Raw genomic sequence first — 288,358 nt, 5'->3', positions numbered from 1 at the left:
ATACGTGGACCTAAAAGATTTGAAGCCCTGAAGCTCTGGCAGGCTGTGAGACTGCAGACTAGCCCACCCAACCAACTGCAGCTACCAGCAATGCCAGCACAGACCCTTTTGGTCCCAGTGTGTTGCTCCACCACCTTTACTGCCATCACCCACGTCACACCAGCTGCCCTTTTAGTTGTGAGATGTGGACCTAAGGTTCAAGGCCCTGAAGCTTCATGGCATCATGGGTGGTGAGAAGAACTTGATATGGTCTTTTCCAATGGGGTTCAAGGACAGTCTTCTTCTAACATTGTTTCCAGAAGACCCAATCTCCAGGTTCTAGACCATGAAGTGTTTGTCCTCAGCTGGTGGATCATGAAAAGCTTCCTCTACCTCATAAAAATATACTTTGGCATAATGCTTTAAGCTGTGCAACATTTAGTCATATCAGAGTTTAGAAGAACAGGAGATGCGTGAGGTTTTATTATTAGTTGTATAGGTCTCCCAGTGACTATTTAATAAGGGGTCAACTTATGATTTCCAGTGGGAGTGGATCTGTTTGCCATTAAAGCCAACAGTAATACCTTGAGTCAACACAACCCAATTGCCAATTTCAGTTTTAGGATGTTATTTGTTCTTTCAACCTTTCCAGAAGAGTGAGGGTGATAAGGACAATGGTAATGCCATTGTGTTCATAATACCTTATTTATATGCTTTATAACTTACCCTGTAAAATGAGTTTCCCTATTGTTGGAAATTTCTCCAGGGATGCCCCATAAAGGAAACACATTCTGTGATAATTTCTTGGCTACTGTTACAGCATCAGCTTTCCCACATGGGAAAGCCTCTATCCTACCAGGAAACACACAGACTATTACAAGAACATAGCCCATTGAGGATGGCACGTGAATAAAGTCCATCTGTAAATGTACAAAGGGTCCATCAGGTGGTAGAAATACACCACCTGAAGTTTTGGTTGTTTTCCAGGATCATGAGTTTGATAAACCAAACAATGGTTGTAAACCATTTTAGCAATTTTAGAACTGTCACCCCACTAATATTTTTTCATAATTTGGATCATTTTTTCTGTCCCATGGTGAGTTGTGGAATACACAGCTTTTACCAATGGAAGCTTCAAAGACTCAGGAAGGTCCAACTGGCCATCTGGGTCCTCTGTGAGTCCGTGCTTAGCACTGAATTTACATCCTTTTAGATGTCAATTTTGTTTTTCCAAAACAAGTGCATTGTACTCTTTTTTAAATAGGTCATCACAAGAGAGTTGACTTGGATCAATCTTAGGGAGTTCATTCAGATTTCATATCCTAACAGTTTCAGCACTAGCTGACTTAGCATGACAGTCTGCTATAGAACTCTTTTGATATTCAGGTTCAGTTTTACAGGTATGAGTCTTAATCTTAATCATGGCAATCTCTGATGGTAACGGGATAGCAAAAAGAGTTCATTTACTTGGAGTCCATTTTCAATGGGGGTCCCATGAAAAGTGAGAAACTCTCATTTCCATAGCATGCCAAAATTGTGTATAATTCCAAAAGCATTTCTAATATCTGCATAAATATTTACCGACTTGTTCTTAGCTATATGACAAGCTCAGGTGAGAGCAAAAAGCTCCATGGGCTAAGGTGACAAATTAAGGAAGAGCTCCCTTCTCTGTTAATTGATTTTGGGTAGTAACAGCATACCCTGCCTACTATTCTCCTTCTGAGATTTTGGCATTTGACCCATCAAGAAAAAGTACTAACTCAGCATTATCCAATGGAATATCTTACAAATCAACACGAGAGGCCACTATTTTTGATGCTACACTTACACAATTGTGGTATTCACCATCGTCAGGCAGAGGTAATAGAACAGGAGGGTTAAGTAGGTTGCCGCATTTTAGATGGAGATTAGAAGGAGATAGGAGAATAATTTTAACAAGATGTTAGTCTATTTGCTGAAAAATGCTGATTTTGGTTGGAATTTAATAGACTTTCCACAGCATGTGGGACTTGCAAATTAAGTTTATTTCCTAAAAATTAACTTCAATGAAGCTTCTACCAACTTGGCTGATACTGCTTTTAAACAGCTAGAATATGCCTTAGCTGCTGGGTCTAATTGCAGGCTATAATATGCAATGGGCCTATGTTCCACCCTATGTTCTTGAATAAAACTCCTAATGCCTGATTGTCACCTTCATGAACAAACCAAGGTAAAAGGTTTAGTGTAATTTAGAAGTCCTAAAGCTGGGGGCTGATGTAAGGTCAATTTTATTTGGTTAAAAGCCTGCTCACAACTGGCTTCTCAAGGTAATGGCTCTGTTACTATGTTTCTAGTGAGTTCATACAATGATGAGGCCATTTAGGAAAAATTCAGATTCAGGACCTGCAACACCCTGCAGTCCAAGAACACCTGTTAATTGTCTTTTGGTTGCAGGCTGAGAAAAAGTGAATAGTTTTTATTTTTTCAGGTGAGAAGGAAATTCCATTAGCAGTCAAGTTGTGTTTCAGATAATAGACTTATTCTTTTAAAAACTGAAATTTTTCCATCAAAGCCTTGTGACCTTAATGAGTGAGTTGTTGTACAAGGTAAAATGAGTCAATTTCAGAGCACTCTTTAATGAGAGAGTACAGCAACATATCATCTACCTACTAAATAAGAGTAGAATTTTGAGGAAACTGTAGGGTAATTAAGTCCTGATGCAATACCTAGGAAAAATATGAAGGGGCTTCGCTATATGCTTGTGCCAGCACAGTCCAGGTGTACTGCTGATTTTGCCAAGTAAAAGCAAACAAGTATTGACTTCCTTTATGAACTAAAATGCTAAAGGAGGCTGAGCAGAGGTCTCTGACCTTCCTATACCTGCATATTTATGTCTTTCTCTGGGTTTGGAAAGGTTTCTGTCATTATTTCTTTGAATATACTTTCTACTTCTTGCTCTTTCTCAACTCTCTCTTGAATGCCACAATAACTCTTAAATTTACTCGGGTTTTTTTTTTTTTTTTTTGAGCTTATTCTCTATTATACTCATTCTACTTGTACTCATTCTAATTCTTTTTTATTCTTTTTTCTCCTCTGCCTGTGTATTTTCAAATTGCCTGTCTTTGAGTTCACAGATTCTTCTTTTGCTTGATCCATCTGCTTTGGGGAGCCTCTAATGTATTTTTCAATTCAGCAAATGTATTTCTCAGGTCCAGGATTTCTGTTTGATTTCTTAAATTATTATTTCAATCTCTTTGTTAACTTCTTTGATAAATTTCTGAATTGATTTTCAGTGTTATCTTGGAGTTTGCTGAGTTTCTGTAGAACTGCTATTTTGAATTCTTGATCTGAGAGCTCACACATCACTGTCTTGTTAGGATCTTTGTCCATTTGGAGAGGTCATTGTTTCCCATTCTCTTTTGTTTCTTGTGGATGTACGTGGAACTACAGCTTCACATTGAAGGATTAGTTATTTATTCAAATCTTCACCGTCCAGCTTGTTTTGGATTTTCTAGGGTATGTTTGTTTAGAGGTTCTTTACAATTGCCTGTTGAGTCTCCTTAACCCTAGATTGCTGCCTCCTTTTTGGCACTAGATGTTGCCTTAAGCCTAGATTTGCCTCTGCTCTTACTAATGTTTGAAGAACTTCCTATCCCAGATGAAAAAAGGGGTCCTAAAGAGGATATCCCGGCTGTGTGGGAAGGCTAGCTGGGGGATTTTGCCCAGAACACCTGTGGAACATGCCTCTATGGCATGATGCTGCTGAACAGCTACTCTGATTGGCATCTCCTTTGGCTGAGAGGAAGAGCAGAGTTTGCAGGCTGGAGTTGCTAGTCCTCCCTTCCCTCTTTGGTCTCTAGCTGCCCTCAGGGGTTTTCTCTCTACGGGCACTCCTGACAATTCCCACAGGTTGAGGCAAGAATGATTTTCCCGCAAGGGAATACAGGATGGTGGGAAAGTTGATTGTATGCCTTGATCTCATTTTTTCCAGAGTAGAAACCAAGTCCAAGGAGAATTCTCCATGTGCAGTGCCTAAGAGACTGGGGAGGGGCCTTGTGGATAGAGAAGCCTGATTCTCTGACCCTCTGCTGGTAGTTCTTCTCTTCCCTGTGGTACCAGGGACCACATCAGCCTCAGATTTGAGTTTTGGGATATTGCTGGTGATAATCTTGGCACTGGATATTTGCTTTTGGTTTTCTGTTATTGAGAGTGAAGCCAGATTGCTTCTACTCCACCATTTTTCATGACATCCTCCTGGGCAGAGGTGGATTACCATGAACCACTTTGAATAAGCAGGTATTTAGATAATAAAGTATTATGATTTAGGATTACAGGAAACTTTGGTATTACAATTTATTAATTGCCTGTAAATCTTCAACACATCTCCAACCTCATCCATTTGAGTTTTTAACTGGTAGAATTGGAGTTACAAGGACTCATACACAAAATTATATGTCTTTGTTTAATTAAATCTTCTATTAATGCAATTGGTGAAAGCCCTTAAGTTGCTTCAAGTTTTAGTGAATGTTGGGGTAATTTAGGCAAAGATTTATAATGACCTATTTGGACTTCTAGAGGTTCCACACTTTTAATCCTTCCTATATCGGTTGAGGAAAAGGCCCATTATCATTCCGGTATTTTAGAAAGGTCAGGGGTATTACAGGCCTGAGTTTCAATCTCATCAATTTCTGCCTGTGAAGAGCACAACAGTTCTGATTCAGGAGAGTCAGGAAACTCTAAGATTATTTCTTCCTCTGAGTAGAATTATATATGCTCTTTTAGCTTTGAAAGTAAGTCTTGCCCCAGCAAGTTTACAAGAGAAGTATCACATAGTAAAAAGGTATATTTTTCTGAAAATGGTTCCAAATTCAATTGGATGGGTTCAGATATGGGAACCTCTTGAACTTGATTTGAAACCCCCCACCACAGAAGTGACCCTTTTACTTTGAGGGATTATTTGCTAATGAAAGTGGGGTTTATGGAAGATAAAATGGCTGTGGTATCCACCTGGATTGTACAAGATTCTCCGTTTATTTTAACTTGTTTCTCCATGTTTAGTGAAGGGTATTACCGGGAGCAGAAGAATCCCTCAAGTCTTGTCAATGTTGATGATCATTAAAAACTCTTGGCCTCCCTCTACTGGTGAAATAATGAAGAGGCTTATTCGTGGACTGATACAAAGGCTGACAACGTCTTTTCCAGTGTCCTGTTTGTTTGCAAGACAGCAAAAATCTTGGTGTAAAGAATTTCTTGTTCTAAGACCTCTTGGTTGTGATCTGAAATAAAAATGAGAAGATCTCTTTGTTCTTAGCTCCTATAACTGTTGTAATTGGAGAGACATAAGCTTGTTAGCCTTTTGGGCTTTTTCTTGCTCTAGAGTCCCCTCAAAATGTTCAGCTGAGGCTACCAGTTCATATCTGCAACTTCCCATCTCAGTTTATGTTTTTTAATTAAACTGCTAAGTTCGGGATGGAGTCCATTTATAGAGCAGCTAATGCCATTTCTGTCCCTGCAGGAGATACCCTTTGCTACAGCTTGAGCCCAGAATGTGTCGCAACGTTTCTAAGTGAGTTCTGTAATCAGAAACTGGTTTATCCTTTTTCTGTCTGCAAGATTGTATGAGGGAGCAATCAACTTTTTGTGCAAAAATCTTCGGAGTTAAATATAAAAGGTTTTCAGCAATTTTTCTAGCTGCTTCTGTCCCTTCTTGTGAGGAGGTTTTGGGGGGGTCTTTACTACCCTCCTCAGGTTTGCCCCATTCCGCTGCTGCCGCCCAGTGTTTGGCTTCACCAGGCCCCATATCACGTGAATATATCGGTACATGTCAGGGAGTTGTGGATTGTAAGCTCCCTTTGAGGATTCTACATTCCTCACTAAATTTGGGGGGATTTCCCCTTGGGTTAAGGATGTCCCCAAAATGTAAAAATAGCTCTAAGCTCAGTTTTAGACCATAAAGTAAAGGTGGTTACAACAGAAAGTCCTGGCTGACCAGAAGGTTTTACTTCATAAGGTATCTGCCTAACTCCTCTGTTTTCATCCTCAGGGTGAAAAGGAAATTTAGCAAAAAGGTTAGTGGACTCCACTTAGGTAGAGATGGGTAAAGAGAAGAAAAGTTGAGGTTGGTTCAGTAAGAGTACAGTCCTCTTTTGTCAGGTCTTTGATCTGTTGCTTAAGTTTTCCTTTGCTTTTCGTAAAGAATCTTTTCTGGAGGGAATTTTTTATTTGTTTAGACTTTATGATGCTTCTGCATGCCTAGTAAAGAATACATCCCATTGGTTTTGTGGGGTTTTTGGTCCCTTTTTTCTAACATGCCTCGCAAATAATTTTATCCAAATTAAAACTTCCCTACTGAGGTCATTTTAATTCTAAATCGTCTCCAGTAAGGTTAACCCATTTTTCTAAAAATGCTCACATCCTGGGCGCATGAGTTTTAAATATAAAAATTATCTGCGGTTCCAGAAGGCAGAGTCTTAGACATCTTGGATGGAGATGAGCCCATTATCAAAAAGGTACCGACCTGAGGCCCAAGGCCTCTACTGAATCCAGTTTGATTATTGAATCCAATTCAATGCTAGACCCAGTTCAGTCTAAATATCACCCAAATAAATTCAGAGAGCTCGGGACACAAAGCTGTGCAGCTCAGAATTCAAGAGAACATTCACTCGTGACCTTCAATTACAAACGAGAGAGCAATGAGCACAGCCCGCTCCGTGGGCGCCTCTCCTGGTTGCTGGTGTCACTGGGGTCACTGCAATGTCTTCAGAACCTCACTTCTGACATCAAATCTGTTAAAAGAAAAACTTCAAACAAATTAAATTTAACAGAATTTTACTGAGCAAGAAAAAAAGACAAAAGCAATTCACAAATCGGGCAGTCCCCAGAATCAGAACAGATTCAGACAGACTCCAGAGCTGCCACACGGTGGGATAAGATGTATGAGCAGAACAGTAAAGTGGCCTGCAGAAAACAGAAGTGCGGTACAGAAACAGCTGGATTGATGGTAGCTCGGCGCCTGCCTTACTTGAACCCAGCTTGAACAGCTGGCTGCCTGTGAGTGGCTGAATGAAGTGTGGCTGCTGTGGTTGGCTGAGACTCAGCTACGGTTACAGGAACATTCTCCTAAGGTAGGTTTCCACTTTGCTTCCTGCCAGGTGAGGTTGTGGCTCATACATAAGAGTATGAGAGTAGGCGAGTATGGAGGCCTTCTCAGGCCGATTTTAGTTTGATTTAACACTAGTTAATCTGTCTTTTTGTTACAAGAGTCCCAGTTGAGAATTTAGAAGGAGAGAAGAAAAACTAATTTTTCCTCTCCTGTAGTGGAAAAAGTCTTTTAAATTTAATAGCATTACATCTTGCCAACTTCTACATCATTTCATTCTTGCCAAATTCTGATGTCTAGTGTTAGAATTAGCTTCTCTGGAATATTTTTAAGAGCTTGGAAATGGAGATGTATAATTTGTAATATTTCTTAACTCCTTCAACTTCTAGAGAAGTCTCTTCAATCTGTGATAGAAATAAAGAATTGGTTTAACGGAATGTCTTTCAAACTGGCATTCTGCAGGATATTAATAGTCGTCTCATGAAAAACTGGGAAATGTTAATAGACTAAAGTTTTAAAAACACTAGTTTTTGTTATATCTATAAGACTTCTCAGAGTCTTTAATATGTTCTTGTAAGTTGTGACTCTCCAGAGAAAGGACTTATGTCTCCATACTTATTTTACAAGGAAACATTTTTTAGCCACACCTATTAATTCCCAGAACGTTGTTTCAGGAAATACCATTCTGGGAAACACTTAGCTAATGAATTACTCCAGCTTAAAGATAGTTCCACATGGAAATTTTTCCCTTCATCCAACAAAGAGCATACTTAGCCAAAAAACAGAGTATCAATTTAAAAAAAAAAAAAGAATTATATGAACTATATGGCAAATGCCACTCACTCTGGGTAACTTTTTCAAGATGCCAAAATGGAAACTTTAATCATTAATTTCAAAGACATACAACTACTTTATACAGGTTCCTTCACTTGTTGAACACTTACCATCAGAATATCTACTTTAACCACTTACAAAGATGTTTATCCAAAATTTACTACCCAAATTTAAAAATGGTTTCAATGAATCTGCATCTGCACGCCAGAGAAAACCTTTAAGTGGCTCAAAAAAGCCTTAGCAAAAAGTGAAGAGCCTTAGTACCAGCTCTTCAGCACAGATTTGAGGCTTGTGCACTTTTTGACCAAAAGTGTTATGCGTTATCACTGTCACCTCCATGACAGCACGAAGAGAAAAAAGTCTACTGAAAAAGTAAAAAGATATAAAAGTCTATGAAGAAAGCAGGTAAGTCTAAGAGGTGTGAAAAAAAAACATATACTATAAGAAAAGGGAGAAGCAATGAGGTACATGAATAAACTTATAAAAGACATATGGTTTGGCCATGCACTTGTCTCCATCTGTCAAATCTATGATTTGCTGTAAGCATAAAAATTTTTAAAAGATAATTGTGACTGTGACTGGTTCCAGAAAGTTTCATTACGTTTTATATGTAAGAATGATTTATTCATTTGGGGGAAATTGTTTTATGTTTTTGGGGTTGGCTGGAAATGATTTATAATTTTTCCTATTGCAAATAATGGAATATTTCATTTCAAATAATTTGAATTTTTTTTTTGCACTTTGTTCAAAAATAACTTGTCAATTTAAAGCAAATTTCTAAAGAACTGGCTACCTAGCTATTTTCACACAAATGGGTTATTTCTTGTTCAAGTGTTATTTGGAAGGAAAGATAAGGACTTACTCCATGTGCTCTGGCTTTCTGCTACTCGCACAGTAAGAAAGACCTGAGAAGAGTTGAAGGAAAGTCAGGCTAGGGAGAAAGAAGGGAGGTGGCCAGCAGGAATTATTGAACTGTTATTTGACCTGGAGGTCAATCAGACTCTTAAGGGGAAGAGTGTCTCAGAATCTCCCAATACTTCCCAATACCTCCCAAAGCATACAAAATACTGATGGTTTTCAATCATTTGAATTCCAAGTATCCTTAAATTTACAGTCGGTTTGGCCCCAAGCAGTATAGCAATGGCATTTATGACACCTGGCTTCTAGTTCCAATACCATCCCTGTGGGTGGGGCCTTAAGCCCTGAAGGCATAGACCTTTAACAGTTTGTTTGTTTGTTTGTTTGGTTGGTTGGTTGGTTGGTTAGTTTGGGCTTGGTTTTTCGGTAAGTCTCCCTATGTTGCCAGGGCTGGTCTCAAACTCCCTGCCTCATGCAAGGTGTGAGCCACTGCCCTGGCCCAACAGTTTTGTTTACTATGAATCCCAAACACTTAGAATATATGCTAATTACAGAAAGAATGCTCAATCTCCCTTCTCTGTTATTTGGTAATTTCCTTTTCTGTTAAATGAGACTACAGGCTTAGACGCAGAGACGCCAATCATACAGATGTACTTAATGATAGAACCTTATCTTTTTTTCTTTCCTCCCATTTCCAGCGGCAGAAATGCTTCCCTAACTGCATCAAAGGGCACACCTGGTTACTGTCCATGTCATCAACAGGCTCATTGTTTTCACAAACTCAAGCTTTTCCACAGCTGAAAATAAAGTGAGTGGAAACTACTGACTGCCTACTGAATACTCATTCTTTCCTTCTCCCTTGGTAACAGAATTCCATTTTATTGGGACTGCAATGTATTTAGCTAAAACAAATAAAAAATATTTTCCAGCCCCACATATGGATGCTATAGTTATGTGACACAGCTCTGGCCAAAAAAAAAATGGAACCGGGAAAATTCCCTACAAGGAGAGCAGAACTAGCTGACAGTGCCGCATCCTCTGGAAGCATGGGCACAGCACTGAGATGCTGGAGGCGGAACAGCCACTTTGCAGCCACAAGAAGACCAGTAAGAAACGACAAGGGAAGAGGTGCCCATTGGAACCTCCAGGAGGCAGACCCTGAGTCAGAGTTAGGAGTGGGAGAGCTTTATTGGGAACGTAGAAATGAAAGGCAAGGTGGGGGTAGGGGTGGGAGATAGGATTGAGCCACAAAAGCCTTCAGACTATGATGCTGATTTGGCACTTACAAAAAGAAAGGGGGAAGAAGAAAATATTAAAAAGGAGGAGCCTTGACAATAATGCAAATCTGACAAAATTTCAGCAAACCCAATGTGAACCTTCAACGTTGCCCATTAGAGGAGGCCTGCATTGGGCAGAAATGGCCATGCCCAAGGGTCCCCTAACACACTCCATCATTGCTTGGGAGCCTCCTGAAGAAGAGCGTGGCCTTGGATCAAAAGCTGAGGCAGATCCTGAAGGCATGGAATTTGGAGGCTCTCAAGATGGCAAATTCTTCCTTGGAGGGAGATCCGAGCAGCACATTTCCACAGCCATGGCCACCACCATCGTGAAGGTCTCAGCCCAGACATCCTTGACCTGGAATTACTGCCAGCAATCCCCCATCTCCAGCTTCTCATTGTGAGAGAAAAAATAAACCCCTAAGTTATTTAGTTCTCTGAGTTGGGGTTTCAGTTCTCCTCTGTGCTTCTGTGAATTATTGACGAGGATTCTCACCTCTGGGTGAGTCCCTCTCACCACTGGGTGAGTCCCTAGTTAATAGTAAATTAGGTGTCTAGGGAGATGCATTCAGAGTTCCAGGCTATGAGAGTTCTATCAAGTGATATAACAGCACGGGAATAATGCTGTCACCAGGCAAATATGGGCACCAGGTTCCCAGAACTTGGTAGTGATAGCAACTTGAATAATAGCTTGCAAAAACAGAAATAACAGGCTGGATGAGGCTGTGCTTGGAGAGACTGATGCATGGGTATTGGTGGAAGGTTGTTTGGGGTTTTCTTAGCTGCTCACATTAAAGACATTATAGTTTTCTTACTTCTGGGATCTTAACTGTATTGTCAGTGATTGAAATGCTAGATGTCTGACTTCCAGATAGCCTTAGGAAGCACATTTTAATCACTCTGGACTTCAAATCTCTTTTTACAAAATGAAGAGATTGGATTATGTACTGCTGGAAGTATTTTTAACAAAGGGAATTTAATGCACAGAATGAGTTACACAGGCGATAGAAAAGCTGAGAGCCAAATGGGATGCTGCAGTGACCCAGACATTAGCAACAAATGGAAGCCAATACCACCTCTAGGCTGGAGCACAAAGAGAGAAGATGGTGTTGCTGGAGCCCAGGAGACTCGATCATGGACAGAGGCTGGGCCCATGGTGGACCTGTGCAATGGGAGTTGGAGCCATGGGATAAATTCAGCTGCTGCCAGAGAGTCAGCCCAAGGCAGAAAGGAAGGGGGAGAAATACCCTGGCTTCTCCCTTTCCCCTTCCCCCAACCTCTCTCAATCTCTAACCAGTGCCTCCTACTGGCTATGCTCAGTGAGAAGCCAGCCAACACAGGAGTTTGGTAAACCACAGCCTTGATGGGTCAGCCCCTCTAGGAAAGAACACAGCAGGGGAAAACAAGAAAAGGATCTGATGCCAAGAAGGTCCTGGATCACGGTCGTTTAGATCAGAGGCAACCACAGTTTTTTGAGTAGCAGGTCACATGAAAATAAAAACACAAGCAAGAGAAGCGCTTGAACTGATGGTGGTCACAGGTAGAGGAGCTAGACGATCGGCATATAAATATGGAATTTTACTCAGATGTAAGGCAAATACATACTGAGGCATTATTCATACTCACAATCTTTTTATCCATCAAATGGGTCTTGTATAATTTTAGCTGAATTAAATAGTTCAAAATTATATAATTAATCAAACTCATTTTGATGACACCTGTAACACAAGTCCTGGCAGCAGCCACCTATACGACAAGAGACAGTTTGTATGTATGCTCTTGTTAGGTCATTTTTTTAATTTAACCAAAAGTTTCAGGCTGCCAGGCCCCAAAGCTTAGGTGGCTGTGTTGGTCTGAGAGCCTCTTCCCGTGTGCTGGCCGGGACTCCAGGACTCCTAGTTGCAACAGTCTCAGCTCTCCAGGGTAAGCAATGGTGTCCACACGTACCCTGAGGAAAGGCCCCCAGAAGGTTCAAGGGAGGTGGTGTATCAGTCACACGGGGCACATCAACATTTGTCAACCTGCACCAGGCCACAGGGCATTGATTCTTGGTTAGGAGGTTCTTTAAGGCCAGTTCTTACAATCATGCAACTGTGGAGAAGAACTTCCTGAAGCAATAAGCACTTATCCATCCCTAGTCCCTTTGGGTTCTGAACTTCTAAAATGAGATCTGTGGATGTCAAGTAGAGCTAGGCCAAAACTGAAATTCCTCCCCGGCTCTGCCCATTACTCTGTTTTTTCCTCCAGAAGCCCAACTGGCACCGCACCATCAGCTGACTGTGCCAAAAAGCAGAGAGTTGAGCACAGCGCTTCTGTTTCATGTGTGTACTTTTTATGTTCCAAAAAAAGTATATGCATTAAAAATTATCCACATAAACATGAACTTGTGTTTCTCTCTATATGTTCAAGGAAAGGGTATAATTTTATGAATAAAAAGCCCCTGTTCCCATCCTTCAGATTCTGCCCCCAAAAGCTCCTCCTCTCCATCCAGAGTTCCAGTCTTGGGTGACACAGCAGCTGCGGCCCCAGGAGGCCAATGAGCACCCACTGGGGGCCATAGACGAACAAAATGTTCTTCATGCCGCCTTATACTGCCCTGAGCCCCATTGCACCCAACACAGGAATTCAGAAAGGAGTAAATGCTGTTTGGCCAATTGTCAGGTTAAAAAGAGAAATCCATGAAACTAGCTGAAAAAATTCATTGGAGATGGAATTTTTTTTTTTTTCAAAGACGGCGTTTATTTAAGGCAGCATAACAGTCTATCTTGTTTACATTTAACATTTTACTGGTTGGAAGGTTAGGGTTTTGGAGCAAGAATCATTGCTATTTATCTAGAAGCAACTGATTATGTTTTAGTGAACTTTACCCTCTCACAGGTATTTAAGGAGCCTGTTATAATGTCAAGCTCTGATCTCCTTCCTGAAGCGAGGCAGGAGACATAAGAATTAACTCTAAAAAATGGCACTGTGTCACGGAGGAACAGCCTCCCCATCTGCCCTCAGGGGAGTCAGGAAGACAGAAAATGCAGACAGTGAGTCTGGAAAGGACAAAGAGGCATCTGAGGACTCAGATTTCATGAAAAGTTCACTCTGCAGAAAAATAGGAAGCAGACTCTGCCGAACGGACTTCAGGTAGTTACTTCCCATGACAGGCTGGGGTTCTGCCGCTGATTTCTCCGTCCTCATTCCCCTTCTCCTACCAACCTCATTCTCTTCCCTGCAGGATGTAGATAATTAACAAGCGCCTGTAGATGGAGGCTCTTGTAATCATCCCTTAATGTCTTTTCCAATTGTCAAAGTTAACAAGAACCTGGGGTTTTCTAAACCAATTCAACATACGGACACCCCACACACAAAAAGAAACACACTTAAGACTACTGGCGATGGCCTTTTCAGGGTTAAATGTGTTGTCTTCAATCTTGTGACCCTATTTAAACAGCCAATTCTACAGAAAATTGTCCCTTTGGAGGAAGTGCTGTGATTTCTAGTTTAGGGGGTGAGAGACACCTTAAAGGCAATTGATCTCAAAGAGAGCAAGAAATCTTGGCACCCAAGAGTAAAGGCAGCATGCCGTCTTTCACAGAGACAGCTGGCGTGGACACAGGAGAGAAAGCCTAGTGTGGAAAGAAAACACGGGGAGAAAAAGAGGTCAGCATGAAAAAGCACCTAAGCACCCAGCTTTATACCAAAATGGGAAAGTGAAATAACATGATTTCAGAGACGAAAGGAAAAACTTTAGGTTGTCAGACCCAACTTTGCCAACCTAGACTTAAATTTTTTTCCTACAATAGATGTTCTCAGCAATGGGGTCTCATTGCATTCACCTGGGGAGATGTAAAAAAGCAATCTGACGTCTAGTCCCACATCAGATCAGTTAAAGATATCTGAGAGAAAGGGGAAAGCACTGGGAAGTTGTAGAAACTCCACAGAGGACTCCAGACTGACAGGAGGGCTGAGATCCACTCGACTCCAACGTGCCCACCTTCCTTGATCAAGCAGCCACGTTAAGGACTCCTCCGGTGACAAGGAATTCACTACCCTCCATGAAATCCATTCCATTTTGAGATCATTCTGATTCTTTTAAAGATTTTCTTTATGTTGAGCCTAAACCTGCCTTTCAATACCTTCCACCGAATTTTTTCTAGCTCTCCCCAAGAAGTCTGCACAATACATGCATCAAATTTGGGAATGATACAAAACTGGAGGAATTTTTTGATAGCACAAGTGACAAGCTAAGGGCAAACTTGAGGCCACATTTAATAAAATCCAGCAGGTATCCACATCCTCTCTTTTACTTGGAGCTGAGCAACAACTGCACCAAGAGAAGATGGGAGAGAAAGCACTTTAGGAGCATGAGTTACATGATGGATTTCCAGCCTAGGGATGGAGGCTGGGTGGGTGGTGACTCCCCATGAGTCATCAGGGTGACGTGGCTGCCAAAACTACTCACGCTCTCCTAGGCTGCAGTCACAGATGTGCCATCTCCAGAAAGAGGGCCACACCAGAGACACACCTGGAATAGGTACTCAGTAAGGTGACCACACTTTGAAAGAAAGAAAAAAACAGAGGAGAATGAACCCAATAGTGAAAGATTTTTAAGTGTTTCAGATGAAGAACTGTTAGGGGAAAAGCAGAGAAAAAAGAAGACATAAATGGGGAAGAAGAAACTAGCATTTGAATATATACTCTGCGCGGATCAAGACAGCCTCTGAGGTTACCTAATTATCTAACGGGATGATGTGTGCATGGCCTCAAGGCACAAAACTAGGGTGGGGGGCAGACTTGAAGCTTAAAGGAGACAGAAATATCTTCATCTTTTTTCTTTTTCGGCTCCATTGGAAGAGGCTAAGACAATTATACTCCTCAGCTGGAGGGACTCAGTTCATTAGTCCGCATAGGACCCCCCTCTTATTTATTCATTAATTCCTTTGTTTTTCCACATGAATATCTTTCAAATCCTCATGCTCCACTAGCATTTCCCTCCCTCTTCATCAGCAACTGTGTATTCTACTATTTGCATATGTTCTTATAATATTTTGTAGCTATTCTGTAAATTTTATTTTCCTATACTTTGCCATTTTCCACTAGAGTTTGTACCTTTTTCTTGCTGAATTAGTTCCCTGTGTGTCCCAGATATTAGTCCCTTGTTGGCATTAGAAACTTTATTTACAGTGTACTAACATTCTAATCTTTGTAATAATATTGCCCAAGTGTAATCAAGATCAACTTTTTTTTTTCTTATGGATTTTACATTTGAATTTTTACTTAATAAATTGTTCCCCACATTAAGGTCACAAAGATATTCTCCTACATTTTCTTCTAATTAACTATACAGTTTTAACTTTCACATTTAGATCTTTAATTCTTCTGGAATCCACCTTTATATGTGGTGTTATGACAAGATCAATCTTATTTTTCTCCATTTAATGAGCCTGTTTTTCCAGTAGCATCTACTACACAATCCTTTCTTTCCCTGTTGACTTATGATGCCATCTTCCTGTTAATATTAGATTAATGTCCAATCAATATATGAGTCCATTGTTGAGCTCTCAATTCTGTTTCATTGATCTATTTGGCTGTCCTTGCACCAGTATCACACAGTTCTTATTACATACTATGGCTTTGTAGTATGTCTTAATATCTGCCAGGGCAAGTTACTCTGTTTACTTTTCTTTTTCAAGGTTGGCTTACTATGAAAATATTCTAGAGATCTGTGCAGTGTGGTGCTTATAGTTAACAATACTGTACTACACACTTAAAAATTTGATAAGAGGGTAGATCTCATGTGTTTACCATAATAAAAAAAAGATTGGCTTAGCATTTGTGGATTTTCATTATTATGTATAAATTTTAGAGAGAAGGCTATCAGATTCATCAAAAAATCCAACTTGAATTTTTATTGCAATTGAATTAAAATTGATAATTTTGGAAGAATCACATCTGATATGGTTTGGATGTTTGGCCTCTCCAAATCTCATATTGAAATTTGGTCCCCAGTGTAGGTAGTAGGGCCCGGTGGGAGGTGTTTAGGTCCTCCGGCATTAAGAAGTGAGTTCTCGATTTATTAGATCACAAGAGAGCTGGTTGTTTAAAAGAGCCTGGCACCACCTCCTGCCTCTCTTTGCTCCTTCTCTCGCCATGTGACACACCTGCTTCCCTTTGCCCTCTGCCTTGATTGGAAGATCCCTGAACCCCTCACCAGAAGCAGATGTTGGCACCTTGCTTCTTGTAGAGCCTGCAGAACCATGAGCCAAATAAATCACTTTTCTTTATAAATTACCTCAGGCATTGCTTTATAACAGTGCAAAATGAATGAGACAACATATTTATTATATTAAATCATTTCATCCAAGAATATGGAATGTCTCTCCATTTACTCAGATTATCTACTATGCCTTTTATTTACATTTTAAACTTTTCTCCATAGAGAGCACATGTATTCTTGGGTAATTTAATTTCTAGATTCAGTCTGTCTTGCAGGATTTCCCATATATGGACTGATAGAGAAATGGCATCAGAATAACAAAGAAGCTTCTGGTTCACATAGGATTTTTCCCAGAATATTAACGTCGTGTCTTACCCAGCAACAGCAGGGTATGCAAAATAGCTAACCCAGCCGCCCATTCACCCCTCAGGTCGAGACCCTTTTCTGTCTCGGTCCATCCTCCATCTGCTGCAAGTCCCTGTTGTGTGGCATCCAGCACCTTCCTAGCACTTGGTGGCTAATCTATGCACCTAAGTTCTGAAGTCCCTGTTTCTTCCCAGTCAACTGATGTTCACCTTCCCACGTCAGCAGCTCAAGCTGATGATGTTCTCAGGAAACACCCCCAGGGAGGCAGACTTCAAGTCAGTCCAAGGAAGGAATTTCTGACCCAGTTGTCTTAGGAGGGAGCCAGTCCCAAGTAGTTGTGACCCAGAGAAGAGAGCCGTCACTCAGCCTGGTCAGAGAGAAGTGAAGCCTGCCATTCCCGGGAAACCGAAATGGTGATTTCTGCAGTCACTTCCAACTCTAACATTCGGTGATTCCCAGCTTCACCTGCAGAGGTGCCCTCCTCTTCTCTGTCCCTCTGTTTCCTCTAATCAGGAGGTCCTGGGGCTACATTCAGTCCCCACCCCCTACCCTCAGCCTGATACCTCTAACATACAGATGCACATGGAGCACATGGAGCTCTCCTCTGTTGGGCAACAGAGAGTGAAAGGGGAGAAGGGAGGGACCTGGCACCTTGTGGCACAGCTTTGGGCACAGTAACATCATCTGGCTCCAAGGTCCAGCTGGCATTGAGGGAGCCATACATCTTGGCAGAGGGGTGCACCCACATACACATGGGAAATTGTATCTTATTTATTACTCTAGATCTATAAAATGATCTAGAGTTTGATCAGGCAGTTTTTATTCTCTTCTGTTTTCTGGCATATCTGAGTGAGAAATCAACCGTTCCTTGAAAGTTTGATAGAATTTACTGTAAAACAGTTTGATCTTGGGGTTCAAGGAAGGGGAAATTATTAAGTATCATTCCAATTTATTTAACATTTATGGTTTTATTAGTTTTCTGTTTTTGTGTTAGAAAATCATTCATGTAAGTGAAGGGATATTTAGTTGTGAAATATCCAGAACTAGCCTCTATAACCAGAGTTCCAAAGTTGCATAGTTCTAGTATAGTTTGTCCGGGCTAGCTGCAGTGTGGTGCCATCTAGTGGTCATTGTCCACTCCGATTTAATCATAGATTAAATAGCCACGCTGGCCAAAACTTGCAGGTCACTTGCTGGAAGTTCTCATTTAGCTGGCGTCCATTCCATTGCTCAGTGCTGCAGATTTGGGCTAAAGAAATTCCTTCTCTCTTTGCAGCTTCTCCAGAGATCATCTGCTGTCACCCCCCACCCCAGCCATACACTCCCTCAAAGCCCTCCCAGAGAAGATAAGAACTTGAGCCATCTGCCATCTGAGAACAGGGATAGGATACATCATTGATCCCAATATATCAAGGTCATGTTATTGTGGAATGTTTTGGTATCTTTCATTATTTTTTTGCACTCCTGTTGTATCAGTATTTATTTAGCCATTCTCTTTCTATATCATATTTAATTTTATCTTTTATCTTCATCACTTCTTAGAAGTTTGTCTGCCTTATTTATCTAGTCCAAAAACAGCTTTTGGTTTTGTTAATCTTTTAAATTTTTTATTTAGATATTAATGTTTTAAGATGTAATTCATATTCCATAAAACTCACCATTTTCAAGTGCTTATTTCAGTGGGTTTTAGTATATTCAGAAGATTGTGCAACTCTTACCACTAATTTCGTAACATTTTCATCATCCCAAAAAAAGACCCCATATACACTGGTCATTACTTCCCATTCCCTTTTTTCTCCTAGTCCCTGGCAACCACTGATCTGCTTTCTCTATATATAAATTTTCCTATTCTAGAAGTTCACATAAATGGAATCATGCAATATGTGGCCTTTTGTGTCTGGCTTCTTTCACCTAGCATAATGTTTTCAAGATTTATCCATATTGTAGTGTATGTCAGTGCTTCTTCCCCTTAAAATATTCATTGCATGGATACACCATGTTTTGTTCATCAGTTGGTGGATATTTGGGTTTTTTTCCCCTTTGGGGCTATAGTAAATAGTGTTGCTATGAATATGCATGTACAAGATTTTGTGTGGACATATGTTCCTAGTTTTCTTGAGTATAGACCTAGGAATCAAATGGCTGAGTCACATGGAAAATCTATACTTAACTTTCTGAGGAACTACCAAACTTTTCCACAATGGCTGCATCATTTTACATTCCCACCAGCAAAGTATATAAGGGTTACAATTTTTATACCTCCTAGTGGGTGTGAAGTGGTATCTCATTGTGGTTTTGATTTGCATTTCCCTAATGACTGGTGATATTGAGCATATTTGCACATGCTTATTGACATTTGCATATCTTCTTTGGAGAAATGTCTATTCCAATTTTTGTCTATTTTTTAATTGTTTCGTTTGACTTTTTATTGTTGCATTGTAAGAGTTATTTATATATTCTTAATACTAGACTTTTATAAGATACAGGATTTGCAAATATTGTCCCTTATTTTCTGTTTTGTTTGTTTGTTTTACTTTCTTGACAGTGTCTTTTGAAGTACAAATTTTTTAAAATTTTAATGAAGTTTAATTTATTTTTTTTTTTTACTTGATTGTTTGTGCTTTAGGTGTAACATCTAAGAAACCACTGCCTAATCCCAGGTTACAATGATTTATGCCTATGTTTACTTTTAAGTAATTTATGGTGTTAGCTCCTACATTTAGGTCTTTGTTTCATTTTGTTTTAATTTTTTTATATGGTGTGAAGTAGGGGTCCAACTTCATTCTTTTGCATGTGGATAACCATTTGTCCCAGAATCATTTGTTGAAAAGATTATTCTTTCTTTATTAATTGTACTTGGTATCCTTGTCAAAAATAGATTGGGTATATGGGTTTATTTCTGGACTCTCAATTCTATTCCATTGATCTATTTATCTGTCCTTATGCCAGTATTTTGAATTCTGTAACTTTGTAGTAAATTATGAAATCAGGAAGTGTGAGTACTCCCATTTATTCTTTTTCCAGATTTTTTTGGTTATTCTGGTTCACTTGCATTTTCATATGTATTTAGGATCACTTGTCCATTTCTGCAAAAATGGCAGCTGGGATTTTGACAGAGATTGCATTGAATCTATAGATCAATTTGAGGAATATTTCTATCTTTTTTTTTTTTTTTTTTTTTTTTATTTTTTTGAGACAGAGTCTCACTCTGTTGCCCAGGCTAGAGTGAGTGCCGTGGCGTCAGCCTAGCTCACAGCAACCTCAAACTCCTGAGCTCAAGCGATCCTCCTGTCTCAGCCTCCCGAGTAGCTGGGACTACAGGCATGCACCACCATGCCCGGCTAATTTTTTCTATATATATATTTTTAGCTGTCCATATAATTTCTTTCTATTTTTAGTAGAGATGGGGTCTCACTCTTGCTCAGGCTGGTCTCGAACTCCTGAGCTCAAACGATCCGCCCACCTCGGCCTCCCAGAGTGCTAGGATTACAGGTGTGAGCCACCGCGCCCGGCCGGAATATTTCTATCTTAATAATATTAACCCTTCCAATCCATGAACACAGATCTCTTCATTTACTTAGGTCTTCTTTAATTTTTTTAATGAAGTTTTATAGTTTTCACTGTACAAAGCTTGAAGTTGTTTAAATTTATGCCTAAGTATTTTATTATTTTTGATGATACTCTAAATGGATTTTTGGTTTATTATGAAATTATTATTTTGGATATATATAGTGGTACATATTTTGGGGGTACATGTGATATTTTGATACTTGTATAAAACATGTAATGATCAATGGAATCGTTTTCTTAGTTTCATTTTTGGTTTTCTCATTGCTACTGAATTGACACAATTGATTTTTGTATACTGATCTTGTATCCTGCAACTTTGCTGAATTCGCTTACTAGCACCAATAGTTTTTGGGGTTATTTCATGGATTTTTTCATTATTTTTTACATAGACAATCATGTCATCTGAAAACAGAGATAGTTATACATTTTACTTTCCACTCTGGATGACTTTTATTTCTTTTTCATGCCTGGCTAGAAGTTCCATTGTGACAGTAGACATTTGTCCTGTTACCAATCTTACAGGGAAAGCTTTCAGTCTTTCACTGTTAGGTCTGATCTTAGCTGTGAGTTTTTCACGGATGTCATTTATCAGGTTGAGGAAGATCCCCTTATTCCTGGTTGTTGAGTGTTTTTATCAGGAAAGAGTATTGGATTTTGTCAAATGCTTTTTCTGCATCAAATGTAGTTTTTGTCCCTTATTTCTATTAATATTGTGTCTTACGTTGACTAATTTTCCTATATTGAAGCAACCTGGCATAAGTTCTACTGGGTCACTATATAAACATTTTTATATGTTCCTGGATTTGTTTGCTAGTATTTAGTTGAGGATTTTTGCATCTATATTAATAAGAGTCTCTAGTTTTCTTTTCTTCTGATGTTTTTTGTCTGGTTTTGGTATCAGGGTTGAACAGATTGAGTTGAACTGAGGAGTATTTCCTCTTCTTCTATTTTTTTTTTTTTTTTTTTTTTTTTTTGGAAGAGTTTGCAAAGGGTTGGTGTTAATTCTTTTTTTTAAATATTTAGTAGAATTTTCTGGTGAAGCCATTTGGTCCTGGGATCTTTTCTGTGGGAAGCTTTCGATACTAGTTCAATTGCTTTTCTTGTTATGGGTCTATTCAGATTTTCCATTTCTTCTTGACTTAGTTTCAGTGGCTTATGTCTTTCTAGGAATTTGACTATTTTATCTAGATTATCTAATTTGGTGATACATAGTTGTTCATAATACTCCCTTATATTCCTTTTTATTTCTGTAAGGTCAGTAGTAATGTCCTTTCTTTCAGTCCTAATAAATGGAATTCTCTTTTTTCCTAGTCACTCTAAAGATTTGTTCATTTTGCTGATCTTTTCGAAGAACAAACTTTTGGTTTTATTGATTTTTCTCTATTGTTTTTCTATTCTCTATTTTCATTTTGATATTTTTTCATTTTCTTTCTTCTGCTTATCTTTGGTTTAGTTTGCCAATTTTTTTCCTACTCTCTTAAGGTGGAAAGTTAGGCTATTGGCTTGAGATCTTTCTTCCTTTTTAATATGGTATTTACAGCTGTAGATTTCTCTCTAAGCACTGCCTCAGCCTCCCAAGTAGCTGGGACTACAGGCACACACCACTGCACCCAGCTAATTTTTCTATTTTTTGTAGAGATGGGGTCTCACTCTTGCTCAGGTTGGTCTCGAATTCCTGACTTCAAGTGATCCTCCCACCTTGGCCTCCCGTAGTGCTAGGATTACAGGTGTGAGCCATTGTACTCAGCCTAGAGTTCTTTTATACAGTAACAGATGGTTTATCTTAGAGAATATTCCATGTTCACCTGAGTACATGGTGAAGTGATACACAGCTGTTTGTTAGGTCTAGTTGATAGAGTTGTTTTATAGTGCTATTCAGTCTTCTATTTCCTTATTAATATTCTGCCTAGCTGTTATACACATTATTGGAAGTGGGGTATTGAAGTCTGCAACTATTTTTGTTGAATTATCTATTTGTTTCTTCAATTCTGTCATTGTTTTGCTTTATATTTTTGCTTGCTTCACTACACAATACTGTTGTGAATTCCACATACACAATACTGTTGTGAATTGCACATATTTTTATAATTGTCATATCTCATTAATGAATTGATCCTTTTATTCTTACAAAATGTCCTTTGTTTCTAGCAGCAATTTTTGTCTTAAAGTGTGATATTAAAATGCCCACTCCAGCCCTCTTTTGGTTATTGTTGGCATGGCATATCTTTTCCTATTCTTTGACTTTCAGCCTATTTGTGTCTTTGCATCTAGAGTGAGTCTCTTGCAGAAAGCATATAGCTTGGGCATTTTTTAATCCATTCTGCCAATGTCTGCCTCTTAATTGGAGTTTTAGTCCATTAGCATTTAATGTAACTACTATAATAAGACAGGATTTACATATGTCATTTTGCTATTTGTTTTTTATATTTCTTATGTCTCTTTTGCTCCTCAAGTTCTCCATTACTGCCCACTTTGTGGTAAATAGATATTTTCTAGTGTACCATTTTAATTATCTTGTTATTTCTTTCACTCTAAATTTTTTATTTATTTTCTTAGGGGTTGCTCTGGGGATTACAATTAACATCTTAACTTACAATAATCTAGTTTCATTATAACCAACTTAATTTCAGTAGTATACAAAAACTTTGCTCTTCTATAGCTCCATTCCTTCTCCCTCCTTTGTGCTGTTATTGTCATACAAATTACATCATTACACATTGTATGCACATCAACGCAGAGTTCTAATTACTACTTTATGCAGTGGTCTTTTAAATCAAATAGGAGAAATAAAAGTTACAAACAAGAACTACATTTATACTGTCGTTTATATTTTCCGATTGTAATTGTTCTTTATTTCTTCATATGGATTTGAGTTATTGTCTAGTGTCCTTTCATTTTAGTCTAAAGGATTCCCTTTAATATATCTCGTAGGGCAGGTTTACTAACAAATTCTCAGTTTTTGTTTCTCTGGGAATGTTTTCAGTTTCTCCTTCATTTTCAAAGGATGGTTTTACTAGATATAGATTTCTTGTCTGAAAGTTCTCTTTTTCTATACTTTGAATATGTCATCCCACTGTCTCTGTCCTCTATGGCTTTTAATAAGTCAGCTGTTAATCTTATTGCAGACCCACTGTATGTAATGGGTCACTTCTCTCTTGTTTTCAAGAGTCTCTGTCTTTGGTTTTTAACAGTTTGCTTATGTTGTGTCTAGGTATAGATCTCTCTTAATTTATCCTACTTGGAATTCATTGAGCTTCTTGGATGTATAGATTAATGTTTTTCATTAAATTTTGAAAGTCTTTGGTTATTATTTCTTCAAATCCTCTTTCTGACACTTTCTCTTTTATGGAATTCCCATCATGCATATGTTAGTACTCTTGATGCTGTCCCACACATTTCTGGGTTCTGTTCATTTTTCTTCTCTTTTTTTCTGTTTCTCAAACTACATAATCTCAAATGACCTGTTTCAAATTTGCTAATTCTTCCACCTACTCAAATCTGATGTTGAGCCCTTCTAGTTAATTTTTTATTTTAGTTACTGTACTTTTCAATGCCATAATTTCTCTTTGATTATATTTTTAAATTTATCTTTGTATTAATATTCTTCATTTGTTGAAACATCATTCTCATACTTTCCTATATATCCTTATACATGGTTTTCTTTCATTCTTGGGACATATTTAAAATAGCTGATTAAAAATTGTATTGGTCTTGGTCCTTCGGAGAAACAGAACCAATATTAGACATATAGGTATATAAATATACCTATATTTATATTATATATATTATATTATATATTAATAGCCATATTTAAATACATATACATAGAGAGAGAGAGAAATACTATAAGAAATTGGTTCATGCAATTAAGAAGGCTGAGAAGTCCAAGATCTGCAGTCAACAATGAAGAGACCAAGGAGAGCCAAAGGTATAGTTCCAGTCCAAGTAAAAAAGTGGCAGACCAATGTCCCAGCTCAAAAACAGTCAGGCAAAGACAAAATTTGTTCTTACTCAGCATTTTATTCTATTCAGGCATTCAACAGATTGGATGAGGCCCACTCACACTGGGGAGGACATTCTACTTTACTCAGTCTACTAATTCAAATGTTAATCTCATCCAAAACACGTCCACAGACACACCTAGAAATAATGTTTAGCCAAATACCAAAGCACCCTATGGCCTATTCAAGTTGATACACAAAATTAACTATCACAAAAGCCTTTCTCTGGTAAGTTAGATATCAGGGTTTCTGCAGGGATAGTTTCTATTGCTGCATTTTCTCCGTGTATTGGCCATACTTTCTTATTTCTTTGTATGTCTCATAATTTTTTATTAAAAACTGGACATTTTAAATAATATGATGTGGCAACTCTAGAAACAAGATTCTCCTTCCTCTCCAGAGTTTGTTGTTGTTGCTGTTTGTTACAGTTGTTATTGCTTGTTTAGTGACTTTTCTGAACTTGATCTTTAAAGTCTATATTCTTTCTCATTTGTGACCACTGATGTCTCTTCTTGGTTAGTTTGGTAGTCAGCCAATGATTAGACAGAGATTTCCCTAAACACTGTGAACCAATGAGTTTCCCAGTCTTTACTTAGGGGTTCTGTGTGCATAGTGGGGCACACCTTCAACACCCAGTCAGGCAGTTGACAATTCTGCCTTCGCTTTCACCTCCTCACAGCCTCAAGGTCAGGCAGAAGTGAGATATGTAAGCATGCACACAACCTTTAACATGCCCATGGCCTTCTAGATTCCCAGGAATATACAAGAGCATTTTAAAGCCAATATGGACATATCATACTCCAGCTTTTCTTTTTAACTATCTGGCTAGTCTATTGTTTGCTTCAACTGTTATCACTGCTTCAGGCAGCCACAAGTTTAAACCATTGCTTGTAATTGTTTTCCGAAAACATTCCAAGGAAAAAGCTTTTAGAACTGGATTAGTGCTAAGTCAGATCAAATAGACAACCTTGCAAGGGGGGTGCTCCAGAGATCCACCAGGCAGATCAAATATTGTCATTTTTCTGGAAGTGAGGCTTTGAAGGATTTTTAATTCCCTTTTGCCCCTTCCAGTGGCTGCCTGGTTTTTGGTTTTTATTGTGATTGTGGGCTGTTGGTTTTCAGCCTACCAAGGAGCTAGAGAGAGAAGGATGAAAATAGAGCAAATTAAAATGCCTCAAAGCTCACCATTCTTACCAAGATTCATCCATTTTTCTTGAGTTAGTGTTTCTTTGATTGCCACAAACCAATGGGTAGGGCCCATAGCTCTGAAAAAAGTTGACTTTGATGATGTTTTCTAGTGTTCTCCTTGTTTTATAGAGAATTTTCAGAGGCACTTACCATTTTCACTGATGTCATCTCCTAGGAGCTCTTAATGTGTCTTTATTGTTTTCTATTTGTATGCTTTCTATTTAATTGACTTCTCTCTTATCTTTATTACTTCCTTTCTTTTTATTTTTGGAAGTTTTCTTTCTTGTTCTTTTATTAACCTCTTAAATTGAATGCTTAACTTTCCAAGCTTTTTTGCTTCCTCTCAAATATCTCTAAAGCTAAAAAATTCCTTCTGAATATTACTATACCTGCATTACTATACCATACCCCCCACCCTTAATATGTACAGTTTTCACTATTTCTCGGTCCTAAGTTTTTTTAGTTTTGCTTCTGTTTTTATTTTTGTAGAGACAGGGTCTTGCTGTGTTGCTCAGGCTGGTCTCAAACTCCTGGCCTTAATCCTGCCTCCTTGGCCTCCCAAAGTGCTAGGATTACAGGCATGAGCCATAGTTCCTAACCTCAGTCCTAAGTATTTCTTAATTTATTTTATGATTTCCTTTTTCACTGAAGAGTTATTTAATAATACATTATTAAGTTTCCATACATTATAGTATTATTTTGGCTATTCTTTTGCTATTAATTTTGGATTTTATTATGGTCAGAGTACATGGTCTTTGTATTATCACTCCTCTGAACTTTATTAAGTCTTTGTTTATGGCCTAACAGTGTGTGTTTGTAAATGTGCATGAGCTTTCAAAAAGAATGAGTATTCTCTGTCCATTGAGTATGAATTTCAATTTCATTATACATATAAATCTTTTAGCATATTAATTGTATTTTATACCATTAATATCCTTGTTTATTTTTTGTCTTATTGATCTATTAATACTTGTTGCTGAGAGATGTGTTAAACTCTACAGCTACAAGTCTTGATTTATTATTTTGGACTGTCAATTTTTGCTTTTATGGCTATATTATGGGGTAAATATGTTTGTGGTAGTTACAGCTTCTTGTTCCATTGTTGTGTTATACCAGAATATAACAACCCTCTTTGCCCTTATTTTTTTATATTATCAGATATGAATGTTGTGACTTTTTATTTTAGGAGGAGGTGGGAGTGGGCAGGGGCTGGTTCTTTATCTTTGATTATACATTCTTTTCCATCCTTTTATTTTCAAACTTTGTATTTTTTTAAGCAACAAAATTTTGTGTTTTTTAAATCAAACCTAGGTCTTTTGTCTTATAGGTGATTAGTTTAAACCATTTACATTTATTCTAATTACTTTTATATTAAGACTTATTTCTTCCATCTAATCTAATAATTACTATTTACCATACCTTCTTTTATTTCTCTGTTTTCCTGCTATCATTTTCCTGCTATCATAATTTTTTTCTACTGATATAAAGTTAAACATCTATTTTTCTTCTTATGGTGAATGTACTTAACCTAAGAATCATCATTCTTACATTATTTAAATCTATTAAGATCTTAAATTTATCAATACCTGTGCCTTTCCTTTCACAAAGCAGGTACTTATCTCCCTTTTTTTTCCAATGCCCACCATTTATTATGTTGATATTGTCTAGAGTTTTAGTCTAGGCTCTTATGAATATACTTTTTCTCTTTCTTTCATATCTTTTATAAGAGCATATGAATTTTACCAAGTATTTTATTACTTCCTTCCCTATCTCTTGCAGCATCTCCTGAATGTGTTTTTCTTCTCAGATGAGCACCTCCTCCAAAAGATATTTTCAATATATGTGTTCATCATGGCAACATATCTGAGGCCTTGTATGCCTGAAAATGTTTTTATCACACTTTCATATTTGAACACAATTTTGCTGAAGGCACAGTGACTTTAAGGAGAGGGGAGGTGATGAGGTCCAGAGAAGAGAGCCCGGGCCCCACGGAATCACTGTTGAGAAACTCCTCCAGACAAGATTCTACTTGAACTCTTAAGGAGGAACAGCACATGGAGAGGAAGCAGTCTCCTGAGATTGCATTCATTAGCCCAGGGAGTATGGATGGGCAGAGGTCAGAGCAGCAAATGACTAAGGACACAGGTCAGCTTTCGTATATTTTTGTCAACTATTCACCTCCTCAGGGCTCTGTCATTGCCTGAATTTTACCATCCTAACACCAAAGACATGCCTTTGCTACAGGTCTTTATTTCTGCAATCAATCCCTAATTTTAATCCATGATCTTGAATATCCTTCTTTAATTCATCTATAAAATGGAGATATCCTTAAAGCATTGTCTTAAGGATTATATGATATAACGTATAGAAACACTTGGCTTATTGTTGAAATATTAGACCCTCTTCCCCTCATCTTAATATTTGTTCCACACCTTGACTTCCAATGTCTTAATATCTCATATTCTCACTGCTTAAATACGATGAAGGTTGTCTTCCCATACTGTAAATCTATAAAGACTTTAGCTAGTCTGCTATGGGAAAAGGTACCTTTATCTAGGTAGATAACCATATAGATAGATAGAGGTATAGATATAATGATAGTTTTTATATATAGTTATATCTATTTATACAGTTATCTATATTAGATAACTACTAGATATATTTCTGTACTAGATAACTGTATATAGAGAGATAGAGATAACTATCTACTGTATATAACTACACATATATGTGACTTTATGCCCTCAAAACCAGCTCTAAGTTTAGTCAAGAGCTAGCCTTGTTTTCTGACTGAATTTCTAATTATGGTTTGTTGCTCATCATTTATTTCCCATAGCTGTTGCTGACTGAACTTTTACCCTGAAGCTTCATTTATTAAAAAGAACATTAACATAAAAGAATCTTCACTAGAGCTCCAAGGAAGATATATTACTTCATTTTTTCCTACATCTAATAGCAGAAAGTACATTTTTTATTTTAAAAATTCAAAAGACTATTGTTTATTAAAAATGGCATATGGAAATCTGATTCATGATTTATTTCCAAAACATATGATGAGAAGAATAAGTCATAGAGTGGACATATGAGGAACTGCAAATCCTTTTTTAGTCAGTGTTTGACATTATATCCAGCGTTCTAAAAAACAGTTTGAGATCGGGCGCGGTGGCTCATGCCTGTAATCCCAGCACTCTGGGAGGCCGAGGCAGGAGTGTTGCTTGAGGTCAGGAGTTCCAGACCAGTCTGAGCAAAAGCAAGACCCCGTTTCTACTAAAAATAGAAAAAAATTAACTAGGCAACTAAAAATACAAAAAATTAAAAAATTAAATTAAAAAAATTTGAATGTTCACCATTTCAGGACAGTCATGATAGATAATCAATTCAGCCAAAAAGGATACTCAAAAAGGAAAAATGCGCTGAGCATATAATATAAATAGGAAGGAAGGGGTAGTTTTAGAAAATTAAAAGTCCCATATCCCAAAGGTAAGGCGTTTCCAAAGTGAAATTTTTAGTTTTATATATGGTTTCTCCTTTATACAGTACTTTCCTCTTAGGTTTAGAAGTATTTTATACTGGGAGGAAAAGTATCTCCCAGACTTTTACAAAAAGAAATTCTGTGGTTGCATGTGTGGCTCACTTTAGCCACAAACTCAACCTCCAAGTCACTCATTCACTTCCTGAGGGCTTAGAAGCCAAACTCTAATCTTCACCACCCCACCAAGAGCTCTTCTGGAAATCCCACGGCTGTTTCTGTTGCCGGGATCCACCGAAGGCATGTAAACGTGGGCACACAGCAGGACCACCTGCACACCTGAAGCAGATGGCTAATTCAGTAGCTCTAAGCTTGGCCCAAGAATCTGCGTTTCTAACTAGTGCCTGGATGATGCTGGTTCAGTGACCACAATTTGAAAGCCACTGCATAAAGTCCAACCTGGGTGGAGACTAACTTTTCTTAACACACATCAACTTTAAAAAATACAAAGGCCTTCTCAACAGCTAAACCTTTAAGAACCCACGTGCAGCCAGTACCGGATGTAGAGGATTCTCTGGCCCTCTGGACTCTGCTCCCTGACTAGATTTTCAGAAATTTCCAGACCCCTCCTGCCTCACTACTAGACTATTGCTGCCGCTGACTCAGATAAAAGCCCAATGAAGAAAAAGTGAAGCATGTTTTCTGAAGGCAAATGAAAACTGCTCACCAGGTTATGATTCCTCTGTAGCACAAGTCCTTTTAGGAGCTCAGCATTCATTCAGGGAGTCCCTGTACTTTTTTAAACATCTCCAAAATCACAGGGAGGGGAAGTATCCAATATTAGCTTTCACCATTGCAAACACTTTAATAGCTTGTGGACAATTCAGAAAGGCTAAAACATGTCCCCACTGAGCTAATGCCTGCAGTGGAGACTGCAGAAAGCCAGGACAGGGGGTAATGTGGCTGGAACCCATGTCCCCTTTACAGCCATCTGAATTTATTCCTTCTCATTGCAATCCAAGCCCTTTACGAGTGCACTTAAAATATATCTTAGGCTCTTGTTAGAGTCCTTGGCTCAAAGGAGGTTTGCGCACTGTTATTTTGGTCGTTGAGCAAAATTATGCACCGATGACCTTATGTCCAATACGGTATGTGAGATAGCTCAAGGAGCAGTCATGGGTAATCTTTATTAAAAACAAAAAATTCTTTCTGAATTATCTTCTCACAACAAATACAACTATTGAAGACAATATTAAAGCATATTAACAACTACAATTAATTTATGGCAAAGAGCAAGCATTTAGAAGCACAAGCAAAAATACCCTGTGTGACAAATCACAGCTCACCTGCTCACTGATGCAGCCCCCGTCTCCCTACAGCAGATCCAGAGAGAGAAACTCAGTCCTTACAGCATCCAGATGGGGTGACCATCCTCGCACCTAAGCGCCGGGAGAACACGTGTCAATTCCTCACTTAGCTTGCCTTCTCTGCCGCTCTGAGGCCTCCTCCGCCACTACCACCACCCCCGTCCCATTAGGAGGAAGGCAAACTTCACCCTGGAAAGCAGTAAAGATTATTTCCACAGGCCAAATATAACAGGGATCCTCCTTGCTGTAGAAACACACCTCAGGCTTCCCCTCAGGTCTTCCATGCCTTGGACACCGGGAACCACAGAAGCCAGAAAGGCCTTCGTTAGTCCACACAGACGGGTCAGGAGCACCGTAAATAAATTATTTGGAATTTAAGACCAAAAAGGAAAATGAATTACCTTCTAGATTTCACTGTATTACATTTTTTGAATGAGTAAGTAGAAATGTTCCTATCACCTTCTCTTCGTTTTAAAAAAATGAAGGGAAAGGCTTCAAAATCTTTATTGACAAAAGGAAAGCTGAGACTTGTGCCTAACTTACCGCCTAAAGCAAAATTTGAAAAAAAAAAAAAAAAACACCTTCTGTATTTCCAAGTAAGGATAGATTAATTGTTAGTGACTTTAGTGACAAGCATTTATAAATGACCCTACTCAGTAACTCATCTTCCTGATAATTCTTCATGTGTGTGCATACATTCTTACAATTTCCAAAGCAGAAGTAGGTTTTCTTTGTTCCAAAGAAATCCTTCTCTTAAATCTCTCATTTTTTCAGACACAATTATTTCATGCAATTCTGTTATAAAAGTCCCTCTCATGGCCGGGCGCAGTGGCTCACACCTGTAATGCTAGCACTCTGGGAGGCTGAGGCGGGCAGATTGTTTGAGCTCAGGAGTTTGAGACCAGCCTGAGCAAGAGCGAGACCTTGTCTCTATTTAAAAAAATAAGTAAATAAAATTCACTCTCATAAAAATGAATCAATACTTTTGCTGATAACAAAAAAGAAGAGAGAGAGAGAGAGAGAGAGAGAGTCAGGAGCAGCCTCTCCTCCTTTCCAGGAGAAAAGCCCACACTGCCCCCACCACCGTCTTTCCCTCTCATCAGGGAAAGCTCTGATATCACCATTTCACAGTGATTAACCTTCAGGGCAAAGGAATTCCAGTGCTGTAGCTCAAACAGGTGTTTACTTTCATACATGTCATCACTGATTGCGGATGGAAACGTCTTCTCCCCTTACAGGCATTTTAGCCATCAGCAAGTGGAGGGACAGTTTGCAGGGAACACTTCATAATGAAGGAGAGGAGATGGTGGGTGGGAGGCACGGGGCATCCCATACGCAGCCTTCGGGCCTGGAAACTTCCCTCCCCAGCTTGCCTGTAGTCTCGCCTGAGTGCGCGGCGTGCCCCTTCCCACCCTGCACACCCCAGAGTCCGCTCCCCAGATTCCAGGACCTGGGCCCATTTGGACACGTTGGGGGTGTTCCTGGTTGTCACAAGAACTGGGCAGTAACCCTGGCATTTCCCAGGCTTCCCTGTCCAACTGTCCAAGCTGGAAGGAGGGTGGTGGGTCACTCTGTCAAAGGCCTGTGTTGGGTTACACTAATGTCCGGTGATTGCCCTAAATGAGGGGTTTCTGGTAAACAGAATTGGAAAACACAGCTTAGATCTGAGGCTACCGCAGGGACTTTTGCCTAAATCTGCTGTGTCCTGGAAGTCGGGGCGTTGGGGAAGAGCACACAGCATTAAAATATGGTACCAAGAGCCGTGGACGGAATAGATTCCTAAGAAGGGGCTGTAGGTGAACCAGCCACTACGGACACTTTAATACAGGGGCCATGGCTGGAACCTGTATGTGTGTGGATCGTACCTAGTAGCTTTGCACTATAGCATGTATGTGTATGAGAGGACTAACTTTTTATTGTGAAAATGTTCAAATATGCACAAAAGTAGAGAGAATAGTATAATCAACTACCACATCGCTTCAACTCTACATAATTCAGTGTGCATTTCTATAACAGAAGAATGCTTTCTTACATAACCAGACCACCATTATTATACTTAATAAAATTCTAATACCTTGTCTGTATTCAATCCTGAATTGGAAAGAAATGCTTTTATTTGTATGGATGAAAGGAAAACTGAAGCTATTGAAAAATTGTTTATAGTGATGCTGATTATAGAAACTGGAAAACTATCAAAGGGAAACAAAACTCAGAAATATTTGCTTTGTGTAGCTATGTAAAAATAACACCAATTACAACAATTTATTCAACTACTCGACATTTATCTCCAGTGACCACAGATCGCAATGACAATTACACACATTATTAAAAGTGCACTAGGTTAGAGTTGGAATCAAATAAAGTGTGCACGAGCAGTCCAGGAATCTCCTTACAACATTAAAAGAAAATCGTTTACTTCCAAAGAAATTACATTGACCTAGATAATCCACGTTCAGACTCAGGGAAGTGTAGTTGATATCAAGAGTACAGAAATATTTGAACTTCATCAAACTCCTGACAACCTTCTCTCATTACCTTTGCAAAGATATTTTATGCTCTTAGCTAGGTGAGAAAAACACTGATATGAAACTTTCGCACAATTACAGGAAATACAGTTGTTCTGGGATCTCTGTGGAGGAACTCTTTTCATATGAAAATGTTGGAGCCTAAAAAATCAGTTTTGCACGCCATAGCTGTTTAATAACTACTGCTTCTCTTCCTCCTACCCCCTAAGCCCACCTTAATTTGCAGGATTGTACATAGATGGGGGTTCAGAAAACTGAGATTCGATTCTGCGTGACCTTGAGCAAATTACTTTTTGTGACTCAATTTGTCATTTGGGAAACACTGACGATTCTATCAGAAGGCTTTCTGCAATGTTATTGCGCTAACTTCACAACAAATTCGCACTGACTCCTTTCTAAATCTAGAAATAAAAAGAATGTACTTGGTTCAAAGGCAAAAGGATTAAACAGCAGGCGGAGGGGAGCTCCATGCACTTCACTCGTCTCCGCGGTGGTAGTGGTGTCCAGACCTTTGCTCTCCCTCTTCCAGCCTGTGGCCCCTTGATTCTTAGGACAAGGACTCCTGCCTGCCTCATAAACCTGCCCCACTGGTCAACCAGCCTGGCTTAGAATCCCCCCGCGAAAACTAACCACTGAAACGTGACAATTCATTAGTGAGATTGTAAGCATAAGTGGGCAACTTTTGTTAAGTTCATCAGCCTCAGGCTTTGGCAAAATAGGGTGAAAGGAGGGAAGGAAAGGAGGGAAGAAGGAAGTCAGGAAAAGCTGTGCTTGGAAATGGACACTGAAACCAAAGCGCTGGTGAGCTCGTTAAAGATTCACAGTCTGACAGCCCAACTTTCCCCAACCATGGCAGCTATAAAGGGAATATAATTATACTTAACAGAAGTCACCTGCATTTCAAAGTAGACTAAATTTAAAACTTCTGGGAGACTTAATTAAATTTAATGAAAACCATAGCTGCTAACAAAGATGTATTGTAGCTCCCACTTTGTTATTCCTGAGGAAATTAAGTAGCAACCATGAAGACTCACCTTCGCTTCACAGTTAAACCTCGGGGTATTAGCACCCAAAATCTATCAATAAGGGAATGTTCTCTTCTTTTCATTAGCTAATAACATTGTCAAACTACTCATCTATTCCTTCAGGAAGAAAGAAAAATAAAAGTAGAAGGAAAAAGAAGAGGAGAAAAGAAGGAAGTCCAGGCATGTAATCCTGAGTGTGAAATAGGGTGTTTTCCTAACTGACTTCCCATCTCTGGACCCTCCACGCCACCTCCACCACCGTCAGTAGTATTTCTTTTGTTTTTGAAAGAATTGTGTGTTATCTGCCATTGCTGTGTAAGTGCCCGCTTAGATCAGGACGGATGTCTATGTATCACAGCATCAAAATATGTGGCTCAGTCTGCTCCCGTGGTGATCCTGGCCTAGACTGTGCGTAGATACAAGATCCTTCTGACGGGTTTGAGCAACAGGCCGGTGGAGATGCGGTGGAAGCCAACACCAGGCAGAAGCGCTTCTCTGTGACTAGGACAGGGAGAAGGAGGAAGTGAAGGGGCCCAATATGCCTTCGCAGAGGGCAGCCAGCCAGTGCAAGACAGGGCTCTCAAACATTAATGAGTCAGAATCCCCTGAAGGGCTTGTTAAAACACAGAGTGCTGGACTCTATCCCCAGAGTTTCTGACTCAGTAGGTCTGGAGTGGGGCCCAAAAGCTCGCCTTTCTAACAAGTTCCCAGCGGCTGTGGATACTACTGGTTCAGGGACCGTATTTTGAGAACCACTGGTCTAAGACATAGAATCACAGGAGTTTAAAAAATAGGCAATATGTAGGACATGGTTTGGTATTAGGTGAATCCAATCCAAAAAACAGAACATAATGTTAAAAAAAAAAACTAAGCCACCAACGACAGGAGGTAGGCTGGTAATGGTTGTCTCCCAGAAATCTGCCCCAGAAGGCAGGCCCTTCGCCATCAGGTGAGGAGTAAAGTCTCATCATGGGAAAGGTGGACAGAGGGAGGCAGGGTCCTCCAGTCACCAAGGACCTGCTGGAATGAGATCAGGACAATGACCCTCAAGGAAACCAGGCAATACATTGTGGAAGGGCCCCGGGGCCAAGGAATTCCCCGGGGACAGAGAGCTCAGGGCGGGAAACCTGGGAGCATCTCCTACTCTTGAGAAGGATCTGACCCCTCTGCAGGTGGCCTGGAACACGTGTCCCCTCTCCTGACATCAGAGCTTTGACAACCAGATCTTACTCCCATCCCCACACTGACCAACTCATGCCCACAGTGCTCTGTGTCTCCACAATTCTTGTATAATTAAGCTAAGTCTCTGAATCTACACTCATCTGTCTACCTTTAGAGCATTGTCTGCACCAATTTTGTGAACCCTAAAGCACAGCACTCTCAGGTGTTGTTATTAAGACACATTCGTATTTATTTTCATTTGACTCTTAAAGCAACCCCATGAGATGGGCCAAGAGAACACCAAGAGAACGAACCCTCAGGCATCGCCCACCTACCCCTGAGACCCAAGTCTAACGCTGTTTCTGGTAGACCACATTCCCACCACTTCAAAAAGAATTTGAACCAATTCTAAAGAACAGGAGAAATTTATTCTCTCCTGCCTCATTAAGCAAAAACCAAAACCTACAGATGGGAAACATATTTCATCACTGCACTGAATTTTCTAACACTCACCACACCCCACTTTCCTAAGAAAAGACTTTCCTCCGCTGCCTTAGGAAAAACATAGCTCTCCATCACCAGAGAGGACCAAAGGCTGCACTTACCAGGTACTTCAAAAAGGAGATTCAAGCAATTACTGGGCCGGCCCTGATGCATTTGAGTCTGTTGGGTCTAAATTCTCTTTATTTCTCTGGTAAGCGACTCATTAAAATCAGACTCAAATTTGCCGGTCACCCTTTTCTGTAATTTTTATGTGCAAAATGTTTCTGTGGGCACTGTAATTTCAAAAGACAATGAAAATTCAGTATTTTAGTTGCAACTTTCACATAAACAACTACTTTTTTCATACTCACCAGTTCATTCATTTTCAACAAGATGAAGCACACAGTAAGATGTTTCTTACCAGAATCCGTGGGTTTAAAATCCCAAGATTAGAATAATCCTAGTACCTCACAATCGCAAGTGTGTGTGTTTCTTGCCCAATAGTATTAATATCTTTACTATCTGAAGGTGTTTTCTTTAATCTTCTTTGAAGCACTCCTCCTTTTCTTTCAATTACTCACACTGTAAACTTAATGTCCTTAGGCATCAACTCTGTGATGTTTATCATAAAACCCTGCAAATTTTTGATGGAGTCATTATAAATTCTGTTTGTTAAACTCAAGTGAAAGTACAGGGACACTGATATTTTAAATGGAAAGCCTATGCAGCCGCATGCCACGTAGACTTTGGAGTTGGAGACACTGGCTTTGACTCCTGGCACCACTACACCCTAACTCTGTGACTTTGGAAAAAGTTTCTTCTTTGGAAAAAATGATGAAAATGGCATGTGATTCACACGAATAAAATGCACTAATGTATGTGGGGCACATGATTCACAGGACTAAAATGCAATAATGTATGTCGACATATAATAGACAAAGCCGCAGTTTACAGTGATTAAGCACCGAGATTGCCTGTATTCAGATCCCAGATCTGCCACATAATAGCAAGATGATCTTCAGCAAGTTATTTAACCTCCCCAAACTTGTATCCTCATCTTTATAATGGGGTTTATATTATCAAGTTCATATGTTTGTCCCAATGATTAACTGGGATAATACCTGTAAAACTCTTCACACAAGGCACTGCCGGCGGTGGGCAGCTCAGGGACAGTATTTCCCTTCCCTGGCCGCCATCTTCCCAAGCCACCTCCAAGTCTTCCTACTCACTCTTCCCTACTTTGCCATTCTACTTTTCCTAGAGGTAGAATTCTTCCCAGGGAGAGAAATGCCTTTGTTAAGGCGTATACTCTGCAACCCTCGTCAGTGATGGAAAGAAACACTCCAATGGCCTGTTAAGAAACAGAGCTAAATGGTCATGTATGATAAAGTGGGAGGAATTGGGGGCTTCTGGAGACGTGGGAGGCGAGGAGGGCAGATGTGAAAGGGGTCTCCTGTTTGGGACTTTTCAGCAGTGGGAGTGGCCAAGGCACTTTTAAAAAACCAGAGTATGTGGTCTATTCCACAAGTAGCCTGCTGGGCTCAGCTCTGTGTTAATCCTAACAGTTCAGTAATGGTCCAGTACGTATAATTACCTTGCATGTGTGTGATTTTGAGGATAATATCAATGGAAAAGAATGCTGTTCTACATTTAGAGTCAACGCAATGTTGAAAGAGGGGAATAGCTGAATGAGGTGAGATGAGAGACTGATAATGAAATAAAAATTCACATCAAAAATTGATAGGAAAGCTGTTAAACAGCCTCCCACTCCCAGGAATGCTTGGACATGTTGGTGGAACATTGGATGTCTCAGGTAAGCAGGATGGAGACTCAAGCTCTTTTGATTTATATGTTAAATGAGATGTGACCAATAAGGTTGGAAACTTGGGTTCCCACCCTCTTCACTCCACCAATGCTGCTAGCATCTTCATCATACCATTTTCTGTTTCATTGCTTGCTTCTCATTGGGTACACATATATTGTATAATTCTCACTTGATAAAGTGAAATACTTGATTTCAATGAAAGGTTGGAACTTTAATGCTCATGGACTCCTAAAATCTTGAAACTAGAAGACCTTCTGGCAATGCCCTAGTCCAAGCCCTTAAATTAACAGTCAAGAAAAAACCCTAGAGAGCGACTTGTCCAGTTCTCATACAAAGTTTCCACCAGCAAATGGACTTGAGTTTTCAGCCAAGGGAGGCCATTCCCTGCCTGACCATGGGGCTAGCTGTTGCAAATGAGAAAGGGAATAAATATGGGCCCATGTAGTGAGGTGGCTCACAGAACTAGGGAGCTATTACTAGTTGCCTGCATATGTTCCTGAGTTGAGACTTTCATTCATCCATTTCAGCAATGCACAATCTCTTTATTTCAGCTATTCCAATGAATTATGTCAATACATCATTTCAGGACTGACGGAAGATGGCGGAATGGTGGTGACCTCCTGGATTCTTGCTCCCGGAGTGGAAGGCATGGGTCTCGGACTGCCACAACGCTAGAGGTTCACTCCCCCACAAGAACAGCGGTGTGAACCCACGGAGAATCAGCGTGGGACAGAGAGAGAGCGAGAAAGGACTGAGGTGATCGGGAAATACATCGCGAAAAACTAGAGAGTGCGGAGGGTCATCAGAGAAGGGAGCGCGGGACGGTTGTACGCACCCCACCAGAGAGTGGGGTGGGTTCAGCCCCACAGGAAAGCATCTTGTTCCCCCTCTGACCTCCACACCCACTCAATTGGGGATCTGCCCAAAGTTGGCGCAGAATTGCCGCGGGAGACGTGAGCTCAGCAGAGGAGACATTGGCGGGAGGCATTTTGGACCCTAGAGCGCTGTGCGCGGCTGAGGCGCCTAGCAACTGTCTCCTATACGCGGGCTGCGGGGCTGCCTCCCTCCCGGCTCGAGCAGACGCCGATCTGTCTCGTTTAGGCGGGCGGCTGGATTCTCCCGGTCCCGGCTCCTCTGGCCTCTGCCGGTCGCTGAGCGTTCAACCCCAGTGACAGTGCTGCAGACGGGCAGTCGCCATTGTTGGGTTTTGCAGTCTAAACCCGGCGAAGCGATTGGGCACCAGGCGGCTCCCTTCCCTAGTCCACGGACCGACTAGGAGCTAAGCCTTTGTGTGAACACTGAGTGGTTCCCCAGTCACGAGAGAGTCGAGCGTGGACCTTGCGGACATTGGGGCGGGGAGGACCATCGCCCACGGGAACTGCAGCAGCTGGGGCGCTGGGCGAACGAGGGCGCCGCTCCCCTCCCCCTATCCACTGTCTTTCTCGCAGAGAGAGACGGAAACCACCTTGGGAGAGGAAGAGGAGCAGCCCCCCCAGCGGAGGTAGCAAAACCCTGAACAACACGCGAAGGGCTCCCCCTAGCGACAGAGGAGGCAGCTTACCTGGCGCGCACGGCCTGCCCCTTTCCAGACTAAAGCTGAAAGAAGGAATCTTAAGGATTCATCCAGATGGGAAGGGCTCAGCGAAAGAACTCTGGAAGTATAAAGAATCAAGCTGAAACTTCACCCTCAAAGAGGATTACTAGTTCACCACCAATTAACACAAACCAGATTCCAAATAGCAACATGTCACAGGAAGAATTTCAAACATGGATCATAAACACGCTGAACAGCATGCAAGTAAAAATGGATAATCAACATAAAGAAACCACAAAAAAGATCCAGGACTTGGAAGAAAAATTCACCAAAGAAATTGAAATACTGAAGAAAAATCAGACTGAACTCCTGGAAATGAAGAATTTATTCAAGGAGCTACAAAACACAGTGGAAAGTCTCAAGAGCAGAGTAGATCAAACAGAAGAAAGAATCTCAGAGATCGAAGATAACACTTTCCAATTAAATAAGTCAGTTACGGAGTTACAACAAAAAAACATGAGAAATAACCACAGTCTACAAGAAATGTGGGATTATATGAAGAAGCCTAACGTCAGAGTTATCGGCATTCCTGAGGGTGAAGAAGACAATAAGCAAGGGTTGAATAAACTATTTGAAGATATAATTGAGGAAAATTTCCCAGGCCTAGCCAAATCTCTAGATATACAGGTTCAAGAAGCTCAAAGAACCCCTGGGAGATTCATACCAAATAGGAAGACACCACGTCATGTAGTCATTAGACTGACCAAAATATCCACTAAAGAGGCCCTTCTTCGAGCTGTAAGGAGAAAGAATCAAGTAACATACAAAGGAAAGTCCATCCGAATCACGCCAGATTTCTCAACTGAAACCTTACAAGCAAGAAGAGATTGGGGCCCCATTCTCACTCTTCTGAAACAGAATAATGCCCAGCCTAGAATCCTGTATCCAGCTAAGCTCAGTTTTATATATGAAGGTGAAATTAAGACATTCTCAGATAAACAAAAACTCACGGAATTCACCAAGACAAGACCAGCTCTCCAAGAAGTACTCAAAACAGAGTTACACATGGTCCAGCACAAGAAGGACCCTTGAATGTAACACTAATCAAGAGATAAATATAAAAACCCAGTTATCATAATGGCTCAAGAGAGAAAACAGATCAATGAAATTCAACCCAACTTGAGGAAAAGCAATCTGTCTCACTTATCAGTTCTCTCATTAAATGTGAATGGATTGAATTCCCCACTCAAGAGACATAGACTGGCCCAATGGATAAAAAAATATAAGCCAAGTGTCTGCTGTCTTCAGGAAACTCATCTAACCTGCAAGGATGCATTTAGGCTGAAGATAAAAGGATGGAAATCAATATTCCAAGCAAATGGAACCCAAAAGAAAGCTGGTGTGGCGGTTCTAATCTCCGATAACGTAGTTTTTAAATCAACAAAAGTAAAGAAAGACAAAGATGGTTACTATATACTGGTGAAGGGTACAATTCAACAAGAAGACATAACTATACTTAATATATATGCACCCAACCTAGGTGCACCCAGATTCATAAAGCAAACCCTACTTGATCTCAACCAAATGATAGATAACAACACGTTAGTAGCCGGAGATTTTAACACGCCACTGACAGTTCAGGACAGATCCTCCAAGCAAAAAATAAACAAAGAAATAGTGGACTTAAATACAACGCTCGATCAAATGGGCCTGACTGACATCTACAGGACATTCTACCCAAAAACCACTGAATATACTTTCTTCTCATCAGCTCATGGGACATTCTCCAAGATTGACCATATCTTAGGACATAAAGCATGCCTTAAAAAATTTAAAAATATAGAAATTATACCATGCATCTTCTCAGATCACAGTGGAATAAAAGTAACAATGAACCCTGACAGAAATCCTCACTTCTACTCAAAGTCATGGAAGCTAAATAACCTTCTCCTGAACAATCATTTTATAAATGAAGAAATCAAGTCGGAAATCAAAAGATTTTTTGAATTAAATGACAAAGGAGATACAACCTATCAAAATCTGTGGGACACAGCTAAAGCAGTCCTGAGAGGAAAATTTATTTCCATAAATGCTTATACCAAAAAGACAGAAAACTTACAATTAGACAATCTAATGGATAGACTCAAAGTGCTGGAGAAGGAAGAACAGACCGATCCCAAACCCAGCAGAAGGAGAGAAATTATTAAGATTAAATCAGAACTAAATGAAAAGGACAACAATCAAACCATAAGGGAGATTAATAAAACCAAAAGTTGGTTCTTTGAAAAAATAAACAAAATTGACACACCTCTGGCTAGACTAACCAAGAACAGAAAAGAAAAATCTCTTATAACCTCCATCAGTAACACGAAAGGAGTAATCACGACTGATGCCACAGAGATACATGATACCATATATGAATTCTACAAAAATCTTTATGCACACAAATTAGAAAACCTGGAGGAAATGGACAAATTCCTAGAAACACACAGCCTTCCCAGGCTCAACCAGGAAGAAGTAGAATTCCTAAATAGACCGATATCTAGATCTGAAATCGAAACAGCAATAAAAAACCTTCCCAAAAAGAAAAGCCCTGGACCAGATGGGTTCACACCTGAATTCTACCATACCTACAAAGAAGAACTGGTGCCCATCCTACATAAACTATTCTCCAATATAGAGAAGGATGGGATTCTCCCCAACACTTTTTACCAAGCCAACATAATCCTGATACCAAAACCAGGAAAGGATGCAACTAAAACAGAGAACTATAGACCAATTTCTCTTATGAATATAGATGCAAAAATTCTCAATAAAATTCTAGCAAATCGAATCCAAGTGCTTATCAAAAAAATAATCCATCACGACCAAGTGGGCTTCATCCCAGAGATGCAGGGATGGTTTAACATACGGAAATCTATAAATGTAATTCATCACATAAATAGAAGCAAAAATAAAGATCATATGATACTCTCAATAGATGCAGAAAAAGCATTCGACAAAATTCAACACCCTTTTATGATAAGAACACTCAAAAAAATAGGCATAGACGGGGCCTATCTAAAAATGATACAAGCCATATATGACAAACCCACAGCCAACATCATACTGAATGGGGAAAAACTGAAAGCATTCCCACTTCGAACTGGAACCAGACAAGGCTGCCCACTGTCCCCATTACTTTTCAACATAGTATTGGAAGTCCTTGCAAGAGCTATCAGGCAAGAGAGCAGAATCAGGGGAGTCCAAATAGGGACAGAAGAGATCAAACTCTCACTCTTTGCTGATGATATGATGTTATATCTAGAAAACCCCAAGATTTCAACCAAGAGACTCCTGGAATTGATTAATGAATTCAGCAAAGTCTCAGGATACAAAATCAATACACACAAATCAGAGGCATTCATATACGCCAATAACAGTCAAACGGAGAACCAAATTAAGGACTCAATACCCTTCAAAATAGCAACAAAGAAAATAAAATATCTAGGAATATATCTAACTAAGGAAGTAAAGGACCTCTATAGGGAGAACTATGAAACTCTGAGGAAGGAAATCGCAGAACATGTAAATAGGTGGAAAACCATACCATGCTCATGGATCGGTAGAATCAACATTGTTAAAATGTCTATACTGCCCAAAGTTATCTACAGATTCAATGCAATCCCTATTAAATTACCAACATCTTTTTTCACAGACATAGAAAAAATAATTTTACGCTTTGTATGGAACCAGAGAAGACCCCGTTTAGCAAAAGCAATATTAAACAACAAAAACAAATTGGGAGGTATTAATTTGCCAGACTTCAAACTTTACTACAAGGCTGTGGTTCTAAAAACAGCCTGGTACTGGCACAAGTGCCGAGACACAGACCAGTGGAACAGAATAGAAAATCCAAATATAAAACCATCCTCATATAGCCATCTAATCTTTGACAAAGCAGAAAAAAACATACTCTGGGGAAAAGATTCCTTATTTAATAAATGGTGCTGGGAAAGCTGGATATCCACATGTAGAAGACTAAAACAGGACACACAGCTCTCACCCCTCACAAAAATCAAATCACGGTGGTTAACAGACTTAAACCTTAGGTCAGAAACTATTAGAATTCTAGAAGAAAACGTAGGTAAGACTCTTACAGACATTGGCCTAGGCAAAGAATTTATGAGGAAGACCCCTAAGGCAATCACAGCAGCAACAAAAATAAATAAATGGGACCTGATCAAATTAAAAAGCTTCTGCACAGCCAAAGAAACAGTCACAAGAGTAAATAGACAACCTACAGAATGGGAAAAAATTTTCTCATACTACACATCAGATAAAGGACTGATAACAAGAATCTATTTAGAACTCAGGAAAATCAGTAAGAAAAAATCGAACAACCCTATCAAAAAGTGGGCAAAGGACATGAATAGAAATTTTTCAAAAGAAGATATAAAAATGGCTAACAAACATATGAAAAAGTGTTCAACATCTCTAATCATCAGGGAAATGCAAATCAAAACCACAATGAGATATCACTTAACTCCAGTGAGAATGGCCTTTATCAAAAAGTCTCAAAACTATACATGTTGGCGTGGGTGTGGAGAGACAGGTACTCTCATACACTGCTGGTGGGACTGTAAACTAGTGCAGCCCCTGTGGAAAGCAATGTGGAGATACCTTAAACAGATTCAAGTAGACCTACCATTCGATCCAGCAATCCCATTATTGGGCATCTACCCAGAAGAACAAAAGTCATTCTATAAAAAAGACACCTGCACCAGAATGTTTATAGCAGCACAATTCACAATCGCAAAGATGTGGAAACAACCCAAATGCCCATCGATTCATGAATGGATTAGCAAAATGTGGTATATGTATACCATGGAATATTACTCAGCTATTAGAAATGATGGCGATATGGCATCTCTTTGGCTCTCCTGGAGTGAGCTGGAACCCATTCTATTAAGTGAAATATCCCAAGAATGGAAAAACAAGCACCACATGTACTCACCAGCAAACTGGTTTCCCTGAGTGCACATTTGGGATTCACACCAATTGGGTATTGGACAGAGGTCGGGGCTGGGTGGAAGGGATGGGTGTATACCTACTTGATGAGTGCGTTGCGCACTGCCTGGGGAATGGACACGTTTGAAGTTCTCTCTGGAGGGGATGGGGTGGGGGGAGGGGAGGAGTGCACACCTATATGATGAGAGTGATGTGCACTGTCTAGGAAATGGACATAACTAAAGCTCAGACTCGGGGGGATGGGGAGGCATGGGCAATGTATATAGCCCGATCTTTTGTACCCCCTTAATGAGCTGAAAAACAAACAAAAAAAAAAATAAAAATAAAAAAAAAAAAAAAAATACATCATTTCAGATACCTTTAAGCCAAATTAATGCTCTCCTTAGAATGAAATATCATGATGAAACCTCTTCTTTGACATGTAAAAGTGAAAATAACATGAAAACAGGTCCCATTTGATTATAATGAAAACTTCTAAAGTTTTCATTTGTTTTCCTGAGTCTTGAGCTGATTTGCGGGTGAGTTGAATTGAAGTGAATTTAGAAAATTCAATGTCTTTACAAAGAATATGAGACTTTGAATAATTTATTTTTGTTGCAGTCTAATCATTGAATAAGTGAATAGACTAATTCTCATTGAATTTATAAAATGATAAGCGACTAAACCTTTTAATTAACTTGATTTTGAGATTTGGAACTTGTGATTTTTTTTAAATGCCTGAACAATAAAGTCAAGTAGTTCTACAGCAAGTCAATATGTTTACAATAGTAACTATTTCACTTGTAAGATATACAAAAAAATAAAGATGTGCTGTGGTAAAGAAATTGTTTGGGGCCTCTCAGTATTATTCTTTTATAATAGTTATGGTGATAAGCCTAATTAAATTCAAGAGATAATTTTTCTTTGCCAACTGCAAGGTTTTATCAGTAAAAATACAAAGCATAAGTTTGCACATGTAGTGTGAGGGAGGAGGGGTGGAGGTCTAGAAGAGATGACCCCCTGAGGAACTGTAAAAAGGCACTTAGGGAACGGAACCTTAATATATAAAGAAAAGAGTACAAAGTATAAGCTGCAAGCACATTTTTGACTCTGCAAGAAAAGTTAGAAATTAAATATGCCAAAAATAAAAGGACTTCTCTGGTCCAAGTAGCTGTATAATACTCAGCCCTGTCTTATTTCACCTTTAGAGAACTTTCTATAATTCCAAAGTTATGGAGGGAAAGTTCGGCTAGCATTGTAGAAACAGCACTCTTCAGAGCCCCATTCACCTTAACTAAGGAGAAAACTTTAAGGCAAATCATATTATACTTAAAAATGAGGACGGAAGGATGTGTTTAGCGGTCCCGTTTGGAACACCTGGTAGAATAAACACAAACTAGGAGTCGGGTGACCTTGTTTCTTGGTCTGACTCTGACACCTCTCCCACTGTGACCTGGAACAACTCATTTAACTTCTCAGAGTTTCATTGCCACTTGCCAAATGGGATTTTTTTTTTAATTACCAACTCTAAGAATAGAAATGGATAATTTACATGTGGAGAAATGCGTATTTCTTAACTCATGGGAAAGTATTTATTCTCTAAGTCATATAAAAAAGCAATTAAATGTGAGAAACCACTGAACATCTGCTAAAGATTAAGAATTTCTTTAAATGATAATAGTCCCTAAGAAGTAACAATAAAATTGGATTTACTCATTCAATGCAGTCAGCTGCTGAAAGTCAGATATTCTCTCTTCCTCATTCATATCGAAATCTCCAGTGCCGAGTACACATTAGTTCAATAAATACCATCCATCGGTGGTGGTGAAAACTGCTATTTGAGAATCCATGTGGCCATAAGGAGCACAGGCCATATTACTATAGCTCCTAAATTAGGCTTAAAAGTAAAGCATGAGGGGAAACATTTGTTCCAAGATGTCCTAAGCTGCCACCACAGGCCAATCAAACCGTGTATTCTTCACCAGGCACAGGAAAGAGAAGAGGGATCTATCTTATAGTGTGCAGTGGGCCAGAAAGTAGTGGCACCAGTCACACCTCTCTCCAATATCCCAATCTGAGCTCCCAGCTGAAATCCTCTCTCTGTCCAGGTGTCCTTACTTGGACATGAGCAAGGGGGTGACTCGCTTTGGGCTGAGGGTTGGTCACCACTGAGCCCCAACTTCAGTTGATTATTCAAAGGGGCAAAAGATTCAAATCGTTTAAAGACACAGAACCCCGCCGGTCGCGGTGGCTCACGCCTGTAATCCTAGCACTCTGGGAGGCCGAGGCGGGAGGATCGCTCAAGGTCAGGAGTTCAAGACCAGCCTGAGCAAGAGCGAGACCCCGTCTCTAGTAAAAATAGAAAGAAATTATCTGGCCAACTAAAATATATATGGAAAAAATTAGCCAGGCATGGTGGCACATGCCTGTAGTCCCAGCTACTCGGGAGGCTGAGGCGGTAGGATTGCTTGAGCTCAGGAGTCTGAGGTTGCTGTGAGCTAGGCTGATGCCACAGCACTCACTCTAGCCCGGGCAACAAAGCAACACTCTGTCTCAAAAAAAAAAAAAAAAAGACACAGAACCATCCATCTTCTTACGATATGTTCTGTGAGCAGGCAGGCACATTCTGACAGCGTCCATTCCTAATCAGAAGCAGGGACTTCTCCCCCTGGTCCATCAGCTGCACACAGAAGCAAGGTACACACTTGTCTAAGTTACTCCCATAGCCACCTCATTTGAATCAGAGGTCTAAGTCTTGTTGCCTCAATTGCTTTTCCTTGTTTGATGATACAACATTTAATAACACTAGGAATTAAAGCATGGCTGCAGTCAGTAAGCATTGACTTGTATAAGGCTGTCACTTTTGTTTCTTCTTAGGACAGAATTTGTCATTCATAAACACGCAAACACTTGGTCTCCTTTCCTCACCAAAGCGGGATAAGCACAGATGGGACCCTGTGGCTGTAAAGGAATGCTGAAAGGTAGCTCAGACCCTTAAACCCACAATTCTACTCCTGAAAGTTTTAATCTAGCAAAACCATTTGGAAGAAGTGAAATGTCTACAGCAATTTAATAGAGTACAGTGGTTCACGGATGTTAATAGGGATGAAAAGGGAAGATCCAAGATGACATCTGAGCTGCTGGTTGGAGAACTGCGTGGATGTTGGGGCCACTCACTGATATAGGGAATGCTTAAGCTTTTATCATTTGATCTGCTAATGTAATCAGTCATATTAGTTGAATTTCTAGTGCTGTATTGAATCATAAGTAGTACTCCTAATGTGCTTTTATAAACTATTTGTTTATTTTTATTTCAGATGTTTCAATAGACATAAAGGCCATTAGTCCATACTTTCCTTTGATTCTACCATGTTTGTGAAGTTTGGGTATAAATATTATTATACATCAACTTCATGAACAAACATGGCAGCTCTCATTCACTGCACTCCAGAACGATATAAATGAGATTGGTATTATCAGTTCATTAAGGGTTTGGGTAAATTATCATGTAAATCCTGGGTCCTGGTGATTTGGGAAGAATAATTATTTCTCAAAATTTTCTCAAATTCTCCTGTGTCAAAGCATCTGTTTAGAATTTCTTTCCATTTGGGTCAATGATGTAAAAAAATCATTAATTTTATACAGCTTTTCAAATTCCTCAGTATAGAGTTGAGCAAACTACTGTCCTTTTTTATTGATTAGGTAAGATTGTGACTTAGCTATTTATTACATTTTCTAAAGAATCTGCCTGTTGATTTCTTTGTTCATTTAGTTATTGATTTGTGCTAGTTTTTTATATTTGTGAATGATTTTTCTTTTTCATGTTTGCTTTTATCACTACTAATTCCTTTCTTCTGCATTCCTTGGGTTTATCTGTTGTTATTTTCCTAACTTCTTGAGTTGAATACTTAATTCTTTTATTTATATTATTTCTTACAGTTACTGTAAGAATTTTAAACTATGAAATTTTTCTTTGATTACTGCTTTAATTGTATCCTGCAATGTAATATAATTTCCATATATCCCCATATGCAGACATAATTCTATAAAATAAATGTGATAATATACAAGCTTTGTTAATATACTTTTTCTTTCTCTTTTTGTTTGGTCTCACTCTCTTCCTCCCATTCTACTACAATCACCTCCACCACCACCCCACCTGCCACAGTAATCTGCTAACAACATAGTGTATTTCGATACATTTTCCCTATAGTGAAAAATCTATATACAGGAACACATGTATATCATTTTATTCAAAATTGAATTAAAGCATGAATACGTAATTGAATCTTCCTTTTTGTCATTCAACAATATCTAGTGATAAATGTTTAGTAGTTAATTCTGTTCAATGTCTCCATAGTACTTCATGGTACCATAATTTATTTTATCTTCCATTACTGAATATCATTTTATTGCTAGTTTCATTTGTCACTAAAAACAATGCTACAATTATATATATAATTATATGTATATACATACTATATATATATATACACACACACAAATACATATACACAGAATGTATATATACATACTTGTGATATTCTCTTGAAACTATGAGTGTTTAGCTGAAAGATGATTGCTTTTCAAATGTTTGAGGTCTGGAATACAATATTTTTAATAGGTGATTTTTAACTTTATTAAATTTTGATTAGATACTGTAATTTGAAACTCACTGAGACTTTTTTATGGCCTTCCTAGTCTATGTATGCTCAAGAAAGAATATATATCCTGTGAATGGATGAGATTTATATATCTGGCTCTTTATTTAAGGACTAATAATTTTATTTGATTAAAGATTATGAGACAGAATCTTAAAGGAACAGAAAGTATGTGAAAACACAAGTTAAATAATGACCAAAATGACTTAAAATAGCTATTCTTTAATAGTAAAAATTGATGTGTACATATTTAAATAAGAATGGCAAAAGGCCAGGCATCATGGGACACACCTACAGTCCTAGCACTCTGGGAGGCCGAGGCAGGAGGATCTCTTGAGCTCAGGAGTTCAAGACCAGCCTGAGCAAAAGCAAGACCCCGTCTCTACTAAATACAGAAAAAATTAGCCGGGCGTGGTGGTGCGCTCCTGTAGTCCCAGCTACACAGGAGGCTGAGGCAGGAGGATCACTGGAGCCCAGGATTTCGAGGTTGCTGAGAGCTAGGCTGACACCATGGCAGTCTAGCCTGGGTGACAGAGTGAGACTCTGTCTCAAAGCAAAAATAAAGCTCCATTAATAAGCAAAATATGAATAAGCAAATTTTTCAAGTATTTCTTCCTGTTCCTTGGCCCTGGTTCTGTCCCTTGCTATTCACTATTGATAAACATTTTCCTGAAAGGCATTCGTACTTTCATAATTGTTTAAAGCAAATAAAGATGACAGTTTAAAATTGTTTTCTAAACCAGTGGCTCTCAACACCTGTGCTCAGCTTTTGTTCAGCTAGCAAACTAAGAATGGCTTTCACAATTTTACAGAGGTTTTTCTTAAAAAAAAAAAAAAATAATAATAATAATAATATGCTACAGAGACACTATGTGGCCCACAAAGCCTAATATAGTTACTGTCTGGCCCTTTACAGAAAATGTTTGCCAATCTCTGATTTAACCCATCATCATTCTTTACTGACACTCTTCTAAATTCCAGAGATTAAAATGTGTAGAGCTCTTCACCCTCATTTCCAATGACACCAGAGATACTTTTTAGCCCGTCTTCTGGTTTAATTTTGAGTTCTTCCATGCTGCCTTCAAAAACCTCCCCCAGCCAATGCTCCCTGCACACATGGCTCTTTCTACTTGTCTATTTTTCAATTCTTGTCAGCTATGGGCTCAGAAGTAATATAACCAAGCTTCTTAAAAGACGGATTCTGGAAGAGGCTATAAACAGATCTCATATGAGTTAAATTCTGAATTTTAGTGCCTCAACATTTTACTATCTCAGGTATCTTTTTATTTTTTTAAGCTATGCTAAGCCTGATGTCTACATATCACCTAACTGGGCAATTTCAGCCAATATACTACATATAAATATAATATTAATCTAGATTCATTTTTAGCTGAGACTTGTAATTTTTCTATTTTGCCTATTTATGGGCTTTAAAATAGGCTATTTTCTCTCCTCTCTCCTCATAAATAGCTCAGTCCACATGGACCTAAAATGTTCTCTTCAGAAAATCACTTCCCATAACTGTCAGCTTTTGAGGTCTCTCAAATTCAGAATTTCTCAGTGGAACTGGATTATCCTTTGCAGTTTTGCTGTTTTATTTGTTGACCTAAGGGAAAAAGTTAAAATGTTGGGGTAGTATTTTTCAAATCTATTTCTCTCCAATGTAAAAATCAGCTCTCTCAGAATGCTTTAAAATTATCCAAAGTTCTGTGAGAAGCGAGAGATTGTTCCACCAGTGTTGATTGAGAACATTTTCACACAGGCGACAAACTTAGAAGGCTTACGAATATAGAGTTTACCAGGTGATAGGGTGAAAAAGCAGTTTAGGAGAGCTGAAGAGCCTTGGGGTGGACATTTGTGATTTGGCTTCCCAATACCCCAAATTTCCCCTGATGTGACACTGGTTCGCTCTTAGGCTATGTGGTTTGGGTGGGGCTGATGCTATCATTGTAGAAAAGAGCTAACAAAGCAGGCCTTGGAACCGCTGCTACCCATAGAAAGGTGCGCTTCTGAGGCTGGCCTTTGCTGGGATCGGGGAATTTAGATTTTGGAACGTTTCCCACCATTCCCTCAGCGAGTGGCTCCATGTGCCCTAATTGCTTGTACAAACAATGTGGCTTATGCTGACCACGTACTTTCCTTCTAGGAGTCCAGAATTTGTTACATGCGCAGGGAGAGGAAGCCTATGTTAACATGCTTCCAATAAAAACTTGGGACATCCTGGTGCCACTTGGTGTTTGGAAGAGAAGAAAAAAAAAAAAAAAACCTTGGAGCCACTAATGAACTTCATTCGTAGTCAAAGGAAATCACAAGAGACTAATAGAAGTCAGAGAGATTAACATGCTCATTAAGAAGTTAATATATTTCTTACTAGAAGTTAAAAAAGAAGTAAAGAGTTAAGGAGGATGGTGCATTCAACAATAGAAAATACTACACAAGGGTTAAGGAGCATGAGGGCTAGTAAGCAGCTGCCAAATCTGCATACAAGTGGCTCTCTGGCCTCTAAGAGTGACAGGGCTAGATAAATAATTAAAACATAACTCCCTTAAGTTTTAAGCATCTAGGATACGTAATCAACACTTTCATTAATGGATGGTGGTATTTAATATGCTTTTATATTTGGACACTAAGCTTTTCCAAGCTTAATAGGAACAACAGCTATTTAGTACAATAAAAGATCAATGTTAAAAGATTACTATTGCTTCTTTTAAAAAGTCAATTGGCAAAACAATGGATCCCTCTACTATCCAGAATTCATGAGACAAAGACATAATTACTAATATCTAACTTTCTTCTATGCCTTCTACTTATTCTGCTCACTCACTAAATCAACAACAACATATTAAAAGTCTACTATGTTCCATTATTGTTGTAAGTATTACAATTTCAAATTTCTAAGATCTTCTCCCTGGTACCTAAACTCTACTTCCCTCAATCTACATTCTTCTTTCCTGAAATGAAACACTATACTGAGCTCCCCAAAGCCCAGTTCAAGACTGAAGAACACACTCCCTCAGCTGCGGGGAAGATTATCAGCTGACATAAATATACTCCGGGAATCATTCTGCTGCTTTGCCCAAGGTCCATAACCGATGACTACTTGCCTCGGGACAAATCTGAGCTTCAGATCTCCCCCAAAGATGGGTTGAGGCCTTGTGGTAAGTGCATTGCAGCCTAACCTCTCCCTCTCCCTCTCCCTCTCCCCAGCCCTGCTTCCCCTGACAAGTGTAGATCTGAAGAGCGCTCCCAAATCAGCTTCCTGCTTGTAAGTCTCCATCTCAAAGTCAGCGTCCCCGGGAAGCCAGCCTGTAACAGCCACCCACACACATTCTCCTCAGCTGTGCTACAGGATTGAAACTGATTGCCCGACCCACTTATTGCTGGTCACCTCTGCCGCCAATTCATCAAAAGAGCATTTTCTAGCACACTTCATCTGAGCTAAATGTGGGGGAAGATTGTGATATAGCAGTACTGGCTAGTGACCATCTTTATGATTGAAGACTACTGATTATGCAAGAAAGCTATATACTTGGTGGATTTATAAACATTGTATGAAAGTAAAGAATTTCCAGCAAAGGAAAAGGGAGAAGAAAGAAACTGTGGGAGCACAAAGACTTTTCTCTTGTCTTAAAGCAAAATACTATTGTAACAAAATGTGAAAAATGAGTACATATATGGAAATTCATGTTAAAACATCAGGGTGTCAATAAATTGGAGAACAGAAAATAATAAAGAAATGAAGTGTAGAAAGTATCAAAGTGGCTTTTATTCATTTAATTTTTCTTTCAACTTATAAATGCTATCACAAATTCTAAAGAAACTAGACTTGGGTTAAAAGTTTTTATTATGAAGATACAGATCTAAGAACAGAGGATAATTATGTGCTAGCTTATATACAGTCCCTCATAAAAACGATACATGAAAAATTAGTAGAAAATGAAAGTCTGAAAAGTTATCTGCAATCTGGAAATGTTAAGCAATTCCTCGGCATTTTAGTTTTGATCACTTTTGCAGAATAATCGATCTTATTATTTCTGAATAATCTTATCTGAATGAAGAGAGTATTTAATTATTCTATTTTTATTAATAGTGTAGTGTGCCCTTCAGAGCTTGGCGTAGTCTTTAAAGATCTTCTGAAGCTTCTTGCTCAGCATGATGTTCCCTCTGGCCTTCAGCCTACCATTAAAGAATGCCTGGAAAGAGAGGAAAGAGTGCCAACAGTTAGCATGTTACGTTTTCTTTCTTTTTAAAAAAGACCATTGTTCAGGCTGAATACAATTGAATTAATAATTCTGGCCAAAAAAGGCAACTTTTATCTAGCAATGATAACATAATGACAAAGATAGCACCTATATTTTTAGATATCTATGAAAAGAAAAAAAGATGCTTTCTATATATCTTGGAAAAGCATAGAATAATTTACCTGAACAGACAGATCTCGGAGTTCTGTTTCAACCTACGCTTCTGGCTTTACTCTATGTTCTTACATGTGAATTTGACACCATGTGAATAAAATGCTTTAGTGTATTCCCAACAAAAAATATTCAATTCAGAACTTTTAAAAGCAGATTAAAAATATTTACTGCATCTTCATGAAATAGAAAGCCACAGAATGACAAAATAAGATAATATAATTCTGTGGTGACTAGGTCATGGCTGTGGTACCAGAATGCCTGGGCTGACATCCAGGCTTTGCCACTTATTAGCAAGGTGAACTTGGACAAATTACTTAACCTCTCTGAGCCCCAGTCTCCTCATCTATAAGAAGGCATGACAACAGTGTCTAAATAACACAACTTTGTTCTGTGAGTTAAATGAAATAATGTGTACCACGTAGTGTTTGACATGTGGTAAGAACATATTAAGCTCATCATTATAAAACAAAAGGCTGGCATGTTAAAAGACTGAGAGTTTCTGCACTACCTCTGTATCAGACTTGATACAGAAACTTGAGCAAGTTGCTTAAGTTCTCCCTCAGTGAGAATTACCTACGAGTAAAATAAAAATAAATCATAGTTTTTATAGCTTATATAAAATATAAAGTAAAAGAAAGCCCCTAGATTTTTAGCTAGATGGGGAAAAAAAATAGTAATTTCCATATACACTTAGCATTATAAAGCAGCTCCACAAATGTAATCACACTTAAGATTCACAGCCATCAACTTGCATTTGACACATCAGAAGTCCTTACCCCAGTTGGCAGATGAGAAAACTGAAGTTCAGAGCACTTCAATAACCTGCCCAAGGCCACAGAGCCAGCAAGAGGTAGGGGCCAGGACTTAAAATTCAGGTGATCTTTGTTCAGCAATGCCTCCTACTTGTTAACTAGCAGAAACTTAATCTCAGAAGCAAATCCTCATCAATTGGAGGACAAGCAAAACCTTTTTATCCCAGAAATAATAAGGGAGAACTCATTCAATCAGGATCAAATGCCAGGTATTCAACTAGGAGACTGGAATTTCAAAACTAAGACTGCTTTTCCTGTGCAGTTACTGAAACGATGGTCTGCAGCTCCTACAGGGAAAGAGTCAGGACTTAGACCAGCCTGCTGGGTACCAAAGTCTGAGAGGGAATTACAACTTAAAATAAGAACACCTAATTATCTGAAGTAAATCTCAACATTTGATGGGTATTGTTCAGCAGAATTTTACATATAAATCTTTCTTCCTATATATTTTCTTAGGCTATATCCCTAGAAGAAGAATTGCTGAATCATAACATTTATTAAATTAAGTTCTTCACCACATTTCTGTATCCCCGCGGTTTCCAGACCATGCACTGCCATGCACTGGGGCATCCCAGCAAACTCACGGTGGCACTGTGGAAGGTTTAACATTTGCAGTGGAAATGCCGTCATATCAGTTGAACACAACACAAAAAAACTACTCGTTTGGACCTAACTACTTAAAAGGAACCATGAGGTATTTGGATTGGCCTGGGAGTGCCATGCAAAAAGACCTGAGATTATAAATTGCTATAAAGGGAAAAAGTCTGGGAACTCTGAGCACTATACTTTCCAGAAAAACTATACCAACTTTATATTCCCTCCAACTACACGTGAATTCTCTTAACTCAACCTTTAAAATACTATTTTCTTAATTTTTGAAAATTTGAGGCAAAAATTACAGCTTTAATTTGCGTTTTTGGATACTGGGAAAAATTAAGTCTTTCTTACATATGTTTGTCATTTCTATTTCTTTCATTAATTACTGGTTCATATCTTTTATCCACTTGTTCTACTGAGGTCATAGTGCTTTCTAGAACTTTTTATATATTAGTGATACCAACATACTGTGTTTCATCATCTTCTTTATTTTCTTCCCCAGGTTTATGGGAATATTTTATGGAGTCTGACATGCAGAAGTTTCTGACTTCTACACAGAATGAACTACTGCCATTGAGCTTGCGTTCCTGACTTCCACAGTTGCTTTAATCAACTCAAGTATTAACTGAGTTATCTACAGTATGCTAGGCAATATTCTAGGCTAAGGAATAGACATCTCTCCCTGTTCTCATGGAGCTAACATTAAAGTACAGGAGTCAAAAAATAAAATGTAAACAAATAATTAAGGCCTGTTATAAATGCTATGAAGGGCCAGGCACAGTGGCTGATGTCTCTAATCGTAGCACTTTGGGAGGCTTAGGCAGGAGGATTGCTTGAGGCCAGTTAGCCTGGACAACATAGTAAGACCCTTCCTCTATAAAAAATAAAAAGTTAGTCAGGTGTGGTGGTGTGTGCCTGTAGCTCCTAGCTATTTGGGAGGCTGAAGTAGGAGGATCACCTGAGCTGAGGAGTTTGAGGCTACAAGTGAGCTGTGGTCACGCCACTGCACTCCAGCCTGCGCAACAGTGTGAGACTCTGTCTCAAAAACAAAACAAAACAAAAAATGCTATGAAGGAGAAAACAGGATGCTTTTAGAATATAACAGGAAGGAACAGTTAAAGTAGTCAGGTATGAGCAAGGGAGGAGGAACAGAGAAGTTAGTAAACTGGCTCGAACAAACAGCCCTTAACGAACAGACCTGAGGAGAAAAGAGCCACTAACTTCCCAGCATCGCACAGGTACAAAGTGACCTTTCCCCCAATATATCACAACTGTAATAAGTTAACATTGTGGTTTGACCCCCTTTGTGGGAAAAACAGGGGAATCATGAGTTCCCCTAACTGCCCAGCCTTCTTTGACTTCAACAAATAAAAACAGCAACCACTCAGGGTTCGGGCAGTTGTGCTTCTCGAGCCTGCCCCCTCCTTGGGAGAGTACTTTCGCTTCTGCACAAGCCTTTCCTAAGCCTGTCCGCTTTCACTCAAACTTGTCACTGTCGCTTGGTTGTATGCGTGCCCTGAAATTCCTTTCTGTGACATTAGCTAGACACTTTACACTGGTGACAGAACTACTTTGGAGGAAATGAAGCCAGCCATGCAAAAAGCTGGGGTGGGCGGATTCCAGAAAAGAAAAACATAGACACTGAAGGAGTGAAAGCTGAAGGGAAGGAACTGAGAAAAAGGACAAAGTAATGAGAATTAGCATTATAGGTGATGAGGCGAACGCTGTGGGATGACGCTGGAAAGATGAGCAAGGGAAGTATCACATCTGACATGGTAACAAGTAGACTGGATTTTGTCCAAGTGCAAAAGGAGATCTTGGACGTTTTTCTCAGGTGGGATGAACTACCATCTGATTTACATTTTTAAAGTGTCCCGTGTGGAGAAGAGATGAGATGGGAGAGGCAGGGCTGGAAGAAGACAGACAGGCCAGTCAAGAAGCTGTTGTAGTAAGCCAGGTGAGATATGCTGGAGGCTTATATCATGGTGGCATCTCCAGAGATGAAGAGAATAAGATGAATTCAAGACATATTCTGGAGAAAGATAAGGCAGGAGTAAGGATGAAAAGGATATAGAGGGATAGAAGGAACCTAAGAAAATTCTTACATGTCTGGGCTTATTAATTTGGGTAGATAGATGGTGTCACTTATCGAGAAGGAAGAGACTGGGGAGAAAATTAAATCTCAAGTTCTATATCGGACATAGTAAGTTTGAGATGTCAGTAAGATTCCCACTAGAGAGGTCAAGTAGAGAGCTGGTTGTATCACTATGGAGCTCAGACAAGACCAAGTGAGACACTGAAATCTGAGAGATGTCAGAGAGCTCAGTGGCTCCCTATCACACACAGTAAGATCTATTGCCAAGATCTTCAAGGTCCTGTGCGATCTAGCCCCTGCCTGTCCCATCTCACCTCTTCCCACTCTCCCCATTGTTCATTTTACCAGCCTCACTGGTCTCAGTTATACTCGGATAAGCCAAGTTACTCCTGCCTGAAGCCTTTGTCCTAGTTATTTCCTTAGCTTCATGGTTCATTCCTTTACTGTGTTCAAGTCTCTCTAAGGCCTTTTCGGGTATTTTAAACCTATCTATGATAGTTCCACTGCCCTGTCACACTAACCCAAGTGCTAGCAAACTACAACCTGAGGGCCAGATCTAGTCTGCTGCCTGTTTTTGTAAATAAAGTTTTATAGGAACAGTCAAACCTAATTGTTTACATATTAGCTATGGCTACTTTAATGCTACAATGGCAAAGTTGAATAGCTGTAAGAGACCACCTTGCCCACAAAGCCTAGAATATTTACTATGTGACCCTTTAAGCAATAAGGTTGACTTATTTTTCTTCATACCTGAAATTATATTTCTTTTCTGTTAGTACTCTAGAACAACGCTCCACATAGTAGAGGCATTGTCCTGTTTAGCCAATACCTAGAACCTGAGTCACAGTAAGTACTGAAGACATTCCCGGGAAGGAATAAACAGAGGGCTCACTGGGCGCCAAGCACTGCACCAAGCTCTCCACGTATGTTATCATATTGAATTCTCATAATAATCCTTTGGGATCATTACAATTATTATATTCATTTTACAAATGAGAAAATTGAGGCTTTGAGATTAAGAGACAAAGATTCAAATAGATTTATCTGATGCCAAAGGCCATATTTTTAACCACTATACTACTTTACAATTCTTTATAAATTAGTCTTTCTATCTAGAAAAATAGTATATTTCTTCATTTATTTAAATTACTTCATTCCTTGTAAAGTTGTATAGCTTTCTTGAAATAAGCACTATGCATTTCTTGTTAGGGTAGTAATTGATACTTTGGATTGTAACTATAAACAAAGTTATTCCATTATATTGTCTTGTTGGTTTTGCTTCTATTAATATGTAAAAGTTATTTTTAAACATCTATGCATTCAATCACTTGTTTGAATTCCTTCATTCTAAACCACAGTTATCTTGGGATTTCTAGCTACATAGTCATGAATTGAAAATAATAAATTTTTCTTCTCCATTCAAATTGCAACATCAATTAATTTTGTGTGTTTGTGGATTGGTTGAAAGTTTCAAAATAATATTAACTAATAGTGGGCTGGGCACGGTGGCTCATGCCTGTAATCGTAGCACTCTGGGAGGCCGAGGAGGGAAGATTGCTAGAGGTCAGGAGTTCAAAACCAGCTTGAGCAAGAGCGAGACCCCGTGTCTCTACTAAAAATAGAGAGAAATTAGCTGGACAACTAAAAATATATAAGAAAAATTAGCTGGGCATGGTGGCACATGCCTGTAGTCCCAGCTACTTGGGAGGCTGAGGCAAGAGGATTACTTGAGCCCAGGAGTTTGAGGTTGCTGTGAGCTAGGCTGATGCCACGGCACTCTAGCTTGGGCAACAGAGTGAGACTCAGTCTCAAAAAAAATATATTAACTAATAATGGTCAGAGAAGGCACTCTTAATCATAGCTTTCCACTGAAATACCTCCAAATGTTTCATCTTAAGTAAGATTCTGGCTGCTATGTTAAAATATCCATTTCAATTTTCAATGAGTTAGTTCTTAATCTTATAAATTGGGAATGAATGTCTAATTTTATACAATATATACTAATATCATATGGTTTTTTTACCTTTCAACAAATGACAGAATACATTAAAAAGCCTAGATGTGGGCTTTATATTATTTTACTGTACACTAAAGAATTTCACCCAAAAATTCAGTTTTAAAAAGTGTCAGCTGAAACTCCATTAAAAAAATACATGATCTGTGAACCGGAATATTGGTATCAACTATGTCTTTTTCAGAGTTGTAAGGAATCTGTCTTATACATCCGAATTTAGGAATCAGCTCAAAAACTGCAATTGTCAAATAGGAAGCAACGACGGTGAATAAATGAACATTTTGAGATTGTTACCTTCTGTGGGTCAAGCTTTCCCAGGACTACCTCCATGAAATCTTCATCTGAAAGTATGATGGTTGTATCAGCAGAGCCTTTTGCAGGACCTTCGTACACTTTTCCAGAATCATTTTTCAGGTCAATGGCTGGGAAAAATAGGAAGAAACCAATGCATATCATTTTTTCCTCATAATATAAGGGTGTCGTAATTATTCTATCTATAAATTATACCTTATCCATCATTTAGAAAAATACAAAATACAGAAATACAAGAATACAGAAATTTGTGGTAAAGGAGGGGAACTTCCAATTCCGTAGAGGCTCAGGTCATGGTCTACGACATGTCTCCTATGGGAGAATTATCTATCACCATCACCTTGAGTTTATACCACCTGTAAATTCATGGCTAATGTTACTGTAAAAATGAAGAAATAGATTGTATTCATTTTCTTTTAGTGGCAGAATGTATTTTAAATATCAAATAATAATCATTAAGGCTTTGAAAGAGTTCATAACAATTTGTTATACTTTCCAGAATTTAATGGGGGAGGAGTGAGGTAGCAGATGAGAATATGGCATTTGAAAACTTAGGAATCTGTGAGGGTCTTGGGCCATGTAACTTACAAATCACAAAGGGCTACTAGAGGGGAAAGAAGGAGCTATTTTTGTTTATGCCCCTTTCCCTTAAGATTAGACAATGAGGATTGTATGGGGGAAGGGCATGCCTCTAATCCTGGCTTGGCTGAGGCAAAGTCATAACATGTAACCAAAATGTTTATGCCCCCATAATATCCTGAAATAAAAAGAAAAAAAAAAGATTAGAAGGTCTTTGCTGGTATAGACATGTCATACCTTCGCATCCCCTACACTTGCTTGAAGAGAAAATACTTAGGAATTATTTGTTAAATGGATGATTAGAAAATCACACAAAAGAAGGATCTCTACCAAAAAAATAAAATGTAATAATAATAATATCAACAACAAAGGAAAAACTTAGATTTAAAAAAAAAAAAAAATCACACCAAGAAGAACATAATAGTTTTGTGTTATTCCTGCCAAAAAAACGCATAAACTAAATCTAATCATAAAAAAAATCAAATAAATATAAACTGAGAAACATTCTACAAAATAGCTGGCCTGTATAGTCTTTAAATATGTCAAGGTCACAAAAAACAGACAGATTGAAGAACTCATGCAGATTAAAGCACACTAAAGAGATCTAACAATTAAATGCAATGTATGATTTCAGACTGGACCCTGCTCAGTTCTTTTTCTTTCTTCATTTCTATTACTGTTACTGTTACCATTATTATTTTGTTGTTATAAAGGACATTATTGGGATAATTAGTGAAATATTAATAAGGTCTATAGATATATAATAGTACTACATCAATATTAATTTCCTGATGTTGATAATTGTTCTAGGAATAATTAAGAGAACGTCTTTGTTCTTAGAAAATTCTAGTAAAGTAGCCTTTTTGGGATAAAGGGACATCATGTCCACAAGTTACTCAAATGCTTCAGAAAAAAAAAAAAATAACATGATGAAAAGAAAATGGGATAAAAATTTTAACAATTTGGGAAATTGAATGAAGGACAGACATAAGTTCTCTGCACTATTTTTGAAACTTTTCTGTTAGTCTGAAATTATTTCAAACAAAAAATACAAAAATATGTTATTAAGGTAAATAACACACCTGAAAAATGGAAAGCCACAACTGTTTTAAGCGATTTTTAAAAGGTGCTTTTGTGTGTACTTTTGAAGAGTAAATGCACACAAGCAAGCAATCAGGAGCTACTGCTGGTAAGATGGAAAGAAAGCAGTTATTGTTACTAAGGAATAGAGAATGACCCTAAAGCAGACACCTCTCCAACAAACAGGCCTCCATCCCTGCCTGGAGAGCATATTTCTTTTCAAAGGTCATCTTTCAAGACTTCTATGAATGCATAAGATAGTCATTTGGATCCCAATCCAAAATTTGGAACCAAGACCCTTAAGATTTAGCTTATATGCAAGTTGAGAAACCTAAAGAGTAATCTGGTTTGACCACTAGAAGATGAGCACCAACCCAAGAGCTCAAAGGTTCCAATGATCACAATGAATGGATTCTGATCTGAAAAAATGCCATTTCCCAAATCTCCATACATGCTTCCATATGGCAGCAAATTTCTAAGATTCAAAACAGATGACCTCTAACATTCAAAGAACATCCCCATCCAGTCACTGTCATACAGCGCACAGTGGATGCCTGGAATTAGTGCAGATATGTAGACTTAGCATTACACAATTAATTACGGTATGTATTTTTTTAAAACCCAAGGAAACCAAATTTAAATTTAGTAGGAAAACAACCAAAATTGTTCAGTGTCAACCAGCTTAAACCTATCATCCTAAGGAAAACAAAACAGATTTTTGCTCAGCAACATTGTATTTAGCACATGGAAATAAAACTTTGTAAAAAGTTTAGTAGCATGGCTATTTTATAGTTATTAGATACATTTGAACAACAAATAGATTCCTCTTTTGGAAGCATGAGATTGTGTTTTTGCCTAGATTTATAATAAATTGCATATTCAAAACCTGTGGGCAAAATTCTAAAATGTTCATTTTGTTTATAGACAAATGGAAATACTAGAGCCATTATTCCATAAAGTGAACAGGAACAGCAGGCAGATAATCCTCTAGGACCAGTAAAGATCTTCCTTCCATTTTCTTCCTGCACGCCATGAAGCAAGGTGGCAAAGCTAATGTTCTCAGTTTCACCTGCTAATTCCTCAAATATGGTTTCCAGCTGTGAATTTGCCTCGAAGTTCCAGCCCACAGTTTCTACAGTCTAGTCCAAAGATCTTGGCCAACTACAGTTTTGGCACCACAGTTCATCATTTTCTCTATTAAACCTCCCTCCTCTCCCCTGTTTTGCACTTCCAGTAATAAAGTCAACATCCTCAACCACACAGGCTCAAAGGCTCAGCATTAGTTCTGGGTTTTGACTCTTTCTCATTTCTCCTGTTTTTCAGACATAGTCAGTAGCCAAGTCTGTCAATTCTATGTTCTGTGCAGGCCCTCTCCCCTCTGTTATTATGATTACCTTAATTTAGGTCTTCCTTTTACTCTGCAATGCAACAACCTTTGTTTCCTCAATCCTAGTATTTCAACTTTCCTGACTTACTGCTTCTAATATTCACGGCCATGGATAAACATGCCATCCTGTACTTTCATATTGCACTGTCCAACCTAGCAGAGAACTTGGTACATCATTAAATACTCAAATATTTTGTCGGATGAACCAATCCTCTCATTCTCTGAAAGCCAAGAGCACCTTTTCCATGTCTCTTATCACTTGTGTTCTGTAACAATTGTTTATATGCATGTACAGATACACAATTCCTCATGTGAAGTGCTTCAGGATGGGTGTGTTTTGGAGCATAGAATCAGATTTCAGGAAGGAAATATGATACATAAAATACATATGATATATTAGAAAAAATCACCAATGGTGCAACACTCTATAAACAAATATATTACTTCTATACTCGACTAATTCACAATAGGTGTGTTAAAGACAGTTAATAGCATCAGGTAAGTTCAGGTCAGGTTTTGCCACCAGTGAGTTATGAGAAAAAAACTTTTCATTTTTAGAGCTTTTTGGTTTCCCAGAGTTTCAGATAAGAGTAACTATGTTTTGGCCGGGCGTGGTGGCTCACGCCTGTAATCCTAGCACTCTGGGAGGCCGAGGTGGGCAGATCGTTTGAGCTCAGGAGTTCGAGACCAGCCTGAGCAAGAGCGAGACCCCATCTCTACTAAAAAAATAGAAAGAAATTATATGGACAGCTAAAAATATATATAGAAAAAATTAGCCGGGCATGGTGGTGCATGCCTGCAGTCCCAGCTACTCGGGAGGCTGAGACAGGAGGATTGCTTGAGCTCAGGAGTTTGAGGTTGCTGTGAGCTAGGCTGACGCCACAGCACTCACTCTAGCCTGGGCAACAGAGTGAGACTCTGTCTCAAAAAAAAAAAAAAAAAAAAAAAGAGTAACTATGTTTTAATTTTCAGGAGCAGACTATTTTGTAGGCCACATAAAGCCTTTGATTCTTTACCTTCTTTACGCCTTTATGTCATCTTTAATTTTCTCTGAATTTTTACTATTGCTTAGAACAATAGAATAGGATCCAAAGGGTTTACTACAACTACTTTTGGCTGGTTTTTAGGAATTAATAGTAAAAAATACCATAAAATATGTTGGTTAATTATAAAATGTTTCAATGGTATCACTGTTCCTGCATATTTCACTCATACTAAATACAAATGTCACTATCCAAAAAATAAGCCTATTATTTTAATAAAAGGTAAGGCATCAATTTTAGTACTTTTTCAAAAAGGCATCCATACTATTTCATCTAAAACTATCCTTTCTACATGGCTTTTAGCACTTATTCAACATGTACAGAATCAGGCTAATTAATATGTGTTATAAACAATAGTAGAAGCTGGAAATAGACAAGCTAAGGTTAAGCCATAATTTCTCAAGTTTAAACCCAAGGCCAAGTGAGAGAAAACATACAATTAGTATATAAATGACCGCAATACAGTAAGATGACTATGACAAGCAACAGACTCTGCTCAAAAGAAATTCAGAGACATTTCTCCACCTCCTGTCCATTTTTACTTTTTTCAACCTAATCAAAAAACCCCAGAAAAATAAAAAGTCAAAGGACAACCTTTATTCAAAAGCATAAAACACCTGAAGGAGATTGGAAAAAAGTATTCAAATATGTCCAGACATTCAGTTCTATTTTAGAATAATAAAAACACAGACAGCAGAATTTCATTATTAATATCTGTTATAATAGCAAGAACAAGTGTTAGATATTAATAATGAAATAAGAAAGATAAGCTTGGCCGGGCGCAGTGGCTCACGCCTGTAATCCTAGCACTCTGGGAGGCCGAGGCGGGTGGATCGCTCGAGGTCAGGAGTTCGAGACCAGCCTGAGCAAGAGCGAGACCCCGTCTCTACTAAAAATAGAAAGAAATAATATGGACAACTAAAATATATAGATACAAAAAATTAGCCAGGCATGGTGGCACATGCCTGTAGTCCCAGCCACTCGGAAGGCTGAGGCAGTAGGATTGCTTGAGCCTGGGAGTTTGAGGTTGCTGTAAGCTAGGCTGATGCCATGGCACTCACTCTAGACCGGGCAACAGAGTGAGACTCTGTCTCAAAAAAAAAAAAAAAAAGAGAAAGATAGGCTTAATCGTGACCTCTAGCTATATACTTAAGGAAGCACTATCTATGGATCATAATGCTTTTATTAATCAATTTTAAAATTATACTTCATTATCAAAACATTGTCCCCAGAGGCAGAAATAAGAGGGTACAAGTGAGCATTCCAAGAAGATAATGGCTTCCTTCCTAAAAGCGCTTCAGTGAGGCCCTCTCTCTGACTTCCTATGTAGACCAGGAGGCTACACCTCTCAGGTCCACCCTCTTGGCACACAAAGAGAAGGAAGGGCTCTCTAGCCTCTCTCAGATCAAATCAGCCCAGCAACGCCACACTGTCCCTCACCCGAGCAGCCCTCCTGCTCCTAGATCTCCATGCATGATAGGACTCAGAGGAGACCAATCTCAAAAGACACAGTTATGACTCCTCCTCCTCTTCCACAGCCAAAACCAACACTGACCTGGCACTGACATCATAAACCTCCTAATTCTCTCTAAACCCAGACAAATTCAGTTTGAAAAGACAGACACACACACACACATACACACACACCCCCACACGCACTCTCTCTGCCCAGAGATGTGTTGTTTTTATCATTGCTGTGTGCATGGCAGACTGGGAGAGGGAATAGGGAAGATGGGCATGGCCCAGGATCTTTAGATTGGAACACTCCTTCCAGGCTAATGAGACCAAACTCCTCATTTCCCAGACTTGCTCAAGATCAGTCACCTGAGCAATACCAGTGACACCTGAGCCCAGCCATGGTGAACTGAGGTGCTCAGCCCTGTTCTGTGTAACCAGGTTCTAGTCTGCCATGATGTGAACAAGGCTGGAACAACTTAACAACACTTTAAAATACAAAATACTGGATAATTAAGAGTTTAGCAAAACATTTTAAAAACTGCTCGTGAAAAAAAAATTAGGTATTCGCTAAGCCAAAGTATTTAATCATTTATTTTATGTCATTAAGCACAATGATGCAAAACAGAAATGCCAACATGGAATCATCTTCTAAGATACCGTAAGTCAAAAGTCTTAGTTTCTATGGCTGCCAGCAACTATGATTTAGCTCAGTGACACAAAGATGGAGAAAACAAGAACCAGAAATAGAAACAGTTACACAGCTGAGAATCAAATCAAATAACAGAGCCAGGCAGACAACAAAAGGGAATGGTGAATCCTTTCAGAGAAAGCCTTAAGATCCAATTTGATTGTCAGTTTTGACAAATAAGGACCTAAAAAAAAAAAGGTAAGAAAACAAACAAAAGCCACAAGGTATCAATAATAAGTAGCAATTAACAGGATTCCAATATACCCATTTTTCCAGTGGAAACAGAAGAGGGAGGGGGAAATTCTTTTTCCAGGTTAAAGGTAATTTTTAAATGTAAGCACATTTTCAAATATTGTCTGCAAGCAAAGTACCACCAAAATAAGGGGAAAATCTTAGTTTGTTATAGACACTATATTGAATCCCATTTGCCTAGCGCGAATCACTTGTATACTTTATAAATCCCTACACAGTTTTATTCTACCAACTTTAAAACACACAGTTCTAGTGCCTTTTTTCATTCTCACAGATCTCACTTCTCTCCTTCACCAGTATCCTCAAAAAGTTTGTGCTTTTATAACTCAATTTCTAATATACATACTTTCACCCATACGGAAAAAGTTGAATTCTATCATGGACAGATGCAAGGAAAAAAAAAAGGAAGGAAGGGAGGGAGGGAGGAGATGACACCTACATATACATTATTAATCTATGAAGTTTATTTCTTTAAAAATTAAGCACTTTAAAATTTCAGAGAGTAAACACATATTACAATTTTCCTTCCTTTATTCTCCTTCTGAATTAACTTCCTGTAAGCCAAAATGTCTTCAAGAAGAACAAACACCAAGAGACTAACTGTGGGTAGTGAGATTATACAACAATATTTTCTTCTGTATACTTTATAGACCAAATTTTATATAATAAACATACACTACCTAAAAGGAACAACAAATGTTATATTAAAAAGAAAGTTGTTTATATTGAACTAAAACCACCTGAAAAAAAGTCAAAATATTTTCTAGGAATATCTAATAGAAGATTGTTTCAAAAAGATTCAGTTGATTTAGATACATTTTAATTTTTTAGTCTAAGAGAGCATATGTACTGATTCTATTGTTTGTAATATGTAACAGAACAATCTGGTTTCCAAGACACTTTAATAGGTACACTTAAAGTAATAAAAATAATAGAAATCCGTAAAATACTAGTTTCTGCTACACAAGTAAAAATTCAAACCTATACATTTTTTTCTTAAAAAAATTTTGTACAGACACATTATCTACAAGGTATGCAGTATATACTGAGTGAAAACGATGGTTCATTCCACCTGTTGTAAGGCTTTCAGAAGCAGCCTACAGGCCCTGCTTTCAGGCATCACCATAGTATACTACATATGATACAAGTCCCCTATCCCCAGAGAAGAATCAGTCTGAAGCTGGGCCTAAAAGTTTAGATGGTCCTACAGTATAAGCCAGGAGTTCCACAGCATTCAAGAGGCTCTTGGGCAACCTAAACTACAAAGGATCGCATTATGTCTCACAGTTATAAAGGAAGACAAGAATCATTTGAGCTAAAAACTATCCTGGATGCTTCTTGTCCTATATTTAAAAGGCAAATGGAGGGGACCACAGCCGCTTGACTAAAAGTGAAAGGCTTTCATCCCTTGGGACTTTCAGGTAGAAAAGCATGAAAAATCAGAAAGTTTCAGCAAATCTTCACTGGCACACCGTATTTCTCCAATAACTCTATAGGTTAGACTTCTCTAAAACAAAGGTAAGGTTAGAATACTCTATAAATAAAGAATACTCTATAAATGAAAGTTTGTGCCATGATGAAGGATGTGAGTTATACAGCCGATGCAAAAGATCTGGTAAGATTTTTTTTCCTTTATTCTTGTTATCCTCTAATTTCTCTTTCTTCATAAAATGATACCAGGGTCCTTTAGGACCTCCATCTTAGTGAAAGGAAATATGACTGCTTTTTTTCTGCAGTAAGTTGGTTTATATTGTGTGCCTAGCCAGCTTGCTAACATGGCACTCTAATAAATAACTTCCCTAGACTAGATAAATAAGCACCTTTGACTGCAATTTATATATGTCAAGAAAATAATTATGATTTTATACTGATAATTAAAATAATCCAAATTATTATTTGGGTATGAAGAAAATAATTTTATAACTGTCAAATATAATGACTTAAAATATTTCTTTTGACCTAATGAACTTGTTTTATTTTTTTGAAGAAGTTGAAAATTAGCTAAAGGAGCACACAGCTGACTGTTTAAAAGTGCTGATTTCAGATATTACAATAAAAATCTTAAAACAAATATTTTCATTTTTAACTGATTCCCTAGATCTTTTTTTTTTTTTTTTTGAGACAGAGTCTCACTCTGCTGCCTGGGCTAGAGTGCCATGGTTCAGCCTAGCTCACAGCAACCTCAAACTCCTGGGCTCAAGCAATCCAACTGCCTCAGGCTCCCAAGTAGCTGGGACTACAGGCATGTGCCACCATGCCTGGCTAATTTTTCTATATATTTTTAGCTGTCCATTTAATTTCTTTCTATTTTTAGTAGAGACGGGGTCTCGCTCTTGCTCAGGCTGGTCTCGAACTCCTGAGCTCAAATAATCCGCCCTCCTTGGCCTCCCAGAATGCTAGGATTACAGGCGTGAGCCACCGCTCCCGGCCTAGATCTCTTTAAACAAAACAAAACAAAACAAAACATATCTTTGGGTGTCCCGAAACCTGTTCATTCCCATAGAAAAAACTTACCTAAGAAGGTAAGATTTACCTACCTTAAAAGAGAGAGTATTTAATATAACAAAGATACTTTATTACTAAGAATTGCCTTAGAATATTATAAAATCAGGGATATGACTTACTCCACTTAGTTGCAATATTTCCACCTTTAGTGATATGCCACTCAAATACAGCATTTACTTCCTTTACTATCTGATGCCCAATATCCTTAAAGCGGCGAGATAGTTCCGCAAATACAAGGGTACTCTGAAGCTCCCCACTCTAGAAAAAGAGAAAAATTTTAAAAGTTCTATGAAAATAACTCAAGGGGAAAAATGATTACAAAATATATGTGTAATAAAACTGATTTAAAAAAATATATGCACATAAATAGGGTAGTTAAGCTAGTTTTTTTCATGCTAGGCTTCTTTCATACTTTCCATAAATTTATATGTCATTATTCCAGAACATCATCCTCTTAATAAGAGGGTTTTACTTTTACCAGAATTCAGAAATAATATTTTAAAAGTAAACTAAATTGTAAATAATATGTATAAGTAAAGTAGACAACCTATGCCATAGTTAAGTTCAGGAAGATATCAGAAAAATCAATCAACTTTTGTGGTCTCATTTTTTTATTTATAAAATGGGACTAAAATTATACGAAGTCTAAATTTCTTTCTAGCTCTAATACTTCTTAAGTTTTTGATCTTACATTAATTACACTTAAGGGATTTTAATTTTCAATCACGTGATAATATAGTTTACTGCAGACAATTAAAGATCATGGTTATAAAAACTTCAACATTACAAAGTTAATATCTCAGAGACAGAATATAAACATTTTTATCAAAAATCTCAGCATGTTAATAAAGAACACAAATGTTTTAATAAATAATACATGCTATTGTATTTATATTTGTTTATGAAGCTTGACAGAAATCTTTTAATCAAGACAGAAATCTTTTAATCAAGAAAAAAAGGAAAAGGTACAGGATATTTAACTTTTTTTTTTTTTTTTTTTGAGACAGGGTCTCACTGTGTTGCCCAGGCTAGAGTGCAGTCATCATAGTTCACTGCAACCTCACTCCTGGGCTCAAGCGATCCTTCTGCCTCAGCTTCTTGGGTAGGTGTCATACCACCATGCCTGGCTAATTTTTCTATTTTTTTGTAGAGACAGGGTCTTGCTATATTGCCTAGGCTGGTCTCAAACTCTTGGCCATAAGCAAGCCTCCTGTGTTAGCCTCCCAAAGTGCTAAGACTACAGGTGTGAACCACTGAGCCCAGCCACGATATTTAACTTTTTAGTCTATTTTTCTCCAAAATAATGTTTGCTTTAGATTTCTCATTAAACAAGTGATTTATTTACCTTAAAACTAGAAAATTTATTTTCTCTTCCAAAATATCCCAGTATCCTGCAAAAATTCTTTTATAAATTCATAAGTTGTCAAAGTATTCTGTTTATTCCAAGCAGTTTTGAATTAATGTCCTTCACTTTAATAATTAAGAATTGTTTCATAGCTCTTGATTTTCTAAAATAGCCTGAAAATTCTTAAAGTGATCTTAACTGAAATTCATAAATAAGGAAGTGACTTGGATACCAGTTTTTATAACCTACTTCAGAGGGTGTCTTAGCTGAAATATCAGACGTTGGCGTAAGATCCACATATGCATTTGAAATGACGATGTCTCCAGTTTCTTGGACCTTATAAAGGGTAGAAGAAAAAAAATAGTTCACTCTAATGATTCCAATGGGAACACAATTTCATTGTGAAACAGTATAAAGTCATTTAAAAGAAATTTATATTTTTGCCTCATATGAAAAGGAATAATCCAAATAAAATAAAAGATTGATAAATAAATGTCAAGATGAATAACACAAAGGCTTTCTGACATAATACAGTTGTTATTAACTCAGGCTGTAGAAACAACAGGAGCACTTTTTAAAAATACCTATGACCAGGCCTCATCCCCCAAAATTAAATGGTCTATGATGAAGCCTGGGTATTGGTATTTGGGGGATTTTCTTCAAAGAAGTGTGTCTAATGGGGAACCAGGGAATGAATTCTTATAAATAGAATTTATTTATAAGCATAAATGAATGGGGACCCTGTGCTGAATTCTTATAAATTGTAAAGGGCATAGCACAATATCCACATGAGGTAGTGGCACTTCAAAGTACATTTGTTCTGTTAATATAGAACAACATTGGCTAGGAACAGACCATAATTGTGTTTTTATTCCTTCAGTGTGCTGTGAAAGAATATAAAAATTAAAAAAAAGAAAAAAAAATTGTGTTTTTTAAAGTAGTAACTCCAGGTCTTATTTCAAATAGGAAGTGTATGTAGCATAAACTAAATGCCTAAATAAACTTTTATCAGAATAGTCATTAAAGTAACTCAAATTCTAATTCCTAATCCTTCAATTCAAATTATTCCAATGGCTACTATGGTATTGCTACAAATGTATAGGATAAGTTTCTAAAACTCAAGGTAGCATTTATTAAAACTTTGATTTTTAATAATCAAGAAGATCATTTTCCCTTGACTACTTTCCATTACACTCTGCAAGAAAAAAAAAAAGATCTTTCAAACAATTTGTTCATTTTACTTCAAATTGTATACAGTGAAAAGAATGGAAAGAGACAATTAATGAACAAATACACTTCAGTAAATTACTTTCTTGTAACCAAGACGAGCATATTATTTTGAAACATTGGTGTAAAATATTTCTTAAAATACAACAGAAAGAAAGGAAGGAAAGGCAATAGGAACAGAGAGGGGAAGGGAGGGAGGAAAGGAGTCTTAGGACTAATAGAAAAAGAATACATCTAATCACTGAGGAAAAACACAGCAAATATACTAAAAAGATAAGAAAGCACGTTTAGAATTTATCAAAATGGCAAGAATGTATCATATTTAGATTTTAAATTATTTCTCAGCCCTTCAAATTTGTATCCACAGAAATTATTTATGTGCTGGTCATTACTAGAATTTCAGGAAAATAAAAACCTGTTAATGGTCATGGTTATCAACATTTTTAGTTCATAATCTTATTCAAGAAATAAAATTTTCAGAAAATAGGGCTCCAAAATGTGTGGCACAGATATTAATTGCAAGAGGATTTCAGGGAATGTCAATGTTTGTGTTATGTATGGGTGAGAAAGAACGGAGTAGGAAGAGACTATCTCTAAAAGGTGAAGTTTATACTGAAGCCTAAAAAACACGAGGAATTTGAAAAGTAAAATAAGCAGTATGTACAGATTAAGCAGGAAAATGATATTGCACACAGCAGGAAGGAATTAGGAATAAGGCAACCACATAAGAAGAATTTTGCAAAGTTACCTATTTGTGAAAGAAAACATGATACAGTAAAGAAAGTCAGGGCCCTGGGATTAAACTTTGGAGCCATGCTGGGTTTTTATCCCAGCTCAACCACTTGCTATGTGACCATGATAAGCAAGTTATTTAGAACATCTAGATTTTCTTAGGAACCTATATTTTCTTATATTTAAATGCAAAGTTATTATGCATATTAAAGATAATAATATCGTCTTATAGGTTCTCAATAAATGGAAGCTCTTACTGTTATTGTTGTTGTTGTTTAACCTGCCCTATATTGTACAAAACAATCAGGCCAAAAAGTATTAATCTGGCCAAATGTATTAACAAAACTTACCTTTTAATAACTTGTAAGTAAATGATGATTGCATGTCCTTTAAGTATTTTATTGGAGCATTACTAACAGCCTCACCCACAAATTACCTAACTCTACAGGGAGATATAGCTTTACTTTGGCTTGTCACTTACTATTAATTAGGCCCAGACTCTGGTATGTAAAATGTTAATTTGTGCATTTTTGTGTGATCAAGATGCACATAATTTCTGTCCAGAGAAAAGATAACCATAAAGGATACCATTTTATTGTTCTGTAGGATATAAACTAGCTTTGTCTCTAACTCAGAGAAGTTATTCTAGAATGACTTTCCTGTTGGTCTGTATGAACTGTTGTTCTAATTCTCTTTTGAACCAGCTTTATCATGTTGCAAGATCCTTCATTAAATACATTTTTGTTGTGTTTTCATTATAATCTGTCTGAGTCATGCCTTTAATGTTTTGAAGATTATATTTTGACAACGACTTGGTTGACTGGTTGAGCCACAAAGACGTGGTTGGTTGGAGTCTCAGACGGGCTGGGTCACTGCTACATAGGTATCAATTTAGTTGAAAATAAAAGAGAAAATAAAAGACAAGGTGCATCTTATTTTCAATTAAAAGTTACCATTGGTTAAAAACAACTTTCAAAGTTTTGTCTCAAATCCACAATACTAACCAAAAAAATGCCAAGATGGAACTAAATAACAGGGCATGGTGATAGGGTTACAAAGCAAGTACCTCTAACTCTATTATTCATACCTTGGTTTGAAAATGAATTCTGTTTCCTTCTTTCCACATCTCAGTTTGTAGAGTTTGTCCTGGATACACTGGTTTTGCAAAACGAACCTTTAAAAAAAAAAAAAAAAAATGTTGTGAGGTTAAAAATGTTTTAAAATGAAACTCTTCTACTTGTGAGAAAAAAAAATTGTAAAGTAGGTAGAGAGCATAAAGGGAAGAAAATAGAAGTTCAAATATATTTAAATTTACAAAAGACCTAAAAATAATATGATAAAATTAGTAGAAAAAGGCCATAGCTAGTATAAGTACGCTAATTCTTTGTCTTTCAAAGTACAAAATCAATAGTGTTTTATCTTGACAAATCAAGAAATAAAACCAAAATCATATTAGGTAGGGTTATATAGGTGACCATCAAAATAACTTAAAGAAATAGTTAAAAGTAGTACTATTTACATCTGGGAAATGAGGCCTGGGGTGAATATATAGGGCAAAATATTTCAATTTTTTATTTTATAATTTTCTATATTATTTCACTTGGTCTGTGCATATTTTATTGGATATAAATAATGGTAATAAGATGAAAAGCATTAGAATAATCAGTGTTAACAAACGAAAGACATGAGAAAATGCATTTTCACCAGGTACGGTAGCTCACACCTGTAACCCCAGCAACTTGGGAGGCTGAGGCAGGAGTGTTGCTTGAGGCCAGAAGTTCACAGCTGCAGTGAGCTGTGATCATGCCACTGTACTCCAGCCTGAGCAACAGACCCCATTTTTTAAAAAGAAAAAGATAGAAAGAAAATGCATTTTCACTGCTACATGGAAAATAAACTAATAAAAAGTTTTGGAGCTAACATTGCTTTAAATTTTTTTTTAAGTATACATCTTTTGACTTACATTAATGTGGACACAGACATTTTCCCTTGTTATTCATAATGGATAAAAACTTAAAATCAACCTATAAGTACAAAAACTAAAATGCTATAGGTGTATGTTTTTTTTTGTTTTTTTTTTTTTTTTTTTTGAGACAGAGTCTCACTTTGTTGCCCAGGCTAGAGTGAGTGCCATGGCGTCAGCCTAGCTCACAGCAACCTCAAACTCCTGAGCTCAAGGGATCCTCCTGTCTCAGCCTCCCGAGTAGTTGGGACTACAGGCATGCACCACCATGCCCGGCTAATTTTTTCTATATATATTTTTAGCTGTCCATATAATTTCTTTCTATTTTTAGTAGAGATGGGGTCTCGCTCTTGCTCAGGCTGGTCTCGAACTCCTGAGCTCAAACGTCCGCCCACCTCGGCCTCCCAGAGTGCTAGGATTACAGGCGTGAGCCACCGCGCCCGGCCTATAGGTGTATGTTTATAAGAGTTCAAATATAGCTACTTAACATTTTCAATCAAATTAAGACAAATTACAAGACAGTTTAAAAAAAAAAGTAAATCTTGATTTTTAAGGCATATGTGCTGATACATGTATGTACCTAATCCATTTATAAAACAATCCAATTAATCTGTTAAAATTATAATTTTATATGATATTCTTCATGATGCATTGTACAGCTATTTATCCCTACAAAAAGAAAATGTGTTGATGACCAAGTCAATGAATTCAAAATACATATTGTTGCAGTATAGTACAGATTTTAAATTAAGTAACTAAAACTCCTTTTCTTCTTTAAACATAGAAAAAGGAACTAATATTCAACTTATGTAATAATCTACATATACCTTAATTGCTTTGAATCTTGATACATCATTATCTGCAAACTGCTGTAAAACATGCCTGGCAGAAAATCCAAATGTACATAATCCATGTAATATCGGCTTGTTAAAACCTAAAAAAAAGAGAGAGAACTGAGTTAGATATAGGCACCTTTCATGTTTAAAAACCAACTATAGTTAATTCAATGTTCTTAAAATACATCTTTAGGCCGGGCGCGGTGGCTCACGCCTGTAATCCTAGCACTCTGGGAGGCCGAGGTGGGCGGATCATTTGAGCTCAGGAGTTCAAGACCAGCCTGAGCAAGAGCGAGACCCCACCTCTACTAAAAAAATAGGAAGAAATTATATGGACAGCTAAAAATATATATAGAAAAAATTAGCCGGGCATGGTGGCGCATGCCTGTAGTCCCAGCTACTCGGGAGGCTGAGACAGGAGGATCGCTTGAGCTCAGGAGTTTGAGGTTGCTGTGAGCTAGGCTGACGCCACGGCACTCACTCTAGCCTGGGCAACAGAGTGAGACTCTGTCTCAAAAAAAAAAAAACAAAAAAAAACAAAAAAAAAAAAAAAAAATACATCTTTAAATTGCATTAGCATGAATTATAGCATCTGTTTTAAGAAACACAGGAAATATTTTATAAATATTTCCTTGGAAAAAATTATGAAATAAACAAAGAAAAAAAAAACAGAAAAGAATGTGAGAGATCTGGGAACACAAAGAATTGTTTTGCTTTGATTGATTTGTTTATTTTTTTATTTATTTTTGAGACACAGTCTCACTCTATGGCCCTGGGTAGAATGCAGTGGTGTCATCGTAGCTCACCACAACCTCAAATTCCTGGGCTCAAGCCATCCTCTTGCCTCAGCCTCCCAAGTAGCTGGGACTACAGGTGCGCACCATGATGCCTAGCTAATATTTCTATCTTTTAGTAGAGACTAATTTTTCTATTTTTAGTAGAGATGGGGTCTCGCTCTTGCTCAGGCTGGTCTCGAACTCCTGAGTTCAAGCAATCCTCCCACCTTAACCTCCCAGAGTGCTAGGATTACAGGCGTGGGCCACCATGCCTGGCCCTGTTTTGCTTAGCTTTGGATGTTACCATGAAATCATCTATGGTGATTTAAATATCCAGGTAGGTATATGATCCTTCCCTAACCTTTCAGTTCCTTACTCACTCTCCAATGACCTTGTCCTCCCTGATAACTTAGACACTCCCAGGGTCCTACCCTAGACTTTGCACTAGCAGGATTACCATCCACTGCATCGTAATCTGAATTTCAAGTGTACCATCTTTTGAACACTGTCCTACCTTTCCATATCACTGGCATAAATGTAATAAGGAGAGGGCTATTTTTAAAATGTTACTCAAACTACCAGTCATAAGTAGCAATGTCTTTTGTTTTTCAGATAATTAAATATCTAATAGCTAATATTTTTTATTCATACATATTATTAGCAACTCACCTGCTAGGCTAGCGAAGTTAGGATCAACGTGCAAAGGATTCCAGTCTCCACTGAGGCGGTACAGAGCAGCCTGTCGAGAAAGAATTATAAATATAACTAGTACTCAGTGTTTTCTTAGAATACATTAAATGAAAAATAAGAAATATAGCTCATTATTATGTAAGAACTATATCATAATGTACCTAATTGAGGCTCTGATTAAAAAAATAATTTCTAACAGTAAGGATTACTTTTAATGAAATGTTTTTTATAACACCTGCTACTGAAATCAGTAGGGGGGAAAATATTGTCGAATAATAGGAAGAGAAGCCAAGAATTATATCTGGGTATAACACTAGTCCTACAGCCTAAACAGAAATTCACAAAAAGGAATCCATCAGTCTACTCTCATTAAAACACAATGCAGATAAGGTAAATGATTATAGCCTCCTCTAACCAAGCAAAATTTATGCCAACTTTCTTAACGTGGTGTTTTAAATTGAAGCCTATAACACAATACTAGACATAAATATCAAAGGCTTCTCACAAACTTTCATTCTTCTGGTACACTAAATCCTGAACATTAGCTCACCCGGCAAAAAAACAGACTGATAGCTTGCTATTACGATTAAATTTCTGCCTAGTCCAGATTTTCACATCACTAGTTTACTTAGATAAGGCAGCATTAGCAGAAAGACATGGATAACAACAGGGAAAAAGTCACCATACTTCTTGGCATTTAAATTGTGCATTGTTTAAACTAGAAGAGCACTTTTCAGTACCCCAAGGGAGACAGTCACAAAACAGCTAACAGTAAGTATTTAACGTATGTGTCTATTAACCAGACCCTTTGGGTCTGCCTCAAGACTTTGTCCCTTTCTCATCAATTGCTGTGCTAAATTTTCTAAACTATTGCAATGTTGTGTAAAGACTAGCCATGTCAGTCTATCTGACTTTTTAAGATTACTCATTTCTTATTTTTAAATTATTGATTATACTTTTTTAACAAGTTTGATTTCACAAAAAATAAGATTTTCTATAATTCATAAGAAAACTTCATTTTCTTTTCAATATGCTTTATCTAATTTTTTTTTTTTTTTTTTTTTTTTTGAGACAAGGACTCACTCTGTTGTCTAGGCTGAAGTGCTGTGGTACAATTATAGCTCACTGCTCAAACAATCCTCCTGCCTCAGCCTCCCCAGTAGCTAGGACTATACATGCATGCCACCACACCCAGCTAATTTTTAAAATCTTTTGTAGAGATAGGGTCTCACTATGTGGCCCAGGCTGATCTTGAACTCCTGGGCTCAAACAATCCTCCCACCTTGGCTTCCCAAAGTGCTGGGAGTGTTAGCTGACATCTCGTTCAGATTATAAGACCAAACGATGTACAAGCATTTTTTTATTTTAAAAACTGAGAATTGGTGTACTATACTGTGATCACTTAGTAGAAGAATTATAAAAAATAATGAAAATATTTTGGGAAAACTAAATTAAATGCTGGGACCTTTCTGGATGATATAAATACTATGTCACTTTGATTCATCAATGACTTGGCATGACTTCTTTAAGGTCCTAAAAGTCTAAATGAAAATTAGAGAAAAAGAACATTCTTTAGAGACATGACTTGATATCTGCAACATCAGGAATGCAATCAGTCTCTGCATCTAAAATGTAGAGCTAATCAGCAGTTCAATTTAGATGATCCCGTCAGATAATAAATACTTTCTGGTAGGTGTATGCAAGCGACCCAGACGGTCAAATCAGCATCCATGGTCTTTTCACAGCTTATGTGTCAACAAAGGGGTTCCCTAAACGTGCAACGGTCTCCCAGTGGAAGACTTATTTTTGAGTCTACGCCTGCTTTCACTTCAACACAGCAGTAATTTTAATAATTGTATTTTAATGGATAGTAGACTAATATGAAAAAGGTTAACTTTGCTTAATAATAACTAAGTTACTAGTTAGTATAATAACTAAGATCCTAAAGGTATAGGATATGCATCTGGGGAACTACAGATATTTGTTCTCATTCTCCTCAAATACAAAGTCTGACACTTGATATCTATTTATTATTTGGTCTTTCTAGATTATTACAGTGGAATTTGTTGTTTATCAATTATGAAAACTATAAAGTATACTTGTATTGTCATATCAATTTGAAGATGAAGAAACTCTCCTAAAGATGTTATGAATACAATATTCTAAAAATGATATTAGTAGAGCTAAAAATCAGTTTCCTAATTAAAAAGTCACTTAATTCATATAAATACCTAGCACAGAGTTTATGCTATAATGGTGTATTTCTTTCTTTATTTCCATTTATTCTTAAAGATAAGGCCCATCCATAATTATCTTCCACTGTTCTCCAAAGTGAATGCTCTAATTCTTACTCCTTATACACACACCATGCTCTTTTCCTCTTTTACACTCTACTGTCATTACTTCTAAACCTCTTCCCTGCCACACTGCAAGCCCTACATATCTGGGGATAGAACACCCATATACCATCTTAGTTCAATTAAGTCACATCTTTACTACCAAACCCTTCCATATCATTCTCTAATGAGTATCCCCTCTCTGAGTGTCTACAGCACCTACACTACAAATCAAAGCCTTGTATTAATATCTAATCATTCATTGCCTGGAACAGGTGCCCTAGTTATTTCACACATCTATGTCTTGAGTATCCAAGTGTCCTTTCCATTTCCTTGGCAATAGATGACACTTCTACTTGATTTGTATTTCCTACAGCATGGATTTAATTTCAGATGTCTCATAAATACCCTGAAATTTATGCAAAGTTTCATGCAAATTGTTTTTGAAGAAATGATATATAGCTTTCATCATATTCTTGAATGATTATATGATACAAAATGTTCAAAAACCTCTGCCAAATGATGAGTGCCCATCATTTACACACACAAAAAAATTGTTGACTTAAAAACTGTCTTTTGTCACACAGCAAAATATTAAACCCTACCTAAAAGCTAACAAGAAGTTCTAGTCATCTGAAGAAAAGTAAAAGAAAGAAAAACCCTCTACTTACTGTGTGCAGAAATTCAAACCCTGGAAACTATTCAGTTTTTTTTTTATCTATAGCATATAAATTTTATTTCAGTGTAACCCAAGAATGGAAAAGAAGCAATTGCTAGGTTTTCTGTATCATGAAACCATAAACCTTTTCTATTCTTTGTACCCTAACAAAATTAATTTCTCTATTAAGCCTTATATAAACATAAATATGAGTGCATTTTTAAGAAATTGATAAGCAGCAGCAAAGGATGGAAAAAATATTTAAAGGCAAAAACTAATCTGAGGAATAAAGTCATGTTCTCTCCATCACCTGATTATACGGCATAGAAAAAAATACTATTCATATGTGCCAATCTTAATTCTTTCTGGCTCATGAAATTATACTTCTATTTGCTAGAAAACATAAATCCTGCAGGAATTCTCATATCAAACACACCAAAATTAAAATTAAAAAATAAGTGAACTTTATGAATAGTTTGCTGTTATTACACGCTCATGCACAGCATTACCTCTGAGGTTTAAGGATTTTGTGCTGTATCTGCACGGTTAGAACAATTGAACAAGAAGACATAACAATTCTAAATACTTATGCACCTAACACAGGTGTGCCAAGATTCATAAAGCAAAGCCCACTTCATCTAGACAAAATGATAAACAGCAGCAGTGTAGTAGCCAGGGACTTCAACACCCCACTGACAGAATGGGACAGATCCTCCAAACAAAAAATAAACAAAGAAACAATGGACTTAAACAGAATTCTAGAGCAAATGGGCCTAACACACAATGACAGAACATTATACCCCAAAACCACTGAATATATGTTTTTCTTTTCAGCTCACAGGACATTCCCCAAGAGTGATCACATCCTAGGCCACAAAACATGTCTCAACAAATTTAAAAAAACAGAAATTATACCATGATCTTCTCATACCATAAAGGAATAAAATTAGAAATCAACTCCAACAGAAACACTCACCTAAACACAAAATCATGGAAACTAAACAACCTACTGATAAATGATAGCTGGGTCAAGGAGGAAATTAAGATGGAAATCAAAAAGATTCTTGGAACGAAATGATAAAGAAGACACAAGTCATCAAAATCTGTAGGAAACAGCTAAAGCAGTCCTGAGAGGAAATTTCATAGCCCTAAAATGCCTACAGCCAAAAACACAAAGATCACATCAACAATTCAATGAATCATCTCAAGGAATTGGAAAAGAAAGAGCAAACCAATCCCAAACCCAGGAGAAGAAAAGAAATTAACCAAGATGAGAACAGATCTAAATGAAATTGATAACAAAAGAATTTTACAGCAGATTAAAGAAACAAAAAGTTGTTCTTTGAAAAGATGAACAAAACTGACAGGCCTCTAACTAGATTAACCAGAAGCAGAAAAGGACTCTAATGAGATCAATCAGAAATGAAAAAGGAAAAGTCACAACTGATACCATGAAAATACAAAATATCATCTCTGAATACTTTAAAAATCTCTAAGCACATGAACTTGAAAACGTGGAGGAAATGGACAAAGCCTTGGAAACACACAGCCTCCCTAGGCTCAATCAGGAAAAAACAGAATTCCTGAATAGATCAGTATCAAGTATTGAAATTGAAGCAGCAATAAAACATCTTCCAACAAAAAAAAGTCCCAGACCAGATGGTTTCACACCCAAATTTTACCAGACTTTCAAAGAAGAACTGGTTCCTATACTGAACTAGTTCCTATACTGTCCTGTAGAAATTATTCCAGAACATCAAGAAGGAAGGAATCTTCCCCAACCCACTCTACGAAGCCATTGTTACCTTGATACCAAAGCCAAGAAAGGACACAACAAAAAAATAAAACTACAGACCAATATCCTTATGAATATAGACATAAAAATTCTCAATAAATCCTCACAAACCAAATTTAGCTGCATATCAAAAAAATCATCCACAACAACCAAGTAGGCTTCATATTAGAGATGCAAGGATGGTTCAACATACACAAATCTATAAATGTAATTCACCACATAAATAGAAGCAAAAACAAAGACCATATGATCCTCTCAATAGATGCAGAAAAAGCATTTGATAAAACCCAGTGTGTCTTTTTACAATAAGAATTCTTAACAAAATAGGCATAGATGGGACTTAACTCAAAATGATAAAAGCCGCATATGCCAAACTTACAGCCAACATCAGACAGAATGTGGAAAAGTTAAAAGCATTATGCCTAAAAGTTAAAATAAGTCAAGGATGCCCACTGTCACCACTCCTATTCAACATAGTGCTGGAAGTCCTAGCCATGGCAATCAGGCAAGAGAAGAATATTAAGAGTATCCAAATCAGGAAAGAGGAGATCAAACTATCGCTCTTCACTAACGGTATGATCTTGTATTTAGAAAAACCCAAAGATTCTACCAAGAGTCTCCCAGAATTGATAAACAAATTCAGCAAAGTTTCAGGTTACAAAATCAGTGTACACATATCAGTAGCACTCATATATGCCAGCAACAGTCAAGCTGAGAACCAAATCAAAGACTCAATACCTTTCACAATAGCAACAAAGAAAATAAAACAATTAAGAATATACATATATATATATATATATATATATATATATATATATATGGGTTTTTTTTTAGACAGTATCTTGCTCTGTCACCCAGGCTAGAGTACTGTGGCATCAGTCTGGCTCACAGCAACCTCAAACTCATGGGCTCAAGCAATCCTCCTGCCTCAGCCTCCCGAGCAGCTGGGACTACAGGCAAGTGCCACCATGACTGACTAATGTTTTTCTATTTTTAGTAGAAATGGGGTCTCACTCTTGCTCAAGCTGGTCTCAAACTCCTGACCTCAAGCGATCTTGCTGCCTTGCCCTCCCAGAGTGCTAGGATTACAGGCGTGAGCCACAACACCCAGCCCAGGAATATATTTAACTAAGGAAGTGAAAGACTTCTACAGGGAGAACTACAAAACACTGAGGAAGGACACTGCAGAGGACATAAACAGATGGAAAAACATATCATGCTCATGGATGGGCTGAATCAACATTGTTAAAATGTCTATATTACCCAAGTTATCTACAGACTGAATGCAATCCCCATTAAAATACCAATGTCATTTTTCACAGATCTAGGAAAAATAGTTCTACACTTCGTATAAATAAGAAAAGACCCCGAACAGTGAAAACAACCTTAGGCAATAAGAACAAATCAGGAGGCATCACTTTTCCAGACTTCAAGCTATACTACAAGGCTACAGTAACCAAAATAGCATGGTACTGGCACAAAAACAGAGACATAGACCTATGGATCAGAAGCGAGAACCCAGATATAAAACCATCATTATATTGCCATCTGATCTTTGACAAAGCAGACAAAAACATATACTGGGGAAAAGAATACCTATTTAATAAATGGTGCTGGGAAAAATTGGATAGCCACATGTAGAAGACGAAAACAGGATCTGCACCTCTCACCACTCACAAAAAATTAATTCATGATGAATGACCTAAGACATGAAACTATAAGACTTCTAGAAAAAAATGTTGGAAAAACTCTTCTAGATATTGGCCTAGACAAAGAATTTATGAAGAAGACCCCAAAGGCAATCACAGCAGCAATAAAAATTACTAAATGGGACTTGATTAAACTATAAAGCTTCTGTACAGCCAAAGAAACAATCAATAGAGTGAACAGACAACCCACAGAATGGGACAAAATATTCGCATGCTATACATCTGATAAAGGGCTGATAACAAGAATCTATAAAGAACTCAAGTAATTTAGCAAGAAAAAAAATTAAACAACCCCATTAAAAAGTGGGCAAAAGACAGAAACAGGACCTTTTCAAAAGAAAATAGACTAACGGCCAAAAAACATGAAAAAATGCTCAAAGTCTCTAATCATCAAGGAAATGTAAATCAAAACCACAATGAGACATCACTCCACCCCAGTGAGAATGGACTTTATCAAAAAGTCCCAAAACAACAGATGCTGGCATGAATGTGGAGAGAAGGGAACACTTATACGTTGTTGGTGGGACTGCAAACTAGTATAGCCTCTATGGAAAATAATAATAGAGATATCTCAAAGAGCTAAAAGTAAACCTACCATTTGATCCAGCAATCTCACTACTGTGTATTTATCCAAATGAAAAAAGTCATTTTATCAAAAAGACATGTGCACTCAAAAGTTTATTGCAGCACAACTGACATTTGCAAAGATGTGGAATCTACCCAAGTGCCCATCAGTGCATGAGTGGATTAATAAAATGTGGTATATGTATACTATGGAGTACTACACAGACATAAAAAGAATGGTGAACTAATACCTTTTGTAACAACCTGGATGGAATTAGAGGCCATTCTTCTAAATGAAGTATTGCCAGAATGGAAATACAAACACAGGTCTTCACTATTAATGTGGAACTAATCGATCAACACCTAGGTGCATATATGGTAGTAAAACTCAATTGAAACCAAGTAGGTGGGAGGGATAAGAAGAGGAAAGGTAAATTTACACCTAACAGGTACAATGCACGCTACTTTGGTGATGGGCACATTTATAACTTTGACTTAAAATACACAAAAACAAATCATGCAATCAAAACGTTTGTAGCCCTATAATATTCTGGAAAAAAAAAAAAGAGTGGAACAGAATGAATGGCACATGATACCCACTGTAAACACAGTAGCCATCGACATCAATGCATGATGATGAAGAGTCACTTAGCAGTGTCCTCCATGAATCAAGTACATTAGGTGTTTACTAACTGTTGACTTATGACCCTGGGAACTAAGAAAAGGATAAAAAACTTTTTTTAAAATCATATATCTTTAAGGAGATTGAACCTGCATGGATATTTTATGACAAAAATCATATTAAAAAATAAATAAAGGCTGGGCACGGTGGCTCAGGCCTGTAATCCTAGCACTCTGGGAGGCCGAGGAGGGTGGATTGTTCGAGCTCAGGAGTTTGAGACCAGCCTGAGCAAGAGCGAGACCCCGTCTCTACTAAAAATAGAAGGAAATTATATGGACAACTAAAAATATATATAGAAAAAATTAGCCGGGCATGCTGACACATGCCTGTAGTCCCAGCTACTTGGGAGGTTGAGGCAAGAGGATTGCTTGAGCCCAGAAGTTTGAGGTTGCTGTGAGCTAGGCTGATGCCACAGCACTCACTCTAGCCTGGGCAACAGAGTGAGACTCTGCCTCAAAAAATAAATAAATAAATAAATAAAAGTAAACAGAAAAAAAAAAAAATTTAGAAAGAATGAATTCTAATCACAGAAAACATATCTTTATTCTTTATTATGTTGAAGACATAGGCACCACGTTTTAGATGTACATTATATGGTCTCAGATTAATAAATAAAAAACTGTCATCAACCAGGTGGTTTTATCACTTTTCAAAAATACAATCTCACCTGATTAAGTGAGGTGGTATCCGTAAGCACAGCATCAGGAGGTCTATTAGGTATGGCTACAGCTACCTAAAATCAAAATATTAAATGTTAAATCTTAAATATAAAATGTCATTATTCTCTTTACTCAAACTGGCATTTGATAAACAACCATGTTTCAGACATAATATAGTCTGCGAATTAGACAAATATATTTTATATTTGGGAGATAATGACATTTAAAAGTTCATAACTCCTAGCTTCATATGCATCACAATTTACCTGAAATGACATTTTTTAATTAAAGAATTACATAAACACATCCATTCTCCAGGCCACAAAGGAGAAAACCCCATGTAAAAAATTCTCATCTAACAGCTGTCAAGGTCATTTTCCCACATACAACAATAAATGATCACAAATTTTTAAAAATCTGGGCCCCAAACATGGTTTTCATATAGTATTGATCAATATTAATTTTCAAATAGCTTTAAGACATCATAATTCACATGTAATTAACCCATTTAAAATGTACAATCCAATAGTTTTTAGTATATTCACAGAGTTGTGCAACCATCACCAGAATCAACTTTAGCACATTTTCAACTCCCCAAAAAGAGACCCTATACCCATCAGCACTCTCCATTGTCCCCTTTCTTTGCCAGCCCTTGGCAACCTCTAATCTATTTTCTATCTCTACAGATTTACCTAACTTGAATATTTCATATAAATGGAATTATATAATATGTGGTCACTTGCTATCAGCTTGAAGAATCTCCTTTAGTATTTCTTATAAGGCAGTATTGCTAGCAATAAATTTTCTCAGTTTTTGTTTATCTAGGAATGTCTTTATTTTGCATTCATTTTAGAAACATAGTTTTGCTGGTTATAAGATTCTTGGTTGACAGGGTTTTTTGGTTTGTTTTCCTTTCAACACTCTGAATATATCCACTGTCTTTTGGCCTCCACTGTGCCTGATGAGAAGTCAAAAGTCAGCTATTAATCTTACTGTGGTTCCTTTCTAAATAATGAGTCATTTTTCTCTTGCTATTTTCAAGATTTTCTCTTTGTTCCTGGCTTTCCATATTTTTACTATGATGTACAGAGTGTAGATCTCTTTGGGTTTATAATCTATTTGGAGTTGGTTGAGCTTCTTGGATGTGTGGATTGATGTTTTTAATCAAAGCCATTATTTTTTCTAATTTTTTTTCTCCTCCTTTCTTTCTGATGTACTCATATGAATGTTAGTATACTTAATGGTATCCCACATTTCTCTGACGCTATTCATTCTTTTTTCTTTTCTTTTTTTCTCTTTGTTCTTCAGACTGCATAATCATTATCAATCTATCTTCAAGTTTTTTTTATTCTTTCCACCATCAGTTCAAATCTACATTTGGGCCCCTCAACAGTAATTTTTTTATTTTAGTTATTATACTTTCAGCTCTAAAATTTCTATTTGGTTCTTTTTTATAATTTATATCTGTTTATTAATATTCTTTATTTGATGGATCATTATCATCATACTTTCCTTCTTTAAGCATGGCTTCTTTTAGTTCTTTAAATATATTCATAATAGCTGCTTTGAAGTCTTTGCCTACTAAGTCCTCTCAAAGGCAGTTTCTGTTGCCTGTTTTGTTTTTGGTTTTTGGTTTTGTATTTTTTCCCTCTCTTTGGGTCACATTCTCCTGTTTCCTCCATGTCGTATAATTTTTGTTAATAACTGGACATTTCAGATAATACACTGTAACAAATCTGGATACCGATCTCCCTCCCAGAGATCGTTATTATTTGTTTATTTTTTTTAGTAACTTGGCTAGACTACTTTAGATAAATCTCTTTCCCCCACAGCATATAGTCTCTGACATTCCTTCTCAGAGGGTACACCTTGAGTAGGCACACAGCCTCCCTGGGATTACACTGGTTTTAGCAGGGCTTTCTTTGTCTCTCCCTGATCTCTATTAAGCTATCTGCCTCTTTAGGTATCATACCCAGCTATTAGGCTCCACTAATTGCCAGATGACTGTTCTATTATTTTCAACAATGTTCTCATGCATAAATTGTCCTACAATCCGATCCAATTAAATTTAGCCCTCTTTTCAGGAATGGTCTTCGAGGCCAGTCTTTGAGCTTTGTCATCACAATCCCTGGAGGGCTTTTCTTAGCTGCCTCTTTCCCAGTTCTTTCTGGTAAATTTCTAGCTGGGCTACACTTTAGCTTCCTGCTCTCATGGAACTACCAACCTTCTCTTAATTGCTTATCACTACAGTCACCTTGTTTTTGAGGGCACCCTTATGCTTGAACTACCAAACAATTCCAAAAAAAAGTCAGTTTCCCTGAGAAGAGCTTCAGAGCTATTATAACACCTTCCCTTTTCCCGTAGGAGAAACTTCTGTACCACTGCTGCAAAGATGGGGACAGGAATAGTGGCATACTTCTCTCCAGGTGCCACCCTTGCTTTATAAGAAGGTAGCTGGGGAGGGGTGGTAGCTTCTGGCCTTCTCAGGTTGCCCCTCCAACCATAAAACCTCCACCCTATGGGAAAGTGGAAGCAAGGGCAAGTAGGGCCCCAGTATTCTCAGCCTGCCATGGGTAGGGTAGAGTTTCCACCCTATAAGTGAGGGCTGGATGGAGAAATAGAACCCTAAAAGTCAGCCACTTTTACCTGGAATAAAGTATCTGCAATTCAAAGGTGGTGGCAAGAGGTTTAGAAAAGCTAGTGGCCTGCCCCTCCCAGGAAGATAGCATGGCCCTATACTGGGAGCTGAAGGCAAAGGGAGCCTGTGTTCTTGACGGCACATGCCTGAGGTACAGCTTCTGTCATGCTGAGCCAGGGGAGGAAGGAGGAAGGGAGAAGGTTGAAGCTCAGATGCCACAGATTCTGTTCTTAAAAAAAAGCAGATTTTCTTGAATAAATGTTTCTTCATTTGCTGTACACCCTTACGACAATTCCAGAGACTTTAAATAGTTGTTTGTAAATAATTTTTTATAAGTTATGATTGTTTTGCTGGCAAGAGGGTCCAAGAAGTTCCTTATGCCATATTCCAGAAGCTGTCTCTCAATATGGCTTTAAATAATACTATATTTACTACAGAAGAATGTAAACTACAGTATAATCTCATTACCTCAAATAACTTAGAGGTAAAGGCCACATTAAATTAATGTAAAACCTAAATTATAAAATATTTTTAGGAAAAATGTTTTTAGAATTTGAGAACTAAAGAGTAATTAGAATTGTCTTACACAAGAGAAATTCTGAGGTCATTTAATGAATGAAGATTTTAATTAACACAAAGATCACTTGTGTTAGGTTTCTCTAAAAATTTTTCGGTGCTGTAAAGACTGTATAAGAAAGTAACAATATTCTCATAATTATCTTAGGTATTATAGATCATATTTAACTTAGCAAGACTTTTCTATATATAAAATATGTTATAGATAAAATTTATAAACATAAACAACCCTTCAAATCCAAGGGACACATTCTAACTCAAGATGTGGATTACTGAGTCTCTACTATACTCTACGAAATTACACATATGGTAATATGATAAGATCAAAATACAATTGACCCTTAAACACTACAGGGGTTAGGGGTACTGACCCCTTGTGCAATACAAAATTCACATATAACTTTTGACTCCCCCACGACTTAACAATTAATAGCCTACTATTGACCAGAAGACTTATCAATAACACAGTCAATTAACACATATTTTATGTTATAATATACGTATTACATACTGTATTCTTACATTAAAGCTAGAGAAAAGAAAATATTAAGAAAATCATAAAGAATAAAAAACATATTCACTATTCATTAAGTGAAAGTAGATCCTCATAAAGGTCTTCATCCTTGTCGTCTTCACATTGAGTAGGCTGAAGAGGAAGAGAGGGTGGTTTTGCTAGCTCATGGGTAGCAGAGGTGGAAGAAAATCCACCTGTAAGTGGACCCATGCACTTCAAACCCATGTTGTTCAAGGGGCAACTATACAGATAAGAATCTTTATGTATATATTGTACTTATAAAGCTAAGGCCTACCTTGGCTTTGTCTGATGTCCGTTTTCCACCAAAGCCTCCAGAGCCAACAACAAAGACAGAGAACTGATTATAGCATATAAGTTCCTTCTCAGAATAAGAATAGACTGAAAAGTAAATCAAAGAAAAAATAAAAGAGTTTTTAGCAAAAGACATAACTAGTTAGCCAAGATATGTTCAACAACTGCTTTAAAAGTTTCAAAAACAAAATCCAGTCACTAAAAGGGTTCTGTAATTTACAGATCCCCAAGGTTGGATTGCAAAGCATTTGTTTTAATGCAGTCACTACCAGTCTCTCAAAGGCGAAGAAGAGGTGCTTCACAAATCCTTTCTTAATTATGAAATAGCAGTTTCTTTCATTTCTTCTGAAACTTCCCCAACGGCCATTCATATTTCAATTCTTTTTATCTCAAATATTTCAAACAATCCCCCTAGAAAGTACAGGCAACCACACTAAAACTTTCAAACATTCTGCCGAAGCACTCAAGAACATGGAATATAAAAAATGAAACAAGTGGGAATGAAGGTATAAACCACATGAGGGCAGCATTTGGCTGTTCTGCTCACCATTACATTCCTCAGCAATTAGAATAGTACCTGCTACAAAAAAGGCCTCTAATAAATGTTTATTAATTAATTAATGAATCAGTGAATAAATTATGTGAATGAAGAATTTAGCAAATAAGTAATGAATGAATAAGTCAGCTGTCCCGCTATTTACTGACTGATGTACTAGTCCGAGTTTGAGTATTAGCTCTAGCTCTAGAAAACTAGAAATATGATTTTGAATTGCATACTAAAGAAAAATATAATTAGAACAAAAAATAAGCAAATGAATGGCAATTTGTATTTAAAATAAGATTTTTATCTTTAAAATACAGGAAACAGGATATCTAATTTCATCTATACTTTATCTACAAATTCTAATACATTATGACCCATTATCAAGTTGTAGTTGAATAAATGGAATAAATCAAGAAAGAATAATAAAAATTAAAGCAAGGTTTCTGTAGGACTTTTGTTTTGTGATATGTTACATTTGGTATAATGGTGAGAAAACTAAAAGAGAACCAGGAGAATTGTAGCAAAATGTTGGCCAACATCTGGAATAACAAATATGAAAACCTAAAAAAAGAAGAGGGAGTAACAAGAGGAAGAGAAAAAGGAGGAATAGAGGAGGAGGGGGAAGAGAGAGAACATACATAATAATTAAGAGCATCAAAAATGTTCTCAGTAAATTATTAAATAAAAATAAGGCAAATTCCAAAACATATACAATATAACCTATATATTTACAACAAAAATGATAAAGCCTATATTCCAGATATCAAACAATATTAAACTTCCCACTGTTCTTTATTTTCAAAATTAACAATATATATTTCTTTTGTTCGTAAACTTTAACACAAATAAATTTTAAGCAATGTATCTTTACCTTATATTTAATTACTAGTATCTCAACATTTATTAAATTACTATCATCTTTTGTTCCCACTCCAAAGTAGCTATGGTATTTAAACCACATTATAAGTTCATTCAAGTCTAGAATTTATAAAAGCACAAGTCTAAGAACCTAACTATCATTTATAAGAATAATTCAGTGGTCAAACATGTTCCAAGTTCCAAACAGCTAACATAGAAAAGAATATCCGCAACACAGCCTAATTACCAACTGAGGGCTATCTAATATTCCTTCCTGCCAAAAACACATTCCAGCAAGCTGCATTCTCCACTACATTCTCCATGCAAGACACATTTCTCATCTCTGTGCTTTGGTTATATTGTTTTAAACCCACTGAAATGCCCTGCCCTCCCAGCCCTATCCCAAGTCTACTTTCTTTTCCCTCTCCTCCCTTACTTTTCTTAAAGAGTTTTAAAATGTTTATCTTGTTTTCTTACAAATTGGAAAACAAATACAAACTTATTAATCAACTTCTATGGTGAAGTATTATGTTACAAACAAAGCCTATCAATCTAACAATTTAATATAAGAACTGTAAATGAGTTACCATCCATAAGAATTACTACACCAGATCCTTTATCTAGGATATCGGCAATAACTGCTTCACATTTTAATTTTCCTAAAATGAAAAGTAAAAGAAATAAGTAGACTGTTTTAAAGACGAAAAATTACTACATTAGGACACAAAAGAATTTAATATAATTTTTACTATAAGGTCAGCAAAACTAAAAAAATATGGCTTGAAGTAATTTTCCTTAAATCACTAGAAAAAATAATACAACATTAAAAGCAATCAGAATATCTGAGTCACTAAAAATTTGAAACATCCATATTTCTGATAAATTAGATTTTTAAAAAAATGATCATTTTCAATGTCAATGATTCCTCTTGGTCTCTTTTCACTCTGTCATTCAGCAAACATTTGTTGAACACATAAGCAATACCATTTACTCCATTCCTTCTCAAATTTCTCTCTACTGATTCAATGAGACATTGTTTCTAATCACTCTGTTCTTTTGCGGATTATTTTTCCCATCCTTTAACTGGTGATGTCTTGGTAGATTATCACTATTAGGATAAACTCATCATCTTTCTCCCAAAACCTGCTTTTCTCTTTTGTTCTCTATATGAATGCATATTACTATCCTTCCAGCTGCCAAGTCAAACACTTGAGCATCATCCCTGACTCATAAAATAGAGAGTCAGCACATGGCAAGACTTAAGTATGCAGGAATTGACAGATGCTACATCATACTAAAACCTTTTTACTTCATCTTGAAGTCTACAGATGGCCATGTGGGGTTTTAGAGACGTGGCAAACACATTTGTAGTTTGGAAATAACATTCTGGCTGCAGGGAGGTAAATGGACCTGAAGGGAACAAGAATGAAAGCAGAGAGAATACTTAGAAAGCAGGAGATGAACAAAGTAAAAAACAAAGAACTGGAAGTGGAGGTGGACAGAAATAGAGGGATTCTAGATGTATTTAAGGGACAAAGTCAAAGAACTTGGTAACTTTACAGATATAAAAGATGGTAAAAGAGAAGTCAAGCGTTACAAAGATGAGCCAGAGTGATGCTTTCCAAAATTCAAATCTGTTCGTATAACTCTCTCCTGTTTAAAATCCTGCGGTGGCTTTAGAGTGAAATCCAAACAATTTTCGAAGCCATTCAAGACCTCTCTACTCTCATATATTACTACCCTCCACAACTTGCCCTCAAGGAAGCTTGAACTATTTTCAGTTCCCCAACGGCCAATGCTCTTTCTCACTTCCGAACAGATGTACATGCATTTCCTTTGCTTGAAACGTTTTTCAATCTCCTCTTTACATAGTTAACTCCTAATTCATCCTTCATATCTCGGCTTAGAGTTCATCTCCACTAAGCAGCTTTCCTCAAACCCAAGTGGGATTCCAAGTTAGAGACCTTCCTATATGCTTCTGTGCCACACTTATATTTCTCCTATTAAAATGTATTATATGATGTTCTTCATTGCCCATTGCCTTCAGACAGACACTAAACTCTGTATAAGCAAGAATTATGTCTTTTTCACAGTTTTATTACCAACTCTTAGCAGAATGCCTGGCGCATAATAGATATTTAATAAGTATTCAATAAGTGAATAATTAGACAATCATTTTCTTGCTATACTTTTCTATAGTTTCCAAATTTTCCATAAGCAAATATTATTTTATAATTTTATAAAAATCTACGTAACTATGAGTACTTGGGAAAAAGGTTAAATCTACCCTAACAATCAGAACCACACCTCCATGAGATTTCATTTTGGAAACTGACATAATAGTTACATTTGCATAATGGTTAACCATTCAAAAGCAAAGTACATGTGCTAACATTTGATGGTCACATATTCCCTGTGAGAGAATCAAGGTTGATAACAGTATCAATCTCATTTTCCAGATGAAATAAAATAACATTTTATACTAATAAATTATCTTGAGCAAGAAGTAATTGTTATAAAGACAGACACTAAATAGAAACATAATAATGATCAAAGTCTCGAATCAGAAAATCTAGAGACCAGCATATCCTGGGATAGAATGTGTCTGGTTAATAAAGGAAAATAAAATGCCGCTGTTAGGTTTCTTTCACTCCATCTAATGGTTATTTTGAAGATGATGAAGACAAGTCAGCCTAAGATACTACTACCGTACCTAACAAATGAGCCATTAAGAGATGTTGACATCAGTTTCCTGATGCTTGAGGCCCTATGTCTCACTAATTGGTGTGTTTTATGGAAAGATTATAAATAGTAGTCATGCAGTCTAAAAGGTTCCAAACCACAGTATGTCAAATTTTAAACACTTAATATTTACCAGAGAGTAAACTTTAAAACTCCATAAAGAAAATGCATAGGTGGGCTATCGAAGAAAAATAATTCATGAGAAATACAACTTGAGGCTAAGGAGATTAAAAAAAAATTAATAAAATTATCATCCACACCTTCCTATTCATATCACAGTTCAGTTATAATTATTTCGGAGCATACGTCTAACTCTCTTTTCATATTTTAAAATCCCTAAAGGCAGAAACCCATCTTCCACATTTCTACTTCCCTTGTAACAATGGTTCCCAAATGAACCAGCAACTAGCCTAGTTGCTTACGAAACATGCACAGAGCTTCCTAGCCATCATCACCATCACCAACAATACCACCATACCACATACACACAGGCACACACAAACACACACAAAATCTCCAGGGCTGAGATCTAGAATCTATATTTTATTTAAAATAACAGGTAATACAATGTACTAACTCAGGTGGCTGTGGTATGCAGGCAGGTTAGAAAATTATCTACTACCTAAGTAGATGCCCAATAATGGGATTGCTGGATCGAATGGTAGGTCTACTTGAATCTGTTTAAGGTATCTCCACATTGCTTTCCCCAGGGGTTGCACTAGTTTACAGTCCCACCAGCAGTGTATGAGTGTACCTGTCTCTCCACATCCACGCCAACATGTATAGTTTTGGGACTTTTTGATAAAGGCCATTCTCACTGAAGTTAAGTGATATCTCACTGTGGTTTTGATTTGCATTTCCCTGATGATTAGAGATGTTGAACACTTTTTCATATGTTAGTCAATTTTATATCTTCTTTTGAAAAATTTCTATTCATGTCGTTTGCCCACTTTTTGATAGGGTTGTTCAATTTTTTTCTTACTGATTCTCCTGAGTTCTAAATAGATTCTTGTTATCAGTCCTTTATCTGATGTGTAGTATGCAAAAATTTTTTCCCATTCTGTAGGTTGTCTGTTCACTCTCGTGACTGTTTCTTTGGCTATGCAGAAGCTTTTTAATTTGATCAGGTCCCATTTATCTATTTTTGTTATTGCTGTGATTGCCTTAGGGGTCTTCTTCATAAATTCTTTGCCTAGGCCAATGTCTGTAAGAGTCTTTCCTACATTTTCTTCTAGAATTCTAATAGTTTCCGACCTACATGATGAGTGCGAAGTGCACTGTCTAGGGAATGGACACAATTTGAAGCTCAGACTCAGGGGGATGGGGAGGCATGGGCAATATATATAGCCTGAGCTTTTGTACCCCCATAATGAGCTGAAAAACAAAAACAAGTAAATAAATAAAAAATAAAAAAATAAAAAAAATAATTGTGAAAAAAAAAAGAAAACAGTGCTTTGACTACAGACTGTAAGGCTAAAGATAAAAACAAAACAAAACAAATAAAAATACTATATAAAACAAAAACAACAAAAAAAAAGAAAATTATCTACTACCTAATACTGTGTCTTGCAAATAATAGCTATCCAGCAGATATAAGAATGTATAATCATCACAAACTGTGCACTGTCTCAGATAAAAAGAGCTATTTGAAAACTTAAGCTATAATACACTGAAATAAAGCTATTTAGCTTTAAACAATAAAGATCTCAAATTTTTTAGTAAAATAAAAAGATTTAAGTCTGAGCTACTTGCTGACCTTTATATTATATAAAGTAAAATGATATATAAAACATTCCTTTTTGTATTTTACCACCTCATATGGCCAGTTTACAATCAGACAACATTCTGACATTAAAGGAGAGAAATTATAAAAAATCAAATTATAGTGAGAAATAAAAAAAGAAGATGTATTAAACAAGAAAGCTATTATTGAGATAAGTAAAAATGATTATTGAGGCAGACTTGGTTTTATTTTCTCCAAAAGAAAACAGGAAAGAAATTAATTATAAGAAATTCTGTATCTATTAACAATTTGCTTTATGAAAATCAGAATCAAGATAAATACCTTAGAAAAGAATGAAAGAAAGAAAAACAATCATAGGAATCATAACTGATTATATAGAATCACTGTACACAATCACTAAGTTTAGAACACACATACATTCTTTTCAGTTGTTAATAACATGTATCAATAGAGATAAATTGGTAGTATTATGAAATAATTTATTTTAAGACCATTAAAAGACAAATTTCAAGGTAACCAAAATGGGAACTAGTTAACATCAATCTACACTAATGATTTATGTGCATGTAATAAGTTGTAATATGTTTTATTAGGTCACTCTATGCCAATTTAACACACTAACACTATTTTAGAAGGTCAATCAGAAAATAAAATTACAGTATTATAAAAATATATCAAGAACTCACCTGCTCTGGGAAGTGGTTTGTATAACTCCAAGTATTGCTCCCCATGAAGGACCTATGTTGCAGTGAGCAAAATTTTATTAGAAAACTTTCTTGCTCCACAGGTTCTGCCTGTGGATATGGCTAATCACAAGTGACATTTTACTGCCCACATGCTCACATCTATCTCTCCTCAAATGATCTATCTCAGTTTGGCTTCTACTTCTTAGTCATGTGATTTAAAAATAATCAGTCTCCCAATCTAAAGACGGTCAGCTCTTTTGGAACAGAGATAATATATTTGTAGTCTTTCTTGGCATTCACAAATCATTGTTAACTAATAATTATGGGATCATTTGCCAATAGAGACACTACACCAGGCTGTATTCCCAGTGCTTATCACAATGCCTGGAACATACTGGGCATCCAATAAATATTTGTTGAATAAAATGAACAAATGGGCCAGTGCTAGTAATTTCTGGTCACACGTACCAAATACAAATGATATACCTAAAACACAAAGAAATGCCTTACGATCAGGTTAAAAATAAAAGCAAAATCAATCTCAACATTCTTTTTGTATAATGTCTTGCAAGTTTTCTGCAAAGAATAGATACTAAGGACACCGTGTAACTTAACAGCCACTTAACCTCAATGTTTCAAAGCGAGAATATACTAACATATCCAGGAAAATAATAGGACAGGAAAATCAAAACCTTACCCACACACTCAAATGACCACACTACGCTGAAGTGGGATAGATTCCTAGTCTTCTTCAGAACCCAGAAAGAAAAAAAGAGGGGGAAGGGGTTGATCCAAAGATAAATGAAGGTCTGCCTCACTGTGTCATAGAGCCTGAAAACTCAAGGTTAAGAAGACTGGGATTCAAATTCCAAGATGGCTATCATTCCCCACCACAGAATATTACTTTAACACTATTTATTAGTTCTAACTCTTAGAGGAAATTTTGAAACCTATGTTTTGATCTTTTGTACTTACATTATCCAAACAGAGAATGATATGCAACAAATACCATGGGAGTGTGACTGAAAAAGCAAATTATCCAGCACACAGTTCTCACTTTTTTCCCAACTTCACCAAGTACTCTAATAAATAGGCTGCCATCAACGCAGAGCAGCAATGGGCTAACTGATCCATCAGGAAATGGGTTCTCCAATCAGTCAAAGTCACAGATACCAGCTCATAGCTCCACGATTTAAAAATTATTGCTAGGCTCATAAACTAAACCTTACTTCAAGAAGTAAAATATACCCTACCTCAAAAGATTTCCCACAGTTGCTCACTCCTTCCTTCTTAAAACACTTTATTCATTTAGCTTCTCAAGTACCATATTCTGATATTTCTCATACCTCACCAGCCATTCCCCCTCAGTGTCTTTTGCTAGTTCCTCTGCATCTCTTCACTCTAAACATTGCAGGGCTCCTAAACTGAGGCCTCTTCTCTATTTGTACTCACACATTAGATGCCTTCATCTAGTCTCAAGTCTTCAACATCACCTAAATGCTACGGACCCCAGTTAGACCTCTCCCCTAAACTCCTCCAGACTCACATATTTAACTGCTTATTTTACATCTGCACTTAAATGTGTAATAGGCATCTCAAACTTATCCAAAACCAACTCCTGATCATTCCTACCTTAAAATAAGTATGTGTGTAACTAGTATGCATATTAAATACATTCTATATTATACACATATGTGTAGATGGATAGATAGATAGATATAAAATTCCAGTTGTCTAGAACACCTTCATCTTTGACTCCTCTTTTCTTACCCTCATATCCAGCACTTTTACTTAGATTACCATACTAGACTCTTAACTGGTTTCTCTGCTTTCATGCTTGGCTCCCATACAATTTATCTTCCACACGGCAGCAAGCTTGAGCCTGCGAGTGAACACAGCCAGATCACGTCACCCCTCACCTCAAAAGGCTACAAATGGCTTCCCAGGTTAATCAGAGCATAAGCCAAAATCTTTACAGTGACTACAAGACCCTCTTCTACCATTGCCCCCTTGCTCAGTCTACAGCTATATTGGCCCCCCTTGCTGTTCCCAAAACAAGCCAAGTATGCACCACCCCAGGGCCTTTTGTACTTGTTCTCTCCGCCCCAAATATTCTTCCCACAGATAATTACCTGGCATGTTCCCTCACTAATATCATGATATCATAATATCATTACCATTTCCATTTTATAGATAAGGAAAATGAAGCCTAGAGAAGTTATTTACCCTTGGTCAAGTAGCAAATAAATAGCAGAGAGAGGATTAATAACATTGTCCCAGGGTTATAAGACTATACATAATTGTTATTTTCTTCTTTTTGCTGGCTTGTTTTACATATGTATGTATGTATGTATGTATTTATTTATTTATTTATTTTTGAGACAAGTTCTCACTCTGTTGCCCAGGCTGGAGTGTAGTGGCACAATCATAGCTCCTTGAACTCCTGGGCTCAAGTGATCCTCCTGCCTCAGCCTCCCAAGTAACTGGGACTACAGGCACAAGCCACGACACCCAGCAAATTTTTCTTATTTTTTGTAGAGACAAGATCTCACTGTGTTGCCCAGGCCGTTCACCAACTCCTGGCCTTAAGCAATTCTCCCACCTTGGCTTCCCAAAGTGCTGAGATTATAGGTGTGAGCCACCACACCCGGCATTTGCTGGCATTTTAAACAAACTCTTCCCTCTTTTATTCTTAAAAAGAAAAAATCAAAAGATATGCTAAATCTTTACTCCTGAACCAATCATTACAAACTATTTTATAGTTACACATAAAAATATATATATATACACATGCTATATACACACATACACATATAGGATATAACATTTATGAATAATATTTAAAGAAACAGAAGAAAAGCAAAATAAAGATTTCTTATGTATACCTTTGCAAGGTTGACTGAAAGCCCGGGAATATCTGCTAATCCTCCATCCATTATCGATTTCTGACCTATGATAACTCCAAAGGTAGGCAAACAGGAGAAATCAGAGCTTCCTTCATAAATAAATTTCAAATCTTTTGGATTCTTGATGGATGCTCCCACTCCAAGGGCATACATAATAGTTTCCAGTTCCGTATAAGTGGAAGAAAATGGAGGGAATTTATGGCCAATAGCTCCAGCCTATAGGATAGTTGTAAAAAATGATTTTTTCATTGATATTTTATTAAATTCTTGAAATTTTAACTTTTCAAAACAATTAACTGCTTACATACCTAGTTTTGCTTTTGAAAAGATATGAACATAATGTCAGTGAATTTGATGAAGCATAATTACTTCATTATATTCCATTTTTTTAAATAGAAACTAATTAGATAATGTGTAGGAAAGGACTTCATTTACAGGTAAGTATTTTTTTATTGCTTGCTTCTTACTAACAGAGAGTATACCTCATTTTCAACTTTCCTGTCTGTAATTTTGCAACTATTAGCTATCCCAAGAACCAAAAAACAAGGAATTTGTTGTAATTAGGGACAGTAAATTGCTCTATGAGATCAAATGGATAAAATTCACTGTAAACAGATGAGCAAAACATTGCTTAAGGCATGTAAATTTTTCTGCCTCATAATAGTTTTAATTAAAATGAGATTTACCCTGAAGTCCCTTCCTAGAAATGTCCTTTGTCTAATTGGACATTGTATTTTTCTATTCAGTGATGATGTCTAGTTAATGAATGAAGCACATATTAGGTTATAAAGAAAAATGTCCAATTTTTCAATCACTTCTATCCTAAAGCAGGAGGTGGCAAACAAGGGCTAAGATGAAAAATGTTTTTATAGGGCAGTTAAAAATAAGAAAAAACAGGAATAATATGCAACAGAAACAGTATGTGGCCCACAAGGCCTAAAATATTTACTATATGGCCCTTCACCTAAAAAAGTCTGTAAACCCCTATTGTAAAGTAAAATCACATTTATATACTGAGCATATTCTTAGGCTTAAAATTTTATCCCTAATTTTCTTTATCTATATGCCTGCCTGGGGTCACAAAACACAAGAATATAATGTGGCAAATAATTTATTTCTTACTATGTATCCAGCACAATTAAAAACAAAAGGATACATACAGGAAACAATAAACTGGGAAGTTTCACAGGAGCTACAACCAGAATTCTATTAGAACTTCTGCCATAATGGGAAGCTTTTTACTTGTGGCCATACTGAAATATTTTCAAAATATAATTATTAATGCTTTTCCTTAAAAGAAATGACCCAGAAGAACCACTAATATAATATCCTTTTCTAAAAAAGTTAAAAAATTAGTGACTAAAGTAGAATTACTAATGATGGTTTAAAAAAAAAAATGACACTTTGTCTAACTGTACTGAACGAGAGAATCCAAAAGTTACATTAATATTTGAGCCTATGTTCATTTAAATTCTATCAATATTTAGCACATATTTTATTTTATTTTTTTTTTTTTTTTGAGACAGAGTCTCACTTTGTTGCCCAGGCTAGAGTGAGTGCCGTGGCGTCAGCCTAGCTCACAGCAACCTCAAACTCCTGGGCTCAAGCGATCCTCCTGCCTCAGCCTCCTAAGTAGCTGGGACTACAGGCATGCACCACTATGCCCGGCTAATTTTTTTCTATATATATATATATATATATATATATATATATTTAGTTGTCCATATAATTTCTTTCTATTTTTAGTAGAGACAGGGTCTCGCTCTTGCTCAGGCTGGTCTCGAACTCCTGACCTTGAGCGATCCACCCGCCTCGGCCTCCCAGAGTGCTAGGATTACAGGCGTGAGCCACCGCGCCCGGCCTTAGCACCTATTTTATAAATAAGTTTTATGGTCATTTATATTTAACAATAACGCTTAGAAAATAATTTTTTGTATGTGAAAAAACTTTGGAATTGTTTATATTAATATTTTGAACAAAGTTTTGCTAATTATAGGCATTTTCAGTAACGAAGCATAAAGCTGTGTGTGTGGCAGGTGAAGGGGGAAAACGCAGCAAAGAACCTGGAGCACATAACCTCCAGGAGTCATATGGTGTCATAGTCCTCCCTCCCCTCCCCTCCCACACACAAATTTCCACACAACTCCAATCTACTTAAAACCAGTTTAAAGCTAGCCTTCAAGAAATAAAAAGCTATTAATGGGCAGAATGGGGACTGTATATATGGAAGGTAGACAGGCTAGGCAGGCACAGATATCAAGACTAGGTATTCATTTAGCCTCTAAAGCCTTTTCATCAAGAATTGAGGTAACTGTTCCCTCTTCCATCCAGTACCTCCCGGAGCTAATTTCCAAACAGCAATGGGGGGGAAAAAAGAGGTGGCTAAAGCACCAGTCAGGCAACTAACTTGATTCATCACACCCCCAAAGGGAGACCACTAAAAGTCACATGCAAGTAAAGAGTGTCCCTCTAAAACGTTCGTAAGTTTTCAGCACCTCTGTTTCCAACCATCCAGAAAAGCCAAGGGAAGAAGCTGAGTGGGTTTATCCTCCCATTCTCCTAGCCCACTTAGACACTAGGAAAAACCTCAGAAACTGACACCCAGTTTCCCTGATCTCCTTTCAAGACAGTCCTCCATTGGGGGAAAGAAAAGCATGGTACAGTCCAGAGAAATCTTAGAAGAGAAGGAGAAGTTAAAAGGAAGAATGAAGTAGTCTGGACAGCTTTAGAATTCAAGAATTGATCCCGAGCCACCTCCTCATGTGGTGGAACTGTAGTAAATTTCCTGTATGTCAGAATCAGCCTTGTAAAGTTATTCACAAATGATTTCTGAATAAATCCTCTATTTTAAATTACCTCTGCCACTACTTTTCTCCATTATTAGAGACTGAAAGAGAGTGACTGCATCGGAAAGCAAAATAGAGAGAAGGGGGTTAGGAAGGAGGGAAGAAAAGAAGGAGGGAGAAAAAAGTCTCCAGAGAAGGCAAAAGCTTTAGCCTTTTTTCCCCACTTACAAATCCTGATGTTGCTGCAGATGCTGTATGACTGGTATGATTTGTTGAAACTCCTCCTCCTGAATCTATTTTACTTAGGACTTCAAGTATACCTCCAGTTGACTCTAAAATAAAAAATAAACTTTGTTAAAGATGTGACTAAGAAAAGCTACAATATGCCAGATAATTATTTCTAAAACACTCAGCAAACCTGCTACAGAACCTCCATTGTCATTCATGAACTGAATGTATTAATATTATATTCAGCTACTGTAGGAAAAAATTGTGAAAGGCTCTGAAATAGACCAACAATAAATGGACACCTTCAGTGAAAAACAAGGCATTGTCTTACATACCCTTCCCTGGTTATCTGATTCGAAGCGGGCTCTAAGCTTTACAATGTCTTTGAGCTATCTTACAACTTCTTAAAGTGGCATACTTGTCTAAAGACACACAATTTCTGTCTGGTGGAGAGACAACTGATTTCCCTTCTCTCTTCACCATCACCTGTCCCCCAGGATGGAAGAATGCCAAGACTATCCACCCAGGTCTCTGCACAAGTAATAGCTCTGAAGACAGTACCAGAAATTCTTCCAGAGAAAACCATCATCATGACCAGTGACCCCAGACAGGGATCAAAAGCTACTGTTCTGGGATCTAAACGGTGAATAAAGGAGGCACATAGGGATCCACATGTGTATAAGATATTCTGAAGGCTCTGGGACCTTTCTAACAACTCTGTGAACTCAGGAAAAAAATATAACCAAACCACAGAGTCTGAGATGACCAGGAATATCTGCCATTCCTAGTGATGCCAATCCTTTCCCTATCACCCCATTCAGATTGCTGCCTAGACGGAAGGCCATTTAATTGAAAGGCACCTTGGTATAGGCTAAAAGTACTGCACTCAGAGATAGACAATCTGAATTAACTCTGGGCTCAAACATGGGCTAGTTTAGTTTTTCTGGGATTTAGTTCCATCATCTCTAAAACGAAAACTCTGGAACAAGTGCTCTGGAAAGTCAACTCTTATTGAAAAGACGATTTTTTTACTTATATTTCAAATATTAGAGGTGTCTTCTCATTTATAATTACATAATTCAATTAGTGAGCTTTTTTAATAAGTCTAATATATTTGGGCCGAAATACTTTTTGAGGTAGATATTAGAGAAAAGTTTTTACTATATTCTTCCTTTGTTTCTTCCACTTATTTTCATTGATAGGTGACTGTGGTTCATTGAATAAATTTCTCTCCAATATCAAAATATAGAATACAAAAATGCTACCATTTATGACATAACAATCATGTTATCATCTGATTGAAAAAAGCATAATGAAAATTTCAGTGAATGCACCAGCAGGTAGGAAAGTATTAAGGAGAAAACAGAGTAGTCATTTTTCTTTTCTTTTCTTTTTTTTTTGAGTCTCGCTCTGCCCAGGCTAAAGCGCCATGGCGTCAGCCTAGCTCACAGCAACCTTAAACTCCTGGGCTCAAGCAATCCTCCTGCCTCAGCCTCCCGAGTAGTTGGGACTACAGGCATGCGCCACCATGCCCTGCTAATTTTCCTATATATTTTTAGTTGTCCAACTAATTTCTTTCTATTTTTAGTAGAGACGGGGTCTCGCTCTTGCTCAGGCTGGTCTCGAACTCCTGACCTCAAGCAATCCTCCCGCCTCAGCCTCCCAGAGTGCTAGGATTACAGGCGCGAGCCACCGCACCTGGCCGTCATTTTTCATATATACTCTTCTATCAAACTTTGAATGTAACATTACTAAGAATTAAAAAAATGTTTTCCTATAAAATGACTCTGAATCATGAACTCTCTCAGGAAATTCTTTTAAATTTCATATGCTATACACATATGTGAGTTATATTTTTTTTTAAATGTGACTTATTTGGTTATCTATTCTTGTGGCATGTCATAGGTGATTAAATAATTCAAGCTAACAAGTAATTACTAAATCCCTTCTATGAGTTCAACACTATGCTAAAACCAAATACAAAAGAAGTACATACAAGATATACACAGTCTCTGCCTCAAAGGAACTTACCCTGCAGTTAAGGAACCATACATTCATGAGACAAAAGCAGTGTAAAACAGTTACAACTAGATGCTCAAGTGGTCCTACCACTTAGTTCAGCTAACAGAAAGATCAGTGTAGCACAGAATATCTGGGGAGGTTTTGTTGAATATCTGGGGCTTGAGTTTTTCTAAAATTATTAATAGCAGAGGTCATAAAAGAAGGAGGGGATGTGGTAGAAAGGCAGAGAAACAGTAGCAAAAAAAAAATGCTGAAACAAAGACACCTTTCTTCACTAGATAGAAAAGAGCTAAGCCTAAATAAAATAGGCTTAAATAAACTTTTTGGGAAATAGAGAAAACTCGGGTCAGATTATCTAGCATACGGCTAGATAATGGAAGACTCTGAAACCAACCATCAGCAAGAGAGTAGGTACATTTAGCACAAATAAATAGACACCTCATGTCATCTATCCCCCAAGCACACATAAACGAAAAAACCAGGATTTTTAAAAAGTTGAAAAACTGACAGTGAGAATAACAAAAGTATCTGAAATGTGAAGAGTTCTAATATCTACTACAGCAGAAACTATGCTACAGATGATTCAAGTGTCTAAGCACCACAATTAAGATAGAAGACAATTCCATAAGAGAAGAAAATGCTTGCTGTCTCTGGTTCCCCAGCTAGGGCTAACTGACTTGGGAATCTCTTTACCTTGGATAGTGTGAGGTTTGCTGGCATTATGGAAGTCACAGATCTTTTTCCAATTAGCCTTCACTGCCTCAGGAGTCATTGGCTGATTCTTCTGTCTTACAGTGGCTCCAAGGGTCCGCTCCCAGCGCACTGGTTATAGAAACAAAACTAAAATGCTGAGCACATAAGCTTAAGGAGACAAAAAGTAGGATGCATAAGAGCCCCTTAATTTTTAACTTCAAGAAAAAGGAAATCCAGAAAACAGGATTCTAACTTTTAAAGATTTTTACTATAAGCCCTAAAATACATTTTTCCTAACAAACCCCCTTAGGACAGTGTCAATTATTTTAAAAAATATATTTAAAGCTGAAGGGAAAAATGCCAGACACTACTTTGCAGAATGTTGTGCTATATCTGAAAAAGTTAAATTATATAATAATCATACCAAAAAACTGACCTCATGACCACAGGTCACTCAAGTAATACACTTCACTCTCAGTGTTTACAAAATGAACGTAACTAGAGCTTCGTGGGGTAGCAAACTGAGGACCAATGGTGATAACAGGTCAAAGATTCCAGTTAAAAAAAAATTGTATAACAGGTGGCCCCAAATAATTCTCCTTTACCCTCCCTATGCTCTAGCTCCATTTCTACAAGAAACCCATTAGACTGCACAGCTTCACAAAAATCAATACTGCCGCATAAGGTCCGTGAGGAGAATTTTTAACCTTTTTTTCTTTTTAAAAATACAAAGAAATAAATAATCACTAGTAACCTTATTTAAATATAATGGTCGGATTTTGTTGGATGATTGTTTTTTTTTCTTTCTTTTTCTTTAAGCATCCGTTTTCCTGGGATGATGATTGTTAAATTGAAGATTCGTCTCGGGGAATGACAGAAATGCTTGCTTCCAGAGCTTTCCTATTGATAGAGTGCCACATACAGCTTTTATTGCAACACTTGATGTTCCTTTCTTAAATGGATGTAATAAGATACTCAAAAATGCCTGAGGAATATAAGTCACTTTAACAACTGGAGAGAGCGACCATTAATGCTACAAAAAATTAAACTCTACAATATGTTGCAACTATGCCCTCCAGTAATAGCAACCTTTTCAATAATTCAATTAACTGTGTGATTAATTTTGAAACCAGTAGCCAACTGAAAATAAATTGAGATATAGGGATTTTCATAACTTTTTAAAATGGCATAAAACAATTATCAAATTTTGGAGCTTACAAGGTTTGAGAGATAGGGTAGGAGAGGGTTGAAGCTAAATGAATTCACTGTTGGGATGTAGGGGAATAACTCCCATAAATAAGTTGCAATTTCTATCACGGAAAGTTGTCCAATGTGATTCCTCACTCTCTCCTCCTGAGGTCTCATGCTCCAAGGAAGAAAAGTTACATGAGAGAACTAGAGAACTTGCCTGCTTATGTTACCTAGAATAGGCCTGTCCCACGTATTTAAAATTAGAAACAGCTCTCCTTCCCACTCACTTCTTTGCTGAAAACAGCAAGAAAAAGCACGTGGAATACCAGAGACATGGGTGGATAAATATATTAATAAATACAAAGAGAGACTATGCTGTCTGAAGGAATAGCCAGTTCTGAATAAAACAGGCCAAGTCTTGAATAAGGACTGCCTACAGGAAGAATAGATAGGTTCTTAAAAGTGCCACAGGCCTGCAAGACAATTGCCATGTTTTAGAATACCTGTTCCCATAGCAATGTTTAAAACCGAATATGTGCATGCTAGATGCAATGATTAGGCATTTGTCAAGAACCTGACCCAGAAATATAAAGAACTGAGGTTCTGTTCTTTATATTTCTCACCCAAATTTATTTTTATATTTTTTTGCTATGAATACATTTATTATTATTACTATTACCATTATCGCAAAATGAAGGTTAAGATTATAAATGAAATGTGCTGAGGATAATTAATATATCTAAATACATTAACTAAATACATTAATTGAAGTTAATATGATTGTATTTCAATCTGGATATGCAGGTTTAAAGACATGGAAATAATCTATGGCAAATCAATAACCAAGAAAGACTTACATTTTCCAATCCATCCTGCTCCAACCTACCAAAAAGAGGGAAAAACATTATATCATCTAATATGAAATCAATAATAGAATTTTTTTAAATTAAAAAAAAGGAAGCTCTATTACTAAAAGTATTAGAATGCTAGATGACCATAGATGAAGATAATACAGCTCTATAAAAGTCCACTGGCCCCCATGACTTTGCACTGCTCGTGCTATCAGAGCAGAAACATAAAGCCGCACATTGCAGCAGAGGGGCAGGCCAAATTCTGCACACAGTAGAAGAGAATGACTCTGATGTCAGAGACCAAGACTTGATACCAGTTGTTCTACCAACTAGCTGTGTGACCCTGGCCAAATCATTGGACCTCCCTAAATCCAAGTTTCCTCATATGTAAAACAAAGGTAATATTATGGACCTCAAATGGTTACTGTTAGGTTCAAACAATATAAATGACACTTATAAATGACATTTATATAAAAGACAATATAAATGGTACACCGTCTAGCACATCATGGGCTAGAAAAGAATGACTCTGATGTCAGAGACCAAGACTTGATACCAGTTGTTCTACCAACTAGCTGTGTGACCCTGGCCAAATCATTGGACCTCCCTAAATCCAAGTTTCCTCATATGTAAAACAAAGGTAATATTATGGACCTCAAATGGTTACTGTTAGGTTCAAACAATATAAATGACACTTATAAATGACATTTATATAAAAGACAATATAAATGGTACACCGTCTAGCACATCATGGGCTCAAAATAAATGTCCCTCTAGAAAAACCTAATGAATTTTAACACAAAAAAAATCAAAGTCAAATAAAAAAGAGTATCTGACTTAACGAACTCCGTATCCTCATTTTAATCAAACATCTTTATACAGAGATAAGGCAAATGACAAAATACTAACTGCTACCCAGAAAGATAAATTTTTCATTTCTATAATTTTTTCCAGAGGTTGTTCAAGAAAATTCTCAGAAAAAAATGCCTGATGTAAAGAAAATCTGGTTGTCATGTCTTCAAACATCACAATTACAGTGAGCAAGAACTTATCACAACAATTCCACATGCATATGATAGAATAAATGTATCAGTAGACAGCAGACATCATAGTGCTCTAGGTTCAAGGGTGTGACTTTCCATCGCCCTTTGCCTCTATATTAATATGCCCACACTTTTTATAACACATCCAATCAGCCTTGATGTAGTTATAGTAGATAAATCAGCAGTGGTTCTGATAAGAGGCAAAAGAAATATCACCTTTTACCATATTTTGGGACTGAAGTTATAAGCTACAAGCTCCTCTCAGGTGCTAGAAACAACTGCTCCAGCTGAGCCAAAAAATCTGTACCTGCCACTCTATAAATCTACCCTAACTTCACAAAGTGCCAATTTACTTTAAAGGTTTAAGTCAGAGTATTACAGATATTATACATATCTTGTAGTATATTTTATCAATTATATGTTCCTCATCAAACATGTTCGCAAAACAGTAAAAGAAAATAGCAACATACAAAACTTCATCTGCAGCATGATCCTAACTGTCTGTGTGTGTTTGGGTGTGTGTATAAAATGTATGTCTAAACAAAAGACTATTCATGTAAAGTGTATATCTAATAAAAGACTGGAAGGAAATATTAATACATAAAAATATTAACAATATTTCTCTCTGGATAATAATGTGGGTGATTTTCATTTTCTTTTATATCCTTTCCTATATATTTGAAATTTTATTTTGATTTGAAGTTTTAATTTGGGCATATGTTATTTTTGTTCACAAAGTAATAACAAACATAAGTGTAAAAGATAAAAATTCCTTAATGAGAAAAAAAATTCCTTAATGAGGTAAAAGAGGAGTAGGCCAAATTCTAAATTCCAGATGGCTTGATATTATTAAATTTTCCTCTTCTATAAAATAGATTTATAAAATTCTTTCTACATCTAATATTCTACAATTCACATTAAATGACTGTGATTAGGAAGGTAGGAGCATATATCTCTGCTTAGACATATATAGACCATTTTTTTAATTTACTCATCATCTTTTTATTCAAATGAAACAGGCTAATGTATCATTCACTTCAAACTAAGCCAGGTTCATTTGCTACCAAGAAATATTTTGGATGTCATAGTATTCCACATACAACATGTTCATTATTTCCATAGAGAATCAAAAATGGGGGAAGGGAGGTTCTAATATACAACAGTTCAGGCTAGAAAAAAAAAAGGAACAAACTCAAATGAGTAATCAAAAATATATACATTGGCCAGGCAGGGTGTCTCATGTCTGAGCGCTTTGGGAAGCTGAAGTGAAAGGATTGCTTAAGGCCAAGAGTTCAAGACCAGCCTGGGAACATTTTGAGACTCCCTATCTCTACAAAAGATAAAAAAAAAAAAATCCAGTGTGGTGGCATGCACCTGTAGTGCCAGCTACTTAAGAGACTGAGGCAGAAGGATCGCTTGAGCCTAGGAGTTTGAGGTTGCAGTGAGCTATGATGACACCACTGCACTCTAGCCCAGGAGACACAGTGAGACCCTGTTTGAGAAGGAAAAAAAAAAAAAATATATATATATATATATATATATATATATATGTGTGTATGTATAGGCTTTAAAATGTCTAAAAGGACTTTCACCCAAGTTAACAATGGATCTCACTGGATGGTGGGCTTATGTATGGATTAGTATTTTCATAATGAACATTTAAAGCTTTGCAATATAGAAAAATAAAAAAGTTTATTTTTTAAATTAAAATACATAGTAAATTGTGTTTATCATCACACCAGACTAAATTCCTGCTACAACGATAGTTAAAATTGGGAGTGATTGCTATATACCAGGCCCTGTAATAAGAGTTTGAAATATGATTTGTAGTTGTCACAACAAACCCTAAGAAAACTAAAGCTCAAGAAGGTCAATTTATACAATACAATACAATCCCAGCAAGCTGGCAATTACTACAATATGAAGTCAAAATCTGGCCAAGTTGACTCTAAACTCCAAGTTCTCTATCTTTCCACTTTATCATTTAGCTTCTTAAATCAATGAAACTTTCTGCATTTGACTAAACACATCAAACCACCACATTTTCATTTGGTAAGAATATTAGAAATGGAGAACTAAGGAAAACAGAATTTATAAAGTTTCTGTTACTTTCTCAAAAACGGTATTTGTCAACACTTGTTCTTTAATTATAACATAGACATAGTATTTAAAAATATATAAGTGATGTCAACTGGTACAGATTTTTACAAATGTAAGCAACTAACAAATATTAATTTTTAAATCACCTTTTATATTTAATTATACAAATGTTACTTTAGGAGAAACAGAAAGGTACAGAATACCTCAAATAAACCACCATTTTCTTCACAACTCTCGTGGCAAAGCCAAAGGACCAGGGGTGCCACATAATCTGGCTTCAGAGCTTCCACAATATCTGAAATAAATATGAAAAAAAAGTTTATAAAGAATAATATATACTTTTTAAAGAAAGAGCCTCACTCTGGCATTCAGACTGCAGTGCAGTGGCACAATCACAGCTCACAGCAGCCTTGAACTCCTAGGCTCAAGTGATCTTCCCATCTTAGCCTACCATGTAGATCGGATTACAGGTTTGAGCCACTGCACCCAGCTCTATACACATAATTCCATCATTTTACTTTTTAAAAATTTCTTACTTAAAAAATATAGGCACTTCAAAGACTTTTAAGATACCCACATAACTAGTCTAACATTCAAGGCTTCTGGAAGAACTTTTTCTTCTGATTTTCATGAGACATTTCTGAAGCACTCTCAAGCTTCTAAAATTGTAGGCATCAGATATAACATTCCAAGATGGATAACAAACTATTCAGGAGGAAAAATGTTAGAGCTGCCTAAGCAAAGACTAGTGAGCAAAACTGTATATAACATGAGAAACTTGGGTACCATTTATTCCCAAAACAATTTTGCTCTCCCAGCTATTTAACAAGAATCTAGAAAATTACAAAATAGCCCTGACAATTGTAATGGCAGATAATGATTGAAATAGATCCTGCAACCATAATTGATGAGTAACCAAATATAAGAACTATCCTCCCGTTGCATACTTTTTTACTTTTTTTTAAATTGATAAATAATAGTTGTACATATTGCTGGGGTATATGTGATATTTGATACTGTATACAATGTGTAATGATCAAATCAGGGTAATCAGGATATCCATCACCTCAAACATTTATCTTTGTGTGTGCAAAATAAATACATCTATAAAATCCAATTGAGCATCTATTATCTTAGGTGAGAAAAAAGAACATAAGCCACATAGGAAAAATACTTTTGTCTTGTACCTTATTTCATATATTGCCACCAATAATATAAGCAAATATTCTTGCTTTCTAGTTTATTCTGAAACCCCTAGCTTAGCCAGCACTTATTAAACTCAATTTTATAAACAAAAAACCAAGGTTCAGGCTGGGCAGAGTGGCTCACTCCTGTAATCCTAACACTTTGGCAGGTCAAGGCTGGAGGATTGCTTGAGGCCAGGAGTTCGAGACCAGCCTGAGCAAGAGCAAGACCCCATCTCTACAAAAAATAGAAAAATTATCCAGCCATGGTGATGTGTACCTGTAGTTCCAGCTACTCAGGAGGCTGAGGCAGGAGAATCACTTGAGCCTAGGAGTTTGAGGTTGCAGTGAGCTATGACGATGCCACTGCACTCTAGCCTGGGCAACAGAGCAAGACCTTGTCTCAAAAAACAAACAAACAAACAAAAAACCCCAAGGCTCAAGAGAGTAAATAAAATGTGAGAGAAGTCCCATGGTTAGTAATATATAAAGTTCTATGAAATCAAAGTTAGAACTTAAGTTTATTTACGTTACCCAGTGTTTCTTCTACAATATTAGATGTCAGGATATCTAGCATTGTAGTGAGTCAGGTACTCTGAGGAACACCTCCATTGCCAGAAACAAGATGTTTTTTGTTTGTTTGTTTTTCATTTTTTTTATTCTTATTTCAGCATATTGTGGGGGTACAAAAGTTTAGGTTACGTATATTGCCCTTGCCCGCCCACCCCGAGTCAGAGCTTCAAACGTGTCCATCCCCTAGACAATACGCATCGCACTCATTATGTATGTATACACCCATCCTCTCCCCCACCCACATCTGCCCAACACCCGATCAATGCTATTCCTAAATGTGCTCTTAGGTGATGATCAGTGAAACCAATTTGATGGTGAGTACATGTGGTGCTTATTTTTCCATTCTTGGGATACTTCACTTAATAGAATGGGTTCCAACTCTTTCCAGGAAAATACAAGAGGTGCTATATCACCATTGTTTCTTACAGCTGAGTAGTACTCCATGGTATACATATACCACATTTTATTAATCCACTCATGTATTGATGAGCACTTGGGTTGTTTCCACATCTTCGCAATTGTGAATTGTGCTGCTATAAACATTCAGGTGCAGGTATCTTTGTCATAGAATGTCTTTTGTTTTTGGGGGTAGATGCCCAATAATGGGATTGCTGGATAGAATGGTAGGTCTACTTGTATCTGTTTAAGGTATCTCCATATTGCTTTCTACAGAGGTTGCACTAGTTTGCAGTCCCACCAGCAGCAGAAACAAGATTTTTTAAGCATTACTGAGATAGACAAGGCATCCCCCAAACAACAAAATAAATAAATAAAAAGTCCCTAGTGCCACACTGCAGGGAAGGCAGGGTTGCCCTAAGAACAGATACCACTAACAGTACTGATACCTAAATACTTAGAGGTAGGGCAGCATCAAGATGAGGTCCTGGCCTAAACTGTTCTCACTGAACCTCAAATTTCAAGGAAAACTGAAGTAGACCAAGGTTGGCTATGCCCCCTAGTTACCAGCAGTAGCAAAGATAAAACCTCTCTGAAGAAAATATCACCAATTTAAAACACAGAACAAACACAGGTTAAGATCAGGTAAAGAGCTCCCACTTAAAAATCACCAAGCACTCAAGAAAGAAAGTTGTGAGATGTTTGAACTTAAAATATATAGAAAAGCTAACTATTGATTCACAAAATAAAGAATATAATCACAATGGTAAGCCAACACCAAGAAACTATCAGGAATAGATAGGTAAAATACATTAGGCAGAAGGAGAAGGGATGTGGGCGGTACACGGCTACTTGCCTGGCCTCGGGGTATGCCCGCCAAAGGGGGCCCAAGGGACTGTTTCTTAGATCTGAGATATGGGCACATAACTGCCCAGCCAGCCTGGGGGCATGACTGATGGGGGTGGCCAACAGACCTGTTTCTCAGGTCTGGGACACACATGCAAGGCTGTCCAGTTGGCTCAAGGGAGTGCCTGCCAGGAGCAGTCCCCAGGGCTATTTCTCAGGTCTTGGACTTAGGCTTTTGGCTGTTTGGTAATGCTCTAGTTTTGGGGCTGTGTGATAGCTATCAAGAAGGCTCCAATGATCCCCATGTCTTTGCATTTACCCCTTTTTATAGTATCCTCCCACAATGTCCCACAGTTAAGTATGTGTGATCAATAGAATAGGACAGAAGTGATGGTATGTCACTTCTGAAACTAAGTTATAAAGACACAGCAACTTCTATCTTAGTGGCTCTCTCTTTCAAATCATTAGCTCTGGGGAAAGCCAGCTACCTACTATATCAAGAACAGTCCTATGGAAAGGCATAGCTGGTGAAAAACTGAGGCCTCCTGACAATGGGTAGGAAGGAATGGAGGCCTCTTGCCAGCTGCCGGGTACATGAATGAGTTTGAAAGTGTATCCTCTAATCCAGTCAAGATTTCAAATGACTGGAGTGCCAGCAAACATCTTAATTAAAACCTCATTAAAGATGTAGAACCAGAAACTCCCAGCTAGGCCACTCTAGATTTCTGACTCCAGAAATTGAATGAGATAATAAATGTTTGTTGTTTTCATCTACTAAGTTTTAGAGTAATTTACTACGCAGCAGTAAATAACTAATAACAGCTTGGTAAGTTAGTTCCGGGGTAATCATAGGATTATGTTTTAATTCATGTAACAAACATGTAAATTATATACATTACTTTTTATGTGTCAAATATATTTCAAAGGAGAAATGAAATTGCAAATTTCTCCACACATTACTCATATCTGGTTCTTTAACAAATAAATCCTTTGATAGCCTGTAAGTGGATATTTTAGAGGAGGAGAAGAAAAACTTTGGGTCAAAATAAATTTTCTGCTTTTCTAAACTATGAAAGAGTAAAAAAAGAAAAAAAAAAGAATTTTAGAACCTGAAGGGTTATTTAAAAATGATCTACAATAACTTTCTTACTTTACAGAAGAGAAAAAAGGTTCAGAAAGATCAAATCATTTGTCTAAAATAGATCTTATTTTCTAAATGTCTTTTATTAGAGCATGGTAGGCATAAGGATACTACATTAAACATTTAACTTATGCCTCTACAGCAGGGGTCCCCAACCTAGGGTGAGTTGTATAATTATTTCATTATATATTACAATGTAATAATAATAGAAATAAAGTGCACAATAAATGTAATATGCTTGAATCATCCTGAAACCATCCTCCCTTCCCTAGTCCGTGGAAAAACTGTCTCCCATGAAAGTGGTCCCTGGTGCCAAAAAGGTTGGGGACTGCTACTCTAGAGGTTCAAACCTGCCCAAATAAATGTAGCTACATTCCCAAAGGAAAACAAATGTTAAACCTAAAGTTTTAATACTTTCTTGAATTTACTGCTTCCCAAAGAGTCTAGAGCTCATAGCAAAAAGTGACTAAGGTAGAAGCCTAGCAAAGGAATGAATGATAAGCAAGAAATTTTAAATAGTGGTTATCTCTTGGTATGAAGCAGAAGGGTAGGATAAAGGGTACAAAGTTAGATCCAAGTTATTAATAATATTCCAGTTCTTGGGTTGAGAAGTAAGTATATGAATATTCATGATATTATGCTTTCTTACCTGTAACCTATACTATCTTGCATAAATATAATATTAAAAGGAAAAAATGTATATATATCCTTCAAAAGAATCTGATTCTTTAACAAGAATTCTTTGACATGCATATGAGAGCACAGCCAGCCACAGTGGTGTGTGCCTGAGGTCCTGGCTACTCGGGAGGATCACTTGAGCCTAGGAGTGCACTGCTACAGTGAGCTATGATTGTACCACTATACTCCAGCCTGGGCAAAAAAGTGAGACACTCAAAAAAAAAAAAAAAAAAAAGAATATAAGAGCATAAAGAGTTTTTAAAGAATAAGGGACTTTATAAAACTGGCCCTGCTGAGAAGGAAAAAAAAAAAAAACAGATCTCAGGTCCAAGTAGCTATTCTATGCTAAAGCAAATTGGTTAGGCACAGCTCTTGGCAAAGGCTAGAAAGTATTGCTGTAGTATTACAAATTTCAAGTTCTGAAATGAATGTTAGCTCCAATGTGGAAGGTAAATGGTGCTGTGAATAAGTATTTGTGCTCCATGAAGCAGCTAATTTTAAAATAGCTATTCATCAATTATTTCATACCATCTCACAGAAGCTACTTTTAAAGTATTATGGAGATTTTCTTTTCAGAAATACAGAAAGAGCAAGAGTATCAAAAACCATACACAGTTCCCCACTAGTCAAGTATTCTATTATGTAAGTAAATAAATAAGCATAGGCTTTCAATCATACATTTAAATGTTTAGATTTTGTATTTCAAAGGAAATTGGAAGTCCATATTACCTGATTCCAAGACTTAATATAAAACTACAGTAATCAAAACATCATATTGGTAAAAGGACAAGCAAATAGATCAATGGAACAGAACAGAGAATCCAGAAATAGACATACATATATGTGGTCAATTGATTTTAAGGGAAGATTTTTTTTAATGTGTTGAAAGAAACTTAACAAAATGCCTGTGGACCTTATATGGATGCTTGGTGGAATAAATCAACTCTAAAAAGATGCCTTTTTAAGGCACGTGTACCCAAATGTTTATAGCAGCACAATTCACAATAGCAAAGATGTGGAAACAACCCAAATGCCCATCAATACATGATTGGATTAGTAAACTGTGGTATATGTATACCATGGAATACTACTCAGCTATAAGGAATGATGAAGATACAACATCTCTATGGTTCTCCTGGAGAGAGTTGGAACCCATTATATTAAGTGAAGTATCCCAAGAATGGAAAAACAAGCATCACATGTACTCACCAGAAAATTGGTTTCCTTGATCATCACCTAAATACAAACCTGGGAACGACACCAATTGGACATCAGACTGAGGTGGGGGGTGGGGGAGGGGATGGGGGTATGCCTACACAATGAGTGCATTGCGCACCGTTTGGGGAGTGGTAACACTTGAAGGTGCTGACTCGGGAAAGGGGGGGTGGGGGAAAAAAATATGAAACTATTGTTTTTAACTTGCACTGTTCACTTAATAATTTATCATGAATATTTCCCATATTATTTCATATCATTGTACAAGAAATAATGTATACATTATGAGGACATACTGTATCTAACAAGATATACTGTTAGACTCTTTGATTCTGTAAAATAAAAAAAAAAATAAAATAAAATAAATAAATAAATAAATAACTGTTTAAAAAAAAAAAAAAAAAAAAAAAAAAAGAAAAGATGCCTTTTTAGACAACTAGAAAATTTTAATGTAAATTTGATATTAGGTGATGTCAACAAGTTATTTTGTTTGGTGTGATAATGGCATTGTGGTTATAATGTATGTGTATGTTAGACATTCATTTCCAAGTGCTCCTAAGGTAAAATATAATGTCTAGGATTTGCTTTGAAATATTGCAGGAAAAAAAAGGAAGACCGAAAAAATGAAACAAAATTGGCTAAATGTTGATCATTTGCTGAAGCTAAATGATGAGTACATACCTCTCTTAACTCTCTTGTCCCTAATCTTTATGTATGTTGGAGAGTTACACAAAAAAAGATTTTTTTTGTAAACAAAGGAAGTATAACCATAAAAAGCATTTTTTTAATTATGAAACATGAATAAGGTAAAATAATGTAATCATTAAAACATATCCTGTACTGTTTTATTGAATGGGAAAATATTCATGATATAATAAGTGAAAAAATAATAATTAGACTTCTAATTTCCACTCCAACATGTAAAGAGCTTGGAAGCCATCACTTCCATCCTAAAGCCAAGAAAAAAGCTACGCAAACTAAAAATCAACAACTCTGCTTAGCTCCACCAGAGAACTAAGGTCACAGAACAAACCATCACCTGAAAAACTAAAGAAATAGGCAAATTCAAAGAATCTCAGCTTACTGAGAACAGAAGCCTCTAGAGCCTAACCAAACTACTAGAGGCTAAGTGTGGACCAGCTTCATCTTAGGAGGGCCCAATCTTAAGAAGATCTTCAACACTTTTATAAGTTTTACTTTCAGATGCCTCACCATATTCTCACAGTGAAGATCAGAGAAAAATCCCCTCATGCTTTGGACAGGGGGAGGGGGAAAGTAACCATTTTGACACATGCCCAGAGCATTCTATTCTATTCAGCAAAGGTCTGCTCTCAAGAAAAACTACTTTACCAGAGACTCGTCTGCCCTAGAGAAAGAGCAATTAGACAAATGAAGCCCCTCTAGCCTTCCCATCTCAAATAAGGGAAGGAAAAAAATGGCTAAGAAACTCTTCTGAAGGTCCCAACCCAGGACTCTGGCCCACTAAAAAAAATGGAAATTAATCATAAGAGTACAGGACACTTCCCCTCCCCTAGTATAATAATGGTAGATTACAACTGAGAGAACTCCAAGACACAATCTCTAACAGAGTTTCTAGGGAAAGTCAAAGACAACAGAGGATACAAAAACAAGAACAGAGAGGAAATTAAAGACTCTGATTCCTACAGCTACAGCAAATAATAAACACAGCCTAACTCCTAATGAGATAAAATCTCACACAAAAGGCCTAATTACCTCATTTCCTATTATCTAATACATCACGTTTGACTTTCAACAAAAAATTGCAAGGCATGCTATCAGGCAAGAAAAAGCATAGGCTGAGGAGATAAAGCAAATATCAGAATTAGATTTAAATATGGCAGATATTTGGTAATTATCAGACTGGGAATTTAAAATAACTATGATTAATATGCTACGGACTCTAACAGGAAAAATGGACAATACACAAGGACATATGGGTACTGTAAGCATGAAACTCTAAGAAAGAATCAAAAGAAAACACTAGAAATGAAAACTACTGTAAAACAAATGAAGAATCAGTGAGCTTGAAAATATGTCAATAGAAACTTCCCAAACTCAAATGCAAATACAAAAAAGAATGAGAAAAATGGGATAGAATTATCTAAGAACTGTGGGACAATTGCAAAAGATATAGCATGTGTGCAATGACAATCTAAGAAGAAAAAGGAAGAGAAGCAGAAGAAATATTTGAAGGATGGCGGTTGAGAATTTTTCAAAATTAATGACAGACACCAAACCACAGATCAAGGAATGTCAGAGGACACCAGGCAATATAAATACCAAAAATATCCACCTAAACACATCATATGCAAATTGCAGAAAATTGAAGAATAGAAGAAAATCTTGAAAGAAGCCAGAGGGAAAAAAAGCACTTTACCCATAGAGGAACAAAGGTAAGAATTATGTTGAAATTCACTTCAGAAACCATGTAACCAAGAGGAAAGTGGATGGGAAATACAGGCATACCTCGTTTTATTGCATTCACTTCACTTTATTGCATTTTGCAAACACTGAGTTTTCTTACAAATGAAAGATTTGTAGTAACTGTGTCAACCAAGTCTAACAGCACTATTTTTCCAACAGCATGTGCTCACTTCGTGTATCTGTGTCAACATTTTTTAACAATATTTTTTAATTAAGGTATGTATACTTTTTTTTAGACACATGCTATTGCATACTTAGACTATAGTATAGTATAAACATAACTTTTACATGCACTGGGAAAGCAAAAAATTTGTGACTCGCTTTATTACAATATTGGCTTTATTGTAGTGATCCAGAACCAAACTTGCCATATCTTCAAGGTATGCCTGTATTAAAGTGTTGAAAGGAAAAAGTCACCAACCTAGGATGATGGATCCAGTGACATTATCCTTCAAAAGTAAAGGATTGGCTGGGTGTGGTGGCTCACGCCTGTAATACTAGCACTCTGGGAGGCCAAGGAGGGAGGAATGCTTGAAGTAAGGGGTTCAAGACCAGCCTTAGCAAGAGCAAGACCCTGTCTCTACTAAAAATAGAAAGAAATTATATGGACAACCAAAAATAGAAAAAATTAGCCAGGCAGGGTGGTGCGTGCCTGTAGTCCCAGCTACCCAGGAGGCTGAGGCAGGAGGATCACTTGAGCCCAGGAGTTTGAGGTTGCTGTGAGCTAGGCTGATGCCATGGCACTCTAACCCAGACAACAGAGCAAGACCCTATCTAAAAAAAAAAAAAAAAAAAGCAAATGATTGCAAAAATATAAAGACAAGCCAAAGACTGGGAAAAAAATGTTTGCAAAACACATATCTGATAAAGGACTTGGTTCAGAAAGATAGAAAGAACATTCAGAATTCAAGAAAACAACTTGATTAAAAAAATGAGCAAAATATCTGACTAGACACCTCATAAGAAAAGATAAATAAATTGCAAATAAGCACAGGAAAAAATGCTCAACACCATAGATCATTAGGTAACTGCAAATTAAAACAATGATATGCTGCTACATACCTATTAGAAAGACTAAAATCCAAAATACTGACAACAAATGCTGGCAAGGATGTGGAGCAATAAGAACTCTCACACATTGTAGGTGGGAATGCAAAATGATAAGCCATGTTGGAAAACAGTCTGGCAATTCCTTACAAAGCTAAACCTAGGCTTACCATACCATCCAGCAATCATGCTCCTTGGTACCTAGCCAAACAAGTTGAAAACTTATGTCCACACAAAAACCTGTACACAAATGTTCATAGCAGTTTTACTGGTAAGCACCCAAAACTGGAAGCAACCAAGATGTCCCTCAACAGGTGAATGAATGAACAAATTGTAGTACATCCATACCATGAAATATTATTAAACAATAAAAAGAAATGAGCTTCACTCCCCCAGGCATTCAAGAAGAAAAGGAGAGAAATTATTAGGTGAAGCACAGGGATTTTTTAGGGCAGTGAAACTATTCTGCGTGATACTGTAACAGTGGATATATTGCATTATGCATGTGTGAAAACCCAACTGTACAACACAAAGACTGAACCCTAGCAGACACTATGAACTTTAGTTAATAATAAAGGATGGATACTGATTCATCAATTGTAACAAATATACAACTTTGATGCAAGATGTTAATCATAGGTGAAACTGTGTAGGAGGTGGAGTATATGGGACTCTCTGTACTATTTACCCAGTTTTTCTGTAAACCTAAAAATGCTCTAAAAAATTATGTCTTTAATAACAATTATAAAGCAGTAAGAATGCTATTACCCCATTCTGTTAAAAATATGTATATGTCTCTATCTATGCAGAGAAAAAGAGTGAAAGTTTACTTTAGTATGACAGAATTATAGGTCATTTCTAATTTTTTCCTTTACATTTCTCTAAATTTTTCACAATGAACACAAATTACACACAATGCTTTTGAAATCAGAAAGAAAACAATCTTTTTAAGTATTCAGAAAATTAAATACTTTTACAAGCTTACTCCACACATATGTGTGGGTAATACCACTGAAAAATATAAGCTCACCTTCAGGCAAAACAGTCTGAGTCATCCGTGATCCAGCAGTAGGGGCAATAGTGTTACAATGAATGTTGTATTTATTGCCTTCAATTGCAAGAGTATTTGACAGGCCCAGAAGACCCAGCTTTGCAGCAGTATAATTTGCCTGGCCAAAGTTGCCATATATTCCTGAAGCTGATGAAGTCATAATGATCCTAAAAGGAAAATCAATTGCTCAATATCATTTTTTTATGTTTTGATAACATTGCAACTCTGATTCTATTTTGATACTACTGCACCTGTCAAAAGCAATTCTGTGTACTTCCTTTAGCTTTTCACAGTCATGCTTCATATATCTAAAATAATATTAATATACAAGTAATCTTTCTAAATTCATCTACAAGATTTAATTGTTGGCCGGGTGCGGTGGCTCACGCCTGTAATCCTAGCACTCTGGGAGGCCGAGCCGGGTGGATCACTCGAGGTCAGGAGTTCGAGACCAGCCTGAGCAAGAGCGAGACCCTGTCTCTACTAAAAATAGAAAGAAATTATCTGGCCAACTAAAAATATATATAGAAAAAATTAGCCGGGCATGGTGGTGCATGCCTGTAGTCCCAGCTACTTGGGAGGCTGAGGCAGTAGGATTGCTTAAGCCCAGGAGTTTGAGGTTGCTGTGAGCTAGGCTGGGGCAACAGAGCAAGACTCTGTCTCAAAAAAAAAAAAAAAGATTTAATTGTTTTAAAAAGAATCCCTGGTCAGAACTAAATGAGTTTAACTGTAAGAATGTATATTCATTACCTATCAAAAACAACAATAAATACTTATAAACAGAAATTGGCAATATGTAAGTTAAAGTTAAATTTTTAGCAAGAAATATTAGTTCAAGTAGTTCTAATTCTTCAGCCCTCATCACTTGGCATCTCTCCCTTTCCAGATAATATTAAATGTCTCATTAATATGATGCCATATCATAATATTTACCCGACCTCACTCTACTTAGACCAAGTAAAATAACTCACACCATCTATTCTCAGAAACTGCTAGGACCAGGATGAACCAGAAATCTCCAATGAAAACAGGCATCAAAAACAACTTGCTTATAGTAGGTGTGTATGAACCCTAAGTTAACAGGAATGACCTTGACACTAGAGTACAATAGAGGGCATGAACGAAGTATACTAGCACCGCCACATTCTGAGTTACTCACAGAGGAGCAATCATGAGAAGTCCTATGGTTCCTAAACAGCTTATAAAGACTAACTCATGTCTGACCAGTAGCAGCTAGCAGGGAATAGCCACTTGTCTCTCTCCAGTTAGTCACTGGACACACAAAATGACATGTTGGTTACAGAATAACGCATAGCTGAATCCTCCATGTCTGTACTACTTTCTAAAATGCCAGAGAACAGCAAGAAAATCCTTAATAAAAAGTAAGCTGTGGCCGGGCGCGGTGGCTCACGCCTGTAATCCTAGCACTCTGGGAGGCCGAGGTGGGCAGATCGTTTGAGCTCAGGAGTTCGAGACCAGCCTGAGCAAGAGCGAGACCCCATCTCTACTAAAAATAGAAAGAAATTATATGGACAGCTAAAAATATATATAGAAAAAATTAGCCGGGCATGGTGGTGCATGCCTGTAGTCCCAGCTACTCGGGAGGCTGAGACAGGAGGATCGCTTGAGCTCAGGAGTTTGAGGTTGCTGTGAGCTAGGCTGACGCCACGGCACTCACTCTAGCCTGGGCAACAGAGTGAGACTCTGTTTCAAAAAAAAAAAAAAAAAAAAAAGTAAGCTGTAAAAAAATATATATAAAGCTGTTCAGCTCAGCTAATCTGTGACTAAATGACACCAATTTAATGAGAGGGAAAGTACCAAAACTACGTATCAAAAGACTGTACATATCTAAAGATGTTTTCCTCAACGTCAAGCAATCATTTCGTAACACTTTGTATAATATTTCCCTGTGCACAAGAACCCACATGCACAATTCCCAGCCCCCTTGACAGCCACATGCAACTCTACCTTCCATATTTCTGTTTCTTCATGTGATCCCATGCTGCCCGGGTCACTTGGAAGGAGCCCCGCAAATGAACTCTGTGGATTATATCTAAAACAAGAAATAATTTTTATTATGTATTTTGTCAAAAACTAGATAGGCATGTCTCAGAATGAACACAAGCAATGGTATACTTATGCAAAGATGTTCATTTTATACTTAGTGTTCAAAATCACCTATTGTCACACCCCTTTCTGATTATTTTGCTTTTGTTCCAATTATGCCACCAATAGTTCATACCCAGACTTACAAGTTTTCCCCATAATTTATAAAATTATTGTAATTCCTATACAAATCTAAATACAGTAGCATCTTTAATTTATGCCCGCTTTACATAAAAATATGCTCATATAAATATCTAGGAGTTTTACATATATAATTGGCACTCAACACTAACATCAGTTAAAGCATAATCACAAATCACACAGTTCATCACCAAGAAATATTTGTAAAATACTCACTATATACCCATCGTTACCAAGGTTTTCAAATGAGTTACAGAAAAGGGGGAGGAACCCAGGCCTGTTTTCAGAGATTTCAATCTAATGACTAGACCACTTAGGAAATGTTCAGATAGATAACTCTAGATTTTATTCCTTAATTGGCAAGTTTTTTAACCGTTCTTACTTATTTTTGTTGAACCAAATGTTTTCCCATGTATATCAGCAGAATTTAAGAGTGAAAAGAGGAACTAAAGAAAACATAAAGAAAAGAGTAGTCAGGAGTGGTGGGCTTAGGGATGGAATCAGAGAAGGAAATATCGGAGTTCCATCACAGCTCCAAGAAAAGCACCAACATTAAGTGACCCCTTGCCAGCAAATCTCATCTTTCTCAGCTTCTTTTTCACCCCAGTTGTTACAAGGGAAGAGGAAACTAAAGCTCTTCTTAGCTTAATTCTAAATCACAAAGATATTTTGCTTCTTCCAAAAGAACTCTGGCCATATTCCCCAGGGGCACACTCTATAAACAACCGTACAATTGTTTCACCTCAGTTTCCATCCTTGCCACTGTCCCGGCCACCATTGTTTGTTTGTTTTAGTTCTGCTGGCCAATGAAAAGTAAGGACAAAGAAGAGCAAAAGTAAAAAAAATTCATAACTGTGATTTGTTCATTATTTAAACTCAATCTTTCCAACATGGCAAAGAAAAATGGAAATCTTTTCTGCTTACTAGAAACTTCAAAATTACATCCAGGTTTTGTCCTCAGATCGCCCATCATTTTAAGCGCCCTAGACTTTCTTCCACATCCTGCTTCTGCTCTTTGAAAAAGCATCGCACAGCTAGATAAGTATGAACAATGTTAGAGTTAATATTGCTAGAAAATGCTGACAACCTTTTAAGGAGGAAAAGGAGGAAACAAATTTGAAGAAATAAAATCCTTTTATGTAACTTCTGCCAAATGATTTAACATTTTTTAAATTTATTAAATGTTAAAAAAAGGCTACTTCTAACTGTTCATCACTTTCAGTATAGACCTTATTCATCATTTATATTAGCAGCAGCAAAAGTAGGTAGAAACTAGTTTTCCTTAAATGTATAAATTTATCAAATATTAAAAAGGCAAAATGGACAGGTATGTTCCACAGAGACATATATTAAAAACAACTTACCCCAGTCTTCATCACTTATCCTAGCAAAGGAATGGTCCCTCAGAATTCTAAAAAATTGATATGTATAGGATAAGAAAGCGAGAAGGGGACAGTAGACACTTAAAAAAATAACTACATGCACATTAGTTGTATAGAGCATGCTTGACATACGTAACTCCATCTTACATTTTTTAAAAGACATCACACCAGCAGGGACCAAATGTTTGCCTAAAAATAATGACACACTCAACCAAACAAGAGTGTAACCTTTTACCATCAACCCTCACCAGAGGACTCAGGGACTTAAAAAAAAAAAAAAAAACAGGATTTCACCAGTTTGACATGGCTGTCTCAAGACCATCTTACTATCATTCATGATCAGCACCCAGCATCTGCCACCGAAGGCTCTACTTGAATCAAAGACTTTTCCCTACCCAAATCAAGGACTTTGCTTTTCAAGACACTGACAACCATCCAGATCAGCCCAGGGCATTCTCCTTGTCCATGTCGCTCTCCTTGGACTGGTTCGTTAACCCCTTTTCCTATGGCCTTTTCTCTTAATATTAAATGTTACTCTATTTAATCTATAGATTAAAATTTTTAATCTATAACAATTATATGTTTATTAAATATACTACTATGCACAGTTTACAATATTGACTGACTTGTGGATCGGCTCGAGCGATGTGCCTGTGACTCTGTTTACTGAGTGAATGGGTGGTACTAGAAAAAATTGCCTCCTTGGGAACTCCATATAGCTCACGGCTTTTATGATTAAGTATGCATGAATAAAAGTGTGACCTTGTAAAAAGACACAAACATACATGGACCTGGTTATATCTGACCTTGCACTACTCATGACATTACTAAAAATGAAAAAAGAAATACTCACCCAGCATTGTTGACCACAACATCTACAATATAAAAAGATCCAGTCGTAAATATAAAAGCAAGCATATTAATTTGCATTTGCTTACAACTCACATTCCTTTCAAAAATAACTTTTTTCCCCATGTAAAAGTAAATATAATAGAGTGCTATCAAAACAGAAGTTTATACCTGTAGCAAAAAAGAAATTTGATTCACAAAAGACAGCTATCAATCAGTGCCTTCCTCTTGAACTTATAGATTTTCCCACCTCTGCTTTCTATCGAAATTCTATCAAACTATTTATAGAATTAGCTGTTGCACAACTCTTAGGTTTTGAGGATTCACAACCATAAGCCATCCTTCATTTAACCCCAAATTCACTTAGGAAATTAAAAGATTGTTCCCTACCACTCAAAAGTAAAAAGCCCAAAAAGAAAACCATTAGAAAAACTCATGCTGTACCTTGATACATAATTATATTCTCACTATACAGAGAAAATAATCATTTTTTAGGGTTCAACCACCATCTTGTGGCTATTTTCACCCTATGACTTCAAAACTTTATGGTCTCTATCCCTCTGGCAGATGATATGTAAACATGGTTCTTATGAGTCCAACCGAACATATTGAGGAAAATAAATGTGCTGGACCAAATACAAACAGGGGAGAGCACACTCAATTTACTATAAGTAATGTTTCCAGGCTATAAACATGTTGAGCTTATCTGCTGTGATGCCTCCCTCTAGTAATTCAATAATATTTTATTAAGAATGTATGGGACCAAACTGGGAAGATTATCTAGAGAAATATGGACAAAACAATATATTTGAAATGTTTCTTAAAAATAAAGATTAATTTGCAAGAAATTAGATCATTTTCATCCAAATCATTATAATTATCCAAAAGAATCCACTGGGTCCTATATTGCAAAAATACTGATTTATATTTTATCTTATAAACATATTTGAGATTTAACTGGATTCTGATAAAAAGGGCACTGAGCAAATGCTTACAAGTTTCTTTAAGCACTTAAGGTGCAAAAAACAATAAAACACTCAACACAAACATCCACAAAGTTATCACCTCAAGCCATTTATGAAATAAGGTAGGATAAAGGTAATAATTAACTTATAATACAAATCTAAAAATTCAATTATGAAGAAAGAGAGATTTGCTTAATAAAGAAAAGTAAACTTTAAAATATTTTATAAGAAAGGTAGAAGCTGCTCTGAAGGAACATTAACACAAAGAATGTTAACACAAAGAATCACCTATTCTTCCAAAAGCATCCAAGGCTGTCTTCACAATCTTCTCTCCTGCTTCTACCGAATCTGAGGGAAAAGAAAATTAGTAAAAAAGAGTTCAGCAATCTTCCTCACATATGACTTCTAAATTCTGTAGATCAGAGCACATGACAGATACAATAAAATATTCACCCAACAGAACTCATTTCCAAGAAAAATACATTTATATTACTAACACATAACAAATCAAAATACAGATGGTCTGACACTACAAAAGGAAATTGGCCCTTAGACAATTTTTTAACCTACAATAAAAAGGGGGGATCAGGAGAATGACTAAGAACTATTTGGCAAATACTATCTAAAACAGCACTGCCCAGTTAAACTTTCTGTGAAGACAGAACTATCCTATCTCTGTACTGTCCAGTATGGTAGCTACTAACCAGGTGTGACTATTAAATCCTCGAAATGTGGCTAGCATGACGGACAAACTGAATATTTCACTTTATTTAATTTTAAATAGCTACATAGACACTTCCCCTTAAGGATAGAAATGAGAATTTAGGAAAGAGGGAAGTGCACACTTAATTTGAAAAAGCATGTTCAGTGCTATACAACTACAGGTGGAAAACAAATCTGCTATTTCTGTAATACTAACTACAATAAGAAAAGCTCAACAAAATCTTATAATTTTGTTATTTTCCAATAATCAGCTCAAGCGAAGGGCTCACATCCTCACAGCTGTGTGTCAGATGGTCTGCTGTCAACTCAACATCACTAGTGCCTCTTCTATGTTCTCTTCAATCACAGGGGAGGAGCCAGGAAATATAGTTAGTCGCTTCCCTGGGACAAATATAGTCCTGAGTTAGATCTGCCAACAAGAGATACTCACCTAGAGGATTGAAAAGCAGGAGAAGGCTACAGATAACAGGCAATCTTATGAGCAGACTACAGATGTAAGATTAGCAACACATCTAGGTGAGCTTTTGAGAACCACTGCAGGCTGAGATAGTTACCAAGAGTCTCCCTGACTTTCACTTGCCCAGTCCTTCCAATGGTTGTGGGAGCATCTGATTCCCTACATTGAAATCCTTCACACTTGGAAAACCTAGTGGAGCTTCTGCTTTCCTTACTAAAACCTGATTGATACAGGTTGCATATCAGAACTAAAGGAAGGAGGAGTCTTGAACTTTTACCTTTATCAAATAGGTTTTAAAACTCCAGAGTTTAAAAAATTGGAAACAATTCTGCTAGATCTCCAATGTTAAAAAACATACTAAAATGTCTAATTATTCCCTCAAACACTCAAACCATATCCTATTTCTTTTCCCTTAAAATTTCAAAATGAAGTCAATCTAATGTTATCCTTGGCCCATAAAAACAACCTAATCTGTAGAAGTAAGCACTATCTTTTTAAAGTAAATCTACTCAATAAAGATTTTTACAAATACTATTAGGATCAATACATCAAATGCAAAGGTTGTATTTACTGCTTTTTCTCATGGCTTTATTTAATGCCTAACTTTGTGAAATCTTAAGTTTTCACAAAGATAAGAAAGTTACACGTAGTAGTGACCATTTGTGCAGAATGGAACATGGAGGCTGGGTACAGAAATGGGGCACTTTATTTCTTATACTATATTAAAAACAATTTTAGCCAGGCTTACACCTGTAATCCTAGCACTTTGGGAGACCCAGGTGGGAGGATCGCTTGAGCCCAGGAGTTTGAAACCAGCCTGGGCAACATAACAAGATCCCATTTCTACAAAAAATAAAAAAATTAGCTAGGCATGACATGTGCCTGTAGTCCCAGCTACTCAGGAAGCTGAAGCAGGAGGACTGTTTGAGCCCGGGAGTTTGAGGTTGCAGTAAGCTATGATGATATCACTACCCTCCAGCCCGGGTGATGGAGCAAAAAAAAAAGAAAAGAAAATTAAAAGAATAATTTAATATCTGTAGAAATATATAAGACCTTTTAACTAAAACAGTTCTTATAAGAACATATCCATACTTACAATAATTTACTAATTATATCATATGCTCATTAATAAAAATATTAAACAACAGAAAAAATTTAGGAATCATATGAAATAATATACATCAAAAGTTTAGGCTGGGCGAAGTGGCTCACACCTGTAATCCTGGCACTTTGGGAGGCTGAGGCGGGAGGATTGCTTGAGGTCAAGAGTTCAAGACCAACCTGAGCAAGACACTCCATCTCCACAAAAAACAGAAAAATCAGCCAGGCACGGTGGCACAAGGCTATAGTCCCAACTACTCAGGAGGCTGAGGCAAGAGGACAGCCTGAGCCCAGGAGTTTGAGGTTGCAGTGAGCTATGATGACACCACTGCACTCTAGCCCAGGTGACAGATTGAGACTGTGTCTCAAAAAAAAAAAAAAAAAGGTTAAAAAATTCTCACAAATTATATAAAATATGTCCTTAAAAGCTTTGGCAGGCTTAGATAAAAATCTAATTTCATGATTACACAGGAATACTGCAATATTTGCTCAAATATTATTCATGTGAACAACAGTATTATTAGTTGAAGGAAAATAAAAGAAATAGTATAGTTCTCCCAAATACCATACCATAGTTGGCCACTGCTTTTCCACCTTTCTTTCTTATTTCTTCAACAACCTTATCAGCAGCAAAGGAGCCTTTACCAACTCCCGTGAAGTCCCCTCCTAAATCATTCACTGCAATGCAAAAACAAGCAAACAATAATTAATTTCTAGACCTTCAAAATAAAAGTTGAAAATGAAACTATAATTACTAGTGTATTTCTTCAGTCACCTGCTCAATTTCTTCCTACCCTACCCCCACCTTATTAAATACATCATATGTATTCCCAAAACATGCCTCTTTGTTTTTGACTATAAACATAAAGGAACAGCAAAAATACTTAAACACAGGTTCATGTCATAAAATTTTTTAACTTTGCAATGTTTTACCACTTTAAAAAAAAAAAATGACCCAACCCACTATTTGGCAAAAAACTAAGAAAAGAAAAATGTGAAAATCACATTAAGATTAAATACACAGGAAACCTGTTTGGACGTTCCTCAAAAAAATAAAAGTAAAACTACCATACGATACAGTAATCTCACTTCTGCATCTTTATCCAAAAAATTGAAATCAGAAGAAAAAAGAACTAAAATTCTTTCAAATATCACAGAGATATTAACACTCCAATGTTCCCTGCAGCAATATTCACAATAGCCAAGATGTGGCAACAACCTAAATGTCCACCGATGGATGAGCGGATAAAGAACATGTGGTATATATGTGCAATGGAATACTATTTAGAATTTAAAAAGGAAATCCTGCAATATCTATTAACATGAATGAACCCGGAAGACATTACCTTAAATGAAATAAGTCAATCACAAAAGGACACTTACTACATAATTCCACTTACATGAAGTATCAAAAATAGTCAAACTCATAGTATCAGAAAATAAAATGGTAGTTGCCAGGGACTAGGGAGAAGTTGGAAATGGGGAGTTGCTAACTAATGGGTATAAAGTTTCAATTATGCAAGATAAATAAGTTCCAAAGATCTGCTGTACAATATAGTGCCTACAAGAATACTTTATTATACACTTAAAATTTTTGTTAAGAGGGTAGATCTCATATTAAGTATTCTTACCACAATAAAATTTAAAAAATGAAAATAATAAATAAACAATGTAAAATATCTTCTCCATGTCAAGAAAGTCTTTTTACAGGAATGGTGATAAAGAACAAGCACGATCTTAAAATATTAGACAGAGAAGCACATTTGTAAATTTTCAGAAAACATACTGTGTCATGGTCTAGAATAGAATGACATAAAAAGCACTTATTAAAAGAGGTCAAAAATTACATATAGAACTAACATGTGTCTAGCCACTACTTTGTACCACAACTCCATCTTTGTATGTTTAACAACTGACCATACTTAACCACATAACATTTCCCTATATCCAATTATACAATTACAAACATTAATTGAGCATTTACTTTTTGTAAGAAAATCTACAAAAAGACACATAAATGTATAAGAATGCTGCCTGTCCTCAAAAAGTTTATAATTTATTGAAAGTTATGTATGTGATGATCATAGTAATGCACAGATTTTAGCAGAAAGCACATAAGGCCAACAAAACCAAATAATATGAAAAAATAGCAAAGTTAATTTCTATAATAATTTAAGGCAAATTTTACAAAATAACATGTAAAAATTAATGAAAAGATATATAGATCAATGCCAATTAACTTGGAAAAAACAGAATTTAACAATACTTGGGACAAAGAATTTGTGTAATGAAATGATCTTTTTCATAGGTTATTGCATAGATTTTGAGGATTATAACAAAGAAATTACTAATTAATAAATGACATGGTAGTATATACTAAAATTTAATGTTGAGGATTAACACAATTTAAAAAAAACAAGATTTATTTTTCTTCTGAAGAATAGCTCTTTTTTGAATTGGGGTGAGGGTAGAAAGTGGGATCAGGTAGTTAAATAGGTATTAGGATGATACAGAGAAAAAACCAACACCTACCCTCACTTAAAATCAGCTAGGTCAAACATGTTTTCACTTAACTTTTTGTTTTTACAGGAAATTAGTTTTTCAAACTGTGGACTGGGATATAATTTTTTCTACCAGTATAATATGATCATTCTTACTGCAAATAAAAATTGCTTCGAAGACACAAAATAATGGAAAGAGGTTTATATTATCCTTCACAAGATAAAAAAAAGTGACAAGATTCTCAAAAGACTGAATTCCTATTCATTGTTCATTTCCATGTAATTATTCAAATGACAAGAAACAACCAGTTAAAAAATATCAACATTTTAAGACCCTTTTAAAATAAGTACAGGAAAGTTCAAAAACAAATTGGAAAATGTGATAGTTAAGTGAAGAAAGACTTATTCAATGAAACACTACCCCCAAGTGGAAATTATACAAAGTACAACCAAACAGGTAAGCATAGAAAGCTGGATAAAAGATTTATTGAGATCAATGATGTACAGTTAAACAGTATCAGAAGAGATTTACCTACAAGTCTCTACATAGCACTGAATTAACACTGACCCATTCAGTCACCTCACTATCACCACAGCTACATTACTGGGATTAAAACCTTAACTAGACCGGGTGCGGTGGCTCATGCCTGTAATCCTAGCACTCTGGGAGGCCCAGGCGAGTGGATTGTTTGAGCTCAGTTCGAGACCAGCATGAGCAAGAGCGAGACCCCCGTCTCTACTAAAAATAGAAAGAAATTAGCTGGACAACTAAAAAATATATATAGAAAAATTAGCCAGGCATGGTGGTGCATGCCTGTAGTCCCAGCTACTCGGGAGGCTGAGGCAGAAGGATCGCTGGAGCCCAGGAGTTTGAGGTTGCTGTGAGCTAGGCTGACGCCACAGCACTCTAGTCTGGGCAACAGAGCGAGACTCTGTCTCAAAAAAAAAAAAAAAAAAAAACCTTAACCAGAAAAGCACTGGTTAGCACACTGACTGCCACACTAGGAAAAAAATTTTTTTCCTTGAGGCCACAGTGTTTTATTGTGAAAATAGAATAAAAACTTCCAAAACGATTCTCTCTACTTTAATGAAAAATTTGTTATTTTTTATTGTTTTCTGTGCATGAGTTATATGCAACTTGAAAAATAGTTCTCCCAGCTCCCAAGGTGAGTTACATATGCTTCATGAGTCCCCAGGCTCAAAACTTGCATGAGTTAAATACAACTCACATGGCAGTTAATGTGTTACATATCATCAAAATGCCTGACTAGAGGCTCGACAAAGAAGGACCAAAACAACAAATAACTGTACTTTGAGTAGAGTATCTAAGGGAGAACACAGGAATTCAGCAAGAAAATGACAAAAACCCTTTGAGGCATAGAAATGCTAGAGGACAGCTTAAAGAGGGAAGCAAAGCACCCAGCTGGAATCAGCTCAAAGCCAAGAGGGAGGGGCTCCCCACTGTGAGGGAAAGGTAAGTGGGACATCTGAACAGTCATCACAGCCATCACAAATGCCTGCAATCCTCGCTACACAAGAGCCCCACAGTGCTCACGCCCTGAGCCTAGTATGAGTAGCTGCCCAGATAGAGTTCACACAGCTGAATTGCTCCAGAGAAGGAACACACCGAGTCCTTTCCACTACCTGGGGGCCATGCAGCAACAGCACGACACCACTGGAGAATGCAGCCACTGCTGGAATACATCCTGCCCTGGTGGCCAACAGTCCCCTCATCTCCACATCCCTGAGACCCCACTTCATCCCATCATGCCCACACAGAAGGATGAGGCACGTGTAACTCACATGTCTCTTCACCTTGAGAGCTACAAGAACCTTTTTTCAAGTTGCATATAACTCATGCACACAAAACAATAAAAAGTAACAAATATTTAGAAAGGATCATTTTGTTTTTGACTTATATAGGAAACAAGCTACTTTATTTCTTAAAGTCTTACTTGTTACTAGCCTCTGAGATAGTCATAGGATAATCTGATTGATCACTTTTCCAAAAAAAGATACTCTGATATCATTAGAACATCCTAAGTTTGGTTATTTCTTTTTCCCGTTTTTGGCTTACTCAGGTAAAAATTTATGCCGAGCAGAAAAAACTTAACAGAGGAGAAATGCTAGTGCATGTGATGCAACCTGGAAACCGGGTATCTATGTGTGCATGTGAAAAAGCCAAAGCAGAAGCTAGTGGCCGTTAGGGAAGAACACAACCCACCGGTGGGTGGCCTAGAAAGTTCACAAGTAGGACACAGACTAAAAAGGGGTAGAAAATATCAATCAAAAGTCTGTATTTGACATAGATTAAATTCTTCCCTTTAACACTAAACTGAATCTGGCCCTTCAGCCAAGTTTAAGCAAATATTTTTCTTCTGCCGTTCTTGGACTTTCATCAGGATTTGATGCAATATCATCTCTATTATGACAATGCAAAGACAGAATACATAGACACATCGTCTCTCTTTTATCTTTTACTTAGACTTCAAACACTCTTAATGTGAATTTAACAAATTCAGAGGTAATAGGGAAATAAGGGAAAACTGATCCACCCAAACACACAGCTATAAATTTTTTTACAAAAAATAATTTATAAACTAAGCTTATATCTTAGTCAAAACAAAAAAGAGAAATTTATTCAACCAATCTCAGACACATCAGCCCCTCCCCAACAAAAAAGACAATATCGACAATAAAAGAACCAATGAATAAAGTACCTTCTTTGCACAAGGCAATATTCTAGGTCCTTTAGGAGATAAAAAACATGAAACAAGATCCTTGCACTTATGGAATAGAGTAGAAAAAATGTAAATAAATAAGTTATAAGGTAAAAATAATAAGAAATAGCAACATAAAAAGAGAAAAAAAAAAACAGTAACAACATGGGAAAGTCTGGCAAAGAAGCCCTGAAATACACACGCCCCACCCCCAATCCAAATATTACAAAGTCAAAATCTGTCCTTGTCATAAGAAGCAGAATGGATTTGCTGATAGTGGCTATGATCTTAAACAAGGAATATCCAAAGTGCTTGTGTTCCTTCCTTAAAGATAAGCTACACATCCACACTGAGGGAGAAGCATGTATTAAATGCCCTGCTTTAGCCCTTCTTTGTTTTGAAAACCTGACTGCTGATTACTCATTTGTTACAGACGCCCCTATAAACAAACTGAGGAAAATTTGTCTCTCTGTATATCCTAGTAAGATGCAAGAAAACTGGAATCAGGAGGTCATTGTAGGCCAACAATTTTATCCCAGGAAAGATGCTTATAAGTATTGGGTCATAACATCTAAGCCACACACACCCCTGCACTTAGCACTTCTTCAGTTATTCCCCACAAAGCCTTGGTTGTGGACAAATTTGTTCCTGTGTCCACACCAACCGCCAAGCACATCAGGTCAGTCCAAACCATTTAGATTACTAAGATCTCCCACGTTTGGGATTCAATACAGTATCTTCCAACTGATTTCCTCCCTGTTATTAAACAGAAATTCATGAAACTGCCCCTTTGATTAATTTCTAAAATGTCTTTAAAAAGCTTCCAATTGAAAAATTTTGATGAAAGAGATAAGAAACCCATACTTTAGATTCCTTGACTCCAAACTTCCAGTTCTCAAAATTCAGTTATTTCTTACTTTTATCAACATATTAAATACTTACAGGGACTCTCCTTCGATTTTGCACCAGTAGATGAACATTTTATCTTTAAAAATTACAGCCCACAATTTACTGAAGTCAAGAATCAAATTTCCTTTTATACAGTAAATGCTTGCCCTTCTTTATCAACTCAACATCTTAAGTTGGAAATTCTGTGAAACTAGCTCACTTTAAAAAGTTAAAAAGTCAGCCTTGAGGGGGGGAAAAATTTGCTAGCACAAGTAAAAATTAATGATGAAATTCAACCTTGACAATCTATTTGACAGAAAGACAAAGGTAACTTGTGAAGACTGTACTTCAGTTATTAGCTACTGATTAAAAAGTAAAATACACCAACTTACCAACAACTAATGCTCCTCTTTCTGCAAAAGCCAGGGCATAGGCTCGGCCCAATCCTAATCAAAAACAAAATAATCAGAAAATTGAGGAAATGTCAGCATAATGTTTTGGTCCACTCAACTCAATCCCATTTTAAAGTAATTGGTGAGCAATTAATAACATTACGATAGTAGAGTCTTCATTGGTACTCTCAACCTGTCTACTTTCCTCTGCTTACAAAGGGTAGAAAAGCTTAAAACTACATTTTTCTACCTATTCTACCTACCATTTCCTACCATTCTACCTTGCTGCTAGGATGCTAGCTGTGAATTGGGTTCCACCATCTGATGCATTTGCATAAAATTTAGAAGGTGGAAGTGAGGCAGAGGCCACCTTGCTGTGAGTTCTGGCTGTTGCTGTTGGTTAAGAAGCTTATTTTCTTGAAACCTCCTAGGTATTAAGAAACAGCGCTTCAGAGGCAACTTCTTGATCCAGCTCCCTAATCCTTGGATGGCAGCTTCCATACTTCAGCTTCCTAATGTCCAGTAGCTACTTGGGCTGTGGCAGACCTCCAGCGACAGCCTAAGACACACTGGCTCCTCTAACAGATCAGTTCTACATTGTTCCAGGAGTCATTCCAAGAGGACCCGTCTTCCTGCTTAAAATATCTAGTGATTTCTGTATTCTGCACTGAACATTGACCATACAATCATCAAACACAAAAAATACTTAATTCTAACTCAAAGCTATGAAGTGTAAATTTACATGTCCAAAAAGAACTATACACACACACACAGTTTATAGGCATAGACTGTCTTAGGAAGAATATATTAACATAAGAGACCAGCAATTAGTGGTTACCTCTGGAGAAGAACTGTGTGGCCAGCAACCAGGGGTGGAAAGCTTACTTTGTATTGTTTATATTTTTGTAACATGTGCATATTTTTTAGATTTTAAGTTAATTGATACATTTCACTGATAATTAGATAAATTTAATTAACAATTTATATTTAGTATAAATTAATTGATAAGTATACAAATAACAAACTGAGATGGATAAACTATCGGGCTCTTACAGAAAGAACACAAAATGTAAAGTTTTCCAAAACTATAAAATATAACCAAATAATTTATTTTAGAATTTAATCCACTCTGAATAGATAAGAGAAAACTCAGCCAGATTATGAAGAGAAGGTTCTAAGTTCATAACTGTCTAGTCACAACTCATTAATGTTTCACAAAACCAATTTGGTGGGTTGCAATCAGCATTTATTAAATAAAACAGAATGAAAATAAAAATTTGAGTGTGTCCAGGCACAGTGGCTCATGCCTATAATCCTAGCACTCTGGGAGGCCGAGGTAGGAGGATCACTTGAGGTCAGGAGTTTGAGACCAGCCTGAGCAAGAACTAGACTCTTTCTCTACAAAAAAAGAGAAAAAGTAGCTAGTGTGGTGGCGCAAAGCACCCCAGTAGTCCCAGCTACTTGGGAGGCTGAGGCAGGAGGATCACTTCAGCCCAGGACTTTGAGGTTGCAGTGAGCCCCATCATGACACCACTGCACTCTAGCCGGGGCAACAGAGTTAGACTCTGCCTCTAAAAAAAATTTCAATGTATTTCATTTACCATGCAGTGTATCAAGAATTGGTTTCAAATAAAGATGTGGTATGTGGGTGCATGTGTAAGTGTACTGGGTCCTGCATACACTTACATATGCTGTATGTGTAATGCATACAATGTGTACATATGCTAATGGTGTCAAAATAAAGTCTCTATCCTTAAGTGGCATTCAGATACAGCCCCTGAGAAGGAAAGTCATCCTTAGCAATGGAAAAGGTTTCTGAGAAGGTAATCCCTGGATCTCCTGCATAAAAATCATTCTAGAACTGTCAAAAAAAGATATAAAACACCAACTGCATCACATTATTTCCATAAAAAGCAAAGTGTAAACAAAATGTTTTCCTAAAAACATTTAAAAGTTATAGATATACCCATATATATGCCCACATGGGTATAGCTAAATAAACTCTGAGTACAAAATACTTGGCCACCAATTAATACTAAGAGCATTGTCTGAAAGGCAGCATAAGAATCCATTTTATCAATAGAGATATGGAGGTACACAGGAATCAATTGACAGAATTCCACTCCTTGTGACTTTTAATTTATAATTCACGCATTAGGGCCCTTCCAGGTATATAGCACTAGCAGTGGAGAATCGAAGGTACGTGTGGATAAGATCCCTGAATTTTGGAGATTATAGAGATCACTCACTGGCAGGAAACTAGTATAAAATCTCACTGCAGAACATCTGTGTGGGCATGAGTTGTTTAATTTTTTTGTCCTTTAAAAATGGGGTCATTTCACATAACAATTCTCCATTTGCCACTCCTGAAATATAGGATGATCTGGCAACTTTTCCACGTAACGGTCCACTTCAGAAATGTCTCAGCTCTCCAGTTCCTCAGTGTCCCCATCTCACACCTATTTGATTCCTCTATCACTTGTCTGACCTCTGTACGCAAGTGAATTTACAGCATTTGCCAAGACTCCAGTGGACTTTGAGTTAGCGCAAGGCTTCCTAAACACACACACTCCAACGTGGAGAGCTCTTATCAGATGCCCTCTCAAGAACTTAAAATCATCCGACAAGGGAAAAGAAACACTGAATTATTGACTTTACAGAGGCGAGGGGCTTGACATCTCGACAACTCAGGGGGGAATTCCAGCTCCCGGGATTTTCAGTCCTCTAAAAGACGTGACAAAGGCTTAAAGAGAGTTAATGGCAGGAAAACCAGCAATCGATGCCCATAGCTAGGCGGCAGGAAGAAGTTTTACGCAGTTCTGCAATCAGCAGCCCAGCCTGGCCTCTCCCCTCAGGGAAGACCAAGGCCCTACCACAGTGCTGGGGAGAAGCCGTTGCCCTCACCACCGCCCGGTCCACCCGCCGGCTGCCAAACCTCCCCGCCACCACCGCCCACAGCCCCGGCGCCGGGACCCCAGCTGCGGCTGCGCGAGTGTCCCGGCCGGAAAACAGGGACCCGCAGCGCGAGAGCGAGGCGCGCGCCCGCCCTCCAACCTCCGAGTGCTCACCTCCCCCCGCGCCGGTGACCAGTACCACCCGCCCGTCGAACCTCAGCAGCGAGGCCATGAGTCCGGCCGGCAGCGACACACAACACACACACAAACAGAGCCGCTGGGCTCAAACTGCGGGACGAGGAGGAGCGAGGGAACGGCAGGAGAGGGAGGAGACGGAGGAGAGGGAGGACACAGAGTAACCTGCCAATTTCTACAGAGACTGGCGCCGTATTTTCTCAGTGCGCCTGCGCGGGACTCCCTTGGAACCCTGGGAAATGTAATCCAACGTGACTGCACTCGCAGGGAGAACCTGGCAAAGAGGCATGGCTTGAACGGGGCACTTTTGCTGCTAGAAGCGGTGACAGCTCCTGGGACCTGTGTGGCAAAATGGCTAACTGAACTACCTACGTTCGTCTGTTCGTTCACCTTTCGTTTCGTCATTCATTCCACAGATGTTTTCTGGGTTTAGGCTCTGACCTAGAGAAATAGCTTGAGGCCCCTATCCTTGAATGGCTTTCAGATACAGCCCCTGAAAAAGAAAGTCATTCTTAGCGATGGTAAAGATTTCTCAGAATGTAATCCTGGGCTTCCTGCCTGCAAATCATCTGGGAATTATCAAAATGCAGAGTTCTGGACGCCCACCACTGACTTCCCGAAATAGGATCTCAGGGGACCAAAAAAAATTTTGACTAGTGTTCCTAAATGATTTTTGCATTTGTATGTTGAGACCAGTCATTGAGTGTCATTCATTCACTCAATATTTATTGAGCATCTACTGGGTTTTAGGCAAAAGTTTACAGATGAGCAATACAGTGCTCCAAAGCTATTCAACGTCAGGTGATAATCTTTCCATAACAGTGCAGCACAAGACTTGTGACAAATGTGTGTAAGTATGCTAACAGTGTCAAAATAAATGAACCCTATCCATGCTGGGGAAGAGGTAAAACTTTCTTAAGAAAGTGAAGCAAAGGACATGAAGAAATGAGCCCTGCAAAGAAAGGAGGGGCATTTACAGGCAGCAGAAACACTGGCTAGATTTGGGGAGAAAGAGGGTGAAGCCACAGAAGTAAGCAGAGTCAATCAGATCATCTTAGATGTTTGAATTTTGTGCTGAAAATGGTTTTAGGTAGGATTATTCCAGAGGGTAATAGGAACACATTTACATTGTGGCATGATTGCTCTGCTCCATGATGGAGGATTGATTGAAGGTGGGCAAGGAGAACACATAAAAGACTTCGGGAAAATTATGGAAGCCAGAAGCAAGGCAGAGGAAATGTTGAAGAGGGAAAGTTCTGAAATATACTATATCTGGAAGTAGAGCTAATAGGTCTTTGTTATTAACTGAATGTGAGCGTGAAGGAGGACTGAAATAACCCCATATTTCTGGTTTGAGAATCTAAATTATGATGGGCCATTCATCAAAATAAGAAAGAGTGAGAGAAAAGCAGCTTTTTGGAAAGAATATGGCTTCAATTTTAGATAAACTGCATTTGGGAAGGGAAGGGAAGGGAAGCTATGGCTAGAGATGGCTAGCAGACAGCTTGCTTCTAGAGCTCTGGAAGTTTGGTTTCAATGCTCAGGCTCAGCAAGAAAAGTCTCTCTGTAACTCAAGCCTAAACTCCAAAGAGCATGTTCTTTCACTGACAGCTTGCCCCTAAACCAGCACTTTGCTCTCTTTGCTGTTTTCTATATCTGCCTCATAACTTTTGACCCCTGAATTCTGATGCTCACTAAAACCCAGGGAGACAAGCTCCAAGGGTGCTGGATCCAAAAATAAGAAAGCCCTTAGAGATAAGAATGCAGTAAGAGGTACAGTCCACCGAAGGTAGGCCCTACTTTTTGGGCCAGGACCTCACCCCCGGTGGTGCAGCCTCCAACTATGGGGCACAATGCCTGGAGGTGAGGCCCACTCTGCCGGTACCCCACCCACCCCCCTGAAACCGCCCTTCCTTTACTAAGGCGCCCTACCGGTGCCGCAATCACTAACTTAGACATAAGACAAACTTGAACTTCTGTGCTTACCACGAGCAAGGCCCCTGAACATTTCAAATGCAGGCTTAACGCGAACTGTAGAACTGACCCTTGGGCTTTTTGGAAATCCAAGCTTCAAGTGGTAAACTTGTGTGGTAACTCATTACACTTTGGTCTTCGTGCCCTTTCTCCCTGCTGGAGAAGCTGACACAGCTAGGGCAACAGAGCAAAAGGAAACTTCCTGAAGCTAGATCCAACCAGGGGGCCTGCTGTTCATTGGCCCCTTCGCCCGGCTCCACTATGGAGCAAGACTCTAGATCACCATAGCGAGAGATGTTTCGGTCTTACAATCTTTCTTGTTTAATCCAATAACCCTGTTGTTGCTTAAAAAAAACAAACTAGAAAAAAAAGAGGCAGGGTGCATTATTCCTACTTGAAGAAATGTTAAGTGCAAAATCAACTCAGTTGTAACCTAAAAGAAAGTGCATTCAGCCACAGGCCTACAACCTGACCTCTCTCAGCCATTGCTGGGGAGCCAATATTTTCCATTCCACAGACTCAAAACTGGGTGCTGGCTAGTCCTGGACTGAAGCCAGTAAGGATAAGTAAATGCAAGTGCCTAGTGTTAACAGAAAAGACCCAAACTCTGTAAAATAATTTAAAGAGATTTATACTGAGCCGAGTGTGTGTGACTATGGCTGGAGCACATTTTCAAGAGGTTCTGAAAAAAAGTATCCACAGTAGCCACGTTACAGTTTGGTTTGGTTTGGCTTGAAAAGGCAAGTTGGGGAGGTGGGGAGGAGCAGGCAGCTTACAGGTTGTAAGTGAGTTTAAAGATTCTTTGATTTGTAATTAGTTTAAGAAATGGAGCTTTGGCAGAGCGTGGTAGCTCACACCTGTAATCCTAGCACTCTGGGAAGCTGAAGTGGGAGGATCACTTGAGCTCGGGAGTCGAGACCAGCCTGAGCAAGAGTGAGACCCCCATCCAGTCTCTACTAAAACTAGAAAAATGAGCCAGGCATTGTGGCACATGACTGTAGTCCCAGCTACTCAGGAAGCTGAGGCAGGAAGATTCCTTGAACCCAGGAGTTTGAGGTTGCTGTGAGCTATGCTGACGCCACGGCACTCTAGCCCAGGGCAACAGACTGAGACTCTGTCTCAAAAAAAAAAAAAAAAAAAGGGAATCAAACCCTCCTCCTCCCATTCCCTGCTTCATAAATTAAAAAATTCTTTTTAATTTTAATATTTTAATTAAAAATAAAGGAAGAAAGTCTAAAGTCTTGGAATGTTTTAAGTTAAGGATGTCTGTTAATCAGGGACAAGCCACTGGACATTTAAGCAACTCAAATGATCTGTTTGTCTTGCATGGCCTTAGGCCTGTTAATGATTTAGCAACTTGTTACGAAGAATGACTCCAAAAGGCAGGAGGCATGATGCAGCATATCTAACTTCCCTTCTCCTCATGCCAGCAACTCACCTTTAAGGTTTTTCTGGGGTCCTCTTGGTCAAGAAGGGGCCCATTTTCTCAGCTGAGGGGCTTAATGTTTTATTTGAGTTTACACTAGTACAATAAGTGCCCAAATAAATATAGCATGACTGTGGATGAGAGGCAATACAGATTCAGGAATTATAATCATCAAAATTAGAGTGAGGTGTCTAATTTCACACACTATCAAAGTGTTGCTATGTAAGTGTAGATCATTTTCTCTAATGGTCTCATCTTGCTCTCAAGTTCTGGTTCTTATGAGAGCAGAGGCAGAAAAAGAGAATTAAACTTGCTGGTTAAAAGTTAACTCCGTCTGACTGGGGTAAATGTTGTCTTTCAGGATTTCTTTCTCCTCTCTCTTCTCCTAACCTAAAGGTCACCTTAAGACAGGGGACAGGTTTGGCAGGGCTGGGGGAGTTCCTTAAGGCCATGGTATCCTCTGCTTCTCCCTCCAGATAGTGATAAAGTCTGTGTTGGATGAAAATCGTGGCTTATTCTCTCAGTGTAATTGAGGGGTCTCAGTGGTTCTCAACCCACCTGCACCTGGCCCCAATTCAAATCTGTCTAGCTCTGAACCATATTTACGTCAGGACGTGGGCTTAGGTGTTCCTAGAATCTACTGTGCTTTATCTCTTACTCTTAGCAACTTCTACGTGAATCTAAAATTATTCCAAATAAAATATCAAAATAAAAATGTTAAACAAAAATATATCCCTTCCATGCCAGCAAGGATTCAAGGGAAATAGGAGTAGGATCTTCAGATCACTCATCACGTAGATCAACAAGGCCATTGCCATTCTGCTACAGCCACCCTATGATGGTTCAAGATTACCTGCTCTTTTCAGAGTCAAAATCAGTCTGGTGTTTTTATCCTTTTCACTGCCCATCTCATCAGGCAGAACCAGGAAGGGGGAAAGGGTGTTGGGTCTCTGAAGAACTCAGGCAGACCACACTCCCTATTATCCACCCTCCTAATCTTTTTCCATCCTTTTCCCAGTAAAAATTCTACTGTCTTTCCTCCTGGTTAGAAATCCTCCTAAGTTTGTTCTCTTTGCTCCAAACTTACAGATGTCTCTCTTCTAAGGTAAACACTAAGCTTTATTAGTCCTAATGGTGCATGGAAAGCTGGAAGAGCATGAAGGGACATTACAATAAAACTGCATTCTTTTTTTTTTTTTTCTGCCCAGTCTCTAAACCAGCTTCCTGTTGCACCTGTTTCTTACCTTAGAGGCTGAAAATACCAGATACTCATCTTCCCAGCCTCCCTTGCAGCTAGGCATAGCTCATGACCTAGGTTTTGCCAGTCAGATACTTCCTCCCAAGACACTGAATTAGGAGCTAATGAGTGATGGGGTGAATGACAAACTATACTGAATCTATTCTGGTGATGGGTGGTGGTAGCAGCAATGGCATCGGTTCTAGCAGAAGTGGGCAAGATTCAGTGACAGTAGTCTTAGAGGTACAAGTGACAGCATCTGGGATCCAGCTGCAAGGGTAACGGTATCTTCATCGGACCAACTCTGTGACATGACTTTGGCATGGTTCCTGGCTGTAGAACCTTGGAACCTCACTTTCTGGCCCTCCTGGAGATTCTGTCAGCTACCCTGTGTCCTTCCAGTAATCTTTCCCCACTTAAATCAGCCAGAATCAGTTTTTCTTGCTTGTAAATAAGAATCCTGAATGATACAGTTATTATGTTTCCAAAGTATTTATTATCCTTGTCACACTGGTCATGGTTGAAACCACAGTTAAACAGATGTTACACCTAACACTTCTCCCATTCCTTGCAGGGTCCCCGTGAACCAGCGACAGCTGAGGATACATTGTTCCATTAACAGGGTTCATTTGGGCATGAGGGAATCCTTGGTTGATTATATTTATCAAAATATTCCTAAATTTACCACAGTTTCTGCCATCAAAGAGATTACACTTGAGACATGTAGAAAAAACATAAATGGTTAATACAATACAAAGTATATGAATCTTGTTGAGAGAGAATTCTCCATGGTTCTCTTGTTTTTCTGCTCATCTTATGACAAGAGGCACTAACTGCCCTTTTGTCCCAAACTGTCTTTTCAAGGATGTTTGTATAATGAACAATACAATGAATTGAAAGATAGAGACAACATTCGCCTGTGGAGCAAAGAACGGTTTTGGTTTTTGTCCAGTATACTAAATATAATGTCTCTCTCTAGAGCAAGGGTTGGGCAAGTTTGCTTGCAGCTATTACTAAAGATCCAGTTTTTCTAAGCTCAGTGTTCATCAGCTGTGACACAAAACCAATACATGCTCAGCATCTACCAAGACCCCTCTGCCTCTCATTCCTGAGACATGGTTGGGACAAGGGAACCAATGCAAACGTGAAGCTCATGGAGATTGCTGTACTGTGAGCAATAAAATCCTTGGTCTCTAACCCTAGAGTCTTATGTCCAATATCGACTGAACTCTGTTAGGCTAACCAGTTAGTTTGCAAGTAAGGTACATTCTCAGACCCTTCACCATTCTTGACAATTCCCTGTTAAAAAGAAAAATAAGGAACGTATTGTGCAAGGAAAAGAGCTCATAATTCTAACCAAAGTGTCATGGAAGACTTCAAGAAGGAGGAGGATGTAGGTAGGCATGCTTGAAGGATTTAGATAGTCATGCCATTAATTGGGATGGGAGGGGCTGGGTAGAAAAATTTGTTGAGGGTACCGGGTAGAAAAATTTGGTGCACAAGGGTGGACCTGATGGATTTGGTTTGACATATGGATTGTAAGATGCACACGAGGACTTTTTGTTGACAACTGAGAAAGCAGATGGAAAATCAGGTTTGGAAATTAAGAGAGATGTAAGAGTTTAAGATATAGAAGAGACCAACATGAAAATAGAGTTGAAGTTTTGGAAGTGAATGAAATTATGCAGACAGAATATGCAGAGAGCAAGAAAGAGAGAGACAGAGAGAGAGAGAGAAGGAAAGTCCCACATTTAGGACCCAGGTAGAGAATAGACAACAGTAAAGACTGAGGAAAAGTGAGTGAGAGCTGTGACAGTAGCCAGAAAAATATAGCATTCACCCAAGGGAGAGTAGAAAGTGGAGAGGTCAATAGTGTCAGATGCTGCAGGAAATATAATTGGAAAAAATGTTGTCTTGATAGGCTTATCTAGAATCAATCACTACTTGAGGAGAAGGGGACATTTTCTGCACCTTAAGCCATGATTCAGCCTTGGTTTAGTGAACAGAGGACATATCTAGTCGTTCCTCTTTCCTGCGACTAGATATGTCCTCTAGGAACCAGGCACACAGCAGGAAGTGAACGGCAGGTGAGTGACCAAAGCTTCATCTGTATCACAGCTTCCATCATGCATAAGCTCCGCCTCCTGTCAGATCAGCCATGGCATTAGATTCTCATAGGAGCAAGAACCCTACTGTAAACTGTGCATGTGAGGGAGGTAGGTTGCACCCTCCTTATGCGAATCTAGTGCCTGATGATCTGAGGTGGAGCTGAGGCGGTGATGATAGCACTGGGGAGTGGCTGCAAATACAGATTATCATTAGCAGAAAGGTTTGACTGCACAATAAATGTAATGCACTTGAATCATCCCGAAACCCTTCCCTGCCCCCCTCCCGAGGTCCATGGAAAAATTGTCTTCCATGAAACCAGTCCCTGGTGCCAAAAAGGTTGGGGACTGCTGTTCTAAAGGCAGTAACCAAGCCCCATCATTTCTTCCATTTCCTATACCTACGGTGTGGGCTTTCTTCTGTCACATGGATCAGCAAGCCAGTCAAGACTGTTTCTCGGCCAGTAAGAGGTCAAGCCATCTCCTTTCTGTCCATTCTTTTCCAATATGGCAGCTTGGTCCAGACTACCACTTGAACCATGGAGTGGCCAGCCTAGCCCACCTAACACTGGGTACTGGGGCAAGCATAATCTGTCTTGTTTGTTTTCTTTTAGTTCCTGTGGGCATAGCTTTTCTATCTCTGCAGCTGCAGAACTTGGGGTATGAAAAAGGGAGAGGCCCACACTGAACCCTGAACATATTGGTGCCCAGTGTGGCAAAAGTTGAGAACTACCATCTGAAACCAAAATATGACAATGAGAGATAAAAACGTTTGTATTTAACATGGCTGGTTTGAGTTGTCACTGAGCTGCAGCTGGTTTTAGATTACAGTTATGTAGGCTGATGTAACACTTTTAGACCACAGTAGCTGAGTTTAATAAGAAAATGGATTCATCTGGAGATCAACACAGACTTTCCAGGAACTCATACTGCATAAGCCAGGATCAAGTCTTGGAAGGAGATAGAAATTTCTTTCCCGGAGTCACAAGAAGCTCTCTAAGGGACCCTACACTGCAAAGGCAGCTGTAATTTCTATGAACGTCAGAACCATTGCTAAAGCCAAGAATGGAGCACTTCAAACTTGGCTTTTTTCTCAAGCTCAGCTTAGTAGGTGGAAATCTAGTGGATTTTTTTTTCTAATTTTCTTTCTCTTTTATCTTGTTTCTTATCCTTGCATAGATGATGAAGGTGGAACCTGCCAAAGCAAGTAAATGTTTGTAAGAAAAAAACTTTCATGCATCATTTGGAGTAGCAAAGTCAGTGCTACTAGCTGATGTCTAGCAAACGTCAGTGTACCCTGACAGAGCCTCTGAATTCCTCCCATGGTGGTGACAGTAGGTACAACACAGCTGGAGAAAGTCTTGGGTTTCTGAACGGTATCAGGAGAAGCAGATAGAAGCACACGAACCTCTTTACACAAGATATTTCCCAACTGAGTTTAGGTTCACAGATCCTGGCCAACTGGCACAGTCTGGCAACCTGACAAGCTCAAACAAGTTTCTCTCTTTTCTCCGTCCCCTATGTAGTCCTAAATCATTGGGCTGGCAACTGCAATGTATGCTTGGATTGTGCTGGGATATGGGAATGTCATCTTTGCAGGTGATAACTGCTGCTAGAGTTTTCTAAATATTGGGCCTGCTGCTACACTGGTCTTATGGATCCTGTGCTCCTTGGAAAAGTAAGACACATGATGAGAGAATTGCTGCTGGGTTAAGCCTTCTTAGGAGGCAGTAGAGACACATCCATTCTAGCAAAATAGCACAAGATACATGACAGCACCTAGTGGTGACCAGTGTATAAAAATGAAAAGCTTTTTAAAAAGTAAGACTATGTTTTCCAGTTTAATCTCTTGGAAACACAGATCCCTATGCAAGAGGTAAGATTTGAACATTCATACATTCCACCTTGATTTATTAAGGGCTACTATGAGTCAGGCACTGTTCTTGGTGCTGAGAACAAACAGACAAGGGCCCTGCACTTAACAGATGTTACATTCTTGAGAGAGAAGAGAGATAATAAACATACAAATAAATAGAGAATTCCAGATGATTGCAAGTGCTAAGGGAAAATATTTATTGAGTTAACAAATAGATTTCATTATGTCATAGGCATTTGCATAGGGTTTTACACATATTAACGCATCTGATTTCATAACAACCTATAAAGTAGGTGCCATAGTTACCCTCATTTTCAGTTGAGAAATCCGAGCGCAAAAAAGGTTAAATAACTTAGCTAGCATGTAGAGAAGTGAGGATTCAAACCCCGGTGGTGTAGCTCTCTTGCCTGAAACAAGGTAATGGAATTCAAAAGAGATTGGAAGCAGAGATAAGCGAGAGAGATACTAGTCCAGACAAGGTATATAGGAAAGGCTTATGAAGAAGTGAATTTTGAGCTGAGATCTGAATGTTGACAAGGAACCAGTCAAGCAAGTATTGGGACAGAGTTTTCTTTTCTTATTTATTTATTTATTTATTTATTTATTTTTTGAGACAGAGTTTCACTCTGTTACATGGGCTAGAGTGCTATGGCATCAGCCTAGCTCACAGCAACCTCAAACTCCTGGGCTCAAAGCAATCCTCCTGCCTCAGCCTCCCGAGTAGCTGGGACTACAGGCACGCACCACCATGCCCGGCTAATTTTATATATATATATATATATATATATATATATTTTTTTTTTTTTTTTTTTTAGCTGTCCATATAATTTCTTTCTATTTTTAGCAGAGACGGGGGTCTCACTCTTGCTCAGGCTGGTCTCGAACTCCTGAGCTCAAACGATCCACCCGCCTCAGCCTCCCAGAGTGCTAGGATCACAGGCGTGAGCCACCGCACCCGGCCTGGGACAGAGTTTTCTAAGCAGAATGAACAGCTTGTGCAAAGGCTCTGTGGGGAGAACACCTTGGCACTCCCTGGTGCCTGAGCAGGTCAAAAAGATGTGCAAAGATCAGGTTGTGCGGAGTCTGGTCGACCACAGTTAGGAGTCTGGATTTGATCCTAATTATAATAGAAAACCCTTGAAAAGCCAGGGAGAAAAATGATCTGATATGTAAAAGTACATATTTCCCCACACACATTTATGAGAATGTAAATGCATAGAGAAAAGCCCAGGAAGCACATCAACTGATAACAGCGGTTAGTTCTGGAGGTGGGTTGGGAACCATGACAATGATCAAAGGGACTTTTGCGTTATCTCTCTCTCTCTCTTTTTTTTTTAACATGAAAATATACTTGTGCACTCGTACACACGAATAACTTTTTGAAACTATTTAAGCTCCTTAAGATCCCACATGTTGTATAGCTTAAAACCTACTCAATTACAAGCAGATGCGCCATGCTAAGAAGACACAGTATTGTGCAGCTTGTGCAGCCTGATAGGATGTGTGTCTCCCTTAGAGAAACCACAAGCAGCCATGTGTGTTGCAGAGTGAGCAAATCAGCTTAGGAAGCAGAGAAGCCGGGAATACTGAGAAGCAGTATTGTGAAGCTGCATTGTGAGGCTGAGAAAATGCAATTCAGGAGTAAGGACGTGGCTGGTTTCTCTCAGTGGGAAGCAATTGATAATCCTGTACATGATATAACTCACGCATCAAGAAAGAAATGACAAAACAAAGAAAACATCATATAAACTATGAAACCACTTTCAGTGGTTATTATTTTTCCACCAAATTTTGGGCTAGTGTAGGGATTATAGGATTTGGGGAGAAAAGAAAACATCACGTTTTTACTCTTCCATTCCAGCTGAGGGTAAATAACAAATTTTCCCTACAAAAAAATTAAAAGGTAGGATCTGAATTCATATGTATACATATTCCAGTGATACATATGTAATATTTCTGGGATTACTTTATTTATTGGATACTATATCCTCTATAATATGCTCTACTCTGCAGCACAGAGCGGAGTGGAACAAATGACACAGCTTAATTGGGAGATCCCTTTTTTGAAAACTTGAATAGGAAAAAATATTTGTGAAGCTATCTATTGGTGGGAACATTGGATCTACATGCTTATTTACAACTTTTTACAGCTGAATTCTGGAACTCTCTGAGAGATGTGTTTAAATGCAGTGTAGACCCTCTGCTCTTTGCCTCATTGGATCATTCCATCCAAACCAATTATATTCTCATCTTAAACAACCAGGGGATTTGTGCAAACATGGTCTGATAGTTAGAAAACAGTGGCATCATGTGGCCACAAGAGGGAGTAAAAAGCCACAGAAACATATTCAGTGTTTTTAAGGAGAGGCTCTGCCATTCTGGAGAAAAACAGAACTTCTGATGTTTTTATCTCCCCCACCCTCTTCCTCCTTCTGATAATTGGAGACTTTCTTCAAGCCAAAAGCAGGGCCAGTATCTACAGATCTCACTGTAACGGTGAGGCAGAGATGGCTGGGAGCAGCTTATTCCTCCTGCTGCTGTCCAGGGCTAGGAATGGCTCCCCAATACCAATTTCCACAGCAGTGGGTCCCTCTCTCAATGCTGAAGGCACCCTCCAGTGCCTGTCTGCACTCTCTAATTTGCCACCAGAACCCAAATATCTGGGAATTTATGGGAATACTTGCTGTGTTCAACGATTCAAGTGCTTCTTGAATTAATTTATCATGGCACTAAAGCAACTATTAATAGATGATACAGAGACCAATGAGTAACTTTCAGAGGCCTACAGTAAGCACTCAGTAACCAGAAAAGGCCATATTTAGAGCCTGGGAAACACACCTTTCTTGGAATGACTTAAAAAGAAATTCCCAATTATAATCCAAATCATCTCTGAGTCCTTTGCACCTGGGGAAGTTCTAAAGCTCAGCCCCATACATGGGGCACATTATACCTAATTACCATACAGCATGTTTTGAGATTTTTGTCATTGTTAGTAATGCCTGGAAAAAAGAATGATGAATAGTCCCTCAGCAGAGTTAGTCAGATGCTGCAGGCAGAATGTCAGGCAAAAAACAAGGGAGGAGTAAATACAATGGGAGTGACAATAGAAATATGATTCCTTGAGTCCTGGCTGATGCTTACTAACACGCATAGATTCATCGAAACAGGTTTCCAAACTATGAGGGAAAAAAAATTGAAAATAAATTACCAACTATCTGCCACAAGAACTCATTCTTTTATAAGATTTCTATGATAACTCTTCTCCAAAAAATTAAATTGTGCTCAATGGAATGTAAATTTCTTTTAAACACTGCAAGAGACAAAGCATGGGCCGGGCGCGGTGGCTCACGCCTGTAATCCTAGCACTCTGGGAGGCCGAGGTGGGAGGATCACTTGAGCGAGACCCCAGATCTATTTAAAAAAAAAAAAAAAAAAAAAAGAAGCAAAGCATAATCTAGCCACAATGATGGGAGAAGAGATGGAATAAGGAAAAAACAATAGCCAAGATGCCTTAAAGGGGGGAGGGCAGGAGAAAGAGTACTGGCTAAATCTTTTGGTGAAAACATGCTGCTGGCTAAAGGAAGGAGAATGCAGCCAAGGGCCTGCACTACAGTGATCTCGAAAGCTTGAGGGAGCTTATTGCAACTTGGGAGACCCATCACATCTTGAATCTTGGAATCCTCCCGCAGATTTCAGATCCAGAACTTCTCATGACACAATTCCCCGAACTCCTCTCCATAACACCCTTCCACTATAAATACTGGTCCCTCTTACACAATGCTCATTTATTGTGGAGAAATATATGCCTCCAACTCACCACAAACTTGTATTCCTGCCATTGTGTCAGTGTTCCTTCCCAGCTTTCGACCTACTTGAGTCTATATTTTACATTTGGGCCCCAAAGTTCAGGGACTTCTGAGCAGCAGGCCAGCCTCATACTCAGGCTGAAAAGTCAATGTGAAGGTATCTCAGAAGTGTCAGCAAAGGAGGATGGAGTCCCCATGGCTGTCATCATCCATCTTTGAACCAATGGCTGCAGTCAGGGGAATATGAAGCTGTGCTTGGTCAGACCTGGGTCACTTGCCGCCTTTAGAGCTGGAAATCAGCTCCACTGGAACCACCCGCATTGAGAGTAGGAGCAAAATAGATTCCTAGGGAAGGTTGGAGGCTGCTACAAATAGAGCAAACAGACGCTGGGCAGCCAAGAAGCAACTCAAATCCACCTCAATCACTTTTCAACCCTTGCCTCTCCATAGTCACCTACCACAGCCCAGGTGACTATGGAACCTGGGTGTCTAAATGAAGTACAAGTGGAGCTCTTGGTGTTGTGCGGTGTGGCGGCCCTATCAGCAACCACACGCTGGGTGATCGCTGTGTGATGGGGATCATTAGTATTCACTTACCCAGCACTGCTTCAGTCTCTGCCCATATCGTCCTTTAATTTCTGTTTTCACACACACACACACACACACACACACACACACAACTCAGGGACACCAATCAGGACAATGACAACATCCTACAACAACAACAAAGATTTCAGATTATGACTGTCAAGTTGATAAGGAAAACTTCAAGAAATCTCAGGGTGAGGCCGGGCGCGGTGGCTCACGCCTGTAATCCTAGCACTCTGGGAGGCCGAGGCGGGTGGATCGCTTGAGGTCAGGAGTTCAAGACCAGCCTGAGCAAGAGTGAGACCCCATCTCTACTAAAAATAGAAAGAAATTATATGGACAGCTAAAATATACACAGAAAAAATTAGCCGGGCATGGTGGCACATGCCTGTAGTCCCAGCTACTTGGGAGGCTGAGGCAGTAGGATCACTTAAGCCCAGGAGTTGAGGTTGCTGTGAGCTAGGCTGACGCCACGGCACTCACTCTAGCCTAGGCAACAGAGCAAGACTCTGTCTCAAAAAAAAAAAAAAGAAATCTCAGGGTGGTAGAAGATGTTTATTATCACTGTTTTTAATTCATTGTAGAACAAAGCCTGTTACCAGTTCAGAATTCACATAATAAGTCACTTGTCTCAAGTAAACATCTCGATTTCCTCCCTTGAGCATTGTAATATTATAAAATAAATAAACACATATAGAAGAGTAATTACCTTTTGCTCCCATCTGGTTCTCATATTAACAAAATGTAACCAATTATTGAGTGGTTCATTAGGAAGGAGTGGTTGTCCTTCCCCAATAAGACACCTTCTCCAAATTTGCAGAGCAACAAGCAGCTATAATGAGAATGTAACAATTCTTCCCTTTTTCTTCATAGTGACTCAGTTCTGCCCCCATTGTCTGTAGCTTGCAACTGGAAAATTTCACTGTCAGCCTTGTGGGTGATCCTGGGAGTACTGACTCCTGGGAACTCGGTCTCCTGATGAGCTGGGCCCGGCAGTGGCTGAATGTGGGCCCAGGAGCTGGAGGGCAAAGGCTACGGACTCGAATCCTGCGAGACTCGAGAGTGCACAGGAAAAGGGGGGCAGTGTATACAGTTTGAAAAAACAGGCTCTGGATTCAAACAGCCTAGACACAATTTACCAGCTGTGTGTCCTTCTGCAAGTCCTTTCCTTTTGAGCCTGAGTTTTCTCGTCTGTGAAATAATGGTAAGAGTCCTAACCTTCCAGAGTTGTGATGATGGAGACAGGATAGTCCACAAGAGGGTTTAGCAGACTGCTAGGCACGTGGTACTCAATAAGGGTTAGTCTGGATTAGGCTTTTTGATTCATGTTGTGCACCTTTTTTTCGTGTGTGTGTGAGTGTTTTAAGTGACGAAGAGGTAAAGTCTGGCCTGAACTCTTACTTCCGTCAGGAGAAGGACTGTCATTGACAACTTATAGCGGTTTTAAACTGAAAAAGGGGGAACACCGTTGAATAATTTAGTCCTTCTTTGAAACTAAGAAACAATCAGTATTTAGGTTTCCCTTTGTCTACCAACTCAGAAGAGCTAGCAAACAAATCTGAGGCAGCCTAAGGAATGTTTACTACACCCAACATCCTATTTCTAGAGAGTTTGTGCTTCTGGTTTAAATTTGACTCTAATGCAATGCTCAAGGATGCAATATTATCCATCACCACATAATCCAGAAAAGAAAATTTTAGGGTATTATTAATAGTGATAGCTTCTATTTATGAAGGATGTACTAGACATCCTGGTCTGAGTGTTTTATATAAATTATCTTGCTTAATGATTCTTTGAGATAGGTACCCATTTTATAGTTGAGAAAACTGAGGCTCAAAGAAATGAAGTTACTTTCCCAACCTTCAGCTACAAAGCTGAAGACACTTAGTAGCCTTCCAAAATACTTTAAATAAATGGTCACAGATGCTTAAAAATAATAAATGTTGAATCAATACATTCTCATGACACTTCAGGACAGACTTTAATTCTGAGTTCTGGCTGTTCTGTCTCCACTGACCATGCCAGATGCTCACTAGTCTGTTTTTAGGCAAAGTGTTTAGGGGTTAGAGATTTCTCACTTTCTCTCTCCCTCCTCTAAAAGAATAAGGACTTTCTACAGGGAATGCAAAACCGCCCTAGCAATCATCTTGTATCAATCAGAACTCTTTCAGTTATAAGGAAAGAAACTTTACTCAAATTGGCTTAAGAAAAAAAAAAAAGTATTGGTTCTTGAATTTGAAGAAGCCCAGGGGAAAGCTGACTGCAGGCACGGTTGAAAGACAGCCTCAGATGACAGCATCAGGACTCCTTTCTCTCCCTGTCTTGGCTCTGCTTTCTACATTCCCCTTTTCCTTGGGCTGACTCTCTTTTGCAGAAGCACATTGGCTGCAAGAAGTTCATAGTTCCAAGTCTATCAGGACGAGAGAATGTGTTTTTCCTGTATCCCAAGCAAAGGTCCTACCATCAATCTACAGTGATCTACAGTCAACCCCGATTGCATGGCTACATTGTATATTCATCCCTGAATCAATCGCTCTGGCGAAAGGGATGAAATGCTCTGATTGACCAGACTCAGCTCATGTGCCCAACTGTTATCAGATGTGACATCAGCATATGGGTAGAGAATTGGGGATGAGTAGTACCCCTAAAGAAAAACCAAAATGTTGTTAACAGTAGAATGAGGAACGGGTGCCAAACAGCAAATGTAAATGATAACAAACATACGTGACTACAGGTCCTAATGCCCTAGAGGTCTAAGGACTCAATCACATACATTCTTGCTTAAACTCCAGGCATATGGAATGGCAACAATATATAACGTTAGAAATCAGGACACTCCCTAACTAGGCCAGATAACCGCTGCCAGTATATGGGCAGAGATCCTGTGTTCTGACAAAGCACAATTGAATCAGTTAATATAAAGCACCTTTCATGCAACAATTATTATGCCAGGGTCAATATCTGTGAATCAGAAATAATGTAACAAGTGCCCATTATCCCTCTTCCCCTCCCCTGCTGCACCCCCCGCCCCCCAACTCTCCCTTGCACTCGCTTAATCATGACCTTAGAAATTCCAGGATTTAAAACAGAGGAGCCATTTGGAGACTAAAGGAGGCAGAGGTAAGCAGACTCAGAAGTTTCTAGTTTATTCCACAGAGCTAAAAGAGGAGAAAGGCTCTGGTCATATGGCCCTGGTGCCCATATGGTTTAAATATTGTGTACATGGAATTAATATCAAATCTATAGCCAGGGACAAGGGTGATGCCAAAGGAACTGACCAATCAACTTTCTTGGAGCTGGAATCCACCAAGACCATGATCTCAGCCAGACGGGAATGAGAAGGGACATTGTTGGGCGGAGACAGCTCGCTGGTAAGATGGGATTTGGTTCTGGTCAGATGAAACTGTTAGCACAGCCCTGGTATCCTTGCTTGAATATGCTATTATATTCCAAAGTAAAGAGAAAGAGATGCAAAATGATAGCTAGTGAATATTTTCAAAGTGAGGATTAACATTTCGCTCTAAATCTGAATCTTCGTCTCATATGAACTGCTAATTTAAAATGCTCCAAGGATTAAGCAAATCTCTTAATTATATTCTCTTTGCCTCAGATTTCTTCATAGAACAGCCTGGATGATAGCTAAAGTGCATTTCAAATTTAAAATTAAACAACTAGAATTTTGGTAGGAAAAGCAACTGCCAACTACAGAGGTAGCTCAGCCCGGAGCCCTGGCTTCAGTCCACACCCAGCACCACCCCCAGCCCCTCCACAGCCCCGTCCACATTCTCCAGGTGATGACAATGCTGATGGCGGTAATGGTGGCAATGGCTGCCAGTAACTGAGCACCTGCTGCGTGTGAGGCACTCTTCTTTACCCAGGTGCCTTACATGAATTACATATAAGTACTACTATTCTCTCTACTTAACAGATGCAAATGACAAGGGACAGAGAAAATAAGTAACTGGTACAAGATAACAGCCAATAAGTGGCTCCCCTCATCCATATGTTTAACAATCATCCAATCTGTGGAGACGATAAGGATCTCAATTTTCTCTCTTTCAGCAACAAGGTGGTTGTCACATCTAATAATTGTCAGCATTCTAACTGGGATATGCACGAGCAAGCTTCACGTAGATAAAGACAGGACTAAGGTGATTTAGAGAATTTTTGACAGCAACTTTCTTTGACCCACCACAGAACGTTCTGCGACTGAACATCTGAAACCAAAGAAGGAGACTCTTCGTCTCAGCCACCCCACCCATTCTGGGGGCGCTAGGGTGCTACACACAGAGTAGGGCTCTCACTGTCAGTCCTGGGTTCAAGCCCTGGCTCTGCCACTTACCAGATGTGCTACAGAGAAAATTTGTTATCTTCTCAGTGTCAATGTCTCGTCTTTAAAAAGGAATGACATCATGTGCCTCATGGTGGAAGCGTACTGTCTAAGACGTCTAGCAGCTCTGTGTGGGCACACAGTAAATGCTTCACGATGATAGATAGCATCATACACAGGGCGGGGAGGTCTGAGTCACAAGCTGACCAGAAGAAGACGACTGAAGAAGGAACCAAACTTATAGAAGACAGGAAAGGATTAAAGTCAGAGATACTCATTTTATCTCTGCAAGAATTATCTTGACTACCCCAGATGTGCCACTTTCTCTTTTGTGGAACAAAGGATAATTTTATATCTGTGAGAACATACATCAATTTCCCTTGATATACTCTCACTTGTGAACAAGAGGTTTCCAAATGTAACCAGCAGAAGCCCTGGTACTAGTGAGGAAAAGCAGGGTGGAACAGGTCAATTTACCTCCACTGATACTTAAGTGATCTGAGAAATGTCACTTCCTTTTTTTTTTTTTTTTTTTTTTTGAGATGGGGTCTCACTATGTTGCTCAGGCTGGTCTCAAACTTCTGGGCTCAAGTAATCCTCCCACATCAGTCTCCCAGGGAGCTGGGATTACAGGCACATATCACCATGCCCAGCTAAGAAGCACCTCTTGAGCTACTGAAAAGCTGATGTTGATGGATGGTTCATCACTTCAAAGAGAAATAGAATGTTACTATCCCTGCTCCAACTCATTAGCCTTCTTGATAATATTTACTTCCCCAACACCAAGCAACCCCTGAAAACAGCTTTTACTCCCTGGAAAAGATGGCTCAAGGAGAAAGTGGAAAGGGTAGAGAGTTGGCTCAGTAGTTTATAGTTCAGAATATACTCAGGCCACACCATTATCATCATCATCCCACAATATTATTTGGTCTTTGGCGTTTATCAGGCCTCAGAACTACTGTGAGCTTGATTGTTGACATTAGGCCCAAGAAAGCGAGGAGCCAAGAGTAGTTTTGTGCTCTTATATTCAACTCCACAGCATACCTTGGAGAGCATCCTCATGGAGTTTGCTACTTGAAGTTGGCAGTCCGTCGCTCTCAGAGATGGTTCAAAAATATCTGATGAATCTTAGGAGTAAAAGAAGCCAGACACAAAGAGTATGTATACATACACGTACATATATATATTAAAAGATCCCATCTAAATGAAGTTCAAAAACAGGCAAAACTAATCTCTAGTGCTAGAAGTCAAAATAGTGGTTACCTTGGGTCAGGGACTTCTGGGTGACAGAAATGTTCTGTTTCTTAATGGGACTGTGGTTAATAGGTATGTTCACTTTGTGAGAAGTATCCAGAACTGTATGCTTATGATTTTTATATGTATATTATACTTCAACAAGTTTAATGAGAAAGGAAGAAGATGAAAAGGAAGAGAAAGAAGAATAAGGCTGGGCGAGGTGGCTCACGCCTGTAATCCTAGCACTCTGGGAGGCCGAGGCGGGAGGATTGCTCGAGGTCAGGAGTTCAAGACCAGCCTGAGCAAGAGCGAGACCCCGTCACTACTAAAAAAATACAAAGAAATTATCTGGACAACTAAAAATATATATAGAAAAAATAAGCTGGGCATGGTGGTACATGCCTGTAGTCCCAGCTACTTGGGAGGCTGAGGCAGAAGGATCGCTTGAGCCCAGGAGTTTGAGGTTGCTGTGAGCTAGGCTGATGCCACGGCACTCTAGCCAGAGCCAAAGAGCGAGACTCTGTCTCCAAAAAAAAAAGAAAGAAAAAAAAAAAAGAAGAAGAAGAAAAGGAGGAGATGGAGGAAGGGAGGAAGAGGAGAGGAAGAAGGGAAATAAATGAAAGAAAGAACAAAAGGAAATTTAAAACAAAAAATAGTAAGCACCTGATAAAAAAAATGATGATAATGACAAGGACAAGGAGGGACGAGGTCTCTCATACAGTGCTGGTGTGAACATAAAATAGCATAGCCACTCTGGAAAATAGTTCTTGCAGTATTTACCATATGATTCACAATCACACTCTTGGACATTTATTCCAGAGAAATGAAAACTCGTGTTCACATAAACACCTGTACGTGAAAGCTTTATTCATAGTAGACAAATAGTGGAAACAACTCAAGTGTCCTTCAGTGGGGGAAAGGGTGGACAAACTCTAGTCCATCCATACAATGGAGTCCTGCTCAACAGTATAAAGGAATGAATCACTGATACATGCAACAACCTGGATGCATCTCATGGGGATTATGCTTAGTCGGAAACGTAAATCTCAAAAGGTTACAACTATATGATTCCATTTATAAAACAATGAAAACTAAATAAGGTCTGTAGTCTAGTACCAATATTTTTGTTTTTGTTTTGTTTTGCTTTGCTTTGGGACAGAATTCTCCCCCTGTCAGCCTGGGTAGAGTGCAATGGCGTCATAGTTAGCTCACTGCACGTAGTTTGAGCCTCATACTCCTGGGCTCAAATGAGCCTCTTGCCTGAGCCTCCTGAATAGCTGAGACTACAGGCACGTGCCACAACACCTGGCTAATTTTTCTATTTTTTGTAGAGATGGGGTCTTGCTCTTGCTCAGGCTGGTCTCCAATTCCTGACCTCAAGCGATCCTCCCACCTTGGCATCCAGGGTGTGAAGATTACAGGCCAATTCCTGGTTTTGATATTGTACTACACCTAGATGACAGGTCACCAATGGAGAAAGCAGACTCAAGGGTACACAGGACTATTTGTACTATTTTTACAACTTTTTATGAGTCTATAATAATTTAAAAATTAAAAGTTTAAAGAAAAAAAGAGAAGAATCTTTGACCCTATTCAGTTCGAATCAGTCTCATACCTGTGTGCAAAAGCTGCACAGATTTTTAAGTAATCAGCCATATTTACATTATTATTCTTGGTTGAAATTACACATTCAGTCAAGAGATAGATGAAAAATTTTTTAACTGAACCTGCAAAAGCACATCTTTTTGTAATGAGGAGAAATAAGAAATCCTTTCACAAGTTAGCAAGTATCAGGAAGTCTTGACATTTGTTCAGAAAAGGACCTGGGATACCAACTCTCTGAATGTAACCTGATGAAAAGAAAAGCCCCATCTTGTCTGGAGTCGCAAGGAAAGCCACTAGGGATGAGCCACACAGTCAGGGCCCAGACCCCACATTGGACTTTGTCCTCAGGGCTGCATTGCTGGACTTGGTCTCCAACCCTTTGCCAGCCAGAGGGCAGACTGCTGCATTCATGTTTCTTCTTCAAGACTCGGGGACCCCAGGGCAGCGATAGCAACGAGCGAGCAGACACAGCCAAATGGTGAGCAGAACCCACTGAGAGTGGGGTCGGTGGCGTGACTGGCCAGGAACATGGTCAGATGAAAGGCCATCCTCACCGGGCCAGGTCAACCATGTGCTTTTGTGTCCTGGCCTGAGGGCTCAGGGGACACACGTATACTTCACTGAGAACAGGGATATGAAACCAGAGTTTATCCAGCTGCACAAGTTGGGCTGCAATCTAAATTCTAAATAAATGATTTTTTTTAAAAAAGCTTCTTCTATGTTGCTGTTACTCAGTCCCAAGAATTAAAATGTTAATTAAGATGTTAATGAAATGTTGATTAAAATGTTACTTCTTAGTTTTCAGTTACATTCTTCCACGCAATAGAGTTTGTAATGTACCTTTTGTCATGGGCTCATTTATAACCATTATTACTTTGAATGAAAAAATGACCTGCAAGCATTTTCCTTTTACCTGTACACACACACGCACACACACACCCCATTGATTTTGAAAAAGAAATCTGCCACTACTTTAAGCTTATTGCTCTTAAAACATCAGTTCAAAACTCAAAAAAAAAAAAAAACATTTGAAAATTGCTACATCAGAAAGCCAAGGTTGAGCTAACAAGTCTTTGTTAAGCTTGTCTCATCCTGGGAAGCCCAATTTTGTACTAAATTAGCTGTGTTTTGTCCATGTCCCCACCAGTCAGTAAACTCTTTAGGTACAGGAACTAGGCGTTATTGGGAAGATAATTCCAGGGCCTAGCCTGGTGTTGGACACCTAGTTGGTATTCAATCATCATTTCTTGAATTACATATATTAAAACTTGTCGGGCATAGATGGGACTCATGTTTATATGGACAAAAATGTAGTTTTTAACTACATTCAGGTTAGTCCATCCTTATTTCACATATTTGTTTCCAGTAAAAAAAACAACAAAAAAAGAAAAAAAGAAACAAAAAAAGAAAAAAAAAAAGAAAAACAAAAAAACAAAAAACCAAAAAAACCAAAAAAAAACCCAAAATAAGAAAAAAAAAAACAAAAAAAGAAAAAAAAAAACTATTCCATGAAGAACTCTAGACTCCCTAAGAACTTTGCTGTCTTTGCTGGAGCCATGAAGGAAAAAAATGATGTGGTATCTAGTCTCCAAAGATGGCCTGAAAGAGACATGCATCCCAGAATCCACGCCCTTATGTATTTCTTCCTATACTCAATCTGGATTGAGCCTGTGGGCAATAAAGGGTTAACTCAGCAGGCTTGGATGTTCAAACCCTTCATATTCCAAAGAAAGGGCTGGCCCTTGGCTAGATCCTGGGAAATAATCTCCAAGCCCTTGGAATATCATGCTTTGGTGAGAGTGACTTTTTATATATGGCGCCTTGAGCCAAGACAGTTTATGTTAACAATATGATTTATGATAAACACCTGTGTTTATTCACCTGGGGCTCTGCCCCATCCTGTATCAGTCTGACCCATGGAGGGGCAGGAGACTGAGTAACTAAGGTGGGTTACGTGGGTGCTCCATACCTCAATAAAAACCCTGGATACCAAGGCTCAGGCAAGCTTCCCTGGTTGGCAATATTTTGTACCTGCTGTCACACATTATTGCTGAGAAAATTATGTGCTGCCTGTAAAATTCTACTGGAAGAGGACAATTGGAAGCTTGTGCCTGGTCTCTCCTGGGCTCTGTCCTATGCACTTGTTTTCCTTTGCTGATTTTAATCTGTACCCTTTCGCTATAATAAACCATAACTATGAGGATAAAAGCTTTTCGGAGTTCTGTGATTCCTAGGGAATCATGAAACTTGAAGGTGCTCTTGGGGACGCCAACACAGCCTGTGATTTGCTTTCACCAGAATGAGACAGAAAGGATGCTGTGCCTGTCGTGGGCATAAGCCTTAAGAATGCCTGGAAACTTCTGCTCTTGCATTTTGGGATGCCCTTAGTAAGTAGTAGGTAGAGACCATGGGGAGAGGGGAGGCCCAGCCATCCCAGTGTCCCAGTCGAGTCTTCAGAGGCCTCTAGCCCCAACCCCCACCTGACTACAACCACGTGAGAGATCCCAGTGACGAGAACTGCCCACTTGAGCCCCTCTGACCCACAGACTCATGACAGAGAACAAAATGGTTGTTGTTTTAAACCATCACATTTTGGAGTGGCTTATTATGCAGCAAAAGATAACTAAAACCAGCAGGAATAATCAAACAATTTAAGAGATTCAGAATTTAATCAGTTAGAAGATCATACATAAGCTAACCGCCAGAAAGCATTCCTTTCAACAACTCAAATGAAAACGATTTTCCTAAATTGAAAGCAAAAATCAATTTTTAAGAGGTCTGGGATTGAATAAAATTCTCTCAGGCTTCTGAAGTCTGTTTCTTAATTTATTTTAGGGTCCGGCTTATTTCTGTTGCTTATTTGGAAATAGAGAAAGGCCACAGTAAACAATACCTCACCCAGGGAATAGCTGTCAGGAGGCGTCAAAGCCCTCCATGTTTTTAAAATTTTATCCTTAAAATGAGACTAAGAGGCAGTTGATTTTATGCAAATTTTAGAAACAAGGTGAGATTGCTCCCTGGCAGTGGAGGAGCTGGAAACACAGCATCTGTGCCCTGCTGGCTTCTACCTGGCCACCCTCCAGTGAGGCCCAGAAGGAGGACGTGCCAAACTCCCGACACATGGTGCTTGAAAATACCATGGAATGTTTCCACTCATGGATTTCACTGTATGTTCTCCAGCGAATATTTTAGCAAGCTAAAAATGTGACTCCTCAGTCATGAGAACACAAAGTCCGTCTGATTAGGGAACAGCAACGATGTTGGAACTTTTATCTAATTATCAGCAAGTCCTCTTCTGGGAGATTAAACATATCTTAAATTTCATGCCATAAGTTTATTCTTTAGTGAAAACAAGCGGTCTTGGAAGATAACAGCAAAAGATGCTGACAAGTCATTTAGAATGCGTCAGTGCCAACTCCTGCTGGGCTGATCAAAGTCCATTTCTAGGAAACTGGAACCTGGGCTTCTTATAAAGCATCAATCATTCCAGACAGTGGTGACAATATAGATATTTATACTCTTTTGAGTTTTTACTTCCATGCCTTGTGGTTCTACTTCACATCAGGCAGTTTTAAATGACTTAATCCATCTGTAAGTTTTTAAATGGAAAAAAAACAAAGTAGAGAGCAGCACATTGTCTTAGATCATTTTATGAGTCAAAATACACTTTTTAAATTCAAATAGTAATTCCTGTGTTAAGAACAAACCCCAAGTGCCTGATCAGCCATTTTATTTTCATGAGGCAGAAATACTGTTAAGCAGCTGTTAGGAGCAAAGGCAGAGAATTCCGTCCGCCACCCATGAAGAAAGATAAGGAGGCTTTATCCATTGGCTGTCTGATCTTAAAAAGATCATGGAAATTTGGTGGACACAGAGCACAATTCTCTATCCTTGAAGAACATTTTCCAAAGCACAGATGTTTTTCTCTTAATCGTGAATGCTGGCTGGCTTGTCCGTATCCTTTTTCAGTGCTCAGCAGACAGTATGCTTTTGGAGTGGCTGGTCCCCTATAACTTGGGGCTGATGTTCATTGCTTGGTGGAAAACATGTCTTTGGCTAGACAGAAATGAATCAATATTATACAAAAATGTTTCCATTTCTGGAATTTCCCTGACATAAAAATGTCTTTCTGGCTCTGAGCATATATGTGACCACAGGGAAACTTAGTAAAAGAGAAAACGAATTTTCAATACTCTCTGATGATGGTCACATGAGACTACAAGCAACGAAGGATTTTTCTGTTGTATCATTTTGGAAACAGAGTTGACTCATTTTTCTGGTTAGTGCTTCAGTGTTTTCATTAGCGGGTTTCTGTAAAGTCTTAATCTGAATCACAGAAAATAAAAATTATTTCCAAGCTAAGATAAACTTCATCTGTCATAAATAGCACTGAGTCCTTAAAGCTTGCTATGAGCTTAACAAATCACATAGAAGCTTTATGCCCAGGAATGCAATATATCAAGTCAAATACTGCAGGGTTCTGCAAATTTAGGTAATGCCTGTGTAAAAATGCAAGATTGGCTAAAAATTTTAAATATTATAATTCCTGTGGACATGCAAATTAAGTTCATTTATTGGAATATTTTCATTTCTAACAAGTGAATAGCACATTTTAGTACAAATATTTCATCACATGGATAAACACACTCATCTTTATTTATTGTCTGTTTGTCAAGGTTGGTATGCTAAATTATAACTTAGTTCATATATTTCCATCAAGTATCTCAAGGATAAATTAAAATTCTCAGTAAAAATCCAACTGACTTGATATGTACAGACCACAAAAAGTGCTATTTTAAGCCTTTCGGAGTGGGGACAGGAATCCATCAGAAAGTTTAAGCTTCGTAGTTTTATTTTTTAAGTGTATTTACATGGTGGGAGAAAAGGAACGTTCCAGATAATTGTGAATGAGACACTGTTATTAATACATAAGGCAAAAAAGCATTATTTCTGTATGACTGAAGCTCCTAACACACGCTTTGCTTTTAAACTAATTTTGAGTTGTATATGAAGGTCTAATAATCAAAACAACACAAGGCTATTTTTTAACTTACTTGCTCAAATATTTTGAGCCCCTAAACCTGGAAAATAACGTTGACGTTTCCCACTGAGGCCATGCCTGCTCTGGGGAACACCGTGGTGAACTGCTGCCCCTGTCTGGGTGAGCGCACAGACTGCCTCCTGCTGCCCCCAAACTGCCGTGGAGGAGGGGCACCCTGTCCCCCAGGAGTCAGTGTTCAAAGTCATTGTTCATTCTGAGCACCTTGAATTAAAGTTCCACAAGAGACAGAAATTTGAGCCACAAGATATCCCAAATTAGGAGCCATGTTGAAAACTTTGAAAAATATCTTTGTATAACATCATACCCAGATCTTTAGAGAACAGGTCAGACCTGTAGTGATTTTAATACTGTCTTAAATGTCACTATGTGAAAAACCATTTCAGAAGCATAGTGCCCACTCTTTCCCATTGATGTTTCTAGAATTGCCTTTAGCCATATCATCTTTAAATTAAAATGAGGTTTTATCGGTATTCCGATAAAACTGTGACACTTAATAGCTATGTGACCTCAGGAAAATTTCTTAATTTCTCTTGCCTGACTTTCCTCATCTATAAAATGGTGAAGGGGTGAAGGTGGTGGCAGGGACTAAATAAGTTAATGTGCCTGGCACATAATGACTACGCTGTAAGTACGAGCCGTCAACATTAGCATTGCCATCTACTTGTCATATCCACTCATAATTTTTACAGAGAAGCCATCAGCACAAAATCAATAAAAATCAATTATAACACCATTCTTTTTTTTCCCAAAATATAAAAAGACACCCATTTTATAAAAAGGTTCACAAGACCCCCAAATTACTGTTAACTTGGCTCAGAATTATCTACTCTAAGCACATTCAAATTCTTCCTAGCCCCCCACGCTCCCCACCACACTAAATTCATGCACAAGGGGAGTCCTGCTGCATTAGAAATGAACTTGCTAATTAGAATTTTCTAAGGGATCCTTCTAAGGCATGCTTCTCAGCCACAGGGCTGGTAAGGAGATGGGTCTCGTCCAGAAGATGCTGAGAAATGGCAGCAAATGGGATTCCCTCCTCAGGTGTCCTCCTCACTGCCTTCCCTCTGCGGGAGACTAAGGGTTGCTTACACCACCCACACCGCCCACCCTGCACCCCTCCTCCCGCTCTAGAATCCAAAATGTGCCCAGACAGATCAAAATCTCACTCTCCCAAGGTCTACTCTCCTTTCTATAGCTAGAGAGGAGTAAGGAACGCCCACCCATTGCCAAGGCCCTCCACTTTCCACACCTCTGCTGAGTGGGAGCTGGTAAGGAGCAGCATGCTTCAAGTCAGTAGCTCACACCGGGTGATCGGGTGATCACACTCCCAGCTTTCCCAAGGCAGGAAAACAGACCTGGTCTAGGAAGGCCACTGAACGCCATTTATAAGTCACTTAGCAAGTTAGGAAGCTAGAGTCTTCATTTCTGCAGTCACTGTTTTATTATTATAACATTTTATAGAGATCACCTACTGGCTCTAGGAAGTGAGAACAGTACTTTCAGTTCAAATCTTAGCATCAGGATTTAATATCAAACAGGAAGATACTCTTTGTCTTTGCTGCATGCCTTAGCCAAGCAAATGAGGGTCCTAGAGAAACTGATCACCTCCTCTAGGCTGCAATGGGCTAGAGTAGATCTCAATTTCTTGAATTTTTAGTTGTGTGACCCTTCCTGGTGAACTATTATTTTAATGTCAATATTCTGGGAGGCAGGCAAATTTAAGGCAAGAGTGTGCACTAAATCATAGATACAGAGAAAATTCAAATATGTAGTGCTGGTGGTTGGGTATCGTATTAGGTTATTAAGTATGAAATGTCCGATTTCCTTAAGTACTAAGTTTGACAGTTGATATCTCTGACATTTCACTTTGACATTTGTTCTTTTTTTTATTATTATTGTGAAGGTACATTCTTATTCTTTCAAATGTATGATTTGTCTTGTGATTATCTCTCAATTATTTTTTAGAACAATTTTTGTGAAACCAAGGACAAGTTAAAAATTCATGTTATTTTTGAATATGAGTTCGATCGTGGAACTAATGAAGCGTAGACAGCTAGAATATCAACAAAGTGTTTGGGAAGGATGTGGCCAATGAACACACAGTATGTTGATGGTTTGAGAAGTTCCATTCTGTGATTTTAATCTTGAAAAGGAGCCACGTGGGTGAACTGCGACCAAGGTGGATAACGATGAGCTGAAAGCTATGATGGAAGCGAATCTATTTCAACCTACCCGTGAATTAGCAGCAAGGTTTGACATTACTATTCCAACAATATTGGACCATTTGAAACAAATGGGTAAGGTAAAGAAACTGGATAGATGAGTACTGCATGAATTAAACAAGCATCAGGAGAGAAGCCATCTTGAAGCCTGACTTTCTTTGCTGTCACGACATAAAGGTGAACCCTTTCTACACCATATTGTTACCTGTGATGAAAACTGGATTCTTTCTGACAATCCTTTTTGACAATCCCAAGTGTTCAGCACAATGGTTGGATAAAAATGAAGTGCCAAACACAGTCCAAAACCCAATATTCATCAAAAATAGTTGTGTGTGTTTGGCGGTCCAGTGCTGGTATTATCAACTACAGCTTTACAAAACCTGGTCAATTACAACTGATGTCTACTGCAACCAACTGAACAAAATGATGAGGATGCTTGCGATTAAGGAGCCAAGATTGGTCGATAGAGACAGGCCAATCCTCCTCCAAGACCACATGTCACAAAAAATAACACTGCTTAAACTACAGAAGCTGGATTTGGAAACTCTCTGGTATCCCCCATATTCACCAGACCTTGCACCAACTGACTACCACTTCTTCCAGGCTTTGACCACTTTTTGCAAGGAAAAATATTCGATTCTCAACAGGCAATGAAGCCTTTTGTGATTTCATCGTCACGCACATGCCAGGCTTCTTCACTGCTGGCATAAACAAGCTACCGTTAAGATGGCAAAACTGCATTGATAGTTCAGGCACACACTTTGATTAATTGTACTGCTTCTTGTTTGAGATATTATAAGCTAAATTTTTGATTTGAAATCGGACATTTCATATTTAGTGACCTAATATTTCTGCAGTCACTGTTTTATTATTATAACATTTTATTATTATAACATTTTATAGAGATCACCTACTGGCTCTAGGAAGTGAGAACAGTACTTTCAGTTCAAATCTTAGCATCAGGATTTAATATCAAACAGGAAGATACTCTTTGTCTTTGCTGCATGCCTTAGCCAGTGTTTTCATTTATTTTTTACAAAATAAACAAATGCCTACTTGAACATTCACACATAGAAAATTATATAGAAAAAACACACAAACTATTTGGAATGCAAATATTCTTTGGTTTTACTCATCAAAATAACAAATAACAAAAACCTTATCAGTTAAATAAAAAAGTGACATTCTTTATTTATCAAACTTTCTTAAACATTGAAATTCATTCATTTTTATGCACATGTTCTTTCACAATATCCTATTTTCCCTTTTGTTCGTCCCCGAAAATTATTTTGATGGGTTCATCTCTAAAATTAAGACTGTTTTATCTTTCTTAATGCTACTTGTTATCATCCAAATATTAAGACCAATCTAGATGTTCTCTGTCTCCTACATGCGAAATGGATGTAAAAAAAAAAAAAACCAAACAAACCATGATTTCATCAGTACATTTTCAAGATAACATGAAAGTTAAACCCTAAGCAAGCATTTAAAAGCCATTACATTTTTGGGAATTTAAGTACCACCATTGGTTCCTAAAAGCAGAATTCAATTCCAGAAGCATATTCTTATAATGGACATTATTCGTAATATCTAACACAGTTCATTTCCACAGTATTGATTTCAGATAAGCAGTTTTCTATTTTTTTGAGGGTTAAATTTTACTGCCTCAGACTTAATTCTTGAATGTCAATGACACAATCTTGAACAAAACAATCAAGAGTAAACTTGAAAATGGAATTGTTTCAAAAAGGAGTAACAACAGCAAGAAAAAGCTCGTGGCTTTTCAAAAGAGGTAACATATACATAGGAAGGAATAAAAGTGAATCAAAATACACAACTTTGTACATGCTAGAAATATCCAATGTGCTACCAACTGCCCTAAAAAAATGTCTTGAGGTCTGGAGCCATCCAAGTTTTTCTTTGTGTAACTATACATTTGCATTACCCAACCATACATCTTTCCTGTGATCTGACCCATTAAGAAGCTTTTAACCAGAATTTTTGGCAATATGCTTTTCTTCAAATAAAACAAGCCTCACAAAAGCACTATCAATAATGTCTGACAACTGAATTGGGCAACGTCTTCCTGAAATATGTGTAATCTTTAGAAAATTCTTCTTGTTTTCCTTCATAAGTCAGAAGTGCTCCATCTTCAAATGAATCGTGATCAGTCACAACTTTAATTCACATGCTCATATGTTCTCTTCATCCAACATTTTGTTGATACCATCACAAAGTTTTTGTAAATGGGGTTTAAAATTTCCAAAGGGATTATACAAGGCAGCCAAAAATTCACAATTTGAAAAATGATCAAAGACATTATTAATCCGTCCATGTGACTTGGCGGTGAGGTGACGCTGAATGATTTGGTGGAGCATCTCTCTGCATTCGTTCAGCAGCCTGGATAACACATTCCGGTCAAAGGTGTAATCCACCTGATGGAAACTGACCACGGTCATAGCAAGCTGATGAACTTTCTTCTTAAATTTCTCCATCAGTGCTAGCTCATCTTGATTAAACTGATTATTCCTGTAAAGAATGGCCAGCTTGATGACTGTCTTGATGAGGTTCTTGATGATCTTCTCTGCCTCCTTCTTGTTCTGGGTGTACTCCCTGGTCACCCTGTAGAGCTCGTCCAGCACCTCACTGCTTGTGTCGTCTATTAAGGTGGTGGCGATGGATTTGGACACCATCTTACCCAAGATCTTCTTTTGTGCCTGAACAGCCAGGTTTTTCGAATTAAAGACATCTGTGGCCACTAAAAAAGAACAAAAAAATGAGGGGATAAAGAATAAAAGATCAGTAAGTATCAGCAAGAGAAGCAAGTTAAAAAACAGGCATTAGAACTTTATTTTTTTTTCATTTCCCCATTAATTGTGGTTTGCCTCCCATCTACTGACATTAGTCTCTGTTCCAAAAAGAATTAAAAAACTTCTTCTACATTTCTGAACATTACGGTTCTCATCTGGGGAATTAGCAGGTTGATATGAATAATCTTTAGGGTCTTTGGCAACTCAAATATTTTATACCTTTTCCTCTGTAATACCTCCTTTAGAAGTTGAAGGTGGTAACTTTTTAAAAAGTAACTTTTATGATTATAAAAATAGTATATCTCATGAGGCAGTAAGTTTTTATGCACTATTTTCCTAGTTTAACTTTAAAAAATATATATTGAAAATATAAAATCAACTCTACACCCGTCCTCTGCGCAATAGCAACCAGGAGCCATTTAAAGAAACCCATTTAAATTCAAGAGAGATAAATTGTCAAAGCCCACAATGCTGGGTAAAATGGCAAATTCATGAAAGCAAATCAAAAGGAGAGCCCTGTTTTATAATCCAGTTGCAAGAAGTCAAATTCCCCACGACAGGGGCCTGCACCCACCAGTTTGGCTGTCCTAACCACCTCGAATTCCAACTCCTAGAATTCAAGAAATACTTCCTGGAAACTCATTGTCACTTGCTATTTCTGATGAATGGCCACTGTTCCCTTTAAATTTTTATACGCTTTGAAGAAATAACCATACTTCATGAACTTATGAAATATGCTACATGAAAAACTTTGAGAAAGCTGACACTTAGAGTTCACTTTTGAATTTGGAATTACAGTAACTTTTAATGAGACACATGTTTAAGATACACATAATAGTTGTATGTATTAAATATTAAAGAGGCACTACCTGTGATGCTCCTCGCTGAGAGCTGGTCAGTGCAAATGCTCCATAAAGGTTTATTCTCCAAACCAAATTCAGTTTTTTCCTACCACAATTTCCGCCACTCTGTGCATGTTGCAATCTGAAAGCTACTCCTGTATAACTGCTTTCCCTCTCCTCCTTTGGGCCTTAGAACTGCATTTCTCTGGGTGTCCATTCCATCTTTGGGCCCAGGGGCAGCAGTCTCTCTGTGGATGCCAGTGTTTAAGCCTAGGCCTGGGTATTGGAAAGCAGTCATTTGGTAATAAAAGATAAGAAAAGCTTAAAGATGCAGATACATAGGAATGAGTCAGGGCATCAATGATACAAAATTATTTCTAGTTTGAATTGGTAAGAATCATCAGGAAGCAAAAAGGCAGCTGCTCCCAAATCCAGGCTGGGAGGACATATAAGACTAACTCCCTCAATGTGGAACTCCCATGTTAGATTTGAAATTGGGGCAAAGAGAAGCCAAATTAGATTTGGAATTTGGGCCAAAGTAGCCCATGGCATATAGTATAAGTAGCTGCAAAGTGGTCCCTAATGACCATAAACATACAGAGCCATACGCCCACTGAAAGAGTGGCTTGACTGGACTAGAAACGGCGCCCTCACAAATGTTGATATTTAAACTTCTGAAACACGAACTGAAACTGCAGAAGAAGAACTGAAATATATTTTGAAAAAGAAAAGGAAAGTGAAAAAGTGTGAGAAACAGCAAACTTTATGCAGAAGATTTCTAAGCTTTTTTTTAATGCTTTTATCCTTTAAGCAGTAGTCTGTTTCAATTCCTATTTTTCAATGATTTGCAAAAGAGTATAAAGATTAATTCACACTAAAGAATTTATATTAAAATAAATGGCATATACATAGTTAATATTACCATATTAAGACCAGGGACCATCTTTCATCTCAGAACTCCTGATATGGATCCCAACAAATTAATAAACTTGATTTATATAGGAAGGGATACCCAACCATTTTCAGACATAGAGCAAATAACTAGGATTTCAGTAATGTATTTTACATAGAGTTGAAAGGTTCTTCTGTTTTTGATGTTTTAGAATGTGGCACAGTCTACAAACATCCCACCTGGGATTTATTCGCAATGTCTATCAGGTGGACATACTTTATGTGGTGAAATACTGAACCCAGAGAGAGAGATGTTTGTAAGATTCCTCTGTGTTTCTTCATCCAAGGTTGAACTTTTCAAGTTGTACCTCCTCCCAGCTACTTTTCTTGTTAAATCTAATGTCCCATTTAATTTCAAACATAAAGACAAAACAAAAACTCTATGGTTCAGCACTTGAACTTCCTGCAAATCTACTGCCAAGTAAGCAAGATCATTCCCCATTTACTGGTAACCAAGTCTGAACCAAGACAGAGTTGATCTCTGAGGCTTTCGTATTTGTCCTAGAGGAACGTCAAACCCTTCTCTAGAAACACAGCAGCTGTGTCACACTTGCATTTCATTCTTTGGGTTATTCCAGTGCAGCCATCTTTTTAAGTGAGGGTGAAGCTCTTTTTCCCCCTCCACTGGGAAGACATGCATGAGTAGATTTATTTTCTAGCATTAGAGAAGGCTTTTTTGGAGCCAACCAGGGGTTGTGGCTGAGAGCTGCTGGCCAGGGACGTGTGGTCTGTGATCATGAAATATGTTTTTCTTCTTTGCAAATTAACTGCTGCTAGCCATTCCTGCTCAGGCTCATGTGTCAGTTCTGCATCCTCTACCAGATCCTTTAAAGGCCTGGTGTATCTCACAGCTAGTCCTGGACCCAAGTTTTTCTCCTTCGGTCTGTCCTTACCCCTGTGTGATCTCATCCACTCCCATGGCTTCAGATACCACCCAAGTGCCAATGACTCCCACAGTTATAACTCAGCCCTGACCTCTCTTCCGGACTCATTTTGCAAATGCATTCAAGATTTTTCTTTTCCTTGGCTATTTCACAGGCATCTCAAACATACCATGTCCAAAACTGAATCCTTGATTCTTGCTTGCCTCCCCCTGCAAGTTTTTCTCCTCCAATATTTACGATCTCTCTTGTTTTAAAATTTCAAAATATTAAGGGGGTACAAATGTTTTGGGTTACATGTACTATCTCAATTAACATCATCCCTTCCAACCTTTTGCTCAAAAGACCTGGGAGTCATGCACCATACCATCCTCTTCCTCACCTAGTCCATTACCAAGTTCTTTCTACTCCCCTTCGCTCCCAATTCTCTAAATTCTATTTCCTTCCATCTCCATGGACACCAACCTAGTACAAGCCCCTTTTTATCTCTTTTTACATAGCAGCCAAAGTTGTAAAAAATGTAATTAAAAACTGATGCTCCACTTAAGTTCTTTGCTAACTATCACACTTCCTTATTCCTCATTGTTTGCCTAACTTTCTATTGTCTGCCTTAGGATCTAAGCTCTTTGAGAGTGGAGACTTTGTGTATCATGTTCTTTGTGTCATCTTCTGGGCCTAGAAGGGTGTCTGGTACAGAAGCAGGAATCAGTTTCCCCCATCTTGTCACTATACTTAAATGCTTCTCTATGAAAACACGGCCTGCAAAGTGAGTTTTAAATACATATGTGGGTGTTTTTGTTTGTTTGTCTTAAAAGCTAGAGAAATAGGTATTTGTGTCACCTCACTAAATATGTGGTTTTCTATCCTTTAAGTGCACTCCAGAATGTGGTTTGTATTACTGTCATCAATTAGTTCTTTTAAAGAGGAAAGATTTGTTGTGCACAATGGAAAAACACCCAAGGACAATAAGACAAATATTTGGAGTAAAAGCAAGGTGCAATTGTTCTAACTTGAACTGCAGTGTAAGCCTAAACACAGGCCTACCTCTACTTCTGGCTGCATCTATGTTTAAACATGCAACAGAGGGATGGACCAAAGCCACGTCCTGGGAAGCGGCTAAGCTGTGCACAGATGTTCTCCAAGGAGAAAGTGCTGAAAGTACTGGTTCAATGTTCTACCTATTAAGATGAATTCACTTGTCTTTGGAAACAGACATGTAAATTGTTTGCTAATGAAAACTAATGCTGTATGTCAAAAGCATACAAAGAATTACAAGTATGTTAAAATTATTTAAATTTTTTTCTAGAAATAGGGTGTAAATGTTATTTTATACCTGCTTATCTTACCTCCCTTCCTCTGTCTCTATATCTCCTCTGTAGGCTGTTTCAGCAATGTTTGTTATAAAGCAAACTGATATTTAGGGAATCCTGCTTTTAGTATCAAGAATTATAAAGTTAGAGATAATTATTGATGGTAAAAATATAATTGACCCAAGCGTGCAAGAAAAATGTGCTCAGAAGGAAAAAAAGAAAAAAGTCTTTTAATAAGATTAATTAATGAGAAACCAGTCTTCTGAAAATTAACAAAAATGTCCTATAACATAAATACTCCCAGTAAGAATTTTCTAATATAGTGAAGTACTCAAGTCACTTTCTTTACAATGTCACCAGTACATAATACATAACTTTTTTGCTCTCAAATTTCTTATTTGAAATTATACTTGGAACTCAAATGATGACAACAACAGATGCACATGCCCTTGCAAATTGTTGCCCAGTTAAAATTTGATCTCTGGGGTCCAATATTAGGAAAGATGGAAAAGAAAATAATTTGGAGAGCATGTCTGGCTGCTGTCTGTTAGTAAAAGTTCTTTAAACAAATATATAAAACCTAGCTCTCTTGCATCTGAATAACCCCAAATCTAATGAGATTTAGTAAAAAGTCAGCTTTGGTGATAAGAAAGTGGCCAGAACCAACCACGAACACGGTCACAAGAAGTCAGCAGGCCAAGAGTTGAGCTCCCTACGGGATTTGGCAGCACTCCAGAGAATCGCAAGGAATACTCTGAATGGCTAGTGATGTATCCGTGACACTGGCCTCCATACTCAAAACCCCAACACAGAAAATTCAACAGGATAGAGAAAAAACAACAAACGAAAGAAAGAAGGAGAGAGAGAGAGAGAGGGAAAGAAAATGTGAGTGCAGTGTAGGGAGAGCCACAGCCAGCAGATGCAGCAGAGATCTGAACTGGAAGGTGGGCTAGCCCTGGAGGGGTTGGAAGCAATGGCGGTGGTAGCAAGCTGCAGGCAATCTTATCATCCAGAGAGAGAAGACAAGTGTCAGGCACCTTAAGCCAAAAATTGGCTTTGTGCCACACAACTGGAGGCTGTCACACAGAAGAATAATCTTGGGAGAATCAATACATCTGGGGTCCTTAACCTGACACTGAATGTACATTTTGGTGTATACACATTTTCCCTCAAGTGGTTAAGAACCAGTGATAAGCACCAACACAGTGACAAGTTAAGTCATTCACTCTGTGTCTTATACCACTTCCAGAAAAATACACACTCATCTTAAAAGGCAACACAATAAAGATATGTCAGGCCAGGCATCATAATCCTGTAACCATGTACACATAATCACACCTGTAATCCTAGCACTTTGGGGGGCCAAGGTGGGAGGATCACTTGAGGCTAGGAGTTCGAGACCAGCCTGGGCAACATAGTGAGACCCCATCTCTCCAAAAAATAATAAAAAAAATTTAGCCAGGCATGGTGGCGTGTGTCTGTAGTCCTAGCTACTCAGGAGACTGAGCCAAGAGGATTGTTTGAGCTCACGTGTTCAACGTGGCAGTGAACTATGATCATGGCACCACCACACTCTAGCTGGAGTGAGAGAGCAAGACCCTGTCTCAAAAAAACAAGAAGATATGTCAGAGAAAATGGTAACTTTGAAACTGCTGCCCCTGCAAAAAAACAAACCAAAAAAAAACACTGCTTGTCTTTTCAAGGGAGTACTAGGAATTGTCTAACACACTCTTCCAGTTTCCTTTTATTGTCCTTCACTTAGCTATTTTCCAACTTTGTAAACTATAGAAAACTGATACTATTATAAATGGCTCCTGTCCACAGAGATGCAAATAAAATTTGTCCAGTGAAGCTGCAACTGATTCCTGATTTTCTTGTTTGCCTCTGACTCCACTTATGATTCTCCTTTGAGCCAACTGTAAGAGCTTACTGGTTCCTTCGTTAATTAATGAGTTAAGTAAAATCTCTGATCTGATATGTCCAATTTATATTTGTACGAGAGTTTACCTTCTCAAAAAACATACCCTTTAAACACATACTAGAATTTTTTCCATCAAAAACATTTACAGTAAAAAGGTTGCAATATGAACATTTGGTGCACTGGTAATCTCTTCCTTGGGCAACTTATTGCCCCAGGGTACTGGAAAACTAGAGGCTAGTTATAAAAGTCCAAATACTCCGTAGCTAATGGTTCCATGAACTGCCATACTGCTCAGGGATATTACTGAGACTCAGTTTCCTCATCTATGAGATGAGAATAATGATCCTCACCTTATGGAGTTTTCTTAAGATAAATAGACATGGAGCACATGGGTATGTCTCATGCAATGCCTGCCACAGAATAGCCTTCTCCACAAGTTTAAAGAACACAACAAATTTAACCGTAAATACATTCTGATGCTCTTTAGTACGGAATCATATTCGGTCAAAATTAATCAACACCTTCTGGAAGTATTATGGAACTGTGAAATGCAAAAGACCAGATAGTTACATGAAAACAGAGACCTCACATAATTTAGTTAATAAGGAATTATAGTTCCTTTTCCATGTGACATTTAAAAAAATATAACATAGTAAAACTTTCTTTAGAAGGATTCTCTTTTTTTAAGGTGTTGAATGAATCTCTTCATAGCAATAGATTTATTACTACGAAGACTCTGATAGGTAATAGGAGGGTATTCTGCCTACAGAAAACTGGCCGATGGAGAACAGAATGAAAGCCTACTACAAAAAGACAAGAGGAGAAACAAATTAACATCCATGCAAAGCTGTGCAACAGCAGCAAAATGCAAAGGAAATGGGCCAAAAATAAAGCCAAAGTGAAAACCCACAGTCAAAGCCACAGCGCTGACAAGATCACTCTAGAAGTCACAGCATTCTCACGCGGAGTTTCCGAAGGCTCCCAGAGAACCAGAGACTCAGAGGCAGGGCAGGAAGCCGCGTCAGAACAGCACGGATGGAAACAAAAGGCGCAAAGTCAAGAGACCTGGGTTGTAAACTTGGGTGCAATTTCTTTTTTTTTTTTCTTTTTTATGGGCAGCTCCTGAACCAGAATAGGTTCAGAGAGATTCTGATTTAATTTCTTTGAAACTGAGTTTTCTCATCTGCTAAGGGTAGAGGGGTTCAAGCTGGTGTGGTTCAAACAAGACTTGATGAGTTACAAACCTGAAAACACCCAGCAGCGTGCTAGGTCATTTCTCCTTGTCTCTCCTAGTTGCCAGATTTGTGGACAAGAAAAATGATGCCTGAAGAGAACACCGTGAAGCCTCTCCCCGTGTGATCTCAGGCTGCTTTTGCTGCCTTAATTATGGAATCTCTTCATCGTGATTTTGGGTTCAACTGTGTGTCCTTTATTCCTGTGGCTTAGTTTCGTGATCATTTTTAAAATGTCATTTCTTGAGTTTCAACTTCTCTAACTTCATATTAAACCCCATCTCTGTTCTTTTTCTGTCCGTTTGCCGCAGGAATCATGTCATACCTTCATAGCCTTCTTTGGGGCATACACTCTGACAAGATCTGCCTGTTACTTCCGGGTCTCATAGCATCACTGGAAAAAGTCGGGTGATATTTATACGAAGTGGTATGACTGGGCCCCAAAGACTGTCAGTCTCATAAATATTAGGAGGTTACAGGAATAGAAATGAATTTTGTAGCTACTCAAAGTTAGCGCCAGAGGTTTATCGCCACGCGATCCATTGGTTGCCCTAGGCAATAATGATGAAGGTGATGACAACAGTAAATCATCATCATAATAATAGCAGCCACCATTTTTTGGATTCGTACTACATTATCCCCAGAACTTGCATTATCTTACTGAAGTGTCACAACAACCCTAAGAGGCAGGTTATTATACCCATTTTACAGATGAGGTACCTGAGGCCCAGAGAAATTAAGTTACTTTCTGAAGTACATACAGTTAGTAAGTGGCAGAGATAAACTTGAACTTGCTATTCTCTGAACAGTTACATTATAATGCATAAGCTTAGCAAAGAGGTTTCCTTTTAAAAGTGTGGGAAGACCTAATAACATTTGGCTAAGTGAAGTGAGATAAAAGACAGACAGACCAGGTCTCCCTGCAGGGAGGAAACAGACCACAAGGTAGATTAACCTCACTGGGCTTGAAATAGCCTGTGTTTCCAGGGAAGAACTTGAGCAGTTTTAAAACATTTTTAAGGCTGGGTGTGGTGGCTCATGCCTATAATCCCAGCATTTGGGAAGTGGAGGCAGGAGGATCGCTTGAGGCCAGGAGTTCAAGACCAGCCTGGGCAACGTAGCGAGACCTTGTCTCTACCAAAAAAAAAAAAAAATAAATAAGCTGGATATGGTGGTGCACGCCTGTAGTCCCAGCTACTTGGAAGGCTGAGGCAGGAGGATCCCTTGAGCCCAGGAGTTCGAGGTTACAGTGAACTGTGATCACACCACTACACTCCAGCCTGGGCAACAGAGCAAGACCCCTTCTCAAAAAATTTTTTTTTAAATATATCTAAAAAACCACATAATATACTTACATTGTTCAAAAGTCAGAACATAAATTCATAAAGTGAAAAAGCACTTTCTCAGCTTTGCCACCCACTGCACAGTTCTGACCCCAACACCTGCTTCCAAGAATCAACAGCTGTTCTTAGAGTTCTGGCATCCGTTCAGGGTTTTCACCCCCTGCATAAATAAGCAAATACATGACTAGATACTGAGCAGTGCAAAAGAAGTCTGAAAGGCTTCTTGATTCTTAAGAAATGCAACTTTTGAATGATGAGAGAATGTAAACTGTATATCTGTCCTTAATTCCACATATAACTCTGACATAAAATGGTGAAATGCTGGAGGAACGTGGGATATTACCTTTGTTCCCACGCACACAATAGCAACACGAGTCCTTCAATGAGTGGTGAGAAGGTCAAGTGGTGAATGTGTAAGACAGGTCTTTATTGAACAGGGGAACGAGTCAAGTATTACGATTAGGGTGATCATATTGTTTATCATTCAAATGTCATAGCTTTGAAAAGGGTATTGTTATTAGTTACACCATGACAAGAGATCTGTGACGGACCCAGGTAAATGTGAGTAATCACGCTACTTAAGAAAGTGGCTCACGCCTGTAATCCTAGCACTCTGGGAGGCCGAGGTGGGCGGATCGTTTGAGCTCAGGAGTTTGAGACCAGCCTGGGCAAGAGTGAGACCCCGTCTCTACTAAAAATAGTAAGAAATTATATGGACAACTAAAAATATATACAGAAAAAATTAGCCGGGCACAGTGGCACATGCCTGTAGTCCCAGCTACTCGGGAGGCTGAGGCAGGAGGATCGCTTGAGCCCAGGAGTTTGAGGTTGCTGTGAGCTAGGCTGACGCCACTGCACCCTAGCCTAGGCAACAGAGTGAGACTCGGTCTCAAAAAAAAAAAAAAAAGACTAAATAAGGAAGGATTAAAGTAAGGATCTACCCAAATATTAAGGACCTGAGAAATTCGGGGGGAACCTCACAAGAGCATTAGCCAGCTTTTCTTCCAAACTATGTTAAAGACAAAACCAAAAAAACCTTAGTTCTTTAAGAAGTTAAGAGAAGTCTTATGGGACAAAATAATTCTCTCTAGTTAAATAAGTTGGGAAACAGAGTAAGGTCCCCTTTGGAGATGCACAAAATGCATTAGTAATATTAAAGGCCTTGAGGATTAGGGCAGTTAAAAAATTTTTTTTTAATGCTGCTTGCCCAAGTTTTCCAAACTAATTTCACAGAGGACCCATTAACAAATGTATAGGATAAGATCAGTGAAAACAATTGGCTACCAAATTGCCTAGGGTTCTTGGTATTCCTCTGGAATAGATTCACAGTCATCTCCTGCAAATCCGGCTCTAGACCCAGACTGTCTGGGTCAGAGGTCTGGCTCTGCACCTTGAGTGGCAAGGTGCAGATTTCCTAACCTCTCTATGCATCAATTTCCTCATCTGCAAATGAGGAGACCATGAGGATTAAATGAAAATAATCCAAGTAATGTGTTTAGAACAGGCACCAGATATAAAATTATTGGGTTAATTTATGTAAGCAATTATTATTATTATTACTTCTATCCTTATTATTAAGGTAGATATTGGTGAAGTTCTGCTGGTATGGCATGCCACGGGTCTTGTGATCTCTTCTTGTGAAATAGAAGAGAGGGGAGCAGAAAGAACACTGACCCAAAGACATGAATCATTCCACAAAAACTTCTGTTGAGTGTTTATGATGTATACTGTGGTTTCAAAGATAAATAACACTATCCCTTCTCGCCAGGCACTCAGACTAACAGGGGGGCGGGGAGAGGCAGATGAGCACACAGGTAGGCAGAACGCACCGTACGTTCTCTAACAGGAACATGTAAAAACGCAATGGTAGCAAAGAGGGAACATTAATTTTGCTGGATGGAGGCAGGTTAGATTTGAGGAAGTGTTCACAAAAGGAAGCTGGCCTTGAAGAAAAAGAAGATTCTGCCCTACAGAAATAAATGTGCCTATATTCCAAAGCTGACCTATAGAATTCCTACTGGCTAATTAGGAATTAAAAATTCTGCTCATCAGTGTACCTATGTGTCAGAAACCCAAGGATATATGTGTCCTATAGATTTTAGAAAGAACTTAAACATAAACTATGTGTAACTTGTCCAGGCCCAGGACACTACAAAGGTACTCAGTTTTCAAGAGGGTTTCAGCAGGGACAGGACAGACACAGCAGGTGGCAGGGGCAGAATTTCCAGTGCCATGGGCCATCACAGGTGCCTGGAGGCTTCTTGGAAACCGCTAGACCTACTGAATCAGAATCTCCAGGGTCAGTCTGAGAGTCTGCATTTGGAAGAGGCATCCTACGCAACTCTAATGTACGGCAAAGTTGGAGGACCCCACTCTGAGGTTCACCCGGTTCACCCCTAGAATGCTGTACTTAAAAGTTTCAGACCTGCTTTGGCCATAAAGGCAAGCTGCGAGTACACTATGGACACATTTAATTCCCTCTCAAAATTTGTTCATGAAAATATAGATGCCAGCTTGTGTGCATGGAATTTCTGGGGCTCAGAAAACAGTACCTCAAAATGAAGGCCTCAGAAGCTGACTCAGAAGCAACAGTTTTTCTCTGACCTTCTGTCCTCCTGTCTCTCAGTCAGTCCCATTCTCCCCCAGGCTAATCATAGAAATTAGAATCCCTTTTCCCCAAGGTGAGTCATAAAAACTAGAACCCCTTTTCTCAAGAAAGCCAGCCATAAAATCTAACATTATTCTACATAAAAACTGGCCATAAAGGAATTGTCTGACCTACCGTGTTTGACTGTAGGTCAGGAGACCCCCATTCCAGAGAGAGCCCTGCCCCATGCCCAGAAGGCAGGAATGCTGCTCAGAGAGGCCAAGAATGATCTAGACAGACAGGCTTTGCTGGGTTTCCCCACTCAGTCTATTAGCAGTAGATCATGCCCTTTTTGTCCAATCCTATTTCTACATAGCTGTCCATACTATGTAGAACCTTAAGCATAAAAATGGACAATTTCCCCTATATCTCTGGGTCTTCATTCCTGAAGGCTCCTGTGTCTACATGTTAAATAAAGTTGTATGCCTTCTCTCCTATTGATCCATCTGCCTCGTGTCAGTAATTTTCAGCAAACCTCCACGGGGTGAAGGGCCTTGGCCCCCACAGAATCCAGATAAAATGTTTTCAGAGGAGCTTATTACATTAAAATCTCAAAGAATGTTCAAGAGAATAGAAAAGTTAGCCTCTTCTAGATGATACTGTAAACCAAAATTTGAACAGGGCCTAACTCTATCACTAGGCTACATATGAGTTTGAAATTAAATAAAAATATTCCACAATAGCTTATATAAAACTGACCTCAGTGAACTATTCTTTTTCTTTTTGAATTAAATGAACCCTTCCTTATTTATTATGTTGAATTAGGATAAGCTAGTTTTTCTTAAGTACTTTTAATTCAGCTGGATTTATTTATATATTTTCTTGAAAACATAAAACCTACTATTGATAGAATCCAATCCTCCACCAGGATGTAGAGGAAAATCCTCTCAACAGCTCCATGATTTTCTACACTTTTCCACTCCCAAGTTCCCCCGTCCTGCCAGAGGCCCTGACTCCTGATGAATATTTATGTTCATGCAGTGCTTAGAAAACCAGTAACAGATTTTAAACTCCAGCACAGTAGAGTGAAGTTTAGTTCTGAACCTACCCCCACAACTGGCATCAGTGGTCAACACACCCTTTCTGGTCTCATCAGGCTGTTCCTGGCCTCATGACAAAGACAACCAGACAACAAAATTATAGGCGACATTTGTGTAGCGCTCTACAGTTTGCAAAATATTTTCACTATGTCATTTTCATATGCATTTCCGGTTTGGTCCTGTTACTACTTACCCCTGAGGGAGCCAGATAGGACAGCCAAGGCTCAGAAGTCCAGTGACTTATCCGAGGATGCATCATTAGTGGCAAAGCTGAGGCACGTTATTTCTTACTATAGCACACAGCTGCTCAATAGGAAAAGTAAAATTAAGATAATATTCTTTGTTTCTGAATTTTCTAGCTAATACCACAATGTGGCTGAGCCAGCTGCAGAATCTTAGAGCTTGTTTGCTCCTCCAGATAAAGCAACTTCTTGAACCAAAAAGCAAGAGGACAGGTCTTACACATCAGAGAACAGAAACTAAAGAAAAGCTATATATCCGCCCTCACCCTTCCCCTCCATCCCTGCCTGAAAAAGCGCTGCTCATCGTGTGAGGCTCAGTTTAAATGGCACCTCTTCCAAGAAGCTCTTCCAAATCCACCGATCAGAATAGATTTCTCCTTCTAACATTTTCTGCCCTGTGGGAGAGTTGAATTCCTATCTTACCGTAATTGCTTACGATCCTTGTCAAGTAAGGTACCACGTTTATTCATCTCTCTATTATTCAAAATGCTTCGCACCTGCCCTCCCTCCGGCTAGCACAGGGTGAACTAAACCACATGCTCTAATTTGCCCAATGAGACCCATTAATATCTTTTACAATAATTCATGAAGATGTATCAGGAGATCAATTCAATTTCTTATATCTAGAACTTACCAGATGAATTTACTTATACACCATGGACAAACACATAACCCTATATATGGGATGTAAAATGTTTTTGTTTTAAAGGAGAGGAATCTATATCAAAGAAATGCATTTTCTCTTTGTATCTACTACTTTTCTCCCCCGCCCTTTGCTAAAACATACAGAATAACTAGCTACTTTTGTTTGGTGAAGTGACATATTTAGTTAACTTAATCCCGACAGCAAACGTTCTGGAATCTCCCATGAAAATATCGCAAACCCATCTGTTTGAATATTTTAAGAGGAGTAACCTCTTGGCCTCAGCTTGGGCATCTCTCAAATATGCATCTTGGCACAGTCTCCCAATGTTCTTGTCACAATCGTTTCCCAATAACTGTATTAAAATGTTAAGTTAGTCAAGCATTTCACAGCCACGTCAACGTCCTGAAACTAGATCCAGTTAAAGGTAAGCAAATGGTAAGGGGCTGTTTGCTGGGCCTGACAGTAAACTATCTCACTTCAAATACCAAGACACCCTGAAACTCTGAAATTCTAGGATAAAACCCTGAAAAAACCCAGAGGTTTACAGAAGCAGCGTTGCCCACCACCGGGTACTTCCGGGGTGGCATTTGCATTCTCTGTGGTTTTACCCCCTGTCTTTTTCTCTCCTTTCCTCATGCATCCCCCTCTGCTTTATTTAGATCAGGATGCCTGGCGGAGGCTGTAACTCGGATACCCCATTGTTTGGCCAACCTTTAGGACACCAGGGATGGGTTTCCCAGAAGAAGGTTCTTCCGGGGGGGGCTGCGTGGCCTCTGCTCCAGCTCTGCTCATCAGGCGTTGGATTCTCGTGGGGAGCTCACAACCTGGGCCCCTTGCAGTGGGGTTTGAGCTCCTGTGAGGGTCTGATCTGACGGGAGGGTGGGGGCACCTCAGGCCGTGATGCAATTGATCAGTGGTCCATGTTAGAAAATTGGGAAATTTAACCTCACCATCTGTGTTTCTGATTTTCTTTGAACAATCAGAAGATCTGACCAAAACGGGCCCACATTTGCACATGGCGACAATGGTTCTGAGCTACATTGTGAAATTGTGGCTGCCTCCTTTAGGAGGAGACCACGCTTTCCAGTTTATCCCAGCCCTCCTGGCCACCCACACATTTGTGTTTACTCCCTGGGCTCTGCAGGCATGCGCATGGGTGATCCCTGCTGTACAGAAACAAGCACGACCACCTGTCAGAGCCAACCGAGGAACTACTGATAGTCAGGAACTAAAAATTCTGCCCAGCAGTGTGCCTGTATGTCGGGAACTAGAGGATGAGTGTGGGTCCCACGGATTTCAGAAATAACTTAAACACAAATTATGTCAGCCAGTGAGTTTCTAAGAAAGATTTGCAGGGTGAAGGGGTGGAAAGGTTAAGAGTGATCATGATTTGTTTTCCTAACACTTTTATTTAGTCACAGATTTCAGGAAGCTACATTTGGGTACCAAAATCTCCCCCTTATTGCTATAGAATGTGTCCACTGGGCCACAGAGCGGTGGTATATTTGCCAAGTTTATAAAGATCCTGTGAGAAAGCTGAACTTGGATTCTCCATACCAGCTTGGAGCTCCAAACAGAGAACAGACTTACGGCAGAAAAGCCTTCCCCCAGTCATTCATTCAATAACTCATTCTTTCATTCAACAAATTTTTATTGAGCACCTACTGTGTGCCCGGTAAAGTGCCTGCCCTCAGGAAGCACAGAATCTAGTAGGAGACCTAAGGCACAAACAAACTAGTACAAAAATGTCAAGTAGTGACAGAGGCTTGAAGGAAAGTAAGGGGTGGGGTGGGGGTGCTATGTTATTTTACCCAGGGCAGTTGGGGAAGGCGTTTCTGAAAAGGTGACATCTGAGCAGAGGCCTGAAGGAATCAATGCGGGGGCGGGTGTTGAGCTGGTGAAGTCTCCCAAGGTCCCTCCCAAATATCCCCCCTTCCAGGAAGCCTTCCTGGCCATCCCACTCAGAAATACTCTATCCTGTCTCTACCTCTTATTGAAAACTGCTTTATATCATATTGGCTTCCATTCTCTCTGAAAGTAAATCCTTGTGATTGGTTACAATTTAGTATTTATTCCTTGCTGTAATAAATGCTTAATTAATCTTTAATATGAATCTGCTGGATTAAAAAAACTCCCAGGTTGTTTTGGGGAAGCAGGAAGACAGACGAGAAGAGGGAATGAGTACTGTTTTTTATAAAACACAACCAAAATAAGAGGCTATAACTAAATTATGTTACTATTAATTAGGTATCATATTTCAAATATTCTTACATAAGAAATGAATATTGCAAAGTAGTTCTTTGGAAAAACTTTATCTGAAATGTGCTATATGATAACCAAAGATAGGCATCCAAAAACTCATCTGTTGATAACATTTGGAACTGGTAAAAATTACTGAATACCCCACACTCTGCAAAGATAATAATTCTGTTTTTAGTATAGATGTTGCTTTTTAAAAATAAACATAATGTATATTCTTTAGGATTAATTCAGAAGGACTTGGAAATTTCAAAAGGCACAAACTCTACCTTTCTTTGCTATTAATAGTTTGTGAAGAAAGAAAAAGGTTGAAGATTAAGTTATGATATAATGCAAAATCTTGAATTTTATAATTTGCCCTTATTGAAATTGGCTAGCTTAAAATTATATTTAAATTGTAAAATAATAAATCTATTTCCAAAATTAAAAGAAAAATAGTTTTGTTAAAATAATTATAAACCTCTGATGCTGATGACACATACTTGGTATATTAAACTCATTTTTCAGTTAAAGAAAATAACTAAAAAGACCACTATCACCTTTCTCTTGTAAAAACTGAAAAATGTTTCCCTCAATGTATACTAACTTGCTGTCTTGGAGATGGATTACTTCCCTAATGGTCGATATCTGGGTAAAATAAACTTTGGCAAGTAACACAACACAACCAATCAATTTCACCACTAGTTTTGAAATAACAAAATAAATCTCTGCTCTAACATACTTGGGCAGCCCCCTGCTTTTGTAGCTTTGTCTTTTCATCCACTCATTCATTGCCCTAGATGTAGGGCCACCAGTCCCCCCTCACCATTTCTATCACCAGTCCTATTTTTAGAGATGGCGAAAGCCACAGAAGGAAAAACAGAGGTCCAGAGGTTAACACAGAGTCACAGTGTGACCCCCATCAACTCTGAGCCACTCACTCCCCTGTGGAAAGGTACTTTATATTGGGATTATCAAAAGTAGCAAGTAGCAATTTCTCTATTTAAAACAAAGTTTGCACAGTTTTGGCTGGTAACATGTTTTGGTTGGGGCCCCATAGTGTTTTTTTTTTTTTTTTTTGAGATAAAATTCATATAACATAAAATTCACCATCGTAACTATTTAAAAAGTCTACAGTTCAGTGGTTTTTATTATATTCACAATATTGTGCAACCATCACCACTATCTAATTCCAAAACATTTCCATCATCCCCTAAATGGGACCCCATAATGTTCTCATTTTTGTTTTTGTAATTAGTAAAAAGAACTTGTAAAAGTTGGGAGCTTTTACATAAAAATTCCCATTTCTGGCTTCTCAAAAAAAAAAAAAAATGTGACCTTCTGGCGACACTGAGGGAGGCGGATGGGAAACACAAGCCGTCTCTGATTTGTCCCCTGGCCATTCTAGCACGTGGGGAATTTCCTGGCCCCTATGGGGATATGTGTTAGCCACCCCCGACAGAAACATCAGGGTTCAAACCATTCTGAATCACTTTACAGAGAGCCTTGGGTGTGAGGCCCCATCAGTGATTCAAAGAGCCAACAGCCCTCTGTTCTTCGGCTGACGAGCAAGCCAGGCTAGAAGCTCTGTCTCGCCAACAGGATTCTTGGGTTTCTGCCAACTTTTTACACTCAAAATTTTCCACCCCAGGATCTTTGCTGAAATCTCTCTCTTCACCTGAAAAGCCATGTTGTATCTCCCTGAGCAACATCCTAAACCCCTGTCCTCTGAATACCACCACCACAGCCTGCCATGATTTCTACCTACTGTCTGTACAGGTAGAACATCTCAAACTCGAAAGTCCAAAATCCAAAACTTTTTGAGCACTGACATGATGCTAATAGGAAATGCTCACTGGAGTGTTTCAGATTTCAGATTTTCAGATGTGGGATGCTCAACCAGTAAGTACAACACAAATAGTCCCAAATCCAAAATCTCAAACACTTCTGGTCCCAGCCATTTCAGACAAGGGGACTCAACCTGTATTTTATTTTCCTATGGTTACTTAATACATTTTTATAAAAAATAAATTCACATAAAAAGGAAACCATATGGGAGGATCGCTTGAGGTCAGGAGTTTGAGACCGGCCTGAGCAAGAGCGAGACTCCGTTTCTACAAAAACTAGACTATCTCTACAAAAAAACAGAAAAATTAGCTGGGTGCGGTAGTGTGCACCTGTAATCCCAGCTACCTGGGAGCCTGAGGTGGGAGGACTGCTTGAGCCCAGGAGTGCGAGGTTGCAGTGGGTTATGATCACGTCATTGCATTCTATCCCAGGGGAACAGAGTGAGACCCTGTCTCAAAAATAAAAAAAAAAAAAAAAAAAGGGAAACCGTACATACTATGCGAAAGGAAACTGACACTACTCCCCTAAATATATCATAATCATAAAATAATTTTTTAAAAAATCATAAAAATTAAGTCAATGAGAAAAATAAAAAGCACCATCAATATTAGCTTCTAGCCAGATATCATCACCTGCCAAAGACCACGAGCTCTATGTCCACCTGCATGGCACAAAAGTAGGTAAGTTGATGTGAGTAAGGTGGCAAAGGTCACACAGCCCCAAACACAAGCATTCTCCTTGAATGATGTGAAGGACTCCAAGGAAATTGAAAAGGGATTAATCTTGTGACAGCGACAGACCTTCCACATTGCACACTCCTTCCCTGGTGAAGGCGACTGGCATTAACTTACACCTAGTTACTTTCCTGTCGGATGCCTGTCTTGACATCCCTGGGGAGGAAAGTTTGGAAGTGACTTTTAAAAATTCCAGACCAGCTTCTACATTAACCAAAACATGTCTGGACTCAACTGGTGAAGGGCACAGAGATAAACATTTGCATCTCTTTGCTCTTTTTACATCTTGGGGTATTATAGAGCAGCAGTCCCCAACCTTTTTGGCACCAGGGACAGGTTTCATGAAAGACAATTTTTCCACGGACGGTGTGTGTGTGTGGTGTGAGCTGGGTGGTTTTGGGATGATTCAAGTACATTACATTTATTGTGCACTTTATTTCTACTATCGTTATTATATTATAATATATAATGAAATAATTGTGCAACTCACCATAACGCAGAATCTAATGCCGCCGCTGATCTGACAGGAGGCGGAGCTCAGGCGGTGATGCAGGCGATGGGGAGAGGCTGTAAATACAGAAGAAGCTTTGCTCCCTCTACCGCTGCTCACCTCTGCTGTACGCCTTCCCTAACAGGCCACCAGTGGCCAGGGGCTTGCGGACCACAGTTATAGAGCATCAGATACAATTACTATCAGAAGTCATTCTTGCTGTGCTAAGTAAAGGCTATCCTATGTATGGCAGCTTTTGTTTGAAAGGGAAGTAACTGTGGCTAGCATGCTGGGAAGTGGGGGCTGCAGTCAGTTTCTAGGCTTTGCTTCTGGGGTGGATGACGAGGCTGAGCACCAGGTGTCACGCACGCCCAGGAAGAATCCATTCACACTGCCAGGGTCAGCGTGGTAGGGACAGAGAACAAAGATCATAAACAGATAAAAGCAATGTTAACTAACATAACTTCTAAAAGTATATTAAGGTACAATTTATGGTCGTCAACTTAATTTTCTAGAAGATTGGAGCCCTTATAAAATCTGCATACATGGTGTATTGATGCCTATTTTACAAAGCTAGAAATATAATTTTTTTTTTTTCTGGAGACAGAGTCTCGCTCTGTTGCCCGGGCTAGAGTGCCGTGGCATCAGCCTAGCTCACAGCAACCTCAAACTCCTGGGCTCAAGCAGTCCTCCTGCCTCAGCCTTCCAAGTAGCTGGGACTACAGGCATGTGCCGCCATGCCCGGCTAATTTTTTCTATATATTTTTAGTTGTCCATATAATTTCTTTCTATTTTTAGTAGAGACAGGGTCTTGCTCTTGTTCAGGCTGGTCTCGAACTCCTGACCTTGAGAGATCCTCCCGCCTCGGCCTCCCAGAGTGCTAGGATTACAGGCGTGAGCCACCGTGCCCAGCCTAGAAATATAATTTTACTGAATTAAATGACTAGCAAGGTTTCTGGTCATATCTTTGCTCTTCGGAAATATTACTGAACATATCTAGCAGTTATTTTACATTAAGTTCTTGGTAAGTGACAAAACCTCCAATTAAAACATCATTTTTATAGAGAAAGGCAACCTACTTTATTGAAATTTTTTCTTCATATGATTTCTAGTATTCTCATTACTGCAAATGGCAGAAAATATTTTAGGAAAATAGTATTGAATTTATCCATAAGATGTTAGACAATGTATATTATAAAAAGTATGTGCTTAGGAAAAAAAATGAATCAAGTCTTCTGAATGTGTGATTTGATTCAGTTTCTAAATCTGAAAATTAAAAAAATCTACCCTAACTGAACAGTTTCCCCTTGAACTTGTATTTTGTTAATTTTTCAATTTATGCCATCCAGTCTACCCCTGCTTTGAAAAGGACAGTTAAGGGAGTTAATGGATTTGCCAAAAAGGAAAGGCTTTTTCTCTTGCATTTTCAGCATTCATCTTTAATGCCTTTTGTTGATCTTGGAATGGAGGAAACAGATGCTACTGTTAGACATGAAATGTGGTCTCATATAGTATTTTTAAGCTGTCAGCTGTACAGTTAGTCTTTACATAGGCAAAGAACAAGTGCTTCTCTGTACCTTGATTTCCCTGAAACATAGAAATACACCAATGCCAGAGTCTCCACTCACATTTCCATGTAGGGCACATTCTGTAGCCAATACACAAGATGAACACTGTCATATTTTCCTTGTTAATAAATCAAAATATTTTTTCACTATATCCTACACAATAAAACAAAACCATGTATCACACTAACCACCAAAATTTAGAAACCATGTTTAAATAAATGTTTTGACACACTAGCTAACATCAAAAGGGAATTTATTCTTGAATAGCAAGTGTCTAGCACCTAGTATTTTTCTTCCACTAAATGTACATTATCACCAAATAGAGCAATCCTAGACACAGGCAAAAAAGGAAGCTATAGAATCCATGGGTTAAGATTCTAGGTTCCAAATATAAGCCTTAATAACCTCCCAGCTCTCCAAGGTTTTAATGACATCTAATAAACTATTGATGGGCCAGGCATTGGGTCATCTTTTCTTGAGCTGACTCAGGGCTCACTGCATTCTGATGGAGAGTAAAGAATCGGAAAGGTTTTTACATTTTTTAAAATCATTAGAGGTAGCTGAGAAGATGCCTGGAACTCTGGCTGCAGACTGGTGTTGGGTCAGTAGAGGTCTTAGTAAGAGCTATTACTTTGTCTCCAGGGCCAAGCCTAGGAAGGGCCAGTGATCTGGGCCAGTCTAGTCTTAGAGGCAAGATTTCCAGGCACAATTCGGACCATTTTGTCCAGTAACTTGCCTTTATCACACATTATCTGAAAGAGCTTCAAGGCACATGTGTACATAAAGAGGGTTGAGGCCTTTAATTTATTGTCAAAGTCTGATAAAGTCCATTTTTCATCTTCTATGTATAAACTTAACAAAGGAAAGCTGGGATTTTAGTTGTTAAAAGCATTAAATAGGTTTTAAAGCCTTCCTTTACTCAGCTCAAAGAATTTTATATCTGGATTCATTCATTGTTTCTTTGTCCCCCAATCAAGTAACACTTTTCTCTTCTCCAATCTTTCTCCTAAAAGTTGATTTTTTTTTTTAAAGAGACAGTGTCTTGCTCTGTCACCCAGGCTAGAATGCGTGGTACAATCATAGCTCACTGCTGCCTTCAACTTTTGGGCTCAAGCAATCCTCCTGCCTTAGCCTCCCAAGTAGCTGGGACTACAGGCACACTCCACCACACCCAGCTAATTAAAAAAAAATTTTTTTTTTTTTGTAGAGACTCTTCCTCAGGCTGGTCTCAAACTCCTGGCCTCAAGTCATCCTCCCACCTCAGCCTCCCAAAGTGCTCAGATTTCAGGCGTGTGCCACCACACTGGCCTGATTTTTATTTTAAATTAGACTTAACTAATAATAAGCTTCTCTGGGCTGATTTGCATTCCAGTGGCTAGAGCCCTGGAAGATCTCCACAGATGTGTAAGTTACAATGAATTAAAATGGGGGGCTGCTTTTGTGGCAAAATAAAACAAAAAGCCATTAAAAAAAAAAAAAAAGCAGGCATTTCAAACATTTCAAACGCAAGGGTTGCCTAGAACACTCCCTTTTCCATTGCTGCCACAGGAAGTGCCAGAAGTTTTCTGATAATAAAGCATGTCTGATCCAAACTTGAAAGACAATTCTCTTCAGTTTCCACCACTTTTCAACAGAGTAAGAAGTGACTCCACTAGAGCCCTCCATCAACCTAGACTGATGGTCCAGGCCCTCCCAGGGGCTGTCTGCTCTGAGCTGGGGCCTGAACACTGTGATCCAAAACACAGGTGAGGAGACTTAAATATCACCCACACAGGCTCAAAGGGAACCAGCAAGAAAAAGGTCCTACCAGGCCTTCCCAAATGTCGCCCCATATGCACAGTACGTTATGAAGACCCAGCGTGGTTTTAGCTGCCTCCTGGCACCACGGATGGTGCGACTACCTACTGAGTACTCCACCCTCCCGTACCTAAAAACCAGACGATGAGGTCAGAAGCACGAGCAGGATCGATGTGAATCTCATGAAAACCACAAGAAATTTTAATTCTGCAAAATATTTTACACTCTGGGCCGGGTGCAGTTGCTCACGCCTATAATCCCAGCACTTTGGGAGGTGAGGTAAGAGGATTGCTTGAGGCCAGGAGTTTGAGACCAGCCTGGACAACATAGTGAGACCTCATCTCTACAAAAAATCAAAAATCAAAAATTAGCCATGCATGGTGGCACACTCCTATAATCCCAGCTACTCGGGAGGTTGAGGTGGGAGGATCGCTTGAGCCCAGGAGTTCAAGGTTACAATGACCTGTGACTGCGCCATTACACTCTGGCCTGGACAATAAAGCAAGACTCTGTCTCGAAAAAAAAAAAAGGTACACTCTGGACCATATACCTATGCTCAACACTTCATTGGTTATCACACATTTTCTGTTTGCCTGCAATGTGCTCATCATTAAAAAGACTAGAAAAGTCTTATTAGGCACTTTCAGGGCCAAGAGCCTGGATCACTACAAAGCTAAAGGAAATTAAAATTTCAGAGCAGGGACTCATTTTACTCAATAAAAGTGTGGCTTATGTAAACAGATTCCTTTTTTTTTTTTTCTGAAAGCATTCCATTAGAACTGGTATAAGATATTTGGGGAACAGGATTCCTATATTTTCAAAAAGCCAGATTTTTATCAAGCTCGAATCCAAAGCACAGCAGAGGCTACTCTGTCCTGCCACAGTCATGAAAAAAAGAGGTGACAACAATGAGAAGCGCACTCAATTCAGGGTCACAGCCACGTCCTGCCCGAGGACAACAGCCAGAACCTCATTCTTTATGATTTATTTCTAAATTTGGCAGATGAAGCCTCGATGAGTCCCCAAAAAATGTCCCAAAGAATCATTACTGACTTTACCTTAACTCAAAGTAAAAATATTTGCATGTATTTTGTATTTTAAGTCATCTTTCCCTGGCACAGTTTCTTATTTAAAAAACAAACAGAAGCTCTGACATTAACACGTGCACAGATTAAGGATTCAAAAACAGAAACACTTCTGCTATTGGTGTTGCTGTTCTTGTTAAAGACACTCTCATCTAATAAATGCTGTGTCTAATTTAGCATTTCTACAAATGTGGTGTCAAGCCTTAACTCCTAAGACACATAAAAAATGCTGCTTAGAATAGGCATAAGAAAGCGAGATTTTTTTTAACTTAGGAAAGGTGAAATTACATTATTTAAGGAGACAACAAGAAACAATAAAAAATGAACTTTTAAAGTCCTGAAACAATAGCTGTAGGCAACCAGATAGATGCCAAAAAATCTTTTGGAATTTGTCAAAATAGTGTGATTCTTCCTGAGCTGCTAAGAGGCTACCTGACAAAAGAAATCTAAGAGTCACTAGCTTGATTGGAAGTAACTTTAAGAAAAAAATGCTACTTCAAGTGGGCCTTTGATCCAGAAGACAAGTCATACAGTGTACCCAGGCACACGCTTGCTAGTTTCAATTTAAGCTGTTTCATGGGCGGGGGTAATTGTTTTTCCATTACCTACCTAAGTGGGGGCGGGTAATGATTTTAAAGGAGCAAAAAATAAAAGAGGGCACAAGGAGAGAATACTGACACTAGCTGATTCTCACAGCTATTCAAATATCCTCTCATTTCATTTTTAAAAACCAACAAAACTCCAACACCATGAAATAAGTTTCAATCTGTATAACAGAAAATGTCAGGTGAAGCGAGGGCCTGGAAAGAAATGAGAACGCAAAGTGGTTGGCTTTGAACTTTAACACTCATCAGACATGTTGAAATGAGTGACAAAGACCTATTCTGTCCAGAAATCCCCACTTTATTTTTAAGCCTGGAAACTGGTTGGTCATATCTATGCTGAACACTTCCTGTGCAAGGGCATGCTGATAGCGACAAACCGCCCAGTTTAGTAACTGCCTACATTTAGTCAATTGACTCATTCATGGAATAAAAAGCAGCATTAAACATTAAAAAAAAAAATCTGGCTAACTGAAACTCTAAAAGATATACAATGAAAACAGGTTCGACTATTTCATAAAATAGGGATAGATGGAACCATTAAAAAAAATAGAAAGCAACAGATAATACTGCTCTGAGATTATCTGCTCGTGTTTTGTGCTGTTGAAGCACCACTATCACATGTAACAGTTCTCCCACTACCATCCTCTGTGACTAAACAGTGCCCGACTGACATTCCACATTTTCGTTTACAAAAATGCCTAAGACTGTAGAATGGCTTAAGGAACTAAACAACAACAAAAATTCTATTTATTCCTTTTTTCTTTTCATTTGGTACAATTACATTTTAAAGGAAGGGTCGCCTGAGAATTTTAAAGAGACAGGAATGCAGGGGGCTGAAACAGATCAGGAATGTACACTCTATCAACTGGTCTATTAATCATAATGTTACCTTAAGAACCCATCTTTGGGAAAGAACGGAAAACAATTAAGGATTGCAGGAATGACCCTTTCCTCAGCAACCCTGAGGGCTGTGTCAGGCTTCAGCGAGGTTGCCTCTCCCAGCAGCAATTATAATTTACCTGATTAACCCTTCCTCGTGTTGAAACAAGCCGGCTAAAGCTGACTGCTGAGAAACACAAGCAACGCCTCCCTCCCCCACGCCCTACACCAGCCTCACAGAGGGGCGACCCCACAGCAAGCCAGGATGGGTGGCAAGGACAGGAATGTCAAGTAATCTCTCCTGTACCTCTGGGGTTATCAGCTTGACCATCAAGTCAGAGCTATGGTCGAGTGAGCCAAATAATTTAAACCACCTCTACCCAGAAAAACCCTCTGCCTGAAAGTCTTCAGCCAGCCCGCTTAGCATCAGACTTGTTCATGAGGGAGTTCCCCTCATCCCACCCCTGCGCCCCGAAGTTAGGGACAGCCTCACTGGCAGAGGTTGATGGCTCTATCGCTCCAAAGCCACGCACCACTCGCCACCCAGAAAACCTACAGCACGGTGAGCAGGCAGCTTTGAAATGATTCCCGCAGGCTGGCACCAGCGCTTTTCCAATTCCATCATGCGCTGTTTCCCAGCTTTTTTGAGGAAATCATGTTTATAACCCAGTAAGAAAGTTGCTAGAAATCCAAGCCAACACAGCACAGCCCGGCTCTGCCCGGCCCGTCTGGCAGCTGGAGGAGCCCAGGCTCCCGTCTTTGTTGACAGCCCTGCACCGATCCTGCCCGGGAAGGACGGGACGCTTCTGTGTCCTCCAAACGCCACCGTTCCACGGGCTCCAAGTCTGGCCAGGACTTGGGAGAGCAGCACCCCATCTACCTCGTGTTAACTGCAAAACCAACAAAATAAGCAAACTGACACAACTACCTCAGTCACAGTGGTCTCCTGCCCAGTTACACCGCTGCTCACCTCTCCCGTTTTGCACCACTTACTTTTTTTTTTTTTTTTAAATTTTGGAGTTGTTTCCTCCCTCCTCCCCTGCTGTCTCTCCACGCTCCTACTTCTTCCCTTGGACACCCTGCGTCAGGCCTGCAGCCCACCCTGGGGCTCTCACCCCTCCTGCCCGCCCTGCTCCCAGGAGCTCACTACTTCTCCCTCGCTGTGCCCTTGAAACTTTGGAATCTGCCAGTGGCCACTCCCTGGACTTCCTTCGCTGTTCTGGTTTACCAGTAGTACCTTCCCTCCCCTTCAGTAGGTGCTACCCAGCCCTGAATCCCACCTCGTGGAAAACTCTCCCGAGAGACTCCTTCTTTAATTACTGTTTTACTCCTAAGACTCTGAGTCCAATGTTTAGACTTGCGATACTGAGGAGGGGTGCATTTTCCTTCCAGATATTTCACAACTGACTTGGGTCTCATCTTCACCCCTTTAACGATGCTTAAAAATAGGAGAACACTCAATGCACTAATATTTACTTTTATCAAATAACTTTACAGGAGGAAAATGTTTCTTGGGGCAAGGCCACCCTTCCTCGCTGCTCTTTAGAGAATGTGAAATGAGGACTTCTTAGTCGAGTGACGAGGCAGGCCTGGGCAGGGTTCTGTCTTCGAGTGTGATTATAAACCTCCTTATTTAGACCATACCTCCTGAGTGAAGCTGTCTGAGCACTGGGCTTTACACAAACATTATCTCATTGGTTCTTATAAGGGACAAGAAATCTGGCATATTTCCGCTGGTGTGACAACTGCTTACCACTTTAGGAGAAATTTAAAATTTTTCAGAATGGTTTAGCTTACTAGTGTGGCCCAAATTCTACTTAATATGTATAAGGGCCGGGCGCGGTGGCTCACGCCTGTAATCCTAGCACTCTGGGAGTCCTAGATGGGCGGATCGTTTGAGCTCAGGAGTTCGAGACCAGCCTGAGCAAGAGCGAGACCCCATCTCTACTAAAAAAATAGAAAGAAATTATATGGACAGCTAAATAGATATATAGAAAAAATTAGCCGGGCATGGTGGTGCATGCCTGTAGTCCCAGCTCCTCAGGAGGCTGAGTCCGGAGAATCACTTGAGCCCAGGAGTTTGAGGCTGCAGTGAACTATGATCATGCCACTGCACTCTAGCCTGGGTAATACAATGAGACACTGTAAAAAAAAAAAAAAAAAAAAAAAAAAAAAAACCTCAAAAAATAAATAAATAAATATTTGGTCTTTGTCCATCGCTCGTGGCCAGAGCTCCTAAAACCCTTGGAATTTCCTAAATGATAAGAGCAACAGGTACATCTTTTGTTATAATATTTGGTATTGGTCCCCAATTCCTGGCACAGAGTTTCTAAAATCCTTGGAATTTCCTGAGCGATAGGTGTGAGAGGGGTGTCTTGTTATTCATAATAAGTCCCTTCCAATCTTACCTGAGTTTATGTTAATGAAGTGACTCAGAAACCAGAATGGGGACTGGTTGGTTACCAGAGGAACCCACCAGGTGATTAGAGAGTTAAAGCTTTCAGCCCCCCAACTCTGGGCAGTGGAGAGCAGCTGGAGATTGAGTTCAATCACCAATGGCCAATGAGCTGATCCCGCATGGAGGTGCTGGGAGGCTGCATGGAAGCTCTCGGCCCTCCGCCACACCTAGTCCTATGCATCTCTCATCTTTAGCTCTTCCTGAGAGTCTTTCATTCATTTATTCATTCATTCGAGACAGGGTCTCACTCTGTTGCCAGGCTAGAATGCAGTGATGTGATCATAGCTCACTGCACCCTTGAACTCCTGGGCTCAAGCAATCTTCCTGCCTCAGCCTCCTGAGTAGCTGGGACTACAGGTGTACACCACCACACCTGGCTAATTTTTCTATTTTTTGTAACGATGAGGTCTTGTTATGTTGGTCAGGTTGGTCTTGAATTCCTGGCCTCAAGCAATGCTCCCGGCTCAGCCACCCAAAGTGCTGGGATTACATACAGGTATAAGCCACCACACCCGGCCTACCTCCTTTATAATAAACCAGTAAATGTTTCCCTGAGTTTTGTGAGCTGTTCTAGAAAATTACTCATCCTGAGGAAGGGGTCATGGGAACCCCCAATTTATAGCCAGTTGGTCAAAAACACAGGCAGCCTGAACTTGCAAAATTGGTATCTGAAATGGGGAACAGTCTTGTAGGACTAAGCCTTTAACCTGTGCGGCCTGCCCTAACTCGGGGCAGTTACGGTCACAATTGAGTTAAATTATAGGATACCCAGTCAGTGTCTGCCAAGAATTGGAAAATTAGTTGGTGTGGGAAAAACTCTCCCATGTTTGGTGTCAAAGTCCTGTGAGTGCATAGGAAAACATTTTTTTTTTTCCTTTTTAAGGTAAATTAAATTTCCTGCCTAGATTTGGTTGTTGCCCTCATGTACCAGTGCTTATTCTGGGTGACGCCACATGGAGAGGCCTGCAGGCAAGGCCCTTCCAAACACTGGTCAGAGGTGATGAAAAGGTGATCAGGAAAGGAATCTGCTGGCAACCAGGACTTGGAAAGCACACAAATGGAGAGGACGCTCAGCTCTCGGGAGGCCGAGGCACCTGCTCACAGCAGGGGCAGTTACCCTGGCCCCACCTGCCTTCTCCCATTCCCTTGGTCACCCACTAATACTGAATGAATGCCTATGATGTGTTCCCATCCCTTAGAGTGAGCTCCTCAAACCCAGGCTCCCGGCTTTAGCTGAGCCCAGGAAAGGAGGCAGCGTGGTCTTCTCCGTGTTTCTCTGCAGACAGGGCTGACCACTGACTCACGCGCCTTTGGTCTTCCCCGCTTCTAAAGCCCAGTCCTCCCCTCGCTTCTTTCTGCCTCCTGAGCTGCTTCATTTCTGTTTCCTTTATTGATTCCATCTACCTCTTTTGCCTATGAAAGTCGGTGCTCTCAGAGGCTGAATCTCCTTTCTCTATAGCCTTTCCCTCAGAGATCACAAAAGGGGAACCAACTCTCCCCTTGTGACTGGACAGTCACACGCATTCTTGCCCAGGCTCCTAAACACAGGCTCAGTCTTGCCCTCCAGACCAACCCATGGTTCTTGCCAGCCTGGTATTCCTAAAACACTACTTTGCATCTACCCTCTTTCATCTGGCTCAAAGCTCTGCAATTCCTTAAAATAATTGTTTTGTATCTGGGGCATGCTGTAGTCTAATGCCAAGGTTCCTACTTTTCTAATGAGGAAACGGAAGTTCTGAGAGATTAAGTAGCTATTGAAGGTTGCACAGACAACCAGGGGCAAAGTCAAAAGTAGAGCCTGTCTCCTGCCCCCAGTGCTTTGCCTGTTACCTGGAGTGCCCCCCGGGAAGCCCAGCTTCTCCTCTAGCCCCGTGTGCTGCTATGAACCCTGCACTCCACACTCCTGTAAACGTCCTGATCCCAGCACACAGCACACGCGAGCTCCCTGTCTGTCATACTTTCTTCTTTTCCTCTCCACTTGCTTAAGGGACCGAGCTGAATGAAGTACAAGCTACCCGTCTGGGAAGTCACTGCTGCCCATCATGACTTTTGGTGAATAATCTCTCTTCCGGCTTCTCATTGGGTCCAGTGTCTGATCCTAAGCTCCCATCGTGTGTCTTTGCCCCATGAATGCAAATGTGCCATGTGTGATGCCCTGAGCCACAAGTTCTCTGAGGGCAGCGTCATGCACACACACATCTCTGCCTCCACAGGCCTGCACAGAGGCACTGGCTTAGTTGACATTTGTTGTTGTGAATATCTGAGGCCCAGGGAAGGCAGCAGTGGGCAAGGGAGATGGGCTGCACCCCAGAAGCAGGAGTTTACTGGACTGTCCACAGAAGGCAGAACAGCCTGTGCTTCTAGGGACACCTCTGGTCCCCAGCTCCTCCGCCTCGCTGAGTGGGCCACATGAACACACACACCAGAGCCAGCTGAGCTGGCATCAATCAGACTGGAAGGAAAGTTCATGAATTGCTTATTCTCTTCTCAACAGTCAACCCTGACTTGAATGGACGAGCTGTTAAGGCTCCAGGAGCCTATTGTAGCCCCTAGAACAAGATTTAAGCAATTGCTCTTTCAGAGGTCAGGGCAGCAGTGGGCTAGAGCCCCACAGCTGCTTCCTGAGAAAGAAGGTGCTCCAACTCCCAGATGCACCAGGCCCGCTGCAGGGCGCTCCGGGGCAGGTGAGCCTGCGGGATGCACACCTGTGCCTGCAACAGCACATCCTCGTCAGCATGCTGGCTCCCTTCCCACCCACGCACATCATACCTGCTCCCCAGGGGAGAGCGTGCCTACCCAACCAGCACCCTCGACTGCTAATTTTTCCTGAATGATATTCTCAAAGGAATGAAAACAAGTGAGCTCACCGTTTACCTCCCTCTCACTTGGTCTCTGACTTTCAAACCTCAGGATCTAATTGGATCTACTTGCAGAGCTAAAATTTATTTCACAATGCCTCATCTTTTACTCTCCTGAGTTAAACGCAAAAGAATGTGAAATAGGAAATCTCCACTTGCTCAAATATTCCATTTAGGTTTCATAAACTGCCCCAAAAGGTAGTGAATGGCACCTACACAAACAGATTAGGTCTGTCCTGCTTCAAGGAGATCGCACAAAAAAAAAAAAAAAAAAATTCCAGAAAGCTAAAACCTGTGTTTGCAAAAATCCTTGCTTGCAAACCACTCACTAAAGAGGTTACAAAGGGTCTGGTAATCACCTTGCTAGGCCTCAGTGCCTCTAAATGAAGAGGTCAGACAAAAAGATCTGCAAAGTTGCTTTTAACTCTACATCATGGTGATTCTATATGTATTTGTAGGGGGCAATAACTTTAATTACAAAAGACTTCTCACTGTAGGCCTTCTTTAAACATTAAAGATACACATATGATTTGGTTTTAATTCAGTTTACACTATATTTTTAAGAACAATCCCCGAAATGAAGAGAGGTATACAACCACGCTCATCTCACTGATTTCCAAGTGGTTAGTAAAAAGACAAAAATGTTGATAAATAAATGGTTTGTGGCACATCCAGCGACTCTGCATTATTTTGAAATGAAATCATTGGGTCCTGAGATTTTCTGGCCCTACTACATTCTCTTTTCACCCACCCACTTTTTGGCTACTTCCTGGATTACCAACAGCCGGGATCAGGAAATTTAATCATCCATGCAATCCTGACTGTTCAATGGCATCACAATTTGGGGGCAAGAAATGAATACGATGCGTATTCATTTTCAGTCTGATGAAAATTTCAGAAGTGAGGAAGAAAAGGCCCCAAATGTGTTTAAGTTTACAGAGCTAGAGGAGTCAGACAAGGCCAAGTTATCAAGTGACGTGTACTATGCAGGAGAAAGTACGACAGATCTTGAAATGGATCTTTTAGTGCTCGTCAGCACACCGCACTCCAAGGCTAATGACTACATAAAAGGAACAGACAATCACGTCAAAGTCCGGTGTTTAAGAGCATATGCAGTACCTTTTACATTATGTATGACATCAAGGTCAGCCTGCACCAGGTGCTCTCACCAGCTTTAACCTTTCCTCCTCATTCCTCTGCAAAGCAAGGGCCGAGGAAAGGAGGGAATAGAGAAGAAAACTGGTAAAGTAACACTTAGCAATGAATGATGTTGTACAGGCTGCCACAACACGTGAGGTTAAAACAGTGAGAACACTACACGGTGTTCTCTGCGACTCTTTATTATAGAAGATGGTATTAATCACCACCATGAACAACTGAACTTTTATCCTCTACGATACTCGGCCAGGTATTGGTCCCATTCTCCCATTCTTTCTAGGGGAAATCTCTCCTTTTCCTTTCCCCCAAGGAGTTATAATCACCAGGGGGTGGCGGCAGGGGGCTGATGCTGATCTTGAGTCCCCGAAGGTACTGCAAGGATGCCTGCTCGCACAGTGAGCTTGGGGGGCAGCCTTCAGGCACACGGCTGTCCTGGCACTACACTGACCTCAGTCACTCCACTGGCAAGCTGACCGATCAAAATGAGCTTCCTGGTCAACCCACTGGGGAACTGGGAAGCCTAGGCATGGCAGACTACAGTGACATGGACTGTAGGTGACCTGGAGCCCGAAGAAACCACTGCAGAACTACTGAGAAACAGGTTAAGCTCCTGTTAAATGGTATTTAAACCAAGGAGGGCTACAATGGAAAGAACAAAGGCCGATGCATAATCCCCAAAGAATTCATATGTCATCATCAGGAGATATGACAGATTGACCAAGTGGAATACCATTATGCTGAGAGTCACTCAGGTGTGTATACACATCTTGTAGATTTTAAAGCAACTTGAAACTTAGCAGATGCTACAAAGTAGCCCATTTGTTATAACACAACACACAGGCAACTGAACCTTGTCTCCTGTCAATGACCAGGGCAGTGTGTGTTCTCCATTCTCAAGCTGGCTACTGGGAGGAAGTGAGGTCCTTCCCTCACCCCCTGGTGCTTGGGTACCTCTCACTTTAGTGCGCTCCGGGCACCTCCTACCCAGCTCTGCAGGACTGCCAGGTCTTCTAGGGGCTAGCAGGATGCACTTGACAATTCCTGCCTGTGATTCTGGACAGCTGCAGAGCCAGGGCCTGGGCTCTTCTTTCTCCTGTAAGACACGTGGTCTCTCCACTCCTGGCTTCTCAAACTGGGGTACAAGCAAACACAGAACACACAAAGCATCTTGGTGAGTGCCAAGTTTACTTTAGGAAGGGGGAGGGCAGCTTTTGGCTTTACTGGAAGTACTGCATGAGGGTTAAAAGCACAGGCTCTATAGTTAGTTGGCCTCAGTTCAAATCCTTATTCCACAGTTTCCAGCTTTATGATTTTAGGGTACAATTTGTAACTTCTCTGAATATCAGTTTTCTTAGTTATTAGGTAGAATGAACACAAAGAGTTATTATGCAGGTATTAAATAAGATAATACACACAAAAAGGTGCCTTCCACCATGTCTGGCATATGGAAGAGCTCAATACATTTCAGTTTCAATACTGCTTCTTCAGTCTTCAAGGAAATTTGAGATGCTGGCAAGCCACTTTGGGCCCTGACCCCAGTGATCAAAGACACATGCTTGTTTTGCCTCTGCTATTAACAGTACTTTAGTGGAAAATTTCAGAAACCCTAAATAGGTTCGTCCTCTAGGTTTGGAAAGCACTATTCCTATAAAGTGAGGCCAGACAACCTCTAAGCAGTGCTCTAAGAAGTTTCAACACATCATGTTTCAACAAATCATGTACCATTAAAATTAATTAATTAATTTCATAAGACATTATGGGGCCCTCCTGGATGAGAGGTCTTAGGTCTGGCCCTGGGGATTCAGGGGAAAAAAAAATCCACAGACCTTGCTGTCAAAAAGTTCATAATGAAATAGAGGCAAACGAAAACTAATAACCCTAACACAGGGTGAAAACACGGTACAACTGAGGGAAGTATAGGGAGCTGTGGGGACACCCTGAAAAAGCATCTCCCCCAAAATGTGTCTGATTGGAAACATGACCCATTGGAGGAAAGGCAAGAGAGTGACCCTACAAGGGAAACAGCATTTGTTGAGGAAACGAGGACAGGCCGGTCAAGTGGTGCCGTAGGTATTTGTTGTTGTTTTGGAGATCCATGTTAGAACTCCCCTACCATTCTGGAGAAGCTCCTATTTGCAAGTGGTTGTAGGAGGCAGATGCCTATCTCCCACGACCAAAGCTGGCTGGAACTGGAAGTTCTTTCTCCCACAGCAACTTCCACGTCTGGGATTTTAAATGCTAAGGATGAACAAATATTCAGCCACATCTGGAGTCCCAGCAGTGACAGAACTCAAACACACAGAAGCACTGAAGGCAGTGGTGAGGTCCTCACCAGATGGTTCTTGGGTCCTTGGCTGTATTTCCTGATGCATATTCAGAAGCTAGTTTTCCAGCCTTTTAGTGGATGTGTGAAATACCCAATATCCCTCCAACAAATTTAAAATTCTATTTCTTGCGACCAAGAACCCTGATGACAGATGTGGTTATTTTAACAATTAAGGTACAAATGCTGAGGTCCTGGGCCAAGGCAGTGACAGGGGAGATAAAGAGAAGGAGATGCATTCAGTAGATAATGAGGAAGATAAAGTGCCAGGTCTTGGTGAACAATTGGAAGTAGAAGATTAAGGACAGGGCAGAATTAAGGACAACGTCCAGGTATGTAGTGCAGGTATGTAGTTTGGAAGCCAAAAAAAGGGGGATGATGGTGAAAATACAGAAGGAGGATCAGATCGGCGGATAGTAGGAAAGGATGGGCTCAGTTTAGACCTGCTGAATTAAAGATGCCTGTGAGACATTCAAGGCATGATGTCTATGACGAGGTTGGTTGTACGGCGGTTCTTAGAAAGGCACAGGCTAGAGGTCCAGGAGATTAAAATGAAACAGCTAGAAAAAGAAAGGAGACCGAGAGAGTGTCATGTCATAGGAACCAAGGAAGAACTTTAAGATTGCAAGGAATCTGGTCTCTTAGTGACAAATGCAATTTCAAAAAAAAAAAAAGGTAAGAGCAAGAGATCAAAATAAAAAAAAATGAATGCTGGGTCACTGGTGATTTTAGCACCTGGGAAGTCACTGGTGATTTTGGCAAATGCGATTTTTGGCGGGGCAGGGGGAGAAGACCTCAGTAGGATGAGGGATGACAAAGAGTACACAAAGAGGAACGATGCAAAAGTTTGTTTTACTTTTAAAGCTCATTTTAAAGGAGAGATAAGCAATACTCCAAACTGGACAAAGTGCCAAGGATTACGTTTAAAGAATGGAGATCATTCATTCATTCAATCCACGCTGTTTAATGAGCACCTGTTACTGCACAGGTCCTGGAGATATAGGCGGAAATAAAACAGACATGGTCTTTCCTTCCAGAGCTTTGTTCTAAAAGAGGAGAAATGTTAGACAGCGTGGTGAGTGCCAGCAAGGAAAGGAATAGGGACTGCCCGAGAGGGTGATGGGGATCAGAAAAATCCTCTCTGAGGAGCTGACCAAGAAAAGGAGATCAGGTGGAGAGAAGGAGATTTGGGGCAGAAATATCATCAAGTGCCAAAGCCCTGGAATGGGGAGCTTGGGCTCACCTCTGTGCAGAAGGGGAGGAGCCAGGGAAGACGTGGGGTGACTGGTGCGGGAGGAGCCCAGGATGGAAGGAGAGGCACTCTGCAGTAGCAATGCACCGGGAGGGTGGGTGTGGATGAAGGTGAGTCTGGCAGTCTGGGAGCAGGAAGTTGAGAGAGTTATCTAATGGCTACTGTTTTCTTTGTGAAACAGCAGGCCTGGTGAGGCATGGGAGAACTGAGCGAGATGGTGGCGGGAAACGGCTACCATGGGCAATGGAGGAGGAAGCTGAACTCACTCACCACTCAACCTCCCTCTTTTCCAAGTCCTCACAAAGTGACCCCCCTCCACAATGACTGTCTCAATTTCTGGAACTAAAGTCGCAATAACCAGGGCAAAGCAGCCCCGGATGCCTCGGTGCTCAGCACTGGAAAGATCCTCAGAGATCTCAACTGCCACTCACTTTTACTACTTCATAATTAAGCAATTTACTCAACAGGAAGCAACTGAATGCCAAATATGTGGCTACCGGCCTATCTCCTCAGGAAGCTCCCATCCGCTGGCAACTGTTGAGATCCTCTTCTCAATGGCATTCCCCTTGTTAATAAAGTGAGTTTCTTCCTTCATTTCCCTTGCTTTCCTATTCATGTATGTCTGGATATCTTAAACTCATTCAGTTTTTAATAGAGCAAGGCCTGGATTATTTTTCTCTGCTCAATACCCAAGCACAATCACCTATTCATTGGTAAGCAGGCAAAATGGAATCAATTCTTTAGGAGGTGGCTATAGGCTGGGGACGGAGGTTCAGCACCCCTGGCACGGAGTCAAGTACGTTCTAAGCTACGATGGCTTAACAATATCCCCAGTCATTTGCTTCTACATTCATGCATATACACAAATATGTTGGCCTCCAAGGACTTCTGAGTCTGACTCGATATTTTTTTCAGATTCAATCCCAAACAAAGTATACTAGTCTCTCACTGCAGTTCAGAATAATGACTTAAAAGTATCTCCCATTACAGCAAATCATGCATAAAGCATCCAAAGGCAATTTTCTTGCAATACAGACACTGTAAAGAGCTCATGGTGAGCTCACACTAAATGGGATAAGTCCACCAGAAGAAAAAAAGAAAAGCTAACTATAAGAGGAGGAGGGGAGAGATAACTAAGGAGAAGTAAGGTAAGAAAGACTTCTTCACACAGCACAGCTCCCTTCGTGTCTGGGTGGTGATAGCTAAACGGAGGGTTCTAGATCACAGCTAATAACCAGTCTTGCAGGAACTGCCCAGGACACACACACACAAAACACACAGACACTCATCCTTTATTTCCTGGCAGAAGCTACAATGATGCTATCTGGTTAATAAGGTATTTGCTTAATCTCCCTCAAGAGTTATTCAATATCCTACCCTAATTGGTATCAATTTAAAACTCGAGCACCTCAGATTATTTTAAAAGAAACATTCTGGGCTTTCTTTAAACAGCAGAGAGGCCAGACCAGAGAGGCCAGACTTGTGGCAGATCTGCAGAATGCAAATGATGGGAAGTGAGGAACAAGCAGAGGGGGCCCCTGAACCTCTTCACACTCCAGCCTGCAGGCTGCTTCTACACTTGCAACCAGAGAGCTGGGCAGGAGGGAAAATCGTGGATGTTGCTAGAGGAAGGTATAATACATACTTTGAGGAAATGTTTTCCACTTTCTTCCCACTTCTTTTTTCTCAAAAGAGATAGAAAACACACCAGGAGAAAATGCCAACTTAAGTGCTACTTGTAAATTATACAAAAGTTCACCCTTGGATTCTCTCGCCCTGGTCCCTATTTGCCTTCTATTTGCCTTTGACTACTTTTGACTTTCAATAAATTGCTCTTAAAAGACCTAGAAAAGCAAAGCATCCATCAGCACACAGCTCTATCAGAATAGAAGCCACAGCAAAGAAACATTAATACCCCAAGCTCCACATCAAGCTTAAACACAACGCTGCTGGCTGTCATTTTTCATTCATGACAGCCCTATATTTCCATTAAACAAGCCTCCCTTTTACTGACTCTTTCCTTCACACAGCATAATAAGGTAAACGTCAGCTCACAGAGACTATATTTTGAAACACAGAGCTTTACTTTGGGAGGGGACTCAGTAGAAGACAGAAGAGGACGAGTTCCAAGGGCTCTTCCTAACTGTCTACCAAATGGAGAAATGATGGGGCTCCTGCTGCCAGAGCTGCTATGACTGACTTGAAATTTACCAGTTTCCCAAGAGGCTACTTGACAAGAAAGGGAATTCCACAATTTCTAACATTCTCCCCTCTTACTCTCTAATTTACCTCCACTCCTACCCACCCCACCCCCCAACTTACAAGACGACTTTTGTATACGTAAAGTTTCAGGGAACAAAGCATACAAACACTCACAGGCAAATAAACTCCCCAAACTAACACTAGCGTATAATTGTATTTTGCTTGGAGCTTTTCCAGCCCTGTCACCCGTCTGTTAGGAGTAAATGAAACCCTTTGCTTTTGCAAAGTTAGAAACAAACTCTCCTCAGTTTCAAACTACACAAGGCCCCCCTCATATCTTTCAGCCCCCTTAAGCCCCCAACAAAATGAACTCACTGCTGAAAAGCTAGCAATGAAGAAGAAAAAAAACCAACCTATTCCCCAAATAAAGATCTCTCACTTCTCCCCCTCACTCAGCTTCCCCTTTCAGCCGGAAACTACAGCGTTTCTCATTTCTGAAATCCCTTTTCAAGGGACCCTTGACTCTTAGGACTCTTCCAGGAGATCCGGCTCTCGGCCGTCCTGATGCGGCAGGCAGCCTTTTCCAAGCACATTCTACATTCTTGAGTGGGGCTCCTTCGTTTCCAGAAAAAGCCGAAAAGCAGCCTTGAGTGGGCTGGCTGAACTGGGTCCGACTCTTCCTCCCCTTTCCTCCCGTCCCCTCTGAACTGCTGCGGGATGAGAAGGGAGCCCAGAGGGGGCCGGGGCTCCGCACGTTCAGCTCCAGCCGGGCTGCGAGGGCGCAGGGGAAGCAGACGAAGCTCCCATCTGTGTTTACGCTATCCACCGCCTTCCTGCACATTCCTCCGCAGCACTCGGCTGGCCCCGAGGGAAATCAAAATCATACCTTCCTTGGATTCTTCTCCCTCGGAGTGCATGGTGTCAGGGCAAGCGGCTGCAGGGGCGACTGCCACTGACATGGACTCGGAGCGGCCTCAAGTCCGCTCGCCAGCCAAAATCCGCACACGACGTCAAATAAAAGGAAGGAGGGCCACTAAAATCAAAACCTCCCCGGGGCGGGAGGGCTGGTCCCGGTGCAGGGATTTTCAGGGGGAAAGTTCTGCAAGAGTGACGAATCGCGTCTCAGCTGGGCGGCGGGAGTCCGCCCCCGAGCGCGCGCCCGGGCCGGCGGCGGGGCGGAGGCGACCTGGCGGGGCTGGCCGGGCCGGGCGCACGCAGGTGGGGCGGAGGCCGGCGCGCAGCGACCCTGCCGGAGGCAGGGCCGAGGGGACCCGGGACAGACGCACTGAAATGTGCAATGAAGGAAGAGTCTCGTCTCGGCGCCCGCTGCAGTTTTACGTAAAACAATAAATGCTCATAGGGTAGAAGGAGTGCTTCTGTAATTTTAGGTTACACTTTTCTGCGCCTCTTTCACTTTCCTTGTCTTGGAGTCTTACATGCCAAAAATCAGGGATTTTAAAACTGCTGGGTTTTGTACGTCAGTTTTGCAGGAAAGTAATGTGGCTACCTCCGTGGAGTTGGAGGGACCACAGCTTCGCAAGTGGGGGCGGGGCTTGGGGTGGGGCTTCTGAAGAAAGTGGGACCGCCTCCACCCCCTACCTTTGCACCCGAAAAGCAGACGAGGCCGCTTACTCACCCGGGAGAGCCCCGGGCCGTCACCCTTGCGCGACCCCGGCCCGGCGCGCCAGCTGCTCCGCGGTCACCCCAGAGGGCCGGACCCAGACGGAGAGCGCCGTTCCGTCCCCGCGCTGCTTGCGCTACGCGCCACAACTCGGGGTAAATTCCTTCAAAAAGCCAAAGGGGGAGTTTTTCAGGCTTTTGAAATGCTGATAGAATAAAGACGCCGCAGTGGCGGGAGAACAGATTTCAATCTTGCCCCGGGTCTGGCCCAGGGCGCCTAAATAGGCTGAGAGGAAGTCGCTTTAGCTCTGTGGAGCCTTGGTTTTCCCTTCTGAGAAGTGGGGACAAGAGCTGCCACCGCTATACCGGTCTTTTGGAGATATTTTGTACAGCACTTGTTTTACCACCCACCTTAGGCAAAACGTCCTCAAATAACATATCTGAAAGATCCATTTGGAAATTGTGAGGAAAGTTATATTCTTTTAATAAATTTATTTTCCAGCTGCTTATTTTTTCCTCATTTTCCATTCTATATGGGCAAAAAGCAATAAATTCAGTGAAAAGAATATGCAAAAGACGGAGATTTAAAGAGTCCGTTTAAATTCAGTTCTGCTACTTGTTATTTGTATGACCTTAATGCAAATTATTTAACCTGTGCCTACGTTTCCTCATCTGTACAATGACGATAAAAATAGTATTATTTACTTCACAGATTTACGTCCGGTATTAAAGAAATGCAAGCAAAAAGTGGTTTGAAAACCATAAGTACTACATAGATTATTACTAACTACTGCACCATTAAAAGTAAATTTTTGTAAAAGATACTCTTGGGTTTTATTTCAGTATTGGGTTTGAACAGAAAAGAATGTTTATGCTATTCATAAGCAGTGAAGGCTACTATAAACATTAATATAAGGCCTAGATATTAAATCACTTCCTCTTGCTGGGTGACTCTAACATGCCTAAGACCCTAGCAGAATGTTATCTCAATTTCACTGAAAGACCACAATGAAGAGAGGAAGACATAGCCAAACAGAGAAGGGAGAAGAGGAGAAACATCTGGAAAACATCAGTGTTGTGGAACCTTCCAGAAACTGACCCTGCCACCACAAAGGTAATAGGCTGCACCCTTCTGAAAGTCACAGTTAACTCTGTGGTCTGGTCAGGCACACATCCTGGCTCAGGAGCTGCTAGGATGTACACCTTTGCACCCAGTAACCTCAGACTTATGGAGAAACAACCTGAAAGGAGGATCACTCTGAACCCAAGGAAATGCTCCCTCACCAGTCACAAGTGGCCTTTCCTGTCCTGCCCAATTATCATTCTGTCCTCTCCGTCCTCCCTACACCATCTGTCCTTGCCTGTCCCTACTGCAGGCCAGATGTCCACAGATGCCCACCAGGGGCCCCGAGGGATCACACCAGGGCTGTGTTGTACACAGACAAGATAGCTTCCATGGATCTCTAATTGGGGTAAAGCAACACTTTTTCAAGGTGATGATTATGCAAATCCAGACAACCCAAATTCTGCCCCAAGGCAGAGAATTACTTTCACTCTCTTCTTTCAGAAAGTCCCCTCATAAGAAATATTTATTAAATGTCCATTTGCAAGTCGAACAGTGTACAAACCACGTAAGTGTGTTACAATACATGTCCTTAACATCCTGCTTATTTTTTTTACAGGGGTTCATAAAAAGGCCTTTAGCCTATCTCGGGTTAGCCAAGGAGAACAAGTGCTGAATGAACAGTTCAAGTGCTGCCACGTCAGCCTTATAATTCACTTTAAAATCATGTTAGCAGCTAAGCTGATCTTTGAACATTCGCCATGATCCTCAGGAAACCTGGAGAGAAACTTCTTTTGTATTTAAATGCAAACCAGCAGTCACCTTGGGGAAGAATGTCCTGATCTAGCTGGAAGAGCAACAACTGTACAGCTTATTTTAAAAGACTATATGAGAATAAGGGCACTTTTCGGTCTCCTCTATAACCCCAAAGCCATCTGCCATAGGCAAACTACACTGCCCCAAGCCTCATGCAACATAGTGACAAAGGGCAGCTGATTCTCCAGGGCTCCCCTGGTCTGCTGCTTCCAGATATATACTAGGTCATCTTGATTTTGCTGGGCTTTCATTCAAAAGGGGTAAGACACTTTTTAGTCCCAGTGAATAAAGCTCCGGTACATCATAATGATTTGTTATCTCCTGTAGGTGAGACCTGTTCACTCTTGTGTGTTTAAGAAACATTCCAACATCCTTAGCGGGGCAATATGCATGGAAGTCACCCCAGCAATCTATTATATACCACTTGACACAAAATAGCAACTAAGCCAGCAACACTTCTCATTTAAGACTAAATTGCATTTACATACCATGTTGAACTCCTACATTATCTAATAATGGATCTTCTATCCTCTATGTCAAGATGGAAGACAGAAAATACTAGCTAAGATTCTGATGATTTATTCATTCATTCAGGCATTATCAAACATTTACATGTGTTACATGTAAATGGGCCCCACTCACCTGAGGCTTACTGATAGAATTTTGGTAATTATGACCACAGACTCAAGTCACCTTGGTTCTAAGGAAGGTATATTAACACCAACTCTCAATTGAACTTTATCACACAGCAGCAGAAAAATCTATTCCTAAATTACACCTTAATAAAGCTGTTTAAAAAAAAATTTTTTTTAAGGCCTGGACTTTTGGGCCTTTGCTTACAGCTGCCCAGATGTCTGTTAAGAACAGGGGAATCAGCAAGTTTTCAGACGCACACAAATCAGAAGACCAGCAGAACTGGGAAGAGAAGGTACAGTTTATTCAGGAGGTATCATATCACATGCTCTGCTTACATTCAAGAATGTTGTAAGTTCTCTGCAGTGAAAAACACTAAGCATCTCTGTAAACTATTAATAGTTATGTGCCTACAGCCTTCTAGTTCATAAGAACCTCAGGTCACAAAAAATGGTCATTTCACCATTTCGTCAATATTTCTATTTCTACCCTGCTGACATGAAGCTGAATCGGCTTTCTTCTATCTGACTTTGAGGCTTTCCTCAACTTTTCTTATATTATTTATGTCTATACCCTTGAAAGTCTTCAAAGACCTCCATGATCTATATATAAAGCTGGCTTTCGCTCTCTCTCCTCATATGTGGGAAGGATCTGTGCTGTTGGTCTCACCTGGCCGGGGCCGGCTTTCGATCCTTCCTATCATCCTCAGACACATCCACACTGAACCTTACAAAGCAGAGCTGGGCTGCAGTGGGCGTCTCTCCACAGCCCTTCCCGGCCCAGGTGACTTGGCTTTCCTTGCCTTAAGAAAATTTTATTTACCAGAAATGGAGAAGAAGATGTTCAAATGACAGTGGAATCATGTCCCTTCTCAGAAGGTCAATTTCTGTGCCTCAAGTGGCCTTAAGTTTATGCATTGCTGAGTGCAGAAGCTCCTCAACTTACAATGGGGTTACAGCTGAATAAACTCATTGTAAACTGAAAATATATTAAGGCCAAAATGCACTTACTACACCTAACCTACTGGACATCATAGCTCAGACAAGCCTACCTTGACCTTAAACGTACTCAGTACACTTACATTGGCATATGGTTGGGCAGAATCATCTAACACAAAGCCTATTTTATGATACAATGTTGCCTATCTCATGTCATTTATTGAATACTGCATGAAGTGAGAAACAGAATGGGTGTATGGGTGCTCCAAGTATGGCTGCTACTGAATGCCTGTCACTTTCAGTAGAATACACATAAAGTCACAAAATTCTAAGTCAAACTATCATAAGTCGGGGACCCTCTGTACTGGATGAGGCTGGGGAGTCTAGGTGGGGGTAGGGCAGAGCCGCATGAGGGAAGACAGCCGAGGGTGCGTGTGGAGACAAGGGAGGGAGAACGCTACTGGTGCCCAGGTCCTTGGAGTTTGGAGTTACTGGCAAACCCTCTCCTCAGTCTCCCCGATGACATCACCAGTAAATTCTACAGTCACTAACGCTCTGGATGGGAGTGAGTAATTCTGAGGGAATGGGGAGAAGTGCTGACATCTGAGATGAGCGCACACAGGCAGACAATAATATAATACATCTGGGATACGATTTTCTCCTAGGCTTTCATTGTTTGTTATTTCTCTCCTAAGAAGCCGTCCTTGTTAAAAAAGCTTTTTGCAGATGGTTAAACACACACACACACTCTCAGAATCAAGTCTGAAAATATTTTCTAAAGAATTTATGATCTACAGTCCATCCTTCTTCTATAACACAGTCATCCCTCAGTATCCATGGGGGACTGGTTTCAGGACCCCCCTGGACGCCAAAATCTACAGACGCTCCGGTCCCTTATATACATTGTGGAGTGCTTGCATATAACCTACGCACATCCTCCCATATGCTTTAAATCATCTCTAGATTGCTTATAATACCTAATACGATGCTTACACATTACTTCATTTGCGTGGATTCAACATAGTAATCAGCACGTAGCAAATTCAGGTTTTACTTTTTGGAACTTTGTGGAATTTTTTCCCCCCAAATATTTGCCATCTGCAGTTGACTGAATGCACAGATGTGGGATACATGGATATGGCACCCACGAATACAGAGGGCTGACTGTGCTTAGCAATAACGCCTTGCATTTACATAGGTTTCATTTAGACTCCCAAATTAGCCCCCGTGGGTTATCATGCCCATTTTACATGTATTGTAAAATGTATGTAATTAAAGATATGTAATTAAAGAAAAGGTGGTTATATGATTTGCTCAAGGTCACAAAACTAGGTAATAATGCTCTTTAGAACAAATGAACACAGGCTAGACCTCCTGTCTCCTATATCTAGACTTTCCCACTCTACTAAACTACACCTGTAAAATTCAAATCCTTTATTTTGCAGAGGAATAATTCAAAGATTGCTATAATGGGAGGTTCTCATAGCGTTTCAGGCAGGCCATGGTTCTATTAATAGCATGGGTTGCTCAACTCTCTCTTTTCAAATGGTTTGATCACAGCCTCAAACTAAAGTCACTCTATTCCTCATATTCGATGCTTTAAATAAGCTATAAAATCAATAGCTTCTATTTATTCAGATACATGAAACTATAATTCTTTTTTTTTTTTTAATTAAAAGTTCAGTAAGGACCCTAACTAACTAAGCCTGCTCAGATACGATGCTGCTAGGAGCAGGGAAAAGACTGCCAGACTCAGTCTGGGCACCTGGGCCCGGCTGCTGGCACTGCACAAGCAGAGCAAGCACTGGCTGTGCCTTGTTTGCATTGAGATGGGTTTTCTTCCTGTTCATCCTTCCCTCATTTTTCCTCTAAAAATGGGCAAATCATGTAACCTCTCTGCACTTGTGTTTGCACATCTGTACAATGGGGATGATGCTAGGGTAGTCACAAGAACGTGACAGAGCACTGAAAATTATGAAGTTCTACCACTTTTCCAAATATTATGAAGAAGGACAGACTGTTTTAGGCGGTTTAGCAGTGTTGGTTAGGAGGCCCTAAATGCCGGCCCTACAGATATTCCAGATAGGTGTGGCAGTTTAAGGTACGTGGTCCAGTAATAGAAAGTGAATATAAAAGGGCTGAAATGCTTTACTGTACTCCGGTTAATGGGGTCACCATGAGGCTAGGCCGAGTGCAGTGGCTCACGCCTGTAATCCAGCATTTTGGGAGGCCGAGGTGGGACAATTGCTTGAAGCCAGGAATTCGAGACCAACCTAGACAACATAGCGAGACCCCAATTCTACAAAAATAAAAATAAAAATTAGCCAGGCATGGTGGTGCATGCCTGTAGTCCCAGCTACTCAGGAAGTTGAGATGTGAGGATCATTTGAGCCCAAGAGTTCAGGGCTGGAGTGAGATATGATCATGCTACTTACTGCATCCCAGCCTGGGCGACAGAGGCTGGATTTAAAAATAATAATAAGTAATTAAAAAAAAAAAAAAAACCTGGGGATAGCATGAGAAGGGGCCACAGAAGGGATTCACCAGGAAGAAGAGAGGCAGGGGGAGACTAGGGCAGGATGGCACAGTGTCACACCTGGCCAGTGCATCCTTGGCTTCCCTTCAGAGGAGTAGCAGGAGGAAAAAGAGATCAACGGTCACAGTCACAGAAACTCAGACTTGGAAGTAACCTTGGAGGCCATCTACTCCACTCCCCTACCTGGCTGGTGAAGCAATCTGCTAGACAAATCTTCGGCCACACGAATTCATCCAGAACCTCCTTAATTACCTCTATGAGAGGAGGCGCCCCCCCCTTTAAAAGACAGCCCCATTTCCTTCCTAACCATTAGAAAGGTCCTCTCTCTATTGAACTGAAATTCAAGTCTAAGGGCAGGGATTGTCAAATTATTTCCCCTCTAACCGCTGCCTTTACTCCTTACAGCAAGGAAATAATTTTGTGACGAGATAAATATAGGTTTTTAACTATATTTTCTGTTTCAACAACCTAGTGGAGACCCCGTCACACTGGCTGGCTGACTGTAGCTGAGTTCAGTGTGAGACAGTTATGCAACTTTCCAGCGCTGGCCACACATCTGTTATTGATTACCGCGGAGCATTCGGAAGCAAGGGGCTCTGCTTGAGGCAGCCAGTGATAATCTTTCTCTTCAGTGTGCTCACTCCAAGGGGGTGGAAAACAATGCCAAGACAGGTTGAGTAATGGCCCCTACTTGACTGCATTTGAGCAGTTAAGAGCTTTATTCAGGTTTCTGAAAAAAAATTCGAAATTTGGAATCCACAAAAAAAACAGAAATAGTGTTCCATATGTGGAATTTGGACCACAGACTCCTGGTCTGAGACCTGTGTGAAAATCTAATCCACTTCTAGCTGTCTTAATTTGATTTTGACATTGAGTTTCGGACATGGGTAGAATCTATTAAGTTAACCGTTGTGCTAACTGGTCACTGTTTAAGAGACAGGAAAGGCTTTGCCAGGTGAGAGCGGCCAAGGCTGACACTCAACAGACGACCTCAGCAAGTGGTGAAAATGCAAACTGAAGCAGAACTTATCCAAACAGGGTTTCAGGGGAAAGGGAGACTATTTTTGTGGAGAGCACGGAAAGGCATGGATCAGAAGTTTTTCTCCTTGAATAGGTCAGGTTACGAAACTTAAGTTACTCAGTCTGTCCTTAAAGAAAAGCTACAGAAATATGTACCGGTTCTACAAAGTTGTAGACATCACCAAAATGAATGTATTATCTGAGAAACTACTAATCTGAACAGTGTGTCGGCTTACCTAAAAAAAGGTAATATAATATTAAGTCCATACATGTCCTAGTAGAGACAGAAGAGAGCTAAAATTCACTAACTTTCTCAATCAGAATCTATTTCAACAGATTTTTTGCTACTGACTTCAGCAACGTCCCATCGTACGCCATTTAATGTTCTCAATTTCAACTGAATACAATCAGCCCAAAACAGACAGACAGAAAGAGAGAGGTAACAATCTAAATGGGCACATCAGCCACCATTCCACCCAACGACCTTATGCTGCAGAGTGAGCATGACCCCGACCTGCGAATTTGCTATTCCCTCCCACCCTCTAGTCCCCCCACGGCCTCTCACACTGTGAACATCGCACACACTCACGGCAAACGGTGTGTTTAAGGCTTGTATTGTTTCACGGCAAAATGCCTCTAAAGACAAGCCAACTATATGATCTGGTCCCAAAGAAACAGCAACCCGTTCCAGTGTTTTGTTTTGTTTTTTTGAGCTAGAGTCTCACAGGAAGCTTGTGGGGGGTGCTGTATATCAGACCCATAGGTAGCAGCTGCTCCTTATATCTGCTATCCTCTATTCTTTAAAGATCTCTTTACTTCCTACTAGCCAGTCTCCATTATAGGTAACATTTCTCTTTTTTAAAACAGTTTGTTTTCTTTTTATTATTTTTAATTGTGGTAAAATATATACAGCATGAAATCTACTATCTTAATAATGCTTTAAGTGTATAGTTCAGTAGTATTAAGTACATTCACAGAGAAAGGAACACTTACATACTGTCGGTGGGACTGCAAACTAGTCCAAACTCTATGGAAAGCAGTACGGAGATACCTCAAAGAACTAAAAGTAGACCTACCATTTGATCCAGCAATCCCACTACTGGGTATTTACCCAAAGGAAAAAAAGACACTTGCACTAGAATGTTTATAGCAGCACAATTCACAATGGCAAAGATGTGGAATCAACCCAAGTGCCCATCAATACATGAGTGGATTAATAAAATGTGGTATATGTATACCATGGAGTATTACTCAGTCATAAAATAATGGTGAACTAATACCTTTTGTAACAACCTGGATGGGACTTGAGACCATCCTCCTAAGTGAAGTATTGTTAAGAATGGAAAAACAAGCACCACACGTACTCACCATCAAATTGGTACTAAATGATCAATACTCATGTGTACATATGGTAGTAAAATTCAGCAGAAATCAAGCAGGTGGAGGGAGGAAGAGGGGATAGGTAAAAGTACACCTAACAGGTACAATGTGCCCTATCTGGGTGATGGACACACTTACAACTTTGACTCAAACTGTACAAAAATAATTCATGTAACCAAAATGTACCCAGGTAAAAAAGTTTCAATCCACTGAAAGAAAAAAAAGTGCGTTCACATTCTTTCGCAACCATCACCACCATCTATCTCCAGAAGTTTTTTCATCTTGCAAAACTGAAACTCTATACCATTAAAGACTAATTCCACATTTCTCCTGCCAGCCCCTGGCAATCACCTTTCTACTTTCTGTCTCTATGAACTTGACTACTCTAGGTAACTTATGTAAGTGGAATTATGCAATATTTGTCTTTTTTTTCACTAGCTTATTTCATTTAACATCCTCAAGGTTCATCCCTGTTCTAACATGTCAGAATTTCCATCCTTTTTAAGGCTGGATGATATTTCATTGTATGTATATTATTGCTTTTTGTTTATCCAGTCATCTGTGTATGGACACTTGGGTTGCTACCACTTTTTGGCTATTGTGAATAATACTGCTATGAACATGGGTTGACAAATATCTCTTTGAGACCTTTTTTCAATTCTTTAGTGTATATACCCGGAAGTGTAATTGCTAGATCATACAGTAATTCTATTTTTAATTTTTTAAGGAACTGCCATATTGTTTTCTTAGTTAATACTTCTTCATTTTAAAGTTTCCTATTCAAATTACTGTTATAGTTTATCTCCTGATTGGACCTCACAGTGCCCAACAGGTGTACACATTCCAGTAGTAAATGAAGAATGAAATAAAAACATTATTTTTTATCATTCAATTTATATGTATTATTTTTTTCACATGACAAAGTTATTAGTACATAAATACTTATTAGTTCTTTGGACATAAGCACTTAATAAATGGAACTGTTAGGTATTTATTTTATCCTAGAAATGATGGCTAGAACTGGTGGCTAGAACCCTTATGATTATCATTAACTTATGCTGTTCTGTCTCCCCTTATTTCTAATCTCACATCAAAACATTTCCTGGATAGTTGTTTTTTCTTTTCTTTTTTTGTTTTTACACAGAGTTTCATTCTGCTGCCCGGGCTAGAGTGCCGTGGCATCAGCCTAGCTCACAGCAACCTCAAACTCCTGGGCTCAAGCAATCCTTCTGCCTCAGCCTCCTGAACAGCTGGGACTACAGGCATGTGCCACCATGCCTGGCTAATTTTTTCTATATATATTTTTAGTTGTCCAGCTAATTTCTTTCTATTTTTAGTAGTGACGGGGTCTCGCTCTTGCTCAGGCTGGTCTCAAATTCCTGAGCTCAAACGATCCTCCCGCCTTGGCCTCCCAGAGTGCTAGTATTACAGGCGTGAGCCACCACGCCTGGCTAATAGGCAGTTTTTCTAATCTCACATCAAAATGTTTCCTGGATAGGCATTTTTCCCTCCAGTCCTGAGGCTGTCAGTCAAGCCATCATCTCTAGCTGGCATTACCTGACAGATTTTAAGCTGGCTTCCCTTAAACAAGACCACAGGTTGAAAATTCAAATGCTCATTCAGGAAATACAATATTTATATGTGCCACAACAATTGGCTGCCTCTGTCAATTGTGGGCTGCACCCATGGAGGTAGCAGGATAGGACGGCTGTGGGTGAGGTCCCAACCCCAGATCCAGCTGAAATACCAACCTCTCTCTCAAAGAAAGCAACGGCAACGCAAGCGACTATGAATGACACTACTAGAGGCAAAATCATGAATGTGCACCCCACCCACACAGATATAAGTGGTTAGAAAAGTAATCATTCAGAAATTTTGACACTTGTTTTCATTAACTGGAAATTACTTGAAACGAACGGTACGATAAATCATGACATCTTGTGCAGCCACAATGTGGGGGCAGCTGCTGCTCGTCTATTTTTTTCACTGTTACACCCTTTTTTTCCCCTCCCCAAGCCAGACTCAACTCCCCTATAGAGCCTACTGAAGCCCACAGTGGACCTAAACTTTTACAGTGAACTTCTACTCTACTCGAAGTTGATAATTTCGATGTTAGTTGTCTTCTGAGGCAGATCCATAAGCTATTTAAAACCTTGTATTTGTCCTCCTTTCTAGAGAGTGTAACACATGTTGGGCACTTTGAAGGCATTACATAACTAATAATCATTTAATCATCTCATAATATTGAATTATGACAACATGTAAGAATAAGTTTAATCTCTCCTTACCTGAAAAGTACCTTACAAGGAACCAAATGCATAAATATCTGTTATCTTCAAAGAAAGAAAGCAAGACAAGAAAATTTGCATTGCATCCGGAGAACTGAGGCTAGTAATCTGCAACAATCCATAAACCTATCAAGTTTGCAAAAATTCTGTCAGAAAAGGAGCCAAGAAGAAAATCATTCTGACGGCTGCAAACCTTCTGTTTTACAACATGCACAGAATGGATGCACTTCCTTCAACATCCTCATAAACAGAGAGTGCTGAGCAAATGCAAACATCCCTAGTAGAAGGCCACCAGATTCTAGACTTCGACTAATGGATTGGGCTTATCTTTATAGAGGTACCCTTACTAGCCACCTATCACCCCCACCACAATTGTCTTAGGAACCATTAATAAGATGGATTGAACAAAATTCCATTTCAGTTGATGGAATTTCCAAGGCCAGCAAGATACCAGCAGCAGCTGCCCACTTTAAAAGAGCAGCAACCTCACCATCTTCAGATTGGAAACTTTGTTTCCTTTAAGTTAAGAACTAACATCCGGCACTGGACCACCTGAATATATATACTAATAAGTCCCAGATGGGAATTCCAGACACCTCTTTACTCAAAGCATGAATTTCTCTCGAGTGATAAACATTCTATTAAGCAAGTCTCTTAGGAGCAAGCTTCCCTTCAGAGACTGTTTTCGTTTACAACATGCTGTGTTTTCAAAGCCAATTTGGGACCCATCATTGCACAATGTGTAATTAATTTTGCCATCTGCTTTTTTAATGGATGAAATTAATCTGTGAATGTAAAAAGGAAGCACTTTTGTTGTCTAAAATATCTTGTTATCTGGGCCAGAGGAACAAAAAAAGTATACCACTTGGCCACAGGCCCAAATTCTGAATCAGCAACCCAGTATAGAACCAAACAATTCATATGATTATATTAAGCTATGTCTTAATATCATCAGCAATAACAAGCATAATTTATGAAGAAGCACCTACTACATGTTAGGTATTATGTTAGGCACTTTTTGGAACACATCTCTACTCTCAATATCTCAGCAAGGAGATGTTTTCTAGCTCATGAAGTGCTTCTGCACACATTGTCACCAATCCTCATAACAACCCTGTGTGGAAGAAATCTTGGGTGTTACTGACTCCATTTGCTTCTGATAAGGATACAGACCCTCAGAAAAATTAAGCGGCTGGCCCATGGTCACCTAGCTAGGACTGTGAGCTGAGACTAAATGTAGGTCTTCTGACTTCATTCCATGCTATTTTTTCCCTACACTATAGTATCTCTGGTTGAGCAGAGTACAAATTATTATATTAATTCTTGAAGGCAAATCCCTCTTATGCCTCAAGAGGATAGGGAATAAGAGCAGTAAGGGAGGTCAGAAAGCAAAGCTGAGCTTGCTCTGAGCTTGGCTGAATTGGGGAAAGAGGGAGCCAGACATTAATAGAAAAGAGGAAGTCCAGAGGAGGAAGCGGTGCCGCCCAGGGCGAAGGCGAGGAGTTCCACCTCACACATCTGAGTCTGAGGTCTGAGCCGAGCAACTGATGTGGGGTGAGCTTGAGCTCTTCGATCGGATCTATTTCCCATTTAACCAGAGTTCTCCCAGGGAGTGCCAGGGCTCCTAGAAAGCTCACAGTCTTTGATGAAAGTATTTCTAAAACAGGTTTACATAGAGTATCTACTCTTTACTACACAAAAGCTTTAGAACATACTGTTTGTTTTTGATGAAGTAGATTATTGGTTAATCATACTGTCCTATATCATAGATATAAACCTACTTTTGCTTACTCAACCTGCCTAATAAAGTTGTCCTTTGTCATTCTTTACACCCACTCAACAATTTCTGCCCAATTTCAAGCAACAAGAAGATGCATACGATTAAGATTTCACATTCTTTTTAGGTGCTCTGGAAAGCCTGTCCCAATACATAGTAGAGCTACAGAATAGATGTAACTCCCTTAATATAGTGGAGTTATGTTTTCAGAGGCAAGAAGGGGGACACTGAGTTCTAAAACCTGAAAACTGAAATTTTGCATACAGTTAAAATTACATTTAAAATTCCTTAAATGACCCAGAAAGTCCAGTATTGTCTACATGGTTCTGTATATACACAATACCATCTTGGAGCCTGTGGAGGCTTTTTAAAAGGCAAATATGTCTGGAAGGCTGTGGTCCAAGGCCATTTTTGCTGGCTGTAAGTGGGTCTCTGGAACCTTTCAAAGAGAGCACATGGCTCTTCTTAAAATTGAAGGTGTTTATGCCTGAGGTGAAACCGAACTCTACTTGGGTAAGAGATGTGCTTATGTATACAAAGCAAAGAACAACACAGTGACTCTTGGCGGCAAACCAAACAAAACCAGAGTACTCTGGGGAAGACAACTTGGGTCCGTGGAAACAGTAATACGGTTCGTGCCAAATTCCAAAGCAACCTTCCTGCTAAGGCCCATTGGACACAAAATCTGTGTGATGCCGTACTCCTCAAGGATTTAAAGGAATGAAAAGTAGATAAAGTGAATTTGTGCTCTTGAAAAAAAATACTATATTCAGTACGCTAACTCTTAGTCTGTGTTTCTCTATAGTTGTCAATCAGATATTCAAGTTCTTCCTCCACAATGACAATTAATTCATTGGAGCCCACTTGCCTGGTCTCCGGAACAATGTGATTCCCATTCTGTTGATGGTCAGAAACTTTAAAATTTGTCCACTCCATACATTTCATCAACAGGTAGCCATGCGACATAAGCAACAAGTTACTGCCTGGTAAGGAAGTGGCTGAATACAAATGGCCAGGATTTCCTGACAATCGTCTTCTTCCTCAGGGCCAGATGTCACTTTTTATGGCAGCATCTACTGTCCTCTCAGTATCTTCTAATTGCAGGTCCAAGGGGCCTAGGGAGAACCAAAGGTTGTAGAAGAAACCAGGGATTCACTGTCTGCTTGAGAGGAAGCTGCAGATGTCACCTTTGTTTATGTATTTCTCCATTCCGCAAACATTTATCGAGCACCTACCATGTGCAGGTATAAGGCAAATGGTGGGGATACAACAGCCATGGTAACTGCCCTTGCAGAGCCAGTTAGGGGTGCGGGTGGGAAGGACTTGGGGAAGGATACATATACATGCCAGTTAAAATACAGTATGATAAGTTCATTAGCAGAAAAGCAGGAGGTGCTATGAAAGCTCACAGAAGTACCTCAGTCAGATCTGGAGGAGGCAGTCATGGAATTATGCCAGCAAAGGAAGGGGAGAGGCAGGAGAAAAGAAGGAAGAATGGAACCACGTCAGAAAGGAAGGCTGAAGAAAAGACCAATGGATATGATGGTTAGGTGGCCAACATGGATCCTTCCAGGAAGAGGACTTAGTAAGAAGCCAAATTGCAAGGGGATCCAGAATAAACCAGTATTAGGAAAGCAGAGAAGCACTGGCGGACTGCTCATTCAAGAGGCTTTTCTGAAAGAAGGCAGTGGAAAAAGAACCCTGAGGAGAAAGCATTGTCAAAATCCACGAGCATAGCAAAGTTTTAGTTACATGGCTTTGAGAAAGGAATATTTAAATTCCCATAATTCTCCCTCTGACCAACACCAGACACAGGGAAGCTGGGCGCCATCAATCTTTTACAAAAACACATTTGCAAGAATTTACATGGACTCTGACATAAGTTTGAATACTGTAAAAAAAATAAGGATAAACTTGAAACTCCCTTCATGCTCAGCAGCAGGTGCTGGTCCAGCAGGTCTGACCTAAAGCAGGCCTGGGAGGCTCCCAAGACCCAAATTATCCTCTTAGTAGTAAAGGAAATACTGATTTGGGAGGCGGTCCTTTGGGTTAAACTTTGCCTGATTTTCTGTTCTACTATCAGGCTTTTTTAAAAACACAAGTCCCTTGGAGGAAAGGCCTGTGATGACTATTATCTAAGTGCAAATGAATTCACTGCTTTCTTTATTCCTTCCCAGCAGAGGTGAAGTCTACAGAGCACCAAGGTAGGAAGCAGAGATGCAGAAATTAACAGTGTGAAGAGGGTTGGGAAGAGAATGAACACAAGCCTGTCCTACTCCCAATTCTGCCCTGGCCACTAACCCCATGTCTGCCTAAGACCAAGAAAAGGCAAAGAAGATTGAATATACCCAGTAGACAACTTGCAAAGCAGAAATGGAAGTTTCAAATGCCTGGGGTTCCTTATCCTCAGTGATGCAAATTTTTTAAATGATGCAAAATATTCAAAACTGTTTTGATTTAGATTTCCATCTCTGGGCCGGGCACGGTGGCTCACGCCTGTAATCCTAGCACTCTGGGAGGCCGAGGTGGGCGGATCATTTGAGCTCAGGAGTTCGAGACCAGCCTGAGCAAGAGCGAGACCCCACCTCTACTAAAAATAGAAAGAAATTATATGGACAGCTAAAAATATATATAGAAAAAATTAGCCGGGCATGGTGGCGCATGCCTGTAGTCCCAGCTACTAGGGAGGCTGAGACAGGAGGATCGCTTGAGCTCAGGAGTTTGAGGTTGCTGTGAGCTAGGCTGACGCCACAGCACTCACTCTAGCCTGGGCAACAGAGTGAGACTCTGTCTCAAAAAAAAAAAAAAAAAAAAGATTTCCATCTCTGCCTCGCTAAAGTGATTCAGTCTCCAAAGACCAGGAACCAATAAATGACTCTCATGAGGATATGATTTCTTTTGAGGTATTTCCAGTTTGTGAGTGAAAATTATGGTAGCCCTTGTATCCAAGAGATAGACAGTATTCTAATCTAGGGTAAAAGCTGAAATCAATGATACAAACGAAACTATAAAAGGCTCACATCTATAAAATCTCGTATCTCTGACAGTGAGCAAATATAGCAATGCAATGATAGGTAAAGTCATTTGGCTTCTAGCCCAAAGCTCATAAACTGGTAGCCTTAGGTCTGAATGCAGCTCATAGGGGAGTTTTCTTTGGCCAGATAAGTCTTATCTTTCATCTGAACTTCCATGCCTTTAGGTAGGACCTGTGCTCTCTAAGTTTGCCACAGGCCTCATGACTCTCAATTGTTTACATAGAGCACTATGTACACTTTCATATTACTCATCTGGTTCCTGTAGGCATTTGAGTTTGGGACCATTGATTTATATAGACTAACATTAAAAAAAAATTAAAAAATTAAATTAAAAAACAACCTCTCTCCTAGGTGGAGTTCTTCTAGTGCTAACCGTTTCAGAGCAGAGCACTGGTGGGTTATTGAGCAATAGGATCACTAAAACAACAATAAACCACAGCAGTGTGCAACACCACTGTAATCAGACTCTTAAAAAAACAGAAGACCAAAAACACCAGTGAGGCCCACCAGCCCTGGATAAAAGGTAACCATGGCTTTGAAACCACTTTTTAAGAGAAGTCCAAGTCACTGTCTGAGCTAGCCTCATGCGCATTGCTTCCATAGTATCCCTGATATCTGCATGTCCCAGAACACAGGCCTGGCAGCCAATCCCAATTCTGGTTTGGCAAAAGAAACAAGCCCTCTATTCAGTGAGCTCTGGCCATAAATGCCCTGTGATAGCCAACTAGTAACACTCTACTTGCAGCAATTCACACCCAGTGCTCAGCCAGTCCAGCCACACTTGGTGGCTATTTGAGACATTTGTAGCAGGCGCTACAGAAACTGTGCCATCCCCCGTCTGTTCGTACGTCCTGACATGGAGGGCTTAAGTCCCCACCCGTAGCCCCACCTCAGTTCCACACGACACTTCCTACCACACCCTGCACAGAACCCAAGAATCAGAAAGCTAACACTCAAGGAAGGTTTTGATTCCTCAAACTTGTGTCATGAGTGAGAAAATAAGCCCGCCAAGTTGAAACAGCTCATCCAGAGGCTCACCATACGAGCATCTTAACAGGAATGAAAACTAAACCTCCAAGATATCCACTGTGGCCTCCGAGCTCAGGGCTCCTCTCCAGCAGCCAGCCTCCTGGGGCACAGCATGCCCTCAGACACCGCGGTCCCCTGCGGCCTGGCCCGGGCTTCCCGGGTCTGACTCCTGTGACCCACGTGGGCTGCCTAGCTCACTCAGCTCCTCGGGAGGCTTGGGCCGAAGCCCACAGAGCAAAGGGCTCCTCTGCTCTGGCTGGCCCTCTGTGCATGCATTTCCCTCAGAGATGTGGCAGGGAGACTGGCTGGTTGGGGACAAGGCTCTGGGGTGTGGAATCTCATAACCCAACCACAGATTTCATTGAAAAGATAAACGGGCACCTCGTCTGCCCCAGCTGACTTGCCACAAAGTGGCGTTTCTTGACTCCCTGTGCCTTTCACTCTCCCACCAGCCCTCTGAATGTTGCACCCTCCTTCCCCTGCCCCAGACAGCCATCCTCCCCTAATCTACAGAAAATTCAATAAAACTCCATATGACTGATTGCTCTATTTTGTTTGTGTGTAGCTTCAAAAGCTTTACATTATCCAGAGCCCATTTATTTCTATTAAAATAGATAAAATAATCAAATATGGTGATTAAGGTCATAGCTATAAAATGTAAGGCCATTCTTTGCAGGAACATATGGCCTCATTATACAGTTTCTAAAGAAAAATTATGTTGGACTTCAGTGTTTGATGGGGACATATAATTACCATTAGTTGAGGACCTGTCTGTAATTAATTTCCTCTACTTCTTATCTCATTGTTCGACGCTTACCAGGCCAGATCTACAGTACCTTGGGGATGCTTTATCGACTTTCGAGAATTTCCCGTTGTGATCTGCAGCGCTACTGCGGTTCATGAAATCTGTGCTTTTGCTCTCCCCGACAGCATCTGACAGTTTCCTCGGGGGCCGGTAGTCCCATTTGCACAGCCCCATCGCCTCGCCATGGAGTGACTGGTTTAGGCAACCCAAGCTTGAGCCAGTCATCACAGCAGATGCTACAGCCAATAAACTCGTCACTGAAACATTTGCTAGGCGCTTCTGGAAAAGGCCACTCGCTCCTCTGACAGAGCCACCAGAAGCCAGTGCTCTTGCTCCTTCTGGACAGCGTGTGGTGGACATGAAGTCTAGAACTGCTGCAGAATTTTACCACCATGAGAGAAGCCAGTTCAGGATGAAGGTCAACCACAGAAGGCAGATTGGAAAGAAAATGGGTTCTCGACATCACTGAACTGCTAAATCAAACTTTGTTCCAGTTACGTGAGCCAATAAAAAATTCTCTTTTGTACGAACCAGTCTAACCTAAGGTTTCTCTTTCTTGTAGAGTAAAAGACAAAGTGATGGAATACCCTGGGCCGCTGAGAAGGAGTAGTGTCTGCAAATTCCTAGTTCCTGCTGGCTTCACCGCATTCCCAGCACCTAAAGGACCGTGGGTGAAGCAGCCCAAGGATGCCCAGATGACCAAGGCCTCCCCCCCAGCTCTTCAAGCCTGCTGTCCGCCAAAGGCCAGACGCTAGTCTGGCAGCCCCCTCTCCAGCAGGGCCAAGTCTGGCCTGTATGATGACAGTGACAGCAGAGAGCAGAGTCTCCAGGCCGGCGCAGAGTGGGTGGTGCTGAGAAGCCTCCGTGGCACAGATGGGGCGGGGGCCTGGGAGGAGGACCCAGTCTCTCACCGTCCTCCTCCACTCACGGCTTGGTACCGGCCCACCTCCCCGATGGGGCTTCCTGATGGGTCCCATGTGAGAATATCCTGTCATATCGAAGGTGGCCGCCTCCCCGACGGGAGCAGAAAGGGCCAGACTCGTAGGGTGGGACAAGGTGCAGGAAGCTGTGTTTGTATCAGAGCTCCAGGAGCGAGGTCAGGTCTGCCCCAGGATTTCTCCCAGGAGCTGAAGGTGTGGCGAGGAGCTCGGGAGCACTTGTGGTGAAGGGTAGAAGCTCAACAGTTAGCAGGAGAAAGGGCAAATCAGCCACAGAGAGCGCTGGTCTATTAAGATTGGGCCAGATTTTTGCCTTAGAATGTGTTCAAAGTCCACCTGGGGCTCAACACACAGCACACTGCATCTTTGCACTTACACTCGGCAGCCGTACAGCGGAAACACTGAATCCCAAGAGCATGACTTTCTGGAAGCTGGGGGAATCAGTCTGGGTTTTAATTAGGCTCTCGTTGGCGGCACCTTTAACTGAGCACTCTCACTCTCCACCTCCCACAGGCAGCAAGCACTTGTGATGCGCCTGTCAGGTGGTGGGCTGGAGCCGCAGCAATGTTCCCGTCAAGTTTCCTTAGGGCCTGCTGCTCCTGGCAGCCCCCACATTAATACTTTACGGCTTTGCTGTCCTGTTGGTCCTGAGTCTTGATAATGAAATTTCCTCCAGCAAGTACTGATTTTTCGGTTCTCACCAAAACCAGCTCAGAGAGCTCTCCCAGGAGCAACTTTCTCCTAAAAATAGAAACCAAAAGACCACAGAGGTCTGTGCCCTCGGGCTCTTGGTGACAGGCAAAGAACTTTAGTGAAAAAAGAACTGATTCCAAAAAATACAAATCAATGCTAACCCTAATAGTTCAAGCTGATGTGATTTCAGAGCTCATTTTTATAGACAACATACACAAATGGACATAGAAATCACCTCCGTTAGCAAAAAAAGTGCTATACCAACAAATATAAATGCACGATATGATGACGATGTGAATCTCACACTATCTATAACGGGAGATCAGCTTTAAGAGGAAGGGAAAGAGTGAGGCAAGAGAGAGTTCAGGATGAGTTCCCTTCACAAGATGCAAATGCTTCATGTCACTCTGTCCACTGGATACGGGCCATGAGGTGATTAAACAAGAGGAGACGATGCAAGGGACAGCACAAAGTCATTTTCTTCTATACTTAGCACTCGTCTGACCTTCCTCATAAAGTGGAATTAGAGGATTTGGCCTGTGTCCAGAGGACAATGGTCATAAGATCTAAAGGAGATGGAAGGAGGAAAAAAAAAAAAATGGTTTGAGCTGGTTCAAAGTAAAGCAAGAAGACAAAGAATATTGGCCAAAAATTGTCCAGGTTAAGCTGTGTTTGGTGACAACAAGTTTGTATTCTCTCCTCAACTGGTAATCCTGTGTTCAAACTCATTTTAAATAACATTTAATACTCTCTAACTAACTATCATGGTGAGGGTATGATACTGAGAACTGTGATCAAGTACCTTAGGACTGTAGACATTTTATTTTATGTTAATTAAATCCAAATAGCTTAAAAATGAGTGCAGACAGGGAACAGGGGAGGCTGTAGGAGACTATAGGTCCTCATACTTAATAGCTGATGGACGGAGGAAGAGTGGGAAAACCCAAAGGATTGATCTCCATACCAAAACGAAGGCAGGAAGTAGTCAGCACCGGCCATCGGAAGTTGACAACTACCAATTGAGAGAAATCATCAAAGCTGATCCTCTTACAACTGCATGAGAAGTTGTCAAAGAATTCAATGTCGATCATTCTACGGTTGTTTGGCATTTGAAGCAAATTGAAAAGGTGAAAAAGCTCGATAAGTGGGTGCCTGTTTTTTGAAGTGTCATCTTCTCTTCTTGTATACAACATAGTATCATTTCTTTTTTTTTCCATTAATCATTCTCAATACTTATGTGCCTTTTTTTTAAATTTCAGCTTATTATGGGGGTATAAAAGTTCAGGTTATGTATATTGCCCATGCCCCCTCCATCTCCCCCGAGTCAGAGCTTCAAGCATGTCCATTCCCCAGACAGTGTGCATGGCACTCATTACGTAGGTATACACCCATCCCCTCCCCCCAGTATCATTTCTTGATCAGATTGTGATGTGCAAAGAAAAGTGGATTTTGTACGACAACCGGTGACAACCAGGTCAGTGATTGGACCGAGAAGAAGCTCCAAAGCACTTCCCAAAGCCAAACTTACAAGATCATGGTCACTGTTTGGTGGTCTGCAGCCGGTCTGATCCACTACAGCTTTCGGAATCCCAGCAAAACCATTAAATCTGAGAAGTATGCTCAGCAAATCGATGAGATGCACCAAAAACTGAAATGCCTGCAGCCAGCATTGGTCAACAGAAAGGGCCCAATTCTTCTCCACGACAATGCCCGACTGCACATGGCACAACCAACGCTTCAGAAGTCGAACGAATTGGGCTATGAAGTTTTGCCTCATCCTCCATATTCATCTGACCTCTCGCCAACCGACTGCCACTTCTTCAAGCGTCTCCACAACTTTTTGCAGGGAAAACGCTTCCACAACCAGCAGGATGCAGAAAATGCTTTCCAAAAGGTCCTCAAGTCTCAAAGCACAGATTTTTACACTACAGGAATAAACAAACTTATTTCTCGTTGGCAAAAATGTGTTGATTGTAATGGTTTCTATTTTGATTAATAAATATGTGTTTGAGTCTAGTTATAACGATTTAAAATTCACAGTGGGAAACCACAATTACTTTTGCACCAACCTAATAGTACTTATTTGTTGCTTGTCTGTCTCCCCCAACTAGAATGTCAGCTCTCCAAGGGATCTACAAGCAGGGATTTCTACCTGCTTTGTTTACTGCTGTATCCTCAGTCCCTGGAAGAATGCCTGAGGCATAAGAGCAATTCAGTAAGTGTCTGCTGAGTGGATCTGTGCAGGGATGAGTGGCAGGGAGGGCAGACCTTTGCAGTGTCTGAGGTCTGAGGTCTGTGGGCTGTGGTGCCCATGGTCAGAGGGCTCTCTCTGCCACCAGCACGGACTCTCTAACCTCACGAAAAACAAGCCAACCCAAGTGAATCATAAAGGGCCCAGGGCCATATGTGGTATGCTTTCACTCTGCTGCAGAACTTCTCAAGCGCTGCTTCCTGCACAGTCCGTGCGCTGAGCTGAGGGGCCATGTACACCCTGCACTCTCAGCAAAGAGTTAACACTGTGGAAGCCAAACGTTGTCTATGAGAAATTCTTCTGTTGGCGTTCAGCTCCATATTTCTAGAGTCTAAATTAATATAATTTGGGGGAAGCATAGTTACATCCATCTCCTCTCTCTAATTTGTCATTTAAAAATCCCTGGGGGAAGGAGAAGTAAGTTTCCCTACTGCCAAGATACCGCACTATCATTTATCCTGAAGTGCACTCCCACGTGCATTTCAGCCAGTTCCACTAGATGGCAACATGGTCAGCATATGCTGGTGTCTGAGCGTGGAATTCACCAGGAACACAGAGTAGAGAAGCTCCCAAAGGCCACTTGACCACTCTGGTTCTCTGCTTGGCACTCACCCCCTAGCCTCCCCTTCACTTCTAGCCTGGCTAGTTTCAATCTGCTCTCAAATGGTTCATGCTAATCCCATGAACACATGTGACTTAATCACTCCAGCCTCAGAAGCTTTATGTATACTTCTTTCTGCCAAAGTATGTTATTTGCTCTCCCTTTGGAACTCTACCCAAAACTCACTTCTTCCACAAACCCTTCCCAAGCAAACCTGGCTCTGATTCCAACTGTATATACGCCATGATATACAGTCATAGACACATAACCAGTTTTATGTATTGGATTGAATGTGTGCATATGTGTGTGTATGTATATGTGTGTGTGTGTGTGTATGTATGTGTGTGTGTGTGTGTGTATATATATATATATAAAGAGAGACAGAATCACATGTACAGCTCTGGGTGTCCCATAGACAAATGTGCATTTAATATAGATGATGTATAGGTAAGCACATTTTATACAAGAGAAGTCATGACTCCCTGAAATAGTATTTATTGGTGCCAAGGGTCTAATTAATAGGCCAAGAGACTAGATATACCAACACCCAACTATGTCTTCCAATTTCTAGTTTTTTCCTACCATTCAATTTAAAAGCTCCACAACGTCTTTTGAACATAAAAATTGTAGACAAACTTAAGCAAATACTATGAATCAACTTGGACAAAAGTATATACAATGTAACTTTAAAGGCTATTTAAAATGCTTTCTTTATTTCAATCCTTGATAACTTTTTATCTTAAAAATAAAATTAAGTCTACTCGTAGAAGCAGTCAGTATGGCTAAAACCAAGCTCAAGAGATTATTCTAAAAGTACAAAAGGCTTTCTATATAAGGTAAAATTGCTTTTTGGCTAGTAAAGAAAATGGCAACAGTAATATTCTGACAATCACCCAATGGGAGAACAGAAATAAATACTCATGTGTTTACTGGTCATCCCACAGTGTTACCATCACTACAGACCACTGGTAACCAGAGGTGTCCTATGGTTAATAAGTGCATGGAAAATGTAAAAAAGAATTTTGGGTAAAAAAGCTATCCAGTCTTTTTAGAGCCCCATTTCTGAAACATTTTAATCCTTCACTTGTTTACAAATGAAACACGCAAACTTCAGATGCCATTTTTTCCACTCACAATACTCATAGCTCCCTCAGCTGAACACTGGCTTCCCACACCCCGGGCCACAGCGAAAGAGAAGTAGTGATTTGTTGAACACAACCACTCTAAAGCCACAGCCAGATACTACTCCCTTGTAGACAGCAACACCATGTTAGTCACCTGAATATTCCGCCAGATTCCAACAAAGATAGTACATCCAAAACATTCTGAAGGCAGTTTTAACTCACCAAGTTTTAGCATTTTCTTCCCGTACTCAATCAGAAGGACAATTTCACAGAGTCTTGGTTGAGTCATACAGACTTGAGGAATGTACGCAGCCACCCTGTTGATGTGTTCACTATGGCACCTGTATCACCTTCGGGAGACTCAGTCCTGCCCAAGAATAATTTAAAATACTTTACACCATCCTTTTGAAAAATCCACCACAAGCTTACCAAACAAATGCACAGAAGGCACTGGGCAACAACAGTCACTTTAGAAGTTGTCTTGCTTGTTATTCTGGGAGCTCAGCTTCGTCACTTGTAGTGGAATACATTATGTAGCCTTTGACTGTGAGTCCAGAGAGGTCTCCACATCCACAACAGAGACAGACTGGTTGCTGCCTGTCCTTGCTACCCACAAACTATGACTATATAAGAAAACACAGGATTACCTGTGATAGGCAAACAGGAGATATTTTCAAAATCAAGCAGAAACAGGAAGTCTAACGTCTCAACACGCTAGACAAAAGCAGATACTTTTTTAAAAATGTTAAAAAGGGAGTGGCCCCATTCACAGAGGCCTGAAAGAAAAAAAAAGAACACAACACCTCATTCCTACGTGGCCAGTATAAACATGAATGTCTATTAATAATAAGTATTGCTTAGAGGTGTTCTTGTTCTCAGGAAAACTAGAGAACACAGTTTGGACAACACTGCTCCTTAAAATCACTGGCCTTTTGCTTTTGAACAGAATATAAGGTTTTTATAAAGAATGTTAAGTGTGAGTATATCTAGCACACACAATACACACAGGTATACAATACACATAGATGCATTTATATTTAATACAATCTAATTGTCTCTTTAGGAGCTTATTTATTGGCTTGGGCATTTGGCAGTCACTGCCACCCACAAATCTTTCCCTTACCACCTCCAAGAGGTAAGATTTTGCCAGTCCACTTCAAACACACCACTTCTGAGACCTTTTCCTGAGTGACCACAGTTAAATATGTCTAATCTCAGCCTCTTCCTTAACCCCAAGGCACCTCACTTGAACTTTCTTGGTTAACACTTTCTCACTGTTGTCCTTATATTATTGCTTGTATATCTATCTTACTCTCCACTCCATGGCAAGCTTCTTGATTTTATTTTTATATGGTGTAGCAATAATGCCCTGCCTTGAGCCTACCAGGCACCCAGCAAAAAAGATACCAAGTGCAATGTAACAGACAAGCTCTCTAAAGTTTGCTAGGCCTGGTTCAAATTCCATTTACACCATTTTTCTGGTTTTGTAGAGTTGCAAGTTATTTAACCTCCCTGAGCAGTTCTGCACTTCTGTAAAATGAGAACAATATCATCAACGTCATAGAATTGCTATCAAGATTTAAAGAGAACCATGGGAAGCAAATAACTGACTGCCTGGTACACAGCAAGTTCTCAAGCAATAATGACATTAACTATTGACCTGAATTAAAATCAAATACCTACTGCTAACTTGGGGAGGAGGATGAAAGAGATACCAAATCAACATCAATTTACAAACATACCTATATATTTCTTAGTTTCTTTAGCCTACATTGTCATGTGACTAATAGAGGTATGAAGTTTATACTTTTCATGTTATCTCCCCAAATTCTAACTGGCCCTTAATGCTATAAAAACTTCTTCACGGACTGAGGGTCAAAGAAGTCAAAAGAAAATTCTTCCTTGGAGTACAGGATTCTAAATCACAAGGACTTCCCAAGTCCTTGGGAAATTGGCAAATTTCAAGGGTAAGTTACAAAGAGTAGAAATGTTACATCTAAACAGAGAACAGGTCTTTCACATTTCCCTAAAATGTGGCCTCAGTGGTGGCTGCATGGCTAGCTAGGTGGCAGCCAGGAACGACTCTGTCTGTTCCTTCTAGGGGAGGACGGGGCAGCACAGTGAGTCTGTGGGAGGAGAGGCTGGAGGAGGAATCCTGTAGTCCCCACATGAAAGCAACTGCCAACCTGGCCGCAGAGCCCTCGTCATGAGCTAGGCCCGGTGGGGTCCCAACACCAGACCAGGGCAGAGGAGGCTGCATGTTACAGACTCAGGTACCAAATGGACACCTTCACACCCAGCAGGGCATTCCTGATTTTGGACAGAGTTCTCTAACAATGGAAGAACAAAAACCAAAGCACCTGGATGGCATTTCCTTAAGACACTCCAGTTCTCTTGCTTCAGACCAAAATGCCCAAGTCATCCACACTCAAATCTATTCAGAGTTTGCCATTTAGAGCAGCCCTAGCAGTTGGCGTATTCTGCTCATCCTACTTCATTTGGGCAAAAAGAAGAGTCACAGACAGAGACTAAAAAACAAGGAGATTCTCAAGTAACTATTTTCTGAGTGGTCAAAACTCACAAAATAGCCTTATGTAAAAAAATAGCTAACTCTCTTCAGTTGCCTTTGTAGGTATGAATAGGTTCAGCGCTTCCCTGCTTCTCCAGGACTTGTGAAGTAAGACACGCTGGGCAGATTCAAGGATCAATGATTGCGATGGTCACCGGTGCAGATGCATCACCCATGCCCTGAGGCATTGAGGAGAGAGCAGGCAGCCAGGACTTCCAGCCCTAGGAACCCTGCACGGTGGCCTATCGGCAGAGGAATCTGTCCAGACCCCGCTTTGTGAAGGCCATTTGCACGTAGGCATACAGGTGGCTCTCAGTGCTTTCCTTGGTGAGCGCAGCCCTGCAGCAGAAGCACGGGGCTATTCAGCACTGCCAGTCATGGAGGTGCTCCGGTGCGTCACAGTGACACTAAAACGCTGTCATTAGGGGACCTGGGGCCATCTTAGCTGGTATTTCCTCTCCATCTCTACAACCACATGAGGGTGGCCATGAGCAAACCAAATCCTCCTTCCCTGTGTGCGTGCATCACACTGTTATCGAGGCATCTCGGCGCAAGGCACTATCACTGAAATCATTCCACTCTCCCCACACCCAGGGAAAGTGGGTGGCAATCCCAGCTTCCAGCGAGAGTGGCAGAGCAAAAGAGGTAACAGCGCACTCAACAGGGCCCTGTGCAACGGGGCAGGGCTGAGAAGAGAGGCCAGGAGGCCTAGCCCCTCCCCTCCCAGAACAAGCTCCAGACACACACTCTCTCCCTGGCCTAGTTTCACCAACTACTTACTACGTGCCCCAAGAAAAATGTTTCCTTTACAGCTACCCACATCCTTACCAGCAGCACAGTCAACGAAAACATCACAAGCGTGATGAGATTTGTGCCTGCATGAAAAAGATACTTCGTTTGTTTATTTCATCTAATTCTATGGCCTCAGACAAAACTGGAAACAGCTACAAAACACCTTGCCCTTTATGCTTTGGCATTCCCAAGACGTTCCCTAATCCCTACTGCACAATACCATGACTGCCAAGATCAATTTCATTTTCTTTCTGTTCAACCTTCCTCTCCTCCCAGCAGTCCTGTCTGGGCTCTGCTCTTCTGCCTGGGTCCCCCCCACACCAACCCTTTCAGTGGTCTCCCTAAAACCATGGCCCCAGCCAGAGCTCCCTTCTCTCTGCCTCTCTTCTCTTCTTCAAGGAGAAAGGAGTCAGAGGTGAAACAGAGAGGGAGGCAGGCTGAGAGGGAATTATTCCAGGAGACTCAGCGCCTGAGATTGGCAACACGCTTGGAAGTGTTTAGATTGGCAACACGCTTGGAAGTGTTTTCCAGATGTTCTAGCAGAGGGGACAGACTGCCCCTGTCACCTACGGGAGGCCTCGCTTGGCACAGAAGTCCACGGTCCACATCTGGACAGGCTGGGGAGGCCCCACTGCTAAGCACCTGCTAGATGCCCACAGTGTGCGCGATACTCTCCCTATGGGTCCCCCATCCTCACCAAAACCCTGGGATGTGGGCACCATTATCCCCAGGTCACGGATGGGGAAACTGAGCTTCAAAAGTTAACGTATCTGTTCAGTAGAATACTGGGACGTGAATCTAGGTATGCCTCACTCCAAATCCGTTGGCTTTTTTCTCTTCATATCCTATCCTATCACAAATGTGCCCATGATTCGCCACGCAGAAAATGCAAAGTGCAGACTGTATGAAGAATAAAGGAACACCAGGCAACCAACCTGCGGAGGCCAGGTACAGTGGCGAGTTAAGCCGTGGGGACAGGTGCTGCTGAGGGCCAGCGCTGGGCTGGCGACGTCTCGGGTCTGTCATCGGGGCAGCTGCTATTCACAGCCTCCCACCCACCCAGACGGCCCGCACAAAAAGCGAGTGTGGGAAGGTCGGCCGTCCTATCATGTAGCATGTGTTTCTATGTTTTAAGTATAAATTTTGTAAAAGTGTTATTCTTAGAAGCAAGAAAAGAAGACTTTGTGCTAGCTGCTGTCTTAGAGTCACACAACTTCAGTGCTGGAGAGACCTCTGATCCCATCTAACCTCAGCAGCCCAAGGAGGCTGCAAAGGGCACCCCCAAGCCCACCGCTAGCTGTCAGCACCACAGCTGCGGTGCTCGCTGGGTCTCAGGCTTCCAGAACCAACATCTAGGCCCTTCTCCCTATGATTCACGCTCGGATCTCTCTTCACACTTGCACCGCCAATGAAAACACTAAATCAGCATTTAGAAAGCAAAGAAACGCTGAGTGCTGGCTGCCATAAATATGCTGGCACTTGAATGTGGTTTATTCTCTACTGAACTGAACATAAACAGAGGCCTGACGTTTTATAGCATTCTTCCACCACAAAAACTCATGTAAAACTGAACACGATCCCTGGTAATAAAATACTAAACTAATTAAACTCTCAATTTGCCAAGAAAAACTGTCCAATTGTAGAGTGAATTTCTCTATAAATTTCTAGAATTTCTTTTTAATAAGGCAACATCTGATATTTCCCAAGCCGAATTCCTCATCCTCCCTCCGTCGCTAACCTGCTGTTTCTTTCTCTCTGTTTTTACCTCTCCAGCTCCCATCACCTCCTTGTCACCCAGCCGTCACTATCGTCCCGCGGTTTGGGTGGTCACTCATTCACCAAGTTCTGCCATCTTCTCATCTGGGCTCTCCCGTTCTCATTTCCACTTGGATTCTTTCTTTTCTTTCCTTTTTTTTTCTTTTTTTTTTGAGACAGACTCTTGCCCTGTCACCTGGGCTAGAGTGCTGTGGCATCAGCCTAGCTCAGGGCAACCTCAAACTCCTGGGCTCAAGTGATCCTCCTGCCTCAGTCTCCCGAGTAGCTGGGACTACAGGCATGTGCCACCATGCCCAGCTAATTTTTCTATTTTTAGTAGAGACGGGGGGTCTCACTCTTGCTCAGGCTGGTTTCGAACTCCTGACCTCAAGCAATGTTCCACCTCAGCCTTCCAGAGTGCTAGGATTACAGACGTGAGCCACAACACCTGGTCTTCCACTTGGATTCTGTTAAACCCTTTGCTTTTAAGGCAGCAGAAAAAAGAACATTCCAGAGAATGCCAGCAAAGCAGATCTATTTTCCATTGCCTCTCCAGAGGACAGAGAGCTTTGTCATTATGCAGTTTTACCCACATGGCTATTTTCAAATCTAAATTTTTTTTAAAAAATAATAATTTTCATTAACTTTTCAATTGATAGAGCAATCAGAAATTACAACGTGTCCTTTGAATCCCACCCCGCCGTCCCAAGAAAAGCACACGTCATTCTTGAATGTTTGCAGGGGAAGGATGACGTGTGGCCCAGTTCTGGGCCTTATCCCACCTGCACCCTGAGCCCACGTGTGCGTGCAGTCCACGGTCAACACGTACACTCCGCCCCGTCCTCCTCAGTCTAACAACATGAACAAATTTACCCAACGACAGGGCTGACGGCAAACAAGCGCCTTCCCAGTGGGGACTGGAGAAGACACGTCCAACAAACGATGTCTCATCCCCTAGAAATGGGTCAGAGCCCATGTTCCCTTTCCACTAACGCCATCCTACTCTTACAGAGGAGGAAGGGCCCACGGGAGCCCCAAGCCTATGGGGCTTATACCCTTATACCTGTCCTGTGGCATAAATTTCTGTCTCCCGCCTCTATCTTCTTGTCACCGAAGGCCAAAGGAAGACACATGGCCTAGTTCAATCTGGAAAATGCTAATTCAGTAATCAGGTGGCCAAAACTAAATTCATAAGCTTCCTCGCCCCGAACAGCTTCTCTTCTGGGGCTGTGTGTCTCGCCTTCCCATCAGTCATGCGGACTGAAGCCTCAGTGTCATCTTGGGCCCCACCCCCTCCCCTCCCCACCTCCAAAGTACCCCTTCTGCCTTCCCCTCATTCCAGCCCCATCGCCCCAACCTCCTCCAGCCTCAGCCTCTGGCCTGAACTTCCTGCTCCTCTCACCGAGGTGCCCTCGTGGTGCCTGTTCTCCAAGCACAGCTCCATCTACCACCAGAACATCACCCCCTGTGCCTAGAACCGAGTTTAAAAAGTGCTTCCACACTCTGGCTAACCATGTACTCTCCGATGATGAGGAATGTGTGATGCTTCCCTGCTGCTCACGGATACGAACGTCAGCACAAGGTTTAGGGTGGTCCCAGTGCTGCCCGGCTGCGCTTACCCCTGTTCTGCCTCTGGGCCTCTGCTCACCCACCTTCCCCAGCCCCTCGGATCCTTTCCACCATCACCAGCTGCAAAACGCTGCAGCTCAGACGAAGGGGACGTTTCAATGACACTGTAGCCAGTCTCCAGTTCCCAGTCCTGCCTCTCCCTGTGCCACCTGGACACTTTCTTACAGCCTTTACCACATTTTGCTCCAACAGACGGATAGCCACTGCTGTACACATCTCATCAGCTCCATTACACTGCACATTCCTAGACGACAGGGAAATTTCTTCATTCATTCAACAAAACCGCCCACATTTACCCAGTGCCTACCGAACGCAAGGCACTGACTTAAATGCTGGGGACACAGTGGGGAACGAAACACAAGAGGTCACCTGTCCTAGAAAACTGATATTCAGGACAGATTGTGAGGGGTGCCAGGACTAAACAGGGGGTTCTGATGGAGACCACTCTGGCAGAAGCGGCGTCGCAGGTGTATGCCGACAGGTGAGCAGCAGTGGCCTGGGCAGCAGAGAGCGCGAGTGCTGCGGCCTGAGATGGGCGAGCCTGGCACGCTGCGGGGGAGGGAGGAGCGGGGTGGTAGAGTTGGAAGCAAGGGGAGAAGGGGTGCGAAGCAGCTGGGAGTTAGGCCAAGGCCAGAATACATAGGGCGTATGGGACACGGTAAAAAGTTTATATTATATGGTGGGAATGTAAAGCAGGACAAATGTCTAGAAGGCAAAGTGGCAATAAAGATCAAAAACTTTAAAACTCAGGCCAGGTGCAAGTGCTCATGCCTCTAATCCTAGCACTCTGGGAGGCTGAGGTGGGAGGATCACTTGAGGACCAGCCTGAGCAACATAGCAAGACCCTGTCTCTATAAAAAATAGAAAAAAAAAAATTAGCTGAGTGTGGTGGTGCATACTTGTAGTCCCAGCTACTCAGGAGACTGAGGCAGGAGGATAGCTTGAGCCCCAGGAGTTTGAGGTTGCTGTGAGCTATGATCACGCCACTGCCTGAATGTCTGGGAAACAGAGTGAGATTTTGTCTACAAAAAAAAAAAAAAACCCTCAAAACTCCACAGGTCCTTAGAACTACTTCCAGGAGGAATACATCCAGTGAAACAGAGACAAGTATGAGCAGACACAGTTCAAGGAAGCTGGTGGGGTTATGAGGACGGTGAAAACTGAAAAGAGCCCAACTCTCCACATGGGGGCCGGTTAAGTGAATTACGTCACATCCATATGATGGCACCTAACGTAGTCTTTAAAAATGATCTTGTGGAGTAACTAATGACATGGGAACGCTTCACAAAGGCTACAAAACAATACATAAAAGCAAAGAAATTAAGCCATGTATCATTTTTGTAGAGAAAACTATACATACAAAACTAGGCATACAGAAAAAAGTCTGGAGTGATAATATTTACAAATGTTTTTCTGGGTAGTGAAAATAAGGACAGTGCCCTTTTTTGGTTGTTAAATTGTGGTTGATAAATATACTACACAAACATATAATGCTTACGTAATAAGGAAAAAAGGTTTCAAAAAACCTATGAGTTGCAAGAAGGTATAGCAGGAAGGATATCCTATGATATCAGCAAAATAAATAGAGGTTGCTAATCAGGAGATGGCCAGGGCAGTCTTGTCTTTTCAGGGAATCTTCAAAGCAAAAGAGAAAATCAAACAAGAAAAACTCCCTAGGACTCAGGGCAGGAAGTGTGTCATTCCTCCCTGGCTTATCCCTCTGACTCAGCGCTGACTCCCAGCACCTCCAATCCAGGTATGAAGTTAGAGATAGGACAGAGACGCAGACACCTCGCCCAGGAGCTCAGAGCCCTGAGGGGGAAGTTTGAAATGCCAAACCTGGAACTTCTAAGGAAAAACAATTTCCCTGTTCTTTTTTAGATTCATTACAACCAAGACTAACGATCTCATCTATCTTGTTACACGTTAAACACGATTCAGTTCTTGTCTATTTCTTTTAAATAAGATTTACTACACAAGACCCAAACCCTCTGTCGTTCCAAGCCTTCTTCCCAAACAGGTTTGAGGGTTTAATAAACAGTCCAGACAAGTCACAACAGGTCTCAGGTATTCCGATCCTGGCTCACACAAGCCCAAGTTGAAGACGTTTACTGCAGAAGCCCATGCGGCCACCGTGGCCCCTTCCCCACAAGGGGGAACAAAGGCCATTTGGTTCCACTTGGCAGGCTCCTCTTCTCAGTACTCAACGGCCATTTAAAGAGCACAGATTGAAAATGATTTGCTAACAGAATCCCACATACTTCTTTTAGTTCCATTTTCAATAACCCTCTGGCAACTACAGGGTGGAGGGAGACATATACACAGGACCGTAAAACAAAACAGAAAGTTTTGACTCGGGAAGCCTTTAAATGTTTACGGCAAATTAAATTAGAATTCGAGGACACAATTCCCATCCAGGGCCACTGCCTTCCCACATTAATTCAACAAATGTTTACTGAGGCCTTAGTGTGCCCTGTGCTAGACTGGAGGGTAAATGGTAAACAGGAGGCGGGAGGTATGTGTACATAGGGGGTGGAGGGGAGGTGGGGCTGGGTTGCGGGAGGCAGATACTTGCAAGAAACTCCAGGAAGTACAGTCAGTTTGGGAACAGGTTACTAAGGATCTTATAAACCCTGTTAAAAAGTTTACACTTTATCTAGCCTGGGCAAGAGCAAAACCCCACCTCTACAAAAAACAGAAAAATTAGCCAGGTGTGGTGGTGCACGCCTATAGCCACAGCTACTCAGGAGGCTGAAAGGCAGGAGGATCGCTTGAGGTTGCGGTCAGCTATGATGATACCACTGCACTCTAGCCTGGGTGACAAAGTGGGATCCTGTCTCAAAAAAAAAAAAAAAAAAAAAAACCAAACAAAAACAAGAAAAGAAAAAGAAAAAAAAAGTTTGTACTTTATCAAAACTCCAGTAAGGCATAGTAAGCAGAGGATGACGCAGTCAGAGATAAACTTAGCAGTACACACTGGCTACAGTGAGCATGGGCTGCTCAGGGGCTGGACAGGGGCCAAGGGCCACAAAAGTGACAACACACACAGATTCTGGGACAGGCCTCAAGAAGTAGCGCTTCATTATTCAGTGACAAGTATTTATGGGTCATTTACTACATGTGAACACTGTTCATGGCGCTGGGGATAGAGCAGTGATAAAAGTTCTAGTGAAACAGCCAGAAAAACAGGATGTCAAGGAGACATAAATACCATGGGGGAAATAAATAACCCAGAAGCAAGGACAGACAGTGATGAGGAAAGGGTAGCATTTTGGATGGGCTTTCTCCTGGGGTGACACAAACTTGAGAAAAATTAGGGTGAGAGCCAAGGAACAATCTAGGGGGAAGGGAGTTCCAGGCCGAGGGAAGGGTGGGTGAAGAGGCTGTGAGGTAGGCGCAAGCTTGGCGAGTTTGAGGAGCAGCAAGGCGGGCAGTGTGGTCCGACTGGAGTGGGAGCTGAGGGCGGGAGGGGGTGAGGCTGGAGAACTGGGCAGAGGCCACCTCAAGGGGGGCCCACAGCACACGGTAAGGAGTGGGGAGGGCATCAGTGCTAATGGGGTGGTCTAGAGCAAGGGAATGACTGTGATTAGACCACCCTGAGTACATGAGGACCATCTGGGACACGTGGCACAAGAGCACAGGGGAGTCAGGAGGCTACGGAGGCTGCGGACAGGAGAAACGGTGGAGAGATTTGGGGTGTATATATTTGGGAGGCCAAATGGGCAGGACTTGCTGTTGGCTGAGCCGAGGAGCGCTGAGGGAGCAGAGGAATGAGGATGCCCCCCCAGGCTTTCAGCCGGACAGCGGCAAAGGAGTGCTCTGAGTGAGAAGCACCAAGCCCCAAACCCCCAGAGAGGGGCAGGTTGCGGGGAGGGGCGTGCGATCAAGATGCCTATTTCCAGTGGAAATGTGAAACAGACAACAGAACAATCACAAATCAGTTCTGGAGTTTGGAAAAGATGTGTTAAACACATTAATTTGGTAATTATTAGCTTGTATTTGGTTTTTATTTCATGGGACTAGAAATCACCTACATTGTCAATCCTGGCTACACATTGGTATATCCAGGTAACAAAACTCAGAAATGAACAAATTAACTCAAAACAAAACAAAACAAAATAAAACTGATGCCCATAGGTCATCCCCAAATAGTCTGAATTAATAAATAAATAAAGCCTAGCCTTTTTTTTTTTTTTTTTTTAAACAGCCCAACCTGTTAAGAACCACAGCCCTAAAGACACTGTGGTGTGGAGAAGACAGTCAAGGACTGAGCCCTGGGAAATGTCCCTCTGTAGAGGCCCTGAGAGAGTGTAGTTATGGAGGTAGGAGAAAAAAGTGAGTGTGATGCCCTGGAAGTCACATCAGGAAAGTGTTTCAAGAGTAGGGGGAGCCAGGTGTGGTGGTGCACACTCGTAGTCCAGCTACTCGGGAGGCTGAGGCGGGAGGCCTGCCTGAGCCCGGGAGTCTGAGGCTGCAGTGAGCTAGGACTGTACCACTGCATGCCAGCCTGGGCAACAGAGTGAGACCTCATCTCTAAAAAATAAAAAGCAGTGGGGGAGGGGAGGAGATGGACAATGCCAAATACTGCTGAGAGCCTGAGAAAGATGAAGACTAAGAACTGGTTGTGGGATTTGTTGAAATGAAGCCATCTGGTGACTGTAACAGGAAGCAGCAGAAGAGCAGGTGGGGCAGCAAGAAGGGGGGACTGCACACCCGGAGAGTTCCACCAGAATGGAGAGAAGTATGGTAGAGGTGGAAGGCTAAGTCGCACTGAGAAATTTCTTTAATTTACTTTTTAAGAACAGTGGTAAGGAGGCATGTTGACAGGGATGTTCCCATATGGAGCAAGAAACTGACATAGAAGAGAAAGTACAACTGTAAGAGAACTTGCAGAAATTGGAGAGAAAAAGCCATTAGGGACCCTGAACCAATGAATCTGAAATTCCCCTTCAAATGCCAGGTATGTCCTAAAAATCACAGAGCGGCTAGATTGAAATGCGCCTTAAGGATTTTCTAGTCCAATGTCCACTCCCAGTCCACTGCTTAAATCCCGTGTTCTCTCCTAGTGGTCATCTTGACAGTCTCCATTGAGAGGCAAGTCCTACACCCTTCCACCCCTCACCAATCCACGGTTCATATCTTTGGACATTCCTTGAACTGAGCCAGAAACCTGTTTTCCTGTACTTCAATCCGCTGGTTGTGGTTCTTTGCTTCTTCTATGGCTTTCAAACATCTGAAAACTAATAACTCTTGCCCCACCTTGTTAATCATGTACTCCCTAAACCAAACCAGATCTTTTCACAGGTCTGTGCAGGCAGGTCCCCATTCTAGGAGATATCTGGCCAGGGGCTACAAATCCATCTAGGTGTTCTTGAATATGATGAAGCAATTGACAAACATACTGAAATAAATACAATGTACACTAATATATATGCAAATAACCCACAATAACCTTTGTTACCAAGAAACCAGAATGGTTCCAGGTGATTTCTACTTCAGGGTTTGGGCTTAATTCACTCAATCCTGAAGCACTAATTTAATTTTCTTCCTCTCCTTCTTGTCCCCCAAACCCATCAGAGAAGAACATGCCCCAACACGTGTGTACACACACACACCACACACTCCCAATAACCACACTCACTCAAACTCTTAGGTGGGAGAACATCTGACCATCACCAACTGCCTTGTTATTAAGCACACCTTATAATGATTCTCATGACAATCTAGTTTTTAGGAAAAGGTCTCTACACCATACACTTGGATAATTTTCTAGAAACCTCATTGTGGAATACAAAACTCCAAAGCCAGAGGAAAAATCTGAATGTTTAGATATCCAAAGGAATTTCTTTTTTAATTTCAGCATATTATAAGGGTACAGATGTTTAGGTTACATATATTGCCTTTGCCCCACCCGAGTCAGAGCTTCAAGTGTGTCCATCCCCCAGACGGTGTGCACTGCACCCATTAGGTATCTGTATGCCCATCCCCTCCTCCACTCCCCCCCACTTGACTGACACCCAATGAATGTTATTTTTGTGCAGTTATAAGTTAAAAGCACAGCTACAAAAACCAGGATTAGACTAAAATTAAAATATCCCTTGGATTATAGAGTCATTGCTACATTCAATGAAGAAACAGGTATGTTATTCCAACACTGAAGGGGTATTCATGCCAAATATTAAATGAGTCGTTATTCTTCTAGTTTTAATTTAAACATTCCAACCACTGAGTGTGAAAGTGACCCAGTATACAAGAGTATTGGCTTAATGTCTCAAATCACACTAAACTGCACTAAAACAAGTTTTAATGCCGTTACAGTAATTAATGCAAAATGCACATAGTAGGCTCTGCAATATTTACTGAATGAATAAACTGCATTACACTGGAGTCCATGGGTTCATGAGATGGCAAAAAAAAAAAAAAAAAAAAGAGAAGAAGAAAGGAGGAGGAGGACGAGGAGAAAGCTGAAAAGGCTACTACACACATAATTCCAGATTCATATATACATCAATTTAGTTCTAGAACAAAGGGCTGACGTAGATCATTAAAGGCACCACTTGAAATCTCTTTTGAAAGGGATAAATTGAAAGAAAAAAAAAGAAGAAGAACTGGTAATCAACTACCTGTGTAAGATCAACGAATTCAGGGCAACTTCAAGAGCTATGACTATCTACTTTCATTAGTTTTGGGAAACAAAGTTTCAAGTATATTTAATGTATACTTTCAACTGAATTCACCACCTTGATTAAACACTTTAAACTTGAAAACTGCACACAAGAAAAAAGACAACTTATTTATGGAAAAGATCTTATCTGTGTGCCGCACTCTGGAAAACTGAATGTGTCCAGAGGAGATAAAGGTCATGATATCAATTATACAATATAATAAATATAGGTTAAAATTAACTTGCTATGAAAGCATTCCTGAATGTCTCAAAATTAAAGAAAACTGATTGCGATAAAATTAAAATGCCTTTCCTAGCCTTCCTCTTATCTAATCAAAAAAAAAAGGAAAAAAAGAACTCTCTATAGCACATAAGATCAGATTTCTTATAGGCCACATATAATAACTTTCAAATGGTTCATTCTTTAATTTTAGAAAACTTTCTATCAGGCCGAGCAATTCAAAAGCTTATTTAAAAATTATTTATCTTGGCTTATTTCTATGGTTTAATTTTCTTAACTTTGGCCTTCCTCCAAGCCATTCAAGTACAATAAACTTACAGCACCACAGGAAGAAATCCTGCCCGAGAAACCAGAACCAGGAGGTGCCCGAGTCACAGGAGAGGCCACCGTGATGGCAGGCACAGAAGAGACTCAGCGGGTAGAGGTTACGCTACTTCCTTTTCGTTATCTTCCCAGGAGGGCAAAAATGTAAACTTCTACATGCTATGATTTCCTTCCAGCAGGCATATACATTGCTCTGGCATTTCTTCAACCTGATTTTTCTAGAGCACTTTCTCAACCTTGGTTCTATTGACATTTTGGGCCAGATAGTTATTTATGGGGAGCTGTCTTGTGCATGGTAGGATGCTTCGAAGCATTTCTGGCTCCTCCTCACTAGATGCTAGTAGCACATCCGCTCCCAGAGTTGTAACAGGGAAAAATGTCTCAAGATGCTGCCAAATGTCCCCGGTGGCGGGTGGGGAAGGGGCTGCAAAATCACCCCCAGTTGAAAGCCAGGTTCTTAAACTTGGCTACACATTGGAAACACCTGAGGACTGTTTTGTTTTGTTTTTGAGACAGGGTCTCACTCTCTTCTGGGCTAGAGTGCAGTGGTGTGATCACAGCTCACTGCAACCTCAAACTCCTCGGTTCAAGCAATCTTCCTGCCTCAGCCTTCCAAGTAGCTGGAACTACAGACGCTCACCACCATGCCTAGCTGTTTTTGAAAAAATATATTTTGCAGAGACAGGGATCTCACTATGTTGCTCAGGCTGGTCTCAAACTCCTGTTCTCAAGCGATCCTCCCACCTCAGCCTCCCAAAGTGCTAGGATTACAGGCGTGAGCCACCATGCCCAACCCACCTGAGGAGTTTTTCAAAATATTGATGCCCAGTCTCACCCTCAGGAGATTTTTACTTAATTTGTTTGGGGTAGGCCTTTGGCACCTGGATATTTGAAAGTCAGAGATTCTAATGTGCAGCCAAGTGTAAGAATCTCTTCCCTAGAGTATACCAACGATATCAAGTAAGTCACTGAATCAATTTGACACAACTCAAAAATGCATTATATCCCCCAAATTAGAGTTATCTTTATCTTGGTATAATATTAGAATCAAGATGATTAGAGGGCATAGAAAAAAGTAGAGGAAATGGTAAAAAGGTCAGCTGGAGCTCTGATCTGCAAACTTCTTTTCCCTTTTCGCTGGACAGAAACTAGCGCATAAAGATTTATTTGAACCTTAACATTGCAACTAAAAGCATTCTATGGTTCGAGAGACTTGGACAACAAGCCTCACAGGTAGGAAAAACATAACTATTTCCTCACACTGTGAAAATGCCAGCTCTATAATGAAGATAACTTTGGAGCACCATCTCTTTAATGGGCACCTGGGCACCATTAGACCAGCCTTAGGGGAATATCAAGTGCATTAAAAATAATAAATAGGCCGGGCGTGGTGGCTCACGCCTGTAATCATAGCACTCTGGGAGGCTGAGGTGGGAGGATCGCTTGAGAACAGGAGTTTGAGACCAGCCTCAGGAAGAGCGAGACCCCGTCTCTACTAAAAATAGAAAGAAATTAGCCAGACAACTAAAAATAGAAAAAAATTAGCCAGGCAACTAAAAGTAGAAAACATTAGCCAGGCGTGGTGGGGCGCACTTGTAATCCCAGCTACTCAGGAGCCTGAGGCAGGAGGATCACTTGGGCCCAGGAGTTTGAGGCTGCTGTGAGCGAGGCTGATGCTATGGCACTCTAGCCAAGGCAACGGAATAAGACATTGTCTCAAAAAATAAAATAAAATAAAAATAATAAACAAATGATCTGTGGGCTAGGAAGACACCCAGAGGACCCACATAGGAACTGCAATCAAGCCTTCTCTGAAGGGTTCACCCTCAGGTAGATGACATTATCAGGGACCTGCCAGCAACTGACAGCAAAGCCTGCCTCCTGTACAGAAGCTCCATGGCCATGAACAGCCTGCATGCCTCCCTCCTCCCTGTCACATCTCAGCGTCCTCTGACAGCTTCCTCAGTGTGTTCGACAACACCGGGCCTGGTTCCAGTGTTAGCAGAGAATGGCGCGGCACTGCCCCTGAAGGCACGGTTCATTCCCCTAAGAGCTAGTCTCTGGCTATACCTTTCCCATCAACCACGTGCCAGCCCACTGGATATGCCAAGACAGACTGGTGTTCCTCTAACTAAGAAAAAAGCAAGCAGACACACATACGCATTCACACACAATAGGGATCCTCCCATTTCAGGAACAAGACTAACAGGTGACTTGTATTAAGTGCTTACAATAAGCGTGATACGTGCATTCATCTCACTGACTCCTGACAGCACTGTCAAGTAGGTGCTATTAATGTCCCCACCTTCTAGACCAAGTAATTGAGGCCCAGGCAGTTTAAGAAACTTATCCCAGGCAAAGGTAGGACTTGGACCCATTTCTCTGTGGCTCCAAAGCACATGCTTTTAACTGCCACACAATACTATGCTTCTGATTCTCAAAACAAATACAAATTTCCCATCATTAATGTGAATTCTGCCACCTGTGAGTATTTCAAGTTCTCATTGATTTGGGTTGGACCAGGTTCAGAGAAAATGTCATGGTTGCGGAGAGGATGCATGATACCCAGATTTTGCTCCAGACTCCACCAACAAGACCACAGAGCACTGCGTATGTCTTTGAACCTGACGGTGTCTTTGTGTGCATGTGTATGTGACAAGGAGAGGGGGTCGGGGGAGAGAGAGAAAGAGAGAGAGAGAAATGGGGGCAGGGGGAACCATCTCACAGAACATACGCATATATCTGGTAAAACCTGGTCTACCACTAGTTTGTAAGTGCCAAGAGGGCATGGACTATTTCTGTCAGTATTTATTCAGTCAACAACTATTACTCAGTGGTTACTATTGGCCATACACTGTCCCATGTGCTGGAGATTCATGAGTGAAGAAAACAGACACAGGACATTCTTAACCACTAGATTATGCTGCCCATACTATATTGTATGCTAGTTGCATTTTGAACAAATTACTCTGTCTATAGTGTAGAAAACTAACTTAATTTTGTCTCTGTAACCCCAACATATGAATGCCTAGTGCATAATAAACACTTTAATATTTGCTGAATAAATAAATCAGTCAACACCATACACTCTAGCACTTAATTCACAAGCTAAGCTAGATGCATGAAAACCGTTCCATGTACTTGAGCCGTGTCATTCCAGCTGGAGTATAAACTTTGTAAGCAGAACAATCACGTTATGTTTATATGTACCAAATAAAATCACTCCATCTTAAGGCTGCTTCGCAATATGCCAATCCCGGAATTTAAAAGAAGCACACATCGTCTGTACTTTAATGAAATTATTAAAGGCTCTGAGAACTCTATTAATAAATATCATCTATTAATAAAGAGGCTACCATATTCTAGAGAGCACTACACCTTAGCAAATGTTGTATCCTCCCGTGTTGTAGGAAACCTATAGAATAAAAGAAAACGTTGATACCTGTGCCTATTACGGGACCCTCAGGAACAGCCTCAGAACTCTGGATTTGGGCTTAGGTAGCTCTGGCAATGGTGACCTCAAGGCAGTGGAAGCAAAACCACCCCCCACCTTGTGCCCCCGCCCTGGCCCCTCCAAGTCACATTTCATCTATGAGCTGAGCGCTCTCAGACTTCCAGTTGCCTTTAAGGTTTCCGTAAAAGTCCTTCCAGTTTGTGGCTGATTTCAGAGAGTGGGCTTTTAATATAGGCATAAAAAAGCTTTCATTTGGAGCTTTTAATAGTCTTGAAATCAAATATAAATTCTTGGCTTTGAACTAATCTATAACAAAAATGACAAATACAAAGCTCTCCACTCTTATCCAATTGTTCTGGAAAATTCTGAAGCACTGTAAACCATTTTCACCGTATAGAATATCCTTCCAGCATAATTTTTCCCACCCTTATTGAGGTCCTTTTTAATATAATTTAACCCCTCTTAATATTGAAGCCAAAATAAAGATTGTAATAACAATCAAAACAAGTATTTGTCCTGGTTTTTATTAGACAGCCTTGATTGTCCCAGCTGACTTCATTTTCTCTTTTAAAGACGTGCAACCTATTCAACGTCTACAGAACTTTTAATTAGCACACTTGGCTTTTCTGCATGGTCGGACAGCTTACCTCTGTCCTTTGATATTCTTCCACTTCACATTCTTATTTCCCAAACTTGACACATTCACACTCTTCTCTGTAAACAAATCTGCTCCCTTTGGCGGTGGCATTTGTGTCCCTGAGAACGTCACTACTCTTCTTAATCTGAACCACTACTTTCCAGTGAAATAACTCTATTTTCTTTTTTTCTTTTTCTATGTTAAAAGTAAGACATGTTCTGTGGCCGGGCGCGGTGGCTCACGCCTGTAATCCTAGCACTCTGGGAGGCCGAGGCGGGTGGATCGCTCAAGGTCAGGAGTTCAAGACCAGCCTGAGCAAGAGGAGACCTCATCTCTACTAAAAATAGAAAGAAATTATATGGACAACTAAAATATATATATACAAAAAAATTAGCCGGGCATGGTGGCGCATGCCTATAGTCCCAGCTACTCGGGAGGCTGAGGCAGTAGGATCGCTTAAGCCCAGGAGTTTGAGGTTGCTGTGAGCTAGACTGATGCCACGGCACTCACTCTAGCCCGGGCAACAGAGTGAGACTCTGTCTCAAAAAAAAAAAAAAAAAAAGTAAGACATGTTCTATATAAAAATTAAAACATGCTGAGCACTTACGATTTACTATATGCCAGGCACTGAACTAAATATTTTATATTTTTAATCTCATTTTATTCCTCACAATATGAGGGCAGTGCTATGATGAGTTCCATTTTCCATATGAAGGGAAGTTAAGCAAATTGCCAAGTCACACCAGTAGGAAAGAGCAGGGTCTGGATTTGAATTCACATGTTTCCAAACCCAGGCTCAAACCACGGGCTCCTCCCCATCCTTCCCCAGTTAGAATCACTAGGTTCTTTTTCTTCCAAAGTTTTAAATGCCACATAAGCACGCCTTCCCCTTGCCCTACCACCTTCCCTCTTACTTAAACAGGATCACATTGGATACGTTAGTCTGGAAGTTAATAACGTAGTATTCAAATTCAATACACACAGCTCTTCATGCTTTCTGTCATGGTTCCACGCTAGTCCATCCTGTGCCAGTCCCAAACTAAGTTAACCTTAGTTAAACTAGGTTTGGTTAAATTTGATGACCATTTAGGCTGTTTCCAGTTTTTCTGATTAGATGCAATATTGCAGTGGCTATTGTAAGAATACATTTGTGCGTAATGTATTTGTGTATGTGTCTAATTACTACCTAAGATGAATTCCTGTAAGGAGAATGGCTGGGTTAAAAGGTAGACATGTTTTAAATTTTGATATGTATTGCCAGACTGTTCCTCAGAAAGACTGTAGGAATTTACAATCTTATCAATAGTGTTTGAGATCGAGAATGCCCTGTTTGCCGACTCTCTCCAACCCTGTGCTTTATCAAAGTGAAAAATGATATCCCAAGCTCACAGACCTGGTACTGCTCTGTGATTACTCAACATTTTCCCTCTGATAAACATAATGCTTGAATTCCCATTGAAAATGTTCTAGATAAGAATTCTGTTTACACTGATTCTAACTACAAGGTTATCAGCTAGTTCTATTTTTAATAGTCCATATCAAGACACTAGATCTAATTTTTAAAAGCACAACAAAAAGACCCCACACACACACACCAAAAAAAAAAAAAAAAAAAGAAAGAAATAGAAAGGAGGCATAAAAAAGAGAATTCCAAGAGAGTAGAAGTGCTTTTTTTAAGAACATGGTAGAAACTGGATGAGGAAACACTTTGCTTTCAGGAAACCAGTCCCCTACTTTGCCGTCACCCTGGAAAAACAACAGAACTAACATGCTGCAGAATGTCAAAAAGACCCCAGGTCTGTGGATACTTTTATCCCTCTGTTTAACACCCAAATCCCACAAACCAGAGCTTTGTGTTTCCTTCAGGAGTGAATACCCACAAGGTCCCTTCATTAGCACTTCATAATAATTTCCCCTGCTCCTGCTAATCACCTTATTTTCCAATCCCATTGATATAAAAAGGTTCATTCATTAGGTTCTTTTCTCCCCCCCCCATACAAAGCCCCTCAGTAAACATTAATTAGGTTCTTAATATTCATTTACGCATTCAAAATTCAAGTTGCCATTTTCCTCTTTTATTCCCTTAAAATAAACACCAACAGAACTAGGAATATTTAAGCCTTCGGAATATAATGCTTTTGTTCTAAAACTCTTAAGCGGATCTTGGGATATGGGGAAGGGAAGGGCCAACCCCTGCTCTCAGAGCATTGTCTCTGACCAGGTTTGGTTCTCTGCCTTCTCAGTTTTCTGAGACCTTCCTTTCCTCCACTGCCCTGCAGTCCTCCAGAGCCACTGTCTTGACCTACAGCCCTGGGCCTTCCCCGAGGAGTGTCCCTGCGGTGTGGTTACTGTCCTGGGGGAAATTCAATTTCTGGCAAAGAGCACTGGGGCTCCCTCCCCTCTGGGCCCTCCCAGAACAGCCCCCCACCTTTCCAGCCTGTCCAGCCTTAGGCCACCAGCCACAGCGCCCCATCTTGTGGGCGGAGAGAAGGGCTGAAGAGTGACATCTATTGTGTCTGAGTTCTTAAAGATATAATTAGCCTCAGTGCAGCCAGTGATGTCTGTTACTCTAAAATCCACCTCCTTGGGGAAGAAAACGTCTCCCCACTAAAGAAATCAAAGATGGACAGAAGGAAGAGAAAAGAACAGTCACTTGTTGAGCTACTACTTGCTGTGTGCCAGTATTTTACTCAGGTTACCCAGTTGGTCCTCCCATTTTCAGTGGGAAAGTAATGGCTTAAAGAAGTGAATAACTGGACTAGCCAAGGCCTCACACCTGGAAAGCCTTAGCGTTGAAATTCGGGCAATGGTCTGCTCTAGGCTTCTTGGGCTCACATATAACTCCCATCAAGCTAAGGGCAGAATTTTCTGATCCGAGGCCAATAGACTTCCAGTAGCCCCATGAATGGGCCTTAGGGGTATCAGGATGTCCTGAGTTTGGGGTGCTGTGCCTTTGGTGAGTGTGTGTGTGTGTGTGTGTGTGTGTGCGCGTCACCTTCAATGTTCCCATTTTGCCTTCTTTGCTCCTCCCACACAGTCTGAAAACTGAGGCTTCGATCACACGCAGAACTGCCCGCCCTAGTCTTATTCTGTTTCCTCAACTGTTGTCTTTGCATGACAGTCTTGAGAGCCATCTTGTTAACATATTATTTAGGCAACGGTTTAAAGAGAGTCATTTTTCCGAGAATGTGCTGGAGTGAGCCACAGCCACCCCTGCTTACCAAGCCTCACCACCCACAATCTTTCGTCAGATTCTCAAAGGGTCCATGACCAAAAGAAGGTTGAAATCTGGAGAGGAGCACCTCTACAAAGTCTTTTTTTCTTTAACAAATAAAAAGAAAATATGATTCCGAAAAGCCCTCCAAGTGTCTTCCAGAGGTGTCCACTCAGAGATGCAGCGGCATCCATGGAAAAGCCTTCAAATGACATTTCATCTTGGTCCAATAAAATTATTATTTGCCACTCCGGGTGAGAAAGTCGAATACTAACGCATGTTGCAGAGGCTTTTAACACAGAGGAAGGAAGTTGTGGTTTGAGCAGAGGAGGAAACTGCAGACATGGTCTTTGATCTTTGTATTTCACAAAAAGCAACTGAAAATGTAAATAACTGTCTCCTTCAATACCAGTTGACAGTTAACAAGAAACAGTTTGAAAGTTTTATCACACAAGTGCACAACTGCTTTTGCCTTTTTACTGGGCAGATGATAGACAACTGGAGAGAGAGAGTCAAATGGGGCAACGGGGAGAGCACTGGCTCCGACACCCTTCCAGTGCGGGATCAGAGCGGCTGTAAGAAAGACCAAAGAAGCTCATACAGCCAAGAACATTTATTAAGTGCCAACTGTTTAAGACCTCCTCCCAAGGCCACCCCTAATGCAACGGAAGCCTTTCAGTGCCAAGGGGCAGGAAGGCATAGCCTGCATGATGTACTTGCACACACAGCTGGAAAACCAAAAAATAAAGGCAGGGTAAGAGTGGAGGAGAGAAAAATACAGGTTCCAAAAGTGATTACACAGAAGGGGAGACGCAGATGTGAGGGGCCAAACTTGCCTACTCCATGCCCCCGGAAAATGATGCAGATTACCCTGAGAGGGTTCACAGGTAGAAGACTGTTGTGGTGTCAGCAGGAAAGGAGGGAATGCTGTTATTTGCACCAAAGCTATCATTTCATGACTCACATGTGCCTTCCTGGTCTGCAATATTCATCTAATAATATTATTTTAATATCAATCATCAGTTGGGCAAGATCCACAAACTACCACGTGTTGAGCCGCAAGAAGCTTGCTCACCTGCAAATTACAGGGGTTAGAATCAGCTTCTAACATCGGTAACTCTAAGTCACAAGACATTAGTATTTTTCAAGGTGCTGTCTGTGACATGTTTTTTCTTGAAATGGGGCTCTTTAGTAAATGAAGACTGGCTTTTAAATCACACGTGCAGACTCCCAAAGAAGAGTAGTAGCTACTGATAAACACGGGGTATCTGCAAAACTCTGGCTTGTTTCCAAGATTGCTCCAATGGGAAAAGAATTAAAACTACATTTTATCATTAAATCAGAACAAGAATGATTTCCAAATAAATCTTGACAGGCACATATATGTACACTCTTACTAAAATACACTGTATTTCCCTGATTCCAAAATGCCACTGATTGTAAGATACACAATTTAATATCAGGGTTTTCTGGGGAAAAGGACTATGACGTTACCTGTACACATTCATTCTACAATGCATCCCCAATTGAGAACAGTTAAAAAATGAAAAATATGCATCTTAGAATTGAAAGATTATGGTATGAATGGATAAATATAAATGCTTAACGAGATGTGTCTATCCACCTTGCCAGAAACTTTTCTGTACAAGAAACCCTAGCAGAAGCTACTCATCTCTGTGTTTCTCTAACACTGAGAAACACAGAAGCTAGTAAAAGATTTCTATAAAAGTTGTACCAAAAAATGTATGTATGCCTTTTGACTCAGCAATTCCACTTCCAGACACTTCCCTTATAAATATAATTGCTCATTTGCAATGACATATAAACATGGATGTTTATTGCAGCATTATTATAACACAAAAACCTGTTAACAGTAAGAATGTTAAACAATAAGGGAATTCTTAAACAAATCATGGTACATTTGTGAAATTGGAATACAAAATATTTATTTGAATATGGATTTAGAATATGGTATACCGTAAAGTAAAAAGAATGAAGTAGATCTTTCTCTTTGCTGATATGAACTGACATTCAAGATATTTAATATGAAAAAAGTATGTCCCAGAAGAGTAATTTTCTGTATATCATCAACAGTAAAATGCACATTTCTTCATATTAATACTTTAATATATTTGAAATTAGGGTGTACTATACAATCAATGGCATCTTAGAGTCCACAAAACACAGTAGTGTGATCCTATTTGTACATATGTGTATAAATATGCATGCCTGCATATGCATAGGAAATTTTTGGAAAGCTACTTCTAACTGTAAAGTAGGAAAAGAGAAAGATGTCTTCTTTGTTTTATTTTACTTTGCTCTATATCCTTTCTTAAGGTTTCAGGTATTTCCTTGAACATATATTGCTTCTGAAAAAACAAGCAAAAACACCATGTATAAGTTATTCCAGGCTCCTAAAAGGTGGTAGCTTGGATAATCACTGGAACATGCTATCTCTTCTGGGAAAATCATTCCCAGATTTTTTTATTGATAAAAATTTCATTTCATAAAAAACAAAAGACAAGGATCAAAGGGAGACATTCACTAGGAGATCCCTAAACACCTAGTAGAGTTTTGTTTCCTTTCTGTTTCCTGATCATTCAGGTAAGTTTTGCCAAAAGTGATAGTTCAGTCTCCATGCTGGAGGTGGAGGGGGTTGGTAATTCAGAGGAATTCTAAGGAAGTCCTGTTTTCTGGGAGGATGGAGCAGTAAAACAGTAAGATATTCTCCTTGAGGGGCGCTGGAGGTGGGGGACAGTCCCTTCTAAGGCCAACCACACCCAGCACCAGAGGCCACCAGCACTGGGAGCCCAGTCCAGAGCACAGGTAAGCTGGAGCCCTCGGGAGCCTTCAGAGGGTGTGACTTTAGGGCAGCCTTTCTCACCCTGTGGCCCTGCATCCAGGAATCCACAAGGGGCCCTTATTAAAACACAGATTCCTCAGGCCTACCCTTGCCTAACGCAAAATAAGTCCCCCAAACATTCCATTCCAACAGCACCTGAGCTTTCATGATTTGGGTATTTGGAATTTGTCACTTATAAGGTGAGGCCTAGAAATTTAGATAACCTTTATAATGTTTAAAAAGTAGATCTGAGGCAACAGTTTAATGAATTTGTTCCAAATGATTTTATTTAAAAGAATTTTTTTTTTTTTTAGAGACGGGGTCTCGCTATGTTGCCCAGGCTGGAGTGCACTGGCTATTCACAGGAGCAACTGGCACACTACAGCCTCGAATCAACTGACCCTCCTGCCGAGTACCTGGGACTACAGGCATGCACCACAGTACCCAGCCCCAAATGACTTTTAAAATTAGAATTGACACAATCACTCAAACAAGAAGGATCTAGATCTTCTGAGATTAAAACCTTTATATATTTTAATAGTTGTTAGAAACTGAAATAAACACTTGGAAATTGGAAATCTCAGCTTCTTGAGAACTAAAAAATATATACCTTCCTCAACATGTTCAATTAAAAAGAACAGTCATTCGAAAAATTGGTTCATTTTTGAGGGGGAAGAATGGCTAAAAGAGATTTTGGCTATCAAAAGCCAAAATGGCTATCAAAGAGATTTTGTAAGATACCCTATATTTTCTGAAACCTCCTATTTTTTTTTTTTTTGTAAATCAGCTTATTTAGATGTCGCTCATAGAGTGAGCCTGTACCTGGGAGCTCACAGCTCTAGGATTCACACCTCGAATGGCTCTTCCTCCGCTGCTTCAGTTTGGAGTTTACAGATTTCAGTTTACCCCACTCCTCCCTCCAAGCAAAATCATATTATTTTTCTCTTTATATCATTAACAGAACACAGAATACACTGACTCTCTTATATGATTTTAATTATATGTCATTTTTCAAATATAATTTTCACCTCACCACTCCTTCAGGACTTTTCTGTTCTGGTATAAAGCAGCTCCGAACAGAGGGTTAGAATTTGGGAAATTTTATCACTTCCGTCAATTCATATTAAACAGAGATGTGCTGATTTGCTTCCTGATGCATCCAAAAGGGAAAACTGTGCTACACAGTTTATACAGAAGATAACTGAAAATAATTTCTACAAGGATACTGTCAGTTTCACTGACGGGAAATTATCCCCTGAAAAGAAAGCAAGGATAGTTATGCTGCTTTCATCTGATAGACGTGAGTTCCTGTAATCATGGTCTTTGCACAACACTCCCAACAAGACTGTGAGGACTCTGCATCATGCTCAGATAGGGATTCTGCGGTGCAGGCTTTAAGGACTTTGCCTACAGTTGCACCATGGGTCACGGAAGGGAAAAGGTTGCGTTTCCCTGTGGGTCACCGAGGGACCATGTAGGGCACTGTGGGTCCAGAAGGCCATCGTGCCTGCAGTTCCAGCTCCTTGGGAGGCTGAGGTAGGAGGATCGCCTGAGCCAGGAGTTCAGCCTGAGCAACACAGCAAGACGCCCATCTCTAAAACAAACCAAAAAAAAAAAAAACAAAACAAAACAAAACAAAAACCCCAGAAGGCCATCACCACCTTCTGCAGCCGTCAACATTCTACCCAACCCCATTCCCACCCCAAACTCTTCTCCCTAAGCAATTCAGTCTGTGTTTAAACAAGAAGACAATTAGGATTTTTCCTTACTAATTAAAGAGAGATTAGTCAGGATTTCATCAGAAAATGACAACCGACAATGAGGAAGCCATCAAGTTAAACAGAAGACTGTTAAATGCCACTCTGTGCCCAAACTAGGGATGCAGTCCCTGCAGACAAGGTGGCAGGTGTAGTGAGCTAAGGCTGTGGCGCCAGCGTGCCTGGGATCAAATCCTGCTTCTCCCAACCAGTAGCAGCAAGATCTGTACAATGTCTCGTGACTCAGTTTACTCATCTTTAAAACAGAAAATAACAGCATCTATTGTGAAGTGTTGCTGCGAGGATTAAATAAATTATCGCAAATAAAACCCTTAGAAAAGTGCCTAGCATTTAGTAAATTCTCAACAAATGCTAGCCATTATGGATTACTGTCGTGGGGTAGGCAGGCCAATAAACCCACAGTCACGGTACAGCATAGTAAATGCGGTGGCCGGCGCCGGGGGAATCAGAAGAGCGGCGTCTGAGTTATGCGGAGCAGCAGGGATTTATGTGGGAGGAGGGTGTGCTTGGGGGCATCGCAAAGCACGAGTCCAGATGAAGAGAGGGAAGAGCTCCAAGCAGCAGGCACAGTATGCGTGAACGTTTAGAGGTAAGAAACAGTTCAGGGCGGCTGAAGCACAGAGTGCCTTTGGAAGAGGTGGAGGCAATGAAGCCGGAAAGTTGGATGGGAACCAGATAAGGAGGCCTTTGATATGTCAGGTGAAGGAGTCTGAACTTGATCCTGAAAGCGGGAGGAGCACTTTTAAAACTCTCAAGCCAGGAAATGACAGGATCTTATCTGTATCTCAGAAAGATCGCTCAAGCCCTGGGGAGGAAGACTCGGGGGAGGGCAGCCTCTCCATCTATACTCAGAAGTCACAGGGAGAAAAGGCTGAGAAAATTTCCATTCAAACTGATTAAAATGCTGACGTTTAGAACCTACTTACCCGGCAGATTTACTTAGGTGAAATATTTCACCCCTTAACAACAGTGGGAAGCTACTGCGCAAGGTTCTGGAAACTAAGGGTGGCTGTTTTATATTTACTTCTTACCGTTGGGTTCATTTAAACAATGCGACTAGCAAGGACTGCTGGGAAGGGTAGCCGTCTCCTGAATCTGTGTGGCCCTGCGGGGGAGGCCCTCTCTTTCTCCCCGGTTGCTCCTGTCACTGCTCATGGTTACTGGACAAAACTTCCACGTGAACTCAACTTGTTTTTCCTTTCTGTTCTATTTCTCTGAAGCAAGAACTCAACCCTTCTGGTTTCTGCACCATTACACATCGCTTTGGATTTACTTCACCCACTGCCACCCACATGATGGGGGAAGAGAAAAGCCCTGTCCCCAATCTTTGAGGGCTGCAGGATGCAAGTCAGTTGCATAGTTTTACCGGCCCACAAGAGGCGCAGGTCCACCTACCTGAGCCCACTGCAGAGTGGAGCGCACAGCATTGCTCGCAGTGGACCAGGCAGGGGAGAGCAGAGGGAGGGGGAAGGAGGTGAAGCGTCTTTCTGCATAACATGTTGTCAGTGGCGAAAGGTTAACTGGGACCCAAGCCTCTGACTTCCAAACTCTGAGCATTTTCTACCAGATGACATACCCTTTAAACAAAACACAATGCTCATTAAAGTGAGCGTATTCTTCATGACCTCACTGGCGTAGGTAATGGAAAACTGAGAAGTTATCTCTAACTGAATTGGAATGTTTACCCTGGCTGCATAGCTGCTCCCCTAAAGGAATCTGTCGGGACACCAGGCTCTGGTTTCCTAATTTCCTAGTGCGTGGTTTTTGCTCTGCAGGGCACTAGGGCACAGGAAGGGAAGAAGAGCTGAGGGGAGTATGGCAGACATGGCGAGGGGGTGTGTGTGTGTGTGTGTGTGTGTGTGTGTGTGTAGGGATCTTTCCAAGCAAAGTTCTCACACATGATAAAAATCAAACGAATGAAGGCAGAAACTGTATTTTTAATGGTATAACAATCCACAATATCAAGTCTCCACCCGGAAATGGGAAATCTCCCTTAGGACGCATCTTCCTTCAATGCTGATGCAAAATTGGGAGAAACTCTAGGCATACTTTAAAACCTTTCTTCTTTTCTCCTGAGCACATGACACGAGAGTTGCTTTGCTTTGCTGTTTTGGGTTGTTTGTTTTTGCAGGTGAACCACCTTAGATCATAAGCTTTAAGTGTTAATTAAGAATGAAAATTAACACACTGATCTAGCCAACTCTGATGAAAAGATGATGGTCAAATGAGCCACATTCTCCAGATGAGCTCATAAAATGTCCATTAAAAGACTACCGGGCAAAAGGAGTGCCGGAGACCATGGAAAATCACACTCAGGATACAGGCGAATAATCTGACAGTTTAGCAGAACCAATTCTTAAGAGAAAAACAGTCCTATTCAACTCATTCTTCCCAAAGACAGGTGAATTTTACTTTTAACATTTATCCAGTGACTTGTAGGAAACATACTAGAAATAGAGGAGAAAGAAAAAACTATTCAGTGCTCTCTAGAAGTTATTTTCTCTAATAAAAGGATGCCCATATTTCTGGATTATCTCTCTTGGAATGTAAAGCTTTTTGAGGTTGTCTGTCACCCCTGAGAGCAGAGTCTTCTAGCTCATAAAATACTAGCGAGCAGTTACAGGAAAGTTATACCTTAGAACTAAATTACCTGAATACAAGAGGCAGTTTGAAGGTTGAGTTCAATGCACTGGCCAGCCTGACCCCAAATAGGTCAACTAAATTTTGTCTTATGATTCAAAATATCTGGTGAGTAAATAACTAACCTCTCTCTTCTATTATTGGCTAAAAGATGGGAATTAAAACAACTACAACTATTGCAGAGCTTGATGGGACCTTACAAATTATGTAATTTAAGTGGTGCCTTCTTTCCTGAAGATAAACTAGGAACACCTTTCTCACCCCTCTACAGTTCCTAGACTGTCATTTCTCCCACACCTTCCCCGAGAGAAAAAAGTTAAATGAGACCTTGGAGTGGGGAAGGCAGTGTGGATAGAATATCCTTAGTATCTGGGTTGACACTTGGAATATATTTTGCCCTAAGAAATCGGACCATACTTCTGGTACATTATGAACATGTGCCTTAATACTTTCAGGCTCATTCTAATTTTTTTCACATAAAGATGACTTGTTAAATGTGTTTTTACTTTCTATCTTTAAGACTTTTCATTTTGAAAATCATAAATAAGGATTCTACAAAAAAGTTCATTCCACCCTGAGGACCCACCATGTGCCAGACACAGAACTGGGTGATAAGATATAAAGGTGGGACTCCAAGGTCTCCAGCCTGAAGGAGCTGGGACATAAATAACTGACAGAAGCACATATAATCGAGGCGTGTAGAAAGGGTCGTGAAAACCCAGAGAAAGCAGCAGCTGGTGCTGCTGAGAAAGGACTGGAGAAGGCTTCCCATAGGAGAGGCTGTTCTACAGGGGCTTTGAAGGCTCAACAGGAGCTGGCCAGCACAGAAGTGGGACAAGGGAATTACAGTCAGTAAGAACAAGCCAATCCACAGAGGGGTAAGAACTGTGAAATATTCCAGATGGTATGAGCACAGAGCGCCCGATGGGAAGCAGTAGGAGAGAGGATAGAAAAACAGTGTGAAGCAAGATATGAGGAGCTCTGAACACCACTGTGGAGTTCAGACTTTAATCTGTAGGTAATGTGGGGCCATTCACTGAAGGTTTTTACATAAGGAAGTAACACAACTGGGTGGCAAGTCCAAGAACAGACTGGATGATGGAAGACCAGTTAGGAGACTTATAATAATCCTGCCAATAAATGAGAATCTGAATCCTAAATTCCAAAAAACTGTCTCCACCACCTTCAAATCAAAGCTCAGGGCCCACTTGTAATGTTTTTAGCATGAGGCAGCCCAAAACTGTGCCTCGGAGATGGTCCACCGCCTTTAACTGGCATCTGCACCTGCAGTTCCTCCCCCTAGGAAAACATCACCTCCTCTTTCTCACCTACCTCATATGGATTCCATAAAGGGAGCATATCACGTAGCTTAGACTGAAATTTGTGGGAAAAAGGCCTTTAATGGAAAATATGTTGCAATGCAACTAGGAGGGGAAAATCGGTAAGAGCACAGCCCGTAGAGTCTAACAGTCCCAGCACTAACACTCACTAGCTGCTTGATCTCAGGCAAGTTATTCAGTCTCTCTGTGGCTCAACTTTCCTCATCATAAAATGGGAACGAAAAACAACCTTCCTTAGAATGTTGACTATGACGCCTGTAATCCTAGCACTCTGGGAGGCCGAGGCGGGCGGACTGTTTGAGCTCAGGAGTTCGAGACCAGCCTGAGCAAGAGCAAGACCCTGTCTCTACTAAAAATAGAAAGAAATTATATGGACAGCTAATATATATATATATATATACACACTCATATATATATATATATATATATATATATATATATAAAAAAGAATGTTGATTATGAGGTTTGAAAAGAGATCCTTGGACAAGTACATAGTAAGCAAGGAAAAATAGTAACCATCACTCCTAACATTTGCTTTTGACAACAGATTGAGTCTGAAATAGAATATTGCTTCTAAGTTTCAGGTGTGTATAAAAAAATTCAGTTATTCAGAGCTATTACAAATGACATTGTTTTATTTTATTTTATTTTATTTTTGAGACAGAGTCTCACTCTGTTGCCTGGGCTAAAGTGCCGTGGCATCAGCCTAGCTCACAGCAACCTCAGACTCCCAGCTTAAACAATCCTTCTGCCTCAGCCTCCCAAGTAGCTGGGACTACAGGAATGTGCCACCATGCCCAGCTAATTTTTTCTATATATATCTTTAGTTGTCCAGATAATGTCTTTCTATTTTTAGTAGAGACGGGGGTCTCGCTCTTGCTCAGGCTGGTCTCGAACTCCTGACCTTGAGCAATCTTCCCACCTCGGCCTCCCAGAGTGCTAGGATTACAGACATGAGCCACCGCGCCCGGCCTGACATTGTTTTAGATGGTCTACTTTTCTAAAATAGAAAGTTCCCCTGTCAAGCAGTAAAGCTCATTTTAATTTTATCCTTTCTAAAATGTATCATACTTACTTAAGCAGAATATGCTAAACAAAATGTAACCTTCTTTCTGAGGATGTGTCACCATGGTTTTCTCAAGTTCCTGCCGAGGTATAAGGAAGAGCTAACACATTAAAAATGACTTGATATACGATGGATTTGGTTTTAATGGATGTTAAATTACATCTCAAGACTGCCTAGATTAACATCCTCCACTGTAAAATGTAAAACATATTGCAAGTATTATCTGACATTCACACAATAACAGGCATGACATTGCCTTTTTAAAATTTTTTCATTGTTTTTATTATTTATTTTATTATTTAAAATTTCAAGCATAACAAAAGTACAGTATAACAAACTCTCATTATCCATCACCCACCTTCGATACTAATCAATATATTGCCAATCTTGTTTCATTTACACCTCTCCATTCCCTGACCCTTATTTGTTACCATTTTCCCCACAGCTATATTGAGGTATAATTTATAGTTGTAAGTGTACAATTCAATGAATTTTGGTAAATTTAGAGAGTTGTGCAACTATCACCACAATCCAAGTTTTAGAACATTCCATCATCCTGAATGGATAAAGAAAACGTGATCTACATACACAATGGAATACCATTCATCCTTAAACAGGAAGAAATTCTGTCATTTGTGACAATATGGATGAACCTGGAGGGCATTACGTTAAGTGAAATAAGTCATGCGTATAATACATAGATCACATGGATATCACTTATATATGGAGTAAAAGACTGAACTCAGAGATGGAGAGTGAAATAGTGGTTGCCAGAGGTTGGAAGTCAGGGGGATTGGGAAGATGTTGGTCAAAGGACACACAATTTCAATTAGACAGGAGGAACAAGTGCAAGAGATCTACTGTACATCCTGGTAACATTAATTAATAACAACACATTATATATTTGAAAATTGCTAAGAGAATAGATTTTGAGTGTTCTCACCACAAAAAATTATAAGTATGTGAGGTAATGGATATGTTAAATAGCTCAATTTTGCCATTGCCCAATGTATACATATATCCAAACATCATGTTTGTACACCATAGATATATATAATTTTTACTTGTCAATTAAAATAAGTTTTTAAAATACAATAAAGAAAAGCAGGAATCCTACCATTTCTGACAACATGGACGAACCTGGAGAACATTATGCTAAGTGAAATAAGTAAGACAGGCCACGCGCGGTGGCTCACGCCTGTAATCCTAGCCATCTGGGAGGCCAAGGCAGGAGGATCACTTGAGCTCAGGTGTTTGAGACCAGCCTCCGCAAGAGTGAGACCCCGTCTCTACAAAAAATACAAAGAAATTATATGGACAGCTAAAAAAAAAAATAGAAAAAATTAGCCGGGCATGGTGGCACATGCCTGTCGTCCTAGCTAGTAGGGAGGCTGAGGCAGGAGGATCACTTGAGCCCAGGAGTTTGAGGTTGCTGTGAGCTAGCCTAACGCCACAGCACTCTAGCCTGGGCAACAGAGTGAGACTCTGTCTCAAAAAATAAATTAAATAAATAAATAAATAAATAATACAGAGAAAGACAAACACTGTTTAAAAGAAAAAGAAGAACATTTCATCATCCCCAAAGTACCCATTTGCAGTTAATTCCTATGCTCACCTCAGCCGGCCACTAATCTATTATACTTGCTGTCTTTATAGATGCACCTTTTCTTGACATTTCATATAAACAGAATCACACAATACGTAGTCTTTTGCATCTGGTTTCTATTACTCAGCACAATGTTTTTGAGGTTCATCCAGGTTGCAGTAGGTCCAGTACTTTGTTCTTTTTTATTGTTGAATATTATTTCATTGTATAAATATGCCACATTCTGTTATTCGTTCACAAACTGGTGGGTATTTGGGCTGTTTCCAGTTTTTAGCTCTTATGTATAATGTTGTTATGAACACTTGCATCTAAGTATTAGTGTGGACATATATTTTCATTTCTCTTGGGTAGCTATCTAGATGTAAAATTGTTGGGTTTTTTATTGTCTTTTACCCAAAAGAATCACAAAATATCAGAGTTTGAGTGGACCTTAAACATCATATGATTGAACCTTTTATTTATCAAATAAAGAAACTAAACTCCAAAGACATTAACTGATTTGCTCATACTTACAGTTCTTTGGTGACAAAGACAGGATTCAAACCCAGGACTTCTTCTTCTTTCTAATTCTTTTTAAATCAGTTTTCTTTCTTCCCCCTTACATGCCCTTCCCCCACCTCCCAACACTCCTTCTGGAGCTCTCTGCCCTCAGCTCCATTCTGGGCGGGCTCTTCTCCTTGGGCCGAGCTGCTATAGGAAACTTCCCTCCTTAGCCATCCTGGAATCCCCTTTACCTCCTGCAGACTTTCCCTCCCTCACTCCCATGGAACACCCTCGGCCTCACCTCTGCCTCCCTGGAACCTGGGAACTCTCATTTCTGAGCCTTGCTGGGATTCTGTGAGCAGATCCATTGTTCTGGTCCGTCCTCTTCCCTCGCCCCCTCCCCAAAAGAATTTTATTCTTGGCCCCACCCTGTCTCTCTGCAAACCGATTCGCCATCACTTCCTCGGCTTTCTATCTTTAGGTCCTGTGTGGTTCAGGTTACAGACGTCTCCAAGGTTTATGAGGAGATTAGTCTGCATTCCTGGTTTTTACTTTTTTAGCTTGAGGGAGATTTTCAAGAGAAGAAAGCAAAAATGTCTTTGCTAGCTTGAAACCAGAAGTCTCCAACTTTCTAGAAACTATCTCTTGGGTGAAACACTTACATGGTCAATGAAAATACACGGACAATGATCATTCCATTCAAACTACTGGGCAGGAAGGGGTCAAAACTCTGCCCCAAATCCTAACCAGGAATTTTGTTCCATAAATGTCTTACGTGTGCATGAAAGAGGCTTCTTTTCACTCCTCAAAGACAAAAGCAGCCCTTACATCACACTATGGCTAGTTATTGCTTCATTAGCCCAGCTCAGGCAAAATAAGAACCCTCTTTGAAGCGAAAAATAATCCAAGAGTTTTTAAAAATGAACTTATTATTCCAAGTTTCCTATAAATATTATGGCAAATGCCAAGCACACAGAACTGATTTTGAACACTTTTTTCCACTTACATAAATCAAATCCACTGTACTTGCTCTCTTTCTTTTGAAAAATGTTTAACTGTAAATTATGCACCACAGGCCAGAAACAGTGGCTGTACACACACAGAGTAATTGGCTGCTATTATCCAACCAGTCAGCAAGTAGTTACTGGGCATCCAGAGTGCTACGTACAGAGGGGAAATAGAAGGAGATAAAGACATGGCCCTATGGCCCTTGCAATCTACTTGTGATAACAAGACAAATACATGAAAAGTTAAAGAGTACAAGGTGGTATGTGATCAAGGGACACAGGCAGAAGTGTTACAGAATTTTAGAAATGAGAGAGCTGGCCACCTGCATAATACTGAGCACAAGAGGGAAGGAAGGGCTCACACACAAACTACAGCTACAATATGCCAATGATTATGTCATTCACCTGCTCAAAAACCTTCAGTGACTCATCACCCACAATCGAAGAAAGTCCAAACTCCCTAGCTTGGCAACCAAGAGCTCACAGGCCCTGGCCCCTTCCTCCCTTGCTAGGTTTTGCTCCAGCCACACTGCTCCACTGACGTCCCCTGAACACACTGACACCTGCTGCTGTTCCACCTCCCTTCCTCCTGATGCCCTCACCTACCCAACACCCTTTCCCTCAGCGAGCTCCACCAATTTTGCAGTCCATCTCCTTCCTTTGAGGCACACAACACTGTTTTTTTTTTTTTTTTCCCCATTACTATGCAGATCTTTGCCTCTTGCAACAGCCAGTCTCTTAAGATGCCTCCAGTGATTCTCACCTCCTGGTATTCACTCCTTTGTGTAATCCCCACCCACGTGACCTGTGTAACCAATAGGGTATTGCAGAAGCAACGGTGTGTGGCTTCCAAGGCTTGATTGTAAAAGACATTTGAGGCTTCCACCTTTTCTTTTGTTTGATCACTCGCTCTGGGGAGAGCCATCCCCAAGTCATGAGGACACTCCAGTAAACCTGTGGAGAGGTCTACCGCGTGAGATTGCCTGCCTCCAGCCAGTGCCAACTTGCCAGCTATGTAAGTGAACCATCCTAGAACTGGATCCTCTAGCCACAGAAACACCTTCAGATGTCTGCTGACCTGGCCAACTCCCTGACTACAACCTCATAAGAGACCCTCAAGGCAGAATCACCCAGCTAAGTAGCTCCCAAAATCCTGACCCACAGAAACTGTGTGTAATGATAGATGTTTATTGTTTTTAGCTACTATGTTTTAGCGTAATTTATTATGCAACAGATAACTTATACAACTCTCTTATGAATTCTTCATTGAATTCCAATCATTTCCATTCTAACCTTCTTCTTAGAACTAGATTAACATTTCCCAGAGGGCAGGTACTTCCCGTTAAATTTTTCAACACTCTGCATGCTTTAGTAAGACATTTAGTAATCTTTAGTTGGTTAATGGAATGATAAAAGAAATGAAAAACTTAATGAAATAGCTGGCAGAGTTGTGCCTTGGGTTGACTTCCTCTTGATTTGGGGTGATTCTGTACTTTTTTTTTTTTTAACTTTCAGGACTTAGTAGCATGCAAGTAGTAACAGCTGGCAGTCTGAATTCTGATCCCAGCCCTGGCTTGCAGAAAATACCACCAGGGATGTACAGAAATCTCACCTCACCTCATCTCTAAGTCAGGACTTGTCTCCTGTTCTGACATTCCTAACTTATCCCAGGGCAAGAGTGACGTCAAAGTGTCACAGGTGGTACGTGGGCATTGGGCACGGCAGGAGTCAGTGACGGGTACCGGGGAAGAGGCTGGCAGTAATACACAGCACCCACTGAAACAGGGTCGGTGTCAGCCAGCCATGTCCAAGCAGCCTGAACCTGGCAGAATCCGCAGGCCAGGCACTCTGGCCCCAGTTCCAGGAACCGAAGGCATTTCGTAAGTTTCTATTTGAGAAGATTTCTTCTGAATCCTCCAATATTTTAAAGAGGGTTCCAGCTCGATGCAGATCTCTTGACTTCAGGGTTAGGTTACAGTCTAACAGAGTCCTTCTCACAGGTCTTCTTGGGATCCAGTGAAGCTGGTCTGGGTGACTAGTAAGACTAAATGCCTCTCTTTAAGTCATAAATAAAAAGAGAAAAAAGTAGGACCAATCTTTTGGGGGTCCTTTCATAAATAAAACCATAGCTACCACACAAAGATACAGTCACCCCGTTGGGAAACACAAAGAAATCTGATAATCATCCCTTTGCGAAATTATAGGCAATTATACATGATAAGTACAGTAAGGCGAGAGCATTATAAAATACACTAATTCCTAACAGGTAAGCTGGCCCAGAAGGCAAATTTACCATGAATTGACATTGGTATTAATGACTCTGCATACTGAAAGAAATAGCAAAATAATTAAGAACCACCGCAAGGGAAAGCTGCAAAATCATGCTAGAAGACAGTTGGTTCTCATTGTAAAAAGGAGTGAATGTGGCTTTAAGGGAAGGAAAGGAGCACAGATCTAGTCAATGTAGCCTAGGGCCAAAACAAGATTAGTTCTGAGAATGAGTATTTAGTGCTCATTATAATTCTGTGCAGTTTACTATTAAATGCCCCTTTCTCTCTTTGGAGACTCTATGCACAGACCTCAAAGAGATTCTGGTATTTAGCTTAATTCTTTCCATATGTTAAACACACCTCATTGCCTGTAGGCAGGCACCAGCCAGATTGGTTTCTTCTGAAAAAGGAGGCTAGAGATTGCTTTTTCTAAGTAAAATTATTCCATCCTATTAGTGTTTGAGATCTGAAATTTATTAGCAAACAACCCTTGGTGCTAGTTATACAAGCCTGCCGATAAGGAATGGCTGCCTTCCAGCTGTTCCAACACGCCTTTGTAAATAAAGAGCCATTGCTTGAGCAAAACTCTGTGTAATCTCTTAAAGATGTGTGTTTAATTAAAGGAAACTTTTTTGAGTGGCTCAAGACCTTAATCCCATCAATTGTGCTACAGACATTAAGCAAATTAAATAATGTTAATATTTTTGTTCTAGTACAACTCAGCAATATCAGAATAAGATCATGTCTTTTAAAAATACATGATACTGACATTCCTGAGGCTACATCTTTGTTTCACACTCTCCATTTCTTTCTGAAGAAAGGCAAAAATCAACAGAACTCCAATCGTTTCATTTAGAAACAGAATCCAATGCCCATAAAAACATCGAAAACTATGCAGGAAAAAATATTAAAAGGAAGCAGAACATTTCTGGGTATATTCTATGGTCACAGCTATATATAACTTTGGCTGAAGATGGAAAGAAATATGAGAAATTAAACAGATGTTTTCTCACACATATCTATAACCTTACTGTTTTTTCTTTCTAAATTTCCTTCTCCTGGGAGTTGTCTTAATAGTGGGTGGAGTATGTTTGCTTTTTTAAATCATCAGGGTAAGATCTCACTTCATCAGATAAGAGCCAGTTCCTCACAGCACAGGGTGGTGACTGTCTGGACCACCCTAGGTAACTGCCTGGTCTCCTCCTAAAAATTCTTCAGGGTTAGCAATCCCATAATTTTCCAGTTTAATCCCTGCAAGGGGAAAGAAACTGTCTAACCTGCTCATCAGAGTGGAATTCAAGGAAATGTTCTCATTTTTAGTGTCAAAGTAAAATAATCCCTTAAGGAAAAGTAAAAATAAGATTTAAGCAAATCATAAAAACGAAGTCATTCATTAATACATATTTACTGAGAACACAGGCACCGAGATGAGTTTTAGAGATGAACAAAATTTACTTACTTCATAAGAGAAGAGAGTAGAATGGCGGTCGCCAGGGGCTGAGTTTGGGGCTTGGGGAATGGGGAGCCGTTGGCCAAGGGTACAAACCTTCGGTTATAAGACGAGTAAATTCTGGGGATTTAATGTACAGCACAATGACTATAGCTAAAAATTCTGTATTGTTTACTTGAAATTTACCAAGAGAGCTTAAGTGTTCTCACCACACACACACACACACACACACACACCCCCCAAAGGTAACTATGTGTGGTGAAGAGATGGGTTCATTAATCTGACTGCGGTAATCATTACACAATTTATACGTGTATCAAATCATCCCATTTTATCCCTTATATCCCTTGAATATATATCCCTTGAATATATACAATTTTTGTCAATTATACCTCAATAAAGCTGGGAAAAAACAAGACGAAAAGCTTGGCTCCTGCTCCCCAGAAGCTATCCTAGCAGGGTGCAGAGAGTTGCAAACTAAGGTGGATGCATAAGTGATGTAATCAATACAAAGGTAGGCAGCGGAGCTAGAAGGAGCTATTCAACATCTTAAGAGGAAGAGATTACTTCTAGATATTTTTTCCTGGTAAAGAACAGAATCAGGAGAGGTTTCATGGAGGAGGCATGAGGTGTCTCCAGGAGGATATAGGCTGATGTTGACCAGGAAAGAGACGCAAGAGTCACTGCAGGAAGGAGCGTATAACCAGGCAAAGGCAGAGAAGAGTGGGGTGTGTTCTGGAACATGCAAGGGCGTAAGAATGGGAACCAGAGGAAACACGCAGAGTGGAGAGAAGGGTGGGGCACGCGAGCAAACATTGTCCTCTGGGCCCTGTGCAAGGAGCCTTGCATTTGCTGACAATCCTGACAACTTGTTTTACACATGGGAAGACTGAGGCTAGGGGAAGCTGCACACAGTCTGAAAAGCACCCAGTTCACCTCCGTAGTCCCGCGCCAGCACTGTGCCTGGTGCATGGCACGGCCTCCACTACGCTGCCCGAACGCAGATGACAACCCTACAGACCAGGCCCATGCTCTGCTCACTCCGCCATGCCACGCTGCTCTTCCGAACATTTTCTTATAGACACTGGGAGCCATTGACTATTCCGGGTTAGAGGAATGAAATAACTGGACATCTGTGCTTTGAGAAGAGGGCAGTAAAGCCTGGGGAGTTGGAGTGGGGGAGCTGCCTGATGTTGGGAGCCTAAAGACAACGCCTTGCTTTTTTTTCTTGCTCTTCAGCATGTAGTTTTTATATAGATTTTTCTAAGAAAGTATTAGAATGCCTCAAAACCTCAACCAAAGTCTAAATTCTCTCCTTGCCAAATGTATTTATTATAAAGTTTAAGCACTATAGATGGTTATAAAATGAAAAGTTGAACTCCTTTCCCCTCCTCGAACCCATAGTTCCACTACTAACAGTATAATGTTCATTCTTCTAAAAAAATGCTTATGCACTCATAAACATGTAATATGCCTTTTTATCATAATGAGAGCATTATTTTACTTTTTAATTTAATCTATCTTGGAGATCTTTCCATATCAGTGCACAGAGACCAACCTTGCTCTAAAGCTGCACAGTGTTTCATCTCAAGGAAGTACCATTATGTATATAAATAGCTGATGCATATTTTTGTTTAGAGTTTTTGTTTTGTTCATTCTTAAACACTATAAGGAACCCTTTTCATATCAAAATGAATTCACTTGTGGTCACTTTTATCAGCTTCTTAGATACTGTCGCAGATGAGCTTTCTTGTATAAAACATAATAAAGCAAGATTTCCTTGTTATGTTAGTATAGCTAACAGTCATTTATCTTAGCAATGTAGGGGAACACAAAAATTGTCTAAAAATAAATTTACTCTAAGGAGTATCTTAGGACAACATTTTGTAGTTCTGAAGCCTCCTGGGAAGACTCAGGGCCAGAGTTCCTTCTGGCTTCCCAGCCCAAGCCACTTGTGCAGAATTCTTCATTCCACACTGGGGCAGGACGGCATTCCTTCCCACAGCGACCCAGGACACTACCCTTCCTACTCTACCAGTGGCTTCAGACTCCCCTGGTTTCCATGTTTAAAATGACACTGAAAAATACATGTGATAATTATCACAGAATTTCCCAAACTGAGAGGGATTAGAGACTGTCTGTCTAGTCTATACTTCACATTTCTTAGATGTGGCAGTTATGGCCCGGAGGGCTTGAATATCTCAGCAAAATCACACAGCCTCTGGATAGCCCACCTGCCGCATGCCTGTCCAGAGCTTTTCTCACTGCATAGTACCAAATAACAGGTGCATCCTTTGCTCAGCTATTTCAAAAACACCATGTAAGCAAAATTTGCCTATAACGTTTCTCCGGATAGAAATGATGCTTGAAGTTTAAAAAAAAAAAAAATAGATTCTGAGAACATGTATAGAGGTAGCACAGGTAGTAAGAAATTAAAAAACCTTATTTTTTGATAATTTTAACTTCTTTCTCCACCAAACTCACTAAATTGACACATTTAAGCTTCACCTCTCTTCTTCTGTCTCTCATTGAAGCATTAAGCAGTGTCCGGTCACACTGCTTGTTATCAGCGAGACGCTCTCGAGCCCTGCCAGTCCATTCGCAAACCTGGGGCCACTCAGGCTGTGAGACCCAGGGCCGTAGCTGTATTACTCCCTCCTCCCCAGCCCATTCCTGCTGCAGAGTCTAATCAAGGATTTTGAACAGCTCTGAGAATAGTCTTTGCAAGATCTTAAAATCACAGAGTAGCCAGCTCCACACAGCAAGCCCTGGAGCCTAGCTCTCTCTCCAGCAGGCACCTGCAAGCTGGCTAGGTGAAGTCAGAGGCATAGTTTCTGCAAGAGGAAGTACAGCGATACGGTTAAGAACCAATGGATTTGAATATCAGATTTGTCTCTTAACCTTAAGTAACAACTTAAGTTCCTGCAGTCTCAGTTTTCTCATCTTTAAAATGGGATAATAATGATAGAACCTATTTCAAACTGTTATTGAGGGATCTGGCAATGTATATAGGGATCTGAGTACAATGCCTGCCACATAGTAAGTGCTCAGTAAATACGGAGTCTCTGCTGCTATGCGTGGCTCGCGCATGGGCTAATCAGAGGCAAAAGGCAAAAATATGGGCAGCTGAGAACAGGCAAAGAAGAAAAAGTTTTCAGGATGATTTCTGTTTGAAATCACAAAGGTAGAATGGAAAACAGTTACATTTCTATACCAGTCCTTATTTGTCTCTGGAGATGCTCAGGAGCAGAGTCGTTCCCCGGATTGTTTCAAGCGAGACCCGAAACACTAGATCTGCGGGGAAACCTCGCGAGGGTGGGTCAGGCTCACGGGCTGCCTCCCACAGGCCCAGCCACAGGAATGGAGGGCCCGACACTGCAGCTCCTCACTGCAAGGTGCTCACTGGCAACAGAAAAGGGGCAATTTCTCATGTTACGGTGGCTTTTCCATTCCATCAAATCTTTGTTACCAGCAAGATCTCCCTGGTGTGGTCAAGGCTATAGGGTTTCCTTTTTTCTTCACACCTGAAGTAAAAGATCACCTCAGCAGTCATATCCATCAGGGAAAAAATCACTATTCCATTACTTCTTCTTCTTCTTTAATTTTTTTTAAATTAATAGAGATGGAGTCTCGCCATCTTGCCCAGGCTGGCCTCCAACTCCTGGGCTCAAGCAATCCTCCCACCTCAGCCTCCCGAGTAGCTGGGGCTACCAGCATGTGCCACCATGCCTGTCCTATTACTTCTTGATTATTTTCATCATTGCTTTTGTAGGGTGAATGTTTTTATAAGCTATGTATCATAAGATTGGCTTTTGTCCCCTGTTATTGCATGTGACTAGGGTACTTAGAAAGAAAAAGTCTGCATGGCCCACAGTCCAGGACCTAACAGGGAGAACCAAGGCGAGGACATTTCATTGAACTAGCTCAGGCCAGGCATAACATCAGGCAGCCCAAGGTTAAACTCACACAGTGAATGCTTTGAGAAGCATGAGATACCAGAGTTCAGAGGTCACCAACTCAACTGTCTATAGGAGCCAGGCAGATAAACCAAATGTGTGACCAACCAGAGGTAACACAATAGGGAGCAGCAGAGTCTGGCCAAACTGGCGCAAATGCCCCATGAACTGACATTTAAATGTTAAAAGCTAAACACAGTGTGTAAGTTGAGCACAATGCATCCGGGTCACATTTGGGCCAAGGGTTCCCATTTTGTAATGCCCTGCAATAGGTTCTGATGGCAAGAAGTGAAGAGCAAAAAGACCAACCAAGAAAGGGAAGAGCAGGCAGGGACAAAGGGGCTGTCTGGGCAGGTGGCAGCCCCAGCACCCAGTGATGCAGCAGTGGTCAGAAGAGGATGGTCACAGCGAGGCTGGGGTCTAGGCCCCACGTGCCAGGGGCCTGGGCCATAAAACCAGGAAACAAGAGGTCAGGGTATGCACAAAGGGGAGGGCACGCAGGCACAGGGACCACTGTGCTCGTCCTGAAAGTGCAATACAATGAGAACACAGCCTGACAACCTAACCCTGGGGGTCCAGGGGACAGCCCAGGACCAATCGGTGCTGCCCCCACGTACTCTCTGCTCAGGGAGGGGCCTGGCTCCGTGAGCACTGCTGTGTCTGAGGCAAAAACCTCTCCTGATCAGAGGGAAAGAGTCAAAGGGACAGGGCAGATCCCGACAGGCTAAGAAGGAAAGGAAGAAACCCCACATCCCTCCACATCATTATTTCATAAACAAGTATATATTTAGTGCTAACTCTGTATCCTTTACCAGGTTCAGCTGAGGTTACAAACATTACAGACAAAAAAAAAGCCATCATTACTGAGAGTAAGTGGCTTACTCTGGGTTAACAGGAGAGACTATTTGGCACGGGGGTTGACCAAGTCATAAACTCAGAATCAGTAACAAGGTAATAGCTCACTATTCACAGTATTGGAATGCTAATGCTGTGCAGATCAAATGATATAGACATACAGGTGATGTTCTCAAAAGTGCTAAAAGAATAGATCACGTGGAGGGAAAAAAATTGAGATCATCATCATCAGACTCTTTGACAACACTTTATGTGGGAAAAAATGGAGTAACATATTTAAGATTCTCAGGGAAAGAAAATGTTAGCCAAGGATTTTATACCAGGCAAAACTGACCTTTAATTATAGAGGTCACAGAAAAAGTGTTATCAGGAAATTAGGAAATACTATTCCCATGGGCCCCTCCTAGTAAATCAACTACAGAAAGAGCTTTAAATCAAAATGTCTAGGCTGGGTGCAGTGGCCCACGCCTGTAATCCTAGCACTCTGGGAGGCTAAGGCGGGAGGATCACTTGAGGTCAGGAGTTTGACATCAGCCTGAGCAAGAGTGAGACCCCATCTCTACCAAAAATAGAAAAATTAGCCAGTTGTGGTGGTGTGTGCCTATAGTCCCAGCTACTTGGGAGGCTGAGGCAGGAGGACTGCTTGAGCCCAGGAGTTTGAGGTTGCTGTGAGCTAGGCTGATGCCACGGCACTCTAGCTCAGGCAATAGAGCAAGACTCTGTCTCAAAAAAACCCAAACAAACAAACACACACACATACACAAAAAAGGGGAAGAATGAATATGGCATATGCCAAAGAAATTATTTGTACTATTTTCAGTAATGATAGCTGGTAATGGCAGTATTTGTGTTGTTATTTGGAGACTACTGCATGTGTAATATGGAACAACCAAATAGGCAACTACACAATATCCTATCTGCCCTGTGACTAAAAAAAACAGGATTCTAATTGTGAAAAAAAGGAAATAAAAGTGTAATACACAAGAGGTTAAACAAAAACCCTGTAGTCTTGAACTTAAATTGGAAATATTATGAACTTGAGAAATATCTTACCGTTATACCAGTGTGTTTATATATAAATGTGTGTGTGTGTGTGTGTGTGTGTGTGTGTGTTTCCCAGCTTTGACCGGTGAAAAGGCCTACAAATAATAACCATTCCAGTAAATGAGCATTCCTAGTGCCTGGATTATGGTCCTGAAATAATAATGTTAAAAGAAACCAGAGATTCTTGGAGAAATGGTTGATTCCTGGTCTAGGCAGGAAATGTACAAGACATGCCCAGATCACCTTAATACATCAAACAGCAGGAAGCTATCAAGATTACTAAAGTCAGAAGAACTCAGGAGCCAAGTTAAGAAAAGACTCCCACCAGTCAAAGATGGGACAGTTTCGGTCTCAGTAAAAATTAAAATTTCAGTGGACTTAAGCCTATCAAATATATTTAATTCAGTGAATCCATAACAATTAAAAAAAAAAACCACCCTGGCCTGGTGCAAGGGCTCATACCAGTAATCTCAGCACTTTGGGAGACTGAGGCAGGAGGATAGCTTGAGGCTAGCAATTCAAGACCAGCCTGGGCCACATAGCAAGACTGCATCTCTACAACAAAAATAGGAAAATTAGCCAGGTGGTGCACACCTTTAGTCCTAGGTACCAGGGAAGCTGAGATGGGAGAATCACTTGAGCGCAGAAGTTCAAGGCTGTAGTGAGCCATGATCAAACCACTGCACTCCAGCCTGAGCAACAGAGCAAGACACTGTCTCTAAAAAAATTTAAAAACGAAAACAAAACAAAATAAAACAAAACAAACTGAATCTTAATTGGCCACCTTCTGAGAATGACATGATATCAATTATTGAAAACGGGCTAAATCAAAGGAAAAATCAAGCATTTATCCTTCTTTTCCTATGTGAATTGTACCACTGGGCAATCAAATAACAGATTGAAGGGAGTCTACCCTTATAAAATTAGTCCAGCTAATAAATAAAATCAAAATGATAGAATATCACCATTCTGCAACCCCTCGTGAATTAACAGTTCTAGACATTGAGGATCAACAGCTGCTATCATCAAAAAAGAGTGAAAAGGCCGGGCGCGGTGGCTCATGCCTGTAATCCTAGCACTTGGGAGGCCGAGGTGGGTGGATCATTTGAGCTCAGGAGTTCGAAACCAGTCTGAGCAAGAGCGAGACCCTGCCTCTATTAAAAAAAAAAAAAAAAAAAGAGTTAAAAAAAAACAGACTTCATCTGCCTTCCAGTGAAAGAATACACCACCCCCTGTAATCTCACCAAAGGGGTCAAACCTGTGTCTGATCAAGCCTCTGGATCCAGATGCAGGAAATAGGGGGCAAAGGAACTAAGTTGAATTGCACCATGAGTGTGTATCTTTCTTGTTATTAAGACTGTGGGAAACTCTGCCGATCAAAAAAAGCCCAGGTCCTTCAACAAATAAATTATTTGTTTAAAAGGAAGGAGCATGGTAAGGCAATCTGCAGATTAAAAAAGACTTAAAAGATACAACTTTTTTTTTTTTTTAATGGGCAAGGCTAACCTCAGTGGGTCAGAATGCTCACTTGGGTGATAAAACTAGAGATGCAAGGAAGTAATTAATATAAAAGTCAGGATGGTGTTTACTTTTGGAGGGACAGAAGGGAATGCGATCAGGACGGGGTATAGGGTTTGGGGGTGGCTGGCAAAGTTCTATTTCTTGACCTGAGTGCTTGTGATATACATGGGTGTTTGCTTTATAATAATTCACTAATCTGTGCATTTGTTTTGTGTGGCTTTTTATATTTGTGTTTTATTTTACAATAAAAGGGTAAAAAAGATGTTAAGAAAATCTAAGCGTGTTAGCACAACAGCCAACCGATGGAAAGGACTGCGAGGTAGAAGAGCGTAGAGACCCAGGAGCAAATCAGCCGGCACCACCGTCATGGACTTGTGTTTCTATGAACACCGTCATGGACTTGTGTTTCTATGAACTTACCATGTTGAAGGCAAATGACTGCAGCTGTACTGTTTTGAATAAATTTTGCCTTATAACATTTTAAATTATTTTTAAAAGTTTATAACAAATAACATGCTTCAAAATATCTCAAGGGCAATCTCCATTCAAAATGACCTCTTTGCCGGGCGCGGTGGCTCACGCCTGTAATCCTAGCACTCTGGGAGGCCGAGGCGGGTGGATTGCTCGAGGTCAGGAGTTCGAGACCAGCCTGAGCAAGAGTGAGACCCCGTCTCTACTAAAAATAGAAAGAAATTATATGGACAACTAAAAAAATATATATATACAAAAAATTAGCCGGGCATGGTGGCGCATGCCTGTAGTCCCAGCTACTCGGGAGGCTGAGGCAGGAGGATCGCTTGAGTCCAGGAGTTTGAGGTTGCTGTGAGCTAGACTGACGCCACGGCACTCACTCTAGCCCGGGCAACAAAGCGAGACTCTGTCTCAAAAAAAAAAAAAAAAAAAAAAAAAAAAAAAAAAAATGACCTCTTGGATGTCTACTGGAATTGCAAAAAGCTGTTGTTGGGCATTGGGTTCTCACAGACGTGAGATTACACATCTCACACTCCATGAGATGTGCGGTGACCAGCATCACACACCCCCGTGGTTCATCTTTCCACTGATACTGCTAAAACAACAAAAGCCAGGCATGGTGGCATGCGCCTGTAATTCCAACTACTCAGGAGAGGCCGAGGCAGGAAGACTATTTGAGCCCAGGAGTTGGAGACCAACCTGGGCAAGATAGCAAGACACCATCTCAACAAAAGGAAAGAGAGAAAAGAAAGCAAATCAAAGACAACAACAATGGAAACAAAATGTGAAGAATGAAACATGGAGATAAGCTTCATAGTAGAACCTGACTGGTTGGAGAGGTAGCAGCCTTTGAGAGATCACAGAAGAGGAAGGCGTTCGTAGCAGTTTTATTGAGGGGTAAGACCCTGTCGCAGTCCAGAGCACAAGTGTGGGAGGCAGTTGAGATGCCAGGGTGTGGAGCCCAGCTTGGCCAGGCATTGGCAGCAGGTTGTTTAATCTCCCTAAACCTCAATCCCACATCTGTAAATAAGGATTAACAGTAGTGCCTTTCTCAAAGATCCATTCTAAAGATGAAATTAAATAATGTCTATGAAGCACTCAGCACAGTGCCTGGCCCCTCCTAAGTAGTCAATAATGTTTGCCATGATTACTGAGGCAGTAAACATTTCCAGAAACATAAGTACTCTGTATTCGATAAACATCCGGTTTGAATGCAGGGTGCTTTCTCCAAAGTAAGTAGTGCTATTTTTATAAACCCATGATCTTTAACAATAAAAAGTCACTGCTAGTAGTAATTAAGTATATGTGATTTCTAACACCTTCCATATCATTGTTTGATTTCCTCCCAACTACCATCATAGGTGGTTAGTTTTAATTCCAATAAAACCTGGGATGATTATTATCAGGAACAGTGATGAGCTCGGCTGGACAGCCTAGGGCATGGGAGCCCAGGGCTAGTGCAGATGCTACCTGTCTACCCAATAACCACGTCCCTCTCCCTTCTTCCTCTTGGCACAGACAATCTTTTACCACAGAGCTTCTCCCTCAACACCCACCACTCACTTTCAAGGGAAGCTGTGACTCAGTTCTGGCCAATGAGGCTTTAGGAAAGATTTACCCCCTGATGAAAAAAGATAGACACTACAAGAGAACTAATTTATCGCTGCCCTCTCTGGGTCTCGCCTCTTCACACACATACACACACATCCTCCCTTAGAATGAGGTTGGCAGGAGCCTATGTACCTGCTGCTCAGGAGGCTCTTTCTGCCCAAGAACTGGAGAGTCTGCAGATCGAAAGGTAACATGCTAAAGATGGGAGGGTAGAAGGACAGACAGAACCTGGTCCCTGAAGGCACTGTTTGAGCCACTGACCCAAACTTGGATCTGCCCAATCCCAAACTGCCATTCACATAAGATAATATTAGTTGAACATTCTCTTTGCCTCCAGCCTGAAGCATCCTGGTTGCTATGGACTGAATGGCGTCCTTCCTGCTATGGTTTGAATGTATGTGTTCCTCAAAAATTTGTACGTTGGAACTTAAACCCCACAGTGACGGTAGTAAGAGGTGGGGCCTTTGGGGAAGTGATTAAGTCATGAGGGCCCCATTCTCATGAAAGGAATAATGCTCTGTTAAGAAGGGAGCACCCCAGCGCCTTGTGCCCTCCCAAGTCTCAGCTCTTCTGCCGTGTGAAGACACAGCACTCATTCCTTTTTGCCTCCTTCTGCCACATGAGGACACAGCAAGAAGGCACCATTTTGGAAGCCAAAGAGCAGCCTTCATCAGCCACCAAATGTGCTGATGCCTTGATCTTGGACTGCCCAGCCTCCAGAACTGTGAAAAATAAATTTCTGTTCTTTATAAATTACTGTGTCAGGTATTTTGTGATAGTAGCACAAATGACCTAAGAAACTCCCCAAAATTCATATGTTGAAGCCCTAACTCCCAGTATCTCAGAATGTGACTGGATTTAGAGATAGGCTCTTTAAAGAGACAATTCAGTTAAAACAAGGCCATGAGGGTGGACCCGAACCCAATATGACTGATGTCCTAGTAGGAAGAGGAGATTATGACACAGAGAGATGGCAGGAGTATGCACACACACAAGACAAGCAGAGAGAATCTGTTGCCAGCAGATCTGAGATCTGAGCTACAAAAAAATATTGTGGGCTTCTTGTTTGTTTTGTTTTGTTTTGTTTTTTAAGAAATGAGGTCTCTCTCTGTCACCCAGGCTGGAGTACAGTGACATAATCATAGCTCACTGCAGCCTCAAACTCCTGGGCTCAAGTGATCCTCCTGCCTCAGCCTCCTGAGTAGCTGGGGCTACAGGTGCACACCAACAAGCCCAGCTAATTTTTCTATTTTTTTGTAGAGATGGGGTCTCACTATGTTGCCCAGGCTGGTCTTGAATGCCCCTCAAGCAATCCTCCGCCTCAGCCTCCCAAAGTGCTGGATTACAAGCATGAGCCACTGTGCCTGGCAAACAAGAAATATTAAAGGAAGTTCTTTAGGCTGAAAGACAAAAAAAATGCCTGAAACAAACTTGAGTTTACACTAAAAAATCAAAAGCCCCAAATACAATAAGTAAGTGGGTAAATTATAAAACTTTTTTCTCCTGTTTTAATTTCTTCAAAAGAAAATTGTTTAAAGCAAAAATAATAACTCTAAATTGTGGGGATTGTATGTAAGTAGAGATAAGCCATATGACACTCATAATACAAACAGTAATACGGTAAACCCCCTTATCTAAGGTCTCGCTTTCTGAGGTTTCAGTTACCTGGGGTCAACCGTGGTCTGAAAATAGTTGAGTACAATACAAGGCATTTTATGTGTGTGTGTGTATGTCTGTGTGTGTGTGTGTGTGTGTGTGAGAGAGAGAGAGAGAGAGGAGACTGTATTCATATAACTTTTATTACAGTGTATTGTTATCATTTTTCCATTTTTATTATTAGTTATTGCTGTTAATCTCTCACTGTGCCAGATTTATAAATTAAACTTTATCATGGGTATGTATGTATGGGGAAAAGCACAGCATAAATAGGGAGCGGTGACATCTGAGGTTTCAGGCATCCATTGGGGGTCTTGGAACGTATCCCCTACCAATAAGGGGGAACGACTATTACTGTTTATACAGGTGAATGTTAGGGAATGAAATGTGTCTCACCAGAATTCATATATTGAAACCCTAGTCCCCAGTATGGCTGTGTTAGGAGATAGGCCTTTAATTAATAACCTTTAATTAAGGTGAAATGAAGTCATAAGGATGGGCCCCAGTCCAGGGGTCCCCAACCTTTTTGGCACCAGGGACTGGTTTCATGGGTGGGGGTAGGGAGGCAGCGGGGGAGGCAGAGCTCAGGCAGTGATGTGAGCTATGGGGAAGGGAGCAGCTGTAAATACCGATGAAGCTTTGCTTGCTCAGCCCCTGCTTATCTCTTGCTCTGTGCCCCCCACCCCCTTACCAAGTTTCATGGAAGACAATTTTTCCATGGACTGGGGAGGGGTGGAGGGGCAGTCCCTAACAGGTACCAAGCCTAGGGTTGGGAACCAAAACCCTAATCCAATGTGACTGGTGTCCTAAGAAAAGGGAGAGATACCAGGCATGTACAGGACTAGAGAAAAGGCCATGTGAGGACACTACAGGAATGTGGCCACCTACAAGCCAAGGAGAGAAGCCTCAGGAAAAACAAAACCTACTGACATACTGATCTTGGACTTCCAGCCTCCAGAACTGTGGGAAAATAAATTTTTGTTGTTTAAACCACTCAGTCTATGGTATGCAAACTAATATATCATGACTATACAAACACTAAGGGCACCCATAAAAGGAATAGAACTTATAATATCAATTAAAGGGTAAAATTAGGAGTGGATATGCTTGTAAAGAACTCAGAGTCAGAGTATGCAGGAAGAGTGGAGCGGGTAAGCCTCGGCCCTCGCCCTGTGTCTCCACGAGTCACGGCCCAGCCTCTTCCACCTGCTTCGCTTCCCAAATGGCGCGGCTGGAAGGCCCTGGGGGACCGGACTCTGGGGCAGCAAACCTAGGGGACGGCTGGCTAGAGACGAGGGCTGAGGCAGGACTCAAACTACTCCATTTCATACCTGTTGGTCTCTGATCAAATATTTAAATCAAGAGGGGGAAGAGCAGTGGTTCTACTAAAATTAATACTATGTATCATCAGTAGCAGACCTTTGTTATTCATAATTTCCATGGCCCCTCTTAGAATGATATTAAAAACTAACCAAAATTTAGAAAGAGGGAAGAAAGTCTCAAGTACTGGCACATCTCAAAATGCAAATGAAGAAGAAGAAGAAGAAGGAAGTTATAGAAGATGGCTTCAGTGGGAGGGGGAGGGGGATGGGCATATTCACACCTAATGGGTGTGGTGCTCACCGTCTGGGGGATGGACACGCTTGAAGCTCTGATTCGGGGTGGGGGGGGGGGCAAGAGCAACATACGTAACCTAAACATTTGTACCCTCGTAATACATTGAAATAAAAAAGAAAAAAAAAAAAGAAGATGGCCTCAAAGAAATCATGGTCTGTTCTCCATTTTCCCACCGTCCACCATTACAAAATGAGAGGGGCACTCAGAGAACAGAATAGATTCCTGGAGGTGCCAGGACCTCAGGACAGGGGAACAGGCCTGGTGGGGGGAAACCAGGCCTCTTGGCAACTGAGAGCCTTGATCTGGGCCTGCCCTCTTCCAAACAAAGCAACCTGAGGTGTCCCTAACTCAGCGGCACACTGATTTATGATGCCGGCATTGTCAGTGACTCAGAAATCTACATTTTCAACTAATGAACACTGAGCAGAGGCTCCACTGTCTCTGTTTCATGGGTTTCAATTCCTGGATCTATTTGTGGGACGTCACTGTTTTGGTTGTTATTTTCGGTGCTTGATGCAGTTGCTTGTCAACATTTTTCAACCCAGTGAAGACCTACTTGAAAAACCACTTTGTTATTTCTTAAGATGAGTACACAGGTGTTCATTTTGTACACACAGGTTCATTTAAATCTTCTTTAAACTTTAAAGCCACTCGGTACTTTCAAGAGATTTGCTCTTTTCACTGACAAAAAAAAAAAAAAATCTTTACATAAATCCACCGCCTGAATAAACTGTTTTATAGGACAAGACAAGAAAAAAAAACAGGTCTCCCAGGGTACAGGTTCTCAATTTGCTGTGCATCGATCACCAGGGGGCCTTGTTAGAAATACAGATGCCCGGACTCAGCCTTTGGTCACACTGCAGTAGACGGGAGCCCAGGAATCTGCACCTTTTGTATTAAGGCTCCCAGGTGATTATGACTTGCAGTCAGATTCAGAGCTACAGCCCCAGATGAAACCTAAAATACAGCACATTGGACAGGTTCAAAGTTTCATACAGTGCATCACCTTTGTAGCTGCCCAGAGAATCACATTCACAAACTGCCCCACCAGGGGACAGCCACAGGCACACAGGGCAGGGACTCCTCGCTTCCTCAAGAGGCTTCCTATTTACACAGGGTCTCTTACCCTGCAAGCAGGAGCAGCCGTTCCTTTAGGTACTATCACTCATTCCAGGCCGTAAAAGCAAAGGAGCAGAACGGCTAAGTGTGTGCAAACAGAGGTCGTTACTGGAAGCTGGAGTGGGGGGCGACTTCATTCCCCTCTACAGGCATACTCCATGAGTCACTGGGGGCCCATCTCTGCACAAAGGCAAGAGAAATTCCATCACTAAGTCAGGACCGCTCTCCCTGCAAGGGCAGCGAAAGTACTATGTAACTAAGCACCAGCCATTTCCCGGAAAACTATCTTATCTATTTAAAGAGAAAAGAAGGGGAAAAAATTTGTTTCCTGGTCACAGAATGGTGGAATCAGATACTGGACTTACTTCTCAAAGGTTAAACTTTAAGTCTTCAAAGTTTGTTCTGAACTTTGCAATCTATTGCCAACATTATGCCTGCATTTTTTCTCAGGAGATCATGGTATTTCTTGTTGTGTCTGCATGTATGTGAGAATCTGAACACGTCAGATGAGAGCCCAAGACAGGAAAGGATGAGTGTAGTTGGGCCTCCACAACGCACACCACAAACTCTGTCTTCCCCATTCCTTTTTATTTTTTTGAGACAGGGTCTTGCTCTGTTGCTAGGGCTGGCTAATTTTTCTATTTTTTGTAGAGATTGGGTCTCACTTTGTTGCCCAGGCTAGTCTTCAACTCCTGAGCTCCAGTGATCCTCCTTTCTCAGCCTCCCAAGTGGCTGGGACTACAAGGGTTAGCCACCACACCTGGCTTGCAAGTGATTGTTAATATTCTAGATAGTAACACAATTAGCTTTTTTGTAGATTTTTGGGGATGCCTGTTCCCCATCCCCATACACATTAATCATCTCCCCCACCCACTGCCCACTTTTTGAGTTTTTCATGTAATTTGAGTAAAGTTTAGGGAGGTGGACTATCATCTATAGTACCTCCCTGTAAAACATGAATCCTTTAGATATTGAATGTTTTGTGTTAAGCTCCTTGCATTGACAAATGTAGACTTTATAAACCATTATATTCACCTAGATTACCTGAGGATTTAAGAATCATAAATAAATCACTGACTATAGTAAGGTTCCACCAAGAGTATACTGAACCTGCACAAATGGGCCTTTTAAATATTTTCGTTAAAGGAGACTTTTACTCTATTACGCCTTTTGTTCTGATGTGTTTAAATTTAGCAAGAAAAGGGGTTGTGTGAGTTGAAAAATCACATCTTTGTTGTCTCTTAATTTTCTGTTTCTGACTATATTGCTAGACATACTTAGTCTTCATCTGCATGTTGAACTGTCAGGAGGACAAGGGTGTTCTGGGATCCTACACAGAATGGCAGAGGGGGGCGGGTGGAGTTGGACACACTGCATGGGCCAGGAACAGAGCATTTTATGAAGCCTGTTCTTTGCAATTCTAATTCTGTTGAAATTGGAGGAAAGGGTGTGTGGAGAGAAACGATTGCATCCAAACTCGTTAGGAAATGCCGAGTTGGGGGAGGAGCAGATTTCTACATGGTTTATGGCTTGGGGAACTTCAATTAGTTGATTTTTGAAGTTGAGTCTGCCACAGGGCCAGACACTGCAGAGGTCTTATAGTTAATCGATCCAGTTAATTCTCATCTGCTGGTGTTAGCCCAAACTGGAAGCAACACACTTCCTTCTTGGAGATTTCATTTGTACTCAGAATAGAGCTTTGCGCCACACCAGGACCCCATAGTCCATTCCCCACCCCCTCTGTTTTTGCCTGATACAAACTGAAGGGATTGAACCTGGGATGACCTCCAGGAGGCAGGGGAGAAACAGCAATGACAAATAAGGGCTGCCTGTTCTCTCCCAGAGGGGAAGGGAGTGGGCACAGGGGCCGTTAGTACCCGGGACACTGACTTTGGCAATGAGGCCAAACTGGGGCCATCCTGGACAACACAGTGGACACATCACCCCGGTCCGGCATTCTCAGGCAACCCTGGCACCAATACAGCAGTAAAGTGAAGGCGCCGTGTGGTGCCAGATTAACTTCTATCGCCTCGCCCCTCCTCACGCTGCCCACATCCTGCATTTAATACCAAACGCACACAGTAAGAACTCAACAAACACCGAAAAGGTGCTTTTAACACCCAACCTTTATGTTGCCCTGTGGCTAAGAATTCACTTCCTGTTCTCATTTCAGGTTTTGATGACTGTGGCCCTGGTGCTAATGTCCTTAGTGGTGCTGTCTAATAGTTGAAAATGAATGATTTGTGCAGGGGTCCAAAAAAAAAAAAAAAAAATGAGAGAACCTTGTGGCAAAATGTAAATGAGGTCAGTTAGTTTTTATTCTACATTTTGGCGTGAAGAGGAGGAAATGAGCTACAAGTGAAGGGTAGATAATTCTAGAATGTCAGAAGGCCTTGGAAATGGGTTTAGGGACCATGGCCTTAAACCATAAAGTTCACCAGTATTCATGTTTACGGGTGTCTGGCTCCTCAGTCCAGCTTGCAAGAGGGCAACAGAGTAAGAAGCAAGAAACAGCCCCCCAGCCAATCCCTTCTCTAAGCCTGGCTCTTACTCCTTCAAACCAAATTCATTTAGTTCAAGCCTTCCCCACTCCCAACTCTTATTTATTTTAAAAAATTAGTTTCTCAGCTGGCCATGGTGGCTCATGCCTGCAGTCCTAACACTCTGGGAGGCCGATGAGGAGGATAGCTTGAGGCCAGGAGTTCAAGAAAGTTCAAGACCAGCCTGAGCAGCATTGTGAGACCCAATCTCTAAAAAAAAAAAAAAAAAAGCCAGGCATGATCGTGTGCACTTGTAGTCCCAGCTACTTGTGAGGCTGAGGGAGGAGGATCACTTGAGCGTAGGAGTTCGAGGCTGCAGTGAGCTATGATTGCACCACTGCACTCCAGCCTGGGCAACAGAACAAGACTCTGTCTATTAAAAAACAAACAAACAAAAAAACTCAATAACTTGCTGACCTAACTCCTCATGACAGATCTAATTAGAAGGTGGCAATAAGTGTTTCCAAGTGTTTAATTAAGTGTGATAATTATTTCTTTCCTTAAAGAGAGATGGAGTCATATGTTTACATTGCAAAGTATAATGTTTCCTTAGTTAAAACAGAGTGGAAACAGTTTTGTGTAACACAGGATTCAAACCAGGATAAAATATCTGCTGCGATAAGCAGCACTTTCAGTCATTTATCAACTCTTAACTTCCATATGCCAATACACAATGGCTTCTTAAAAACTACGCTGTTCTGGTTATTTCCTTTCACCACACAGCTTTGTTATCCTTACAGCTCGATGAATAATTTCTACTCAAAATGTCATTTCCCTACCAACATCTCTTAAATGGATTCTTATCAAGGAAGCGGAGGGAATTTTATGGGAATTCTACTTTCACAGCAAGAACATAGCAAGAATAAACTGAGATGTAGAAGAACTCAGAGACTAGTAGAACTAGATGGGACCCGAGCAACCAGGCAATTATTTTACAGGTGAAGAAACCATTTTATAGAATAACTCAAGTACAATACTGCTGTTATGATAGCAAAGCTTTCAGTTAACTTTTCTTACAATGTAGAAATATGCCCTGCATTGAGAGAATATTGATCTCCGCCAATAAAAATAATGTATGTAGGGATGGAATTATCAGTCTTAAGCAACCCAAGGATCGGGCACTGGGCACTTTACTACTACTGGTTCATTCCTTTTATGATTTGCTTGAGATACGGCTCTTTCTACCTAGTGCTGTGTTTTACAAAATCAGTTGGTTTAGAAATATGTTGTCACGGGTCAATAAACATCTCTTAGGTGCCCAAGCCTGGCTGGTCAGCTTGGTCTTGAACGTTCCTATCAGCCAACCTGGGTCTGAGGGGCCTGGGCACTCACCAGGTGTCTTTGCGGTGTCTTTGAGTATTCGAGTCCCACATGTGCACTCGTGTACACACACACACACACACACACACCCCTTTCTTTGTCAAAGGAAGTCTCCACTGAATAATCGCAAAGCAAAGCTCTGGTCCCTGCCCGTTTTACAATGGAGAGTTGACTGCAATCTCAGGCCAGCATCTCAGTCTGCAATCTGGGACATCCTGATAACCCGGGCAGTCCTTTCGCAGGCAAGTGCGGTTACCAGAAGGACGTGACAAATAGCGGGAGGCCAGTCTACAAAGGGAAGGAAGAAATGGCGAGTGGGGCTCCGAGCAGGAGGTGGAGGTGACCGGGTCGGCCGGAGCCGGTACGAGCTCCTTGCAGGGGGTCTCGGAGCCTCCCTGCGGCACAGGACGTGCGTGAACCAACTCCGGGGAGTTTGCGAGGCTGTGCGCTCCTGCACACACCCACGCGCACACCCACGCGCACACCCACGCACACTGGTTCGTTCTTACGCACCCGCTCACACCCACTCACACTCACTCCAGAAACTCCGAGAGAGCTGGGAGCGCGCAGCCCGGCGGCCGAGAGAGCCCCGCGAGGGTGTGCGCGGGACGGGCGCGCCCAGGGGCACTTACTCGAAGGAGGGGGCGCGGCGGCGCCTGGACGCTGGGACGCGAGCTGGGCGATCTGGCGACGCGGAGTCCCTTGGTCGCTCGAAGGCTCGCGGGCACCCGCCGACCTGAGCTGAGCGCGGGCCAGAGCGGGCGGGAGTAGAGGGGCCGGGGCGGGGCGGGCTGGGGCGGGGGAGGAGCCGAGGGGCGGGGCGCGCGGGGTCGGAAGTGGCCCCGCGGAGGAGAAGGCGGACGGGGACCCAGACCGCCAGACGCAGACCTCTGGGCGCTGCGGGCCGGGACCGACCTGGGAGATACGCAGGCGAAGATGCCACCCCTCGGCCTCTCGGTTTCTTCAGTTGCAAAAATGAGATAACAATCCCGTAGTGCGTTGAGATGGTTAAATTTGGTCATGCACATTTGCACCTTGCCTGGCACGTAACAAGTACATGTTAGCGTTCGCTGCCATTATTATTAATTATATGATGACAATCCGTGAAAGCCCCTAAATCCCGCCTGCTCCTAACTTTTGCTTTTCAGCCTCTACGGACCTTAAATCTACCTGACGATATCTGACGCGCTCCCGATTCCAGGTTTCCATTGGTGGAGGATTCAGCGCTCTTTGGGAGTTAAAGGCTCATTGGCTCCTGGGAAGCCGGCGGGCTCAGCCTCGCCCAGGGACTTAACCGTGACTGCCCTTGCTCGGGGAGCTGAAGGCTCGCTCTCTTCTGGGGACTCCGGAGAGACCACCGGCATGGGGCAGAATCGGGGTCTTCCTTCTGTTGAGGAGCCCTGACCTGGGGTAGCCATTCTCAAGTGCAAGGGAGCTTTGTGGGAGCAGATAAATCCATCCACACTTAAACAGCAGCTACTACTTGGTAGTCTGTGCAGGGGGCTGGGAATAAATACTAATAAATATGTGCAGCTCATCGTTCTAATCCTTACAACAACCCATGATGTAAATCCTATAGCTACCCCAATTTTACAAAGGGAAGGGGAGACATGGTAAAGCAAAAAAGCCTACCCAAAGAAAGTTACACATCTAGGAAGTGGTGGAGTTCAGCTGAGAGACAGGAAAGTAAATGAGGTGAAGTAGACAAAATCACCACACATTTGAGTTTAATGCAAAAAATAGGAACATGTATTATACAAAGTACAGGTTATTAAAATAGGACACTGTCCTGTGGTTATAGCTATGGGGAGGGGAAATCACAAAAATCTTCCTGGAGGAGGTGATGTCTGAGCTAGGTTTGGGAAAAGGAATGGCAGCTTCACACTCTTATCCATATCTTACAAGTGAATAAGAGTTACAGTAAACATTTTCAAGCATTAAGAAGGACTGGAGGAAAAGTGAAGTAGTGGTTGGAATGAAGCTAAAACAGTAAGACAGAACTACATTCAATTGCTTTCTTCCTAGAGGAGCTAAAAAAAAAAGCATTAATTTGACCCTTGTTTGGTAGGAAGCCAGAAAGATATTAAGCATGAAAGATCTGTCAAATGTTGTTCTAGAAAGGTTAATCTGGAAACAACATAGAAGATCGCAGAGCTAGGAAACTTGCTTAAGAAATCAATGAAATATGTCAGGGTGAGGAACTGTAGGAGGCAGAATAAGTGGACTTCCTGAAAGACGTCCACTTCTTAATGCCTGGAATCTGTGAACATATTACATTATATGGCAAAGGAATTTTGCAGGTGTGATTAAGGTTAATGACATTGAGATGCAGGATTATCTTGGATTATTTGGGTGAGCCCAATCTAATCACATGAGTCCCCTAAAGTAGAAAAAGAGTGGATCAGAGAGATTCGATGTGTGAGAGGGACTCAACCTGAGATATAAGGTAAGGCCTGTGTGTGGCCTCTAGAAACAGGGAATGGACCTCAGCTGACAGCCAACAAAAAATTGGGAGTCACGGTCCTACAATTGCAGGAAATATAATAAATTCTGCCGGGCCAGGCGCGGTGGCTCACACCTGTAACCCTAGCACTGTGGGAGGCCAAGGCAGGAGGATTGCTCAAGGTCAGGAGTTCGAGACCAGCCTGAGCAAGAGCGAGACCATGTCTCTACTAAAAAACAAACAAACAAACAAAAAAACCCCGATCTGGACAGCTAAGAATATATATAGAAAAAAATGAGCCAGGCATGGTGGCGCACGCCTGTAGTCCCAGCTACTCATGAGGCTGAGGCAGGAGGATCCCTTGAGCCCAGGAGTTTGAGGTTCCTGTAAGCTAGGCTGAGGCCACGGCACTCTAGCCCGGGCAACAGAGTGAGACTCTGTCTCAATAAATAAATAAATAAATTCTGCCAGTAACCCAAATGAGCAAGGAAATGGATCTTCCTATAGAGCCCTCAGAAAGTAACTCAGCTCTACTGACACTTAATTTTAATAAGGAGAGTCATCTAGGTGGCTTTACAGGGTCTCTGGATTAACAGGCTCAGTCATTGGTGTTACCACTCAGTGGAGAGAGGGACAAAGGCACATACTTTCTAAATACGTCTAGAGTCTACAGTGATGCAACTAAATGAGGATTCATCCCAACCTCCCCCAACCCCAAATAATTAGAAACTATCCCGGAATGCCCATGGGCAGTGATATTTGTCACCACCAACTCAGAGTTCTAGTACTGGATTTGCCCTGTATAAGTTGGATGACTTTGGATGAAGTACAAACCCTTAATGAGACTTGGCTGCTTCTACTGTGTGAGATGGAAGGAAGAGGTCGATCTGCACAACTGCTGTGAGAGTCACCCAGGATGTCACGGTGCCTGAAACCTCAACCCCAGTAACATTCACCGTTGCTAGATTTCAGTCTCCCTTGGCCCCAGCTGCGCCCTGCAAGAGCAACCCCCACAGCCACCTGTACCTTTGTCATCATCTTCATCTCTGACATTCCAAACCCAACTACAACCTCCCATCCTTGCTCCCCACACTCTTCCTTTACCTGGTCTAGACTTAGGTTTCTCCCATGGCTTCTTTTCCTATCCAGCCTACACCCCAAAAGCCAGCACTTCAGTCACTCCCTTGCTAGTGCTCCCTTGTGCTTTCCCTGTACCCACCCAGCAAATCTTTCTAGTCATCCACATTTTTCATATGGGCTACTCAAGAACCAAAAAGCGTGAAACTTGGTGCCTCCACAGATTCATGACCTCTAATCTCAGCCGAGTCTTCCTGCAGCCTGGATATCCTCCTGCATTGTGGATGGGAAGGGGAAAGAGTTTAATCTTTACCTTGTCTTCAAGACGTCTTTCCCACTGTCTCCCCTTCCTGCTCTTGATACATGAGCTCACCTCCTAGTTCTCAGAAAACGCAAATCAACAGAGAATTTTCTCCGCATCCTGCCCCAGCCACCAAAATGGCATCTGCATTCACACTCATCTTGACTTCCTTTCCTCTTAGTGGATCAGAATAAATCCATTCACTGGTTCTCTGGGTCCTCCCTGAGCCCTCTCTTCTATCCACAGAGACCACACTCCATTAATTATCTCTTCTCTTTTATCCTCAACCTTTCAACTTCTAGGCTTTCCCTACAAAACACAAAAATACTACAAATTTAAAAATAATGATACAAAATTAAAAAAAAAAAAAAGAACTCCTAGTCTTTCTTTCCTTTAACACTGATAAGGACATAGGGCTTTTTTCCCCTCCACATTATTTAATAGTGTGAAATTAGAAAAAGAAATTTAGAAATTAGAATTTAGAAGTTTAGAAATTAACAAGATAATTAACTTTGCTGTCTTACTTGGGCTAATAGATACTTGGGTCATTTCCTTTTCTGGCCAGCTCTTACATGTTTCCAATTTCAGGCCATAAAAATGTATTAGGATCTAGGAAGCACCTAATAACTAGTCCATTATTCAATAGCTAGATATATTTTAAAATAATTGTAGCTACAAGTAGATTAATGAATCTTCTCCGACCAAAAAAAACCCCAAACCTCATAAATCACATGAAGTAGAGATAGCTGTTACTATAGCTCCATGCCAAAAATACCTCTGTACATGCCTTCTATTTTTGCTTCTGCCCAGCTGAAGGTGAAGGAACTAACTCTAGATGAAGTTGTGAAGTTTTTAAAAATCTTCTGCCCCAGTTTTCCTCTGTACGCTCTCGCTTCAAGCCTCTACTCTACCTACTGAATGCCAGCCCCTTCTTTTTGATGGTAAGGAAATCACTGCATGGCACTGTGATACGGGCAATAAAAATGTATGCACAAATACACTGGGAGGAGAGAGGAAGTGACTCACATTCCCTGAGGGAACGGGGAAGATTTCACAAAGGAGGTTCCATCCAACTGAGTCTAAAAGGATGAACTGGAATTTGCCAGGCAGAAAAAGGATACTCCAGGCAGAGGGAAGAGAGACAAGAAAGACAGTTTAACATTTTCCAGCAAGCTGCAAAGTACTGAAGCAATGATATGAAATTTAAATACAGCCCACAGAAATATTTATGTGGTCTTTATGCTATAATTACATCTTTGTGGGAGTATATCCATGAAAATGCCTAAGCCAGAGTATGGCTATAACTTCACCATCTTTTTTTTTTCTTTCCCTTTTTTTTTTTTTTTTTGAGACAGAGTCTCGCTCTGTTGCCTGGGCTAGCCGTGGCATCAGCCTAGCTCACAGCAACCTCAAACTCCTGGGCTCAAGCGATCCTCCTGCCTCAGCCTCCCGGGTAGCTGGGACTACAGGCATGTGCCACCATGCCTGGCTAATTTTTTCTATATATTTTTAGTTGTCCAGCTAATTTCTTTCTATTTTTAGTAGGGACGGGGTCTCACTCTTGCTCAGGCTGGTCTCGAACTCCTGAGCATAAAACGATCTGCCCTCTTCGGCCTTCCAGAGTGCTAGGATTACAGGCATGAGCCACTGTGCCCAGCCAACTTCACCATCTTTCAAAATCATTATCTGATTGTCCAATGCTTCAACTCTATCTTTCCAGTCCTATTTATTTTTTGGAGCATTATTATAACATCTAATCTTGTC

At 40.2% G+C, this 288,358-nt stretch overlaps 2 protein-coding genes and 1 pseudogene across 9 annotated transcripts; 1 reads left to right on the top strand and 2 right to left on the bottom strand.

The window, feature by feature from the left end:
• Positions 1 to 52,142: 52,142 nt before the first annotated feature.
• On the bottom strand, positions 52,143 to 138,043 carry HSD17B4 (hydroxysteroid 17-beta dehydrogenase 4). 6 transcript variants are annotated; one of them, XM_069492749.1, is made up of 24 exons: positions 135,908 to 136,094; positions 132,840 to 132,893; positions 126,909 to 127,016; positions 124,346 to 124,405; positions 123,097 to 123,118; positions 122,226 to 122,272; positions 120,583 to 120,667; positions 118,594 to 118,781; positions 108,242 to 108,333; positions 104,902 to 104,926; positions 102,854 to 102,982; positions 100,139 to 100,242; positions 97,104 to 97,340; positions 94,219 to 94,270; positions 89,634 to 89,705; positions 87,628 to 87,731; positions 83,613 to 83,678; positions 75,181 to 75,250; positions 73,727 to 73,833; positions 72,024 to 72,110; positions 69,227 to 69,313; positions 67,752 to 67,890; positions 58,623 to 58,750; positions 52,143 to 52,588 (listed from the first exon to the last, which is right to left on the bottom strand). In XM_069492749.1, exons 1-24 carry the CDS (start codon positions 135,963 to 135,965, stop codon positions 52,499 to 52,501), a joined length of 2,211 nt encoding a protein of 736 aa, XP_069348850.1. In that variant the 5' UTR covers positions 135,966 to 136,094; the 3' UTR covers positions 52,143 to 52,498. The 6 variants fall into 6 exon arrangements, with proteins under 6 accessions (XP_069348850.1, XP_069348855.1, XP_069348853.1 ...); XM_069492750.1 differs by lacking the exon at positions 135,908 to 136,094 and adding an exon at positions 137,915 to 138,043 and having other exon boundaries at positions 52,164 to 52,588; XM_069492753.1 differs by having other exon boundaries at positions 52,164 to 52,588; positions 120,583 to 120,616.
• A 26,371-nt stretch (positions 138,044 to 164,414) lies between these two features.
• Positions 164,415 to 283,462, bottom strand: TNFAIP8 (TNF alpha induced protein 8). 3 transcript variants are annotated; one of them, XM_069492359.1, is made up of 2 exons: positions 227,525 to 227,983; positions 164,415 to 166,153 (listed from the first exon to the last, which is right to left on the bottom strand). In XM_069492359.1, the coding sequence occupies exons 1-2, from the start codon at positions 227,589 to 227,591 to the stop codon at positions 165,588 to 165,590; spliced, it is 633 nt and encodes a 210-aa protein (XP_069348460.1). In that variant the 5' UTR covers positions 227,592 to 227,983; the 3' UTR covers positions 164,415 to 165,587. The 3 variants fall into 3 exon arrangements, with proteins under 3 accessions (XP_069348460.1, XP_069348461.1, XP_069348462.1); XM_069492360.1 differs by lacking the exon at positions 227,525 to 227,983 and adding an exon at positions 283,406 to 283,462 and having other exon boundaries at positions 164,940 to 166,153; XM_069492361.1 differs by lacking the exon at positions 227,525 to 227,983 and adding an exon at positions 203,642 to 203,653 and having other exon boundaries at positions 164,940 to 166,153.
• Positions 217,207 to 217,542, top strand: LOC138398313 (large ribosomal subunit protein eL33 pseudogene; annotated as a pseudogene).
• Positions 283,463 to 288,358: the final 4,896 nt, after the last annotated feature.

The sequence above is a fragment of the Eulemur rufifrons genome, chromosome 17, assembly GCF_041146395.1.
Source record: "Eulemur rufifrons isolate Redbay chromosome 17, OSU_ERuf_1, whole genome shotgun sequence".
Lineage (NCBI taxonomy): Eukaryota > Metazoa > Chordata > Mammalia > Primates > Lemuridae > Eulemur > Eulemur rufifrons.
Note: the sequence above shows the minus strand (reverse complement) of the source record. Positions and strands in the feature narration are given on the sequence as shown.

Excerpts from the sequence above, each read along its gene's own strand:
- HSD17B4 (XM_069492749.1), bottom strand. The coding sequence starts at position 135,965 with ATGGCCTCGCTGCTGAGGTTCGACGGGCGGGTGGTACTGGTCACCGGC. Across the intron at positions 118,782-120,582 it reads AAGAAACAGAAATATGGAAG|GATCATTATGACTTCATCAG; the intron begins GTAGAGTTGCAT and ends TTTTCCTTTTAG. Across the intron at positions 94,271-97,103 it reads TTTCAGTCAACCTTGCAAAG|GTCCTTCATGGGGAGCAATA; the intron begins GTATACATAAGA and ends ACTGCAACATAG.
- TNFAIP8 (XM_069492359.1), bottom strand. The coding sequence starts at position 227,591 with ATGACTCAACCAAGACTCTGTGAAATTGTCCTTCTGATTGAGTACGGG. Across the intron at positions 166,154-227,524 it reads GAAGAAAATGCTAAAACTTG|TGGCCACAGATGTCTTTAAT; the intron begins GTGAGTTAAAAC and ends GTTCTTTTTTAG.